The 288,358-nt window shown below is 39.6% G+C and overlaps 1 protein-coding gene across 1 annotated transcript; it reads left to right on the top strand.

The window, feature by feature from the left end:
- The first annotated feature begins 68,017 nt into the window (after positions 1-68,017).
- On the top strand, positions 68,018-228,211 carry LOC137255409 (corticotropin-releasing factor receptor 2-like). Its single transcript, XM_067792851.1, has 12 exons — positions 68,018-68,123; positions 159,952-160,071; positions 192,333-192,430; positions 200,428-200,531; positions 201,875-201,995; positions 205,943-206,096; positions 206,580-206,640; positions 212,125-212,191; positions 213,394-213,479; positions 216,161-216,296; positions 223,734-223,775; positions 227,984-228,211. The coding sequence occupies exons 1-12, from the start codon at positions 68,018-68,020 to the stop codon at positions 228,209-228,211; spliced, it is 1,323 nt and encodes a 440-aa protein (XP_067648952.1).
- The last annotated feature ends 60,147 nt before the right edge of the window (positions 228,212-288,358 follow it).

Here is a 288,358-nt window from a genome sequence, read left to right as displayed (position 1 = left end):
CGTATACCCAGCCATTCGACAATTACCATTGCTATCAACCGACGACAGGCCAACAGTTGATAATTTATAGTCCATGATATGACTTGAACATTAGACATTTCCATAGAGTCCTGTTACAATGTCTAAACCCACGTGGAGGAACGTCTAGTTTAGTAAAAAGTATCAGCTAACAGTTCTCTACCACCTGATGTAACCACTGTCTTTACTGTCAGTCCAATAGTCTGGTATCAGTTGGTCCTATCGATATTGTCAATTATTGGTTTGGTACAGCAACCTTATAGAGTACAAGCACTCTATACTTTGACTGTCTACATCTATACAGATTCTAATCAAACCATAAGCACGGTCTTTCCTGAAAGCTCATGCGTATGCAGAAGGGCTCTCAATGCGGCAACATGACTACTTAATATAATCCGGTCTTCAGCGTTTATTACGTCATGTTAGCTGAATATGCCTAAGGGTATTATCACATGTCAAGACGGTCCTTCGATTCTAAAATTATCTTCTTGTTCAATCACGCTTACTGAAAGCATATATGATCACAAGTTGACTCTGTTCTAAATTACCTGTTACTAGTCTGCTGAACATGGCGCCACCACACGTCTTTGATGTCGCGCCAAAGAGATGCAATTACGTTTAGAGGCGAACACACTTGACTTAAGCTCTTCAAGTATAATCCTGATTGAGGACCACACACTCCGGAAGAAAGTGTTATTTCTTCCGATTTTGACCACATTAATCCATTGTTAAGGAGATCGAAATGATTTTGCTTTTGACAAAAGTGGGAGTGTTTGTTTATAAGAGCTAAGATAGATCTTCAAGAGTACGTCTTATCGCGTGGAGCCGGGCGCAAACCTTGTCCTCAAGAAACCTACAAAAGTCAGAAACAAATCCTTTGGTATTTCCACTGGAATTAACCAATCACGCTTACACTATAACACCAAGAGAGTTCAGTCTTTAATGCTGAGGCCAAAGCGATTTTGAATTTACAGCTTTGACCTATATTCAACTTCAAAGCCCTTCTGAAACTTTCATCAGCTTTTTCAGAATCATTGTCTTACCTTCGGGAATTTGTAAAAGTGAGGCCTCAATTCACACTTTCATTTTCGCCATTTCACAATAATGAACCGTCTTCTTGCACTTGTGACATCGCCTTTGCTGTCATTATGTGCTCAGTAGGTAACACAAATGGGCGACTTGTAACAAACTATCAAAAGTTGTGTCATTTGAAACGTCTGCAAAACTAGTGAGTGTGAGTGAGTGAGTTTGGTTTTACGCCACTTTTAGCAATATTCCAGCCATATCACGGCGGGGGACACCAGAAAATGGGCCTCACACACTGTACCCTTGTGGGGAATCGAACCCGGGTCTTCGGCAAAACTAGTGGGGCACGTAGATATGAATTAATAACTTTCATGAATATTACACCAACTATCTCTCACACGTGGGTTGTCAGTCAGCTCACGAATATCTACTTAAAAAGATCTGAAAGAGCCTCCGCAAAGTGTCCCTTGTGTTGAAATGCCAATCATGAACCATATCTTTCTTGAGTTATTCCATTTTGTGTTTGCAAGGAATTCACTTTATCATGCAGCAAACATAAATGATCGGTCAACACGTGTGAGCTGCCATCTGATAATGCAAGGGAACTGGACTATAACATATAGTTTGGCATGAAGTGCACGTGGACCCGGTCTTTTGTAAATAACTCTTCATCCAATGGTCCAATCGATCTCAAACTTTGCAAGTGGATGTTTTGTCAGACAACCTAATCACATTGTAAATCACCGATTTTATGCATTTGTATGTAAGAATCTGTCTATGACGTAACTGTCAAAGTAAACAACAGATGAATCAAGAATGGATGACTTCATTTAACAGTTAGCTTACTCACTAATTTGAGAATAACTTTAAAAAACGACACACACACAAAAAGAAGATTACACCACAAGGCTCAGACAATGAACGGGTAGCTCATATTATTAAATGAAAGTCTAACACCCCTCTTACATTACTATGCCGAGCTAAACTGTACTATTGTTACGGAATTGGGTGCTCGTGCAATATAATTCCATTTATCATACATATTATTAACTTTATAGATGTTCTTGTTTGTTAAGATGTTGATTATGTAATTCCACGCCGTATACGTTACCTGTGAAAACTGGTAATGAGCGAATTAAAATTTAAGGGCTAATCTTATATGTGTAACCTGTATGGCGACGAGAACAAGTTAAGGTATATAAACAGATTAAAATATTTGAAGGCAAATTAGCCATGCACAGTGGAACATCACAGAACTATTTATAACTGTCGACAATGCGGACTACAAAAACAACAGCAACTTCAGCTAGCCCAAGTTCCTGGTGAACATGTCGACTGAAGGTGCCTTTGCTTTCTCAGTACTCCAGCAGGATTTACGTCAAGACTTAATTCAGATATTATTGGTTGTATGCAATACAAGTAAATTTCTAAAAAAAAACTGAAACGCTGGATGATGAAAACTTATCTTCGTTTTAAAAATCCCATGAGAGGACCGGCTGCTATTATGACACAACCTTCTGAAGTATTCAGTACTCTCTGTTGATAAAACCAAATATAAAGAAAGGTTTTACGTCATCTCTAAAGTGAGTGAGTTTAGTTTTACGCCGCACTCAGCAATATTCCAGCTATATGGCGGCGGTCTGTAAATAATGGAGTCTGAACCAGACAATCAACCAACAGCATGACCAACAACATGAGCATCGATCTGCGCAATTGGGAACCGATGGCATGTGTCAACCAAGTCAGCGAGCCTCACCACCCGATCCCGTTAGTCGCCTCTTACGACAAGCACAGTCACCTTTCATAGCAAGCATGGGTTGCTGAAGGCCTGTTCTATCCCGTGACCTTCACGGGTTCATCTCTAAAGTAACAGATGGTAGTGCCCAATACTAGCCAATATTGGGAACACATCACGAGTGAGTTGGCTTGAAACACTGGTATGTACTGATAGTGATTCACACAGAGGGTAATTTTTTTATACCAGACGTAACCTGCTGAACAGAGCCTTCAGTCGTCTCCGTTCAATACCTATGACATCAAATTAAATATACAAGTAATTTCCTCAACATATTCAAATGTATGATGATGGCCCTGTTAGGATGAAAATGGCTATTTGTCTTTCATATCACAATAACGGTGGGCAAGGAAGTCTGGGTGTGAAATCCTGTGCTCGTAACACCGATGATCTGTGATTGATTCCTAATGTATGTGCAGTGTGTGAAGCCTGTTACGTTGTCTTTAGCAGTGCTGCTTCTAAAATATTGTTGAAACTACGACGTAACCAAACTCGCTCACCTTTTTATTTTCTTGGTGAGTGCTTCCTGGAACACAGGCAGGTCTCAAACCAACTTACGTTGACCATTGAGTCCTGCCCAGACAGGCTAACCCTTAAATGTCTTGAGTGCAACATCAACATAAGCCATCGGCAGAAGAGTTGATATTTTTGGCCCCACATTGTCGATGTAACACGTGTTCTGATTGGATAGAAAGAAGGGAGAGAATTCGTGTTGCGAGTTTTTTTTTCCGAAAGGGGATTTTTCGATATCGGGGAAATATGACTGTATTAGAACAGATCTTACGTGGCAAGGTATGACTTGAATAACTCTGTGGGGAAGAGAATGAGATCCCACAGTTGGGTTTGACTGAACCATGCAAACAACTGGTCAAGGTGATTTTGTCAGCTGGCTTCGACATGCATTCTAACAAACCGACAATTCTAATTACTGACAATCAGAAGGAGAAGCGATGAGGTTTTCTAGCGGTGAAGGCCTTCCCGAAGACTTGAGATCAATGGGGACATTATGTGCAGCTTATTTCTTGTATCCAAACAATGATATTGCTGATACACTGCAAAAGGCGATGTTAAACGATGCTCACCATAAAAAGAAACGTTACACATGGACTGAATATACACGCAGTTCGAGTAGTTACTTGTAGTAACAATACAATTTTGAATATATAGTTCAGCTGTACTTCGTACAAAGTAACTCCACTTTAAATCGTCGGTCCTTTAACCTTTGTCCCTTCAACGAGATACCAATAACGCGACAATATTCGATGTTTGGAAATATTTGGTCTCACCAAGTGTACAGCTGGAAATTGAGCTCAGAGAAACCTTATGCCATTATGGAAATCGGGATTATAAATAATTAGTGCAGAACTTCCTTGGCGAGAGGTTATTTCGCTGATTTTACAAAAGAAATGAAGACAACCTAGAAGCTATTACTTTCGAGAAACGTAGTTTGATTAAAACATTGGTCCCAGTCCTGTTAGTAATTGTGTTCGTGAGTATGTTGAATAATGAGTGCATTGGCAGTGTTGAGCTTCCAAGGTTAAGATTTCCAAATAAGGCTTTCATCAATACAGTAAATGATACAGAACTGTTCAAGACACTGTAATAGGCCGTACCATCCAAGCAAATTTATAAAGAACCCAAGCCTCGCATGCATCTAATTTACTACTGCTGTCAGTTTTTGCTTCTTTTCTCTTTGAATTGACGTGGTCATGTGGTTATGTCTGTAAACCGTAATTTGGCGTTTATAAGAACATGGAACACTTGACAATGGCATGAACGAAACAATACCTAATGGCACAAATTCAGCTTCTGAAATTGTATTATGTTTAAGGAAGGTGAACACTGAAAGGGTGTGACGTTGCCTTTAAGTTTACGTGAGTGCATTTCATTTTGATAATATGAACCCGTGAAGATCAGGTTTAACATTGACCTTCAGTAACCCTAGCTTGTCGTAAGAGGCGACTGACGGGATCGGTGGTCAGGCTCGTTGACTGGGTTGATAAATGTCATCATATCCCAGTTGCACAGATCGAAGGTCATGTTGTTGATCCCTGGTGCGGTGTAAAACTAAACTCACAAATGATGGCACACGCTTCCTCGAAAAGTACCCAGGAAGGAACTTGGTGGCAAATGTTATTATGTTATCAACAGTTATACTCTTAAACCACTTACCTTCACAAATCACATACATATGTCTCTATCAAATAGAGTGTCAGTATATGTCAACTTCAAAGACAAGTATTTGCCTCTAATATCGCAATGTCCCCAGCCCACTGAAGAAGGATGGAATATTTATAATATATTTCATTACTACTTTTTGGCCACATAATAGAAGTTGTCAAAAGTGGTCAAAAAGTAAACGTTCTCTGGTGGTATTGAAGATGACGTCAAGGTCACCAAAGTTGACTGGCAACATCAAACGTGAAAGCAGTGGGTGGAATAGTTAATGAGATACCTTGAAGTTTAGGTCACCCAAATCAAGCGGCGCCTGCATAATACCCCAGTGTAGGCTGCCACCAGATTTGAATAAGAGTACAATTCAAGAGATATCTCATGAACAAGAATTGGACGTACATACGGACGGACCGACGTACAGACGCAGCGTTAATACGTCGTCCGCCGTTGACAGGGGACACTAACATAATACAAGATCAGTGAGTATAGAGCAAGAGTGACAATGATGGCAAGATTAATCCTACATTTATAGAACTGCTTTCGCCGAGCCAGTTTCTAGGATACAGAGTGATCACAGAAAACGAGAGACAAGAGTTAACTCCCCTTTTCTGTCTCTCTGAGGCAAATGCGTATGGAATACTGTACTTGTAGTCCTTTCCAGAACATACCATACAAGATCTAAATTCAATAAGACTGACAATAGCACTATGATGCGCCTGAATCCACAAGTGCGTAATGTATACGTTGTATAACACTGCCCCGTAACATGTTATTATTTTTTGTTATTATATAACTTTCATCTGTATCACTTTCAATGCATACTAGGTAAAATTGTTTTATTTGTGATACAATCATGGATCTTAAAACCATAACTCCTATTTGGCCGCTTTCGTCTCCTTGGCAATTCGTAGGCCACATGTGCAAATTACAATAACAAATCTCTGGGGAAACTTAAAAGCAAACAATTCTAAAAACAAGAATACCACCAATTAAGAAACACTTATAATGCTTACAAATCTATTTGGAATACAAAAGAAATCCTTCAAGATTACCAGACAACAGATTCTTTTCCTAGGACGAATCAAACCGCTCTTAAGTACATCATTAAACTATCAAATTAGAAACATTAGATAATATTTTCAGATTTTCTGCCTTGTCTTCAGGCCATTACAGATATATCAAATAAACATCCGCTTTGTATTGATATTCTCGAATAACATAATGATCGTGTTACTGACCAAAATGATATTATGTTTGTGGCTTGCCCACCCATGTTGAAATCACAACCCGATAGCCGATTCTACTGTCGCACATATCTCTCACCCCACTTCTCATACTTCTAATACAGTGATAATGAACATGTTATTATCCCCCGCAAAGCGTTTTGCGGTGGGTATTACATTTCACCGTTCTATGTCCCTCCGGAGAAGAACATAGGACCCGGTGAATATATCGACACCAGCCTTTGCACAAAGACAGGACTGGTGATGAACTGATGGTTTTGGTAGCTTTGGATTTCTGAATAAATATTTGTTGATGTTTCCATGGTCACAAGTTCTGCTTCGACTGAAAATGGCGGTAGTGCTCTAATCGCTCTGTTTTGTTATCGAAGAACCGAGTTAGGCATTGTACACCTGTGGTGATTTCGCGTCAGAAACGGTCCCAAACAACCCCATTCTCACCATGGGAAGCGATGTCTGAACAGGGTGGTCCGTCGCAGGTCGACGTTTGACTGTTTATTCCGGCCCACACTCGAACATTAATTTTCCTTGTTACAGCATGACCAATAAAGTTTCTCACCTTTCTATTATTCTGTCAAACGGAGATAAGGTAGTTTGCAATGATTTTATCGACTTTTGTCTGAATTAAATTCTTGTAAGAGATCCTATGCAATTAGACATGTATTGATTAACGCCCTGCATTCTAGCCACGTGACCGCAGTCTGGTCTGCAAATAATCGAATCTCGACCAGACAATCCAGTAATTGACAATTACACGATTGGGACATGAAATCCGAGTCTGAAAGGATGATCAATTTAGTCACCTGTTATAAGAATAAGGTGCATTAATCACTTTCCTAATCCGGAATTGCCACGATTCCCTGAATGAAGTTTAATAAGTTTGATGAGAAGCTTGGGGTGCATTTGCTTTAATGGAAGTATATTAACATGTTACCTGGAGTGAGTGAGTATGGATTAGCAATACCAGTGCAAGGGACACTAGAAATGAGCTTCACACATTTTGCCCTTGTGTGGAATCGAACCCGCGTCTTCAGCGTGACGAAGCTTTAATCACAATGTTCCCCTACCACCCTCTTACCTAAATGCCCTTTAACTATGTAAGTTTGATATGAAATTTAGTACATTGACAAGGATGACTTTCGAGAGCGTATCATTTAAATGGTCTTCAGGTTTTAGTGACGTGAACTTGTGGACAGAGTAAATCTCATTTTACACCATAATCCGATATTCAGACAATGATGTTGGGAAATTCCAATCTGAAATAAATCTAACGATACACCCCAGTGATGAAATTCACGAGGACACCTTGGGATGATATATAAATCAATATAAAGCTGCATTGTTTATTAATGACTTAAGGTTAATTCCATGTACGTTGGCGTGCACTTAGAAGGATGTGACTTAATTCATTGATGGTACCATTTATCGTATTCCAACACACCTTAGCTTCCACCGTGACACTAACTTAAGAAACAATACAGTGATCCTGTGGGAAAGGCATTGCATCTAGCGTCTCGACGTTGACGAAGCTGGCAATTACTTACCGAAGTCTCGTGTCTACAGTCTCGTCTCGCTTGTTATTATACAACCCCGTCATCATGGACTACAAAATGTTAGCTACAGACGATTACAGATGTTGTATAGGGCTAATATACAACCATAAAATATAGCCAGCCTCATGCTGCATCACATGCAACAGTAAAATAGTGGGTTGTAAATCCCCAACACCCAAAGGGAGATCACAATACTATTAAATGGGATATATTGTATCTCTTCTGACCCTGATTTTGGGTATCTCACGGTCAGGTGATGGAACCAGAAAGCCACAAGACAACGGAGCCATCCGATCTTACAGGGAACATCCTGGAATTCATTTATATAACGACTACGTCCACATGGTCAAGTAGTCATTTCATATATCAAGTGGTTTTACTGCCATATGTAAGCTACAGTACAAATCCTATGGATCCAATCAACTGTATCTGTGTCACTGGTAAATGATATATAGCTCTTGATCGGCAATCTCTTGTGTGTAAGACAATTCTGTTGAGGTCAACTTATCCAGAATGCTTAGCGGGATTTGTTTTCCGCCATTCCATTACGCCTGTTACGGGATGTTGTGGTTACTTGCTGTGTACCTTCTTATGAATGAAAACAAGGCCCTTTGTGACCGTTATGAGTGACCTCTAGCTAGCAATATTAATCAAAACAAATAGGAGGAGATCAGTCCGGCTTGACACATACGAATTAAGCACCTTCATCTCCTCTCTCTTCCTGAAGTGGGTAATAAATAAGAATAAGCTTTACCAGAGACCATATCAGTGAATGGTCTCTGACTTCGCCATTAATTGTATGACTTTATCAGTGATGGCCTGGTGAAAGGACCCCATCTCAAAGCAAGCCTGGGTTGCTGATAAGTGTGGGATATTGCGATATTGCTATGCGGTAGTACATATTACGATATGCATTGTAATGCATTGCCAGAAGTTATTTTAAACAAAAAACCATACTTACGATTCAGGTAATGCTTGATTTTGAAACAAAACACAACAAAATTACTATGCTTGATTGAACTTTCAAAAGCTTTTAATAATGTGTCACAAATGAAACAAAGAAAATAACAATGTAACCTCAGCAGGTTGACTTGTCCAGGACATATCAGAGATCACTGGTCACTGATGGTCATCATCATCACCATCATCATCATCATCATCATCATCATCATCATCATCATCATCATCGCCATCAGTGTATGCCAAAATACCAGATTTCGATCAGCGACAGTAATTCACTTAAAATGACTGATGACACAGATGGACGGGACATAATTTCACCCAAAGACTATCTATATTTTTAATATGTTTGTCACCTCCAAACACATCCAGCCTAAAAGCAGCGGGCGGACCAAAAGAAGATATAAAATTTCATTAACCGAGTAACGTTTTTCAGGAAATTATAAACATACACATCTTGGTAATTGTCTAAAACATTATCTGTGGTGCATTGCGAGTCACATTTCTTTGGGAAGACGTTTTAATGTAGATGACAGTGCATAAGTTATCACAGCGGGGCCTAAAATATCAACAGGAAAGGGAGATGTAGATAAGAATAGTTTGCATCATTTCGCATCCGAATGAAAATTTACTGCCGTCGTGAGACGCATATCACAGGCAAATACTGCTTAATTTTCTGTTCTCAGACATCACCACGAACAAGACTATGCATACGAGTGAGTACTGTATCTAGTGATAAAAATGTAGTATTCAACCTTGTCTCAGAACGGTACACCAAAGGTAACCGTTTACGAGACCGTCAGGAATAGTTAACGTTTTAACAGCTAGCTTACACCAGCACAATCGTTCCTTGGCATACACTTATGAATAATGCCCACAAGAAAATCACATTACGGTATTTCTTACGGCGCACACCATTCGTAACTACACGTGTCATGCCGCCAAGCCAGATGACCTCGTAGTGCCATCTTAGCCAGGTTCATGACTAGGCCTTGTCTACGCGCAAACGGGCTACTAGTAATTTTTAATGCAACGTGAAAATCATTTTCAGTAAAATATTATGTCGTTAAGAAATATAAGTAACAAGATAATTTTATAATCACGCAAACAATCATAAAAATTGGTAATCGCAAAGAATCTATTTGATTTTACTAATTTTATTTCAATTTTACTGAGCGCGATTTGACTGGTTTGATTCTTGGCGATAATGGCGTATTATTCAAATCGAGTCTTCTTGTCTGTCACGGAAAGAGGTGAGTAGTTACGAGTGCGCTACCCACCCCCAAACCTGTCTGTGCCGCCACTGTATCACATGGCAAGCTTTAATATTGTTGAGTCAATACATAGTGTCACATCAGCCCAAATTTCAGCTATTGCGGCGCGTTAACATGGAACCAGCTGCGGTCCAACAACCGTATGTTTGCTTTTCAACACGTGGTATGTCAGGTTATAAAATGTAAAACCGAGCTAATTGTTCGACTTTCTTCGTCAATTCCTAAAGCCATGACATGTTCGCAACCCAGAATTCCCACGGAGGGCCTATTAACAACAAAAGGGACGGATTCCCAAACAGATAATGTAAACACCTGTTTCTCACGGATGTAACAGGTGCACAAATGAATTGAATGACACTGATGGTTATTCGCAAAAAACATTACTGAAGAAATTAAAGCACACACTACATGCAGATGGAAAGATTGGTAGTAAACCGTCAGATGAACAGAGTAAGAGCCAAGGAAATAGGCCTTCATTGTATATATTTTCTTCTATTTCGATGATATGAATATTGTTACGGTTTAGAATTTGCCGTGACAAACGATGTAAGAAACCCCCTGTGAACCAGCAACACAGAACAAAGACACGTCTGAAACATTCAAATATTGTATTATTAATAAACAAAGAACAAATAAGCAAGGTATACAAAGTCACAAGTCAATTTCACAATACTGATCTCAAATACAATACAAGTGAGACAAAATCTAAGGCAATGGGTCACAAGATATAATAAAGCAAACTAACTAAAGTCTTAGTGCGAGAGAGAAACAGGCATGCGGAATGTAACACGGCGACCGGTCTGACAGCAGTTTCAGGCGTTGACAGATGTAGAAAGATATTACTCCAGTAATGTGTCCGTCTCAACACGGCAACTAGATGCATGCATCTATTTATTTATTCAGTCATGCGACCATCGCCAACACTGTAGAGATCTCTAGCAGTCTCACGGAAGTAACAAATAGAAAACCAAGGGCAGATAATTTCCGGACAGCCTGCTACCAAAATCTTAAAAATGCTGACCATTTATTATACGAAATGTGACTCATCATAATTATTATTCAAAACACTAGGCGTTGTCACCCAATAATAATTATTACTTAATTAATAACAAAATATACACTCAGAAAATACACACTCGCAACAATATACGATTTTGTTAAAAGATGTATTGTCATCAAAGTGCACTTCCAGATACAACAGGAGAATATGACTTCCAATTTACCAAAGTGCGGTATCATTCCCAAGTCCGAATCGGTTTTACAAGAGTCACTATCGTCTCTTATTCCTATTTCAGTCAGTAAGTTTGTTAGAGTTAATAGTGGAGTTAGGTTTACGCCGCACTCAGCTATACTGCAGCTCTAAGGCGACGGTCTTTGAATCCAGAGATCAACATCATGAGCATCGATGTACACAACTGAGATACGATGGCATGTGCTAGCCCAGTCAGCGCATTAGCCGATTCCGATAGTCGATCAGTACTAATATAGAATATAGTCCTTTAAAAAGAAAGATCCATGATTCTAAAGGACAATATGCCGTTACTATCTATCATACACAACGAACCTACGGAATAATCCAACACAGGGCGTGCTCCTACACAAATGTGTGATCAAAACATACAATATGAATAAAGTAAAAGGCTTCTCCACAACGTTAAGCAGATTGCCATCAGTAGCCTCTCGAGACGACGTTCAATGCCCTTCACAATTACGCGTGGTTCTATAATGGAAAGGAGCTAAAGCCGTCGAGGTAGGAATGTCTTTCATTCAACCGGTAATTCGCGTTTTATTGTTGTCGGAGATTCGTTCGTTTCCGCAGGCTTCTACGTTAGCCGTTAGTGAGTAATTACTCGTCCTTAATATGGATGTAATTAGCTGGCGATTTCCGGTCATCTGTGAGTGAAAGCATGCGGAAGAAAGCCTCACGGTAGTGGTGGTCGTGGACGGAGAAGGATGTTTCGATGTCCCCTGGGATGTCATGGACCTTTGAATCTGTCGACGATGTTCTCTATCAGGTTACAGCCATCCCGAGCTTTCTGTGATAGTCACATTCGTTTAAAGAATGAAGTGTCTCTGAATGAAAGCATCGACATAAATTTTGTTCATTAGCACGTGTACATATTGTACTAACTGTTATGTGATTCAGGAGGCTGCCAACCGCACTGGTACTCGAGCCTCGAGTGAGCGAGTTAAAAGCCGACCTCTCAGTTTTATTTAACGAGATCAATCTCACCCATGAACACAGGTCACTTGAAATATGGAGCGGTGAGGTTGCCTAGAGGCTAAAACGTTTGCTTGTCACGCCGAAGACCTCGGTTCGATTCCCAACATGGTGCAGTGTGGGGAACCCATTTCTGGTGTCAACCGTTATGATAATGCAAGAATATTGTTAAACGTGGTGTAAAACTGGACTCACCCACTTGCAATAAATTAAATAGAATATGTTCTATGCTGAAAAAGATAGTCAAGCCAGCCTCACTAAGATAAAAATACGATCCAATCTCTCGTAATACTGATACCAACTAAACTGTCCTAATGTGTACTCTGTTCCTACCACAGTTAAAAGACGGCAACATGCAATCCTCCAATGTCCTGTAGTTCTTTTACGTTATTCTTGCAGTAACGTAACTGTAAAACTTTCCTGACTGACACTGTTTGGAATTCGAAATTCAAACAGAGCTACTTCGAGTGATCTTAAAGGCGTATTAATGTGATATTACTTGTAATACATACATACATACATACATACATACATACATACATACATACATACATACATACATACATACATACATACATACATACATACATACATACATACATACATACATACATACATACATACATACATACATACATACATATACACACATATATATATAGATACTATATATATATATATATGTGTGTGTGTGTGTGTGTGTGTGTGTGTGTGTGTGTGTGTATAGCTGGAGGTGAGTTTAGTATAGTTCCAGCTATATGTCTGTTGTCTGTGAATATCAACTTCAGGAGGCTAGATCTACTCATTGATGACATGTGTCAACCAAGTCAGCGAGTCTGACCACTCCTGTTAGTCGCCTCTTACGACAAGGATGGGGATACTGAAGGTCAATTTTAAGCCGGATCTTCACGACTGACAAAGAGAGGTATTCGCAAAACACGAGCGCTTTCTAAGGTCAGTATAGTTTGTTGCATGTTTAATTACCGTGAATGAATTATCTCTTGTTCGTTATTTCCAGTTTCAGGAGTCTTCATGTTTATGCCCTTGTATGGTATGGGACCCGTAAAGGCCCGGGATAGAATAACCTTCAGCAACCCATGCTTGCCATAAACGAGTCGAATGACGGGATCGGATGGTCAGTCTCGCTGACTTGTTTGACACGTCATCGGTTCCTAATTGCGCAGATCGATGCTCATGCGGTTAGTCACTGGATTGTCTGGTCCAGATTGTTTACAGACCATATAGCTGGGATATTACTGAGTGCGGCGTAAAACAAAATTCACCCACTCACTCACTTGTATTGTATGGTAACATGTACACTCAAAAAATGCACATGGCGTGTAGCACCTGTCACGAACCCGAAGGAATATTGTGACCTTAGTAGACCTAAAATGAATATACGACGATCGATCGTAGGCTGTAAACCAATGCTCAGCGTGAGCGAGTTAGTAAAATTGAAAAGTCACGTCGGCAATAGTTCAGAGGCTAACACAGGTCACACGTTCATAATGGGTAACGCTGTAGCATAAATCTGTCGAAAATGGACAATAAAAACAACTAGAATATCGCAATTTGAGATGTAAAATAAGCATGTAACCGGAAAACATGATATGACTATTTAGAACAACACAATAGAAACAATGGGGAAACATGATATGACTATTTAGGACAACACAACCGAAACAATGGGCTATATAGCCAGCAACTGAGTGTATATCATTATGCTAGGGAATCAGCTTTAATCATATTGTTTGGAACCGGTACATAAAGGTGAGTTCTCTTTGAAGGATGTGATAAACGGGATTTGTTTCAAATGATATCAAAGCCGGTCCATGTCTGCATGATTCCTTCCAACTCATTCACATTCATTCAGCTCTCCCGTAACGTTTATTAATAAAAGCTGCAAAAGCTGTCATACCAATATGTGTATTTGACACATCCATCATATGTTTGTGGAGTCAATATCCATTTTTTTATCAAACATGAATATATGAATAAAGAATTTGCAGGACACTTGCATCTGTTGCCCGGTCACAGTCACTCAGACCTGGTCACAGTCACTCGATTCGCGATGTCACCCGCGTCCGACAGAGACTCTTTTATTATAGTTGGACTTGTTCCCTCAGACTGGGTTTTTGCAGATATTTCTCATGAATAGGGGAGGTTTTGTCACTTTCATTTTTAACAAAGTGAAGTCTAACAGATCAGGTCTTATACTTGCACACATAAAAGACACATTTATTTCGATTTTCTCATGCTTACACTGGTGCGTTTAAAAACTATTCTCCTTTGCACATTCGTGAAAAACCCAGGAATATTTGATCATCCTCATCTACACTGATTTTTAAAACTTATTTCCCAGGCAAGATTACTCGATCTAAAGCATACTTTAATTAAGAAACTATTACCAAGTGATCACAATTTTAAAGCTTTTATTTAATAAATCACACCAATTGCTAAAAAAATATTTAAAATCTAATATTAATTATTTCAATCTTCATTTGCTAGTGTGCCTTCTTGCTGGTTGAGGCCAGATATGATAAAGAGATCACGGTACGATTGCACGTAACTGTAATCCTCAGGCTGTTCTTAGTTTATGATATAACCTCATCTTCGTCCTGTTGTCTGACCGAGTCTAACCATGTAAAGTCAGTGTCTGATGTTAAACATGAAACAGAAAAAAATCCATTATTTATAGAATCGCCAACTTAAAGTGGCTGGTTTAATTTCCATATATGTTGTAGGTAGATAAAAGGTATTTTTATAAATGTTGGTATAAATTAGCAACTACGAATGTTAGTGTATTTATCCCCGTTAAGGTATCGTAAAAATAGTGCCTTCATGAGAGGGTACTTAAGTCCAAAAATAAAGGTACTGCCCATGTGGCCCCTAGTATGGTGATCTACCTGGTGGTGACCTATGGCCTATTGTTGTATTGTATTGTCTTCGTAAATGAAATAGTTTTAGATTTACATGCTAGTTTTAGACATTATCTGTGATACCCTAGTTATTTTACAGTCCGTCGATGACTGATTACTTCTCGTCACTACATTGCTGACATGTTGCCGAGGTAACGTTAAGGTTTCACTCACTCACCCACTCACTCACTCACTCATCGATGTCATCTTCATTTCATAATGACGTCGTAACCGCTGTCGTCGTAACCGTGCATGATAAATGACGCCACGTGACATTATGCCACTTTGGCTAATCATCTGACAAAATTCAAGCAGCTCGATGTCACAGTCACTTCACACACCAGCTGTATATGACTATAATGAATATATGACGGAAACATCTTGAAATCGACCCAGTGATTTGGAATGTGATCAGAAGGTCCTCTAAACAAACACCTGAATGACCCAGAACGTCAATACTCACGAACAGCAGGGTTGTCCGGTAGTGTCATTACTGATATTAACCGATTGTGCACACCAAGAGTTTCAAAATCTAAATGTGTACATGTTAATGCCCAATGCAAATGTTTTGACAACTGCCTCCAGCCACGTCCGTGAACATGTAACTCGGTATGTTTGTCTTAAAAAAACAAACATAAAACATTTCAAAGCGTCTTTGTCTGATTTGTCAAGGGCTTGTGAAGGCCAATTACAGACCTGGGAGATTAATCCAGGATGACAACCACATGAATCATTTAAATATTAAGAGCCACGGGAGTTTCAAGGTTTGTTTCTGTTTAAAGTGCCAATAGCTGAATTCGAATTTGAACCGAAATGTGACCTATCGGCACATCTTATAAGGTTGAACACCAGCGTTGCAGGTAAGTGAAGAGCAATGTGCATTTACAAGTGTTTATGCACCGATGGGGCAGGTTTTGCACACATGTTATCACTGTTTGACAGACATACATAAACCCATGCATACTAAGTAGCTGGACTCGTGCAATAGCCTCTGCTTTGAGCGGATATCTTTTCTTTTGTGATCAATTCACATCAATAACAAATGCCTGAAGAAAGTCTTCCTCCTCAGCTGATTTAAACAACAGAGTGTCGACAGTGTTAAACAGTTTCCGTCTTTCATATGTAGTTATTATTGACCCATGTTAACGTGTTTAATGTACATATATCGCTCATGTACTTTCCAAAATATTTGTCGTTTGAATGAAAAATCCCTACAACGTTTTCTTTAAAAACTGCAATAACGCTGATTAATGCGTCGTTCGAACAACAGATTCCAAGGTATTATGTCTAGGGATTTGGATCTCAGAACACATACGATTAAACAAACAACAACCATTCATCCCATAAAAAGGTACATGTACCAGCAAATGGCAGTGGCATAGATAACCATGCATGAGCTGTTCATCTGAAGGATACGATTGTGTTGTTATATGTGCAGTTTGCATTCCGTTTGTATCAAAAGCCTAAATGTTGTAAATGGCGACCGATTTCTTCATTGTTTTTTCGTTCCGGAATATGAATATAACCACCGTTCTTAAAGCAACCGAAGACGCTTCCAGAATCAGTATGAAGTCGTTCCGGATATTGTGCTAATGAGATCTCAGCTTGAGACTTAACTTGTCCTTGCTTAGCTCAATTAACACTCACAGCTTCGTGACTCGGATGTCAGAAATCCTGAAGAACAAGCGCGCCAAGAGTCGACACTTATGACATCGCAGAGGAGGGTCGCGGTAATTACTCACTTTCAAGACCAAGCAGGGCAGCACCGGAAACAGCTCAAAGCCTCCTGAGATAAAGGGAATGATAATATGTCAAACATGATTAGGAATGCGACAGTGAGTTTACTAATAAAACCTTTGTTATGCGCTGCACGGTGTGTATTTACTATTGCACACACGTTATTGTGGAGGAAGGTCTAATATTAGATAAGGAATCAATAAACCTCGTGAATCTTAAATATACCAACAATCGCTCATACCTGTTGGTCAATACAAGATAAGGTCATTTTTGACAAAGATTTTGGCTACCACCGACTCACGAATATATGAGTACGAGCTGCTGCACCATCAAGCATATCTGTGTTGACTTCATATTATCAACACGTAAAGCTAAGAAATCTGTTTACCCGTGTGTTGAGTAATGTCACACAGGCGACTGGAAAGAAATGTATCTGTATCATAATTGTATGTTGTAAATAAGCGAACTTGTATAACCAGTTGTTCGTCTTTTATATTCGATGTCACTGATGATTAAAGGTACTGAACACATGGTCTTTAAAAGGAATGTACATATTGTTTGGGTGGGAATTGTTTAAACGAAGCAGTACTCCGTATGCACTTACATATGTCTACTAATTGCGTCTCGTTCGATTGTATTTGAAATAAAAGAAAATTCCCTAAGCTAGCAACTCATATATACTTTTTTGTACATAACCGGAGGAACGTACCTATATATGACAAAAACCCGTTGAGATGATATTGTTTTCTTGCCTTTTTTCAGGATGGTATCAAAGAATTTGACGACACCCCCAACGTCATAAATGTTCATAACACGTTTGTTTCCCACGCATCCTACAGAACTGACTCTTCCATTCACAACTAAATACACAACGCCTTTTGTCTTCCTGTTAACATCTCAAGAAGACCAGCCTGCTTTTCTAGGGGCTGCTACACTCTCCGGGTGCGGGGTTGGCGGCTGTGTGTGTTTCGGTGCTTGGCTGCCGAGCGTGATGCAGGGTGGGGATGACATAGCATATTTTTGGAAACATACAAACTATAGTAATAATTTCTTTGAAGTCAGATATTTATTTATTTATTTATTTATTTATTTATTTATTTATTTATTTATTTATTTATTTATTTATTTATTTATTTATTTATTTATTTATTTATTAGCTGTTGAAAACCTTCAAACAACATTCAATAATGTATTAGTTGTGTGTGTGTGTGTATGTGTGTGTGTATGTGTGTGTGTGTGTGTGTTTGTAATACCTAAAAGAGGTTAATGATCACATATCCTAGAAAGAGGTATGTTGTGGAACAGGTCTTTATCTGGAAGAACATTACAAGAAGCTCCTCTGTATTTCAAATTCAAGTAATTGACTAAATTTCATTTTCTGCTATTTTACCCAAGCTAAACACCAAAGAACGAACACGCGTCCTCTTTCCTTTTGTACTTTATTCTAAAGCTGCATAAACTCCACACAAAGATAAATATATTAATGGATCCAACAAGTGCGCCATCAAATCTCAGAGCTAATGGTTAACCGTCATCCTTAATTTTAGTACAACCAAGGAAACACATTCTTTATATTCGCAGAAAGTATTTGAGGCAAGAGGAATAAATACCAGAAAGATTCACAAAGGCACCAAGGATTTGATTGTGTTAGCAAAGTCAGAATAGAACCAAGTTCAATTATGTATTATACCTTTGAACACTGTCTTCAAAAACGATACATTTGAGGAATGACTTTACTCGGTGATCCACTAGGCATTTGTTACTAAAGTTGGGGACATATGTGTCTTCACATCTCTATGACAAAGATTGAGAGCAGTTTGTCTATAATGAAAACAAATGCCCTTCAGAAAAGGGATTTTGTCAATTTCATTTATCTAAATACTTTGGAATAAACTAAAATACTTTAACATATTAATATTGTACAGTAGAGAAGTGACTTACGAATATTAGCACCTTCAGACCATTTATCTTCTCGAGATCTAAACTTCTCTCTCTTAAAATATAATCCCACTACCTTAAAAGCGAGTGCAGGATATGCCAAGTCTCAATATTGTTCTAAAGTATAAACTAATCAGCTCAATCCCTGAAGAGTAAGTTACATAATGAAGAGGAGGTTTAACCAAGTGGTTAAATGTGGAGGAACACTTTTTTTCTGGCGAGACAGCTTCTTTATTGCAATAGGCGCTCCTCAATAAAAAAGCTGTCTATCCATGAAAGGTGTTCCTCTTCATTGCATCAGCTTCTGACTACCGCTTGAGGAAGTTAATGGTTAAAAGGTTCGCTCCTGACACTGAAGACCATGGTTCGATTCCCAGAAACGGTGCGATTTGTGAAGCCGATCTCTGTTGGATTTGTCATGACGTCGCTGGAGCATTGCTACAAATAGCTTCCAACCATACTCAGTGACTGGTTTGCCTGGTTCCGCTGTTGTCCACACGCCTTAGCCATGTATGGTTGTTTTTTTTATCGATTGTGGAACATAACATCAAACATATACTTTATTTGGGCTTGAAATGCTTTTCAAAAAACATCTGATGTCTAGTCGGTGGTGAACTATTTCTTGCGACCACTTCGGTACTCTCAACAAAGCAAAATACAGCCCATTTAAGGATTATTAATTCTAAATCCCTTTACTCAGATGGACCGATCATGTAAACGGACACAGAAGAGATTCATATTACCACAATTAGTATGCTTTTAATGTTCAATTACAATTATGTAGCCTCTTGCGCTCTTGGGCCTTGGGTCTTAAAAGGACCAGAGTGTTAATGACATAGTTGCACTTACGTTACGTTTAAGGTTGTTTGTTGGTCGTTGTTTAAAGGCGCACTCGGTTATATTCCAACTATATCCTGATCTGTAAGTAATCGAGTCCAGACACCCTGGTGATCAACATCATGAACATCGATCTACGCAAAAGGGATATTATGACATGTGCCTACCAAGTCATTTCTTTGCAGCATCTAAGTAGGCTTTGTATGTTTGATGATCTGTGGGCTTTGTGCTTGACCTATAGGATTTACTAGCAGACATCACCATCACTGATGAAATCGATGCCAGTGCCGTCCGCTTGAAGAAAGACCAAGTTCAATGTAAACTTGAGGTAGAGATTTTAACCTTGTCTACTGAACCTACCCCATCCATTTATGGATATGCGACCGTTTATAATACAGTATTAGCAACAGTTTAGTATTTCGCATGTACTCTCATTTGCAAACTTTACTAGTATGAATGTGGCGAGCATGACGTTTATCTTTATGCTGAATATATCGGCAAACAACGGGAAGGGAGTGTCACTGTGTTTACATGTACCGATATTTGTTAGGTGTTAACATCAATACTCCATCTTGCTCTGATATATACACACACATGTCCTAATCCTCGGTGTTTTGACAGTATAGACAGACATTAACATTACGAAATAGTGAACATCGAACAAAATTTCCTGTACGTTGTATTTTATGGTGAAGATGAAGTTCATACATTTTGTTCTCATCTATTTCAATTTCCAATTCCTTGTCTTAATCGTTTCTTACATTTGTGAAACCTTTTTATGTTGTGTTGAATATGTCGGCATCCTACAGTGTCAGTATGTTTACAAATATTGACATATTGGCATTTATTAACATCAATACCGTTTGCTGCCTTTCGGTATACATATATACGCTGTAATACGCCGTGTTGTTCTGGAGTCCTACGTAAATATATTAAAATGTTGATCCCAACGTCAATCAATTCTTAAAACATCTATCTGAATGCATCTAAGAGATTGTGGGCCCAACATCGGATTCTTAAAAAGTGTGTTAGCTCCTAGTCCATGTATTTGAAATATGTGTACACCAGAGTGACAATACTTTCATTTTAAAGACGTGGAACATCCGCTCTCACTCAAGATATTGATTAACAGTATTAACTGATTTTTTCTGTATAAGGAAAACAACATTTCTGCATCATTACGGATATGTGTGATGGACTGGGCCATTCACCAATCTTTTTGTAGACCTCCATACGTGCCGTTCATTGTCTGTTGATGTGCATATATTGATTACATCGTGTAGCCAGACTGCTAATTACAAGGCTTTCCAAGCAAGTCATATTTAACTTTTTTCAAAGATTTAATTAAAACTGTTTTAGATCATGTCATACATGCACCTTTAAAACAATTGTGAAGGAATTTATATTCTCCAAATAAGTACCAAATACCAGAGTATATGTATAGATCCATTTATAGTTCATCGAATATGTACACTAAAATATTGTACCTGGAAAGTAAACATGATATTACAAGAGGCATCCTTTAGTGATAACAGATAATAATAAAGGCGCCTTAAGTCCCTTTATATAGATTATCACGTGAGTGTGTTTGGGGATGGTTAATATCCTGCACTGGGATTAAACATTGTATTAGCGAACCTCGGCGAGTTAAATACATAGTGTTTATTCCCAATGCAAAAACCATCCCAAAGCACTCGAGTGTGATAACCTATTTATCAAACGACAAAAAAATATACAAATGTTCTCTCATCAAGGCACTCACGGTACCTTATCCACGTCCGTCATTCTGGACAAGATCACCGATAGATGGGCGTGATGCCATGTTTGTTTACAGTGTGAAACTGTCCCTAAAATTTGCATATGACCTCTCTCTAATTTGCATCTGTATCCGTAAATGACCCCAACGGATACCGAAAATATCTGTTGGCTTTATCCTGCCGAGAACACTACCCACTGTATGATAAAATGAAATGGCGATGAGGCCACATATTGAGACTTTCCCAAAGATTAAGACTTTCCACGAACTGTGAATCCTTTTACGTCAGTACATTCGAAATTGACGTATGTGCCAATACAGTCTATTCAAATTTATATAGCATTCCAACATTACAGGAGTATGTGAAAATCTACTGCCATCAGACGTAATTGATGTTCCACAGATTTATCCGTTGGCCTCGACTCACTTGGACACAATCAGGTTGTTTTCAGGCTTATGTTGCGGACTGAATTTGACTTTTCTATATATGTAAGCCAGGCAGTCAGCGATTGAGTACTAGTTGGTCTCATTTTTGCCTGTCTCGAACAATATTACAACAGTTGCTATAGGTAATCTCGGAGGAAAGTCATTGATAAGTTAACGTCATTGCATCTGACACTTTGGTAAACCAGTGAGTTAAGGAGAAATCGATGGATAAAAAAACGATTTTGGCTTATTGTGAAGATGATATTGTGAGTGTTATGAAACGATTCGCAAGATGAGATGTATTTAAAAACACTTAGCTGAGCTGTTAGATAATAAAGAAATATGAAAGTATTTGCAGCTGATAACAGCTGAAATATATCATAAAATGCATAGGCTAACTAAGGTATGACCCGGATAGCACCAGAGTGTGCAGTATCCGCATATTTGTTCACAAAGTTCTTCGCAAACATACTATAGTGTCTCACAATGACACTAATGCTCCAATAAACCATTACGTTTCACTGTCCATTGTTCATTTGACGTCCCAGGCCAATCCTGGCAATTCGCAAATATTCCGCAACATGCCAGAATGTTAAGCACGTTTTGACACCTTAAACAACAGAACTGCCTATTTCCTTTGAAAAAATAACCGTCTTTGAGATAAGTGAGCCGTTTGCTTTCATAACGTAGATCGAAAACGAACAGCAAATATCTTTGTAAAACTCCAAAGGCCATGGACGTTGGATACATAATACATGAGATTCAAAATGTCCCGTAAAATCTTTGAGGAGGTGAAAATAGCTTGTGGGACCTACATCTAACAACACAAGAAAAGTACAAGCATCATGTACCAAACTGGGCTATCTGTAAATCTAATCGACTTCAGAAAAATGAAAACGTTTCACGGACACCCACTTGAGTCAGTGATTCACGGGTTTCAAAAGAAGGTTCTACTCTTTGCGAGCCAAGAAAGATTAACACTGTGCATGTCTTAACCAAAGCGTCTTCAACAGTGTCCGATGTGTGTGTTAATGTCTACTTTGTCTGCAGAGAAATGCTTGTCTTCCAACCTCATGGGATATCTAACTATACGGTGGACTTCTACGTTGTAACAAATAATACATTAAGGCGCCAAAACACCACCTTGTCTTTCTCCTTGTCTTTTTGAACGTCACTGGCAAGCAGATCATGTTGACCTGGTTGTCGATCCCAGAAGGAAAACCACATAAATCATTCAAATATAAACGGGATGAAAGAGACATGCAATTTCGAGGGCATGTTTAGGCTAAAATTTTGTAAGTTTCATTTTGAAAATAATAATTTATCAATGTGAGACATACATGTAGATATCGTTTTTATAGCCATTTGAATTACATGGATTACATGATTATTACAGGTCAGCAAGGTGTTTGTGGTGGTGTTCCTGTTGCATTTTGATCAGTCAAAAGTGTTCTCATGTGTTCTCATTGAGGCCCTTTTTTATGCGTGCATCGAAATTAGAGAAAATGACAACCATATACTATCAACAAAGGTGCACATCATTTGCACACTGAACAATGACGCCCAAGAAGAGGGACGTTCAGAACAACTATACTTTGTCGACGCCGTTCATCAATTTCGTGCTCGACTAGTGAATGTGCATCAGCCTTATGATACTGAAAGTAATTCATGAATTTGATTAAGTAAATCTTACACATAAGCACTTCTACCCCTACTGGGGAGGACAGCAGTATCATTTCTCATGAAAAGAGTAATTATGCTTCTGAGTGTTGAAAGCGAAAGCTATTGCCAAACAAAAATTACAAAAGCACAAATAGATGCAGGTCATGGTTTTATGAACTGCAAACATGCTGAGGCAGCGCTAAGAGGTATTCACTCAAATATGTTCACGTTAATGTAGTATGTTTGGGGTTTAGCAGTAGAAAATGAATGTCCCGTCATCTGATCAACAATATTCAAGGTCTTAGAGTTGTTAAGTTCTCTTAGTGCTAAGATAGCCGTAAGTGTCATACATTTACATTATCCTGCGACTGTCTTAGCTCTTAGAGAACTTCGAAAATACAGACCAAGGGTCCCAAAAATGTCAAACATGTCCCTTACCACACCCTGTTAAAGCATTACCAGTTGTGCACTTGTTGGAACTATCTATTCCCACCGATACTTGTATATGTGAGTAATGGTCACCTGTATTTATAGATCAGTTATGCAGTTATTCAAGGTGGTACATCCTGCATGGTAAATGTGATTTGCCATTAAATGACATTTGATATGGTAATAAGATTTGTCATGAGCATCAAGAAGTTGGCGAGTGATCAGTTGTATCGATTAATACCTCAATTCTTCCGTTCACTGTAAATCAATTAATCTATATTTATAGACGGATAATAAAGCGCTGACATTTATTTGACTGTAATTGTGAAATCAGACAAAGGCACCAATGCAAAATGAACATTGGACGGACCACGAACTAAATGCCATCTACTTGAATGGTTAACTGTACAGTATAGTTACGCTGATTTAAATACTACAAATGAATGCATAGAGGCAATCTTGCAATTTTAGCATATTATGAGTCGTCATCTTGTTGAGCATAACAAACCACGCATACACTTCGGACCGTTACTAGACATACCACAATTCCGACCTCGTGCACACACGCACATACGCACGCACGCATTCATATCTATATGGGATGTTTATTTAACATAACTTTCGCTTTCGTTAAAAATATAAATGAGTAATGGAATTGATACATGGAAGTAATACAGAAAACACAACCTCCTGAACAGCAACATTCCTGATCTCCATTCTATACAGTTCAAAAACCACTTTTAGTATATGTTATTAAGTTCCGTAAGCATTGAGACCCTTATGTGAAACTGAGACTGACGTGGAGGTTTCAAAAAGATTGCTTTAAAACAGATTTGGCGAATGACTGATCAAGAATGGTTTGGTTCAACGTTATGAGACAGCCCAGCATTGTCACGGAAAAGGGTTCGCATACTGTACCCATGAGGGGAATTGAACGTGTGAATGCTTTAACCAGCAAGGCACTTTACTGCCTTGGATATTATGAAAACTGGGGAGACCATTCTTTTGGGTTTGATATGCAACCATTTACTTCGATACAATGTTGTTGATATCTAGTATTATCTACTAGTCTATCACTAGTCCACTATCATATAATGATGATATCACGTGTTCGCCAGAACGTGAACGTTTCCTGTCCGAACGGTGGCACCCATCACAAACACACGCAGAGTCAACGCAAGTGGTCTCCTGAAACATGCATTGTAGCAAAGGAACACGTGCTACAACTCAGAACAACAGGTTGCAAGGGGCAATTTGGAAGCGTTCCTCAAACCTTGAATGTTAAAGAGTGACATGGAGCTCTTTAAAATGCTGATTTTCAGGAAATTTCTTGATTGCACCTCAAAAGTTGTGGAATGGAAATGGAGAAGCACTGTTATTGATCAATAAAAAACTTTATGAAAGAAAATTATTTCAAAGAAAATTATTTTTCAGACACACATTTAGTAAACCATACATTCTCATAAATGCAAACTGCTTCACCATCAAGCGTATATCTGTATTGACTTGTGGTCTTTTGCACATGTGGTCTTTTTAAGGACTTTACATAATCTTTGGATGTGAAAATTTCATTTTTTTAAACGAGACCGTACGCGTATTCCTTATGCACTTGCAAATATGTACAAAATATGTCTACATCCAATGGTTCAAAAAAGAAAATACAACTCTGTAAGGTAGCAGATAATGGCAACGTTCATACAGTTTGTATATAGCTGAAAGAACTTACTACACATCACAAAAAGCGCTGGACTCTTAGATGTTATTGTATTCTTTCCATTTTTCAGGACGGTTTCAAAGAATATGACAGTCCTCTCAATCATAAACGATTACAACACGTTTGTTTCCCATGCATCCTATTAAGTTGACTCTTTCCTTCACAACTGAATACACATGTAAAATCTCAAAAGTCCCAATTTATCTCAAGTTCCACTGATTCACCTAATTTCATTTTCTGCCCGAAGACTATTTTATCAAAGCTAAACTTCAAAAGCCGAACACGTGTCTATTGCCCTTTTGTACTTAATTCTAAAGCTGCATAAACTTCACACAAAGATAAATATATTGCTAGATCCAACAAATGCGCCATCAAGTCTCAGTGCTAATGGTTAACCGTCATCCTTAATTTTTAGTACAACTAAGGAAAGACAGTCCTTATATTCGCAGAAAGTATTTGAGGCAAGAGGAATAAATACCAGAAAGATTCACAAAAGCCTTTAGGATTTGTTTGAATGTTTGCAAAGTGAGAACTGAACCAAGTTCAGTTATGTATTATACCTTTGAACACTATCTTCCAAAACGATAAATTTGAGGAAAGACCTTATTCTGTGATCCACTCGCCATTTTGTTACTAAAGTTGGGGACGTATTTGTAGTTACGTCTCTATGACGAAGATTGAGAGTAGTTTATCATTACTGAAAGCAAATGTCCTTTATAGAAGGGGCTTGTCACTTTGAATTATCTTAATAATACTTCCGAATAAACTAAAATACTTTAACATATTGTGCAGTAGAGAATTTTATTTGTCAATCAACTTATTTACGGGAGAAGTGACGCTTAAGAATATTTCCACCATTTACTTTGACGAGATCTAAACTTCTCTCTGTTAATATGCAATCTCATTACCTTAAAATCGAGTGCAGGATATGCCAAGTCTCAATCAGTTCAACCCACGAAGAGTAAACCACATAATGAAGAGGTGACGTAACCAAGTGGGTAACGAGGAGGAACACTTTTTGTATGGCGAGACAGCTTCTTTATTGCAATGGGTGCTCTACAATAAAGAAGTTGTCTGTTCATCATATCAGCTTCTAAATGCCGCTTAAGGAAGTTAGTGTTTGAAAGAATCGCTCCTGACACTGAAGACCATGGATCGATTCTCAGAAACGGTGCGATTTGTGAAGCCGATTTCTGTTGGATTTGTCGTAGCATTGCTGGAGGATTGCTACAAATAACTTTCAACCATACTCAGTGACTTTTTTGTCTGGTCCCGCTGTTGTCCACACGCATTAGCCATGTATGGATGTTTATTAATTGCTATTTTTTTTTTAAAAAAAAAAATCTGATGTCTGGTCGGTTATAAACTATTTGTTGCGACCACTTCGGTACACCCAGCAAACAAAATACATCCCCATTTTAGGGTTATTACTTCTGAATCCCTTTACTCAGATGAATCGATGATGTAAATGGACACAGAAGAGATTCTAAGTACCACAATTTGTATGCTTTTAATGTTCAATTACAGTTATGTAACATTTTGCGATGGTGGGGATTAAAAGGACCAGAATGGTATTAACATGGTTGTGCTTATCTTAAAGTTTAAGGTGGTTTGTTTGTCGTTGTTTAAAGGCGCACGCGATGATGTTCCAACTATGTGACGGTCTTTAAGTTATCAAGTCTAAACCAGACAATCCGGTGATAAACATCATTAGCATCGATCTACGCAATAGGGATACGATGACATGTGCCTACCAAGATATTTCTTTCCAGCATCTAACCAGACTTTGTATGCTTGATGATCTGTGGGCTCTGTGCTTGACCTATAGGATTCACTAGCAGACATCTCCATCACTGATGGAATTGATGCCAATACCATTCCCTTCCAGAAAGAATATACTTTAATAAAAACTTGAGGTAGAGATCTTAACCTTGTCTACTGAACCTTCCCCATATATTTATGGATATGCGACCATTTACAATACAGTATTAGTAACAGTTTAGTGTTTCCCCTGTACTCTCACGTGCAAACCCTACTAGTGTGAATGTGGCGAGCATAACCTTTATCTTCATATTGTGTTGAATGAATGAATAATGAATGAATGAATGAATATATATATATACTTATACATATATCTATACTGGCAAAACACCGAGGATTACGATATGTATATGTATATAACAAAGTAAGATGGAATATTGATGTCAACACCAAACAAATATCGGTATTTGTAAAGATACTGACACTCCCTTCCCGTTGGCTCATATATATATGGGAGTGTCAGTGTCTTTACAAATGCCGATATTTGTTTGGTGTTGACATCAATATTCCTTCTTACTTTACTGAATACATATACATACTGTAATCCTCGGTGTTTTGTGTTGAATTTGTCGGCATCCTACAGTGTCAGTATGTGTACAAATATTGACATTTGTTTGATATTAACATCAATACTTAGTGCTGCCTTTCGATATACACATACATGCCGTAGTCCTCGGTGTCATTCTGGAGTCCCACGCAAATATTTTTAAATGTAGGTACCAAATTCAATCAATTCTTAAAACATCTGAAGGCATCTAAGAGATTGCGGGCCCAACATCGGATTCTTAAAAAGTGTGTTAGCTCCATGTGTTTGAAATATGTGTACATAAGAGTGACAATACGTTCATTTCAAGGACGTGGAACATCCGCTCTCACTCAAGATATTGATTTACAGTATTAACTGATTTTTTCTGTTTAAGGAAAACAACATTTTTGCATCATTACGGATATGTGTGATGGACTGGGCCATTCACAAGTCTCTTTGTAGACATCCATAAGTTGTCTGTTGATGTGCATATATTGATTACATCATGAAGCCGGACAGCTAATTACAAGGCTTTCCAAGCAAGTCATATTTAACTTTCGCTGTTTCGTTAAACCTGCTATACATGCACCTGGAAAACAAGGAATAGCAGAGAATAAGTATCGAGCCATTTATAGTCCATCGAATATGTATTATTGTACCTGAAAAGTAAACATGATATTTCAAGAGCCATTCTTTAGTGATGAGATAGATAATAACAGTACCTTAAGCCCCTTTAATATGTAATGCGATGTGGCCACATATTGAGACTTTCCCGAAGATTAAGACGCGAACTTTCCAAGAATTGTGAATCCTTCTACGCCAGTACATTCAAAATTGCAAATACAGTGTATTAAGTTTATATAGTCAACGTTAACATTGCAGAACTATATAAAAATCTGCTGCCATTAGACGTAATTATAATCGATGTTCCACAGATTTATCCATTGGATCTGGAGTAAATCACTCTGCTTACGTAACGGTCTGAACTTTGAGCCAAGAAGTCAGCGATTGAGTTGGTCTCATTTACGCCTGTCTCGAACGATATTAAAACAGTGGCCATAGGTAATCTTGGAAGAAAGTCAAAGTAAAAGTCATTACGTCTAACACATTGGTAATACAAATGAGGCAACAGTCAAGGACAAACCCACGAAAAAGAAACAATTTTTGATTTGTGAAATTAAAGCGCATTAGTCACCAGCACAGCCTTCCCATAAGGAAACGAGTCTGATTTGAGTTTGTAGATTGCTGTTTGAGATGATGGTATACAATCCAAAAGATACATAGCATGAACATGACTCTATTTACAATGTGACCATGATAAGTACATTATTGTTTCAACTTCATGCATGGAAACAACAGATAGCACACCATTGTCACAATGACTACTGTAAGCGCGAAAAGATGTTTTAAAGTGGGAGCGATCGGTTTCAATTATTCAAATCAGTGTCCTTGTTTGTTAAGAAAAAACAGCGCATGATCACTCTTACGGGTCAGGATTACTTAATTATGCATCGATTTTCATTTGATCATCAACCCCGAGCCTCTTTTGTTGAGAATAACGATTCTCAACATACTCACCAGAGGCCCATTTCAAGTAATATATAGCGTTCCAGCCACTCTTCGCTTCAACCACTGGCATGTGATACGTTCATCGTGCATCATTGTCCTTAACTTCAGGAAAGTAACCTTTTCATACAAAGTATATTCTTGGGTCAGCGAGACACAACGTTATTTAATGTGAATGACAAAGTATTAAATAGTATGTCTATGAGGCTAAATAAACACAGTAAAAAGTTTCTCGGGCATCGACGCGTCACTGTTATTTGTGCGCGTAACAATTTATTATTGTCATTGCCAAAAACTGATTTTGACTTTGCTGCGTACAGATCATCCATTTGTTCATTAGAACAATGAGTGTCTGTAAGAACGGGTGTGACTGAATCTACAACTCATTAACACTTGCTAAACCTGCCTAGCTGTATATAAAAAAATTAAAGAATGAAAGTAATGCGCAACATTAAGTGAGAAGCATTGAGATGCCTTTATGCAGCCTTATATATATGGAATTTCAGTGTAGGCTTTTCATATAACTGGTATTGCCAACAAAAAGACAGTGACTGTTTCAAAGTGTGGGACGAAGGTTCATTACATTTCAGGGCGTACAGATCTAAGAGATGACTGCTTTGGGGATATACTACCAGCCCTTTCAAGAGTCATTTTCATCACTATGTGGCTGAAATATTGCCAAGGTGACATTAAAGTTTAACTCACTCACTTAACTCACGATTCATGCTGAACAATATTCCAACAGCTCACCATTCATGCTGGGCAATATTCCAACAGCTCACCATTCATGCTGGGCAACATCCCAACAGCTCACCATTCATGCTGGGCAATATCCCAGCAGATCTCGCGTATTTCGAGATACAGTTGAGCATGCGATGTTGACATCGCATTAAGATCATTTGAATTATATTGATCACATGATTATTTTAGGTCAGAAAGGGATAGTGTTTGTGATGGTGTTCCCGTTGCATTTTGATCAGTCAAAATGTGTTCTCATGCGTTTTCATTGAGCCCGCTTTTATGCGTGTGTCGAATTTTGAGAAAAGGATAATCACATACTATCAACAAAAGTGCACATCATGCACACACTGCACAGAATCATGCCCAAGAGGAGGAACGTTCAGAACAACTACACTTTATTGACGCCTTTCAACGATGTTGTGCTCGACTAGTGATTATGCATCAGTTTTAAGATTTTGAAAGTAATGCATGAATTTGATTAAGTAAATCTTACACATAAATACTTCTACCCCTACTGGGCTAGACAGACGAATCATTTCTCATGAAAAAAACTGTTAAAAAAGAAAGATATTGAATATGATATTATTGTCAACAACAAACCAGACAAAAGCTCAAATAAATACAGGTCATAGTTTGCAAACATGTTGATGCAGCGCATTCACCCTATGGCATTCACGCCAATGTAATGTGTTTGGAGTTTTGCAGAAGTAGCTGAAATAATATCTGATCATCAATATTCCAGGTCTTAGATTTTCGAAATTCTCATAGTGCTGAGTGAGTGAGTGAGTTTAGTTTTACGCCGCACTCAGCAATATTCCAGCTATATGGCGGTGGTCTGTAAATAACAGCATGAGCATCGATCTGCGCAATTATGAACCGATGACATGTGTCAACCAAGTCAGCGAGACTGACCACCCGATCCCGTTAGTCGCGTCTTACGACAAGCTGAGTCGCCTTTTATGGCAAGCATGGTTGCTGAAGGCCTGCTCTACTGTGGACCTTCACGGCCCTAGAAACGATCTTGATTAAATAGGGTTCACGGGTATCGTAGTGCTGAGATAAACGAAAAGTGTCACACATTTACATTATCTTACGATAATCTTAGCGCTTAGACAACTTCGAAAATCTAGATCAAGGATCCCAAGAATATCAAACATGCCCCTTACCACACCCTTATAATGCATTACTAGTGGTGTACCCATTGGGGCTATCTATTCACTAATAAACACAAATGTGAAAACGCTCCCCTGTATGTATAGATCGTTGTGCAGTTATTAAAGGTGGCACATCCTGCATAGTGATGTGATTTGCCATTATATAACATATGATATGGTAATAAGATTTGTCATGAGCATCAAGAAGTTGGCGAGGAATCGGGTGTCCCGATTAATGCCTCAATTCTTCCTTTCACTGTAAACCAATAATCTATTGGGGATATTTATAGGAGTCATTTAAGGATGATAAAACGCTGACATTTACTTGACTGTAATTGTGAAATCAGATAAAGACATCAAAGCAAATTGAACATTGGACGGGATATTAAATTGAATGTCATCTACTTGAATGGTCAACTGTACAGTATTGTAAGACTTATTTACAGACTATAACCGACTGCGCAGAGGCAATCTTGCAATCACACATTTTCACCATTCTCCAATAGCTGCTCATTGTCACTCGCCATCCTGTTGCGTATAACAAACCACGCATTCACTAATGTCTCTTACTCGACATACGACATAACCGACCTCATGCACACACACATACGCACATACGCACATACGCACTAACGCATTCACATCTATAAGGGATGATTATTTAGCTTTTCGTTGTTGCTGAGACAATGTAAATAAGTAGCAACCCTTGTAACTGATACATGCAAATGACATACGAATATCAGTATGCCATTTCTGATTAATATCAGGTCTCCATTTCTTACGATTCAAGAACCACTTTTATAATACTTTCTCATTCGGCAACAATGTAGCTGAAGACACTTACGTAAAACTAAGTCTGACGTGGAGATTTTAAAAGATTCGTCAAAAACATATTTGGGGATTGACTAATCAAGAATGGTTTGGTTCAGATTCATGGAGCGCCTAGCAGTGTCATGAAAAGGGGATTCCCGTGGTGGGAGAACTGAACTTGTGAATGCTTTTATCAACAAGGTAGCCCATTGCCTAGGATATTATGAAAACGAGGGAGATCATTCTTTAGATTTTGTAATGTCAACCATTTACATCGATGCAATGTTGTTGTTACCCAGAATTATCGCCTGGTATTGTTGATAAAAATACTCAATGCTGCATGTTTATTACGGAGATGTTGCATAGGTACCGGGTGCTTCGTCACAAGAGTTCGTGAACATATATACTTGATCGCTCTTGATCTCTTATCCTTGTTGACTGCTCCTTTCTAGCAAACATTTATGACGACAACCGGACAAGCGTATGATATTTACCTTTCTTTAGGTGACAAAAGACTATGTTCTCTGCATACATAAATACAGTATCTACAGAATTCTTTATGTACAAAATGTAATAGAAAATGTGTTAAATGATTCATCAGATGTATACACTTGCAAAACAATATGCTTGTTTCGAACCTATTTACTCTCATCTGCGATATTGAACAAAATGTCATGTGGGAGATTGCTTCACGAAATAAACATGTATTGGACGATTCTGTATCATCAGCACTATTTACCAATTACTATCATACAGTGCTGATATCAGATGTTCGCCAGATCGAGAACGTGTCCAGGCCCACAGGTGGAACGTATCAGACACACAGAGAGTGGTCTTCTGAAATACAGCATGGGAACATATAGTACAAATATTACCAAACTAGTGTCCGCCAGATACCTTTCATCTTACAACTCGTTGTTTTGAAACGAGTTGTAAGGTAAATGGTATCTAGCAGACAAGAGTACAGTAATCTGTTTCTTACACACCATCAAATCGCACCATTTTATGATCGAATTGATTCAAATTTCGCTTTTCTCATCGTAGTTGCGCAATGTTTGGAATGAGTGACGTCACTTGGCTTCTTTATCACTACTCATCCGCCAAGGTGAGCCTCCACCACATCTTGGAGTCATCAAAGCAATTGTGAAAATGCAAACTAGATAAGATCACTGAACATTAATTAAACACGCTAAAACGATGAAGTTGTCATGTAAATACGGGTGGTTTTAATTCGTGCTGCACAAAATATCTGGGCGTGTGACGTCGTCATTATCGTTTGGTGGTTGTCGTTATCGGAAGGTTATTTAGGATATCTCTTCACACGAGGGATATGTACTTGTGCACCAGTTTACGTCTACGTCTTACGTGTTTTTCCATCGACCGGAGCGCAAGTTATTGAGTGTGTGTAGTAAGACGTAACCCGTACTCGTGAATGTGATATTGCTAGGGTTACGTTCACTGTCATCGGGGGACTACTCGTCTTCGCAACAGCTAGAAACTGCCACTCGGAATGTTACAGAATATAGGGAGCTGCCAGACTGAAATGTGAGCTCATTACATCCCGCATGATAGGAAGACTTGAACTCTGCATTATCATTCGTCGGAGGAATATCTTAAGCTGACTTTTGTGTAGATCAACCGTTCCTGTACTTGTTCGATTTGAAAAGGCGTGTGTCTTCATTTACTACACACATGAACACTCGCAAACGTTCCAGTTTGTTTCAAAGATTGTGTCTTGGTTCTGACTGTCATGAGTGATTGTGATAATATTGGAATCACACAGTAGCTGGGAGCTGCGACTGGACCTTTATCGCAAGCAGCACCATGTTTATCAATGAAAATGTCAATTTATCAAAGAAATCACGAGGCAAATCGACCTCACAATGGACGGTCACTGACGTTATCGTGTCAGGTATGTTTTGTATTCCAATGCATGACTCTTGTCACATCTCTGTAATAAGAGTATAGATGTTCTAACGACGATTTTCACATAATTGTCTATACAGGTATCACTGATTGTTCGAGTCATTTTAAATTCATGACCAGCAATAATAATAAAAGGAATTTAGAAACTTTCTAGATTCGTGTTATATCTATTCTACCTGGTTTTCATAGTATGAATATCTGTTAATGTTGTAATCGCGAAAATAACAAGTAGGTGTAGAGGAACGAGTAACGTATCAATGAATTTTAATCAGGAAAGTAGTCCGTCACAACCTGACCTTAGGTCATCACCATGGAGTAGCCAATCACGGGATTAGAAACAGATATCACACATATGTGTGATACCAGTTTTCTGACATGGGTTTCTCACCTACGGGTGTGTAAGAACTCAAAATATGTAATTGCCAAGGACGCTTCCTTCAAGCCTTGAATGTTGAAGCATCGCATGACGGTCTATGATTGATTTTTGCGCATTCCTGATTGCATCTCCAAAGTTGTGGGATGGAAGTGGATTTGCATTGATATTGATCAACATAAAACTTTATGAACAAACATTATTTCAAAGGGTTTCAGACGAACTGCGGGCATTTAGTAAACGGTTATTCTCATAAAATGTAACTTCTCTTTGAGTGACACCGAAATACGTCGGTAAACAAATGTCAGAGATAAGCGTGATGAGCTAAACAGTTTGATAACCCGCCACGAAGCTATTGCAGAATCATTTCCTGAACAGCGTGTCTCCAAACAGTGACGTAAATTAAATGATTATAATTAGGCGTGTTATCCAGTGATTCTTCTAATAAATATCCTCGCATTGGGAGGTAAGATCGCTGCCTTGACCCGTAAATATAACTCATGATGGGCATAATACTAAATACGAGTTATGCTGACCCGGCCGGGGCTGTGTTTATCAGCATTATCTTACTTAAGTCTCAGGTGCTGTTCACACTCACAAAGCAGGTTTCAGTTAAGTTCGAATTCTGGACGTACTTAAAACCTTTTTGCGAGAATTGTCAATGTATTATAGGTACTTCCCTTAAATTAGACTCAGCTACTATTTACACTCACAGAGCAGATTTCAGTTAAGTTCTTGGCGTACTTAAAAACTTTTTGCGGGAATTGTCAATGTATTATAGGTGTTCCACTTACATTAGTCTCAGCTACTATTCACACTCACACAGCACGTTTCAGTTAAGTTCTGGGCGTACTTAAAACCTTTTTGCGGGAATTGTCAATGTATCATAGGTGTTCCACTTACATTAGTCTCAGCTACTATTCACACTCACACAGCAGATTTCAGTTAAGTTCTGGGCGTACTTAAAACCTTTTTGCGGGAATTGTCAATGCATTATAGGTACTACCCTTAAATTAGACTCAGCTACTATTTACACTCACAAAGCAGATTTCAGTTAAGTTCTGGGCGTACTTAAAAACTTTTTGCGGGAATTATCAATGTATCATAGGTACTACCCTTAAATTAGACTCAGCTACTATGTACACTCACAGAGCAGATTTCAGTTAAGTTCTGGGCGTACTTAAAGACTTTTTGCGGGAGTTGTCAATGCATTATAGGTACTACCCTTAAATTAGACTCAGCTACTATTTACACTCACAAGGCAGATTTCAGTTAAGTTCTGGGCGTACTTAAAAACTTTTTGCGGGAATTATCAATGTATTATAGGTACTTCCCTTAAATTAGACTCAGCTACTATTTACACTCACAGAGCAGATTTCAGTTAAGTTCTGGGCGTACTTAACAACGTTTTGCGGGAATTGTCAATGCATTATAGGTGTTCCACTTATATTAGTCTCAGCTACTATTCACACTCACACAGCAGATTTCAGTTAAGTTCTGGGCGTACTTAAAAACTTTTTGCGGGAAATATCAATGTATTATAGGTACTACCCTTAAATTAGACTCAGCTATTATGTACACTCACAAAGCAGATTTCAGTTAAGTTCTGGGCGTACTTAAAAACTTTTTGCGGGAATTGTCAATGTATTATAGGTACTACCCTTAAATTAGACTCAGCTACTATGTACACTCACAGAGTAGATTTCAGTTAAGTTCTGGGCGTACTTAAAGACTTTTTGCGGGAATTGTCAATGCATTATAGGTACTTCCCTTAAATTAGACTCAGCTACTATTTACACTCACAGAGCAGATTTCAGTTAAGTTCTGGGCGTACTTAACAACGTTTTGCGGGAATTGTCAATGTATCATAGGTGTTCCACTTACATTAGTCTCAGCTACTATTCACACTCACACAGCAGGTTTCAGTTACGTGCACGGCTTAACGTTAGAAGTTTTTATTTTGGGGAGAGGGAGGTTGGGGGGGGACTCACCACCGTACTAGAGGCAAATAGTTTGTTATTTATAGAAATAGCTACACTCTTTGACACGTCGAAAAAATCACACATCACATGTAGTGTCATGTAACTCAATAACAAGCATCAGTTAAGAAAATGAGTTCTTTTTAAAGAACACGGGTTGAAGTTCGCCAGGCGAATATTAGACACGTGCAGATCCCAGTGGATTAGAGGCTGTCTTCAGCAACTCATGTTTTTTTTCCTTACGTGGCGGATAGCTGATCACGCTGACATCGTATCCCAGTTGTACTCCCAATCCCAAACGGTCATTGCTCGGTAATGAAGTACTAAGTTACAGTCCACGTCTGAAATGTATTTACTGACAAATAGAATTAATATTGATCAGTAATAATTATGGCACACTCTACACATTTAGCTTCCTTTTATATGGCGCTGTCCTCCAGAGTTAAGTTGATTTAGATTTAATTAGTAGTTTTGCATATCGATCTGTGATATTTTTGTTATTTCATTCTCCTTGGTTGACAGGGACATTTTTTTTCAATAAATTACCTTAGAATCATAATTCATCTATAACTTGATTTAATCACGATATGGCTGAAATATTGCCAAAGTGAAATTAATTTCAGCACACTCACACATTTCTGTAGCAATCTAAGGCTAAATAAAAAAAGTGAAATGTTTCTCGGGTATCGGCGAGTCATTTTTACTTGTGCACGTCAATCTTTTTTATTGCCATTTGAAACATTTTTTATACGTGGCCGCGTCTCAATCATCCAACTGCCCACTATAACAACGAGTCTATGTAAGAACAAGTGTGACTGAATCTACAATTCATGAAAACGTGCTAGATGTATTCCTGAGAGAAAAAAATGTATTCCTCCCTCGTCACTTTCTTTTCTATCCAATATGTAGAAATGAAAAAACAAACAAAAACAAAACATGTGCCCGAGAAACATTTCACTTTTATGCAGCCTAAGTCAGTTGGAAGAAACAATCAAAGCTGAAAGAGGAGAGCAGATAACAGCACACAATATACTGTGCCATACTGTGAAAAATTTACCAATGGATAAATGCGAGGGTGAAGTTTCTTTTTATACCTCGCTGTAATTCATCGCTACCTTCTTTATCAGTGTTCAAACTTGACGAAATTTAGTAATTTAATTTCTGTATTCCACGTGCCAGTTCTGTCAGGTGCATAGTCGGATTTTGTGGGGAAAGAGACATGTAGATACAATATACATGTATAGTATTCACAAATATGCTAATCGTTGAACCTGTTCCCTTAGATATTATCCGGGACATGTAGCGGAGATATGAAGTGTTTGCAAATGGCGATCTTATAATGCTGCCCCATGGCACTCGTCAAACATTTAAACACTCAAGGCAGATTTTCACCCCATAAAACAAAATGATGTGTGGTAAAGGACAAAGCAGACAACACGTAAACCACTGTTTTAAGTAAGTCTAACATCAAACATTTCAAAAGCCTCGCTCGGGTCTCTAATTGTGTAACCTTGAGCAGATCACTTCAAACTGACAGTGTGTGAAATCTTCCAAATATGATATTGTGTTTCTTAACATTAGTTATTATGATTGGGTGAAAAACGATAATGACACATGGCACAGTGTTTTAGTGTCCCGGCCTAAACTAGAAAGCCGTAATGAAGAGATGTCGAGTGATATTGTTTCTTAATCCAGTCGACAAGAAACGTGATGAACTGATTTTGAAGACCTACAGAAGATGGTGTTTTCAGCACGCCTTAAAGAAAGCATTATCTCACTCTGCAATGTCTAATAGAGGTCACCAATAGACCAGGGCATGTTGACTGCTTCTCGAATCAAGGTTCAAAGAACACAAGTCATGTAAACACAAACATGAGGAAAGAACGATGAATGACTGAATAAACACTACAAAACCTGTTCGTTATTCTTGAGACATCACGGTCAAACGCAGAGCCGATTCTACGACACCGAATCTGCTACGAGCATGTGCTTATGAATAGCTATCAAATGGTGTTGACACTAGAAGATCGATAAATGGTGACCGTATTCTGACCCTCAGATTTCTGCTACAATGTACATTTCCACATGCTCAAACATACTAATCTAGTAAACGCTACCCAAGTGTTATTACTCAAAGTGCATTTCTTCTGCCAATAGGGTCCAAAGTATAGCGTTTGTTATATTTCCATTTTGACGCGGTGTATTCCACTCAACCCAACTAAGCGGGTACTTATATCGACGAGAGGTGATAAAATACAGTCGAATCACGCTGCTAATATGATTACTGAATAAATAAAAGCCAACTCAATGCATGCTTTTTAATCAATTCGTTTCACTCAACAGTTCCAGTCTTGATGGAGGAATGGTTATATGTTACACGTGTTAGGTTGCTGAGAAGAAAGACATAAACAACCTTTTTGTGAAGTGTATACATCTTTGACCGGTGGAATACAACAGACCGGTGGAATAGAATAGGTCCTCAGCAACCCATACCTGTCATAAAAGGCGACTCTGCTTCTTGTAAGCGGTGACTAAGAACCAAAAGAGACGTGTATACAAAACGTCAATACTAATGCAAAAATAATCAGTCTTGCCTTGGTCATTTCAAGAAGTGAGCATTAAATTTACGGACAAAACTTACTGACTTATGACAGCAGGTACTCCCAAAATTGGTACGCTTGTCCTGCACCCGCCATTCACACAATTTGCCTAAAGCAGCAGATTCTACGTCTGCATGGTGAGCAGTACTCTTCCTACAAGACTGGTACTGTATGTATATATAAACCAGGTGTCAAGCCATTGCTCGTCACATGCTTCAATTATTGTACGATTCACGTGAACGAGTGAGACAATATTTAACGTCACATCGGCAATATTTCAGCCATATCGTGACGAGAATATGTTTGATTTTGAAATGGAGTAAGTGTATAAAAACATGTCGTCAAAGGACAGAAAAAACAACAACTAGAATATCACAAATCAGCAGCACTATTTGGACAAAACAATGTAAAACACGGACTATACATCACCAGCAACTGAAAATAGATAACCATACCAGAGACCATGGGGACGTATATTACTTTTGCTACCTGCATGGACCTTAGCTGAATTTACACCATCCCTTCAGCCACTGTCCATAGTAGGAAGGTTTAGCCAGAATTTAAAATAGCAAAAATACTACGATAAAAAGTATGCTTCAGCAAAATTGACTTTGAAAGTTTGGGGACTTACGTACCCTCTCAGCAAGACAATAATTTTACGTTACTTCCAACCCCCTTTGAAGGTCCACCCACTAACAATCGCAGTTGCAAATTTATACTACCATGTTTAAAAAATACAAATTTACAAATTATTTAAACTAGCGCCCAGAAAAAAAACTTAAGCAAAATATGGTAATATTACATGTTTTTATTGTAAATCATTCAGTAACAATATTTAATCGATAACAAGAAGAAAAACGACGTAGCTTGTGATCTATCACCTCATGAAAGACACTGGGGTCCATTATCCAGTATTTGATCACCAAAGCAGAATCGACTGGGAGCTTTTGCAACTTTCTCGGAAGCACATGATGCTTCCCCTAGCAGTGATGCTGGCCCGAACCCGACGTCGAACTGAGAGAGTCTTTTCGCTTAGTGATTGAGGATCCGACACGATTTCTTTTGCGTGACAGCTCCCAAAACGTTCCTCGTCAATAGCTGGTGTTGGCGGTTCCGAGCACGACGTCCCAGTTATTCCCAAAGGTGCTCATATGGAGACAGATCTTGAAGAGCGGGAATTTGTTTTCGTCACCAAAGTTCACTATTTGCCAGTTTCACTGCACAGTCCTGTTTCATCTCGATGTGGCATGTCGGTGTATACACGTCAACGTTATGCCCTTGAAAGGTCGAATGGCACGGAGATCATGAATGCGGAGTCATCAGGCCACAGTCCATCTGCTGACTGGATGCCTAATGCTGTTGACGGTTGATGACGTCACAATGACGTATCGTCTTCTTGTTCGGTAGTGACCTTCGGTCTACAACTCTTTGGCCTGTCTGCAGTACAATCTGTCGTAGAACTGGCACACATCTTCCGATGGTTGATATGCACCATCATGCTCTTGTGTCTGTTCCATTTGTAACATACCGATTGCTCTCTCCCTCTGCTCTGGTGTTAAACCATGCATGTTCCTGGTTGCCAATCTATTAAGATGATGTAAGGGAATAAACCTGGTTAGCGTTTTTACCCTAATTTCATAGGGTGCTTTGTGCACAATTTCCCTTTCAATCCCGTAAATTCGGATTTTTTTCGCAAAACAAGAAATGCAAGTGCATAATTGTTCATGTGTTCGAGATATGTGTTTTTAGCTATTTTCAAACACTGACAATTATTTATAGTCGTTTTCATTTTGTTGGCTTTTGTTTTGTCCACTAGTTTATGTACAAAACATATTCAAAATGTATCTAACAATTCTATTTCCTTTAAAATCCAGTTATTAAACGATGATTAACATTGTAAGAAAACATCCGTTAAAGTTTTCGCGTTGAAATATTAATTTATGCCTTGTGGTGGAAAAATGATTAGTCAAGCAGGACATGCCTGACCGTGATTGTTTCATCACCAGAGATCCAAAACGATTCCTGGGTTCAGGAATGAATTTAATGCTGTCCGTTTGACTACGGCTTGATATGCGAGTGAAAGGAAACGCTTTTGTTAACTGAGATATTCATTAACAAATATACTGCTTTTGAAGTTTCTATGCATAAGAGATTTCATTAAAATTTGGCATAATACGTGACCATTGTTTTGAAATATCAATATCATGCTCATGTAATGATAATAATCACGAAATCATTCTTCACATATTGCTAATGAGGTGAAACAGCACGTGGACGCGTCCCTGGCTACCCCAATTATCACTCACACTTTTAGAAAACTCAGAACAGGAACACCTGGAGCTGACACTTACGACATTGCAGGGGTTGGCCACGGTAATTGCTGAATCGCTAGCTAAACCACGCAGGGTGAATCCGGAACTCACTCAAAGCTTATAGAACAGCACTACGTCAAACATGTTTAGGAATCAGGCAGTGGGTTTACCATTAAAATCTGAATATGCGCTGTGTGGCGAATATCTATTGCGACATTTACATCGATGTTTTATTATGTTGTGAACAGTGGTATATATACAATGTCAGTGCAAAACGATACCCAGGTTTCACTATCCTCAGAAAAATATAAAAATATAAACTGATCTATCTCATGTTTTGCGTGTGACGAACGATGGTCACAAATACTCAGAATGGGTCGCGTTTGTTCCTTAATTGCACCCCTCAATGCTCAAGGACCGAATCTCATCACTGGCCATTGAATTTACACTCTGAAAAGTTTTAATCGTTTTTATCTTATTTTCGTAACTATTTAATTTATCAATCTGCCTTAATGCGTTCAATTTAAACTAAATCTGCTTTCAGATTCATGCGATTCCGTGACACATACAAAGATACAGAGGTACAAACCAGAGCACACTGATTTTTTATTAAGCCAAAAAAACAAAAAGAGTAGAAAACAACAATAACGACCGTTATTTACATACATGAACAATACACCGTGTTGGGAAACATGCATTTCTAAACTCGTGCCCAAACGTGCTATTGATTTCCTCGTGAAAGGCTTACCTAAAATAGAGAAAACTGTGCACCTTTCCAGCACATTATATCTTGTATCAAACAGTGCGTGTGGTAAGGAGCTTATTTCGTGGAACCGGTTCATGTCAGGCATATTACAGGAAATCAACCAGTTTTGTCAGGGTCAATGGGCATTTGATCAGGTCGCATTTAGCTGTCACGAGGTTGGGCATATTCTTCATACAGTATCAGATCGTGACGTCATGGTGGCCTTTGCTTCTCAAGTCCATAATGATTTGCCATAACACTTGACAACATTACACGAATTCAGTAAAGGATTGTAAAAGACGTGCTGTATGGTGATGAAAGAGTATATACTCATAAACGCCTTGCTGTTCATAAAACAGAAACTGACATCCACAAATTCTCACGTCTACGTGTACCGTTATGCCTTCAACAAACTTTCCATGAAAGCTGAAATCTTCATAATACACGGCTTTGAAGTGAGTAATGTTCCCTAATACTTGTTTAGATGATAGGCCGAACAACGACTGTGAAGCCTGACACTGTGTTTGTCTCTGAGAAGAAAGGCAGAATAATTACATTACTTATCTAGTGGTATTCGATTTCATTCAAAACAGAATTACTGTCACAGTGTTAAAACGCCTGCAGATGATGGCGAATTCCTTAAGAATCTTCGACTTTTTGAGAGATGGGAGTGAGAGAGTGAGTTTAGTTTTACGCCACACTCAGCAATTTTACAGGTATATGGCGGCGGTCTGTAAATAATCGAGTCTGGACCAGACAATCCAGTGATCAACAACATGAGCATCGATCAGCGCAGTTGGGAACCGATGACATGTGTCAACCAAGTCAGCGAGCCTGACCACCCGATCCCGTTAGTCGCCTCTTACGACAAGCACAATCGCCATTTATGGCAAGCGTGGGTTGCTGAAGGCCTGCTCTACCCCGTGACCTTCACGGTTCATGGGAGAGATGAATACTAGTTATGCATAATCTTTTCCGCAAAAAAGAGAAACACATAAGCCATTATTAGACGAATTTATTGCGTTAGTTTAAGAGGAATTCTTCAATGTAATTTCAAGTGTAAAGCTGTGTCCATATACCATGGTTCTCCACCACAACAGCAGCCTTCACTGTTGTGTTTCTCTTTATGGCGCAAGATAACGTCAAATTCAGTACTTTGTATGGCCACCATTAGCTTCAATTACAACTCGGCACCGTTTCGGCACAGACGGAATACGTCAAGCAGTCGCTCTTGAGGAATTTCCTTACACACTTCCTGTACGTTTTCTTGGTGACGTCTTCGCGAATATTTCTTCAAATGTTTCTACAACAAGGGGACGAGTTACAATTGTTGCGTTTTGGCGCCGAAGCTGTTTAAACAATATGACGTTTTGAAAAGAAATAGTATATTGGTAATAATTCTGCCGCAGCTGCACGAGTCTAGTAGCCTCAAAATTACCCATGCGATTTATCTCGGAACTTGAGTAAAAGAATTCCACAACGTCTCAATTTTAGGGACTGTCTCACTCATCAGGGATTTTGGAAGGTCACAGACATGCGGTATATGGTACCGACCTGGTTGGCGATCGAGAATCAAAGGCACATACTTAAATCTAAACGGCATGAAAAAAGATAACATACCGATCGCCTTGAGTTTTTAATTCTGGAGGATATAATTGAAATCATGCACCTGGTCTAGAATGGGTTTGAAAAATGTGGATATTTCAAAATTTCATGGCCAAAGGTTTCCTAAAATGCCTGAAAATAGGATAGATTCTCTCGTCAAAAAATACACATTTAACAAGAAATACTTTATAGGACAACATATCAAGTTCATAAATTAACACAAAAAGTATCACCATTGCAATACAAACATTGGTGGTGGCACTCATTCAGATGAAGAGAAACAAGATCCGGGTTCGATTCTCTACGTGGTTACAATGTCTGAAACTCATTTCTGGTGTTCACCGCTGTAAAAGTGCAGGGATGTTGTTAAAATAAAACTAAAATTTGTCCCTCACTAACTCCAGGGTCTGAGATGTACTATAGGATGAGAGGGGAGAATTAACTACCCCCTAACACCTGAAAAAGAAATGCCAGAAAATACTACAATCTCAGTCCGGAAGAAGCTCCTTGTATCATATGCCACCTTTTGTGATAAGGTATTTGTCAAAGTTTTCTTCCGTACTGTGAAACGCAAACATTAAAGTATGAGCCAGCATGGCTTTTATCTTGTGTTGAATATATCGGCAGCCTACAGGAATGGAGCCTCACTGTGTTTACAAATTACTGACATTTGTGTTAATATCAATATTCTTTGTTGCTTTGTTATATACATATACATGCCGTAATCCCCCGTGTTTTGATAAGTGGTATCCTGGAGTCCTATGTAAATATATCAAAATGGATATAACTGCGTGATGCAATTCTTAAAAGATGTATCTGAAGGTCTCTGAGAGGTTGCATGCTTCTGGAAGTATCTAAGTAATCGGTATCGATGGTTTAAAACGTGTGTAAGTTCCTACACCGTGCGTTTGAAATATATGTACACAAGAGAAACAATGCTTTAATTTCCGTGACGTTAATTATCCAGTCTCACCCAAGATCTGGGATATTGATTTCAAGTAGTAAATGATTTTGTTGTTTATAGAGGACAAGGTTTCTTGTATTACGAATTATGTGAGGTACCGGGTGGTACGTAAGATTCTTTGTGGATATCCATACCTGTCATTGTCTATTGATGAAGTGTATTGATCAAAACATGGAGCCAGACAGTTGAATACAGGGCTTAACAAGCAAACCATATTTAACGTTCTTCAAAGATGAAGAGGGCTGTTTTGTTCGTTGAATATTTTAGAAGATGCCATGCTATACAATGTTCACAGTTGCTTAGTGTTTAAAATATCGAATACTAGCTATTTACAGTTCTTCAAATTTGTACACTAAAAGAAACTTACTTTTACTTGTAAAGTAAACAGGAAATTTCGAAACCCAACCGTTAGTTATGAACGCGATATTGACAGTACCTTAGACGCTTTTAAACGAACTGTGACGTTGCCACAAGTTAAGCATTGCAAATCATGGTTGGTGAATATGTCCCTTTCTGTGTTTCTAATGGCCTTAGTAGTTCCAGTCTAACGGGAATACACTGCAGATGTTGTTGTAATTAGTGACGGACGTCATGTCAGACATGTTTGATTCAAACGATTTTACAATAGCTGGGTGACATTCGTACTAATCGAGTGGAATTAAACGGAAAATCTATATCTAACACTAAAGAAGCAAGCACACATTTACATGAAATATATACTGACAGGTCTGTCTGCCGTCTAATGTGAACGATTCAGAATTAACGATGCCCTTACAGCCCCGCTTTGCTTCAAACTCACAGCTAACAAGTGCATAATGCATCATCCTTCTCAACTTCAGGGAAGTATCTTCTTGGGTCAGCGATGGTGTCATACCGAAATACCTACTGGCAGGTCTGTCATCCTTGAAGAAGTGCATAAATCAGAAGCTGATGTAAATACGTCAGAATTAAATAGCATGTCTATAATCTGTCTGGATTTCCAAAGGAGACGTTCCCTCTAACTAAGTATTGCCAACAAAGAAACTGCGCTGTTTCAAAGCGTGGCACAAAGGTTGTAATATATTTCAGGATATAGGATCTCTGGACTTGCCCCATCAGGCTTGCGTGCTTACCATGTTGGGATAAACCTACGGTCCTGGAACAGTCGACATTCCCTTTTATGTGAAGCAATATTCCAGCCACAGCCGCTACGTGTCGCGACGCTTGTGTTAAATTTGGACATCCGCTTTCTTTGAAGAATCAAAGGTCGTCATACGCCTCATTCAAAACAGTTTTGTAATTAGGGAAACGACTTCTGAAAGTTTTAATGAAGGCAAGATGAGATCTTGTCCAGTTTGACGCATAAATGACCAAAACGATGTTTGCCCTTATGTGGTAGGAAAACCAGAAACCAGACAGAGTGAGATCGAGAAAAAGAGAGAGTGAGGAAGAGAGAGAGTGTGTGAGAGAGAATGAGAGGGAGAGGGTGAGGAAGAGAGTGTGCGAGAGCATGAGGGTGTGTGACGAAGCGAGATATGGAAAGAGAAAGAGAAAGTGAGGAAGAGAGAGTGTGTGAGAGAATGAGTGTGTGTGACGAAGAGGGATATGGAAAAAGAGAGAGTGAGGAAGACAGAGAGAGCGTGAGAGAATGAGTGTTTGTGTGACAAAGCATATGGAAGGAGAAAGAAAATGAATGAGTGTGGGTAGAGAGAAAGAAAAGTGGAGTGTGAGTGTGTGTGAGAGAGAGATCTAGAGAGAGAGAGAGAGAGAGATGGTAGCATAAATATTCTCCAAATTGAAGAACTATATCGGAAACAATTTTCACGGCATACAGTAGCATGTAGTCTTTAAACTGAGAATAGTTCTCCTTTTTAAGTAATGAACCGAACACTAAATCTCAGTTTTAACACTGAAGAAACTTAGGCAAATGTTAAGAGGTAGTATCATTCACAATCGATTTCAAAAGGAGAGACGTTTAAACGTTATTTTGTTACAAGTCGATGATGTTATTGATATTTTTGTCACATTATTATTATCAAAGGAAATATCAGAGCCTATATGTTAAATGTCCAACTGATGATTTCGCTTTGAATATCGCTGATTTCAATGTAGCCTCTCTCCAAACAGCAGTTTCCGAAGATATGCATAAGCATGACAAAACATAAACTTCTTTCACAGTATACTTCACTTGTACTTATGTCACTTGTACTGATGTCAATACATGCTGTTCAGTCATGTAATAGCACAAGATAAGATGATGTGGTATATGTTTTTCAATCGAAAACTCAGTTTAGAATGATCAATATTGTTAGGTATGTTTTTAATGTACAGTTTGGATATTTACATTTGTTAAGTATTTATTTGCACAAAGGTATCAGACATGATGACTATTTTCTCCATGTTATCCCTCTAGAATATCAATATCATGATATTACTGAACGTAGCCGTAACGTCATTGTGCTAATGATGTCGACCCGTGAAGATTCGGGGTAGAATGGGCCTTCAGCTACCCATGCTTGCCATAAAAGACGACTATGCTTGTCGTAAGAGGCTACTAACGAGATCGGGTGGTCAGACTCGCTGACTTGGTTGACACATGTCATCGGTTCCAACTTGCGTAGATCGATGCTCATGTCGTTGATCACAGGATTGCCTGGTCCAGTCTCGATTATTTACAGACCGTCGCCATATCGCTGTAATATTGCCAAGTGTGGCGTAAAACTAAACTCACTCACTCACTCGCTAATGATGTCACACTCGAGACTGAACGTGTTCTTGGTTAGTTCAATCTTCACCCACTTGGTGACTTGCATTTTGGAAAAACTCAGACCGTTTTGGCGTAGTTGGTCGAAGCATTTATTAACTGACTGACAAAACCATACAGGGCGTAGGAAGCCCCAGAAAGCCTACTGAGAGATAAAGAGGGAATGACAACGTATCAGTATGCAATAACAAGTGTCTGATGCAGGTTAATTGGTATATTGGTCATACGAGAACGGTTCAAAGCTATACATTATCAGTTCATGCAATGTCACCTGCAAATGTGTCTCTATCCACCACCTTTCGAAGAGGACACACCATGTACGTATCTGCTGAGAATGCTGTGATGAGAAGTAGTACCCTCGTCTTGCATTTCAATACGGTTTGTGAAAATCGATGTCGAAAAATCACACAGTGTCCAGCTGGATATTCTCAATAATGCATTTTGAATTTAGTCCAGTGGTTAAAATCTTCGCTCTTCATGCGTAAGACCCGTGTTCGATTCCACAAATGGGTACAATGTGTGAAGCCCATTTTATGTAACGGCATTGATATTACTGTTATAAGGCTTAAAGGCGACATAAAACCAAACTCACTTACACCGCTCTGCATTAACACAGCTTAACGACTTACAGTGAAAGTGATTTCTTAATAAGTTCTTACTCTCTCTCCTATCAGGATTCAATGTGACGTTGTGACTTGATTCACTTTCAAAATATCACATTTTGTCAACTGAAATAACAGAATTGCCTATTTCCTCTGAACAAAAGTGGGTCTTTGAGATACATGAGAGTTTGCTTTGATAACGTAGATGAAAACGAACAACTAATATTCTCTTAAGAACGCTAAAGACATTGGACTTTGCAAACATAGTACATGAGATAATAATACCTCGTAAAATCTTTGATAATGGTGGGGAGAAATTCGCTTGTTATGTATGGCGAACTGGATATCTCTGAAAACACAAGACAGGTAAAAGAATTTTACCAAGTACAGCTATTTCTCAAAATCCAATCGCCTTACCTAAACTGAAACACCCATGTGAATTAGTGAGGTAGATTTCAAAAGAAGGCTCTTCGATTTTGCAAGCCAAGAAAGATTAACACTATTCATGGTCACAGGCCAAACGTCTTCCGCACAAGAAAGGAGGGCCATTAGTTCAACAGTTGCCGATGCGTGTGTTAATGTCTGTTTTGATAACGAGAGACATGAGACGCTACCTTCTTATTTCAATGAATATCTAACCATGGTGTAGGCTTCTCCTTTGAAACAAATAATATCTCAAGACGTCCCAAACAAAACGTTGTCTCTCTCTTGTGTTCAAAGGTTACAGACACGCGGATCATGCTGACCTGGTTTCCAGTTCCGGGATGAAAACTACATATATATTATTTAAACGGGATGAAAGAGCCATTCAACATTGAAGGTCCGTTTGGGCTAAACATATCTTTTTTAAGTTATTGCATTCAGAAAATATGGGAGACTTATGCGCAGGCATCAGTTTAGAGATTATTCCAGTGGTTTTAACTACCTAATGTTTACAGGTTATTACGAGATAGTGTTTTGGGTGGCGTTGTTGCAGTCAACAACTCAAATAGTAAATTGTTTTATGTGTTGCAGATAATACAAATAATGTATTACTATTATGTATTATTATGTATTTATTATTTATTTATGTATTATTTATGTATTATGTATTATGTATTACTATTGTCTGGGTTGCGCAACATGCACCCATCGGTGACACTCAGAAGGACAAAAAATCCTTGAAGACTGTCCTATATCAGCGATTTTGTTCTCGCCCAGTTATATTGTATCGGCCTGAAGGTTTTGAGAATTTGCTTTTGAATTTGCTTCAATAATTCTTGTACAAAAACCGATTTTGCCAAAATAGACTATCAAGATTATTTTTTTTAACATTGCTTGACAAAGTAACTGTTACAGTTCTTCGGAACTCGTTGAAAAAGAAAGGTTTAGCCAGCCACGAACATAAAAACATTTATTCTGAGGTCATAACCATAATCAGGGGCCAAACATAGAAACTCTAAAACACAGCGTTGTTAAATCTGAGGCATGTATTTTGAAGATTGTTATGTGCCTGGTTTTGCATATGTGACTGAAAAACATGTCTGGTCAACAAAATTTCAGGATCACAAGACTGTCATATCCGTTTATATGAAAAGTCACGGTTTGGACACACGCATCAGCTCTTCTTGCATGAGCATCAAACAGAGAGGTGATAAGTCACATGTACCGATTATCTGCGTTAATAACAATTAGACCTCTCATCATTCATAACCTTAAATACTGCAATGTTCGTAGAAGGCAATTATGGATAATAAAACGGTTTCGCATGCTGAAATTTAATTGACTGTAATGGTGAAATTCTAACAAATCTACAAAGGCCGCCTAATTTCTAGTCGTCATCTTGCTTGGTAAACCGATCCACGCACAAACCATATCATTTCACAGACCTAGAGCATGCACACACGCAGTCCACGTCGTTTAAGGATGATTATTCACAGTGATCGAAATAACGGCCTACCGAAATGCCCGTGGCCGGTAAATTTTGAGTCGGGCTGCCTAGAAATTCTCTCCACCAGCCCGATTGTCTGGCTGAAATTTTTAAGGTTGACCTACTTTCGCTCTCTGTAGTCACATGGTTTAATAAGAACCAATCAAAGAGAGGGTTACTTAAAGGTGGGCAGGCAACTTTCAAGATGGGCAGGCAACATTTATGGGCCACCAGCCCGGCTGTCAGGTTGAGTTGAAAAATTATTTCAATCACTGATTATTCAACATATTTTTACCGTCGTTATCGATATACAAGCTGTAACATCACGCGGAATTGATACACAGCAAATTATACAAACACACAACTGTCTCTAAAACATGATGTCAATATGCCGATTCTGTTTAATGTTTCTGATCTTATTCCAGGAGAATGCAGGGAAAATATATTTCCTAGAAATGTTTATTTTATTTAGAACCTTTACTGAACATTTTGCGTGTCGCTAAACACGAAGCAAATTAAAGTGTTGTTTGAATGAGTCGTTCAAAAGATATCCTCACATTGGAAGCAAAAAACGCAGACCTAACTGCAACTATAATAACAAACATGACATGCATGTATTTGGAACATACAAGTCCCAAAAAGGTACATGCATGTATATTATTCACGAATACGTTACACTGGTTTTAATGGTACAAAACAACTGTCAGGGAACAGCATTTGGCGACACTTTGGTCACGATCATGATATTACCATTGCGTACTGCCCAGTGCACTCCATGCACTGCATGACCTAATCGGAAACGGGTATCAGGGAAAAGGTGGGGAGAGAGTTTCAAAGATGCCCTGATCCAAAGTGAAATGATCTGTAGCCAAACGTTATCAGTTTACATGATCACGTGACGTTGAGGCTAGGTGCTGGACCGCTTCGACTTTGCATGGGTATACAAACAGACACAGCAGGTACTGTGAAGCTATACCGTACACACACGGGCGGTTGAATGCTAACACTGTAAACTCAACCCAGTGTTTTGACAAGTAGAGCTGTTTCGGTATCAGTGATGTGTTTGATTGAACTACAATTCAGGCAGCATTTTCTGCAAGTGTTTGATGTTCTCAGCTGATATTACAAATGAATGCTGATGTCATCAATATTTCTTAATCAACACATTTTTTCTTGAGGCCTCTAATTATGAAACCCGCAGCGGATCTCTTTAAAATTACGCTGTCTGATATGTTCCTAATATGAACTAGTGATTCCTAACATTAGTTATAATGATTGAGCAAAAAATAATAACGACACATGGCACAGTGTTTGTCTCTGGCAACACTAGAAAGTCAATATCATTAGATGTTGAGTGATATTGCTTCTTAATCCAATCACCATGGAACATGATGAACTGTTCCTGAAGACCTACAGAAGATGGTGTTATCAAAAGAAGTCTCTTCTTTTTCGCGAACACTTTATGTCGGTGAGCCCAACCATCTTTTGTACAGAAGTGCAAGAACATTAGCTTCACAGTTCATGGTGAAAGATGATGGATTAAATGCATGTAGGAATATTACCTTTCACCTTTTGCAGAAAAGATAAATGTGTGTGTTGTAATGTCTACTTTGATCACGACAAGACACGAGAAGCCACACTTCTGTTTCCATGAATATCAAACCAAGCGGTACTCTTTTATCTTGTAATTAAGCAAATAAAATATCAGCACGCCTTAACGAAAGCATTACACCATTCTGCAAGGTCTAATAGAGGTCACTAACAGACCTGGGCATGTTGACTTGCTTCTCGAATCAAGGTTAAAAAACCACAAGTCATATAGACATAAACATGAAGAAAGAACAATGAATGACCGAATAAACACTACAAACCCTGTTCCATATTCGTGAGCCATCACGGCCAAACGCAGTGCCGATTGTACGACTCCGAATGTGTGTTGAGCATGTGCTTATGAATAGCTATCAAATGGGGCTGACTCTAGGAGATCGACGAAAGGTGACGATATGATGTCACTGTTACAGTATACATTTCCACATGCTTATTTAACACAATTGTAATATATAATCTTCTGTTAACGCTACAGCAATATCATCACCTGAAGGTTGAGTAAAGTGCGTTTCCTTTTCCAGTAGTCTCCAAAGTAATGTACAGGTTTTGTTTCCATTTTGACGCCTTGGCCTCAACTCGCTCCAGCTTGCAGGTATATCGATGAGAGGACCGGGGTTTATTGTTATTTCAGTATGGACGCGTTGCAGATGCATTTTGATCACATCGCTAATGCATTTACGTAAGGCCCCAAAGCCTACTCACCGGCACTTTTACGATGCTTTTTAATCAATTCTTTTCACTTGACTGTTTCCAGTCCCGTGGGAGGAAGCATTACATGTTCTATGTGTAAAGTTGTTCAGAAGGGAGAGATAAACCACTTCTTTGTGAAGTATTTACATCTGTCTTAACATCTCTACGGAAACGACGCCAGGAAACATCATTGTCAGCAAAACAGGAGGAGTCTATAGACAAGCTTACTGCACAACTCGACGTGTTTTCTCTGTGATATGCTGCTATGCAAATGTATGCACACAAGAACAAAATGAATATCCTGTTGTGATTTTTATGGCTATTATGAGGGCGTTTGACGTAGTAAATCACAAGGTGTGGAGTGAAAATGTTTATTTACATCTTCATTTACCCCATTGGTTTCCAATGCATATTGAACTTACATCCGGTATTCGAACATCAACGAATCTTCTATCAGATTTTAAGTCCTGTACTGCGTATAAATATTTTCATATTGTTCTCACCAACATTTCTCCAAACTCCTACCCGTGAAGGTCTCGGGGTAGAATAAGCCTTCGGCTACCCATACTTGCCATAAAAGGCGACTATGCTTGTAGTAAGAGGCAACTAACGGGATCGGGTGGTCAAGCTCGCCGACTTGGTTGACACACGGCATCGGTTCCCAATTGTGCAGATCGATGCTCATGACGTTGATCACTGGATCGCCTGTTACCAGACTCGATTATGTACAGAGAGTCGCCATATAGCTGGAATATTGCTGAGTGCAGCGTAAAAGTAAACTCACTCACTCACTCTACAAACTCCATTCGAAAAGGTTACGTGTTTGAGTCGACGTTGATATTTCACGTGTGTTCATGGGTGGATCCAGGAATTTGAGGTTGGGAGAGGGTAGTGGGGTGTGCAGAGGATCCGAACCTCCAAACACAAAATCTTCAATGTGGTGTTAAGTCATTTGTAAAATGGGGGGTGGGGAGGCATCCCCTGAACCCCCACTCCCCCACCCATTGGATCCGTCCATGTCTCTTTATCGTTTGGGATAGGTGTACATTTGTTGTGCTTCTTTCATTGGCAGTTAACTTAAGTCTGCAAATGTAGTTACATGTATTGCCCAGCTCAGATACTTGCAATAAGGATCAGTACGGTAGCACTCGTCAATCACACAATCCATCTAAAAAGCAATTTACCTACTGACCGAAGCTTCAGAGTACGCCTACGTGACGACGGAGGACTGAAAATATACCAGACAAACCCATAATTGATAAACCAGAAAATCAAATACTGAATCACATGGAAGCGTATTAGGGTCACACAGAAAAATATTATCTCTTTAGGATTAAGTATCTCATGAATACGTTTGGATTTGTAGATACTAAATACTAAGTAGGAGATATCAAATCCTAATGAGGAGATACTAAGTCCAAATTAAGAGATACTAAGACCTACTCAGGAGATATTAAGGAGATACTAAGACCTTCTTATGAGATATTCAGGAGATACTAATTAGGAGATACTAAGACCTTCTTAGGAGATATTAAGTCCTAATTAGAAGATACTAAGACCTACTTAGGAGATAAATACTAAATAGAGATAATATGTAAACGTTTAAACGGTCTGCTTAGAAAAAGACGTTTTGACCTCACGCTTGATTTACAAGACAGTCAACATAGTCAGTTTGAATGACGCGGAAGAAACATTTCCTTCGTAGTTTACTCAGTATATATAAACGCTGCTCAGCTTATGCATGTTTTTGACACAATAAACGAAAGTTGCTCCACTTTGTGCACTATTCAATGAATATGAAACTATTCAAACAACTCTGCTGTTCTATTACATCAAATACCTGGAGGTATTTTTCTTAAAACATTCTGTGAAATGAATTGTCTGTATATTAATTAAAATTGTATGTCGTGTTAATAGCAAATAATTGAAGCAGTTGACCAATGTTTTTTGAAAGGGAATGTCCCCTTCGTCGATTGCCTTGTTATTGCCCATTGCACTCTCTCCTGTCACGGAAACATGAATTCGAATGAATATCAGGGATACAATTGTTTTCCAGGGTCGACGAACATGACCATGCTCCAATGGTCATGCTCGTTCAAGCTGGCTGACACATTCCATCGTATCCCAACATATGCACATAATGTTGATTACTGGATTAAATTACCCAAACTCGATTATTTACAGACCGCCGCCATACAGCTGGATTATTGTTGAGTGCGCCGTAAATCCCAACTGGAAAGGCCGATGTTCATGCTGTTGATCACTGAATTGTCTGGTCCAGACTCGGATATTTACAGACCACCCTCACACGTTAAATAAGGAAGTAAAGAACTCCTATCACAGATAATTTTATACATATTTATATTTGCATATACAGCATATCTAATTGCTTGACGCCGTCGGTTCCAAATGTATTCCCGGGCTTCAAAAACTCAAAAACACCCAGAAATTTGCCAACACATGATGTTTATCTTCTAAATAACAATTCTCCACATACACCGATCTCCAAATACAACCGAGTCTATGATGGTCTATCCGCAGCGTATGGCTATTCATAGCATGCTGGTTGAGGAACACAGCCATCATGTCACAGTACACAACGTTTGCATATATATGACTAGCACTAATCTATATACATGCACCAGCTGTCAAGCCATTGCCTATCACATCAAGTACTATATGATACATGTGCTTAAAAATGAATTTGTTTGTACCGAACAGTCTTTTGGACAACAGCTTGATATGTGAGTGAAATGAAACGGGTTGTTGTAAATTCATTTATGCGGTAATCAACAAAGAGAAGCGTGATTATTTTTAGGCTTACATGTTGTAGCATTTCATTAATATTTCTTAACAGAGATGTTGTTTTTTAAAAAAAAAAAAAAAAAATATGCTCGTATGGATGCAATGAAAACTTTCTTGTTTTGATTAATATAGACATGAAATAATTCAATCATCGTGCTAATAAGATGACAGCAACACACTGAACATGTCCTTGGCTACCTCAGGTAACACTCACACTTTTCATAAACGCAAAGGAACGAAATTATCTCCAACTGACACTTATAATATCGCAGAGGTTGGTTGGGGTAATTGTTGACAAGCTAGAAATTGAGCGAAGCTTGAACTAGCTCACACTTTTTAACATGGGGTAGTAATATGTCAAATGTCTATAAACGAGGCAATGGGTTTACTAACAGAACGTGAATTTACGCTGTTGGGTTGGATTTTTTTAACACATTTTACATCTATATGGTGCATTAGCAAGTGAGTTCAGTTTTACGCCGCACTCAGCAATATTCCAGCTATAGAGCTGTGGCCTGTAAATAATCGAGTCTGGACCAGACAAACCAGTGATCATCAGCATGAGCATCGATCTGCGCAGTTGGGAACTGATGACATGGGTCAACCAAGCCAGCGAGCCTGACCACCCGATCCCGTTAGTCGCCTCTTACGACAAGGCGTAGTCACCTTTTAAGGCAAGCATGGGTTGCTGAAGGCATATAATATCCCGGACCTTCACGGGTCCTAGATATTTAAACCTGGCAAACAAGTGATACGTGTAAATTGTCTGTCCAAATCAATACCGAGACTTGACCATCATGAGAGAACATAATCGTAGGTGTGATGGGCAAAACGACTGTGAGTGTACCACAGAAAGTGCTTAAAGTACCACATATTATGGTGACGTAAACCACATGCTACCGTGTTCAGGACACTTGACTCGCTGGTGTATGTGTCTCTAATGAGTTACACTGTTCACTTTTGTGGTACACAGCTGGTATGACATTTAAGGCGGTTATAAATAGTCTGCTCTTAAGAATTCACATCAACGAATACAATGACCAGCAGTCTCACTGTGCCATGTTTACAGTTTTTATCGTTTTTCACTTAATATACGGAAATCCCACAAACAGCTTAGATGTCTTAACTTGAAGCAATGTTATGTTCATTAATGAATACATGTTATGTTCATATCATTCAGTGACAAATGCGACGTTACGTGAATCTATTTGTTCTAGAGATATGTGGAGGTATGAAATTTCAAATCCTAATTGAGAATATTTTGCTTGCGTGCTTGCATGTGCATGGGTGGCTGTTTGTACTTTCCGAAACGTAAGGTGCCTTTAAAGTGCTAGCTCACTGAGATACCGCATTTAAGTATGAACACCTCACTCAGACACATTATACTGACCCCGACCCGACTTGTCCTTGTTGTACCCACTATTGCTGCGAACTAGGCAGGGACCAACAAGTAGCATATTTTCACGTCTTTTGATACGACGCGGCCGGAGATTGACTTTCCTCTCTCCTGGAGCACGCTGTAATCACTGCACCACGAAGCCTCCTCGTCGTTCACACGTGCTCGTCGTGAAATTAATCATTTATGAAAGAATGCTAGCTTAACATCTGTGTACACGCCAAACAAAAACAGACAAAGCAAACTGTCTATAACAAAAAGAACTAATTCATTAATCTGATTGAGTGAGGTGGTGAGACAATGAATGCCTGGAAATACGTATAACGTATTGACAGCTCAGCCAGCAGACTTGTCAATTTCCTATGAAAAGAGATGTATATATTCTAACAATAACATTAATAGTGTATGTTACATAAATAGTATTTATGAAATAATGCTATTTCCTAGAAAACAGGCGATTGCATCAAACACTATTTTGTTTGGAAAAGTTCCAAACAGATCTAACATTATAAAGCTTTGCTGACGTCTCTCAATGTGGTCGGATAGAATTTAATGACACCTTAAATCCTCAAAATATGAGGTAATGTTTCTTAATGTTTGTTGTTTGTTATTGCGATAGATCGGAAGAGAAAATAAGAAGCATGACAGTGAATGGCAGTGTCATTACTTCCCGTATACAGAGCGATTTTGATTTCTATCAAAACGTCATGCATTAGAATTAATATGTCCACAAAACTGTATATGTTTTGGAGAGTTCCGTAAGATATTCTCAGCTTTCTGCATGCAAGGAACGATAATATATATATGTATGTATGTGTGGCGCGTGCGTGCGTGTGTGTGTGTGTGTGTGTGTGTGTGTATGTGTGTGTGTGTGTGTGTGTGTGTGTATCATATATACATATACGAGCCCACATACATGATGCATGAGCCTATATGCATTTTGTACCGCGGCAGGGGTACAAGACACATTGGTTACAATTGATAACTTCACACCATAGATTGAATAAACATCACAGGTATTTCACTCTCTCAGTAGACATCAGTGCGTCTTAAAGAGTGCTTGTTAACACGTAAACCCACCTTCTTACTTCCGTTATTATGAAACCGTTCGATAGACCTTTATCTTCGAATGGGAAAATATAATATCGGATTGTGTTACTCACCGGGGATTCTTGAAGGTCAGAGACAGATGGGAGCACTCTGACCTGGCTGCTGATCAAATGCATCATTTAGACAAGAACGAGATGAAAAATACATGATAGACTAAAGGTGATGCTTGGTGCTTCAGACATTTCGTGAAAACCGCCTTGCTCTTGACAGTCGGAGCAAAGTTTAGTTTATGAAGTTATCTCTGGATCCATATTTTTTCATTTCATTTTTTTCACTTGATTGATTGTTGCGATCTATAGCCTGTTTTTTATTTTGTTTAGTCATGTATGATTAAAATGTTTAAATTCCTTCAGTAGTTTTGAAATATATCTGTCAGAGTTACATTTTGCTGTCTTTCGTTGACAGGTATTTATACATTACCTATAATCAGTATTAATGTATAAATTGAGGTAGTCTCGATATGGCTGAAATATTGCAGATGTAGCTTAAAATCGTAGTTCACTCACTTTACAAACTTGGAACAAACAGTTTTTAGCTTGGGATATTTAAGAGTGGATTTTTCGAGTTCCCATGACAACTACTTTGACAGACTGAAAATGGGTTAGAAATAAGTCAAAACTGTATTCCATTTCCTTTTCATTAATCAGTGCAAAGGTACAAAAAGTGGGTGCCTGTACAAATTTACAGGTGCGATGATACAACAATAAACACAATGATTGTACGCTACTGTGACAGATGCAATGCGAAAAGCGTGGCGCGATTTATCTCTCCAGTTATACAATGGAGGAGATTCTGAAATAGACTCCTTGTAGCACTTTCCAGATTTCTTTGAATGAAGATTTATGTGGATATCAACTTCTTTATTATGAGAACACAACGTTTCGGATTTAATGCTTAGTCCTTCATAAGGTTTAACTCATCACCTGAGGAGCATTAACTCCGAAACGTTGTGTTCTCATAATAAAGAAGTTGATATCCATAAAAATCTTCATTCTTATGTATTTCACTTCTAAATACCCTTCAAAGACCAGATTTCTTTGGTCTGAATCTAGCACACACCTGCCCCTAACGGAATATTCACATACCATGTACAACAGATGATAACATTGTTGCACAGCTTGTAACACTGGCTCACAACAAAATGCAATTAACATGACCAACTGATATCTCACTACAAGTATTTACCATTACATTTTGCCCTATTTGTGAAACAAATTTCATTGTTGCATTTACAATAACTTCAGATTTAAAAACGTTTATCAGTAATAGTATTGACAGTACAGACATGCTTTACATCACGATGTAACTAATAATTTCCTTTACAGGTGTATTTCATTGAGTGTTGTTCATAGATTTAGAACTCATATGATTTCCACTTTTATATTTCGGTCCATTTTCTTTCTTGCATTTGAGTGAGTTAGTGAGAGTTTAGTTTTTACTAAAAGTACATGTACAAACTTATACGGTTTTCACTATCTCACTATTGCCTTTGTTTTAGCATAAAATTTATACATCGAGCACTTGCTGAGCACAATCATCTACTGACAGTGCAAATGTGTTTGCATGCATGACTAGTACGTATTCGTACGTCACTTATATTCATCAGATATTCAGTCATGGAGTTCTCTTGTGCAGCAATCTTTGCATGGAACATTAATATGATACCTTCCAGTATCATAGTTCATGAATAAAGGATCAAACTTCGAGATAACAACCTCATCTAAACATAAATGGCTTGTTGTAAATTGATGAGATTAAACTCGATCACAGGGATAAATTAATGCCTTACTTAGATTTCCTGACTACTGACGTTTCTGTTTAAACCTAAGACAAGTGATTCCGTTTGCAAAGGATAATTCTCGATAATATGATGAATTCTTGTGCTGAAAAGTGTTGATTAAAATGCTTACTCTTGAACCTTTGCAATTTCATGTTTCGTGCATTTCTTCCTTACGGTCATATGAGGACTAAACTGGTATGTGTGATCTTCTATGGCCTTTCTCGATCGATGTGATGGCTGAAGAGCTCGGACTGACATCTTGGCAAAAAACATACTGGATTCAATATCAGTACACCACGGAAACTCCTAGTACTTCGTTGTGTTTTGATAAGAGGCATCATCGAGTTCGATGTAAATGTCTTAAAATGTCATCAACAATCCGAATCGATTTCTGTTAAATGTTTTGAACGATCTCTGAAAGAAGCTGACAAATATGAATGGGTTCGACATCCACTTAAGAGAACATTACTTAAAAAAAGCTCCTGCTTTATTTTTTGTGATCTCTGCGATTTACTGATTTAATGCATTAAATGCTACCTCGTGTATAAATTCCAGATTAGTTGTTTTAGGTTATTGGAACTAGACTGTCTAGACGTCTTCAAACACAGTCGTATGTAGACATTATAAAAAGAATAAAATTTATCGAACATATGTTTCATGACTCGTCAGATAAGGACTCTCAAGCGTTTGATTTGGATATATCATCTCTACGAACAGGGTTTTTGATATACCCATTGTACGTGTCTGTGTGTACGTTCGTCACTGAAAAAAAAGCCCAGGGGAAAAGTGTTTTGCTGACAAACCCAGGCTAATCCCAAACTGGAGAAAACTTAGCTACCGGAATGGGAAAATTCATTCTTAGAGAATATATCTCGTCCGACTGGTAAGCTAGATGGAGAAAAGGAGCATAGAATGTTCAGCCTCTGTAACAATCTATGGACATTTCATGAGTTTGACAAAACAGTACCTTAAGGCAAACAATGTTGTGGCATGGAAGGTCTTGAGAATGATTTTTTTTAAATGCTAACCAGAGAACGCAGTCAAGCATTTCCTGTTTGCAGTGCACGAAATTTGCAAGAAGCGTGAACTATTTGAAAAAAACAACATAGTCAGCAATATTAACTTGAAAGACGCCTATGTATGATGTCGTGTTTCCAAGACCTCTATCGTTCGTCCAGGATAAATAACAGATGGATATGATTGTGACGTTGTTCGTCGATTCAACGTCCTAAGAAACATCATTTGGCACTCCTCAAAACATTCAAGTGATGACCTAACCAGGTACCCTCGACTCCACTTCACCGCCGATGGATACGAACCACGTATCTTTCTTGCAGGATGCAGACAGCAAGCCATACCTGGACAGTTACTCGACTACAGCATCTGTGGTAGACCGACCGCCGTCACTTTCTATCGGCAGCGTTACTTCGCCTCGAGAGAACATGTTTTGGTGAAATGAACCCTGTCTCATATTCTTAAATCAGCTTTTAACGAAAAAAACCCAACAAAATTATGGATCCACTTTCTCACATAGATTCACGTGTAAAAGAAAGAACTATGGCTCTTTGTATGATTTACATTTCTAAATACAGAGGAAGCTGTTTAATCCGGCACTCACAGGGACTGAAGAAAAACCTGTTTTAGACAATGAACCGGATTGTAAAGCTGTTGATAAATGTGCACGCCACAAAGGGACTTAGATTTTATGTGTTGACAGCCCCTGGATTAGACAGATGCCGGTTTTGACAGCTTCCACTGTATCTACAGAGCAGCTGCGTGTTAAGTAATTTGATGTTTCTTACTGGTTCTCTCTGCTCTAATCATGCAACAGGACACCCATGCATTCTGTCCTGCAGACAAGTTGCGCCTGGCTTAAAGCTACGGGGTGCTTCTCTAGAACATATCGCCGTTTAAAAATAGAACTGGTATGTCTGTCTATGTTGAAATGGGTCTGCATCAGAGGTTGATGTGAACGATTCAGAAGAAAATAGCATGTGCACCACCAGTCTCGAATTTTGCAGACATTCCCTGTAATTGGCAATCGCTTGTTAAAAGTGTGGTTCAGGATATCGGATGTCATGACTACTTCCGAGTGAGTGAGCGAGTCAGTGAGGTCAGTCGTTCTTTGCTAGAAATCCAAGTTTAGGCAACCAATAATTACCTCCATAAAATGTAACCAACATGACGATAGTACAGATATTAAATAACAGCATCGTGAAAAGTTCGTTTTGTGTCATGTTAGCATTTCTACATACATGTGCAACAGTTCCCAATGAAATGAACACATAAGAACTTTCACCTGTTTGTGATGCAATGATTAAATCTAATTTGTTAGTTCAGATTGCATGTTTAAGGGGTTATTTTTCTCCTGCGATGCAAAGATCCATCTTATTATCTTAGATGTCCATCTCGACCTCCAGTAACTGGTGTTATCCTGAAAGTTAAGACTAACAATTAATGTATGATTGTGCCTTCATTAATCTCTCTTAGGGACCCGTTCTAGTTGACCTAGGTCATCGAATTCAAGAATTCAAGAAGAACTTTTAAACTCGATAAACTAATGCTATTCTTAAATATAAATCATCCTGTAACGTAAGTTCTCTAAGTTAATTTTTATCACAAAGTTCATGCAATTTTGCTGTCATATAGACATTATGTCGTTGTATGTGCTATCAACGTGAACTTCATCTGTAGGTCTGTAGGTTTGTAATGGCTGAAACTCAGTCAGCATGGAAAGCAAATGACGTTTCAGTGGCTTCAATATCAATATTCCTCGAGAGATTTTCCGTTGTAATTTGATAAGAGGTATCCTAGCGTTCGATGTAAATGTCTTTCAAATGATTAAAAATGCGATTTGGTTCCTTTAAAACGTAGCGAAAGACCTCTAAGTGAAACTAAGATCGGCATGGTGGGTTTCGAATTAATCCTTTTAGAAGGACACTGCATTAACAAGATAGGTCATACTTTAGTTCTTATGATATTAACAATCTGGTTCATATCCCTGAAACCATGTCAATTCCGCGTATTTTTCATACTGCACTACTTTGTTTGGGTTGAGATTAGCAGCTATTAATGCGCTACCGGTTCATGATACTCAACCGTGTTTTAAACCGCATTATTCTGTTTTAAATCAGAATTAACCCTGCATTATCTCTTTGCAGAATCATCACGATATCTAAACCCATTTTCTACATATAGACTGGACCCTGTTAATTCGGTTTGCATTGATCCGTTAGCAGTCATGATTCTGTAAAGAAAGACTCATCTAGTCATCTGTCAGGGTTAATGTTCCGAATTGGAATCACATGCACCATGTCTTACGCTACCTACAGTTTCAGTTTAATCTTCAGAATTAGTCTTCACAACCATCGACGTGTTTGAAACGGATATAATTTGCTTTGCCCAGAACCGACAGGTAAACACATATTTTCAGTTCATGTTGAATTGGATTTGAAATTCCAATAATTCTGTTAGTTCTGCTGTCTGTGTGTTTGCGATCACTGCAGCTGGTCAGTCAAAGAATTAATAATTGAATTTACCTTTATCATAGCTGTGGGTAAGATGCAACTTTTCACATTCGCGAACGAGACCAATGACTATTGAGAGAATAAATGAATGTTCCATTCCTTCAAACAGCTTTGCTGTTATATAGGAAGGGAACATGCCAGTCAAAGTTTATTAGACGGCTAAACCAAAGGGAATGTGTATATTGCTAATAAAGCAACGTGAACCTTTGTATTTGGCGATCACACTATGCTCTGCACAAGAACAAATATAATCTGGTCCCAATGATGATTGACAAAAACAGGCGTCCTTCTTCTTAAAAGAAAGAAACATCAGCTCGTGCAAAGGAAAGCCAGATGGCCTGCAAATAATGTATTATGTGCTCCTAAAAACGATTTCCCTCAACGTCTGAGACAAAATAGGCACGTCTTGAATCTCTAAATAAAATATTCGATGTCAAGTGAATGTAATTCGACGATGGTCTTGAAAAAAATATTTTATCATTGTTTCGAACTCATTGACTCTCATCTGGAACAGTGAACTTTTGTTTCCATTTGTCACATAAACATGCTTGGAAAAAGCTGCGTTCAGTTCCAATTAATCAAGCATTTTTTTCAGAAACGCACCAAAAAATCAATCTGAGTTCCGTGGTAGGATTTACTTATTTGTACATCGATAGACATCTGGTGATCAGCCCCGAGACTCTTCTTTGTACGATTTACAATTCTAAATATAGTTATCGAAGCCACGTGTCAAGTAGTATGATCGTTCTCCCATGTCCTCTCTGTTCTGGCCAATCATCCAGTAGGTCACCCATGCATTCTGTCCTTAAGAAAAGTTGCGTCTTACTTTGAGCTACGGCTTATTTAAGGGAACAATATAGCCATCCAGAAATAGCAGTTGCGTATCTATCTACCTTAAAGACGGGTCTGCATCTGAAGGGGACGTGAATGATTCAGAAGTAAATAGCATGTCTAGTACCAGTCTCGAATTTCTAAGTAGCCGCTTTCCCTGTAGCTGTGCAATGCCAGCTGAAAGGCAGTCGTTTGTTCAAAACGTGATAGAGTGATTGCACCTTATTTCAGGATATAAGATCTCTAACTATTTCCTGAGACGACATGCATGAAGAGATCTGACAAACCCGGATTCAGTGATCATCACACACTGAAACGTTCACATAAGTTGGACCAATATAGGCAAGGGTCAAGCTCCAAACATACTTCATGAAGCAAATTTCTATCACGGCAGTTTCAATTCAAAGGTGGTTTGGGTTCAGAATGGGATAAATCATATTGATTGTTTCTTGTATCATATTCCCTATCAACAAACCTGTTGATGCATAGAATCCAATTTGAAAGGAAACTAGAAATTATTACCTTTCAGCTCAAAGCTACGTTCTCAGTGACGGAGAATCATACTTATATTACGTACGTCTTGTCTTTGATGAAAGGATACTAAGTTCCAGGGGTGTTAAAACTAGTCAGTCATTGATTTCACAAATGATCTACCCAACACTCGTCACGTAAGTCTTTCCCCGTTTGTCGTTATTGAGGAGTTTGACATAAGATATCGACGACATTAGTCACGTATGTTTTCCCCCGTCAGAATATCACTTATCATGGGACTCACACAAGTTGTACACGGAAATTGTTACGTAAGCAACGCCTTTAAATCATGGGTTTCACAAAAGATGTCGACGACATTCGTGACGTAAATTTTCCCCTGCCAGATAGTCATTTATCATAGGTTCCACACAAGCTGAACACGACATTCGTAACGTAAGCCTTTCCTCGTCAGGGTGTCATTAAGTCATGGCTTTCACAAAAGATGTCGACGACAGTCGTCAGGTACGTCAGAATGTACACGCATGGTGTAGATGAAATAGTGTCATCAATGCGACACCCACATTGCTCCGAGCCTTTAACGTTCTTTTAATGAACGCCATGTAATTTATTCTTGTTTTGGGTACACGTTAAAAACATTCTTTCGAAAATTTCGCGTTACGTCTGCAGTAACATTACCGAAATACACGAACTATTTGTGTGTTAAGCATTAAGAAGTATTAAGTGTTTCAAGCATTTAGAAACACCACACCTAAAACTGCACCCATATAATCTTCAAAGCCCTGTACATGACTGTCGCAAGACAATGACAATGCCGATGACATGATCCAGATGTTACAATGCAGAAGCATTACAAGCGACGACAAATCAGAGTCTGACAAATACTTTCTAATTAGTAATTATATTCCTGGACACATTTTTTGTTTTGCGACTTACTCAAATCATGCAGAAAATGTGTGTACTTGGTGGAAATCTAAGGTTTATACTGCGCTGTAATGAGTTTGCAATTCCGACGTCTCTGATAATCCCATCTTTTTTTTCTTTTGATTTCGCTGAAGTGAAGTTTGATGACCATGATCATATTGTGTCCACATATATCTGGCGTAGTTGTTACTTAATTACTTTTGTACCGTCGCTTGTGACGTTTGTGCTGAGCATCGGCCTCCAACTCGATTATTAACGGGCAGTTGTTACAAAGCTGGAATATTGCTGATTGTGGCGTTTAGCAATGTTCTTTGACGCACTAGTCCTTAGTCACCTAACGTGGAATCTCTGCTGGGAAATAATCAGCTCCCAACAAAAAATTTCTGTATTAAAAGGGTACTTTATATGACACCCTAGCCACTGCCCCACGGAGACGGTTCTAGACAAGCTTAAAGGAGCTGTTTGTGGCTGCTAGAGTGAGTGAGTGAGTGTGTGAGTGAGTGAGTGAGTGAGTCACGTGGTGGTCTGTAGAAGTAGTAAATTGTTATTCATTATATTAACCACTGGACTGTCCTGCCTAGACGCGAATGTGTTAGATATAAAAGCAACTGTTACAATAAAACATTGAGCGAATGTGCGTGCGTACGTGCGTGCGTGCGTGCGTGCGTGTGTGAGTGTGTGGCTGCGTGTACTTAAGAGGCCGTTATTGTGCAAATTCACTGAGATGCCATGCTGCAGTTCAACATGAATACCCCAGACACATTATACAGACCCCGAGCAGAACAGTCCTTGCTGAACCATTGATGCTGAGCGCCAGTCAGGGACCAACAAGTACCATATTTTCACTTCTTTTATTTTACGCGGTTGGGGATCGAACCCACGACCTTACGCTCTCCTGACGGACGCTCTAGCACTGCCCCATGGAGACGGTTCTAGACACACTTTCAAGGGGCTGTTTGATGATTTTAGTTTAGAGGATTGTTTGGTACGTACAGTCACAACCTTGAGATAAGGTTGTGACATTCTGCCGCTGGTCGAGAAAAAGATACATGTTACAAATTTGCTTGGCTAATATGTGTCATTTGTCTGTGCGCATAACGTTGTACTCACCAATGCTCCCGCAATGATACCTCCAGCTGTATATAACCGATCATATAGGAGCAGAAATTCCAGTGATCGTCAACATGACCACCGATGTATACACCTGGGCCACGATGAACCAAATCATACAGGATAAATATACATGTAGTTACGGATACATGCAACTTTTGAAATTATGAATAATTGTAAATCTTTTAATGACATACTGATGAAATATCAGTCATAAAAATACCAATATTCCTAACGTATTTTGTCCAGTATAGTTCCATAATATGAATGGGCAAAAACTAGAATACCACTGTGAAGCAGTTATATTCGAATACCATTGTATTGAGGCTCTTGTTCAGAAAAGAATGCGCACGTTAGACTGAACATTCACATACATTTACAATGTTACTTACATTTACTGTCATAAACTATCAATACCATTGTTATTCCGCTGGTTTGAGATAAAGCATCACTTCAGTAAAGAAGAGACTACTCAACTAACTAACTAAACCATCCAACGCATTGAAATGTCATTCTTGGCGAAAGCGTTTTGACGTTCATCTAATAATCATCACGTGCCCATTCATTCCAAGCCAAAACCACATAGAATACCTACCACACATATACCCTTGAAATGATCCTAAAAATAATAACATTAAATCCAGATATTGAATTACTGGTAAAGCTCAAGTGAATGACTGAATTAACGATCTCTCGTCACAGGGACATCTTGGAACTCGCGTTCATTACATCTTCTCTGAAAGGTTGGACAGGGGCTTTAGTTCCATGGTAAGGTCTTTGTCCGGCCATGTTGTGTTCCAGTCTGGTTTATTGGACGCGTACATGTCACATCGATAGCTGAGTGCACACAATAACAGCACACTGCTGTGAATCCTTTTGAGGCGAATTCATTTTCAAGTTGCGCTATCTGTTTTACCGACATATTTCCTCACAAACTGGTCTTTTAACAAAATAGCAGATCAGGTGTATGTGAAAAGGCAGTACACCACAAATACTTTCGATTTAACATTAAATTCTATGTTCCAATAGAATCAAACCATACTGTTATATATAAAAACCCCAAGCACAGTGAGTATAAACTATGTACGTACAGACACGAATTAAATATCACAATGAGTATCGAATTTGAAAATAAGTTAAAAAATATTTGAACATTTACACGAAAGGAATAATCTTGAAACAATATCCAAGATCTCTGATGTCTGTTTTTGTACTTCCGAAACCTCCTAGGTGTGTATAATTAGTAAAAGAACAAGTATCGAGCTGATTTCAATATGCAAGTAACGATCGTAAAAGACACACGGCGTTCTATCACATAAAAGTCCCGGATACACCGTACGTGCCTCAGCTACTGATGGCAGAACACAAGCCGTGATCACAAGGGAAGTACCTCTAACGAGAGTCACTGATTATGGAATGGGATTAAGGGCAAATGCTTGACGCGACCTTACATTCTCCTCCAACATATGGATCGAGGACAATGAAGTAGCATTTCATTTAATATGCTGAACTCCAATCGACCAATAACCGCCACTCCCCTGATTGTGTCTTTAAAACGGGACACGATACCTTCAAGATAAATGCATCGACTTATATTTATAACGGGCACGACGGCGAGAAGACTGAGTGACTGAAGAGAGGTATCCAGCCCTGCTTACACGCGAATATATTTCTCTGGATCATTTTTTACTATGGCTATTACAACAAACGTGGGGAATTCTACTACAGTGTACCACAACATGAGCATGGAATACTGTAGAGACTATTTGCTAGCTTTGATGGGACCCATAAAGAAAGGTAAGTCATTTTCACTCAAATCTGTTCAACCTTTACTCGTTCCAAAATCGGATTCTTAACTATATCCTCCTAGAACCTGTTCCTATACAGCTGCCTTGTTTTACCTGCCATTTTAAAATATGTTCTGAAATATTATATCCCATGTATTGTTTGTAAACACGAAGAATACCAGCTACATTCAGTATTTCCCTGTTGTTGCTCTGTAAGTGTTAAACGTGCGTGTGTGCATTATATTTGTCGATTACAATGAAAAAAAATATTGCTTGTAGAAACAAAATTTAATAGAATTATTCTTTTATGAATAAACTGCCAATTAACAATTCACAGATGGCAAGTGTGTCGTATTTCATACACGTGATCGCATTTGTTGATAGGTAATCGATCACGACAATTGCCATTGTACATATTCGAGTGTAGCAGAGCATAATGCCATATATTTTTTACGAATATTATTTTAATATTATGTGATAAAAGCAACATCGTAATGTTGTGTTTGGCTACATGTAAAAATATAGCATATAGGTGATTTTTCTCCTAATTCTACCTACACCTTTCGATTATGAATCGAGAATTGAATACGTCAGTTCTTGAATGGCTGCATGGAACTACCGAAACCACCGGAACGTAATTCCCAGGATTTCGTTTCTCTCTGCCACTGGGTCATATGGATAGCAATACCTTTGACCTATAGCGGTTTTAACTAGATGTCAATTCTATAAGCAGTAATGTTTAAGGAATAAACGGAGTCGCCTCAGGTTCTGTGACCCCAGGCGCCATGTTTTGTCGCTCCGTCGTGCCAGGATGTGCTGACACAGGAGCTTGAAACACTTGTGTTTACTGAATAAGAACCACCCAGGTTTGTCAGGCCTACACTTGGTCGTTGGCTTCAACGATATGTTTACGAGCTGTCTCAAGGTCATTGAGTGAGTGAGTGAGTAGGTGTTTACGCTGTTTTAGCACTATTCCAGCAATATTAATATCACAAATAAAATGGAAATGGAAAAAATATTTCAATAATATAATATTAATGTAGAACGGATGATAAATGTAGATTGTACAAGCCACAGACGGGACTGAGATATATGCCGAGGTTGACAACGTGCCGGATTGGACAGATGCCGGTTTTTTTACAGCTTCCACTGTACGTTCTCTCTCACAATATTCATTTGGCCAGGTGAAACCGTTTACCTGCCGATGTAGGTGAACAAGAGCAGGTGTTACTCTCAACTGTTTATGACAAGCAACATTTCAAGTTAGAAAAAAACGGAAAATTGACTGTCACATTATCCATTTAACACTCTGTGCATTCCGTATTCACGTTCCAATGTTGATGATATTCGAGGCTTTTCCTGGGACAGATACTGGTATTGTTTGTTTCACATAAAGAATTGCTCCTGAATAATGGTGTTTCGTTCCACACTTCTCATCCAGTACACTGCAACACTTGTAATGGCTATTGTATATGTGTGTATGTGTTATCGGTAATGTATTCGGCGTGAAGGTTATGAACAGATATGACGTCAAGCTTGACGTCAGCGTTTGACGCCATAAGGTTTCTTGCGAAGCCCGTGAGCATGAAGAAACCAACTACTGCAAAGTGTCGCATTCAGTGTCGCATTCATGTCGATGAATGAGACACGTATATCCACATGATCATACCATGTTTGAGAAAAAATGGCATTTACGGAGACAATTATTCATATACGTGAAAGGTACAAGAGAATCCTGAGCCTCAAATCTCGAGCACTCAATCAGCAGCTTGCATAGCTCATTTGTGGGTAATGCTAACCGTCTGTATCGGGGCAATACGACTTCGATGGAATATTCTTCCAATATCCTCGTTATGTCGAGAAAGTGATCGGGCAGTGTTGGTTTGCATTTCGTTATCAACACATAGTTAATTAAATATGAATGTTGTGGAGAGTGGATGGGAGTTTTGTTGATTGTATAGACTAGATCTTACTTCCGATGTTCCGTGCTCACAGTAGGACATTATAAATGATATTCGCTACATTTTTCATGGGTCGGAGGGAGCCAGCTGTTACAATCGTGAAATAGCAAGTATCCATAAAGCTATTATATTCAATTAATAACCAGCCTTCGGTTACGTTGTTTGGACTGGAGGGTAACTGTCTGCACAACTTAGTTACTTGGAATAATATCTTAACTGATCCTTGACGACATTGTGATGGTAAATGATAATTCGTACCTGTGGATAAGGTAGTCAAGTTAATGTTAACGTTTTCAGTTCCAAGGCAAGGTGATCGATAGGGTCAATTGAAATGCGAATCAATAGAATCAAACCAGGATCAATAGAAATACGAACTTGTAGACATGGTAGAGAGTGAGTGAATTGGGTTTTATGCCGCTTTTAGCAATAGTCCAGTACTATCACGGTTGGGCGGAACAGAAATGGGCTTCACATATTGTACCAATGTGGGTAATCGAACCCCGGCGTTTGGACATAACAGACAATGGCACAACTTGAGTATGATAAAAAATTTCCTTCTTTGACTTGAACCTTTTGTGTTAGGGTGGTCAGTAACCATGAAGATCTGGGTTAGAACTGATCTTCAGCAACACTTGTTTGTCAGGCTCGTGAGTTAGCTGACACATATCATTCGTTCTCAGCTGCGGAGATCGATGCTCATGCTCACGCTGGATTGCCTGGGCTAGACTCGATTATTTACAGACCGCCGCCATATAGCTGGAATATTGCTAGCTAGAGCTAAAACTAAAAACACTCACTCATTCACTCACGTAATCAATTTGCTCGCCTTTGCATGTGTTTGGAGAGAAAGGAGACAGAAACCTCTCACCTCACCACTGACATGTAGTATCAGTACTTGTTTATGGTGATCCAAAAACAGCGCGTCAGTTTTTTCGGAACTGTATTCGTACCATCTGCCTAACAGCTGTGTTCTTATTAAAGTGGAGTGTGTTGTATACCTCACAACACAAGGTACCAGTGCCTCCAAAGAGCTTCAACAATGAAACGAAGGTTTCGATTGTCTAATATTTGAAAACAATGTGGAACTCACGTTGCCATTCAGATTAATGATTTTATATGATAACGTAATAATGCAAAAGTGGGTTTGAGTTCAATATTTACTCTGCCGTTCAAGTGGCATGTGGGAACGTAGGAAATAAAGAATTGTGACGCCACACCGAAAACACTGATTTCATTTCCAAAGACAATTTGGACAACATGGACAAGTCTGATAAGGTTGTATTTAACCTCTTGCGGGAAAAGCGGTCGTTTATTTAATTGGGAAATTGCAAACAACTGCACAATAAATCTCATTTATGTGTTATCTAAATGATATTTCCCTTAATCAACTCGTTCAATACACGATATTGTGATACACTGCAAATGGGGCATCAAACGTACATTAAATACTCCATTTTGCAAATTAGTTGTCAGCGTTATCATGCGTCCCTTCGTCGGTACCTGGCAAGTTTGTATCTATACTGTAACAGTAAAAGAAACGCAACTCTGGCTTTTTGTAATGTTTTTAAATAGAAGACATAAACACGAACGCTTTTTTTAGGATATCTTATGTTATTTTTTTTGCGTTTCTTTTGATGTTCAGTGTATGTTTCTCTGTTGCCAGAGAATATGTCATACGTTACTGAAAGTGACAATACGATTTCCATATTCATAGGAAATTTTGGTTAATCAATTAATCCATGTGAGCAGCACTGTGATGGGTTTTTTATACAAGGTGGCCTGCACCAACGATGCACCTGCCACAAAAATATACAAGGACAAATCAGAGAGCCAGTTGAGGAATAAAACGTGAACATTTGGGAAAAGCACAGGTTATACTTTTGTCACTGGTGCGAATTTGGAATTGTCTTCCACATAATACACACTGTCAAGTAATATATTGTCTGACGAGGCAACGGCAATTTGGTTCCGAGATGAGAGGAACCGGGGTGTATTCAGACCAATCAGGGATCACTTTACACCATGGACAGCTTTAGACAGAGGAGCTTCTATTCACAGGAACCATCGCATTCGTAGCTACCCGTGTCATTCCTGCAAGCTGGATGGCGTTCCCTTGCCCTCGCGTGGTCATGTTTACGACTGGGCCCTGTCTAAGCGTAAACGGGCATGGAGGTAAAAAAATATCCTAGTACTGTAACAAAGGAAAGATGACTCTTTCCACACATCACAAAAATGTCAGTGTAAAGCGTAAACACAATTTGCTCTCACGACAAAGATACGAATCAGTAAAATATACTCTTAAAAAAAGTAGGTGATCTACATTTTTTATATGTACGATTAAAAATATTTAGGAGATTTATCGGAGTCAATCAATATTGATATCACATTATTGAATGTTTTGAGAGTGCATCACCATTTGCACTTCCTTACAACAAAAGTTATTTGTATGTAGTTGCTTTTGAAAGACGTTGGGTGTATGGCATGTAAGTTGCATGTAATGCGATTTTCAGTTTAAAACGAACGACTAGAAACTAACACTAACACATGTGTGATGCAAGATGAGTGTCAAAATTAATGCTGTAAGTGATTTTTCCATCTTCTTGAAAAAAAGTCAAAATCAAGAATGGGACCCCATGCACGTGCATATCATGCCTTGTGTTTAGGGGTGGTAATAGAGGGAAATGGTGGTGCGTTCATAAGACGTCGGTCCTTGAAACGTTTGTTAACGTTTACACTTTCTGTCCAACTTGAAAGTTCATTATCCCCTACTTTTTTTAAGAGTATATAAATGCCTGGGTGCAGGAGTAATTATGAGCAGTCTGGGACCAGGGCAATTCCCAGGACAATGAACAATGACGAGTACTGCGGCGAAGAAGGTGGTGTTGTACATTGTTAGATCTGATCGAGTGTCTGGGATCAATTGTCTAAGCTTATCCATACACATATTTCTTCGGATTTGTGTTGGGAATGATTTGTGTGTTTTTGAATGGCACGGAGTGCCAAGATTTCTAGTTTAGTGTGAGACATGAAACGTGTGGCAAAGAAAGAAGAAAAAAAGCTTATTCTTGGAACCGTGCAAGTCATTTTGCCACTACTTCCTTGCCAAACGAACGGTAGATCCACAGCTAATGAATAGCATTGCTTATAAAACTATGGAAGACAAACCGGGGATATCAACCATTATTTTCAAAATATATTCCAGTAGTTCAGTGAAGTTTTTTCTTGAGACGTTGGTCGCCACATTCAAAACACGGTAAATAGATATCTTTCTTGCCACTATCGAGAGCGTGTTTACTCTTGCAATATGATTGCTGCTGCAATATTTGCAATGCTCACAGAAGGACCCCTTCAGACATTAAATGGTCTTCATATTGTACGAATAAAGAAAGTTCCTGCAGACTTCCATTCCAAACTAGCACATTGAAAGCATGTCAAACTTCAACCAAAAGTCATTTCAACTGATTCCCAAGTCTACATATAACACCCAAAGTAAGTATAATTGGAAGGTATTGAAAAATTGTATTGAAGCTTTGGGTGTAAAGCCATTGCGATTCGAGTCAAGAAGTTTACAGCCCCGGGTAACAGACAACTGTCAATACTGTGTATATGATAGTGTACAGATGCCACAGTTGTGATGCATATATACCAGACGATTTTACGTATTAAGTAGGGCTAGATTGGAAGTGTAAGGAGGCTTCCGTGTCTATCAAGATCTTCATGTAATAGTATAGTCTTGCAGTGGACGGAATGATGTGGTTTGAAGTTCTATGTTCAAGGATCTAAAGAAACACGAAGGGTATGTTTGTGTGTTGTAGCATCAGACGTGTTCAAACGTTGGTCTAGCATTGGAAAATAACTTTTTCGAACTTTCTCAGATCTGGTTGACTTCCAAGCCACTAAGTCTATCAGTTGAGATTGTAAATAGATATTAGTGGCTTTAATGTTATCAGCTGGAGACCCTGAAGTAAAACTTGGGGCTTGTATATCTGCAATCTTCAGCGGGTCCTTCTGCGGTGTAAGTGAAGGAAAAGGTGTTATTTACAGATGGGAGGGTAGGTAGCAAGTGCCATGAGAGATGTTATATTGAGTATAGAAGGGCTAAAATTGGAGAAAACAACATTAATGCTCTCCGGAAGGTCAAAATCAAGATCACGGAAGCAATCTGGAAACCTCCAGAGAGCACTCCACAACCTCCCTCTATCAAATAATGGCCAACCTTGGAATTACAGCAAATTCATCCTGTCACTCCTACATGGAACATCTAGTTGGTCTGTGTGTAATAAAACCTCATTTATAGCGCCTGGCAGCAACTGACTAACCCTCATGCTACCGAGTTAACTTCTATTGACCTTCGTGGGCGACCGGTAGATTGGCCTTCCAGTGCCCATATAACAGCCATGGAGACAGAAGTCCTCGCCCCTCTACTTAAATCCTCCCTAATGCTGTAGTTATACAAGACCCCTCCCGGCTCAGTAATTCATGGTAGTGACAAATAGATCTGCAGCCGTGTAACACAAATCTATAACCACAGATATGTTCTCAGTCAGGATATTTGGTGTCTGGTGAGCAAAAGCTTGTAGGATATTACCATGCACCGGTAACTTTCTATGCATAATAACACCATTCTCCAAATCATGGTGTATGATTAGCCTGACTGAAATCGTTACATGGTGGAGACTGTTATGATGAAGTAACTATCTCGTGGCAATAAAGCGAGAGTTAGCAGAGAAATTGAACGAGCAGTCGCCGAGGCCAGTTCATGGCTGGTCATCCGCTCAGTCTATTGCTTGGAGCAAAACTTGCTTGGATCGAGGACTGGACTATATCAGGAAAGAAGCATTGGTCAATTCTTTGGACGTCATCCGCTGGTTCGTTGTCCTCTTCCTTTATGAAATGATGTCCGTATTGATGAAGGACATGTTTTGAGTTTTTCTTTTCTTTTTCCTTTTGAAATGAAAATGCAATCAGGGTACTCTTTTTGAATCTTGACGTGACATCTCGCAAACATGCTTTGTTTGCTTCCTGTTTTGTTTTGAAACATTTGAGAAAAAAGACCATTCCATTCAGACTGGAACTTTTTAGACGCCTTTTGAGACCAAAACATTTGCAGATGGGCGGTCTGTCTCTGGCACGAATATCGAAAGCGAAGTCCGTTCTTGCTACGAAATTGAGATTCTACTAATCTCGTTTCACCAGAGGGATGGTGCTTGTGTTGGTTGGGTTTAGTCCTTGTTTATAGCTTCTTGCATTTCATAACATGGTCGGGAACATTTCCAGTCTAAACTATCGCAAGCGGTTACAGTCAGGCGTGTCCACGATCAACATATTAATCTTTAAGTGTAAGCAATTGTCATCACTGTGTCTGATTTTCTGTGATCCCTTCAGAAAGGTTTCACTTGTGCCTTTTTTGCCTGGTATAGTTTGCTCCGTTGGGCGATTGATACTGGCTGATCTTTGGCGCCCCATCCATATTTGTTATACTGTGAGTAAGCAACGTCTTAAAGCGCCGTTTCGATTACAATAAATTAATACAGAAAGTCAAGAATATGTACATTGTGCTTGAACAGACTGCTTTGGCTCTATACTTCACCGTAGTAGTGAAACTTCTATGAAAAGGTCACATAAACTATGTGATTACACCAGGTCGTAAAAGGCGTCCGCAAGTTCTTAGAAAATACGAAGTTATGAAGTTTGAATACCAGTTTCTCTGGAGAAGACAAGGCTTGGTCAATAACGCTAAATACTGCATGTGCATTCACTAAGACATTAGAGGCACATTCGTGTAATTGAACAGGTAGGTTAATCCTGATATAGTGCATATCTGAGTATGAAGAATATGGCTGAGAGTGACTGAAGCTGGAATAGAAAAGCGGATCAATGAAACGGCACAGCTGCTGGCAAATGGTTACATGAACGTGTACCTCCGTATGAGCCCAACACAGTGTACACATAGCATCGTGTGCACGGTCCAGCTGCTGGCAAATGATTACATGAACGTGTACCTCCGTATGAGCCCAACACAGTGTACACATAGCATCGTGTGCACGGTCCAGCTGCTGGCAAATGATTACATGAACGTGTACCTCCGTATGAGCCCAATACAGTGTACACATAGCATCGTGTGCATGGTCCAGCTGCTGGCAAATGATTACATGAACGTGTACCTCCGTATGAACCCAATACAGTGTACACATAGCACCGTGTGCATGGTCCAGCTGCTGGCAAATGGTTACATGAACGTGTACCTCCGTACGAGCCCAATACAGTGAACACATAGCATCGTGTGCATGGTCCAGCTGCTGGCAAATGGTTACATGAACTTGTACCTGCGTACGAGCCCAATACAGTGTACACATCGTGTTCATGGTTCTGTGTCAGTAATAAATGAGTGGGTTTATCTTAATGCCGGTAATAGAACCTGGGTTTTTAGTGTGAGGGTCGATCGACTTAACCTCTACCGAACCGCTACTGGTCATGTGCGAGCTAAAACATGCATTTCACACGCGCCTTTTCACAAACTCTTTCTATCACCCAGTTATCATGACAATAAATATCGTTCACTGAGATTCTGTATACTTTCCTCGCATTACGTTATGCATGGTGGGTTTGTTTGTTATTTACGAGGAGAAACATTTGATGAGAATTGGATCCAGTGGACACCAAAGGATCTGATGGTCGTCCTGTGTGACTAAGGGACAACCGTATCCCAAGAGTTTGCCTGACAGGGTTCTCGGCTTGCTGCCATATTGCTGTTGATGTCATGGACACCATCTCTCCCCTTACCTGCATAATTAACTATTTGACATCAATGTGTCCAGTGTTATTTTCTGTATATATCAACGCACGGTTCAACATAATAATTATTCATAATACGGAATATTATACAAATAAACGTGCTCATCTCATCAACTGTTTCGGGCAAACTATTTTCATTTGGAATGTATATTGCAACCATTTGTCTTCACGTCGTTAATATTCTTGACAAAGACGCATGTGCCAGTTGAATTCAATATTGTTTATCCTGAAGACCAAAGTATGGTCAGATACATCTTGTTGCACCTCTTAGACAAATGTATGTGAGCACAAACTGGCTCTAATGGGCCTGGGTGGTTTTCTCAGTGAGGCATTTTTTTCTATTTATGGGATATCATAGGGGTAAAGCGTTCGGTGCTCACGCCGAAGACCTGGGTTTGATTCCCAACATGGGTACAATGTGTGAAGCCAATTCGTGTAACATTGATTAAAGCGGCGCAAAACTAAACTCACTCTATCACTCATGTTGCAGATTGATTTTAGCAATGATTACCACCCTTCAAGATGTCAGTGTGTTCAAACATGCAATGAAACGTTGATTTCAAGTACTCGCCATTATTCGCAATCATACGTACTTTAATCATTTGGACTCATTTCGTAACGACGATGTCTTTTCACAATTCTGTATTTTCGGGTCGATCGTTTTGTTTTGTTTTGTTTTTCTCTTTGTTTTTGGTGTTTGTGCAGCTTTGTCATTTCTAGCACAGATCTAATAAACCTTAAGATGTCACAAAACATATAATTGGGGTAAATATGCTGCAATTTATAATACAAACACATCACCTTCTAAAACTGTAGTATTGCGATAATTGGGCAATAATTATCTTCCTACCTGGCTCAACAAATTTCAAGTCATCTAATTTCAGAAATATCCTAGTCAGTTTATTTATACGCTTCTTAGAGTATTTCAGCTTTCAGCATTTTATAACAATGTTTCAGATGAAAGGCCATAGCGACGCTGATCTTAAATGTTTGCAATTTGAGTGGAAGTAGCGCACAATACGGTGCAGACAAAAACCGTAAATTATTCAGGGTAATTTTGAAATATGAACAATTAGCAATGCGGGACTATGGTCTAACACCGTTTTTAGCAATATTCCAGCAATATCATGGCAGCGGGACACCAAAATTGGGCATCACACACTGTACCAATGTAGCTACTCAGATCAACACGACAAGCAAACGATTTACCCGCTAGGCTGCCAAACCGCCCCCCAACATAATGATGAAAATTATATTAGACTTGGTTTACAAATACTCATTCAATACTCATTAAATCTGAAAACATTTTCACCACCATATCATTCTTGGAGCTGTTCCCTCCTGAACTCACGACACTTTATTTTTTTCTGGGAGCGGTTGGGTAGCCTAGTGGTTAAAGCGTGCGTTTATAACGCCGAAGACCCGGTTTCGGTTCCCCACACAGTCACAATGGGTGAGGCCCATTTCTGGTGTTCCCTGCCATGATATTGCTGGAGTATTGCTAACTGAGGCGTATGAACACACTAACTCCTTTATTCACTCTACCACACTAAATATGGCTGGAAAATGATTGTGGTTGATAAATATAGAGTGTATATGTAGAGATGTTAGATATATCACCTCTCGTCGGGAGATTTTAAGAACACCTGGCACGCCCCGGAGCTATACTTCTGCTGTCAAAAGACACTCTATAAGTCTCTCGCCAACTGTGGTCAATCACCGTGTTTGAGATGGTAAAGGCCGAACCACATCCTTCAAGACATGACCTTCAAGACGTAATCGTCTTTAGCCCCGAGCTATTCGTGATCAGTTTGTGTGTGATGAATCAACATTCGTGGATGGATTAAACCTGCATGACATACATGTCTACCTGACCAGCGATGTAAAGATACACGACACTCAAGTTGGTCTCTTGATTAAACAAACTGTTGAAGGAAACAAATTAATTCCGCTTTACACATTCACTTGCCTGAGCAATAAATCCTCTTTCACGAAAAATTGAGAAAAGATAGCCAACAGATCTCCGACCGTTATTGGACAGAACACACGAATAGAATTTAATTTTCTTCCTGAACATTGCTGTTACTTTCGATCTGTGGAAGATGGGAATTTGATAACGGCAATTTCACGCATGTCATTTTCTCTTACTCAAACTGCTAAATCCAGTTCGCAAGGGCACATATGTAGCTCTTTCAGAGCAAATGCATGTGCGGATGATGAGCGAATAACAACAAACACCATTGACGTAAAGTTTCAATTAGTATTGAATTAACAACTTGTTTTGGAGTATTTCGTTACCATGACAGAGCGACTTAGTTTCTTTAAAATCACACACAGTTTGTTTCGAAGCACGAATACTGACTGTTTGTTCAGCTCCCCTAACAAGCCTGGAATTGATCAAGAAACAATACTGGTGACGAAGTCCGTAGATTTTCATTAGTCTTGATATGGAAATTGTGTATCGCGTTCCATGCGATATTCACGACGTTTGAATTCAATGATTAAATCTGGTAAATGATATTGACTTTATGCATATTATTTTTTACTGAATTATCTAAAAACACCGAAGCAAAAGAATCGGAATTTTGTGATGATTTAACTGATCGATACTGCCCTAGTTTCCGTAATGAAAGTGCAATATAAACGCACTTAACCACGTCCTGAAAACATGCATCACTTCAACTGATCTAAGTTATTGGTCAATATTAATCACGTGCCCAATAATGTCAACACCCAATTTATCAGATTAATAACGTCCATTAAAAAGAACGCTTTTAAAATGAAAAACTCGTTCATAAAACATATTGTTGAGCCACCTGCACTAATTCATTTGGCTATGAAGGCAACAGAAAATCTTGTGGTGGGTGATGTTTAATTGACGATGTTCCAGCCCTGTGTTCTTCTCCAGGGAATGCTTGTCCCTTATTGACTGTTAGATAACGAGACACCGTGATCCATTAACCAGATATCGATACTGGATGTTACGACAACTCGAACTATCGATGCAGCATTATTTCCCGTGATCTGATGGCAGTGTATGACCCAGTTCACATATGAAAGCTTAAAATAGTTGCGGAGCTATGTTATCGTATGCATTTTCCAGTTTTCGATTGATTAAGAAACCACTGTTTTCAGTTTGGACTAAGGCAGGATTTGCAAGTTGACGTTGTTTTAAATGACCAACAATGATAGGACAAACTGAGCTGGCCTCAGTTGATGATTCCGATTCTGTCGTAGACATCGTCCATCTCATCACATCCATGTCTCGCTGCGGATAGATCTAGATAAATGTCTCGGTATGACAACACTGAGCTGCCCCACATAGTCTTTTACAAAACAATGTGTAGGCAGACATCGACCTACTTCAACATGGCGTTAATATAACAGATGGAAATGTCATCTCGAATGGTGTCATCATGGTAGCGACATTCACATTGTCAGTAACGAGGATTCTGTCCTCCCGTGCGTAGTGATGCCATTGGTACCGTTTCTCTTCTACACCGCTGAGTTTTGCAAGCGTTGCTAAATCGCCGTCGACATGATTGCCCAAATGTATGCATAATTCAGTTCAAGGTTGGTCTTTTCAACTTCAGGTGCTATTACATCAACGTGCTCGTGTCTTAAGATATTGAGGAAACAGAAAAAGAGGTGTCAGTGCTAGTCGCGTCATTGTTTGCCACAAATGTCTTTAAAGCAGGTTAAAACTGTTAATGCGTCAGTTTGATATCGACTCTGTAGGTACACCTGCTGAATATGGTTGTCATTATGACGTGCCGTCACACCTTGGTAACCAGTCAAATAACACAATCAACCTCATACGCTGCGACATGTTGTGGTTTGTTGAACGCGAAAATGTCTGCAAACTTAGTAGGCAACTTTTCCTCTTTTACGGAATACACAAAGAGGCTTCGTCGTGTAGGTATTGTATCAGCGTCTGATGACAATCAAACAAACACCCAAACATCAAAACTGTAATATGCATTTTTCATCAACAGACACCTGCTATTTGCACTCGTGTGGAAAAGTGCATTTATAATTTAAGAATAGAATTACTTCATTGAAATGAAGTGGAGACCTGTATGTATACCTGAAGCCATTATAAGAACTGCTAATGCAGCCTCTCTGAATTCTACTTCTACATACTGACGGATAATTAGAGGAATCTTCTTGCCTAACTTTCCAGTTGTAATAACACTATTGTAACAAGAAAGCCTTCATAATGATATTAAACATGCTCCCGAGAGTCAACTCTGATACTGATTGCATTAGGTAGCAGTGAAGATTAGTCCCTGCTGATCACTTTCGGATTGTAGGGTCGTTGTTGTTTGAACCTCAGCTCTTAACGTGGAAGTTGCGCTATTCATTCCCCTCATGGTTAATATGTGTGAAGACTATTTCAAGTGTTCCCGCTGTGACTTTCCGGGAAACTTGCTAAAAACGACGTAAAACCAGACTCGTTATCTCACCCTCGTCCTGTTGATGTTCGACGACAGCGTTCAAATCCCATTGACAGTGACATGTTATGCAGATTAGCGTCACCTCAGGGAAAGGGTAATAGATATAAATACCAATTCCATGATGTTGTAAAGACCAGTGATGAGATATATTGTTATTACACCCAGCGCAGACGCTGCAGGTGATTCGATGAATAATAACAATTGTTAATCTGAGTACTTCAATATTCTGATGTATCGTTCGCTATCATTTGGCAATATATACACTTCAGAAAAGGTAGGGGATAGTCTGATAGAAAGAAAACCCACCGAGGAACGTTACAATGACATTCATCTTGTATATGCAACATCATTATCACCACATGCAAACACGTGCACAACGTGGGATCCTCCTACACGTGCATCGGGTGCCATTATGAATCTTGACGTTTTTCAGGCAGGTCGATAAATCACTGTAGACCATTTTTCCGACAATTTTCTTGCAATATTGTATCAACATTGATTCAATCCCATATATCTTCCGATTTCGACAATCGTACATTGAAAGGACTGTTCCCCTACTTTTTAAGAGTATATATTTAACTACATAACGTTAACGCAAAAGAATACGCAGTTCTGACTATCGTAAGGAAGAAAGGGTGTAAAATTGCTGTGAAAATTCTCTGAACGGAACTATGAAATAAATCAGTACTGTCACCAGGTATTTATGACAATCGTAGTTAGGGCTGTATATTGACAAATAAATCTATTGCGATTCACGTACCCGTATTGCGATACGTATTGCAATATATTGCAATATATGACTCTAATTGTGCATGTCAATCCTATTTTCTGCATTACAAGTTCCTAAACATATATGTCAATATTTAGGTGAACGTCATGTATAAATTATGTCTTTATACAATATATGATATCACATCATGCTGTTTTGTCGTCAAAATAACACATGAAAACATCTATTGTGAGTGAAAGTATGTGTAGATTTTAACTTGTACCATAAAATAATCACAATCACTTAATACATGCTCTTTACCCAGTATGCAGGTTCTCAGACACAAGTATTGAAATACGTATCGTTTGAAAAGTGCATGGCGATATTCCTTGCAACATTATTTTTGATGATGCCATAAAAATGTGTGTATTGTCGAAATATACGCAACCGGTGGACAGGATACGCTTTCTTGGACCGCATTATCCCCTCTATTTACCAAAACATCATCCATACATGATAATTATGTAATTGGAATCATATCATGGTTTCTGTCCGTAGCTGTTATCCGTGTGACTATGGACATATTTGTTGAACTCTTTTACATAATCTGTTTTACAGTCTTCGTCCTAAAGTGGCTTTTGTACCTTGCAAATACGTTGAACTCTTTTACATCATCTCTTTTACAGTCTTCGTCTTAAAGTGACTTTTGCACCTTGCGAATGCGTTTAACATCACATTATATTTGGGTTTTTTTTACGTTCCCTACATTATTCAAACGTACGGTAAACTAGGGGCATCACAATATGCCTAATGGCCCTCTTGAGAAGGCACTGCACATACAAGCATTGCCCTCAGACATATCACATTAAAATGTCTCCTGGCTGTCTATCAAATACACATCAGCAAAATATAATGCAAAAACTACAATAGCCTTGCGGGATGCAAATCATCTTTTAAACATGTCTTGGCTTTCCAAGTGATTTAACTTGCTACACAAGGGATAACGTTCACTGCGTAACATTGTTATCTTCCCGTCCCAAGACGTCCAGCGCACAATAAGCAGTCACTCTCAGAGCAATAAACCAAATCGTGTTTTTAGAACACGTGTATGTAGCTCACGTCTTTATACCAATACTCTGAAAATAGAAGACGGTTGTCTTGCAAAGGCTACCAGATTTCATTGCGTCAAGTTCAGCAATGTGGTTAAGCACGGCACTGTAGTGACAGGTCGAGAATGGGATTGACTCCGAAAGGTGACTCTGTCTTCCATTGCACAGACCCCCTAAAGGTCGGGAAATACAAAGCCCGCAAATCCAATTTGCAATGGACAGTTTGTTGCCAAAGCTGCTGATGATTGTTATGTAGTTATTCCCGTCACGACTCGTCACAAAAAGAGTAGTCCTGAAATACACGGCATAGTTACGCAGCTCGATGCGTGCATTAGTTACGCAGAACACTCCCAACAACTGGCATCGACCTGCAGACAACAATATGTTACATCGTCACGCCTTGGCGCTATGGTCTATACAATTTAGGCGATGTGAACCAGACCGTTGTGTTCAACAAGTGATGTTTATGAAGTACAAAACATCCCTCTCTGCTTAATAATTGATTGATTACTGTGATCTTTACATATTAATGTGTCCCACAATTCATATAACCTTCAGAATCCCATTTAATTATTTATTTTCGAATTGTTTGTGACCAACTCACTGTCAATAAATGGTCGGAAATGTTTTGACTGTTCCTTTATCAGTTCATTCCATCAGGTATCCGATATTACTTTGTTAACCTTCTAACAAAATTTTACCTGGATCATTGATTAGCAGTCTCGTCATCATGTTACGCTCCAGAGGACGAATTGTTCACGAAAAAACAACATGAATTTTGTATATTGGAGAACTACTTGAACTACCTTTTTACTGATTTTTTTTTTTTACTTTTTTACTGAGCAATTTTTACTGAAAAAAAGGTTTAACTTAATATAATTTCAGTGATGATGACAAGTCTTCATGACTACCGAGAGGCCACTTTCTTCATCTGAAATGTGGCAAGTTAAAAGAAGGAAGACCATTCCGTCTATTTGAAGGGAGAATTATTGACCATCTCGTGGACGGCTAGGTCTATACGAATTCGGGATGCAAGTCAGAAGCACACTCCAGAATTCTCATATAAAGGAAAAGCATCATTCAGAATACAAATGTAGACTTTTGGAAATATGCAGTTCAAAACTGAACGCGCGCAGTAAATTAAAAGGCATAAATACATAAATATTATATATATATGCTTAACTCGTCTTTTCTTTCACGGTTGAAGTTGTTGATAAGATGAGGTTTTGGCACCATGTACAAAGAATCATTTCGAACAATAGGAATCCGTCATCCTTGCTCATTTCTCAATAATATTTGATGCCAGTTTGCGTGGCCAAATAGCTCTTCATGTTTACTGCTTGAAAATGTGAATCATTAACAAAAGTCCACATATTCTGCTTTTAAGGCGTACATTTGCGAGGCAGTGGTTGCGAATTATTGCTACACTGCACTGTCATTCTCTTGGGTGAAACCGGTTGATCTGAAAAGTGAAACAGGCTTTCTGATTGCTCCCCAAGACCCAGTTTAAACGGCCAGTGACATTGCATCAACATGTCCACATGAAATGAAGATCATGCAATGAATGTAAAGAAAGTGTGCAACACCTTCTCACTGAAGCCCAACCTTGTCAGATTATGGAGTGGCTCCACGCTCCATCATTTACCGTGTTCGCTATGCGATTGCCCCGTTGCCTCAGGTGGCATTCCATTTGGGCTATAACGACGCATCGAAATACCGATGTATTGAAATTACCGAGTCCCCGGTGGCAATTAATCGACGGTAGAAGCGTAAAACTATTCGTTGGTAAATTGGTAAATCTGCAGCGAATATTTTTTAATTTTATTTTATTTTTGTATTTTTATTTTTTTTTATTTTTTTTTATTTATTTTTATTTTTTATTTATTTTTTTTTGGGGGGTGCGCAGACTTGTAGTTTCTTCAAGTTAAAATTAAAGAGATGCCATCTTTTGTAAAGAGATGTCAGTTTGCAATGTAAAACTATGTGTTGGTAAATTGAAGTGCAATTATTTTTTATTAAATATTTATGTTACTTTCTATTCTTTATTATTTGGGTGCACCACCTTTGACGACAGCTCGACAAGGCCGCTATGCCCGAGTCTTACACTTCTTGTCAAAACAGCTGCTGATTCTTCAAAGAGGACAACTGGGACAAGACAACGTCATGCCTGCGCCCAAACAGTGCGAAGATGCCATAACGCAGGTTCAACGTACCCTTTGCAGATGCACGTCAGCGGATTTATCGACGTCGAGAAAAACTGTGTTTTTTAACATGGTCGTTTTAGAAGGGGTGGTGCCATGACCAAGGATGTTGACATTTGTGTGAGTAGTGAAAGTATGAATGTCAATCAAATTGCGTTTTAATGGCTTTTTGTATACACACACACGTGTGTGTGTGAAAGAGAGAGAGAGATAATGTGTGTGTATGTGTAAGAGTGGTGTGTTGCGAAGTAGATAAAGGTTAAAGACCTCAAGTGATGCTGGCTTTTGTTGACACGGACTATAATATCACTTTCAAGGTTAGCAAAGGGTAATGCCCATTTGGAGTAAATGAGTTTAACGCTGCTTTGAACTGAATGCCACACATCACGTCGTTTCAAATGCATGTGGGAGGAAAGCCCTGATTGAATAACTCAACTGTCCATTCAAATCAACAGTAATCCAGTTGGAACCAACCGTGCGAGCCACATCGTCAAGTGACACATCGACATGTGAAAACAGGTATATCTGCAACAAAGATAACGTCGCTAAAATACACTAAAAGTCATGATACAATTTATAAAAAGGGATTGTTGACAAAAACCAACAATGACATATTCCCTCTCGCCAAACCGAGTGGAACTTTTTTGGAGAGACAGGAATGTACATGCGCCAAGTATTCAGGTCCGAGGAAACGTCTGGAACATTTCCGACATCCTAACCCTTTTTAGTGTATCAGCTTTCGAGGCATATATTTTTCAGAATATTGTTTATAACCCATAACGTACGGTGCCAGACTATCAATTACCGATTCCTCACAATGCTGTTGTAAAAGGGGCGCAATTCAAACATTTCAGTTATTCCCGGCTGACCGTGTAGAGGAAGCGTGTTCGCCCACGAAGACAGAACACTCATTCCTTAAGGTATGCGAGAGAGACAACCTGACCTTAACGCTACCACTGTTAAGAAAAAAAACATTCACCTACATCCTTCCTGGTACCACGACCGAAGATTTATGTCAAACGCAACCCGAAAACAAATTTGTCTTCCTCATATCCTAACTCTGTAACTTCAACACTATCATGTCAAGTATTAAAACCAAAAAACTATTTCTAAGGTTTATCTGCGACTCCCAATTTTGGAGTCTTAATCAGAATGTTTCCCCAACAGATCCGGGGAAGTCTCTATGGCAGGATCGGCGCTTCTTTACTGAAGAATTCGGCATCTTCATCAGCTATATAAACACAGATGACATTAAGGAGATCCGGTTGCCTCTGATCGATACTCGATCAATAGACCGTGTGTATAATGGATCAGAAAGTATTGGCTTTCGTTCCGGTATTGATGATGCGCCAACTTCTGCATCACATTCTGGAAACTGTATTCGCTGTGGCACATATTTGATATGGAGGATTGGTGCAACAGTGCCAGCCTGTGGCTTTAATCACTTCCGAGATGAAACGTTTTCAAAACTATTAGGACAAGACCAATACTCTCAGACTTATAATTAAATAGCCAATTTATTAGTGGTTTTGTTCACACAAAATGGAAGTAAAATATTCATTTTTCATTACAGTAACGAACCATTCTGTGATTACAACACTTACCAATCCAGTGATGGATGAATTGATATTTTTGACATTTAATTAGATACAAGCAGGTCCGTTCATTTTCTGTGATAAGTAATGCTGGTTACTGCGCTCTTAATACAATACTGCTTCTTTTTCAATTTGCAAGAGTGGACGCAAATAGGTTTGGTAACTAAGCAGTACTGGTGCTAAATGGGCAGTGATTTGGGATCAAGGTAGGTAGTAGTTCATTAATGTGGGATAACCTTCCGTATTATGGACAGTGTGGGCGTCCATGTAAGATAATAGCACCCAGCTTATAGACATACATTTTTTCGAAAATTGAAAATATGTCTGGAGCATTGCCCTTTCTGTAACAAGATGAATCATGGAATTTATGGATATCCGTCTACGTGCATCAGTGACAGACTCATACCGTTCGTCTGAAGAGGGGCACTGAAGGTAATTTGACAAAGAGTTGATTCAAAACCAAATCGTGTCTCTCAGTACGTCGCTTTTAACGATTATGTTTCGGCGTCAGTGTTTTATCAGGTGTGTAATTTTCGTGGCTGTCAATATATATGAGGACATCCAAGAACGTGTCTCCGTTGCAAAATATTAGTGAGAGAAAACATGTCCACGTTGACATTACGATCGCGTGAATTTGCTTCACTTAGCGCATGGTATGTATACTTTTCATGATCATATTTTTCTCCAACCAGATCTGAACCAGACCTGTAGATTTCGTTAGACTAGCTTATTGCTCAGCGATCGACTAATATTAATCAGATTAACCATTTTGGTAGAGCTGTTGAGCTGTGATGCGGTTCATTATGACGTAATCATTGGACTGATGGCGTCGCAGTGGTAGAAAGTGATAACGGTACAGGTTCCAGTTGCAAATTCCATTTCCTGACCTCTAATACTCGGGGAGACGGGTTTATCATGTATACCTTTGAGTTGTCCTCCGTTACTGTAATTAGTAGTTTAGAAGCCGTATCTTATTTCTCACTACCTCATCAAACATCTGAGGGCATTCATTTCCTGATGACGTCAGAACTTATTCGACCAATAAGACGGTCGCCTGCGAGATCAAACATGTGACAATCGGAGAGTGTTTTCTTATTAACTGAAGTCCGAGTTTTCCGAATGACAGTTACGGGTTGTACGGGTTGTACGGGTAAATACTTAATGTAAATGATCATTGTCTGACTCATGCAGCCTTGGTATGTGAGCATGTGTACGAAATTGAATTTGCGTAAACAACAGAAGTTAACCGGTCATCTGTTAGACATTGCGGGGAATTCTTTTCTTCCGTTTTCGTATTTTGAATTGAGAACTTTGCTGAAATGCTTTCTAAACTGTATTCTGGGACTGGAAGACGCTATTTACAAACAGGTATGGTGCCACTAGGTATATCTGCTTTCTCATTTGCTAATGCCGACCTGTTGTTAGTTATTTCATTGGTCAGCCTTTCTTCACAAAACCACCTTATAAAATGACGATGATTGAGACGTCACCAAGTGGCGCCATGTTTTTGAGTGAGTGAGTATGGTTTTAAACCGCTTTTAGCAATGTTTCAGCAACATCTAAGCAGGGAGACACCAGAAATGGATTCACATTGTACCCATGTAGGTAATGAAACCGGTGTTTTCGGCTTGACAAGCGAACGCCGTGACAACTAGGTTATCCCACCGCCCCATATATGTTTTGGATGAATCTGGATAAGAAACATGTTCATTACTTATACTAAATTACATACACGTTTATGATACTAATACGATCACTTCTGACGCGAATCATAACATGCACAATTACTTACTACGCTAAGATCGATGTCTTCTTATTTTATCAGATCTAAACCTGAATTTGTTAGCGCTATGTAACTGCATGTACATAGTTTAACTTTTACTTTTTCTACAAACACGATTTGTTCTTACTCCCAAAAAGGAATTCCTGAAACAACTAAGCTTGTAAATGAAACTCGAAAAGTGACAAGTACAGGTCAATCTCCTGTTTAATATTCAGAAAATGCAATAACGACTTCTTTGTTATTCCAATACATGCATAATGCACATTTAACGTTCCGCAAAAATGTAACTAATCTTTTTCATGGTAATGCTATGTCAAGTTACCACATTCGAACGGAAGAATCAGCAAGAGGGTTATTTTCTACAGAGTGATCAAACCTTTATTCATACGCCTTATTTAACAAAACATGTTTTTTTTCATAAATGAGGTCAATATGCAGGAATTACATCTCAACCAAGATTAATTCCAGTTACTGGATCTCTTTAGGAAGTTAACGAAATTCAATTGCCTGTGAAACTGCTACTCGCCTCCGATGATAAATTTCCTCCCTTACTTTGAAGTCAAGCTGACGACTACTTTGCAATATAATTCATGTAAAAAGGTAATAGGAGTATTAAATAGCAATCTATTACGATAACACATGCAGTCGAAATTAGCACATAATTGTTCTTCCTCTTGTTCATTCAGATAGGGGTAAATTGCGAGAGTTGAAAACATTGATTTCTTAACACTGAAAATATTAATTTTTTACATACCTCATTATCTGACACAATGTGAAGCCTATGATGAACATTTTTTCCTAACAAATCAGTGCAAAATAATTGTATGTAATGGGTACATGTAATTGTGCTTCTTGAAGTTTGATGTAAATGGCCTTGAAGTATGTTGTCAATGGTAACTGATCATGAAAGCAAGGACTCAGAGATTGGTGATGAATGAATTCAGTTAGCTCTGTCAATGTTGCGTGAGACTGCCCTTTGGCTTTATACAGGCGAGGCCACGGAGCGTATTGAAGACAACAGATGATTGAAAACGCATAGGTTGTTTCTCAGATGCCAGCCGAGCATTGGCACATATGAGCTTGCGTTACGGACTGCAGCTGGTTCTGATGTTGTCGTCGGCGTCGACCCATCGCAGTCCACATATGTTGAGTAACTTTTAAGCTGCTTTTAATATTCCACTAATACCGTTTAGGGAGAATGGACTTCACACACTGCACCCGTGAAAATCGAAACAGAGCTTCTTGCGTGATCAGGGATGGCACTAACCATCAGGGTGCAAAACCTTCCCTGGAAAAACGGGATAAACGGTCGGCCATGATTGTACAGCAATATCACTCTGCCCCATAAAGTCTGTTTCATCATATGCAACGATATGGTAATGTCACCCCGTAACAGAAACTGACAACGTTGAGTAGCAGAAGCTTCACTTCAAATACGTCGATTTTCGAAACCAACTGCAGTACAGACTGTTATTTATAGTGAGGGGTGAGTGTAGTTTTACACCGCACTCAGCAATATGGCGGCGGTCTGTAAATAATCGAGTCTGGACCAGATAATCCAGTGCCCGACAACATGAGCATCGATCTGCACAATTGGGAACCGATGACATATGTCAACCAAGTCAGCGAGTCTGACCCCCCGATCCCGATAGTCGCCTCTTACGACACGCATAGTCGCTTTTTATGGCAAGCATGGGTTGGGCTGTGATGTGATCACAGTGGGCGAGATGTCTTAAGTCAATGCGATGCAAACTAAAGAAATATTGTCTAAAAGGATGCCTTGTGAGATTTAGGCTATGTGATAACTCGCTGCGCCTAACCGGCTGCTTGAGTTGAATATTCCCCAGGGAGTTGAGTTGCCAAAAAAAAATACATCGGTTGATCAAGGGAACACGAAAATGCGTGGATATGTGCTCTATTAATATCCTATCATCGTACTATTAAACAAATCTATATTTCTTCGTGTTTGATCATCATTATGTGTTATTCACCTCCACCAACAAAGCAAATTGAAATCACAAACTTAAAGTCTATGTAATGTCTTCACGGGCATGTCTTGAACGATGCATTAATTAATTGCAAATGTTTTTGGACTTGTTTATTTTATCTAAGGCACATTTCGTATTACCCGTCAGCACGTTGAAAGACGAGTGTTTTACCTGTCTCTGTCCCTGATTCTGCTGATGACGTCCCCATACGTCTAGACGAGGCACGTCCATTACTGGAATAAAGAATGGCTCCATGGCTCCATGGCTCCATGGCTCCATGGTTCCATTACAAGAACCATGACCGAGATTCAGACTCGCACACTAAAATACATTAAAAGTCACTTATGTGGTTTTGTTTTACACATCCTTGTCTGGGGAAGGATTCACTCGTCAATTAGCTTTAAAAAACGAGAGCCTTTTTTCCCCAGATCGAGCATCTGAGAAACAATACTTTTGAATAATTGTGGGAAGGAACTCAGGGAACTATTTCTCCTTTCCGGTTTAAATTGTGAAAATTATGAATTAGATTACTCGTTTTTAGAAAGAGTAATAACTAATTGGGATAAATATACCGAACAGCAGAAGAAAGTAACGCTTTTAATAGAATAGAATAGAAGAACTGAAGATTTTTTAAATAGAAGCCATATTCTTGAAGGCTTACTTTTATGAGATTTCATTTGTATTTAAATGTTGGTTTCCTTTTCAGTATATGTTTAGCACAGAGGAAGCTGTCTAAACCGGCACTCATTGAGAAAGATGAAATAATCCGGTTTAGACAATGAGCCGGATAGTAGAGCTGATGATAAATATACAAGTCGTAGATGGGACATAGATCATGTGCCGGTGTTGACAATATGCCAGATTGGGCAGTTCCACTGTACAACAGTATTATGCACAGACATTCCTCTCTGCTCTTATCAGATGTTGAATCTGATGTTTGCTCATATGCCTTTCGTCGATATTTTACCTTTTATGCAAAAAAGTGGATTCCATGGCTATTTAGAATCGGAACTGGTTGTACTCAAGGTTTGACGTTATTTTTTTACATTACATAAAACCTACACAGTCAGTCTGTCTGCTTACGAATACTTTTGATTTTATATGAAAAAGAATATGATCGTCATTGAATAACCAACGTGTGTATAACCAACGTGTGTATAACCAACGTGTGTATAACCAACGTGTGTATAACCAACTTGTGTATAACCAACGTGTGTATAACCAACGTGTGTATAACCAACGTGTGTATAACCAACTTGTGTATAACCAACGTGTGTATAACCAACGTGTGTATAACCAACTTGTGTATAACCAACTTGTGTATAACCAACGTGTGTATAACCAACTTGTGTATAACCAACGTGTGTATAACCAACGTGTGTATAACCAACTTGTGTATAACCAACGTGTGTATAACCAACTTGTGTATAACCAACGTGTGTATAACCAACGTGTGTATAACCAACTTGTGTATAACCAACTTGTGTATAACCAACGTGTGTATAACCAACTTGTGTATAACCAACGTGTGTATAACCAACGTGTGTATAACCAACTTGTGTATAACCAACGTGTGTATAACCAACGTGTGTATAACCAACGTGTGTATAACCAACTTGTGTATAACCAACTTGTGTATAACCAACGTGTGTATAACCAACTTGTGTATAACCAACTTGTGTATAACCAACTTGTGTATAACCAACGTGTGTATAACCAACGTGTGTATAACTAACTTGTGTATAACCAACTTGTGTATAACCAACGTGTGTATAACCAACGTGTGTATAACCAACTTGTGTATAACCAACGTGTGTATAACCAACGTGTGTATAACCAACGTGTGTATAACCAACGTGTGTATAACCAACTTGTGTATAACCAACGTGTGTATAACCAACGTGTGTATAACCAACGTGTGTATAACCAACTTGTGTATAACCAACGTGTGTATAACCAACTTGTGTATAACCAACGTGTGTATAACCAACTTGTGTATAACCAACGTGTGTATAACCAACGTGTGTATAACCAACGTGTGTATAACCAACTTGTGTATAACCAACGTGTGTATAACCAACGTGTGTATAACCAACTTGTGTATAACCAACTTGTTCATAATTCATTACGGTGGCAAGGACAATTAGAGAAGAAATTCTGTGCAGCAAGTTACAAAAAAAACGTATCAATATAAGTGTTACACGTCGTTGAAAGGTCATTGTCTAGCTCCTATAAAACATTGATTTGGAGACAAGAATCCGACTTTCTGGCGTTTTACTTCCAAAGGATACAGCCCTCAGCCTGTACGATCACTACATCTGCGGCAGAACTAGCTTGTCGAGCTCGGGGCTATTCAGACGTCAGATAATTTCAAACAAACCTCTCCTCGGTTCCTGAAGAACTTCTGAGTTATATTTATTGGCAGTGTTATTGTGTTTCTGTCACGTGAAGGCTCAATAAAGGTGATAAAAGACTGGGGGTTCCTTTATCTTGGTCGTAAAGGAAATATCACTTGGAAATCCCTTGACTGATAGTAAGGGTAAGGGAACGAACTTGATTCGTTGGTTTGTCTTAGATCAGAGGGCAATGCCATAAGGTTAGAACTGCAGGAAGTGTGGGTAACATGCGTCTGGTGTTCATGATAGACGACAGTACGACACGTTCTTGGACTCTTTGTTGTAAAGAACTGTGTATCATTTGGCTTTGTTGTAGATTTAATCCAAAATGATTGATGACGTTTGAAGCGTAGTGCGTACAATATCAAACAAAGAGTACTCTGACATCAGACAAGGTTGGCTGCCAAGTGAGGCAAAATGGTTACAATACTTTTACTGACCTTTTCATAGTGCACAGTTAAATAACAACCATGGGGTATGTCGAGAAAGAGATTTTGCTACTTTCATATCTTTTACAGTAATGTTATAGCTTACTATTTTCTAAAGTCATATTATACTGATCAACAAAAGAGGCGCGACTGTGGCATTTTGTCAATTGTTTAAATAGAAGACAAAAGCATGAACTCTTACTTTTACGATTTTTAGAAAATTACGTTTGCTGTTCAGAAAATACTATTATTATTATTATTATTAAATAGTGTACATAATTTACACAGAATTATAATAATCCGTATTTGGTATCGACATAACGATATCTGGCTTAAACATCATATTCAGTAGCTTACATATTTACTTTTCCTTTAACAAAGGATTGTGCACTCCCCATTTATACGAATACGGCGTGACCGTTCTAAAGTTTGTGTTGTTTGGGATTTTTTTGTACAGTTGTACGCCAATTCTAGCAAGTATTTTATTCTAAAATAATTGTGCCTAGAGAGGATATGTAAGTTCCACATATTTAAATGTATTGCTGTGAGCACCGCACGTTTAAACTCAGTACGTCTGTCATTTCAATTTGTGGCTAAGCTCACTATCGCTTGTGACTGAAGGGATGGTATAAATCCAGCTAGGACCCATGCAGGTGGCAAAGACATTGTGATTCCCCATAGTCTCTAGTGTGGTGATCTACCTTCAGTTGCTGGTGACCTATAGCCCGGTTTTTACATTGTATTGTCCTATAAAGTAATAAATGTTTCAATGCTTACAGGCTAGTCTTTTTATCCCCCGGAACACGTTTTGCACCCAGTCCGTCCGTGCACATTTATCACTTCCAGAGCAGAGCTCTAAAACCGTTCAATATTTCTTCACCCAACTTGACATATAGATTGGTCCACTCACAATTTTGTGAAACTGTAACATACACACATATGTGGACCTAAAGCCTTTCTGCAGGATTGGTTTATAAATATATCTATTGATAGATTGATTGTATTGATAATCCCTTCAGTATTATTAAGTTTTATTATATTCATCCAAAATACCATTCTCATAATCTCTTTTGTTAACAAAATGACACTCAAATAGTGCAAGTTTTCGGATTTTAGCCAAGGGCTTCACATTGGTTGTCACACATGCCATGACGTGACTTCATGCATCATTGACAGACAAGGTTGTGCCATGCTGGTTTGAAAAACCCGGAAAGTCGTGTCGACTTGACACTTCTCATCAGCATTTCTATCCGTAACTGACCCCAGCGGGCAGCGTATTTTTCTTCAGGATTTTTCTGCCAGGCATGAATACGAACGTGTAGCTGTATTGAATGGGTCAGACACACATGACGTTAACGTCGATACATATTGACTGTCTGAATATTCAACATGATTCCACTGAGGGATGAACACAACCTAAAACATATTCATCATTGCAGAGGCTTTAACACTTATTGCTTTGTTGAATGCTGAAAAGTTCCGTCTGGCTGTTGCGAATCTCGTTTATCTTGGCCCCGTAGTATTGTCTCCGTTTATCTTTGAATTGCTTGAATTCAAAGCGGTAATGAACCCAGCCTGTATTGTTCAGTTGGCTTTATCCACCAGCGGGTAGCCATTACACACTACTGTGCAGTAAGAACAGTATCATAGTTAATGCTGAGGTTGTGTGTAAATCCCGGGTGTAAATCCGCCCTCTGTGTAACATCGGGATTCCGCCATTATAGCTACCTTTATGAAAAAACGGGCTTACACATGATTGTTGCTGAAACGGTTGGGCAAGCCCTCAATACTATCTGAAGATATACCTCTGCAACCAATCGGGCTTACATGAATAGATTGGTGGGCGACTCGCAACTATGACTTTTCCAGGACCTAGATTTTCGAAGCTCTCTTATATTTAGCCCTAAGATATTCGTAACTGCCACCCGTTACTATTAACTTACTAGTGTCTTAGCGCTAAGAAAATTTCGAAAATCTAGGCGCTGTGGGATAGCCTAGTGGTTAAAGCGTTCGCTCGTCACGCCGATGACCCGGGTTCGATTCTCCACATTGCTGCAGTATGTGGTGTTTAGTTTCGTGTGTCTTGCTAGGATGTTGCTAAAAGCGCCGTAAAAATCATACTCTGTCACTCCTGGATGTCAGCTTTCCTTGTAGTTTTTTCAGTTATGATGATTTATTTATTACCTGGAGACTGCTGTGTCAAGTGACTGGACATGTAGTGTAAGAAACTGTCTAATATACTTTCCTATGTTTCAGTGTTTCTCATTGCTTTTCATGATTCTATACTATACAGCAAGGGTTGCTACAACACCGAAAGAGTCTGCACACAAAGCTGACTCCAACGTTTTCGCATGTGGGCTCACTGCTGCAGCTCAAACTCGCTTGTTAACTATCCTGGTGCCTTAGACGGCTCGCCCACCACGCGAGCTTTACAACCTTATTAACTATATTCAAACGTGCGACCGCATTGCAGCCGTTTATATTCCCTCCCCCGTTCGTTTGGAAGACAACAAGCAGGATACTTTACCTTTACGCTGAGCAGATATATGATCAGTTTTCCATCAACTCTGCAGGAAATGGCAATCACTTCGCATTGGGTGTTTGCTCACATTTCGCCTTCAAATAGACGTTCGTTCCCCACGTTTGCCCTTTATTGATCTCAATGATGTTTACTGGTATTCAGTGTAACTCAATGTCAGCAATTATCGCTAACAAAATCGTATATAACACAAAATGATTGGTATTATGTTATCGACGATGTGCTAATGGTCCCTGTTTTCAGGATAAACGATATATCAATGACATTCATAAGTATAGATCTACTCCAGTGCGATATGATGACACGGAAAAACAATTTCTCCAGGATGGAATGTAGAGACTGTAGAGACATGAAACCTTGACCCATGAAATATTGACAACGCATACCACAAAGGCTTTCAATTGCAAGACATTATTCACTTGCGTATTTTTGTATAAAACGACAAAGAAATTCCTGTTCATGAGCAATATTCTAATTACTCCATTTTACGATTCCGACTATATTACAACACTATCATAATGAATCGCTGTGGAATTGTGATGATACCATGTTATCGTGAAAAGTGAGTCAGTGAGTTGAGTTTTACTTCGCTTATAGCAATAACATCAGAATTAAGCTTCACTCATTGCTGTACCCGCGTGAATCAAACGCAGATCCTCGGCGCGACGAGCGAACGGTTTCACAACTATGCTACCTATTGCCCCCAGTCGCAATACGATAATAGTGTCTAACTGCTACACACACATGCAAAGGCACATTACCTTCTGACAAGGAAGAATACGCGTCAAAATAGGAAACTGCATCGGCATTTTATGCACTGGTGCACGAAGCTTGTAAAAGCCTCCCATAAAATAAAATAAATAAAAATAAAATAACAGATAGCCTTTGAATGTTATGACCAAACAAAATTTGAGAAAAAATTAGTGTGACGTTCTTTAATAGATTCACTGTGCGGTTTTAATATTTTAACGCATGAAATAGGTTGTATAGTTCTACCAACAATCAAAGGCAGTTCAGGACCTGCAAACCTTGACCAAAGTTCGGTTGAAGCCACGAATGTTGGGAAGAACGTACAAATGAATTACAGTTTAAGAAATAATAACAGGGTAGCACAAACAACGTTTGCTCAACTGTGTCAAGTCATTCGTGCGATATAACGCAGTATTAACAATAGAAACAGATCTAACTTGGTTGTGTACATATTTACATGGAGGAGACAGAAAAACATGATGCCAGCTTCACGATTCCTGGATATAACTAAACCGGTTAACAATTGACCTTTCTTTGTGTCTACTTGATCTTAAAATAACGGGCGTATTTCACGGTCAACGTGGGAGAATAGTTTTACGTCACGTCACGTCACGTCACGTCACGTCACGTCACGTCACGTCCATTTATTCCTCTAATTTTGTGTCTCTTCTCGTGGTTATAGTCGTTTTCATGAAGCAAAATGACTCATCATGATCGAGAATCAAGATCTGAAATCGGATCACAGCTCACGACTACTATCTGAAACAAATGACATCAGAGTGAGTGAGTGAGTTTACTGAGTGAGCACTCAGCAAGATTCCAGCTTTATAGCGGAATCTGTACATAATATAGTCTAGACAAGACAGTCCAGTGATCAATGTGATGATCATCAATCTACACAATTGAAATACAACGACATGTGTCAACCAGGTCAGCGAGCCTCACCACATTGTCTCTTTAGTCGCCTCTTACGACAAGCATGGTTTACTGAACATCAATTCTAACCCGGAACGCCACGTGTACATGCCATCAAAGGAATTCTTCAAATTACAAGTTGTTACGTTTTCACTCTGAAATTGACATTTTAACCCCCCAAATGGCCTCTTTTTGCAGTTAGTCCTTTTGGATAACACCTGTTACGGTATGCCCACAAATTCAAGAATCACTTCCGAGGCACGTTATGGAAATACATTTTTAGTGGAACAACTCGGGAACTCTACTTGAAGTTATGGTACTTGAATGTTTAAAATTCACTATTGTTGATTGCTTAAGGCTAGAACATTATTTCTTCTAAAAAAGAATGATAGAGCCCCTGTGCAGATCACAGGTTACCAAATGTATCGTGCTTTCAGAATAAAAGTCATGGTTAGTTGTGGCTGCTCATACTATTGACCACTGGTTTGACTGGCAAATACATAGCTGTTTACAAGTGGTGACCGTTATATAAACGGGAATTTTGATGTTGTTAAACGGGACACTGACGGCATCAGCTACCTTCTTCCATTGCTTGACAATATTCCAGCTGCCTGAAGTAGCTATACCAAGTGATGTTTGTCTTCCTGTTGACGCCAAGTCTCCACCACGAGAGACCCGACATCACGCCCGCCCGTACGTCAACGTTGACATTCCCTCAATGTATCCAGCCTACGATAAGACAGGAATGCATTGTTAGATACTCTATGACAGTATATCTGCTGACATCGTGGTTGTAGCGGGTGCTGGGTGTATTCTCCGAATGCTATTGGCGTCGCATATATGCAAACAGATGCACCAGCGCAGTTCACGTATTCGTGTCCTCGTCTGACTTCTAAGAACCCGACTGCCGACGTTGCAATATTCAGGGGACAGCACTGATATGGCAGGTATCTGTTTTGCTGAATCTATAATCTATGCATCTACGTCGTCGCTGTCGATGTTGCTCAGTTTACCCTTACATCAAATACTGCTCACGTCTTTCATGACCCTGTTGCTGTTTTCTGATGTGCATAGGTCATAGATGTTGTCGGGTCTCAGTGTCATTCTGGTCTTGAGATCTGGCTTACGTTGGCAGCTCACACTTCCTTCCAGACACTGACTCACTAACCCCTGACACAGGTGGTGTGGTATTGTGGCATGCTGTGGTGCTGTGTTCATTATCTGATAAAATGATGGCGTTAATGTACAGCATCTTGCAGTCCTTGACACAGATGAACAGGGACAGTGCAAATCGGTTAATCCGGATGGTAACGAGATTTTGTCTCTGTCTACCGTGTGCCGTCGCACACTGAAAAGATGAATCCCTATTACTAAAAAATCAGTCCCTTAACATGTACTGGTACTATCTGTATGTGGATGTCCTAATGCTCTACCTGTGACATAAACATATTTTCTTTCCCCATGTAATATACTTCCCATCTAAAGTTTAGACTCATTTAAAACACTCACTGTGTATGTATGTTATGTATATATATATGGTTACATCAAAGACTGATTTCTCCACTAATTTGGGGGAACCAACTCCAAACATTATGCAGATGAATTGCACGAGGATAATGCAACAAATCGCTGAAAAGCTTGTGCAAATACCGTGCATGTGAACAGCTGGGGGTTTTGGGATAACGTTTAGTTACGAATTCTCCAATTTCACTGATTTTTATCATTTATTGAACTCATGACAATAATGTATTGAACGTTGCGAATTTGGTTTTGATACAGCAGTTCATGTGTAAAGAGTACCTTTAAATCGTATGGCCTATTTTTACAAAATTTAGTTTAGAACACGTGCCTGATGTAAACGGCGACATTTACACGTTTGAGTCTAAATTTACTTGAGGAGTATAGACCTGCCTTTAACCTCAAGGGTTGCCGCATTTCGTCAAAACATCAGTCCAAACTAATTCATTTACATTTCAGTTTTCTGAAAAATGTCAGCAGTTGATCGTTACCCCATTCACAGATCAATCTGGATAATCACGTGGTGATAATTCCTTGTTCACGTCGAGACTCGCATCTTTGAGGCCAACCTTCTTTAACACTGATCTAAGGACCTTTAACACTTTAACGTGGCGTACAAGAATAAGTGAGTAGGTTCGGGGCCTGAGGTGGACACATTTGCGGAGTACCCTTGGACAAGAAACGTAGCTCCACCCTGTCTCAGTTGACCCAACTGTAAAATGAGTACCCCGTGAGGAGGTGCTGGCAAAGTTAGTTCATAGCGCCGAACAGGTGGATTAGTCTTATGGTCCCCAGGGCGATGAAAAAGGACGATACTGTCCTATGGCCGGGGTGGGGGGTGGGGGGGGGGGGGGGGGGGGGTGGGGTGGTAATAGAGTACGTGGCGCCGTACTCTATGGTTTAACGACGTTTCTACCAATATAATAACTGTGGACAATAGGAATGGGCATGTAGAAATCAAACCCGGTCTTCGGCTTTAACCAATAGGCAACCCACTGTCTGAGATTTGAATGTAAGATGGTGAGGCAGGCAATTAGCTGGTAGTATTCAACCGTAAAAGTAGTGGCTAGCCGTATTTATCCTTTGTGCGTGGTTAAAATATGACACCAGTGATATTGTGTAAAACAGGTGCTGATGATATTTAGTAACGCAGCGCATGTGCAGACCTAAGCAGCGCAGACGCTGTAGGCGTATAGAATCGCCTTTCTCCATCACTATCAGGGGACGATGAGTCAGAGTCAACAGATATGGCTTACACCCTCAAATATTATTGTATGTACGTGGTGAAGTAGCATTTGTAGAACGTCCATAAGTTGTCAGCATGTTAGGTCCTCAGTCTGCACATTTTTCCTGAATCTAATGTAGTGTAAATTTCAAGATGCACGTCATCTTGATATGTCAGATTTGATAATAATGAACGCGTCAGACAGCAATGAAGAATATCGAGCACTATCTTCTTACGGCGAGTTTCATCGCCGCCCTTTAGGAATGAATGATAACCACGACGTATATCGTTTGTCATGTTAAATAGGATTATAGTGATAACGATGACATCTACAAATCGGATTGTAGACACAAGATGAATTGCCTCTTACGACAAAGGTCCGTGCATGTTACCTACACATGGAAAATCAATCCTCACATATCACTATCGTATACCAGTTTAAGATTAGTTTTGAGGAAAATGGTTTATTCTAGGGACGCAGCGGCACCGACGCTGTCCAAAAGTGGCCATCTCGAATCATTAGGGACTTTTAATACACGTTCTTCAAGCATAAGTGCAGACAGGCATGAAGCATTATGCTCCGCGTTGACAAAGTTTGGTGATAAGCAATGGAGAAATTGTTGACACTTGACTACGACACTTGACAACATAGTCTGTCGGAAGAAACCTTACTCTATTTTAGTGCAGTCATGTGACAATCATACCTACCTCACACACTCATGTGAAAAACATTAAACTCTGGGCTCCACAGCATATGCATTCAAGGAACAGGTACGGTTTCAGCTTTCCGATATTTAAGAGAAGAGACTCCGTGGCAGCGCTCTGCAAATCGATCTCAGCGCTAACACAGAGCTCTCACGCTGTAAAATAGACGTAAGGCAGTAGTATCACTATGATCGCTGTGTGGAAAAGAAACACATATATTTTCAGTTATCACAGGACAGTATAGTCGGTTGAAGTAGCTTCTCGGCCCTTTGTAACTACCTCTTTAACAAAAAATATAATGGCAATATCATTCATAGCTTGCATGAACGTATTGGAAAATGAGTACCTTAAAGCATGGTACTTTTTTCTTACATATATGTATTTAAATCAAGCCGTTCTTCCTACCAAATACGGAAACTGTACAATACAAACATAATCGTTCATTAGTAGTAAATAAGCTACCACGTTTCTTCGAAAGTAAGGGATTGAGGTAGATTAATAAGTTATGCATTACGAAACGTATTGGTACTTGTAAATGGGTGAATGGTGTTAAGTTCAGGACGGTGGGGTAGCCAAGTGATTAAGGTGTTCGCTCGTCTCGCCCATGACCGGGTTCGATTCCCCACATGGTCACAATGTGCGAAGCCCATTTCTGGTGTCCTCCGCCATAATATTTCTGGAATATGCCTAAACACTACTATACTATACAAAACCTTTGAGCTCTGGACTACACTGCAACAGAACGTGTTGTGTGATATGTGCCTTTAAGTCATTCAATTTAAGGCCTAAATGGTAGATTTGTCGCGAGTGAGCAACACGTCTGAATTAAGATCGGTTTTCACTCATTCCCATTGTTTCTCGCAAATTCTCGCGACCACAAGGCGCCAATCGCTGTTCACGATGGTCTGAATGGTCCAGATTCGAATATGTTACTAGGTGTCATCATATGGCTTCGATATTGCGCGAGTCAACATCCACCTCAATCATTAACCAATCATGACACCAGAATGAACACGTTACCTTTCAATATGACGTTACTGGATCCGTGTCTTACAGTTCTGGGCCAGGTTTCACAAAGCTCTCACAAGACCAAGATCTCGTAACTGTCCTCGTAGCATTTGCACCTCCTGTGTTACAGCATGCCAGGTACAAATGCTACGAGAAAAGTTACGAGATCTTAGACATACGAGGGCTTTGTGAAAGGGGCCCTTGATCAGACAGAACTAATCCAAAGTTGCATTAAATATGCAACGGACGTATGTTTCAATTGCACGTCTTCATGATTCACTCACCAAAATACTCATTAGTTGTGTCTAAGTGCCTTGAGATCATCTGCTTTTACGAAATGACCTGTCTACTTTCTAATTGGCTGCGATGGTACCTTATATGTCACACAGGATATTAGGAAGTGGTATTACTTTTTTATGTATCCCTGTTATCAAATTAATGTCGTTATCTGAAACTGTCTGTGTCTGGGCTGGATGAAACACCCCCAGGCCTTTGAAAATTAACGTCACAGCTTGCATAAATTGATGGCAACATTGCTTTTGATCCGTCCGTTGAGACAATACGTGAAGTCTCCACAACATCTGTGACGCTCATTACAGCACTATCTTAGAACCGGAACTATATACCCACACGAAAAAATAACGCAATTATAAGGCAGATATGTATGTAGTTTGCAAAATTAAAGAAATGCAAAAAGGGTTAGTCAGACAAAAAGATTGACGACATTTCATTGGCTACCAAGAACGATGACATCATTACGTTTTCGAAAGGTAAAGGGTTTGACAATAACAGAACTCGCTGCTGTCGATGGGTATCTTGTTAAGGGGTTGTGAGCCTTGGACGACCGCTCCGAGGAAGGTATTGACGCTGGAGACAATATGTCGTGGTTCTGTTTACGTCGAAATGACGGGCACCATTTTGGGCAGACACGCCAGCTTCCAGATGTCTGATAGCCTGGCCTCTTTCAATTTGAGTTAAGCGTGGTGTTGTTGAACAAGGAGTAACAGACCAAATGTTTGCGCACTCTGATACCCACTAATCATGTTGACATTTCGTACAAGTTCACGAGAAGTGAATGATACCCATAGGGTCATTGGTATGGTGCCTTTTGGTGACTCATTCTATTGATGTGTTTTTGCTCAGGCCTTCCAAAACGCAACAAAATATTGATAACACCATCGGGCTTCACTACATGCCCAAAACCCATATCCATTTAGGTGCTAGCTTGTTTCTTATTCGGGAAAAAAAACAATCCCAAACTTGCGTTTCTTATGCGTGTCAGTATATATATTGTGGCAACAAGAGACCGGGACAGTATGCTGTATATTGTGCAGGTATGGATACACGTCACGTGTTATATATTTTCGTTGTAAAATGGTTCGTGTGTGTAGTCGGCAGTGGGGTAGCTTAGTAGTTAAGGCGTTTGCACATTACAAATAAGATCCGGGTTCGATTCCGCAAATTGTGAAACAGTCTTTATTTCTTCCACTTGGTTACAAGTGGCGATCAAGAAACCATTTCATACAACTTCACTGTTTGTCTTTATAAAAGATGACATGTCAGCTGAGGAGTCAATAATACAAACCTATATGTACATGTACCTTTACCATTTTCAAGTCGCAAATGTCACTATAAAACTCTGTTCTCTAATAATACGCACAACATTTTTATACCAAGCTTTGGGATGTGGCTTGACAAGGAGAGAAAAAATACTGAATGTCATTGGATCGCAGACGAAAAAAAACCAGCCCTGTACAATTTCAAAGACTGCATACAGCCATTTCTCTCGACTTGACATTTACTGAGGGGTATGAAACTATAGGTTCAATCATATATTTATCAAACATTTTTTGGAAGGTTTATTGAGGCCATGAATGTTGTACCCATATCGGGACAGAAATTGAGCTGGATTCCCTTGACGCCCTTTAAAATATCCGCAGAACAAGCACGCACAGCTGTGCCCAGTAGAAGCGATATATAACTTAGAGCAGGTGGGATACTGCACAGAATACAGGTCCTCACATTTTGGTGTATGCATTAATTTCAGTTGACTTTCAGGTTTTAATCGCAAATTGTCCGTCCCCGTTGAAGATGACGATGCAACAACACAAATTGCCTTTGCGTAGGTAACGGACAGTTGATCGGGAGATGCATTTGTTTGATCCAGCGAAATGTCTTTGAGCTTTGGAAGCCCGTACAAAAGAGAAATGGACTTATCTAAAGGTCATAGAGGTCGGTCCAATATTGGGAGTACTGATCGGTGTGTTTGTCATATTTATGCCTCAGTTAATATATTGGTCTGATTTATGGTATAATTTGATACGTCACTTACTCCAAGCTCTTGGGTTAATTGATATAGTGATACTTAGGTATAATAATCAGCCCCACAGACTACAGAGGAAACTATAATTGGCATTTCACCTAAGCAGCCACTCTATGTATGGCAACTGACTGGAATAATTCGATTTCCACTTTTTTGGTTCATCGTTATCACAGTGACCCCACCATGTAATAGAATGGGATTTTGTAAGGTGTAACAAAAGCCCAATGGTTTTACTTAATGTTATCAGGTTAATGCTTTAACAGTTATGAAGACGCTGTTGTCACGACTGGCAATTCAATTTCTTTCTTTCCAACAGCTGAAAAACAGCTGAAGATGCGGGGTAGAATAGGTCTTCAGCATCCCACGCTTGCCATAAAAGACGACTATGCTTGTTGTAAGAGGCGACTAACAGGATCAGGTGTCAGGCTCGGTTGACACATGTCATCGGTTCCCGATTGCGCAGATCGATGCTCTTGCTGATAATCACTGGGTTGTCTGATCCAGACTCGATTATTTACAGACCGTCGCCATGTAGCTGGAACATTGCTGAGTGCGGCCTGAAACTAAACTCACTCGTTCACTCACTAGCTCACTCACTCGCCAACAGCTAAATACAGTGTGTTTTCGTCCACTACCATAGTCTCTACAATCAATTTCTCTAGACACAGAAGTATATTAATGTGACCATGTTGTTTTGAAGGTTTCCTTATTCTCTTGTTCAAAATGCATACATATCTCAAGACAAAGTCCCTTGCGCCATCACTACGGTAATGATCATAAATAAAGTACAGTTGATCTGACTGGTGGTGTGTTGAATCTGCATCATCGTTACTGCGAGGAGTTATGCTCGTAATATCAATCACTAGACTGGTAGGGCAGAATCAATGATTTCCAGGCCACCAACCCCTATATCGAGTGAGTTTGGTTTTATGCCGCTTTCAATATTCCAGCAATATGACTGCGGGGGACACCAGACATGGCCTTTACACATTTACCACTGTGAGGAATCGAACCCGGGTCTTAAAGTGACAAGTGAACGCTTTTAACACTAGGCTATCCCACCGCTTTCTACAAGTATCATTTGCCTACACTGCTAGTGGAATGGCCTAGGCGTTTCTATTCGAATGTGTATCACATACTTAATATGGTTTGTTGATGGTGACAATACATGGTGTTATGATCTGCAAGACATTAAGCATGTTACCCGATATGTTCTATAGATTTACTGGATAGAATGTATAGTTGATTAAAACACACAAGATTCGAATTACTAAAGCTGTCTCTTTGATCAAAGTTGGCTAAAATCACTTTGTTTGGATATTTAGCTACATGAGATTGATGTGTGCATGTGGATAGTTTAATGGATGGATGGATGGACTTGCACTCGTAACAATAACGGCGTATGTGTGTAGCTATGTTTGCCGATCAGAGGGTTCTTGAAAACAAAGTTCTCTAACATGCTGGGTCTGGATTGAGTGTCAGCACAGGTGACATATGGACATGTTATAGCCTGATAGTGAACCCAGGAAGACACAGCCTCTGCAAGTCCTCTGCAAGTGGCTATTGTTTCGTGAAACATTTTTGGCAAGGATTCGTCAAGATCATTCTGTGATTTAGCTAAAGCGAGTCATGAAGAAGGGTAATTGTGAGGAAGCAGCTAATTTCACGTTCATTTCCTACACCTTAGTGACAGGTGACAGATATATTGATCGAGCGTGGTATTGATAAGCAAACCTCTCTGGAAATCCAAAGACATTATTTAAAATCATGTGATTGCACGAAGTGGTTTTATGAAAGAAATAAAACCTAATCGTTCAGGCCATGTTGGTAAATACTGTCAAGACTCTAAAGATGTTATGTTGACTGGTGCGCACTTTACATCTTCATGTGTAAATAATGTTTGAAAGACTTTGCTTAGACGTCAGTGCGTCATAATGTGTGTGTAAACAGGTTTGATGAGTCATGTATTATTGCCGCTGAATGTATTTGGCGAACTACGTGGGTTGGATTCCCCAGAGAATTATGTGTGGTTGTCTGCTAAAGATGCATTTCCAAAACATACCTCTTATGCAAAACACAACTGGATGCATTCACTTCACAACCATGCTGTGCTTAGCACTACTCTTTAACAAACTACGAAACGCAAAAACAAACATGCTGTGCAAAGCATTAGTCAGTGCATTCTCATTACAAGAATATTGTTCAGAGCACTACCCGGTGCATTCTCTACAATACACTTCAACACACCACGGCACCTTCCCTACCAATTTATGTTGTCCAAAGTATACCTGGTGCATTCCCCACACAGTCATGTTGCGCAAATCACCACAGACACATTCCCAACACAACAACGTTGTGCAAACGGGGCCTGATGCAGTCGCTACACAATCGTGTTTTGCAAAACACAACCCAATGCATTCCCTTCAGACGTATGTTGTACAACATGCAATCTAAACAAATGATGCTGCGCCAAGCATACTCAAAGCATTTAATTCACGCGATTATTTAAATGTTACGCGAAAAAACTCCACGGTACCTTCCCTACAGAACCACGCACAACTATACTGTGCATCGCACTACCCGATGGTGCATAGCACTTCCCTAAACAGGCATGTTGTAGAAAACACTATCCAACGCATTCCCAACACAACTATACTGTGCATCGCACTACCCGATGGTGCATAGCACTTCCCTAAACAGGCATGTTGTAGAAAACACTATCCAACGCATTCCCAACACAACTATACTGTGCATCGCACTACCCGATGGTGCATAGCACTTCCCTAAACAGGCATGTTGTAGAAAACACTATCCAACGCATTCCCAACACAACTATACTGTGCATCGCACTACCCGATGGTGCATAGCACTTCCCCAAACAGGCATGTTGTAGAAAACACTATCCAACGCATTCCCAACACAACTATACTGTGCATCGCACTACCCGATGGTGCATAGCACTTCCCCAAACAGGCATGTTGTAGAAAACACTATCCAACGCATTCCCAACACAACTATACTGTGCATCGCACTACCCTAAACAGGCATGTTGTAGAAAACACTATCCAACGCATTCCCAACACAACCATGATGTGCACTACTCAATACATTTCTAGGAACCTCTCACCATTTCTTGAACACCTGGTGTCATCACGAATGGTTGGTGATTGAACACGGGCACATACACACGTGTTCATATTCATATTAGATTATAAATGTAGCATCAATCCATGTTGCCTGTAGTTGCTTATAAGGATATCAAACAGCTCAAACATGGGTTTATGGTGTGACAAATGGGAACATGGGTTTATGGTGTGACCACTGAAACGGACAGGGAAATATGAGTGAAAGTCATTGTCCGTCCATCTGAGCGAATATGGAAAATATAGATAAATGGTTTAATGCCTGATACTCAAGACGAAATATTTATAGACCTTCTTTTGAAGAATATTTTCTTCTCTAATCAATAGCAATAGAGAATATCATTCTAATTGGCATGAACGTTTTTGCCGATTGCAGAATGGTCGCTGAGGTATTTAAACAGAATCAGTCGCCAGTTGACCTTCAAACTGAGACGCACAATTTTCCAACACTGATACTCTATATTTTAGGACATGGTGCAGTATTTCTTCATCATATTATGATTTCAGTTTCTGAGCTTCTCGCTACAGATTACTTGATGTAAGCCATGCTGTTTTTGTCCATCTTTAGTATTTTCAACAATACAAACAGGAGCTTGGTACTTGGATATTACCTGGTGCTTATCGTTTGTAAATACATTACTGCATCACAAACAATTACAGTCATATTGTCATGTACAGTTACATTTTCAGAGCCAAAGTTCGATATCAACCATCAACAGAAACATACACAGTAACACATAGTGAGGAAAACATTTAGGAAGGGTCGGGGTGGTGGTGTAGCCTTGTGGTTAAAGTGTTCGCTCGTCACTCTGTATTCCCGGGTTCGATTCCCCATATGGGTATAATATGTGAAGTATGATGTGTGATGTATAATTGCGAAGTGTGAAGGTTGGCACATTTTGATAGTGGTTCATAAACACTTGTCAGTTCGATGTAAGAGTCGATACGAGTCTGACCACGAGGTACCCGTAAAGGACCGAATTAGAATATTGATCTTCAGTAAATCATGCTTCTCGTAAGAGACGACTAACGGGATCGGGTGGTCAGGCTCGCTGACATGTGTCATCGGTTCCCAGTTCCGCAGATCCATGCTCAAGCTGTATATCAGTGGATTGTCTGGATCAGACTATTTTATTTACAGACAGCCACCATATAGCTGGAATAAACCCACACTGAGTCACTCACTCACTCACTCACCAGAAGATCCCGTTAGTTGCCTCTCACGACAAGCATGTGTTGCTGAAGACCAGTTCTAACCGGGATCTCCATGGGTCCATTTTTAATGGATATAAGCAACTTATTCAGACATAGCGAAACGTTTAATCAAAAATTCGGCCCTGACTGATATTTGAGTATATGGTTTCTTCAACCGACTGAACAGTTTTTCACTTGACTCCATCTCGTCCTTTAGATAGATAAATAAAGCATTGCTTTTATTCGGTTTTGGATGCCAACTGTCCATTCATTGTAAACAGGTTCTCCCAAACTGCTAACGTGTCACATCTAAGTAATCACCAGTTTTGACAAACCCGTTTTCTTCCTTTAACTATAACGTAATGTGTGCAAAGTATCTACCCAACCCTGAACAGCAAATGAAAAGTTCTTTACTCGTCATTCTTCATATTATGTCTTTCGCAAAGAAAACATGAAACTGTGCTTTCCGAGACCATATTAACATATATTACCGTCACAATGTCAGGGAAACCGTTTGTCAAGATATATGACATGGATAACGTACATTTTATGGTAATGGCTAGGGGTCCTCTCAAAATCTAAAACATGAACTTAGCAGCTTCGAGTACGTCTCTTTGTACACAAATGACACATTTGTTGAGTTTTTTCTGTTAAATGGCCAAAAACAAAGCATCGGCAGCTGGCAGCTCATTAACATGTATATATTTTAACGATGAACAAAACATTCATAGTCTCACCTAATACTGACAAGTAATACGAACACAGAATTCTGAATATCCCGATATTCCTCAACCGTCAAAATTGTAATCCCATGTTGGGTTGAATCAGCTCATCTATCGCTATTGCTAAATCGTTGCGCAGTTTATTCAACAGGAAAAAATACGTAAGGTGAGAAATATCAGCAGATATTAAATTACTCCGGAATTACCGTTCGTGATAAGTGCGCTTTGGAACAATAATTGACAGTCAGCACCGTTTGTTCATCACAGAGTCCTCTTCAGTCTTCAACCGACTGACCGGCTACACATTAAACTAAGATGAAGCGAAGATCCTTCCAGTGCAGCTCACTGCAAATAAGTATTGATAGCGGCTTATGGTCCACGGATTGTTCACAGGCAGTGATAAAAGCTGGTTGGGTGAGCTCGTGGTACTTGCCTCATCAATACAAGTTTAACAGAAAAAGTACCACAAGTGTTGTTTTGGTTGTCGGCTCTCTGATGAGTCTTGCCCGATATCGCCCCATATGGTTGAGGTGCACATACAAGTAAGGTCACAAATCTGTTGAAGTTTAGCATCGTAGGGCGCGGACAGTGCTCGGATGGGTGACCGAGTGTGGCAGCTTGACCTCTGTGTGTTTCTAGGTGTTCAGTCCGGCCCAACAAAGACGCACATGTCATACATGTGGTCTCATCGCTGGCAAGTGAGTTTGTGAAAGTAGCGGGACTACTAACCTTTCAATACCTAACATGCAGCCTGGTTTATTTGGAGAAATAATGACAAGATTGGAAAAGTCGCATTATAAAATTCTCATTATACAATAGTGTTCATGTTTAGGACTTCTACGGTTCCGTGAAACCAGAATGTGAGGAAACAGTAGTCCAGTTTAATGCTGCTGACCGTTTTATAGACAGGTATCAAATATACTCGTTACACATTTCCTACTGCAAGAGTGGTACACGCTGAATGAATATTAGCTCGAGACCTAACTTTGGTCCCACGCAGTGACGAATTTCCACTACTTGTTCAACGTTTGCACTGCTGCCACATTTTCATGATAATTGAAAAGCAGAGAATTGTTTTCTTGTTTATATTTTATCCATCCAACCTTATAACACACATACACGGTGTCTTTGTAATTACATTTTATTACCGACCGTAGGTTCTGCCAAAGCAATCATAAACTAACCGTAGGAAAGGTCACAGGACGCCACTGATTAATTGCATTTCTTTACAATGGATTGGTATTTGGAACGAACTCGGATAACTAGAACCTTTTCTGTTGTTTCGTTAGCTGAGAAAATAATTTGGCATCCCAGCGTAAACTTGGGTAATTATCTCTGTTTGAACTGTAAATTGGACTAATTGGGTTTTTTCATCTCAGGGATTATGCCTTTCGAGCTAGCCATTTGTTGAAAATGTTATTGTATTCATTTCAAATTTTATTTTTTGATGATGTATAGAAAAAAAACATCCCTAATTACACTGGCCTCTATTGGTGTCGATGGAAAATTTGTATTGTTGGGTATGTCGCACTATAAATTGTACACAAATGTCCTAAATCAATACAATTTTGTGGGACGCTGTGTATATGTCTGTGAGTGGAATACATGTTGTGGGTAATAATGCTGGGGGATATCTCTCTGGGGTGGGGTGGGGGTGAGGGGGGCAGTAGTGCCAATGAAATCATACGATTCGACAACTTATGCACTGATGTCGGTGCAAGGATTACCTACGAAACCTTTCTTGACACAGACGTTTAGCGAATATCACGTAATGTCTTAGCATGACATCAAAGCCAGTGTTGTTCGTAATTAGAATCAGACTGAAGGTATCACCAAGGAAATGGTCAAAACCATCACGTTAATTGTCGTTTGATCTAAGAAGGTTCCAAGCACGTCAGTGCACAATACTAGCTAACTGGCACCCTTCCCTCACAACTGAACGTTTGCTCAACGGATTGTACGGATTGTTCAACTCAACAAAATGTCCGATAGCGCTCAATAGAATAAATACATACACTGTATCGTATTTGCTAGAGTCTGAGTTTCACGAGGTGCTCATTATCTGAAAGGGCCGGTGGAATAGCCCAGTGGGTAAAGGGTTCTCTTGTTACGAAAAAGATCAGGGTTCGATTTCCCCATGGATACAATGTGTGAAGCCCATCTCTAGATCTGGTGTGGCCCGCCGTGACATTTCTTGAATTATATCTTTGTAGGCATTTAGAAGTAGAAAGCTAAGAGAAACCAGATTTATGGATGTCAACTTCTTATTGTGAATAACACGACGTTTCGTTTCCATCTTGATGGAGGTGATGAAGGGGTGTATGCATAGGCTCCGAAAAGTCGTGTTATTCACAATAAATAAGTTGACATCAATAAATTTGGCTTTTCTTATTTCTTGAATTTTGCTAAAGGCGTCGTAAATTAAATTTTCTCACTCACTCATGTGAGTTTTAATAACAGATTCAACTGAAGAGCAGCAGAGCTGCAGAGCAAGACGTAGTTTTCATGATATATATTTCGACTCAACATTGATTTTTACCCCTCCAAAGATGATAATTGTAATTACAGTTTCTCGATAAGTTTCTGTGATAAGCGTTAATTGACACGGCTACGTATAACCTTATAAGAGTCTTTACGCTGAGTGGAGAGTGTCTCCATATTACACATAACAGCATGTGAATGCAGAAATGTACTTGTAATGAATGTCTCATGCAAAAATATTACATGTTACATTTATCCAGTTTCTAAATGGCATTGTGAAATCATGGCTTTCTTCCCATGGGAGCCGTGTCAATTAACGCTTATCACAGAAGCACGCAAAGTCCGCAGTCTAGACAACCAGCTGTCCGAATTCCACTTTTGGCTGAGACAGGCAGCTGTCTTTAGGTGCCGGCGATTAGTTGACTGACTTTAAGGGAGTGGGTTCAAATCTCAGTTGCGACTCAGAAAGTACAAAACAAAAAGCACAAGAACCTGTAATTTACTAAGAATGTGTAATCCTAAATATGGCATATGTTGTAAACGAGTGAGTGAGAATGGTTTTACGCCGTTTTCAACAGTATCACGGGGAGAGACAACTGAAATGGACATACACATTGAACCCATGAGAGGAACTGAACACGGACTTCGGTGTGACGATCAAACGCTGTTATCAGTGGCCTACACACTGCTCCTTTTTAAAATAAATTCACTTTAAATTAAAATAATTCTTAAATTTAATTCACTTGTAAATGAAAATGGAATAGAATGAATTGAAAGTTATAATTTAACATCTTTCGATTTAATAGAAGTTTTGGCAATATTTAATTTAATTTAGTATTCCTGTTTTATCCTTCGAGACCGTCAGTAGAATTTGCACTGGAGGGGTAAACAGTGGTAACACGTTTGCCAACGGCTATGTTAGAACAAACATCACATCTAGCGAAATCACTGAAATATAAAATATACTATCAAAAAAAAAGAAAAGAAACGAAATCTGTTGCGAAAATGTTGTGTTTTAAAAAATGTATAGTTCGCCACAAATAGACTTCTGTGCATGAAAGTTTACACCAATTTAGAAGAAGGCAATGTCCATACAATCAAGTGGATGTTTTTATAACGAAGACGCCGAGCACGATGGTGACGATGTAGCACGCCCCCGACGTCGGGTTTCCTGGCTCTCAAACCGGTCTCTTCCAACCCGTTCTCTTCCAACAGTTTGACCGGATATCCTCTGACGTCCACGCACCTAGTCTGCTGTGTTTTCACCAGTCCAGTAGCAGAACGATCACGCCACTGTAGTACCCGGATGTACCGATCTTGGGCTGCAGTGGTAACTCGAGGTCTGCCTATACGGGAACTGTCATTGGTTATATCTGTTTGGTTGCATCGAGCTGTAAGGCATGATATCTTGCTCAGACTTACATTCAGATTCCTGACAGACGATTGGTACTCTCCAGCATGCATTCTTTCAATGGTGAATGTTCAGTGTCGCAGAGTCAAGACGTGACGTAGTGATTTCACCTTGAAATTCCTTCAAAACGAATGCCAATGTCTGAAAATAATCTGGCTTTTTATTACTAAACAGTGAATGCTTCTTGCGACACAATATTAACTGGAAGATGATTTCTGTTGCGCTGTACCGATGCCTTTCTAATCCTTGTAAGACATCTCAACAAAATCAACGTTTTCACATAAAATCGATATTTTTACTTGTGCAATTGAGTAACATCATGTTAGCAACACATTTGGTACATATTTTGCCAATCGTTTGAACACAATAGGTAATTATTATCATTTTTTTTAAATACAAACCGACCATGCGTTTCTTTTTTGGGGACAGTATACATGTCTACAGGTGTTTATGTTGCTAACAGGGATTTCATTTCACTAAGAAGAAAGTTACACTCAAATCCAACCTTGGTCGTCATCGAATACTAGGATATCAATTTGTACAGGACGATTATATTCTGTTCCTGTAACGGTATAGTAAATGGTGGCTCTCCTGAAGCAGCTTTAACCTAGATAATATTTCTGCAACCTGAAACGGTTTATGTTGACACTGATGCTATTTGCGTCATGAGTAATTCACTGGTTGAACTTTGAAGTCGATTCCACACTTGAAGGTCCATGTACTATATCAAGTGTTGCATGACGATCGCATACAGAGTTCACATGATGGCATCCGCTTTGTAAAGGCCGGTGTTCATTGAATGTGATCTTAGTGATACAATGCCTGTAGATGTGACAACAATGAGGGTCTAACTATGAACACTCACTGAGCAGAGCATACTGGTGTTGTGGGGAATGACGAAGCATACGCTGGTCATGATGTTTGGGCAGGATCAGGTCAAGATGCTGAGAGAATTGAAGCAGCGTGGAACCCATATTACAAGACGTATCATTCATCCATTTCCAAAGCTTTGACAGTAATCGTTGCACACTGTTTACATGCATGTATGTACAGTGTTGTAAAGAAAGAAACACTTTCAAAATAATTTATGATTCCTCATAAGATTGCTCAGTTGTAATGATCAAAACAAGAATTTCATTGTATTCAAGGCCTCTAATTCCCTGTAGTTCATTTCTCAACTTACTGGGGTGTATTATAAACACTGTCAGATCTCTAATATTTTGTTTATGAAATAACAACGATTTAAAAACTCGCTTTTTGACAAATAATAATCTGATTCTTTCCAATGTCAGCATATGATTTACAAATGAAAGTGAAGTGAATTTTGTTTTCTACTGGTTCGTGTATAATGGACAGATTCTTCCAATTTAGCAACCCTAGTCTGTATGTTATTAACTTACACCTTAAGTCGTATCTGGGTATAGATAAATATTATCCTGGTTGTAGTAAAGTTAGTTGTCCTATAACAATCACGGCGTGTGCTATTATTCAAACTCGATGACCATTCCGTGTAAAACACGTTTTGGAGATACACATCATGTGTTGGCCAATTCTTGGGTGTTATTGAAGCACGGGAATGCATTTGGAACCGACGGCGTCAGCCGGAGGTGTCAGATGAAATATTCCCATGCGACGTTTCTACGTGTCAATACGCAGTGAATAGTCTTGCAGTTTCCGTGAATCTAATGCCATTTGACCATGTTTTTCAACCAATCAGATTACAGAACACAGCGACTTTTGGTTTACAGTAATATCTCGATTGCGAGAGTATTAAGTTTGATGGGCATCGAGGAACAGGATGATGATGTATTATTTAGCCAAAATTATGATTCAGACTGCTGAACGTCAACACATGTATTGTCATGTGATATTCCCGGAATACTGGTAATCACTGAATGGCGTTCTTTCAGTATCACCCGATATACATATACTCGAGTTTAAGAAATTAGATGTGTCAGCGAAATGAGAATTTACATATCAGGATTTTGTCCCAATGAGACTTGACAAAACGTACGTAGATTAACCCTCCGTGAGAGCTGAATCAGTGATTTCCAACTTGAAATGAAATATGATTATTAAGGATTAAATTGATATGTCATTAAATAGTTCAAAGAAGCAATCCAAGTCTTTTGATACTAGTCTTTAGTTGTGTTTAGTTGTTAATGGGCAAACTTCAAGTCAGTTCAACTGGTGAGGTTCTATATTGTCAAGCACAAAGGACCAGCAAAACAAGAACGCCTGTGACATACTTCTGTACTGATAAGTTGAAAGAAGGTCCGTTTTAGTGGGCACTATGATGTATGTTAAGGCGAGTTATATTTGATTTGTCGTCATAACAAATATAGACATAAAACGTATCTGAACACAATTATCAGATCTACAACCGTTACGTATCCTAATGCTTCAATGTCGTCAGTCCCTCGCTGCCTATAGCTCTCTGTGGGTACCATGCAGGCCGACCAAAAATATGTATAAACAAATCACACAGTTAAATTTCCTTTATATCCTTAAGTGCCGTTGACGTGGATCTTATTTCATACAGCCATCTCATCGTAGGACTGCGCCACATATTCGTGGAATGTGTTATTGATAAAGAAACATGTACATCCCACTCAATATGATCGATAAATATCTCGTTAAAAATATGAGTTGCACGTTTCCTTACACACGGGGTCAGGTTCCACTGAATCCTTATACCATAGATGTTTCATTATTTTTACCGTGTCAGACTTTAGCGTGTTGTTCTGATATGTAGAGCTTTGATTAATGCTTGACGCGTTCGGCTGGTACTGTATTAATGCATAAAATTCTGTCACCGTGTGCGAGGAAGCTCCTTTCAACGTCTTGTAAAGTATGTTTCATGTCAGCACCCATCATTGTTTTTCTCCTAAAGTTTTTTTTATTTTTTTCATTTTTATCGATTACTTATCAGATGTAACCGAGGGTTGAAAATGCTTAAATACAATGCTCTTTTTCAGCATTACTTCAATGCTATTGTTTTGGGTTTTTTTAAAAAAAGAAGTACATATAAATATGGCTTGGTACGAAGCATGCTTTTTTCAAAAGTGAACTAAAACAATATCGTCAATACGATTATCTTTTGACTTCACTCTATAACCCGTATACAGGTTCATACCTCTTACTGAACGAAAGCGAGGGGCGGGTACTCCAGTGTTCTACAAATATGCCAAGCAGTTCACGCGTCAAATAGACACCATAGTCATGGAAGACCTGTCTGTATCTTTATACGAGGGCTTTTCAAAAGGTTCCTAGCCTTCATAACTTCCAGACGGATGACACCAACTAATCTTACGGGTGTTGTTCTTCATCGCCATTTCTAGTGATTTTACTCAAACAGATCAACTAGTTCGAAAGTAACAGGTCCTTGAGGTTGCATTTGAATACTACCTATTATTGTTCAAGACAAGGTTCATAATGAAAAGGTCATCGTCAATATAGTTGGCTTTCTTATGAGATTTGGCGTCTTCAGAATGTCTTGCATCTACGTTGGTCAAGGGAGAACAGCGAGAGAGAGAGTGCAACGAAATGATCCAGCCATATGACGGTGCGGACACACGACAAAGGCACATATACTGAACAGCAAAAGAAACGCAAGTTTCGAAAAAAAATGAAATCTCATTAAAGTAAGCGTTCATGTTTATGTCTTTTATGTAAGAATTTAACAAAAACATATTTGCGTTTCTTTTGCTGTTCAGTATAGTTTATACGTGGTGTGGCATTCACACGATTCAGCTTCCAAAGTAAGCTGCCGTCCCATCTCAAGAAGCGGAACACAACAGACTCAACATGGAGATGTGTAATATGTTTAGGAAAATGAGATTTCCTTCACGGTGATTGCAGTGATTGGGCGACTTATATTTAACACTGCAGCCGGTACACTTTGAAGCTATCTTACGGCGGTCTGGAGGTCATCAACTCTGAAACAGGCAAACCAGCGACCTGGCAGCTGGGTGGCGATGGGACGCACTATGCAACAAGACAAAACATTGCAAGCACTTAATCCAATATCCATTTCACGCGAGGGATGAAAAGGACAATGGGGTTGCAGGCGTTCAAATTGGGCACGTTTTAACCGCCCGATCCAGTTTCTGATAATCTTGGGGAGTTGGTGAAAGGTTATGAAATGAGATTTCACCCCGTGTTGATTAAACGTTACCATTGGTCTTTCCGCATGTGGCTGTATGTACTTATCCAGAATTATGCAAGTGTCTTGAGAGTGTTGGTCAAATTAGACATCGTGTCGCAGTTTATTATTGATGCGAACTCAAACACCTTAAACTGATTTCGACCTCTCTGATGCAAAATGTTCAGAAAGTCCACGTCTTCTTTTTGAAATTTACGTCATCAGTAGAAAACGTAGCATTGCAAGAGAATAACCAGTCTTCAGACAGATGAGATTCTTCTGGCAGATACACACAGACGTCAGTGCATGAGAATAACCACTGTCTTCTGACAAATAAACTCATATCAGTGCATGAGGATAACCAGTCTTCTGACAGATACAGACAAATGTGTGAGTGCATGAGAATAGCCAGTGTCTACTAATAGATACAGGAAGTGACACAGAGAAATATCATGATCAGTGCATGGGAATATCCAGTCCACTGACAGATACAGGCACATATCAGTGCATGGGAATAGCCAAGTTTAGGCAGATACAGAAAAAACGTAACTGAACGAGAATATCCACTCTCTTCTGACGTGTTCCATTTAGTGTAAACACCCAATAACTATGAAATGGTTGGAAATCAGTGATGACAAACGGTGTTCGCTGAGGAAAACCGAGCACGTTTAGACTTTGCTAAACCATGACGTTACAACCTAAAATAATTGTATCCTCGTAGAATAGAGGATGGCTGATTTCCTTAAATCATTGTACAGCGAGGTTTCTTGAAACTAGGCACTATTCATTACGTGGAAAGTTATTGCTGAAGTAAGTTGACGTTAATACTGGGGAAACATCTCCCTGTCTCCACTATCAGTCCAATCTAATTATGAGCTGTCTTTGTCTGTATTTCATCTCAGTAGCTGGTGGTTTTATTGTATTTATGTCGATTAGCAATAATGTTTTAATGATGATGTAAATAATCGGGAAATTTGATAAAACGTCTTTTACTTTTGCCTCACGCCACATCAAAGAATCGCTGCCTTTAACTGCTGTGTCGTGATGAACTTTTCTGAACATTAAACAAACATCACTCGAAAAACAAATTAAATGTGTAATCTACTGAAGCAGCAATTAGGTTGATTCCATTGTTCCTTTAAGTTGCTGATGAATACTGCATGACATAAATTTTTCATAATGCTCATTAAATAGCACTTTAGCTCTTTATCACTTCTCTCTTCTTGTAAATGGGATTGTAAACATGCAAAGACCAAGTTATACCACGTACACTTCAGTTTGGTTGTTTTCAAGCACCTTGTGGAAGTGGGTATTCACGCTGACTAGTCGACACAAATACACTGACAGTTACAGGAGAAGGAATAAACTGAGGATTCCTGATATTGTTAGTGGGCGGTGTACTAGTTCTTTGGACACTAGGGAACCGGATTAATTTTAATGTTTGCATATTCCTCGGGGACCTGAGAATGCAAGTTTAACTATCACAGTCAGGAGTGATACTAATGCTGAACCATGGAATTACAATACGGCGTGTACATTAGTATTAGTACTAGCACTAGTGGTATCAGAAAGGTATGAGATAGTGGCCGGTGTAGTCGGTGGTTGTAGAAGTAGTAATAGAAGAGGTAGAATAGGGAGTATAAGTAGTAGTAGTAGTAGTAGTGGCAGCAGCAACGGCGGTAGTAGTAGTAGTAGTAGTAGTAGTAGTAGTAGTAGTAGTAGTAGAAGTAGTAGCAGCAGCAGCAGCAGTAGAAGTATTCGAATAGGAAATAGAAAGAGTAGAAATAGTGGTAGTAGCAGTAGTGATAGTAGACGCAGTACAAAATGATGTAGTAGTAGTAGTGAGTGAGTGAGTGAGTGAGTTTAGTTTTACTCCGCACCCAGCAATATTCCAGCTATATGGCGGCGGTCTGTAAATAATCGAGTCTGGACCACACAGTGCAGTGATCAACTGCATGAGCATCGATCTGCGCAACTGGGAACAGATGACATGTGTCAACCACGTCAGCAAGCCTGACCACCCGATCGCCTCTTACGACAAGCATAGTCACCTTTTATGGCAAGCATGGGTTGCTGAAGGCCTTCACGGGTCAGTAGTAGTAGTAGTAGTAGTAGTAGTAGTAGTAGTAGTAGTAGTAGTAGTAGTAGTAGTAGTAGTAGTAGTAGTAGTAGTAGTAGTAGTAGTAGTAGTAGTAGTAGTAGTGATGGTGGCGGTGTCACTACTTGCAGGAGACATCGAACAAGCGATGCATTTTCGAACTCGATAGCCAAAATGCTGGGACGGCTGTGAGTACAGTATCGCACAGTTTGAAAGCTGTTGTCCGTTACGTTCTGAAAGATCAACAATACCTGATAATCACTCCTGTAATAAGCTCGATCTACCCAGCGAGGGCCCAGCATCATACAACACAGGCTTTTTCTGTCTGCAAAATCCTATGTGCCCATCTCCAGCCACTATCACACACATAGTTACATGAGTGTTAACTACGTTAACACCCCATTGCGTTGTTTTAGTCGTTGTTACATCGTCGTGAACACAACGTGGACTTCGTCACGAGGACCATATTACGGTTTTGGCAATGACGTAACATTGTGCACCAAAGTGAAGTGATAAGGAGTAACGGGAAAAAATCATCAAACCGTCTTACTGCCAAATATGCCTGATTTGTTCCTAAGAGTGATTAATGCGGCGCCATGGTACATTGTTAGTCTTAACTTTCAAGATAACACCCGTTTTTCAATTTCACAAATACTGACGGTTGATATCTGACACATAAGAGGATATGGCGTATCTTTTTTACGCAGGAGTCAAAATGGAACCACCAAAGATGCAATCGGAAATTGACTTTGATCCTTGCATCACAATGCGGAATATGTAATTCCGTTCATGAATGTGCTCAGTATGCATGTGAAAATGATCAAATGACACAAAACGAATTTCACACGATACTATTATCATAACGGTTACACTTTGTGGAGCTAATTATGGGAGGCCAAAACTTGCATTGCTAGCGAATTTAATCCATACTCACCCACTCACTCAGCCACTCACCTACTCGCACTCATCTTCAGTAACCCATGCTTGTCGTAAGAGGCGACTAACGGAATCGGATGGTCAGGCTCGCTGACTTTGTCGTCGTATCTCAGTTACGTAGATCGATGCTCATGATGTTGACCACCGGATTGTCTCGATTATTTATAGACCGCCGGAATATATAGCTAAAATATTGTTGAATGAGGAGTAAAGATTATCTACTAATTCATTCACTCCCATCATCATTAGATTTCATCATCCGTGATTTGAATCGCTGATTCAGCCCCCGGCCTACTTTAACTCTATCAACTACTTCATATATGCATGCACAAAGCGATTCTCATTACGTTGTAAATTTCATTCGAAAGGTCTGAATGACGCGTGATATTGTCCTGTTGTCTACCGATCTGGTATCATTCGGTTGTGTTTGACGATATAAGATGGACTGGCATCCTCTAATCAAGGGAGAAGAACCCCAACAACGCAAGTCTCTCATTACTAATACCCCGGGGACGTTCACGCGGCGATCCTCTTCGCTTTGTCTCAGCGACTTGAAAACAAAAAGCAAATTTTAATCAGGCATCATCTGTCCTGCTTCCTTAACAATAACAGTCTTTATAGTTGAAGTTGTCAGGAAAGAACGGCATCGGGTTAATGTGGTTTAGGCACCTACAACGTGTGAGTTATATTACGATTAGTCATCATCGTACTTTCCTGGTTTATTTAGATTCCCACCAAGAAAGCAATACACGTCAAACCAGTGAAGATGCTGCAGACAATTGATGACAGTTGGTGACAAATGGTGACCACTGGTCTTCAGCAACCTGCCCTAGTGCATTAAGGGGCGTCCAACAGGATCGGATTGACGGTCTTAGAGAAGTTTCACTATTATGGCCGATGCATGTCATTGTAAGATGCATGTCTTGGAAGTTAACTCTGTGTTTGGTCCAGACTCGATTACACCGCAGTCATATTAGACGGAATATAGCTTGGTACGGAGTTAAATAACAAGCAAGCAGGCAAGAGAATGGCATGCCGTGCATTTCATGCCAACAGCGGTGGACAATAGAGTGCCCAGTCCAGTCAGTGTTGCGCTGCATTAACCGTTGATTTGAGCAGTCAATATACCGTTTCTTGTTTTATGGAACATTCTCTGCCAAGGTTAAAGGGCCTCGCATCTTGTGGACGTTGGTATCAAACGATGTCCCTTGTAGAACACCTCTCACAAGCAATGATCTTGACCTGCCCCGGACTCCGCAGAAACACAGGTGCCATACCAACAGCATCTAGTTCGTTCCCCATCAGATTGTCAACACCTGCACACCTTATTGTCGGATCCTTAGTGATACCACACCAGTGATCTCAATATATCCCCAGAAACACCTTCGGGAGGTCCAGCATGTTAAATGGCATTCGTCTCAAAAGCGAATCGTCTTGCAAGACTAGGTGTCATTCGATGCCTGGAATCGATGATCTCATGTTACATATTACCGATGACTTCGAAATCTTTCAAACTCGACGAGGTGTCTTCCATATGTAGATTCATATATAATTCTTGAAACATACGTTCTTACTTTGGCCGCGAGACCCGTGAAGGTCAGGGGTAGAATAGGCCTTCAGCAACCCATGCTTGCCATAAAATGCGACTATGCTTGTCGTAGGAGGCAACTAAAGGGATCGGTTGGTCGGGCTCGCTGACTTGGTTGACACATGTCATCGGCTCCCAGTTGCGTAGATCGATGCTCATGCTGTTGATTACTGGATTGTCTTGTCCAGGATCGATTATTTACAGATATTGCTGAGCGTAAATCTAAACTCACCCACTCACTTTGGCCGCGAACATCAGATTCACAACGGGTATGCCTGTTATGACACCTATGACGGGAGCACGTTTTGCAGAAGCTACACACAGACAAGTTTTAAAGCCTTCCGCCCAACACTAGGTTGACAGGACGTGATATATTGGCCACTGCAACAAAGAGCCATATAAATCTCATTCAATACCGACATGCAGTCGAAGATTTTGTATCACACAAATGAAGCAATGGCGGAATTTATCAGACTGGCTGTCGATCATCATGTGACATTTTGCTGCTATTTGTAAACCCTCCTGTCTGTCATTCTGTTGGTACTCTAGAACACGAGGAAATCCTTCTTCCGTTTGTATATGCCTCTTGCATTGTATATGTGCTGCATGATATTTAGTGAAACCAGGATTCCTATACATCCGTACAATTTACTTATATAGTTTACTTGAGGTCAGAAAGTGTTTGTCAATTTTATTTTGTTAGCATGTTGTGTGAGAGTGATAATGTCCCCACAGTCATATCAAACTTTCGCAAAACATGTTCAAACATTACGAAAGAATTCAACTGTTCTTCTGTAATTTCAAGATCACGGCTAAGATACTGGTGAACCAATAATGATATATACTGAAGGGAAAAATAAGGGATCACATGAAAGGTCAAGACAAGTGTTCCTTTATATTATTCCAGGTTTCTTCACAAGCTTTGTAATGCTTAGCTGCAAAAACATTTAGGAACACTTGAGCTTTCATGTGATCCCTTTTTTCCTTCAGTATATATTTCCTTACGATTCTCGTGTACCTGCTGGGTACCTGCTGCTGCGCAACGACCTGGTTGCTTGTTAACTGGACCATAGCAACATATGAAGAATTGATGAAAATCATTACATTCTACACCGACATTTGAACAAGTTAAAGTGAGTGCTATGACAAAAAACAGAAACAACAAAACCATTTCCACGTCCATAAGAAGTCTCTGCTTTTCGGTTGTCCAATTCTGACTATATCACATGTAGGTGTATATTTCACGCTGCATTCACTAGTATCACAGCCGTACAAGGTGTCTGTGAACAATCGAGCCGGGATCAGACAAGCAGGTGATTAGGCAAGTGGTCTGTAGTTCCTTCATAACTGTGAACCGTTGCCTATACTTATGCCTATGTTCCAGTGAACTAGCCCTTGCTCAGTATCAACAACACGAAACTGCGGGATCTATAATATCAAATCAGACAGACAGTCGATATACCAGCTATTTCATGACATTGGTTACCACTGTGATTTTTTAGAAACAGATGATACGCTTTGAAATGCTTTTTAAGCCTCACAACATACAATTATCACATACGCTTTGTGAATTCCCGCAGCTTCGTTTCATGAATATGGCATCCAATATAGCATAATAATTTTAAATTTGTGTTGTTATATTTATTATAATTCCAATATTGAACGTGTCGGAACGTAATCTAACACAGTCTAACGTCGATACACGTACTGACGTTATGTGACATACAGTCACAGAGAGCATACATGGATGTAAACTTCATTTAAAATCCATGGATTTCGTTTGAAGTGCCGGATACCTTAAAATCATCATTTCAGCATGTATGGTCTGTAAGAAAACGTCCGTCTATGGTCATCTTGTAAAGACATGCGACAACTAGATAAATCTATGTCGGCAGCAGCTAATCTGTTGATGTACCGCCCAGTGAAGTCTGTCTCCCCCAAATATAGATTGATTAGTGCATTAGAGAAAGGTGGTGATTACGCCCTGGCCGGTAGGGCTAGTTTCTCAAAGGAATTGTCCACTTAATATGTGTCAGTCTGGCGTGTTCTTCACCAAAGGTAATGAGCTAAACAGCCCTAAACCATGGATACGTGTAAGATTCACCCCGTCGTAGATCATTACGTGTTTTAGAGGAGTAGGTTATCGTTCTCTTGCGTCTAGTACAAAGCTTGAAGATGGCCTCTTAATAGTAATCCTTGGAAAAGAGCAATTCTTCATTACGTCAAATAGATCAAATCTGTTTGAAGCTTATCTTAGCTTAGATTATATGTATTTTGGCAGACAGAGATGACATTCATTATTGGATTGAACAGCAGAGCGGTTTTGAATATAGGATCCACTTGCACTTTGGTATTAGCACTATGACGGTCGGTCGTACACAAAATAACACCATTAATTTCACGGAACGCTTGGTTTACAAGAAGTGTGTGAAACAGTTTCCAAACGTGGGACTAGTTATGCCTGAAAGTTACTAAGCCACGAAATAATTTACCAGCCTGGTATTTGAATGTAGAAACTAAGAAAACGATTACAAAAAAGTACATGTCTTTGAGAATGAGATATTGTCGGCATCATATAGCTGTCAACATGATGAACACGTTTTATCAGGCCATAATGTTGCATAATTTTAAAACTGTATCATAGCTTCACAAGTCGGATAGCGTAATATATTCAATGACCCCATGAATATTCACAAGCCAGTCGGGCCAATCGGAAAATTTACTGGGCCAACTTATTCATTGTTAGAAGCCACAGGCTAGCAGACCACTGCCCATTTCGCACAATGGTTACAGAGACATCTGCACACGTCTACAATTGAGGGACTTATGTAAACTGACGATCAAAAGAAAGTTGTCACCGAATAACTTTGAAAAACATGATAATGGCTTCTGGAAACACTACATGCGAACACAACCTGCTTGTTTCCAAAGAAGCCAGGACGTGCTGCGACGTTAGAACCAAAACTACGTTTTCCCATTTTTCATGGAATCTCTATGCGGGTATCACTTTGATGTCATTTGATTTGGTCAAACACTGTAACATCAATCATAAAAACATCAAAGAGATGCCACGTATGACTGATGACGCCTGTCGAGCCCCAGTCACAGACATATTGGACAATGTTGATTCAACAGGTTTTGTGAAAGTGACGTTAGTACCCCCAGTATTTAACAGTAACTGTAAATAATGATTTTTTTAAATGCATCACCTCCAGATTGTGCAAGGGTAATAGCACATTGATGAAATATAAATATTTGTTAACATCAACATGATGCGAGTGTTTGTTTTAAATTTAGAGTTTACCAAAGCTACTTACAACTTTCTTTTGATCGTCAGTTTAAATACTTCGAGTTATCTAAGGTTCGACTCACCCCTAAAATGATGACTAAAGTACGAAAAGAAGAAATATGCTGACAAACAAACATTTACTTCGAGATATCGATGTTCGACTTTTTACTGTATCCATAGTAACAGACAGAAACATGAATTGAAATAATAGCACAATAGCTAGGCAATAAATGGTTCCTGGTTTACTTCATTTCAAGTCATGCTGGGCAAGAGGTTAAGTGAAAGTAAACACCGAGAACAAGCGATATGTCGGATGAGTTAGTCACCCATACTTTAAAATCGCTTATGCAGGGAGGTACATGCAGACACTTTTGTATGTTGATTTGCAGCAATTGGTTGTTGCCTACAAGCATAAGAAGATTCACGTTTCTGCATGGGACGCGTTCAGGCTTTCCGTACCAGTATTATGATAGTGTATTTAAATAGCGCACAGATACACGGAACTATTACATGCTCAAGGAGCTGTTTTACCCCTCGATCATGATATATGAATTTCCAAGGCAACGTCGTATTATGAATCATATCTCCCTGAGGATCATACAACACAAGCAAGCCACTAGACGAGGTATTGTGGTTTTCCCACCTTTACGAGTATACACGTGACGCAAGAGATTATGTCTTAGTCGATATGTCTCTGTTATTTACTTCAGTTGCTGTTGACATCGATTTCCTGCCAGCAATGTACAATTATCTCAATTCAAGAATCGAGACAATCCTGTTTCAACACATTTGAGAGTAACAAAATCTTCCACAGTCTTTAGTTTTATGTATTAGTGCTGTCATGTGTTCGGTCCACTGCGCTGTTTTTGTTTTAGGCACTGTAAACCTAAGAAAAATATATGCTGATCTTCTGGTCCCACATAGACATTGACAACTGAGTACGATGAGAACCAATTTCTAGACCAATTTGGGAATTGCTTTGGGAACACCACTAATGATCTCTCACTGAAAGTTTACATTGCTCATACACTATGATTTGATCTATCATAAGAATCCATTGTACCACACTGCCGCGGAAAGTGAAAATGTTATCACACTAATGCAGTTTCACTGGTGCACCCAATTACAACGTACATCTAACACGTCGTGATCCTGACAAGTCAACGACTGACAGTGCAGTCCGGGCGGTGATTGTAGCAACATCCAAGACGCCATCTCAAGGGACACCGTCGTTAATTACCGGTCATATTGCAAATGACAGCACCATCCACTGTTGTCTTTGAGAGAATACTTTCAGGGACAGACGGGGTCTGGCTCCGTGTGGACGTTTGAAAACAGAACTACTGGTCAGCTGCATTAAGACAACACTCTTCGGCCATTATCAATCTTCTTCAGAAAAGGCACAAATCGCTGTCCCGGATAAATGAAATGAGAATAGGACGACAGTCCGCTGCCTGTGATAACATGATGCGTTAAAGAGGACAGAACAGTTATAAGACGGAAATCATTAATCCCACGAACAAGGATGAAGGTGTTTTCCAACGCATGACAACACTTACTTTCAGTGAACATTCATAACTGACTTGCTTTTGACTCTCATTCAAATATATAAACTTGTTTTGGCTCATAATCTAAGATCATATAATGTGTACTATTAATGCTGCAATACAATCGGTAGAGGTAATATTTCTGGACATGACCGTCCTTTTAGCGAACAAATGTGTCTAAAGTTACGTATTTTTAGTCCATTCATACCTTCAGAATCAGGTTGTTCCTGTGGTCAGGACCTTGCACGCGCTTTGTGGAAACTCTCAATACATACGATAGAGGTAAAAATCTGAAGTGTTTAAGTGTCAAAATACCACGTACCATGGCATCCATGTTCCCCCATGTTTTCCCCACCAGTTGCTCTCGGATTAGACTTGTTCTTCATCAACCCATACTTGTCTTACGTGATGAATAACGGGATCTAGTGGTCTGGTTCCCTGACATATCATTGTATCCCGGTTCCTTACATCGATGCTTATGATATCAATCACTGGACTGAATGGTCCAGACTCGATTGATGACAGACCGCCGCCATATAGCTTGAATATTGCTGAATGCGGCGTAAAACTAAACTCACTTACTCCCCCTGGCGAATAGTACTTCACATCACTGAGAATAATACCGAGAGAGTTCTTTTAATACAAAAATGTTTAATTGATATGAATGGACTCCAAATATCGTGGGCGTATGGGCATCTGCTTAAATGTATTATGACACTGGCGTTTTGATATTTGAATAGGCTACTCTCAATATGTATTGGGTAGTTAAAAGTATATATGATGTGTGAAAGCATGTTTTAAGTGCTTAGCGTGGTAATTTGCGATGTGTTTATGTGCTTACTGGTGTCATAAATGGCCATATCAATTTCACCTGTGAGGATCCGGGTTACAATATTGAACTTCAGTAATCTATGCTTGTCGTAAGGGGCGACTTACTGGATCGGATGGTCAGTGATTGATCCTTGTCATCCTATACCAGCTGCGCAAATAGACGCTAATCACTGGAAACTGGTCTGTTTCAGACCTGATACAGCAGATAAATATACGGTTATTATCGTGCCGTGAACTTTTAAAAGTGTAAACTTTTTACATACATTGTTCAAAGAAGCATGGCGTGTTTCAGGTGAAATTTCTTTCATGTGGATATATACGTCATTGAGACGCACGCATTTAACGATTAAACAGAAGACAGAGTCTAGAGATTAAAGCAGTCGCTTGTCATGTCGAAGATCCCGGTTCGATTCCCCACAGAGGTTCAGTGTGTGAAGCCCATTTCAGGTGTCCCTCGCTGTGATATTGCTGCGATAATGCTAAAGCGGCATAAAAGCATACTCTCTCACTCAACCTTTAAAGGAATAAAGTTAATGTCCGACAACGTGGATGCATGGCGAGGTTCCATGATGTTAAAGAGAGTGTAGTAAAGAAACAACACATTCAGACACAAGGTGTGGAGACGCTTAACGTTTCAGTGATTAATGTGAATACGTACATTTGTATGGCGTTGAGGTGAGTTCCCACCAAATTATAGGACTCATTATGTGTATGTGCATGAAGTTCAGATGAAAAAGAAACTGGAAAGAGACAATCACCAATGATGACGATGATCAACCATAAGAGAACTAAAACAACAGCAATCATTCCCACACATACAATACGGACCTTGATGTCGTTATCCTGTCAACCGACCTTGAGATAATAGCAGTTATGGAAACCCTGTACATGGCCTTCCCATTATCAGGGCGTAAGAAATAATGAGAAAACACGAGAACTGTTGAAGATGTATTGATCCTAGCGACGCGATGTATGTAACACCTTACTCTAACATGATCATCAACTTACTGGAACCTATGTCGCCATCGACAGCAGCAACCTTCTGCCCTTTTCACCAGAAACTGCACAATCAGCGCGTTAAGACGAGTCTGAGCACAGGGACAGCCTGCTTGTATTCTCGCTAACTATCGACTCTAATTTGTTTCAACATACCCACAGAGTGGATAACTGAGTCGGGGTAATAGACAGAAATATTACGCTTGTGTGTCATTAGAAACGGCTCTTCTACATCTTTCTTGATAAAGTAGCACTTGGTAGCGATAGTTCAGTTGTATACCTAATTAGAAAAGTTGTGGCGACGGGTTGGTGAATAGGCGAAACACAATGACGTGAGAAACGAGACGGGCTGTGTCTGATGACATGATGGAAGGGACCTCTGAGGCAAGTTTACGTAATTTCTAAGGAACTTTAAAATCACTGCGAAAGAAGTTGATTAAAATTTCGTTTTAGTTACATTTATGGGACTCATATGTAGTGAAATGAGATTTTATTTTCTGATGTAGTTGTATTTCTTCACCCATTTCGTCATACTCGCAATCTACTTTGACGGTGACACAAATTACACTGAAAAAATCCAATGCAAGCCTGTCTGCAGAAATCAGGTGTGTTGTGTCACTGCCAATCATATTGTCTGTGAACTTCCTCTTAAAATACAACCTTAGGACCTGTGTTCAGAGTTCTAAACGTTGTACAGTTTTAGTGTGGCTGTAAAGGTACAAAGAATCCCATTTCCATTGGTACAATTCGTTTAGACTTCTAAATCACAAAACCAAAGAACTAAAGTGGGAAAGACTGGTTCTATTGGAGTCGAATCCAGGTCTTCAGAGTCACGGACGGGGTGTGTGTTAAATGGAAAGCTACGACAAGGATTTCGTTGGGCATAAAGGACATGGTAACAGCATGACTGTATCACTGTAAATCAGAGGTGACATCAGGTCGATATTAAATATTGATGAGTATTAGGATGTTTTCACCTTAATTACACCACGCATACAGTACATTCGGTGCTTGCAAGTTCAAAGTAAACGCAAGGACGTGAGTGCTACTTTCCGCCGCTGTCAGAAACAGAAGTCGAGTCTTATCAGAGCGAACCAGTGATTAAAGTGATGAGCAACACAGTGGTGGTGAGATTGCTCACAATGATACAAGCCATCCGATGTATAACAGGAATGAAGATTCCAAATTCCCGATCGCCAATCGTCCTTTGCAAAGCGTGTTATTCTAGCATTTCAGTCCTCGGCGTTTGTATGCAGCAGATACTCACATACAATCACCATAGACTCAGGCATCTGACTTGCGATCGTTCCTGATCTGGAAAAAAAACATTTTATTTTTTTTTTAATTTTATCTTTCATATCCCTATAGTGTGTGTGTGTGTGTGTGTGTGTGTGTGTGTGTGTGTGTGTTGTGTTTGTTTGTTTGTTTTACGGTGGATTCAGCTTCTAAACATACAAAAACACAACAACTTCCTTACATCGTACAGCTGTAACACCGCCGAAACACGTGTACTCACGATAGAAGTCACCATTGTACAACTGACTCTGCTTTTAGCAGAGCTTTCTTATGCATGTGGAAAGGGTTTTGTCGCTTCTATTGCAATGACAGCAAACCTCCGTGACAGCTTCCGGGCTGTGATTGACTTTTAATAAGTAATGAATCTGGCAGGATATATTAATCACATATTGTATCGATCTGGAAAGGAATCAATAACGAATATTTACTTGTGAGTGGTTTCTGTTGTCGCTTGTATTTTTCCGATCATAACACAAACATGAAGTTAATAAGGTGTTCACTAAATCGAATCCCTAAACACTGTTAACTTCATGGTACAATTATGACCCTAAAAACAGTTAAACATGGGTTAGGTGGAGATGGGACCCTAAACACAGCCATCACGTGTTGGAAATTGGACCTTAAACACGGCTGTTACATGACGGAGATGGGACCCTAAACACAGACATCACGTGTTGGAAACTGGACCTTAAACACGGCTGTTACATGACGGAGATGGGACCCTAGCGACATGAAGGGGATGGAGATTTAAAGATAACAAGACTGTTCACATCGTTACCTAAAGGGTCAGCATTCTTGAAGTTAGTGAGTCAGTATGTTTCATTATCAGATTGCTCGATCGATTCATTGATTGATGAGTTTAGTTTAGTATGTACTTACTCGAATTTGAAGCAGGCAGTCCAGTGAATTTGAACCAGGCAGTCCCGTGGTCAATATCATGATCATCAATCTACACAACTGGGATACAACGACATGTGTCAACCAAGTCAGCAAGCCTCACTACCTGATCCCCTTAGTCGCCCCTTATTACAATCATGGATTACTGATGATCAACCTTAAGCCTGATCTTCAAGGTAGATTGGTCGAGGTCTAATCTTACAGTCTAATCCCGCACCGATTTTGTTTACATTAGAGGATGATGATACGTCCTCTGTGACCATACAGCCAACTTACACTTTCAAGGACTTGTTTGCTTACTAGTGTTTCATGTGAAAGTAGGGACACATGCAAACCTTTGCACCTACAAATCTTGTAACCTGTAACTTTACAATGTATACACTTATAACTTTATTACTATTCCAATAAATCGTACCGTATCCCAAATACGTATTTCGATGCTCATGTTGTTGGTCACTGGATGGCTGGTGCAGATTCGATGATTTTCAGACCGCCGTCATATAGATGGAATCATGCTGAGTGGGTGTAAACCTGAACTCGCACTCACTGAGTTGCCAAAATGCCTATGTTCACATTGCCTGCCTCCAACAAGAAGCCATGTTTTCATTACTCCATAAATTATTTAATTACATCAGTCAAGTAGTAGAAATGACTCAATAAAATATACGTTTGTGCACTAATAATATTTAACACATATATGCCATTTATTGTAGTCTTTGCCTGACACTCATCGAAATGACTGTGTTAAGACTAAACATTAACCCTTAAGGTTATTAATTCAGTTCAGTCAAGAGGTAAAACTGACTCAGTGAAATTATGTGTTTGCACATTAATAATATTAAAAACATATATGTCACTCATTGTAATAGTACTCTGACAGTTACCAGAGTGCATGTGTTCAGACCAAACATTCACGGCAAACCATGTTTTGATTAGCTCTTAAATTATTCAGTTCAGCTCAGTCAAGCATCTGAATTGACTCAATGACATGATCCTAACGTGGAGAAAGCTGAAAACAATTTGGACAAGTTGCAGCACGTAGAGCAAACCTGGGGCGTATACTAGCGTCTCTTAACTCTCCTTGAATCGGCGCTATAAGATACAGATACGGTCTAATCAATGTTCCACCATAGTTAAACATTTGACCATGACATTTGGCTCAATATGTCAATTGGGAACACATGTCTGCCCACTGCGTGCTCGGCACTCAAACCAACTATCGTGGTCAACCAGCGGTTCTCTGGAATTGACAATAATTTAATTATTTTCCTGAATTCGCGTCCGGTGGTCCGGATATGAAGGTAATCACCAGAGTAGTTGGCAAGTCCTGTCAGTGGTAACTATACGGCAGCAGTTGTTGACCACTAGTCAGTGTCATGCGTCAGTATAGCTTAAAATACAGCATGGCGATAGGAGTCCCTCGCATTTGCCTCAGGTGACTTTTCATCAAAGCACTATACACGTTCATAATTTAAATATTTTGAAAGAAAAGTTAATTAAGGACCAGACAATCTGGTTATAAACAGAAGTAATAATGTCTGATGCTCATTCAACTCTAAACAGAATCTGCATTACGATTACAAATTTACAGACTCGATTACTGTGATATTGCTACGGTTGTCTACGGAATTGGTCGATTTTTACTGTGTCGGTATTTACGCTATAGTATTGAAAAATTAGCTTTCATATTTACGACCTTCCCCTGAGGATGGTTTTGTAAAGTTTGGACAGGAGACCTTGGTGAAACTTTGCATATGATGAGATACACGGAATACAATGCGTTTGCGTCTTCTTTGCGAGAGACGGGTTTGACGTTGCCTTTAGCAAAATTCTTGCAGTATTATGTTGGTGAGAATTAGTGAGTGTGTGGGTTGGGTTTTACGCCGGTTTTAATAATACGTCCTAAGGAATGGCTTCCACATACTGTACCGGTGTTGGGAATCGAAACTAGACCTTGGGTGTGCCGAGAGAACGCTTTTAACCACGTTTCTAACCCACCGCCCAAGAATAACATCAGGCATACACTACAGTACCAGCTCCTTCACCTTGTTGATTGCACAGGTCGTCTTACTCTCCTGCCTTGTAATGCCACGAAGAATATAATACCGTATTTCCTCCTGAAACCTCGGAGGCATTGTATCAGGGTATAATGTAGCTCTCATAAACATGTGGCTATTTGGAATCTAGTATGTATTTTGGCTGACCAGGACCTCCTTTCACAAAGCACTAAGGTGATCGTAAGTCACTAAGGTAACCTTAGTGTAGTGGTAAAGAGTGGGAGTTAATGTTAACCTTAGTAAAGGTTGCTTCTTGAAAGGAGCCCTTGTTCACGATCGAAACAGTTTTCGAGACAATGCAATGCAATGCCACATACTCTTCAAACGTATGATTTGGGATAATAAATAGTCCGCTCCCTGGTGTCCGTTGATCTTTTAGTTGACGTAGCAGCTTGCACCTGGTTTTATTATGATAATCTGGTCAGGTTTATGCTTCGTACATTGAGTCAGAACGTGACCTGGTCGAGATTTGAAGTTGGGGGTTGAGGCGATCCAAACATATGAGTCATATAAAGCAGTGTTAAAAGTTCCAGAGTTTCACAAAAGTGGGAACATCTGTTGCATGAGTTACATAAGGGTCACTCACTCACTCCAACCCACCAACCAACCAAGGTTACTCCAGAACTCCAGAGCATGCTTCCAGATACTACATTCATTGGGACCCCCGTAGTACAAATTAGTACCCTTAGAACTTGCTTGCAACGGTACATTAAGTATTGCTGAGAAACAACCAAATTGGACACAAATAGACGGAATCATTCCATATTTACATAATTACTGTCAGAGTCAGGTGCAAATATGGAGCAAGTAATTACGGTTGTCGTGTTAGCGTTCCTGACTATACATTGATTAACTCCTGTCTTTCGTACCTTAATCTGTCTCCCGAAGATCATTATCATGCTTATCAGAGGGGTAATTGGCCTCGGGAAGATGTTTGCCCGATGTACGTGTCAGGTGGTGTCTTCGTATGCCTATCTCATCACGGACAGGGCACGTCAAGGGTATTAAAACTGAGAACCCGAAATTAAGTTAAATGCAATCATAGTTGCCTTCCGTCTACCGATACAGACATCTACGAAGGTGTTGAGAAAGATGTACTTTGTCTTCTTGCAATAAAGGCACCTGTGAAGGTGATGACAAAGGTGACACCCTGTCCTATCCAAAGCAGACAGAGAAGAGGCCTTCTGCCAGAACAGCCTCCTTTGCAGGTGTTGACAAAGAAGGTACATCGTCATCTACAAATGCAGACATCCGTGAAGGACGAACATTGTACCTACAAATACAAACACGTGTGACAGTCTTGCTAAAGAAGATGCATTGTCCTCTCCTAATACAAACATATGTGAAGGTGTTGATAAAGATGTCACTTTGTCCTCAACAAATACTCATGTGAAAGTGTTGACAAGGATGGTACTTTGTCCTTTTAAAATTAATGAAGCTGTAAACGTCTTGTAAAATATTGCCTTTTACAAAACAGATCTCTGTGAACCCGGTAGAATAGGCCTCCAGCAACCAATGCTTGCCGTAAAAGGCGATTATGCTTGTCGTAAGAGGCGACTAACGGGATCGGGTAGTCAGGCTTGCTGACTTGGTTGACACATGTCATCAGTTCCCAAATGCACAGATCGATGATCATGTTTTGGTCACTGGAGTGTCTGGTCCAGACTCAATTATTTACAGACCGCCACCATAGAGCTGGAATATTGCTGAGTGCTGCGTAAAACTAAACTCACTCACTCAGATATCTGTGACAGTGAGGACAAAGCTGGTAACTGTAAACGTATTGATGATAATGACACTTTGTCCAATCCTACAGACATTTGTGAAGGTGTTGATAAAAATCAAACTCTGTCCTCTATAAATAGAAACACATGAAGATATACCCTAAGAGCTGTGTTTGTTTCCCAGCAATGCTGACATCCGTGTGAGTCTTATAAAAAACAGATCTTGTCTACTGCCAGAACAGCCATCTTTGCAGGTGGTGACAGAGATGGTAATGTGAAGGACTCCTGTCTACAGAAGACCACATAAAGCCACCCAAATAATCAGCATTATAAAGCTATGGCCTGTATCAATCACTTCTGTGCCAACCTCTATGAAAGAGTCCCAAGGGTATCTACATCTTTCACTTTTCTAGTTTTGGAAGTAATAACAAGCGAATGCACAATCATGTTATCTTTGGTCCAGACAGTATTTCTGTTTGAAAATATGTCTACAGAGCTCTAGATATGGTTGTCTTCATCATTTGTCTAGAACAAAAAGTACAAATGCGTGACTCTTATTAATGTCCTTGATTGGCATCAGGAAGATGTTGGAACACGTGCTTTTCTAATGGATAATATAAAACTAGCTGTTTGTGCATCTTGGCAGATACATGAGAAACCAAAAAGTAAGTCTCCAAAAGTTGTTACCACATACATTCTGTTTCATGTCGTCAAAGAGATAGAAATGACTATGACTTGTACAATTTTGTAACAGATTTACATAATCAGAAATTGAAATGTTGACAGATATTCCAAAGGAAATGGCTATCTTTCATTCTTTCATAGTCAGTGTTGTAGCTGTCACGTTTACTATCAACCCTGAAGATGCTGCTGCTGTTGTGTGAAGATCTGTTTATACTGTGACCTCCATATGATTTTGAAAGGTTTCCATAAGGAGGATAAAATGTGTAGTTGTTTAAATAACACATCTTTTCCTATGGTTTCAATTACTTCGGGTCTTTCACCCAGAGGATGGACATAACTGCAAAAGTGCTAAAAAGCGTTCATCCGGCTCTCTGAATATTTAAAGGGCTGATACTTCCGTTACATTTTGTCAAACACGAATTTCAAGCAAAGCTAACTGATGAATACATATGCATCAAACTATTTCAAAGCTGAGTGAAACAATATACACGGTAGATGTTTCCAACGATTGGCTATTGTATGTTTAAGTCAAATCACGGATTCAATCGGCAGTATGGCCACAACCTTGAACCTGCATGCGACCTGGTGCCAGGTGCACGGTCCCCCAAGTCGTCAATCATATATAAAATTGGACACAGCTATTGCCTATTATTGCCGATATTTCTAATGGTGTTTAATCAAGGGCGACATGTTTGCAACCTCTTCCGGTAAAGGCGTAGCTGTGGTTACTGGCTCCTGTGTAAATACGTGATGTATGGCGAGCAATAATGTCACAAACAGGATTTCATTAACTAGAAACGACCAACATAAACAACAAAGACTTTCAAACGTCGAACCAGAGATAATGAAATCAAAATGCTGGGTCGGCTCGCCCGAGAACGAGGCCTTATTAAAGACTCTCTCTTTCTGTATTGTCTGAAACTGGATTTATTTATGTCAGGCTATGACTGTAAATGGCAAGTACGCAGATTCTGTGAAAGGTAAACAATGCTTAAGTAACTGGCGCTGTCCCAAATGGGCCATCCAGGTCAAGATTAGAAAGGATTCAACGTAATATATGGATAACACATGCGATTGTTCATGTCACGCTTTTATATTTTTTGTATGTAGGTAGCCACGACTACATTCTTTCGCATAAACATGACTAAATGAAGTCTTCGACAAATGTATGAAAATAAATTAGTTGATAGTAAAAGATATTAAAACAATGGCTGTGACAATTCACAGACCGTGCTAAAATTAAATTAAATTGTATACTTTTAAATAAAAATTTTAGACAAATTGATTCTACAAATATGATAAACGTGCAGGCGTTTTCCACCAGGGCTGTCCTTCCATGCCCAGACGCTGTGGTACATTTTGTTCAAAGTGCCGTTTTCACCCAGCTCACTAACGTTTTTCACGTGACCTCAGATGCCTTACGTTGTGACCAACAATGCACAGGGACATGTGAAACATAGAGTTTTTTACCTCATCGCTGCGGAAGAATCAGTCTCGAATATCCAGGAGAGAATAAGGAGAACATTAGAGGTGAATATTTCATGAATGATCACTAGATGTTTTGTGAAAGGGTAAACACGACGTCCTTTATCACTTGCCCCAAAGTGCACCGTTCATAACATACTAAATGAAACAGTATCTCAACAACCGAGTTCTTTGGTATTAATATGTAACCATTCACCATGCATGATCTAGGTGCATACATCTACAGGATGAACACTAGTCAGTGATTATGAAACTTTGGATTTCTTAGACCAGCTTTAAAATCAGTCAAGGAAGGAGCGCGTCTGAGCCCCATAGTAGAGCAGCTGAGTATATGTAACATCTGGCTCCAGATGTCTTCAGTTTGTAGGAAGGTAATTTGGCATCTGGACAAAAGTGTATGGAAGATAGAAAAGCTGAATCAGTTTGAAGGTATGGAAGGGGGACCTTGAGGCTGATTGTGGGCAAGCATTTGACTTCAAAATGTATTCTTTCATGACCTGGTCGCCAATGAAGTGATTGAGTACAAGTTTGTTGAGTTCTCTGGGCCTAGTCTTGGTGGAAATTCTCACGGCTATGTCCTGCATCCTGTTGTAACCTCCGCCTACTACTCTGGCTGAGTGTTCCATTCTCCATGGACGTCTCGTAGGCCGTCATGCGCCGATGTTAAGCAATTTCGAAACCGTTCTTTTGGAGAAACGACGATGTTGAATCCTCCGCTTTGTTTTATACAAGCTACCAGACCAGGCATGAACGGTTGAAGTCTTTAGATTTGTGAGAAGGGTGGTAGCAGCCTACGAAGTTGTCGCTTATTGGCGTTTCCTGGACAAGCGGCCAATAGTCAGTTGGCAACGCTTGGAATAGCCTCCAGCGACATGCCAGCATTCAGCATACCATTAACCTGGCATCTGGATCTTTGAGCATTTGAGGAGACCGCGTAGTTGCTAACCAACAACAAAATTAATTGCTTTTTCCAAGTAAGCGAGCTGTAAAAAAATACTGAAACTTGATATTTGTTTATGGCGGATACTTTTCACAGAAGGTTCGCTGTTGATTATCACACGTGCATACCTAAAATCAATGTATGTTGAGCCCGGGGGGGGGGGGGGGGGAGGGGGGCAGGGGGAGGGGGTTGTGGGTGGTCGAACAATCATACAAGCAAACATTGTTGCTATACATCTTTCCATATGCATAATGTATACATCATCAATCAAATCGGCAATGATTCGCATTCAGTAGTAAGGAACATGTCATCCTGTAAATCTGCTATATTAGTCTTGACATACATGTAGTAATGAAAGAAGATGATGAACAACATGATGAACAGGATGATGGACAAGATGATTCACTGTAGAACGGGAAAGTATGAGAATGTTGCTATGTATATACGTCGGTGTCATGTTTAACTGTCTTTTAAGAATCTTCCCTGAAATGTCAAACGTACATGTAAGATGGATCATCTTTCCTATCAATAAAGATAAATAGAGAGGTTATATGGAGTCTGTTCTTGCATACTCCTCTTTAAAATGTCTCCCTTAACAGTCGACAAAATTAAACTTAATCCCTTAGTTTTCAGGGCGTACTTTTGTATTCATAGACCTGAACACTTTCTGTCAAATTACAGGATTAGTGTTAAACAATGAGGCAAAACGATCAACTGTAATGTTTGTACGAAGGCAAATTACCATATCTCAAAACTCTGTGAGAGGGCAATGAGGTGAAGTAAGATGACGTTTAAAACAAGTTTTTATGTTTCGATTTACTTTTTGGTCTTATACATTTTGTTAACATATGTATAAAATATATGAACGTTTGGTTACTATAAGTGATATTATTTTGGGTTTGAATGTATTGGGACCTTTTCCATCTGATCGCATACGACTCTTGAATCGTGTTGAGAAGATGGCGGATGAAGGCTACCCTTCATTTCGGTCTTCAAATATCACCATTAAGATACTGACACTCGCTCCAGACAGAAAGTATCTACTGCTTCAGGACATTTTAGATCTTGGCATGAATAACTGAATAGATCATTACAACTTATCTGCAATGCCATTCAAATCACGATAAGTTAGCAAACCGTTTCCAAGATGATAATTCTCAAAATTTCATGGATAATAATCCATATGAATTCACACAGGAGCTTGTCTGCTCTGGTTCATTTTAACCGGAAAGGTTTCTAACACCATCGTGAATATACATTATGTATTATTATATACCATCATTCCAACACACGCATAGCCAATTCAAAATATCGTGAAACTTTCGAAGAATTCAATACTCATGAAGTAGATTGATCTTTCAGATAATAGTGGCCTCATAGATGATTATCGTCTTGCAAGCAAATGTCTCACAGCTATGCCGCCGTGTCGGAATGTCCTGTCGATGTAGATGATGCCGTTGAATGAGATTTGAAATGAAACGTGCCCACAAATCTTTCATACAGCACAACTGACACATTCTGAACTTGTGTTCGTTTCAATCAAAGCGTACAGAATCGAGACGACTACAGCAATTAGTGCCCCAAGGAGTTCTGCTCTGGCGTCATGAACATTCTGATCCGGATATTGGTTCAGTGATTTTTTAAAGTGTTGCGACGTTGACATCAGGATTAATTATTGACGTGTTCTCTGCACACTGGTGTCATGACATTTATATAATTGGTCCTTCAGAAATTATTCACCATTTGTGCCTGAAATCATATAACATGGAACGATTATTCTGTCTCCTATAGTTCGTGAAGACGGGGATGTGTTCTAATGCCGTATGTGCCGCATTAATAACGTATACATTATTCTGTATGTTTATTACTTGGTTGACTAAGTCGTATATGGCGCTGTAAATTGTTATACAGAGTTGCATCCGTTAGAGACGACAGCATCCTTTGATTTTGGGTTTGAATACCTTTTCAACACACAATTAGTACTACGGTTCTCAGCACTATTGCCATTCTCTTTTGTCTGAGGTTACACAACACCAAATGTTCTATATTAAACTTTCTATATTTCTTTAAAAAATGTCCAGGCTATCAACAGGAATTCCGTGCACATGGGTACCGCCTGGCCTTTAAACTACAATAAAACACAATATCTGGTTAACCTTCGGAGCACAGGAAACTGACCCGAAATTTCGCACTAAATGTCACCTACTTCAAAATGCTTCTACCCATATACGCATAAGTCATGGTGATGAAAATGACACCACCAAATACTTAAAATTGTGTCCAGTTTCAGTTACTGGAAGTATCTTTTTTGTACAACATAAACATCTCACACTATTTTACCCAATCACACATGTCACATATCTCCAGACGTTTGCATATGGTACTCGCTCAGGAAGCCTGTGATTCTGATTTGGAGTAGTGGATTCTCTGACAAGCATTATTCTGTAATTTCCTACCACCATTAGCTGACCCGTCATGACATGACTGGAATATTGATAAAAGCCATTTGATTGAACCAATTATTCCTGTGCACATAAATTACAGTCAATCGACAAATCCCTTTAGATATCTGTACGAAATCTCTGCTAAATTCAGACTCCATTGTACAAGTTTTATTTATAAATAACCGTTCACTTCTATTAGAGAGGACGACGGAAGGAATTTGAATATTTGAACAGTATCACGTACTCAGTTCTGTTGCAACATACATGCAGGTGAATACGCGCGTCAATATTTGTTTATAGTAAGGACAATTCTAAGGTAATCGGACTTTAAATTGTGCGCTTTAGAACATGCAACGCGGAAAGCATATCACCAAATATTGATGACGAAATTGTGATCTTATCCTGAGCCACCGTCACGAACACATGCATGGGGTGCCTGTTGTTTATCCGCAGAATAAACAATGTACGAATATCTTAGAAATGCAAAGTAAAATACGATTTAATTCGGATTTAATTCGGATATCTTGTCACGGAAGCTTTAAGTAATGAACATATCGTCCCACTCAAAACATTTACATAACTTCACAGAGACCTTTGCAATTCTGTAGTGATCAGCAAACAGGCGTCAGTTTCCAACATCAGTTCAGCTTTAATGTTTTTGTTCGTTCGTTTGTTTGAATGGTGTTTAGGACGACAGTTATCAATATTCCAGCTATATGACGATTGCCTTTAAATTATCGAGCCTTGACCAGACAATCCAGTCACTGACATCATGAGCATTGATGTACGAGGGTGGGATACAATAACATCAGCGACACTGACCAACCGGTCGGGTCATTCGCTTCTTACGACAAGCGTCGGTTTCCAAAGACCAATTTTAACCATTATGCGTATGCAGCCACTGAGCGATCCAAGAGACATACTACTATACTGGACAAAAATAGTTAGGGATATATGGAAATTTTAAAATTATGAATAATGATCTATTCATTCATTTACACAGTTAATGATGAAAATAGTTGATGAAATATCAATCATGAAAATACCAATATCCCTAACTTATTTTGTCCAGTATAGTTTAAGATTAGACAGATTACCTTGGAGGTCGTTGTTTATTGAGGCTATTCAATCGATTGTGTTCGTAGATCCGTTTGAGGACATTGTTTATCATACCTACCATGTCTCTGCGGTATTTCGTATCAAGAGAATAGAATAGCAGCTTTCATGAGATGAGTCGATACGGTATATGTTTTGTTAGATTTCATCTATTGATTCGTAATCAAGCGCCGGATGTAGAGACATTTTCTTCAAAATAAAATTTTATTCCAGCAAGTTCAACGAATAATATATTACGAAACTTCATTGCTCGAAACTGAATAAGAAAAAGGGGAATGTGCCTATTAGACTTTATGTATATATTCATTGTGTATTCAGTGGTGAAACTTATTTCTACTTAATTGTAAATGTATACAAAGATTCTTTACCACACTAACAGCCAGTCTCGTGAATATACATAATGTGAACTCCACTAATTCAGTTCTGAGCATTTATGTGGCATCCATTTAACTAAAGCGGGAGCTTTCTACTTTTGCAGGAAATGGAATAACAAATGAACGTTTCCTTGGATTCTATGTTTTGCTACAGTAGCCCTGTCTACAAAATGCACTGTCAATTCCCCTGTCACGCTGTGGCTGTCTGACTTCGGTTTGATTACCTTCTCACAGTCTCCTTTCCTTTCAATATCCAGGTCAAAGTCAATAGCACTAAGATTGTATGATCATAAGAGCTATTCCGAACATCCATGGCTGTACACCAAATAAATATACCAAGTACTGCAACGCTGTCAACAGTAAAGCAACAAGAAATCTAGTGCTTGACATCACCAGGGTAAATCTACTTCGTTGGGGCACGATACCATGCATCAACCAAGTCAGCGAGCTTGACCTGACCTGTCATTCGCCTGTCCAAGGCATGGGTTGCTGAAGATCACTTCCAGTGCGATCTTCAGGCTTTCCAAAGACGGTTATGGGAAAGGGAGCGTGTGATTTCTGTTTCCTTCCAGGGAACACCAGCTGCAGTAACTGGCTCTTATACGGATATATCTATGTAGAGATACACACCTTAGACGTAGCAGGATCTGATGTTCGTAATTTTGATATCCAGACTGGAGCTGATCATAAATCTTTGATACTATAGTAACGTAATTAATTCATTTCATTTGGGAAATCAACGTCACCTTTTGATTCAAAAACATTGCACGAAAAGTAAAAGTGTAAGTGAAGCTTTTCCTTTCCGAAGAGCGATAAATGAGTTGCACAATACTTTCTGCTCTTACTAACCTGCTGAGCCGGAAGTTATACTACTGTTCACAGCGGCAATAAACTCAGCACATTCCTCCTTTCCTAAGGTTACATTAATGATTTGAGAAAAGCAGGAAATATGCCTCGACGTTATACACCGAGAAGTAGAGGTAAAACAATCCCTCCGAAGTCAACACGGGAATCTTAGAGAATGTCTAATTTCATTGTGTTACCGCTGCAATGTTCCCCTTGCGAACTTCCGTGACGTCCACCAGCGTTCCCGATTCTCCCATGAGTATATCGCTAGACATGGGTTTCGGTATGTTCCGATTGATCATAGATGAAGTTTTGTGAGATCTGCTCGGGTGTATTACACTGAACATTTAGCACGCGCCGCCTCAAAGCAGTTGACATCTATGTTGGCTAATTCAGCACAACTGTAACCAGAGAGTAGGATACTTGGAAAATCGATCTATGCCTCCGATAACAGCATGACCATTGATACGTGCAGCGATCTTTGTCTACGGACTCCACATACTGGGAACATTTCCGTCGACAAAGGGGTTTGATAGGATTCTCCTGTTGGTGAAGTTGAGCAGAAGTGTTTAGTCTGCGCTGAAAGCAAATTTTTGCTTTTCATTAGTTTTGTGTCTGTAACGTTCGTTATCCGAAGATCTTATAATTATGCGGCAAATACATTTGTAATGTGTGCTCAAAAGATCAATATCATGACTCTTAGCCGATTTGTCAGTACAAAAGACTCTGGCCTTGTGAACCTTGTATTTGTCTTGCAAAGTTGCCAATGTTTCTCCGATCTATTTGAACTTGAATCCCACTGGAGCCAACGTAAAATAGAATCCATTAGAAAAATGTTTGAATCATGTATGAGAACCTTTGGGCACTTTCTAGTAAAGATGACATTACTCGTTCACAGTTTCAATAGATATTACTCCAAACGAAATGGATAGATGTGACTTCCAGAGAAGGCAACCGCTCGCAGTCGTCCTTAGGTAGACATAAGTTACGTTGGAGACTGTCCTCGTATGCATTTATCATACTGTTTTTATCTCAGAGTTCCAACTCTTTAACGCGATCACGCTACACGTTTATTGAACGCTCAAAAGTGTAACCTAATTTATGTAATATACATTTGTCATCTGATTTTAATCTGGTCTGCTCATTCTTTCTCTGAATGATTTCTCTATTTTCTAGATCTTCCCCTCTTTTCTGTTTTATATTCCTCCTCTTCATTGTTTTTTTCTCTTTTTAACTTTTGAAACATGTGGCTTCCTTACTTTCTCTCTGTCTTTCCCAACTCGTTCTGTATTTTTACTGAGCTCGTCACACACGTTTCATGACTGGATCGATTCCCTGTTTTCACTACTTTTACGGTGGTTCAGAGGTCACTATAAGTAACCAATACAGTGATTGTAAATGAGCTAGTGTAATCAATGCCACGTTCGACATGGCCTCAGTGCTATAGGACAAACTCATAGTTACGCACCTGTTGGAATTTACCATGTGATGAGTGTTTCGTGTTTGACTCTCAGCAATGTTGATGTGGTAAGCAGATGATCCAATCTGGACAAGACAATCCAGTGATCAACCGCATGTGCATACGATGACTGTCAACCCAGTCAGCGAGCCTGACCAACCGATCCCGTTTGTCGGAAATTCACGGAGGTTGCAGAGAGGAATATAATATGATGCTGAATAACTAAAGAACAGACCTAAGGGGTGTAACTACTTGAGATATTGAGGTGCCTGACATCAGGAACTGCACCATAATTTAAAGACATGTTAGTAAAAAGTAACGGGTTTTTCTTTCAAAACAACAGTGAGCAATGCATATTTATGGTAGAAAGAAAGAATATGCTTGCTAAAAAGGAACAAACATAAACTACTTACCACACCTAATTATAAGACAGTGGGATGTCTAGAAAATCTTGGAGTGAGTTTGACTGAATTAGTTTTTTAGATATCAGGGGATGGATGGTGAGATGCTACCAATTTTAGTACCGATAAAACAAATGATATTCAACCGAAACGACTGACCATAACGTAAATGTTTAATAAAAATGATATTAACCTCACTTAACTGCGGTTGCAGCTGATGTGTGACCGATCACGAGTCGGGATACTAAGATCTTTAACCTCCACGCATTCAGCGTTGGGGACAGCTATCAATTAATTATCGCCTCGGCACGCAGGGAGAAAGTTAACGGATTTCTGATCAAATTGAAGCTGAACCTGATAACAATTGATCACTCCATCTTTCCATGTCATCCACACTGGAGCCATAGCATGTACAGCTGGACAGCACCTCAAGACCTCTTTTGATGAGATCATGTTTGTTGTGTGCGTTAGATTTGTAGAGGAGGCAGTTCAATGTCAACCGTTCCTTCAGGAATCGGGGAATAATCTTTCCTTGCTCTGTGTACTATTTACAGTCTGTCAACTATTCATGATTTTATCAATTGTTTGAATGACCATTTTGATCTAGAGGTGTTATTTTGATCTAAACATGGCCCGTGAAATGATGGGGTGTTATTTGCTGGCTGAAGTGGCAACTTTTATGAATTTTCAATACAAATCTGTGGCAGGCGCTTGTGTAAATTCGGCAATAACTTCAGCCTTGGGACTAGAATACAATAAAGATATGCTGTAGTATTATGATAAAACGGAACGTTTCATAAATCCCACATTATCTGTCTAATCGACTCTATAAAATACTTGCCATCTCGCATCCTGCTCAACCTTTGTATGTTTGTGCAGTCAGACTTCAAACAAAGCCACACGATTTGTACGATCTCATGTTCCAGCTGGGTGCAATAAACATCAATAATACATCGTATGTTCTATCACGGATCATTAACTCTGACATATTACACCTTACAGCCAAACTCGATGATGGAATGTCTGATGCAAATCTTATATAAAAAGGCATTTCATTTTCTATCTCAAGACGACAAAAACATGTCATCCTGTTCACGATTAAATGTTTTCTAAGAAGCTATTTTCTATACAGGTTGTCCGTTGCTTTTGAGTGCCACTATCAGTGTCGATGAGAGCCACAGGCATCTGAGTTATTAACGCCGATATTGCTTGATTTGGCTCATGCACTGGAGACGAATTGCCATACTCTTGGAGCTTTTTCCTATCTGGTAAATGGGTTACACTAGATAGTAACCTGATTAATAGAGACAGGTTGAGAGTTCAGAATCCACAAAGTGACCCATGAAGAACTTATTTATCCTCTTTTTTACCCGGGAGGATATCCAACCAATTCTTCAACGTCGAAACAGGATTTGAACTATTCATTAACGTGACAATATCACATACGTGAATATTGGCGAATATACTAAAATAAGATACATGTAATTAAAGATTGCATCTTAAATGTGAAAGCCAATTGACATTGCCTGTTATCGAAATGGTCATATGAATGTTTCTATTTCATAACTTTATGTTTTCGATGTGAAGACAAATAGATAAAAAAACCTACCTTTTAATGCAGTCATGATCAGTCATGACTGGCCTGAGTAAACTGCCGTGATGCTTGAAGCTTAAGTGACGGAATGTGTTGAATTACAGTAAACTATTGTCATTTACTGTAATCAGTGTTGGTAGTGTCTGTAGAGGTATGTCTACACGTTATCCCTATGGAATGAGAACTCCATAAATGCCTTGAAGAGTGACTATTGTAATACAGCATCTTGAGGTTCAGGCGTCCAGTTTAAGTGTCTGTCGCTGGTGGGTGTGTCATCTACTAAGGTACAAATAATCATACATATTTACACTCAAAGGGGCATTGTGTTCGAATACAATATTGTACACTATTGTATTTTACTGTAAACAATTGGCGGGGTCTGTGGAGGACTGCCTGTAGCTTCTCTCCACGGAATGGGAACGCCATAGATGCCTTGATCAGGAAACATTTCCCAACAGCATCTTTAGAGTCATGCACCCTGTTTAAGATTCTGACGCTGGTAGATGTTTCATCTGCTGAGCTACAAAGGATCATATGCAGCATGTCTCAAGTATACTGATAGGATGTTTCAGAGTCATCAAGAAAACTATTATACAAGAAGATGTGCAATCAGACATGAACCACTTCGTGAGGAATCAACACAGAGAGTTCAGGTAACTAAACAATATTGTAATCAGACTGACTGATTTTACTGTCAAAATTGTGATATGTTGGATCCGGTTTGCAGTCGGCCAGAATTAGATTCACTCGACATCACAGCTGGATTTCGTGCGGAATATTTACACTTGTTGCCTTTAGACTGAAATGAGTGGGAACTGTAGTTTACGTCGGAAATAAGTTCACATCAGTCGCTGACAACAGGAAGGCAATACACATAACAGGCTGGAGTTTCTTTCATTCAGACTTGTAAATATATTGGCAGCTTGTGGCAATGACAGCCATCCGCCTTGTACAGGCCTGACTAACACAAGCGTAATTGGATCTGGTAGACTGGATGATATCTTTACAGGATGTACATACAAAATCCGTTGTGCCGAACCCTGATCTGTCGAGGACACGATTGTCAAGAAGTAGAAGCTTCGTCCCTCGAAATCCCTTTAAGAGATGAGTTCGAGAGTGCATTGATGAATGGATAACTCGAAAATATCTAGTAAGGTGGATGCATCCGGATAAAACAAATCGACATCATCGAATCGGCTTTTGTGTCGTATATGAATGTGCATAATAGGAGAGAAATGAAGAATTGTGATGAACTAGTGCAGAACCAATCACAAACAAGGGCAACTGCGAATCTGTCGTGCTTGAATAAATATACATAATATAATCGAGTAATCATGGATTGAACAATGACTAAAGATAATAGAATGGTATTGCATCAATCTATGTATGAATTAATACACTATTATTTGAGATTCAATTTAAATTCGAATTTCTTTTACATAATGATCACATAGAATACAAAGAATGCATACATGAAATCGCAGACTAATCTCAGACATTCATAAACGACTCCAACAAATCCATCAGCTTTCCACTTCCTATTGTTGTGAAGGCAATGTGTAACAGTCCTTAACAAAAACGCTAAATCATTTTCATATCCTCACAAAATCTCCGCTGAGAATCTACTACCAACTGCATCATGCACGTTTGTTCATTATTCACTAGTTATCGTCCAGAAATATAATAATCTGAAGTACGTCATGGTGTGTGCAACTCTGCTTTAGTACTTTCGATTATTCAGCTATGCATTTTCGCTGGAGTACACTGTGGAGGAAATTTTAATACTCCAACAGCATCACCAGTTCAATTCAGTCGCAGTATACATGTGCAAGTAAGTTAATATGCGTGACCAAGTCCTATTCATAATGGAAACAGTTCTCTGCTGAAAGTTCATTAAAATGCACAATTTTGACCATATCACCATCTGTTCGTGAATCATCATCAGATATTGATAACAAACCAGTGATCATAAAATGCGCCAAAGTGAGGCAGGAGATTTAATCTGTTACTACATGATCCCGTTACAGAAACATTTTCTTCAGAACAGCTTATTTTTCTATGAATAACGAAAAATCTATTACGAAACTACTTTGCTGGTATCTGAATCTGAACGGCGAACGGCACTCTGTAAATCTCCCTTGTGTATTCATTGCTGACAAATATCTGTATTTAAGGAGTCAATGTACACTTATATCCTTTACCCCATTAACAGCCAGTTCTAAGAATATACATAATGAGAACATTTCTAGATCAGATTTGAGCATGTTCTGTTGAAGCTATTCACCTTGAGTGTGATTTACTACTTCAACAGGAAATGAAATAACAAAATCGATGTTTCCTTGAATTCTATATGTACCCATACTGTCATTGTCTACTAAATACACTGTCCATTCGTCTCCCACGCTGTGTCTGGCTGTCTGACTTCGGTTTAATTGCATTCACTCATTCTCCTTTATTTCAGAAAAGAAAATAACCAGGTCAAAGCCAACTGCTCTAAGTGTAAGACTGCATGACCATAAGAGTTATTCCGACCATGTACAGGAAAAAAGAGATATTACAAAGCCGAACACAGCAATGCAAGAAAAAACCGCTTCTAGACATCACCAGCAAAACCTCCTCACTTGGGACACGATGCCACGTCACAACCAAGTCAGCCAGCGTGGTCTGACCTGCTGGCATTCACCTTTTACAAGCATGGGTTGCTGAAGATAGATCAATTCCAATTTCATCCTCAGGCTTTCCAAAGACGATTATGTGAAGGGGAGTGTGAGCATATCTATTTCCTCACAAGGAACATCAGTTGCAATAAGTGGCTCTTATGCGGACCTCTCTCTGTAGAGATACACACCTTAGACGCATCAGGATCTGCTGTTCGTCGGTTTGATATCCAGACTGGAGCTGATCATAAATCTTTGACACTACAGTTACTTTGGGCGAGCTGGCTAAAGTGCCAGGCGAGTGATCCAGCGATGTTGAGGTGTTGGGTTTGAGTCTACACGTGACCGGATGTAAAACTCCTGGAGTCAACTTTGTGTGCAGACCCCTTCCATGTTGTCAAAACCCCTAGTGTACAGTACACAACCCTGTGCATTTAAAACAACCTACAAACGGCAAGATGGTGACCACATCAATACGTGCAAACACCGAGTTGCGTTTACAGCAACGTTCAGTAAACTTGGACACAGTACTGTGATTATGTGTCCCAGTCCACCAAGCTGTGAATTGGGTACCTCCTGAGGATGAGCGAGCCACAAAAAACTCCTAGTGGCAGGAAGAGTTGTATACTCCCCAGGAAGTTGAGAATCATAATACGATGTGACGTTGAGATTGATATCCAGTGATCGAGGAAAACAAACAAGCACTAGTTGCATGGATATGTGAGCTATATAAATAACCAATAATAATAATTCAAGGGCAGATGCAGACTTCGGAATCTATTCCAGTCAGAAGGGGAATATTTCAGTTGGGATTCCTTTAGTCCTTTGACTTTTTGCCTTGCTTTAAATCCTTTGAGTTTGCTTCTCAATAGGGACGAGGGTTACCATCCCGGACCTCCTCAGCACAAATCCCCAACACCTCTTACTCATCTCCTGTACATGGATGACATCGAGCTCCTTGCCAGGTTTCCTTGTCGGCTGGTCGGCTGGTCGGCTGGGCTCAGATGTGAAACTGAGGGCTTAAGCCTTTCTTTTTGCTGCTCAGGACCAGTCACTTCCCACTCGCAATCGCAAGAATGTGATTCTTAATCAAAATAATATTATGAAATTTCCATTATGCACTTAATTTGCAGAGACTGTCCAACACCTTGTCACTGCATGCTGTTTCTGTTTCTACAAACAGCATATCTTAAAAGACATAATGGCATGGCTCGCTGTTTTCGCCTGTGGCTTTGACCCCACATTTTCAGGGCGTCATGGAAATGATGAGAGGAGATCAGGAGAGTGCACGGGTCCACCGGGAGCACAGCCCTTATGACAATCTAGGTAATGCTGAAGGTTGCAGTGTTGGGGAGTCTACATGTACTCCGGAAAGTTGTTGATGGGTTCGATAAGGTACTGTTTCCTGGGAGAAGCCCCACTCGCTGTCTGGGCTGCGTGTGGTGGGAGCAAGGGCCCAGAGCTGAAGATGAGCCTTACCGGCCTGACTGTGCCAAATCACCCGAACCCTCTCTGATGCATTTCTATCTGAATCTGTAAAACATTAATTTTGCGAAATCAACATCACCTTTTGTTTCAAAAACACTGCAAGAAAATTAAACGTGTATGTGAGCCTTTTGTTTTCAGAAGAGAGATAAATGACTCAGGGTTCAGAAATACTTCCTGTTCTAGCTAAACTGCTGCGCCTGAAGTCATACTACTGTTTACAGCTCCGATAAACCCGGCACATTCCCCCTTCCCTAAAGTTACATTCATGATCTGAGAAAAGCAGGAAATATGCTTCGACGTTGTGCGCCGAAGGGTAGAGGTAAAAAAGATCCTTCCGAAGTCAACACGGGAAAATGGAATCTAAAATCTTAGTGAATGTCTAATTTCATCGTGTTTCCTCTGCCATATTGCCCTTGCGAACTTCCGTGACGTCTATCAGCGTTCCCGATTCTCCCAAGAGTATATCGCTACATGGGCATTGGTTTGTTCCAACTCATCATAGATGAAGTTCTGTGAGATCTGCTCGGTCACATTCCACTGAACATTTAACACGCACCGACTCAAAGCAGTTGACATGTATGTTGGCTAATTCAGCACAACTGTAACCAGTGATGAACGTACTTAGAAAATCGATCTATGCCTCTGATATCAGCCAGATCAGTGATACGTGCAACAAGCTTTGTCTACGGACTCCTCATACTGGAAACATTTCCATTGATAGGATTATCCGGTTGGTGAAGATGAGCAGAAGTATTAAATCTGCGCTGAAAGCAAATTTGTTTAGTTTTGTGTCTGTAACATTCGTTATCCGAAGATCTTATAATTACGCGGCAAATACATTTGTAATGTGTGCTACAAAGATCCATTTCATGACTCTTAGCCGATTTCTCAGTACAAAAGAATCTGGCCTTGTAAGCCTTCTATATGTCTTGCAAAGTTGCCAATGTTTCTCCAATCTATTTGAACTTGAATCCCACAGGAGCCGACGTAAAGTGGAATCCATTTCGAAAAACGTTTGAAACATGTATGGGGAGTTTTGGGCAATTTCTAATAAAGATGATGTTGCTGCTTCACCATTTCAACAGGTAGCAGCCCACATGAAATGGATGCATGGGACGTCAAGAGAAGGCAAACGCTCGCTGTCGTCTCTAGTTCAATACAAGATACGTGGGAGAGTATTCCTGTATGCATTCATTGTACATTTTGTATCTCCGGATTCCAGCTTTTTACCTCGACCACACTGCCACTTCTTTTTAATGTTCCATTTACAGTTAAAGCTGTCAAAACCGGCTTCTGTCCAATCTGGCAAGTTGTTAACACCGGCATAAAATATCAGTCCTTCCCGTGGCGTGTACATTTATCATCAACCCTACAAAACGGTACCTTGTCTAAACCAGATTATTTCTTCAGTCCCAGTGAGTGCCGGTTGGGACAGCCTCCACTGTAACATATTCTGTTTGTAAGTTGTTTTGCTCATGCTTTTTCTGTCCTACTTCTCCCTCTTTTCTGTTTCATATTCCCTTTCATGCCTCTTTCGTTTTTTTCTCATGTTAACTTTTGATATCGTCTGAATCGGATCCTTTACTTTCTCTCTGTCTTTCCCAATTCTTTCTGTATTTTTACTGTGCTGTTCACACTCGTTTCATAATTGGAATTCATTCACTGTTTTCACTACTTTCACTGTAAACTCGTTCTGTATTTTTACTGAGCTCGTCACACACGTTTCATGACTGGATCGATTCCCTGTTTTCACTACTTTTACTTTTTCACTATAAGTAACCAATCCAGTAATGGTAAAGTAGCTAGTGTAATCAATGCCGCGTTCTATATTGCCTCAGTGCTATGAGACAAACTCACAGTAGCACACCCATTAGCATTTGCCATGTGATGATTCTTCCTCGCTTGGCGCAGCTCTTAGCAATATTCCAGTTATGTTATGGGGATGAGAAGATAATCCAATCTGGACTAGACAACCCAGTGATCAACCGCATGTGCATAAAATAACTGCCAACCAAGTCAGCGAACCTGACCAACCGATCCCGTATGTCGGATGTTCATGGCTAGAGGATTGTGATATGATGCTGACAAACCAAGAACAGAGCAAAGGGACGCAACTACTTGAGATACTGAGGTGCCTGGAACTGTGCCATAATTCGAAGATATGTTACCAAGAAATAACGAGTTACTTGTTTCAAAACAACAGTGATCACCATATTAATATACAATATATATTTATGGTACAAAGAAAGAATATGCTTGCTACAAAGGAACAGACAGAAACTAACTCGTTGTTACCACATCTAATTACAAGACAGTGGGATATCCAAAAAATCGTGGAGTGAGTTGACTGAATTCGTTTTTAGATAACAGGGGATCAATGGATCGGTAAAAACGAGATGATTTTCATCGGAAACGAAGGACGATAAAGCAAACGCATAATATAAATGATATTAAGTTCACCTAGCTGCAAATGTAGCTGATGTTTTAAGGATCACATGTCAGGATACTTAAGACGTTTAACATCCACACATTCAGCGTTGGGGACAGCTATCAATCAACTCTCCTCGTCACGCAGGGAGAAAGTTAACAAATTTCTGATCAAACTGACGATGAACTTGATAACAAGATATCACTCCATCTTTCCTCGTCATTCACACTGGAGCCATAACGTGTTCAACTGGACAGCACCTCAAGACCTCTTTTGATGAGATCATGTTTGTAGTGTGCGTTAGATTTGTAGAGAAGGCAGTTCGATTTCAACCGTTTATTCCGAAATCAGGGAACAATCATTCTGTGCTCTACGTGCTATTTACATCTTGTCAACTATTCATGATTTTATCATTTGTATGAATGACCATTTTGATCTAGATGTGTTATTGATGGCACAGGATTCGGTTTGTAAACATAGCCCGTGAATTGATGGGATGTTATTTTGCTGGCTGAAATGTCAAATTTTATGAATTTCCGATACAACTTTGTGGCAGGCGTTTCTATTCAGCCATTACTTCAGTCTTGCACCTTGAAGAGAACACAGATATGATGTAGTACTCTGATAAGACGGAAAGTTGGATAAGTCCCACATTAAGTGTCTTATTGCCATAGCGAACCTACCATAACTGGTTGGCACTATAAAATACGTAACACCTCGCATTCTGGTATCTCTGTGCAGTCAGACATGATTTGTACGATCTCATGTTCCAGCTGAGTGTGATAAACATCAATAATACATCCTATGTTCTATTACGGATCATTAACTCTGACATATTACACCTTACAGCCAAAACCCGATTGTGTAATGTCTGATGCAAATATTATATAAAAAGTCATTTCATTCGCTATCTCAAGACGACAAAAACATGTCATCCTGTTCACGATGAAGGGTATTTTAAGAAGCTGCTTTCTATACAGGTTGTCCTTTGCTGTGGAGCACCACTATCAGTGTCGATGAGAGCCTCAGGCATCTGAGTTATTAACGCTGATATTGCTTGATTTGACTCAAGCACTGGAGACGAATTGCCATACTCTTGGAGCTTTTTTCTATCTGGTAAATGGGTTACACTAGATTGTAACCTGATTAATAGAGACTGGTTGGGAGTTCAGAATCCACAAAGTGACCCACGAAGAACTCCTTTACGCTGAGGGAGATCCAAGCAATTATTCATCGCCGAAATAGGATTTGAATTATTTCACATAAACATCGTCCGGAAGGCGGGGTTTCCGAATATGTGGGGTCTGAGTAAACGGGGTTCGGCTGTATACACAAATGTGATAAAGTCGTAATTTCGCGTTTTCAATGTGAAGAAAAATAGATAAAAATAACTGCGTTTATGCAGCCTTGGACCATCGAGATTGCAATAACCCATCATGAATTGCAATAACCCATCATGAATTGCAATAATCCATCATGAATGCCACTTTCAGGACGGAATACTCTGACGAGATGCTGAAGACTCAGGTGGACAAATGTGTTCAATACAGTAACCTGTTGTGATTTATTGTAATCAGTTGGTAGTGTCTGTAGAGGTATGTCTACACACTATCCCTATGGAATGAGAACTCCATAAATGCCTTGAACAGTGAATATTTCAGTACAGCATCTTCAGGTTCAAACGCACAGTATAAGTTTCAGTCACTGGTGGGTGTTTCATCTACTCAGGTACAAATAATCATACATATTCACACTCAAAAGGGGCAATGTATTCGACCACAATATTGTACACTACTGTAATTTACTGTAATCAATTAGCGGTGTTTGTGGAGGTCTGCATACGGCTTCCCTTTATGGAATGGGAATTCCATTAATGCCTTGACTAGGGAACATTTCCCAAAAGCATCTGCAGTTCATGCGTCCAGTTTAAGATTCTGACGCTGGTAGGTGTTTCATCTGCTGAGCAACAAAGGATGGTATATATTTATGCAACATGACTCACACTGAAGGCATTTTCAGAGCCACCATGTGCAATCAGACATGAACCACTTTGTGAGGAATCAACACAGAGAGTTCAGATAACTAAACAATATTGTAATCAAACTACTTGATTCTGACTGTCAAGAAAGTGAAATGTTGGATCCGGTTTGCAGTCGGCCAGAATTAGATTCACTCGACATCACAGCTGGATTTCGTGGGGAACCTTTACACTTGTTGCCTTTAGACTGAAATGAGTGGGAACTGTAGTTTACGTCGGAAATAAGTTCACATCAGTGGCCGACAACAGGAAGGCAATATACATAACAGGCTGGAGTTTCTATCATCCAGGGTTGTAAATATATTGGCAGCTTATGGCAATGACAGCCATCTGCCTTGTACAGGAACTGACGAATACAAGCGTAATTGAATCTGATATGTTGGGTGATGTCTTTACAGGATGTACGTACAAACACTACTGTGTCGAAATCTGATGGTTCGAACCTGTAAAAGCTTTCTCTCTATATACTCTGCTTTTAGTGATCAGTTTGCGATTACATTTGACGACGTATGTATTATATTCCGTAAAATAAGAACGTGTATATCTTGATTTTACTTAAAGCAAATTTCCTGGTTTACCTGATGCTTCTTTTAACAACATTTCAGTTATAAAATGAGAGAAATTTAACCCAGTCGTCAACTAGTCCTGAAAACCCAATATATTGGGTGTGGTGTGGAAACAAACCCGACCAAAGATCCGTTGATCTTTCAAACTCAAGCGACGCAACTCTTTACCCTGAATGGCAGCGGTTCAAGCCGCTTCTCTGTTGGCGCCGTCTGTGATTTTATTAGTATTATTTTTCCTTTTTTGCTTTTTGATATTTGTTCAATCATCGTAGTAGTTTACGGTCCTTCGGGGTTTTTTTGTTTGCTTGTTTGTTTGTTTGTTTTTTGTTTGTTGGTTTTTTGTTGCTTTGGGGTTGTTTTTTGTTTTTTTCTTTTAGTGCATAACTTTTAAGTCACATTTTGGCTGAATTATTACGATGTGACTATAGAGCTATACTCACTAATTGTATTTTAGAACAGGTAATCCGATTAGTCGATGACCACATCAAATTACTATAAGCGACTTTTTATCTAAGAACACTTCAAACGTATTCATATCGCATCTGTGTACATCTTCTTCGTAATCATATGTGTCCCCGAACATCATGAGCCCACCATCTTGTTTCACGTTTGTTTCACATTTGTTTCGAGACATGATCACTAACTATGGACTTGTAGATACCGTCAGTAGATACCGTGCAAATCGCCATGTTGACGAAGTGATAAAGTCTTAAACTAACGTGTTGTTTGGGATCTAACGTGATCGATCGTTTAATCGGGACATCCACAGGTTTATGGTGTATTTTGGCGTCGACCGTTGCAAACAGACAAAACCGTAGACATTCGTGCCTATCAGCAACCATCAGTTCTCCTTATGTAACGGCAATGGATAAACCATACATGGAAAGAGGGAGGAGTATAGTTCAACTCTGAATGAAGGACATCCTCATCATTAATGCATACGTGTTCCCTCATCGATCAGCGATCAGAGAACTCAAGTCTTCCTGAGTGACTGCAGCGGGGAATGAATGCTAGGTTCTTCAGTGGTAGATTACAGCGGGATACAAGAAAATACCAACACGTTGTGTCAGGAATATGTTCAGGCATCACCAGCAAAGTGGCACGGCTGTTTGTGTTGACGTTTTGCAGGAATGCTAATCTGATGAACATTTGGAATGTACAAACTAACCAGACCATATTCTCTTCCTCTGAACGCAAAAGCCGGAGTTGAATAGAGGGAATAGAGCGGGAATGGTCACAGTGAACGGTTACTGAATTATTCAACCAGTTCAAAATACAGCTCGCTATTCTGAAATGCCCTGATAATCACTGTCCTACGGAACGAGTTAGAAACTCAAAATTACCCAACCAAGATACGCATCGAGACAAGGATACCCTTTCAAGGAATATCAACTCCGCTCTGAATGTAATAGCCCTCACTGGATATCCAGACTCATTATGGGATCTTTTTCCTTTCAGTAGAGGTGTACTATGTCCATTGTATATGGATCAATACCAGTTGCAGGCGTATCTCCTGAGGATGGTTTCTTCAACCAGCTCCTATTAGTCCTGGAACTAACTCAGTGTGAGAGCCCATAAGTGGCTTATTTACTGCTAACAATATGGAATGGCACTGTCGTATTTATCACGTTAGGAAGATAAGCATTCCCATTGACTCCTTGTGTGGTTAATTTGTACCTGGCAAATACACCTAAAGAATTATTTCAGGATGAATTAAAAATATTATGATTGGTATTTGATTAATAGTGTGGGACAAGGTTACCTATATCCTGTATCAAACTTGAAAATTATTCTGAATTGTTAAGATATTTATTCAAATGAGAATAAGTCATGATTGTTACGATGAAAATAATTCATAAGTTTAAGATGTGCCTAATTCAGATATGTTACATGAGAATTATTCAAAGTTGTTACGATGAGGTGAGCATTATTCCGAATTGTTAATAATCTTGTCGTAAAACACTGCTGATGCACGTGACTGTGAACGTGTCTCTTAGTTGGCCAAATCATAATTTCAATCAATGGATAATATTTTATCTAGTGTCCTGAGAAAAACACAATGCATCAGTTACAGGCAATGAATGTCATATTTCCGATGACTGAAGCAGCTGGTGGATGTGCTTCATCCCAGCCAAATGGGAAGCGCTGAACATACTTTACACAGAACGTAACACTGCCCTTCAGGATTGATAGTTGCATTACGAAGCACCCAATTGGAGGGAGTGTATACAAAACTTACATAATCCAGTCACTTTTCGTAGGGAATCAGCGGACATCTCTTCACAACGTGTAGACTGATGTCTTGGGGAAGCCTGTTGCCTCTATTTTCATCATATTGATATTCCCAGGCTTTATATCATGGCTCATTTGGATCATATGTACGTTAGGCAATCCTACTGATGTCACATGTGGCTTTATCTATTGATAGCAGCTCCAATCTGTTTCTCAAATATAGTAGTATGTAGTCACCTTTGCTTAACGCATTTGAACACGGACTAGTTTTCCTACTAACATTGCTCCCAATGTCAGCTCTTGCAATCAGTTTCGGAAGCATGTTTTCAATCCTGAGCCGCTTGTGACAAACTGACTTAACATTGATGACAGCGAAGTTGAGGTGATTTCATGTTCGGTGTTAATTGGCTCAGAAAAACAAGATTTGGATCTCACCCGTGTTAAGCCGCTTAGACACTGAAGGCCAAGATGTGCTCATGTAACCGCAATGTATATGGGTAAGCTAGGGGAAACTCACTCTTAGCCCTGGTTCTCTTCAACGCTGGATGCCTAATGAAGTATCCCTAATTTGCCAATCTGATGGAGCTTGTTTTGCCTGATAGTGATTGAAGTTTTTTATTCTTTAGGAAGAAGTGGGACAGCCGAGTCGGTGTTTTAAAACCCAACGTGCTGGTAACACGTTGTTGGAGATGCACATGTCACTGTGAAGCCCATCACAATATTGATCCCTTGTGAATTGCCATTAACTTACTGACAAAACCGCTACAGACAACTTTGTATTTCTTCCACGGAGGAGGGAAGTCACCGATGGTTTGGATAGTTAAGATCTCTTTATTGTGTAAAGCAAAAGAGGTATTCTAGATCACTTTCTCTGATGTCAGGGAATGACGCTTTTCTTCAGGAACTGAAGCTGAGCTGGATTTATATTTGTGTGAGGATTTGCTGTCTGGAAAGTTATTCGTCTCCCTTTCATAACAATTTGCAAAATACTTGGTAAGCAGATGTATGTAACGTAATCATCTAATGCGTGTTTAAGCACGAGGCCTTCAGGAGTGTACGCATTATGATGGGAAAAACACCTTTAATCTTCACCTCATCGTCGTCGTATGGTATTTATGCATAATGGAATACGGTGTCACAATATGTTTGATTAAATAGTGAACCTACACCCCCCGCCGGTTACATGGATATATGATATAGTATTTCGTTACATTCGTCTTCAAACCCCACATGGGTAAATTGGCGTAGATTCTTACAGTATTGTACGGTTGTACCTGTGTTAGAGGAACATACGCCTGTGTCAGTCTGTGACAGAAGAATCGGATTCTTCAACGAAGGTCTTTCATGTTAATATTTTATGTGTGATATCACTGGGTGGCTACTTTTAACATAACGACAAGCGATCAATAGACTCAGCTACTGTCGGGAACATCTGTATACATATACCAGCGTAGGTACATATTACCTGTGACTCACTGCGACGCACGCCAGTTACTGAAAGCATCTGAGAAAAACATTGGGCATCTCCTTGAGAAAGGATTCATTCATTTGCCTGAAATACCCTTGAGCGCCTTGTCCATACTCGGGATACACTGGCGACATTGTCCGTAGTTCTTGTACTTCTGTCGGAGATATGCTGTGTGTGACAATGCTGGACATGTGTCGTTTTATTTGCTGACACTGAAAATATTCATGAGTTCTGAGCTATTATCATCAGGTTTTAATCTTTGGTATATTTTGAAAAAGGATATCGGCGGTTGGGTTTCTGAAAGAGATTGTCAGGTGCTTATTATAGTGGCTGTGTTAATACCTTAATGTATTTGTGCACACAGTCATACTGTGCCTTAAGAGTTCTTTCTGTAAGCTCTTACCTAACACGTGTTCCGCAACAATGCCAGCTTCTTGTTAGATTAATATGAGAAGAACCTGACGAACTGACTTCTTGGAAGTCTTAATCCTCTACTTAATGTGAACGTACTAGCTATTCAAGCAAAGAGACTATCACATAATAGAATAGCGAGGAACAACCCACATCCGTCTCCTGATTTGAAGGAGTTATTGCAGGAAAGATTCTGAACGGAACCGGCAAGGTTGCTGAAGACACTACAAACTGACATATGACTTAACATCAGTCATTGATCAATGGCTGTCCGCCAGCATAGGCGAGAGACTTCGAATAAAGGAGATAAACATATAAATACTTTGGAGTAACGCTGTGTGGATTAACGGATTAACAATGGTGACCGACGACGCGATTAGTCTGCTGTTGGCGATGGAAGAGGACGCATGCTTGAGACGTATGCTAAATGAACGTTTCACTCTTTCAGATCCAGGAGTGGTGTATTGTAACTCTACTTTCGACACAGTCTCGTGTTGGCCTCCCACCCCCGAGGGAATCCTTGCTGTCATTCCTTGCCCCCAGGGTCTGAGTGTGGTTGATCCAACAAGTAAGTAGATGCTTAAATATTTACTGTCTTTCATACTCTCACTGTGGACCTATTTCGTTCCCTCTTGCGTCTTGAATGCAACATTGTTGAGTCTTGTTTCCTTGCTTAAGATCGATGGATTCCCTTGATGCCACACAACACTTATTAATGGAGATTGTTGCAGATTACAGAATACACAACAGGCACATTTGCGGCCTTCTATTAGTATTGAAATTGCTTCATCCTGAGTTTTTCCATAATATTGACTCTACTCAAAACATGGCTGATTTGCTACCTGATGCTGTTCCCGGGGAGTGAAGGGTGGAATTGTAATTAATGGGGGTGCGAACGAACGGGCATGATAATGGTTTCCATCAACTAGATGCCTGGTTTAGTATCATTACTTCACACTTGTGCATACTGACAATGCCCCGACGAATATTCGGAAATAAGCCTGGGCGTTGTTGAGTATGTCATCGAATAATGCAATGTGAATTAGTACTGCTTTTCTCACTAACAAAGCCACATCTGTCAGTTAGATCTGATCGAATTCACGATCAAATTACCCACCCCTACAAAGGCGCAAATTACCATGACTTCATTCCACACCTGTGCAACATCAAGATACCCTACTATGACTACAATCATGCTTTCATTCACGTCCCTACTCACCCACGTCTTCCCTAATACACGATCGTCAACTCACCTGAACTACTGTGTGAACTACCACAGAATATCCCAATTCATCCACACACGCATCACTCACTGCATGCAGTCTCACCTCAGGTGCTATGCGAACCTCCACAGGATATTCAAATCTATCCACACACGCATCACTCACTGTATGCAGTCTCACCTCAGGTGCTATGCGAACCTCTACAGGATATTCAAATCTATCCACACCCGCATCAATACTGTATTCAGTCTCACCCCAGGTGCTATGCGAACCTCCACAGGATATTCAAATCTATCCACACACGCATCACTCACTGTATGCAGTCTCACCCCAGATGCTATGCGAACTACCACAGAATATCCAAATTCATCCACACACGCATCACTCACTGTATGCAGTCTCACCTCAGGTGCTATGCGAACCTCTACAGGATATTCAAATCTATCCACACCCGCATCAATACTGTATTCAGTCTCACCCCAGGTGCTATGCGAATTACCACTGTATATCCCAATTCATCCACATCCACATCCATACTATTCAGACTCACCATGAGGTGCTATGTGAACAGCTGCAGACTATCCAAATCTATCCACACCCGCATCCCATACAGTATTCACTCTAACCATCAGATGCTATGCGAACTACCACAGAATATCCAAATTTATCCACACCCGCATCCCATACAGTATTCACTCTAACCATCAGATGCTATGCGAACTACCACAGAATATCCAAATTTATCCACACCCGCATCCCATACAGTATTCACTCTAACCATCAGATGCTATGCGAACTACCACAGAATATCCAAATCTATCCACACCCGCATCCCATACAGTATTCACTCTAACCATCAGATGCTATGCGAACTACCACAGAATATCCAAATCTATCCACACCCGCATCCCATACAGTATTCACTCTAACCATCAGATGCTATGCGAACTACCACAGAATATCCAAATCTATCCACACCCGCATCCCATACAGTATTCACTCTAACCATCAGATGCTATGCGAACTACCACAGAATATCCAAATTTATCCACACCCGCATCCATACCATTCAGACTCACCTCAGGGTCTGTGCAAACTACACAGAATATTCAAATGCATCGACACCCGTATCCCATACTATATTCAGTCTCACCTTCCGGGCCTGCTGCAGCCTGCAGGCTTTAAAATCTACAGGCCCTAATTGAAATCTGCAGGCCCATGTTGTTAAAGTCAAACCAATAAAAACAAAACAGACTACACAGTTTCACTCTGTTCCTACAAAGTCAATTAGCGAATCCAATGGCGCAGAGAGACGTTTTTATTTGTTAAAGATTAGTTAAAAACATGCCTATGCGCAGAGCGCTGAAATACCAGGAAGTGAAACTAAAGATCATAAAGGAAAAAACACAAGGGACGGATTCCACTTGTTAAAAAAACATGTAATTTACTGAAGGCCACAAGGGCCTGCAGATATTTGAAACTGTCAGCCCGATACAATAACAGCCGGTGCTGGGCCTCCAGGCGGTGATAATTTCGAACGCTGTCATCCACACAAGTTTCCGAAGACACACCCACACTCCACAACGTCCATATGTACATACATGCCAATATCAACGCCCATATCACAACCAAATCCGTACACGTATCTGTATCCATAACCACGCCTACATCTACCCACACATCTACCTCCAACTACCTCCAATATATAAAAATTTGCTAATAGCTGAAGGAATGGTGTAAATCCAGCTAGGGCCCATGCAGTGAGCAAATATAGTGAAAGTTCCCATGGCCCCTAGTATTGTGTTCAGCCTGTAATTGTAGGTAATCTGTAGCCTGATTTCTATATTGTATTGTCTTTCATAGTTAAATGAGATTTTTTGTACTAGTTTTGCTTTTATAGTTGTAATATTCTAGCTATTTTACTATCTTTTCCAGACTGGTACGTATATCATCTAACGTTGGTTTTATTTAGTTTATATACTTGCAAACTTTCTCAGTCACGATATGACTGAAATATTGCCGGTGTGGATTTCAGTTTAACTCACTCACTTACACATCTAAACCAAAGCACGATCACTAGTCAAATAATGGACTACTACCCCAACACCCAACTACCTCCGCAACAGCATCCGAGTAAACGAACCCACATCCTCACGAACACGAACAAGAACCCAAATCCGCATCCACATCTACAGCCACATATACCCACAGACGTACCCAGTACACCCCATCATCCGTAACACCTACATCGTAACCGCTATAAAACAGCCTTTTTTCGTATACCTGTAGCGACTCTTCAGATACGCGACGGTAGATCTTTTACAGAATACGTACACAATATCGGTCAGTTATTCCAACGAAGTGAAAAACACGTCAATAGATAAGATATTGTTTCATCAGATTATACGATACCTCGTGATATGTGGCTGAAGGCACCGCACAACCAGGCAGTATATTGTCAACCAACCTTTTAAACGCCATCCTCGGTGTCAATGTCAATGTACCTGATGAAATATACATAATGGAATGTCAGGTACTCATGTATGTAGGTAGGTGCATTATCACACTTGAAATTCTGTGGTAATTAAAGATTGACATGTGTTTGTGCTCAAAGATCAATACAACACTGACTTTCATTTGCTTTGCTGTATCATATTCTGTCGACCCGTGAAGGTCCGGGATAGAATAGACCTTCAGGAACCTATGGTTGCCACAGAAGTTGGCTATGCCTATCGTAATAGGCGACGGACGGGATCGGGTGGTCAGGCTTGCTGACTTGGTTGACATATGCCATCGGTTCCCGTTTGCGCAGATCGATACTCGTGGTGCTGCGCACCGGATTGTCTGATCCAAACTCGATTATTTACAACTCGACGCCATGTAGCTGAGTGCGGCGTGAAACTAAATTCACTAATATTCTGTCCAATATAAAATGTAAGTCTCTCTCTCTCTATCTATCTCTCTCTTTCTCTCTTTCTCTCTTTCTCTACCTCTCTCTCTACCTCTCTCTCTTTCTCTCTCTCTAGTGTACATGTTCTTCTAAATATGGTCATCACAAAATAATTACATAAAATGTAGGCTTGCGTATTTTTCTATAACCAGCTAAAACCCGTACTGTCACGTGAAAACCCGCTCAATAGGTGATCATTTTACTGGAAGGAACATCTGGAATACTAGGGCAATAGCCACATATAAATGATGCATAGATCGTTGACACATATAATCAGCCGGCCAGTAAAGTAATAGCTTGTTTAACACATTTGTTTCCATGATATTCCCGCACAGACATCAGGGCCAATCAATTCAAATACATCACCGTTGTAGCTTTTAATACACTTAAAGTATCGTGCAATATGCTTTCAAACAGAGGAATGCTTGAGGTGGTTGCTCAAGGCCATTGTACGTTGAGGGACGGTGAGCATTTCACCTTTTCCTTGTTCTCGAACGTCCCTTGTGGCCATGTTCGTGCCTATAGGCATAAATATACTGTGTTTAGAAATGTGATATTGTCTAACGGTAGATTAGATACCACTTATAATAATTGGATTTGGGAGTTTCAGTGCGGTATTCTCTGTGTATGCACAGCAGGTATCTGAACATAGGTTTATCTCCAGGTACATCTTGTCTGCCATCACAAAAGGAGTGGTCTATAAACGGAGCTCGTATGGAACAGACTGTTGGTAGGCAGGTTGGCTTTGAAAGAACTCGCCAAAGAGGGAGAAAAGTACCTTGCCTTGACACATACCGTACCGTACTACCTACCTACCAAAACGCCGTATGAAAATGCATACAGGCATGCATACATCAATACAAACCTACTCGCGCGTACATATCATTATATGTATGGTAATTGCACCGCAGCCTGTTGCCGTCTATTACATTGCTTCGTTGGTGACATAATGAGTACAATATCTCCCACTGTAGTTCGGACAGTTCGCCGATTTCAATGTTTCAGTTACTTTCAGTTATTTTGAGGCCATTTGAAAAGCCTCCCCGGGTTAGTATTTTAGCTGGTAGTGTTTTGAGTTTACTCATCATCAGTTCCTTTTTAGAATGACTGTCTTTCCATCTGACAAAATAGTTTACATGCGACCGTGACCGCGACCTATCTGGGATGTAGTTACCAACTGCGTAGATCTACAGTCATTCACTCATCAATAGTTTCGTAGCGCAATGAAAGACATCAGACAATTTTACGCTCCTTACAAAGCAAACCTGTTGAAAGACTCTCACGCCAAGGGATACTTGGGGCCGATCTTCTCCTGGATTCGAATAGAATTACTTTTGATGACAGTCTTTATCTGATGATGGCGTGTTAGACGTGTAGGTCAAATAGAGACTGGTGTTTGCGCTGGTTTCGATGTCCCACATGTGCACGATACATGACGGAACATGAAGTTCATCGATGTCTGTCTTCTGCAACAGATGGAATAGTGTCAGGCATGGTGCAAACCTATACTGGTTGTCTAGATGCATTATTAAAAAATAATAAGCTCTTTACCTATGACAACTGATAACATTCCGATACTATAAGGGATGTTGCGAAACTTTTTCCCATGTGTATGCAGTCATTATTTAATGTAACTCTTAGCTCCCATGGCCATTCCCCTGCAGGCCTAATACCGATCATGGCCGTAAAGTTAGTAAGGTCTTTATTCCGAATCTACCGACAACGTCCTGTTCACACACTGAGTGAAGTTCCGACTTAGAATTGATCTTCAGTAACCCACGATTGCCATAATAGGTGACTTGCGCAGATCGATGTTCATGCTGTTAACCACTGGATTGTCTGATGCAGACTCGATTATTTACAGACCGCCGCTATATAGCTGAATTTTTGCGGCGTACAGCTAGAGTCACTCACTAACGCAGTTAGCGAACAAACTGACTACGTGAATAAACATGTATTGTGATTTCAACCTACCAGAATAGTCCTTCAGCAAAACAATTGTACACTATGAGATACTGACCAAGTGGTTTGACATTTCCCATTAGGTAGATTGCTCACATTAAGCCCAACACACTTTGTTCTTTTGGAAGGTTCCTTCCCATGTGTCATAATGAGCGCTAATTGTGACCAGTTCGTGCCCCAGCTCTCGAACCTATTGCGTAAAATACACCTGCCTCGTTGACTTACTTACAGTTGTGGATACAGAAAGCCATATAATTATAATCAAATTGCCTAATTTAGAAAAAAAGAGAAACGCATCTTGCTGAAATGTATTTCTTGACAAACATATATCCTTTTCATTACATTCTGTCTGGCGCTATTTTCTTCAAAAATGCTCTGAAATGTGTTTTTCTGATGAAATTCCACCTCCCTCAGTAGATACGATACGCACTACAGTAAGTCGGAATATAACTATATCTTGTCATTACAAGAGAACACAAACTGATTATCTTCAGAAATATATCTCCCTATGAATGAAGGGGGAAATAAACATGAAGATCATAAGACTGGACCATTGATGACTGATGGCACTGGGTGATGACGAAAAGTATATACATGTCCTGTCTTACCGGCTGCAGACGATGTAATTTGCCTAACAAATGAGCATTTGCAATCTGACGCCATAGAGAACCACCCATGTCGTACAACAGTTGTCTGTACACGCACCAGACAATCAAATGATCGATGAACCAGCAAATGCAACTGTTAATTGTGAATGATGCTGACGGTGCAGAAAGAAGGATAACAATACATGGATGATCTTCTTTGTTTCAGCGAGAGCCACGCTACGTGTAGGTTCTAAGTGGTACCGGTGACTTGTTGATAATGGTTTTTGAAACTGACTTACTTGATAGCGGTGTTAGAACCTGACCTGCTTGATAACGGTTTTAGAATCTGACTTGCTTGGTAACGGTGTTGGTACCCGACTTGGTTAATAACGGTGTTAGAACCCGACTTGGCTGATAAGGGTTTTAGAACCTGACTTGCTTGATAAAGGTATTAGAACCTGACTTGCCTGATAACGGTGTTAGAATCTGACTTACGTGACAACTGTGTTAGAACCTGACTTGCTTGATAAGGTCGTTAGAACCTGATCTGCTTCATAACAGTTTTGGAACCTGACTTGCTTGATGACGGTGTTGGAACCTTACTTGCTCGATAACGGCGTTGGAACCTGATTTGCTTGATAACAGTATTGGAACCTGACTTGCTTGATAACAGTATTGGAACCTGACTTGCTTGATGACGGTGTTGGAACCTTACTTGCTCGATAACGGCGTTGGAACCTGATTTGCTTGATAACAGTATTGGAACCTGACTTGCTTGATAACAGTATTGGAACCTGACTTGCTTGATGACGGTGTTGGAACCTTACTTGCTCGATAACGGTGTTTGAACCTGCTTTGCTTGATAACGGTATAAGAACCTGACTTGCTTGGTAACGGTGTTAGAATCTGACTTGCTTGATAACGATGTTGGAACCTGACTTGCTTGATATCGGTGTTAGAATCTGATTTACTTGACAACGGTGTTGGCACATTACTTGATTGATGACGGTGTTGGAACCTGACTTGCTTGATAACGGTGTTGGAACATGACGTGTTTGATAACGACGTTAGAATCTGATTTGCTTGATATCGATGTTAGTACTTGTCTTGCTTGATAACGTTGTTGGAACCTGACTTGCTTGATAACGGCGTTGGAACCTACCTTGCGCGATAACGGTCTTAGAACCCGACTTGCTTGACAACGATCTTAAAATCTGATTTGCTTGATAATGGTGTTAGTGATAATAGAACCTAAGGAAGCTGGGCTGTCCACTACACATTTTGCGCATATTCTTCTAAAATCAGCCTTCATGAAGGAATCAGTATGAAGTCAAAGTTGTCACCTATGAAAATGGTCTTTACCGATCCGTCTCAGACCAGGCTTGCTATTGTGACCAATTCAGATATTTTGTCACTGACAGTGCTTGAGACATCATTTGAAAAATTCTGAAGTTTCTGACGCCGTGATATACGAAAGGTTCATCAGCATAATGTACCTTGTACTATAAATGACATTGTAAATTTGATACGAAAAGAACATAAACTTACAAGAGACTCTTCTGTAAAAAAAGTGCAGCTACGAATAAGAGAATCTGATGTAAACATGAAGTGGTCATGGATATGGTATTAAAGTATACCTACCGTGATACTGAAGCCACGAATGGTGCTTAACATTGTTATCACTGGCAGTATGGGACGGTGGGATAGCATAGTGGGTAAACGTTCACTTGTCACGCCGAAGAGCCGGGTTCGATTCCTCGACATGGATAGAAAGTGTGAAGCCCATTTCTGACGTCCCCGGTCGTAATATTGTATAATATTGAATTTAATATTGAATATTGCAAAAAGTGATGTAAAACTAAATTCATTCACTCATGAACATAATAGTATGTTACGGAAGGAGAACTCTGAGTGGTATCGGTAGTGAGTCTAGGTTTATTGTGCTTACGCAATATTCCAGATATTTCAAAACGGGGAACACCAGAAATAGGCTTCACACTTTGTACACATATGAGGAATCGAACCCGGGTCTGATGAGCAAACACTTTAACCACTAGGCTATGCCGCCGCTCCCAGAAATGAGTACGTGTCATAAGAAACTTAAAGCTGTTATTAAAACGTTTGGGATAACAAAAGTACTAAACACCTGTTACCATCCTATTATTCATGAACAAAGATATGTTTTAATTTATATGATAAATTGTGTCAGCGTGTGTATGATTCTGTCAGTTTTACTTGTGGCTGAAGTAAATGTGTGTCTGTAAATATTCGAATGCGGACAGACAATCCAGGAATCAACAGCATGAGCACTGAACCTGGAATCGATGACGTGTGTCAACCAAGTCAGCGAGCCTAACCACACGTTACCGTTAGTCACCTCTTACAAAAAGCATGGGTTACTGAAGATCAATATTCTAACGCGGAGCGTCACTGGTTGAGTGAACTTGAAGCGGTCGGTGTGCTGTTTTAAACAATATTCCGCAATTTTACGTGACCAGTTGGAAATTAAAGTTGACTTTTAACTGATTCTCTCCAGAGAAACATCTCATATCGTCAGGGTTTCAGGAGTGAGTGAGTATGAATTACCCCGCTTTTAGCAACATTCCAGACACCAGAAATTGGCTTCACACATTGTTCTCATTGTGGGGAATCGAACCCGGGTCTTCGGCGTGACGAGCGTACGCTGTCACCACTAGGCCCGCGGGAAAACGGAAACGATATATACTGTATGTAAACTATCGAGTCTGGACCAGAATATCCAGTGATTAACAAGATGAGTATCGATCCATCCGACAGGGATACGTAGTTGACACGTCATCGAGCTTGACCACCCGATCCCGTTGGTCTCTCCTTATGACAACCTGGATATTTACGGGGCCCATTATAAATCATTGATGTAAACGCTATATCAGATTAATTGCATTTCGGTTAACGAGGTTTCCTTTTAAACATGGGCAAGAGTTACATCTGTTATGTCACGAAATACGTCTCAATCAGCTTTCTATATGGATTACCACAACACAGAGTTAACACTCCCTTGACTTTAACAACCCCCTCTTATTGAAGATACACACCAATAACTCTCTCAACGTTACGTGATTTATTGGTCTAAAGGGGCGAAGCGTATTATTCAATGAGAAAGTGCAGTTGGCTTCCGTTAGGCACACTGCACTCGGTTCTCAAGTATAACAGGACACGGGGGATACACTATCAACCATCACACGCTTACAAGAATAATCAATTGATCAACGAACAATTCCGTACTCTATATGTAAGACATGCCGACGTATTGATTTTTGTACGGAGGTATGATGTGTGCCTCCTTATTTTATGAGTGAGTGAGTTAATATTTTACGTCACATCGGCAATATTTCAGCCTTATCATGACGGCCTTATTTTATGCGTTAATAAAACTGGAGTCTTCAACTGCTGCAAAAGGTATCGACTATCAAGGATTTGCTGTCGGTATCTGCACTGTATGGTACCTGAATGTACTAGTCTGCCCCCACCCAAAACCCGTTGTGAAAGCCTAGTGGTTACAGCGTTCGTTCGTCACGCCGACGATACGAGTTCGATTCCCTACATGGGTAGAGCGTGTAAAGCCTATTTCTGGTGTTCCCCATCATGATGGTGCTAAAAGGGCGTAAAAAATATTCACACATTCATCCAACATTTCTAATTAAGCAAACGTCTTGGACTGTTGAGCAAGTCTAGCTATATAGATTGTCCAATATGAGTTATTATTCGCTACGTTTGGAATTATTTTGTAAAGTTTTTGCATGTTTGGTGGACACGGATGTCACGTCTTTAATTACCTCCCTACAAAATATGTTCCGTTTGATTACTCATTTCTTTGTTCGTGAAGAGGATCGCTTCTCGTGGCACGTAGTCAATATTATTCACCAAACTTTATTTCTGGGATTACATGTCAGTCTATGAATGTACGGTGGTGTACGGTAACAATATGCATTGTAACGTAGTACTATAATACGTATACTTACCATCCACAACAGGCAGCTTGGATTATCCGGGGTAATAATACCTGTGCCATTATATAAGCATATCTAAAGTAGATCTAAGCGCAATATAAATGGACACATAATTATTATTATTACTATGGACTGTTACTGACAACTTAACATAAGGCGCCAATGTCATTGCTGAGTAGCGGACAACAATGGTGGCCAGACTGTTGCAACAAATCTCTAGTTAAGCGGGGTGTATTCTATGTAATGGAGAGTATAGCGTTATGTGTATTCCGGATAGAAGTCCATTGAATAGTTTGTGTGTTTATCCATGGTATTACTATAGACACTGGATGAGTTTTATTACGGGTGTCAGCGGGTGGAATATCAAATTGATGCAGATTCTAAAGATTCCCGACTTTGCCGAAATGCTCCAGCACAAGGTTGGTGCTGACAAACCTGAACCCATAATTATGTCAACCGGGATTCGAATCCACGATACGTTTCACAGGGGACGCAACTCTGTACCACTCAGCGCCTGAGATCACTCGCTCATCCGTGTCCACGTTCGTCACCAGTGCACATGCCATATGTAATACTATAAGAGCCCCAGGGCTCTTTTCACGTAGCAAACTTTACTGAGGTGAAACTTAACATTTGAACATTGCACTAAGGCTACCTTAGGTAATTACGATCACCTTAGTGCTTTGTGAAAGGATGCTCAGCAATACCCACTGATCACAAGTTTTCGTTAAAGCCGCCACGATGATACATAGTAGTGTTTATAATATAATGACCGGATTATATAACAGCTGCCTAAACCATGTTAGAACTGGTTCATAATTTTAACAAAGGATAATGCAAAATCTTACAAGGTCTTTATTGTAATAAAGCAAATGCTTGATTAAGACATGGTGTTTAGTGTGGACGACAAAACCTCTACACGTTCAATAGATATATCTCCTAAAATAAGTGTCCGGTGTTTAAATCCGATATCGTGGGGATCCGTTTATGAGTAACTGCGAAAAAGTGTTCTTGCAAAAAAGTAGGTGGGACTTTTGATGCGAAAACATCCATTGCAATAAAGTTAGTTTACTGCATCATACCATTGCGATGAAATATTGCAATACTATTGAAATAGTTGGGGGTTTTCCTTTCCTTGAATTGTCTTATGTAAAGCTGTTTCCAAAATAAATGTATAGTTTATATGAAATAAAACAAGCTGAAGTTTCAGTCTATTAATAACTGACAAGAAACTTGAAGAACAGATTGAGTAAACATTGAAATATTGCAATACTATTGAAATAGTTGGGTTTTTTCCTTTCCTTGAATTGTCTTATGTAAAGCTGTTTCCAAAATAAATGTATAGTATATATGAAATAAAACAAGCTGAAGTTTCAGTCTATTAATAACTGACAAGAAACTTGAAGAACAGATTGAGTAAACATTGAAATATTGCAATACTATTGAAATAGTTGGGTTTTTTCCTTTCCTTGAATTGTCTTATGTAAAGCTGTTTCCAAAATAAATGTTTAGTATATATGAAATAAAACAAGCTGAAGTTTCAGTCTATTAATAACTGACAAGAAACTTGAAGAACAGATTGAGTAAACAGTTACAACATAAACCTATGGTTGTTCACAGTTACAAACTCCGAGTTACATGCCATGTTTTTAAGAGCCAACAATGGCAGAAGTCTAAATTAAAGTGAAAGAATTAGGTACTTCCTGTATTTTGTACTGCGTGTTTATGAAAGGAAGTCAATAACTAAACTGTCGATAGTCACAGATACTATAGATGCATCGGCAGTTTTTCGTTTCTACCATCGAATAATTGCTATCGGAGACTCAACTGTTGCAATACATCGATAGTTTGATGCATCGTGAAAGCACTACAAACACGTGTTCGCGAAACCGTCTCCCGTCACAAATACACGCAGAGGAAAGCCAGTTCTGTTTCCTTAAAAGGATGGGAACAACGTCTGTGATACAGGACAAAATTGGAAATCGATTCTATGGCACTGACGTCAAATGTCCCCCACCTGTTTACTGTGCGGCATGAGCTGCTGGTTTTTGTTTGTTTTTGGGTTTTTTGTTTGTTTTTTTTTTGGGGGGGGGGGGTTTGTTGTTGTTGTTTTTTTTTGTGTTTTTTTTTTTTTTTTGGGGGGGGGGGGTGTTTTTGTTGTTTGTTGTTTTTTGTGGACAGCACCGATTATTTTAATACGTACTTATATTTTACGAAAAAATATTTGTTATACACATCTTTGTGCTCAGTCATAAATTAGAGTTATTCAGTGAGAATAGTTTTACGCCGCTTTAGCATTTTTCCAACAATATCATGGCTCCTGAATTTAGCAGTATGTCATATACACATTGTACTCATGTGGGCCACTGAACCATTTTAATCCCCAAATGTCGATCGGTGCGTTACGGTTGCTGAACCATTCCGTTGTTGTTTCAACTATGGATGTCGTATCAAATATCAATGTACAATTTACAAGGGGTGATACATGTATCACTGACGAAAACGATGCAAGAAATGTGTAGATTCTGAAGAAAACGTGTATTGTGACCACCAATATTACGACACCCATGGTATCATCCACTGACTGAACATGCAAACATTTGGAAATCGACTATGGACAGACAAATGGCATTTTATTCCTGCAGAGCTACTGACATAATTCAATAATCGTTACATTATATTATGACAATGTAAAGGAGATGTAACGACAATTGCATATGACAATAACATTAACAAGAATACATCATAATTATTCGCTCCAAACAAGATTACAATTGTCCGATTTGAACCTCTCGCTTACCTCAGGAATTTCTGACGTGCTGTCCCCCATAATTCCCTATTGTTTATGGATTACCACGCTTCATTGCTTTGCCTACCTTAGACAGTACATGCCGGCATTCAGGAAAGTACCAACAGGACCGGCAAATGAAATTAAATACGGTATTGTTGAATGTGCTTCTAGCAATTGTGTACAGAGTTCGATATCAACATGCTGCCAACTGTGTATCAACTTGTTTGTTGGCATAATTCATATGTGTATCATGTGTATATTTTGATACTAATCGTTGTGAATTTGTGTTTCATAGGCATAGTGCTGAGGTTACAGATATGTTTTGACAATATGTTTATGGCATGTCGCTAACTCTCCTATGAATCTATTATCAATATAGGTCAATTCCCGTGAAGATCTTGGTTAGAATTTATGTCTCAGGTTAAGATAAGTTACCCATGCCTGTCGTCGTAGGACTAACGGGATCCTCTCGCTGGCATGGTTGACACATGCCACTGTAGGTCATTTGCATAGATGCTCATGCTGTTGATCACTAGAATGTGTGGTCCAGACTCGATATACAGACCGTCGCCTTATAGCTGGAATATTGCTGACTGCGGCGTTAAACAAGAAAAAAGCTATTTTCAGCTGGAAATCCAATATATAATAAATCGACTAGGTATATTTTGTTCTTCTCCAATCTATTTCCCTCGATGTGTGTGTATAGTTATATGAATGAGTGACATTACTAAATTGTAAACCAATAATGTTGATATGTGATTGTGTTTTCTCAATTCTTATAAGAGAATAATAACTGCATTGGTATCCATATCCTTTCATATCCTTACAAGTCTTCAAACAACATTTATCCCCGTAGCGAAATATTGTGTAGTTAAGTTTACTGCACGAAAAAATAGCAAAAGGAAATTGAGTTGAAGATTCAGGCAATCCTACCACACAATAATCGATTAGATTTTCGCCAACACGACACTTTCTGGTGACCTTGTTATGTTAATAGGGTGTGAATAACATTCTAAGGCCACTCTGAACATGTGTTAAATGAAGCGAGTGTTAAAATCGGATTCTTTTTCCTTATCTTTTATTCGATGTAGTTTGCTTCCAAAACAATCTCACACTTGAATTTGCCCTAAATGCTTTAAAAGCCGTCGACTTCAAGCACAGAAATGTAGAGACTCTGATTCTACTGTTTCATTCTGACATTCTGACAATGCCTTTCAGTTCGGATTGTGTCAGTCAGGTTTAGATCAGGTAAACTGTAAATACGACTTCATCAGGTAATCTAAGTGAAGCATTTTGTTCAGTGAAGCCTATCTAAACTAAAATTAGTTTTAGTTTAGATAGGCTGTCAATCAGTTTTAGTTCAGACAACATGTCAATCAGTTTGAGTTCAGATAGTGTGTCACTCAGTTTTACTTCAGATAAGCTGTCAATCATTTTTTGTTCAAACAAGGTGTCATTCAATTTAGTTCAGAGAGCCTGTCAATCAGATTTAGTTCAGAAAAGCCGTCAGTCAGATTAATGTAAATAAACTGTCAGTCGGTTTTAGTTCAGACAGGCTGTCACGCGGTTTTAGTTCAGATAAGCTGTCAATTAGTTTTAGTTCAGATAAGCTGTCAAACAGTTCAGGTCAGTCACTATAGATCACTGACTATGAAACAGATACACTGACTATGAAACAGATACACCGACTATGAAACCGATACACAGTGGATTCGAACCCACGACGATGCCTTCAGGCAGTTCATAGAAGTCAGTTAGCTTTATTTCATTCTGCCTGTGTTCAAACACAATATATTGAATTAGGTCCAAACATTCACGCCGATAGCTGACAAATGAAAACTTCTATTGCTTTAAGTCAGGTCAACTACAGTGCTGGTTGACAACTGAAAATTTCTATTGCTTCAAGCCCAGACATTTACACCGACAGCTGACAGATGAAGACTGTTCTACTACATTAAGCCCAATCATGTACATTGATTACTGACTTGGTAACGAGTTTACTGTGACCCCATGTGTAAATGCAAAGACGACTGTTCCAATAAGGGAGTGAGTGTGAGTGTGTATATACACACATGTAACGCAAGTTTCGAAAAATTTAAATCTCACCAAATTAATCGTTCATATTTATTTATGTTTTCTATTTAAAAACTTGACAAAAAAAACCAGCTTTTTTTCTGTTTAGTATGCTTTGGAATCTTATGCAACGACAAAGATGTATCATTTTACATATTGTTACGGCTAAAGATTTACAGAGCTTAAACTTTTGCATTGAATAAATTGCTTTATCAGTGAGGCTGGAAATATACAGTATACTGTTTTAACGGAACGGATATTTGTCATCTGACAAGTGTTTCCTCATGTCCACTGTTTTCAAGATAACGTACATGTCATCGACGTTATAATGAATGATGGCAATCTGAATGTTCAGCAATGCTATGCAATATGCTAAACCACATTTCATTTCCGGATCTATTCTTTATGCAAGTATCACAAATGTCCTGTGGAAATAGAAATGGCATTCAGGATGAATGGACAAAGGTTTGCATTTCATGGACAGTTCCATAACTATGCTCTTTGTTTACTCTTGGATGACGCTTGTCACAGTTTAATAATGGACGCGATCTAAAAATATCCTAGCAACGTTATCATTGAGTTAATAGGGCGTAGATAGGACGTGCTCTTTTAGCTTGTCTTTCTATTCTGGCTAATCGTTGGTTTGAAATAGCCGAAGGTCAAGGTGAGCATATGCTTGACGTGTCCCCTTTGAAATGAACAACAATGTCTGACAGTGTCTTTATCCGTCTAGGTATCCGGTGCATGCATATTATATTTTGGTGACCTTCAATATCGCATAATTTTTGAAACTGGTAATTCTAATATTTTCAGCCTGCATATTGTTCTATCATCAAGTGCAACTATGTCTTGCGTAGGAGAAAGCGCGTACATGCCAGGAGAGAGAGACGGTAGACCTCATATTTGAATTTTACATCCTGTATCACTGTGCTAGTAGTATTTATACAGTACTACAAGTAGGTAAATGACATTGCATACTGAATGCTCCTAATATTCAGGACTGTGAGAGCGAAACAGTTTACTATGCATTTATGCTGTGGTCAGGAATTGCTAGACATGTGCTGTGGATGTTTTTGTTGTTTATCATTACTGTGCATTATAGTGGGATTATGTACATGGTTGTGGTTGGCGCAGTCACATAGAAGAGTGTGTGTGTGAGGGGGGGGGGGGTGTTGAGGGGGGGTTGAGGGGAGTGACGGAGTGAAGATGGGGTAAGCAGTCCTGTTCTTCGCCGTGGTAGTGCGACTGAGTGAGTTTGATTTAACGCCGCCATTAGCAATATTCCAGCAACAACATAGCGAAATCGAACCTGGGTCTTCGGCGTGACGAGCAAAAGCTTTAGCCATAAGGCTACCTCGCCATCCCTCGCCGTAGTAGTACTAGCAGTAATTGCTATTGTGGTCAGTTAAAAGAGTGTAACATTCGTGGTTGTGATACAGAGAGTGTTGATATTTCTAAACCCACTTTAGCATTTTTCTATTAATACCATGGTGAGCGAACTCCAGAAATGGATTTCACACATTACCTACGAGTGTTACCTTGCGTAGAGCACTGACGAAATTCAGATTTTAACGTACATAAAATAGACTGTCTGTCTGTCTGTCTCATTTCACACATTGTACCCATCTGGGGAATCGAACTAAGACCGCCTGCGTGACGAGCGAACAATATACCCCACCCCACCCCACCCCATCCGCAATACTCGTTTACAGTTTTGAATGTTATATACTTCATCATTTTCACGGTTATGTGATAAATACTAAGTCTTGGCTAACAAGGCTATCACATTATTACCTCTTTAGGTCATACAGGCGTGTCCTAATACAACGATACAGTCAACGTGACCATGGATAAGCTAATTCCTGAGAGAGATTAAATTTAGTTTTACGCCGCTTTTGGCAATATTTCCCCAATATCACGACGAGGGACACCACAAATGGGTTTCGACGAACGCTTCAGCCATCAGACTGCCATACCGCTCTAGCGCTTCCTGAAAACGACAACCCAATGTCATCCTCTTCCGAATACACTCCTTCGGTTTTTAAATTTTGTTTAGAAACAGGAATCGATGTAAACCATTGTTAACCGATGTTAATTGTTGAACATAGAACACACCGAAATGTACGAACTTAAGTCAAAATAATCATTTGTAGCGCCCACTCCTTCTATCAGCCATCTGTTAAAACATAAAAATGTTGATTATTTCCAGTGACAAAGCATGTAGGATATTTTTAATACGTGTTTATCAATCGTCGGGGAATATAGTTTTTAATAACGCTTGAAAAGAAATGCTGACGTGTGTTATTATTTTATAAAAACATTGACATGTGCCAGTGGTTTTGTTTAGACGTTATGCAGAATTATATTCCATGGTGTATACCCACTGGAAAACATGTTCATAATTCATTAATTTTCAAAATGTAAATTAAAATTGGTTATGTCTTACTCACATATTTGCAATAATAACCGGCAAACCGATTACGCATCACGTGTCCAATTTCAACGCGTGACGACGATTTGACGTCATTTTCGGGGAATATATTTGTAAATGTGACGTTAAGTTTTATAACATGTCACTCCATTTTATACCGTCATAATTAGGTTAGATGTAGGATATCCTAGAAGTTAAAACCATCGATCGTCACACCTGAGTTCGATTCCCCAAATGGGTCCCATGTGTGAAGCACATTCTGGTGTCCCCTGGAGTGATATTGCTGGAATCTAGTCGAGCGACAAGTCTAAACCATCATCTCTCAACCACGGAGGGATTGCCGCTCATTGTTAAATTGATTTACCGTGATTTACTGCTCAAATCGAAATTAAACCCAGTTCGCTGGCAGCTATTGTTAAAGTCTCACAGGTTTGTGTGATTGTGATTCACAGATTGGTATATATTCCACGACATGATTACAAAACACTTCATCCTTAAATACAAATGGATTTAAATATAACTGTAATAAACTCTTTCACTCATTTCACACCAGCTGTAACGATTTGACATACAATTCTTTGAACCCTGGCTCACCTCTGACAGATGCCTAACGTACTACACTCAATCAGAATGTCAGCTTTCTAAATCGATTCTGGTCCTCATACCACCAACTTTAGATCTTAATAACTTAAACCCCCTTTCGGTGTAGTTCCGATTCTCTCGGTTTATAGACAAGATATACGATAACGCAGGCATCTCCATTCGGAACATCCCGTTTAGATTCGTTAACCAGATATAAGAACATTTGCATGCTGCTCTGAGCGTTTTGCTCTCTTATCGAGAATGTAGCATCCATGATTTTTTTAGCTGATACGAAAGTTCCAGAATTTATCGGCCTAAATAAAAACGACTCTTATCCGTACTCCGAAGAAACTCGTATTGAGAGCAATGTCTATTTCACGAATCCGAGTTTATGGTTGGCTTGCAAGATTGCTTGACTTATGTCATCAGTCGATACCTCATACATGTCAACAGAATAGAAAAAGCCTGAGATAAGGTTGTGCAGTCGCCCAAGAGATTACACAGATTCTTAAGTTGTGTGTTACAGCATGCTTAATTACAATTACTGAACTATATGGATGTTTTACGGTAAATTAGAATTACACATACGCCATTGTCAGTCTGTCAAGCCATGTTATAATGTGCAAATCTTACATGATTTAAGGAGGTTTTTTTTTTAAACAAAGTATATTTATTCATTACATTATTACTTACAAACAGAAATTGTCATAGCACTCAATTTGAAAACACGAAAAAAGATGTCATTTGTTTTACAGGTTCAATTTATGGTAAAAAGTCAACTTCCCTTAAGTAGTTACAACATGGTGTCCGCTCAAGCGGGAAAAGAAATCTTTGAGATTAGTGTGAATCCCTTGCAGTCGTAAACCGCACACACACCGTCAAACAGAATATGATTGATGTGAACAGTTCCTCGCAAGAGACGCTGATGAGAGGTATATCACCATCTGTTTTGAGCAGATAGTCCTGAGTAAACTGATGAGGATGATGATTAGGAGGAGGAGGAGAAGGAGGACGATGACGCCGCCGCCGCCGACGACGACGATGACGATGGTGATGATGATGATGATGGTGGTGGTGGTGATGATGGTGGTGGTGATGATGGGGACGACGACGACGACGACGACGACGACGATGATGATGATGTGGTGGTGGTGGTGATGATGATGATGTGGTGGTGGTGGTGATGATGATGATGATGGTGGTGGTGGTGATGATGGTGGTGGTGATGATGGGGACGACGACGACGACGACGACGACGATGACGATGATGATGATGATGATGATGATGTGGTGGTGGTGGTGGTGATAGTTGTGGTGGTGGTGATGATGGTGGTGGTGATGATGGGGACGACGACGACGACGATGATGATGTGGTGGTGGTGGTGGTGATAGTTGTGGTGGTGGTGATGATGGGGATGACGACGACGACGATGATGATGATGATGATGATGATGATGATGATGTGGTGGTGGTGGTGGTGATAGTTGTGGTGGTGGTGATGATGGGGACGACGACGACGACGACGATGATGATGTGGTGGTGGTGGTGGTGGTGATAGTTGTGGTGGTGGTGATGATGGGGACGACGACGATGATGATGATGATGATGATGATGATGATGATGTGGTGGTGGTGGTGGTGGTGATAGTTGTGGTGGTGGTGATGATGGTGGTGGTGATGATGGGGACGACGACGACGATGATGATGATGTGGTGGTGGTGGTGGTGGTGATAGTTGTGGTGGTGGTGATGATGATGGGGACGACGACGATGATGATGATGATGAAGATGATGATGATGTGGTGGTGGTGGTGGTGGTGATAGTTGTGGTGGTGGTGATGATGGGGACGACGACGACGATGATGATGATGATGATGATGATGATGATGATGTGGTGGTGGTGGTGGTGATGGTTGTGGTGATGATGGGGACGACGACGACGACGATGATGATGATGATGAAGATGATGATGATGATGATGATGATGATGATGATGATGATGATGATGATGATGATGATGATGATGGTAAAGCCATAATGCCACATGCTTAGTATGATGTCATGTATGGTTGTACAAATGCCTACAGCATAGAAAATGTTTGGGAAAATAAAGAAAAACAACGAATATTGTATCTAGTCCGAGCACGAATATAACAGAAACAATGCCCTGATTCTTTATCTTTACGTTACAATGACTATCGTTTCGGGACACTTTGATCAGAATAATTCCTCAGCTTTTATCACTTCCAATCAAGTATGTGGAATGTCAGATCACACATGCATGCTCTTTTTGTTACTTAATCATCATTAGATCTAACCAAAGTGATGATAATCCTCTGTCCTCAATAAGGGCTACACTGTCTGCATGTTCTGCCCTGGTGGAGACTGTTCAGCCCGTTTTCTAGATGGGCAACTGTCTTTTTCCTTTTGATGTAGCTAGATAAGAAGGTAGGTGCAATTGCCCAGTGCCCAGGGCACGACACCGTGAACAGAGCTGTCCATTTACATACAGAATACCCTGACTTTGGCAACCTTCTTCAAACATGAAGGGTCAAGTGTATTGACACTTCGCTATGTCCGGAGCAGGATGATGAATTTTCTAACCCGTGATGTGTACAATCAATTCTTGAGTCTAACAAGTCCCGGTCTTACAGTATGTTATTATGTTGTGTCAACATAGATATACGTTTAGCTGCCAGACATGTTTTTTTGTGGACCAGACACTTTTTAACAAGTTTGCTCTCATTGATGTCTTGACACATGGACAAAAAGGTCGCTTGGAGATCGATATTAATTATTAGTGAGTGAGTTGGGTTTAGGGTCGCTTTTAATAGCGTTGTCACGGCACATTGACTAACGTTATCTGGATAAAACGCCTTCAGTGGTTACAGATCTGCGACATTCGTGGATAAGAATACAGGTTCCCACATTCTCTGATGACTTTCTGTTGATGGTAATAATTTGATATCATTTGCTCATGTGGAGGATTCAGATCCAGTTTGGGGAGACAAAAACACAGATCGGAACTTTGTCTCAGTGTCAAGACTAAGATCTGAAATGTGTCTCAGCGTTCAAGACAGATCTCAAGCTTGCTTCTAAGTTTAAGACACAGATTCAACCTTGCTGCTGCGTCAAAGACTTAGATATTGACTTTGTCACTGTGCCAGTGACTCAGGACTCAGCCTTGTCTCTATGTCAAAGACGCAGATCTAAACCTCCCACTGTGTCAAAGACGCAGACCCAAACATTGTCCCTGTGTCAAGGACTCAGATCTAAACTTTGTCCCTGTGTCAAAGACGCAGATCTAAACCTCCTCTCTGTCTCAAACACAAATGTAAACCTCCCCTCTCAACCTTGTCTTTGTGTCAAAGGCTCAGATATAAGCCTTGTCCCTATATTAAAGACAAAGACCACAACCTTGTCTCTATGTCCAATACTAAGACTCTGATCTAGATTGTGTAACTGTTTCTAAGACCCCGACCTAGACTGTGTCAATTTGTTTAAGACTGTGTCACTGTGTGAAGTCAGATCTATACTGTGTGTAAGACTCAGATCTAGACCTTATCTCTGTTTGTAATACTCGATCTACTCGACACTGTGTGCATGACTCAGATCTAAACTATGGTATATGTGTAAGATCCAGTTTAAACTGTCACTGCCTAATATTCAGTGCCTCCTTTCACAAAGCACAAATTTAGTGCAGTGTTAAAGAATAATTGTTAGTGTTAATCTTAGTAAAGACTGCTTTGTGGAAGGAGCCCCAGATCTGTAGGGTGTCTCTATCTGTAACACTGTGACCTGTGACACACATCTGTTTAGCTACAGTACGCCGACAATGAACTCTAAAATGTAGTCAAACGGGTAATTGACTTAATATGCTTCTAATTATTTCTAAATATTATCCTAAACCAAACCAACGTTACAAAATACACTTTGTATGCACAGCAAATATTCCTTGAAGAGATTTTTGATTTTCATGTTTTCCAAACAACCTGCCTATTGCATCTACTATCCATAATTTGTCATCTAAATTGATTTTCTGTCGGAAACAGTACCAAAACCATGTTAGAATACATATTTTGCTCTGCACAAAAAACAGAAGTTGATTGGTATCACAAAGAGTGACAAAACCGAAATAGCTAACACTGTTAAATGTCTGAGTTGGCAGTAATTGTACGGAAGATGATTGGTCTTCAAAGGACTTGTAACGCGCAGCTCGACAAGGAAGCAAATGGATTGTATCTTAAAAGACGCGACTGTCACAAATGGTAGTCAAGTGTGTTGACTTGTTGCAGTCAAGCTGGCGTCTTTGCATTTGTCTTTAATATAACGGGATTCCGTGATTCTTCAATGCTGAAAATACACACAGCCGAGGCATTGGTTGAGAGATGGGATATATAGATTGTGAAGCGTAAGGTTGTCAGGTCTCGCTTCAAGTGTTTTGGCATGTCTGGTCGTATGTCAGCAAAACGTGGAATCCGTGCTAGACATTTGTCGTTTTATAATAACTGAGGTAAGGGGTTTATGACTGATATGCCATAGTGAAGTATGAGGTCTATGGCTGATATGTCATAGTTAAGTATGAGGTCTAAGGCTGATATGTCACAGTGAAGTATGAGGTACTAGTGTATGGCTGATATGTCATAGTGAAGTATGAGGTCAATGACTGATATGTCAAAGAGGAGTATGACTTCTATAAATGGCATGCCATAGTGAAGTATAAGGACAGTGACTGATATGTCATTGTAAAGCATAATGTCTATGACGGACATGTCAGTGAAGTATGAGTTCTATGAATGGTATCTCATAGTGACGTATGAGGTCAATGACAGATATGTCATATGCTACATATTAAGTGAAGTAAAGGGGTTGCAGACCTCGACATGTATTCAGTGACGTGTGCCTGACTATACATTTAATGACGTACAAGTGTCTGTGACTGACGGGTCTGGATATGTATACAGAGAAGTATATATTATCTGACTATATATTAAATGAAGTAGAGGGTCTAAGATTGACTGACCTGGATATGTATTCTGCGAAGTCTGTCTGACTATGTATTAAAGGAAGTATAGTGGTCTAAGACTGACGGGTCTGGATATATATTCTATTTATACAATATATTAAGGGAGGTAGAGGGGTCTTAGGTTGCAGGCCTCCATATGTATTTTGCGAAGTATGTCTGGCTGTACTAAATGACGTACAAGTGACTATGATTGACGGGTCTGGATATGTATACAGAAACGTATATGTGACTATATATTAAATGCGATAGAGGGGTCTAAGACTGACGGACCAGGATATGTATACTGCAACGAGGGTTCCCTGGCTCTCTCGGACTGTATGTCAAGCAAAATAATAAGCAAGCGGGTCTGAATTTTATAGGAAGACGCGTCTGACTATCTACTGGAGTGGTAGATTGCATGCCAAACTTTATATTCAGTAAATAAGAGGTCTTATGTGTCTCACTTTATATCAAGTTAAATATGAAGTAACATATTGACTTGCTGGACTATGTACGTAGTGGACTAGGAGATTTACAGACCTAAATTCATATTCAGTAATGTGGAGGTTTACATGTCTCCCTTTATGTAAAATGAAATGTGAAGTAACATACTGACTTGTCTGACTACGACTATTTACTAAGTGAAGTGGGAAATGTACATACCTAAATTCGATAAGATTCAGGGTTTCCATTCACCTCTCACAAATGATAGACAGATCAGGGGTGGAAGTGTCGCAGTGTACGTAAAGGGTAAAACGAGTTTTGTATTCATGAAGAACTAGTGTATAGCCGAGCTTGAGGCAATATGGATAAAAACAAAATGTGGAAAAGGAATTCTATTATGCGGACGTTCTATCGGGCGGACAAACCGGAAGTCTACTGGGCTTTAATAGACGATTCTATCAATAACGCTGCTGATATCAATATGGACACAATTGTAGTTGGTGACTTTAATTTCGATCTTTTCTCAGACCCATGCTATTAGATAAATTGGATTGACACGACATATAACTGAACCTACAAGGATTACACCTAGTTCTAGCGAATTAATTGACCTTAACTTTGCGTCAACTGTTAGTGCTGTACTAGAATCGGATGTTTTAGATCCTGTGTGTATCGACCATTGTCTTATGTATGTCAGTATCAAAGAGTTACGTGAAATCCAAACACAACAGATTCTATACATTACATCCAAAACGAAATTTGATAATGAAGAATAGTAATGTTAACGCCTATAATAGTAATAAATACATTACAGCTTGATTGTTCCTGGACTGATCATGTTAATTGCATCACTAAATAGGTCACACCAATAACGAACTGGCTTAGAAGTTCTTAATACTCTTGAAAATATGTACAAACAATATATTTTGCCTAGTTTGGATTATTGTTGTAACATCTGAGACCGTTGTACCACACAGTAAGCACCAACACTGGACAAACCTAATCTTGTTGCACTTTGAATTGGAGTCATACGAGAACTGATGATGACACAATTTTCCAACTACTATACACGGGAATATATATCCCAAAACTACTATTTTGCAAAGAATGGCAATTTAAAACCATTAATGTCGTCCATCGTATGGTATGTGATACTACAAACTATTTCCGAGATAGTTCGAAACTTCAATCATCGATCGTAAAAGCGCATATTATGCCAAATCATTTCACCAAGATACAATAAAATTGTGGAATTCTATCTACTACTTAAATTTAATTTCAGGATCAAGATTTTCTCAGTGTCCATTTACGCCCCAGGCTCTGTTGCAGCGATCCAAACATACATAGTTATGTACGATGTGTATCTTCAGGTCCTTCTTGTTCTGCCGTTATTGTTATGAAGATCATAATCATCATCTATATTTCCTGCATATGTGGAGAAGACAAGTAAGAGAGAACATGAAATTGTGTACATATCCATGTATGTATTTATAGATCAGTTCATGTGTTTCTAGGGGAAGTAATATGTTATGGTAGAAACAGTCTTTGACGAGGAAGGCATACGTCATACGTCACATGAAGTACGGTGTACCTGAAGACAGTGTGTTGGACACTGAGGAGGCCATCAGGAAGCTGGGTGTAAGGTTCAGGAACTCACTAGTTGCCTGTTCTTTCTCCCCATGAAAACTTTCTCCTCATGAGAACTAGTAATGTTGGTACGGTTTCTCATATTGCTTCCGTTTTTCATAACCAGACCAATGCTTTCGAAAGTGGTAAAACCTACACTTACGTCACACTGGACTAATGTAATGTTGAAAGGGTGGCTAGAACAAACTCACTCACTAAGTGAAATTCTTGGCAACTTTACCCCGGAAACTGTTTCGACAATTAAGCATGTTATGGTGGAATATCTTTAGTGGGGCAAAGGGTACAAATTAGATATGCTCATGGAAAGTCTTGGTCATAAAAAACACCATCATATTATTTTAGAGATTTAATAGAAAAGAGGTATTGATCTTATTGGTTACTTTTGACCGGGAGACTATTTATGAATGGAACTCGTCAGAGTATGGGAAAACGAGATTAATTCACTATCGTTTTTGCAACGATAAAAGATGTAGCTAGTCGATATCTGGAATGAATCCGAGCAATAAAAGTGTGAAGAAATCTCATCTGTGCTGATTGTTGTCGAAACAACCCAAATCCCAATATCCGTAAAGCTGCAAAAACTAAATCGAATTAAAACCTTCAGCAATATAACAACAAGGTAATCCATTACTCAAGCCCGGCGGAAGATATCGCCTCATGATTTGATGAAAGTATCTTAACTTAATAAGGAAACAGGTCTGAAAGATTACTGTACATCTATGCTATTGAATTTCATTCCGCCACAGAGCAAAACCAGGTAATCTCGGCCCAAACGAGAGAACGGTGATTGAAGGGATTTCTTTAACGCCAGTCAAACGTGGAACACATGAAATTGCACAAATGCGAATTAATTCATTAATGCAATTCAATGGCACTTATAGCTGCAGTATTTGTGGTGTGGTTAGACTCCACGAAGCAGACAGTCCCGTGTATGGCGATCGTTGGCATTGAGATCACTGCTCTACGACTGTTCCATCGCTCCATCCTCGACGCGTACACTACCGGACAAAAGGAAGTGTTCCTCTGTGTCTGATGGTGAAATGGGTACCCGGTGAGATTGTGCCTAATGAGTTGACAGTGCCACTCCCTGGTTGGAAGAGTAAAGGAAGTGTATATCTGTGTTCGAAGGTGTCTGAAATGAGACAAACTCGCAGTATATGTCACAAATCAGTTGAATTAAGCAGCGGATGGGTGCGGAGAGTCATTAGATGGGTGATCGTGTTTGGTAGCCTGACTCCTGAGAGTTTCTAGGACTTCAGTTCATGCTCCACAACGAAGCACGTGTGGTCTCACCTTAGGCAGGTGAGTTTTTTTCAAACTTGTCTCTGTTTGCAATTGGGTATCCGATGGGATAAGTCATGTGACTATTAACCTCCTAGCCCCTCAGGGACAGCTTATGTTATCCGGAATAATGATAATCATATTGGACATAGCGCTTTGGATTTCAGCTCATTACAAAATGGTATATTTGACAGTGGCGTCACAGTTGGGTCTGGACGGATTCTGGATCTGCTGCGTTTCAGCGACCGGTTCCAACCACTATGTTACAACATTTATCATTTTTTGGTCAAATCCAATTTCAAGACTATACTTTCTTTGCCAGATAGTTTAGTTCATGATGGCAGTGCTGGATCACCTTGTGACACGAGACTTACTACATAAACTTAGGCGCTAATTGGTTTTGTGTGGACTCCATTAACGGAATCAGTGAGTCGGTACATATGAAGTTTTCTCTGAGACAAATATTGACAAATGGGGAGATTTTCCTATTTATCTTTTTAAACCTCGCGCAATAAATAATTGGTGCAAAATAACTATAAATTACGAGAAGTTTTGTGTAATAGAAATGAAGACACGCTCCACCGCTGACAATTCATAACGGAATTTGGACTCAAAACAAATACATTTTTTGCAGAATTTGGTGAATCGATAAAGTGTTTTCCTTCACCTTTGACTTGAATTGAAACTCAATTTTCATTTTACGAGTGGTCAGAAAAGGAATTTTGTCAACGTTTTCCATGATCACTCACTCACTCACTCAGTGCTTGCCTGCCTGATCTGAGGAAAGCCTGAAAGAATGGAGGTATAAAACTTTCACCACAGAACAATTCCAGTGATAGCATTTTTCTTACCTGGGCCAATCATGGGTTCGAGCCATCGATCCTCGACCCCACGACCTGGTTCAGGGTGATATATGTTGCCCTATTTGAATGTATATAATTTACCAACGTGTGCTTGTCAGCCTACAGGTTAACCATGTCTGACCCTTCCAGACCAAACCAATCAACCTTTCACATATCGTATTGTAAATGTGAAAGGTCAGGGGAGAAGATAGTTTCAAGACGTCTGCAGCCTTGAAGAATTAAAAAAACGGATGATTAGATTTTTCATCTCACAGCTGCGTCCAAGAAAAGATCAATAAAGCTACCCCTCTCTCCTCCCGGCTCCCCCTTCCTCAATGTCTCTCAGGATGCCAACATCACAAAAATTCAGATGATTCTTGGCAACCATCTGACAATCAGGTCCCGCTTTGTCGAATATGACCGTCTTCAGTGTTTAAAAGGCCAGAAGGGCATGGTACTCTCTAATCATCGATATGTGGTTGTACTGATTACTGAATGATGCTTAAGATCTCTTGAGATTAGAGAAAATCAAGGTTCTACGAGACCCTGTGTATTTCAGGTAATTGCTTTGGTGTCAGTTGCCGACGTCTGTTGTGTGTTTGTATTTCTGTATTCCTACGGGAGGAATATTAGCATGGAAAAGACTGTCAGTACATCTTGTACTCATAAATAGACCGTATAACTTGCTCCGATTGTCGTGCGCAGGGAACGTCTGTGGTGTCAACTCTTGCTTCAAACGTTTATGTTTTGCTCAACAGCAACGCGGTGTATTGTGACTTGTGCTTATTATGTGACTGATACAAGGGACAAAACATCATGTTGTATTACAGACTACACTTGTATCACAGTATGCTATCTAACCCTGGGGACAGAGTGGACGAGCTGTCTACGGCGCCGGGCCACTTGTGACAGGGTGTAAGAACATTGGATCTAACGTTACTTGCAGGCTCTGTCAGTGTTGTCACAACCCCTTGCGTGCTGTACACAAACCTTACGGGAACCCACTCATCCGATGGTAGGTGACCAGATAGTGGACACATGAACACATGCAGACACCTAGTTGCGGGTATTGTACCCTTGTGAGGATGAGACAGAGTAATAACCCTCTGCGCCTAACAGGCAGCATGAGTTGAATACTCCCCGGGGAGTTGAGTAGGTTGAAAGAATGCTAGAAAAAAAGATCAAGGGAACACTCCAGCGGCTTGAGCATGTACTAGAAGTATGCATATGTATTATGTATAAATATCCTACAAATAAAAATAACGTATGTGACGAACTATATGTTCACTGTCAGAGCAACCATTGTGCTGAGTGAAACGGATGAAACGAACACGTCAATAAGTCTGTCTTAACACAGATGAGCACCGACAACCACAATGAAGTGTTTCTTTTGGTTGGTGTATCATGAACAAAATCGAAAAATATATGCCGTTTCTTTAATTAAGAAAAAACTTATCTGTTAAGATAAAGTAGACTGTAACGATATTCCATATAGCTGTGGCTGCCCCGAGTTCTCATTTATTACAGGTATCACTCGGTCCTAATCAAACATCAGTGAGCCTGAAGGAAAATTTAATCATCAGCCATGAGCCACATGTAGAACCAGATCTCTGAGTTATATTGCTGCTGTAAAAATGTCATGATAGATATCGATTGTTAATCAGTGTCAATTTTCTTTCTAATTTGCACACAGTTAATAGTTGTCTACAATATCTATCAAAGACATGATGCTTCCCCACGGCTTTATCCTAAAACTTTGTTTTGAATATGTTAAATCAAGGTCAGTTCTTTACACACTCAGTACATGTATGTTATCCTACCATGTCATAATTGTAAAGAGCAAAAGCTTACCTTCTTAGAATTTCTGGAATATACCTTAAAGTCATCTGGTCAGGATAAGATCGGAGTTTGAATCCATGCCTGCCTGTAATCCCCCAATCAGTAATATTGCTGTACTGATGTTTTCACACACTACGTTACAACTGGAATTTGGCTGGTGCATCTGCGTTCTTGTCACAGGTCGCACCTGGTGCAAGTAGGATAGTATATCTTGAATTCATTAAGTAAGATCAGCTTTGACACGCCATTGACCAGTAAAGAAAGCATGGGATCAGGGAAATCACTGATTTCGGAGTAAAACAATCAAGGCCGATTGGATGCAATAGCATACGATCACTCGTACACGTCTCACTGTTTCATCAAACAATACGATCACTCCTACAGATCTCACTACTTCCCCAAAATATATGATCCCCGCTACACGTCACACTGTTTCCTCAAAACATACGATCACTTCTACCAGTCTCACGGTTTCCTTAAAAGAAACGATCACTTCAACAAGACTAATTGTTTCCTCAAAACACGTGACCATTTCTACAAGTCTCACTGTTTCATCAAAACATACGATCACTCCTACACATCTCACTGTTTCCTCAAACAATACGATCGCTTCTACGCGTCTCACTGTTTCCTCAGAACATGCGATCACTCCTACACATCTCACTGTTTCCTCAAAACATATGATCAACTCAAAAGTCTCACTGTTTCTTCACAGCACCGGAACACTACAACATGTGTATTGAAAAGAAATCTCTGAAAACCTATGACGATGGATGCTGTTGATTAGATGTGCCATATTTTTTATGTAACAAACTTTCATGATGCTAAATGCAAATACAGAGTTCCCTATCGCTGTATCGGAAAACAGGATAGCTGTAGTTATTCATACTGGCACCGTTCCCAGTTTCCGGCACTTGGGAGTAGTTATGATAAATGCCGATGCATCAGATATTAATATTAGACGCAGATGTATGAATATGACTTTATTACCAGACCTGACTAAGCTACAGTTGCACAGATATTATGAAAACATTGTTTGAAGACCACTCGAGACCTTCTGTACATTTACGTTTTTAGTCATAACATCCCTCAAACCACATCTTGGCTTTTAAAGGGAATTTAATTCAAAGACATGAATGGGTGTTATTCTTCAGATGTGCTGACAACTGAAAAATAAATAACAATTATTCAGATATCGACCTTCTGAAGCCCAAAATGGCGAGAAGCGACGAGCTGGAATAATGGGTGATTATATGAACAATAACACAAGGATAATTCACACAATTATTAAGAGATTTTCCAGATATAAACTATTATTTATTATCAACACGCCATTATTTCAATAATCATTCTAATCATTTAATGTTGTTATGTTTCTTCTTTTAAGTTTTTGTTATTTAATTTTAATTTATTTTATTCGCTATTTTTTCTGGCTGGCGTTGGGGATGGGAGGTTTGCAAGGGGGGGGGGGCGGGGGTTAGAGGGGGTGTTGGGAGGGGGGGAGGTGTCTTGCTAAGTAGTCACATCGTTTTTGAGTGTGTTTTTTTTTTCAGTTTTATAAAAAATCGTGTTAAGGTCATCAGAAGTTGTAACCTTGAGGGAAAGTCACAATTCAAAGTTTCTTTCTATTTTCAATTGTTGTTCTATTGTTGTCACCCAATATTTTCACCTGTGAAAAGGGGACACGAATATTGAGACGACAGCAACAACAACATAAAGAGGTCAAAGCACTTTCCATGGACCAGGTTCCATTGCATCTATGTCAAAGGTGCTTTCATTACTCGCCCGTTCAAGATACTGCAGTGTAATATTTTTACGGTAATATTCCACTAGTGTAATACCGCTTGAGATATGACGTCAAAAATGGTTCAAAGTTGTGACGTCACAATGCTAATGTCGCTGTTGCAATTTTACTAGACCTTGCTTGACTCGCGGAAAGCTGAGAGTCCTCACACTGTAGGCACTTTCGACGCAGTTTCTGTCAGTTAATGTAGGCGAGTAAAAAATAGCGTACTAAACTAGCTTCCGTGAAATACCATTTTATTAAACCTGTTAAAGATTTATTATCAAACTCGTTTTCGCTCGTTCCTGGACCTATGCTTTCGCTCTTTTGATACCAAATCATTAACTCGTTTACTTAAAATGATATTACACGGAACGTCGTTTAGTATGCTCTATATCAGTCACAGTAGTGATGACACCTGGTGTTCCCGAAAGATGCAGCATACCCTGCCCACGGTTGGGATCTGGCACAACGACACTTCAGACACCCCACTGCACACGACACACGATACACAACGCAAATCGAACGAACCATGCACAGCTCGTAAGTAACAGAGCTGCCGTTTGTAACCGATTGAGTGAGCACGGGTCCCCGTAGCATTTAGTGATATTCCAGCAATATTAGGGCGTATGACTTTAGAAATACGTTCCACGCTTTGAACCAATGCTAACGAGCCCGTGCTTGAGCTGAAGAGAAGACGCACTAACCGTTGGGCAACCCTACACCCTATGCAACAGGGAATCCGTATGCCAGTCTGAGCCTACCTCTATCTATAAACTGAAACTATGTTCCAAGGACCCCTTCTCACCCTATTCCCACTCCAATTTGGAATCCATCAATATCCGTGTTTTCCATGTCAGTAAGAACCAGAGAACATCAGGGTTAATGCTGGTTTTCATCAGCCCATTCTTGTCGACAGGGGCGACTCATAGGATCAGATGGTCAGGCTCGTTGACTTGGTTGACACATGTCATCGTATCCCAGTCGATTAGATGGGTGCTCATGATGTTGATCACTGGATTATCTGGTTCAGACACGATTATTTGCAGATAGCCGACATATAGCTGTGTGGTGTTAGGAGGCAAACAAACAAACAAATCTAAAACGTAAGACGCAGCGGTGACTTTGATGGACACGCCAAGTGACTTTCATGGTGGTACGTCATCCTACCCTCACACCACACAACAACCACATGGAGTCAGCAATACTCCTACTTCTCAGTCTGTAGAATCATACGGTACAGTCAGCTGTGTCTCGTCAGAAAATAAAATCAGGTGTCCGGAAAGAAATCGCCTCAAAGATATTTTTTTCCGAATCGAGCCAAAAACAATTACACTTTTTATTGCCTGCGTTGAGCTTTACAAGTGTAGTTCATTAATCTTTTACAAACCTTCTATTTCAGAAAACGCCTCACGGCTCTGTGACGTCGGTGGTGTTTGGGCGAACAAATCAAATTACAACGACTGTTTGACTGTGTACGAAGATCACCATCATGTTGATGTAAGTATACCCGGCTCTAGGCTCCCCTTCAAGCTGGAGTTTAGTAGAAAATCATTATTTTCAAAGGACCTAATCAGACAGAAGTATATATCAAGCCTAGGATTATTGGGTACGCATGAAGAGATCGACAGATGCAAGTTAGGGTTAGTGAAGGTTTAAAGTACTTTCAGGAAAATTCCATGAATACAGAGCTGTACAGCGGGGCTGTGACGGATTTCGCATATTGTGTCGGGAATCGAACACAGGCCTTTCATTTACATGAAAACAAGCGAACGTTTCAACACTACAACCATTATGCGGAATCATTTGCAATAGAAATGTGTATTATGTCCCGCGTATGTTGGAATCCCTCATTTCCCATTTATAGTAAGGCAGGCTTAAAGGTGATGCCTTGTGAATATGGACAAAACCCGATTGGAGGACTATGTTACTATTAAACCCTAGTAGATAAGCCTTTGCTCAGATGAATGCTCACAACGTCGACCCTATGCCGTTTGTTTACCATTAAATGAGTCACTTACGCTGAAGCTACCTATACTACTCGTAAACCAGTGACTGGCTGCACGAAGCACGAACCCATGTCTTCGGCCTGACTGGTTTAAGTCTATTTCCCAACCTTAAAACAGTAAACAGTAGAACACATAGAACACATTTTGAAGAACACTCCAGTTGAATCAGTGTCAATCGTGTACAAATACAGTGTAACAGCGCCCAAGGTGGTGCAATCTATGAATCATATTTGCCTTTGAATTGTAAATACAGCTTGTTCAACTTGACCTGAGCTCTGCATATGCATGAACCGGGAGGTCAAATGGCACAAAGCAGCAGGTTAAGTTTAGTTCATTAAATAGGGAAGCAGAGAATGCTATCAATGCTGTTTTCGTGTGATGCTTTCGTGGATACATGGAGAACACTTCTGAAAAAAACAATCACTTCATATTTTGATTGAATTATTTCTAGGGTCATATGCTATCTAGTTTCACTCTCGGTATTACTCTCTACAGTTGGTTCAATTATTCCTGGAAACTCCAACTGTTTCTTGCTGCCTAAACGTCCGAATCGGAAACATGAAAAGATCTGTAGCTTCCTGTTTACAGAGAGTTAAGAATGTGCTGACGATTTCTGGAGTGCGAGATGTCAAACGGTGTCCTTGTCCCGGCTGTTCGGACATGTTGACAGTCAGACATGGTGACAATCAGACATGTTCTGACATGCTAACAAACATGCACCCCTTAACAATAATAGACCCAACCAGTCGTGACAGAGTCACGCAATGTATTGGTATTCACTTGATCAGGTCAAGCTGAAGAACCCGCGCCGTAGTTCACACTTAGATCTGCACTTCAGAAACAGAAGAAACGCTTGCCGTGAGAATGGGAAAAGAGAATGGGATTGTCTGGTTCGATGTCTTCATTTTATGCATGTCATCCATAGATGGTCTTGATGGCCAATCGCTGGATTGTCGGTTCCAGAAGGTACTCTACAAACCACCATCATATAAAACAAAACTACAAAAAAACCATAATGTTGGTGTACAGATACATGTTTCAAAACCATAAAGCCATGGTATGAAACATACAACTGCTCGGAAGGCTGGAAAAATGATGTACATAGATATGAAACAATGGTGTAGTTTTTGTAAGATTCCTTTCAGGTTAAACTTTAAGACACTCTTTGGTGGTCCTTATGCTACCATGTCATGTATGTTTGAGGCTTCGTAAACATATTTTTAAGAAAGATCAATTAGCCCGGGTTAATAATGAGAGCGCAACGGTAGGGACGCGGTGGAGGGGACCACACATGACTTTCACTCATGTTCCTGTTGATTTTGGTCTTCGGCGTGACAAGCCAACGTCTTAACCACTAGACTGCCCCACCTACGGATATAAGAAGGCTAAATATTAAAGGTCGGAACAAAATTCAGGGTGGGAGATGAGAAACTCAGAAATAAATACGAAAACCTTACTTGTTCTCGAAAAAATGTTTCAAAATATAAGAACATACCTTGTGCGTGTAGATACAACCTTTTAATATTAAAACTTATTTTTGTCACCACGTGGCTCGAACTACAACCCCTTGCATCGCACAAAAGAATAAAAATACTTTAATGTGTAGGAAAAAAGATTTTTTTCCCAACTTACTCTCATCAGTGTCCCAGTCCACCCAGCTGTGAATTGGGTACCTCGTTAGTATGAGAGTGCCACAACAAAAAACTCGGTGCGCCAAGTGGCAGCAAGAGTTGTATACTCCCCAGGGAGTTGAGATTGATAATACGATGTGACGTTGAGACTGACATCCAATGATCGAGGGAACCATATACCAGTGCCTTGAGCAAGCACTAGGTGCATGGATATGTGCGCTATATAAATATCCTGTAATAATAATCACCATATTTCTCAAAGTACATATAAAACAACTTGCATATGAACGTTTCTTGAGATCGAAAAAATGAATAAAAATACTTCAGTGTGTTGCTAACAGATTTTTCTTTCCAAACTTATTCTCATCGCCATACTTCTTAAAGTACATAGCCCACGCTCTGGTACATAAACGATCCATTTACACAGCACCAAAGTATAAAGTTCGTGTGTTGATAACGGTTTTTATCCAAAAGTTATTCTATACAATATTGCTCTGAATGCAAATGTCATCCCTTCACATATGTGATGACACTCAGTAAAACTTTAAGAATGAAATGGATACGCCAGTTTCAAATCAGGTTCGACGAGTGTCGAATGTAACGCTAACATTAAGGTTTTCATATGGCTTCTTCATAAAAGATGTAAACCAATGTCTGTTAAGAGAAGAGATTTGAAAATCGACGGATGAATTAACTCTCATTAACTTTGCAAATAGCTTCACTAATGTTTGCCTTTGAAACATTTTAAATTATTGAACACTTTATTATCAAATTAAACGGCAATCCCAATGTCTTAAAAAGTGTATAATGTTTCTCATATACGCCCTCGCAAGATGGTTTTACAACGATTCTGTTAAATGTCACACATTCAAATTCATATGGTAGATGAGTTTCATTTGGAAACCGTGGGCAGGACAAGGTCGTCTATAGCACAGTAGACAGTCACTGTGGATGGTTAGCCCCGTAATGGCTTCGAATCCTGTATTTACGCAGATTACCTAATTATTATCCTTGGTTTATCACCACTATGCGACCACTCTTGTACTTCGTGGGTAACGTCCATATCAAAATTAACAGTACATTTTCTTTCAATTGATACGCTGTGGTATACCTTAAATACTGTTTCAGTAGAGTTGGTGATACGCCTCGAACATTATTGGTATCACACATTATTGGATACTTTATTGGTATCACTCAAATACTGTTGAAGTAGTTTGAGTGCTAAACCTCTAATATTGTTTAGGTGGGTTTAGTATTAAGCCTAAAATACTGTTTAAGTGGCGTTACTGGTATACATCAAATACTGTTTAAGTAGCTTTACTGGTATACCTCAAATACTGTTTAAGTAGGGTTACTGGTATACCTCAAAATAATGTTTAAGTAGCGTTACTGGTATACCTCAAATACTGTTTAAGTAGCGTTACTGGTATACCTCAAAATACTGTTTAAGTAGCGTTACTGGTATACCTCAAAATAATGTTTAAGTAGCTTTACTGGTATACCTCAAAATAATGTTTAAGTAGCATTACTGGTATACCTCAAAATAATGTTTAAGTAGCTTTACTGGTATATCTCAAATACTGTTTAAGTAGCTTTACTGGTATACCTCAAAATAATGTTTAAGTAGCTTTACTGGTATACCTCAAATACTGTTTAAGTAGCGTTACTGGTATACCTCAAAATAATGTTTAAGTAGCGTTACTGGTATACCTCAAATACTGTTTAAGTAGCGTTACTGGTATACCTCAAAATACTGTTTAAGTAGCGTTACTGGTATACCTCAAAATAATGTTTAAGTAGCGTTACTGGTATACCTCAAATACTGTTTAAGTAGCGTTACTGGTATACCTCAAAATACTGTTTAAGTAGCGTTACTGGTATACCTCAAAATAATGTTTAAGTAGCTTTACTGGTATACCTTAAAATAATGTTTAAGTAGCGTTACTGGTATACCTCAAAATAATGTTTAAGTAGCTTTACTGGTATATCTCAAATACTGTTTAAGTAGCTTTACTGGTATACCTCAAAATAATGTTTAAGTAGCTTTACTGGTATACCTCAAATACTGTTTAAGTAGCGTTACTGGTATACCTCAAAATACTGTTTAAGTAGCTTTACTGTTATACCTCAAAATAATGTTTAAGTGGCGTTACTGGTATACATCAAATACTGTTTAAGTAGCTTTACTGGTATACCTCAAATACTGTTTAAGTAGCTTTACTGGTATACCTCAAAATAATGTTTAAGTAGCGTTACTGGTATACCTCAAATACTGTTTAAGTAGCGTTACTGGTATACCTCAAAATACTGTTTAAGTAGCGTTACTGGTATACCTCAAAATAATGTTTAAGTGGCGTTACTGGTATACATCAAATACTGCTTAAATAGCGTTACTGGTATACCTCAAATACTGTTTAGGTAGCGTTACTGGTATACATCAAATACTGTTTAAATAGCGTTACTGGTATACCTCAAATACTGTTTAAGTAGGGTTACTGGTATACCTCAAATACTGTTTAAGTAGCGTCACTGGTATACCTCAAATACTGTTTACGTAGGGTTACTGGTATACCTCAAATACTGTTTAAGTAGCGTTACTGGTATACCTCAAATACTGTTTAAGTAGCGTTACTGGTATACCTCAAATACTGTTTAAGTAGCGTTACTGGTATACCTCAAATACTGTTTAAGTAGGGTTAATTCCTTACTTACTCATCCACTCAAGACATTTGTATCTATAATCAGTACCATCAATCGCCTTTGTCTCGCCCAGTCGGAACTAGAGTATGAATTATATATATTATATTGCTGGGCTGTTGATGGAGCAATTAATTCATAATGCGTGTTGGTTACTGGTTCAATCTGCCCCATAGAACCAACACTAGTCGCTCTGGGTCCATATTCAATTGATCAGGTGGTCAGGCTCGATCAGCTGAGGAAGCAAGGTTTTATGGATGTCAACTAGGGGTGAAACGGTATCTCGCGATATTAATAGAAAAGTAGCACTTCTGAGACTGACATCCAGCATTTCTATCTAGTCATAACAAGGCAGTTCTGTTCATTCAAGATACCAAAATGTGGTTGCTTTGTTTCATGTCATTAAACAATTGATAAGGTTTGACACTTGTCAGTTTTCTGCATTCTTATAATGTCGCATATAGCGAACCGTAATGAGTACCGTCCTGTGGAAAGTGAGTGAGTGTGTGAGTTTAGTTTTACGCCGCACTCAGCAATATTCCAACAATATGGTGGCGGTCTGTAAATAATCGAGTCTGGACCAGACAGTCCAGTGATCAACTACATGAGCATCGATCTGCGCAATTGGGAACCGATGACATGTGTCAACCAAGTCAGCGAGTCTGACCACCCGATCCCGTTCGTCGCCTTTTACGACAAGTATGGTCGCCTTTTGTGGCAAGCATGGGTTGCCTATTCTACCCCGGACCTTCACGGGTCGTACTGTGAAAAGAGGTCCGTCTCACCTCTAATGTCATCTTCAGAGTTCATGTCAGAGTATATCCGTACGCCTTCATTATGTGAATGAATGGTATGAGTTATATCGCACGTACAAGTAACATAACATATAATTAACCTATAATAAACATCTAATATATCTGTGTGCGCGCGTGCGTGCGTGTGTGCGTGCGTGCGTGTGTGTGTGCGTGTGTTAGTTAGTGTGTGCGTGTGGTCAACTTAAAGATTTTACAGGTAGTTTATCTCTGGAATCTGTTTCATTGGATAATGAAAACTGGTTAACATCTGATGATGAAGTTCTTTATGATTACACTTTTTTTTCTCTCTCTCTCTCTCTCTCTCCCTCTCTCTCTCTCCCTCTCTCTCTTTCTCTCTCTCTCCCTCTCTCTCTCCCTCTCTCTCTCTCCCTCCCTCTCTCTCTTTCTCTCTCTCTCTCCCTCTCCCTCTCTCTCTCTCTTTCTCTCTCTGTGTATGTGTGTGGATACGTAAGCAAAAGCAATAAGCAACACAGATGCAAGATGAAAAGTCAACAGTTAACTAAGGTTGATGTGTGATTGGCAAAGGGCAAATGGAGGACAGCAGTGTACTTAACAGTTAAATTGATTCACCCGATGAAGGACTGAGGATATACACCTAGACACTGTGTTCTTCATAATAAAGAGTTTGACATCTATAAAAACTTTCTTCCTCACGTGTATCACATCTGAATGCCATTCAAAGACCCCGGTCAGCTGATTGAATGCACATTGCAGTGCCACTTGCTGCTCACAATATATATCGATCCTTTACAGTCGGCCTCCATGTAGCTTAAATATTTATAAGGCGGCGTTAATCTAAAAACATTTAGACAAAAACAAACATTGTTATAAGGTGGACACTCATTGTGTTGCAATATGGCACATATACTTATTTAGAGGGGCGTTTAGTCTGTAACCACTACCATTAATACCAGAGACTGAACTCCACCTAGCTTCGAGCTATCAGTCACTGGTTTGTGTGGCCCGATAGCGCTACATTACTGTATATGTTTTGTGGTTGCCCTTGAAGGTCTTAGTCCCATATAAGGGTGTTGGCCAATATACTAGCCATCATATGGGGGATTTCAGCATGTAGTGATCATTTGGTTTACATATCATTTAATCGGAGACGAAAGGATTGGCAAGCAAGCTACAGGCTTTTATTAGATTGCATTGATGCCTCTCCGATTCAGTTTAGAGAGGTAAATAACCTCAAATTATAATAGAAGATAATGACATGACAAATCACAATCGGATGATAATTAATTAATATACTGGACAAAATAAGTGAGGTATAATGGCATTTGTATGATTGATATTACATCAATGTGTCAATGAATAAATAGATCACTATTCATAATTTCAAAATTTGCATATATCCCTAACTATATTTGTCTAGTATATTTTGAAAACAAATTCAGTATAACAACCAACATAGTTCTTGACGCTAACAATTCTTGAACCATATTTGATACCAAATCTGCAAGAGGCGGTGATGAGGTAAATGTATGTATGTATGTATGTATGTATGTATGTATGTATGTATGTATGTATGTATGTATGTGTGTGTGTGTGTGTGTGTGTGTGTGTGTGTGTGTGTGTATGTATGTATGTATGTATGTATGTATGTATGTATGTATGTATGTATGAATGTATGTATGTATGTATGTATGTATGTATGTATGAATGTATGTATGTATGTATGTATGTATGTATGTATGTATGTATGTATGTATGTATGTATGTATGTATGAACGTGTGTGTGTGTATGTACGCATGCACGTAGGTTTATAATATATATATATATATATATATATATATATATATATATATATATATATATATATATATATATACTTATTTAAAGACATATAGAATTATCATTTAGCTGTTCTCAAATGTGCTGTACAGCATCATTTCTTCACACCGCATTTCCAATTTAATTATCCAACCACGTTAAGATATATTTTACAGGCATGAGATTCGAGGTTTTTGAATTCCAGGGACACAAATTCAGCTGAACTTGAGTTCAGAGAGTCTTTGGATGGGTGACCGTATTTGGCAGGCTGGCCCCTGCGAGTCTGTAGGACTTCAGTCCTGCTCAACTATGAAATACATGTGATCTCCCCCTGGGCAAGTGATTTGTTCGAAATTGCCTGTGTTCATCCAGCAGAAAATGGGTACCCGGAGGGATAAGTCATATGACTGTTAACCTTCTAGCGCCAAACAGGCAGCTGGGGTTATCCGGGGTAATAATTTGGTGCTGCTTGTGCGCACTTAGACCATGATCCTTTGTGTTGTCGGGTAGTGCGCTCTATATCTACCCTTATTTATAAAACAACACTGAATTACCGTTATCATTCCAGGGTTTGAGACCGGACAAACTCGGAGTAAGGGTCATCTACAACGTCGGATTTACCGTAACTACAGTGGCCTTGGTGGTAGCTCTTGTAATATTTCTGTACTTCAGGTAAGCTATCCTAGTCTAAACATTGCATTATTATGTTCATTTCTTATGGATGAACAACATAAATTGACGCTGGTAATCTTGAGGCCTGAATTCATACCTTCTGGTTGATATGAGGTATCGTTGAATACGGTATTATGTAAAAAGATGAACATGGATCAGCAACAGCTTCTCAGTGAGTGCATGCCGTTTTAAATATAATAAAATCAACTGGATACGCATACAATTTGTGTCCTATGTTAATATTCCTTTCGACTTGGAAATAAAGGTCAAGCCCACTAACAAACGATTCTTGGTGGAAAATAGGGTGCATTTTTTCTCAACGCGATGTCACTGGCCACATTTATGTGTCATTCGTTACACAAACAGTCCCAGAGAGTTTCATAGTTACCATATTTTACTAAATTATTAACCACCACTTCACCAAACGTTTTTCTAAGTTTATTTCAGCAATAACACAGTGACGTCACCATGGAATCCTTTGCGTGTTACCGTACATATCCTATTGCAATGGTCTGTTACCATGTTGTTGACGAACGTGGACGTTGGTTACCCTGGATCTAATGCAAATTAGAGGGGTCAAATCTTAGTGACTACTTTCAGAGTGTAAAAAACACGGCGTCAAGGGTTGGTGATCGTGTCCGGTCTGACGGCCGTGGTTACGGCACTGTCAGTGATTTGATCCCACAATATTCATGCCTGGATATAATAGATGGAGTAGAGTAGAAAGCGAAGATCAAAATCCATAGATAACGACAGTTTATCGACCGACTGTCAGTGTTAGCGAGATGAATCCAGGTGCACACAATGTCACGCGAACATCAAGGTGTATTTGTTGTTCGAAAGGTTAATCAAAATTTTCTGAAATTCAACTTGAGTTTCTTGTTACCTTTCAAACGTAAGCAAAGATATGTCGACAACAATACGTGCTTTAACATAAAAGCTTACTGGGAACCAGATATCGTAACGCAGTCAAAATGAGCTGTCAATCGAAATAGCGTCACTGAGCCTGTGACGTTACGTATTACTACGCACATATTTTTGACGAGATAGATATACGGGCACATCCAACGAAGTTTAGTTTCATGACTTGTGGCAAATGAAATAACATTTTATTTTAAATCATATAGTAAGAATGGCATTGCTTGATAAATACGTTATGACGCTCGTGTGTAATATCTAGCAATAAGAATAAACACTATGTATTTATCGAACCTTGGAGAGCTAAATGCAAAGTTTATTCCTAATGCAAGCTATTAACCATCCCAAAACACACTCGCGTGAGAACCTATATGTACATCTACTTAAATGCATTTACATCCTGTTGCATTTACATCCTGTTGCAGGAGTTTACGATGTCTACGAAACAAGATTCACTGTCACCTCATCGTCACATTCATCTTGCAAAACGTCATGTGGGTTTTGATGCACAACACCTTGCTGCAGTTATGGAGGACAAAATACGAGGTAATTCCACATACGCGTGATAGTGTTAACTTGAACAACGAGTGTGGCCCTGAAGATGTGTAAACACGATCTCAGTAGATGTGGATCTGGAAGCGATTATATGATTAATAGCATTAATAATTCAACACCAGTTTCCACTGGAGATATCACTTTATGTGAAAATGATAAACATTGTCTTGGTTAGTCTTAGTTACCAAGACGACACAATTACATCTCACTATCACTGTGCAAATGAATCTTTCTGTTTTTACTATCAAGAGAGTGAAAGGTGACATAAAGAGTCATGGATGAAAATAGAATGCTATTTTTGTGCTTTTTGTATGAAGATATCGATGGAGGCTAGACACGTCAAACCTCGGATTTATTGTGTTGCTATATCAAAAGGCACTGTGACGTGATTCTGTGTGTACACCTCTCCCCTATCTCTAAGGAATTTCAATGCACACTTGTACTGCGCATATCAATGGCGAATCCAAACGGGATATGGGTGTTAGGATTTGAGTGACAATGGTTAGTAACGTATATAAAATCACTTCATCTTGATTATTATCATCAAACGATTATTTGATCTATGATAAATCCATGACAAATTGAAATGGAGCTATGTTACACGAACAGAATTTAAATTGCTAAATCACAAGTTCGCAGGTATCTTGAAAAGGACGAAGGTCTGAATTTCCCTCCCGTAGAAAATACAACAGAGTTACTGTCATGATCTATAGTATCATTACTGTTACAAACAAATAAATCATTTATGGAATACTTAAACATGCTGTGTATAATATTTCCCTCGAGTAAGACTTTCAGTCGTATGAAAGTGTAAGGTGGAAGAACAATACAGCACGGTCGCTGCAGTCATTAGCACCTACTCCAAACCGTGAGTCTTTGCTTGTGGACAAAATCGCAAAACTTATGCAGGGTGGTCGGAATAACCATTGGCATTCCTGGCCCCTCACACTTATGGAGGTTTATTTCTTTTGAACTTCTTTTGAAAACCGATGCCCGGGGTTGTAGTCGAGAAAAAAACTTCACAGCTGTATTTAGTGGGCGTTTGACTCAATAACTCAGCAGGTGTTGTATTCGGCGGTGATAAAGGACTACGACGTTTACAAGATATTTGAGACCACCAACACGGTTACAGGCCGACAAAACAAAAATGTAATCTTGACCACCAGAGATCTTTATGATGAAGATGGGCTTCTATGCTTTGAAGATTTGAAGCTTGAATTTGATGCATGAGCTACACACTTAAATCTTGGATATGTTATATATATATAATTTACCCGAACCTTGGAAATGACAATAAATTAATATAGGTGCATAAGAATAAATGACCTACATTCTCTCCAACTGGATTCATAACCCCAGGAAAAGTTTCACGATTATTCTATGACAAATTGTTTGTTGAAAATGTTAAACCTCACATATGCCAAAAATCTGAAATATTATTTGATTATACTGATTTTGATTGTCTCATGAATTTTGATATATGCAGAAAGAAGTTAATAGATGTGAAATCTTTGATTTCAATATAAATTTCTGCACGGAATTATTTGGTACCGAAAAGGAACTTTCTATAATGAATCTTGTTGACATTACAATGTTCTTTTTGTAAATTAAATATTCCACCTAAGACCTTATGCCATATACACCCAGATTGTAAAGAAAACTTGATCAGTGGATCACGGAAAGTATGAAAGAACACAATTTGACAAAAAATCTTTGATGCGGTTTGGCATATTAGGTAAGACACCCATTACTGAATCACATACTCTCCTATTATGAGAGATATATTCACACTTGCTCTTTGAAAAACAAATTCAAAAGTTGATAATTACTTGGGGATATTGAAAAACATATTCAACTCTGAAAAAATCATTTATATAATATAATAATATTTTAAAAGCTTTTTAGCCAAATGGTTTCCCATCATGCAACTATTTAATCCTGAATAACTATCTAACCAAACCATATTAATTTTGATACTGATATTTATGTGCTATATCTCTACTGAGCAGATAAGCTATTATGTTCACATGCTCTTCTCTATTCTTGTATTCAACAATACTAAAAAAAACCCATAAAAATCAAAATCAAATATTATCTGGGTAAACTCGACCTTATGGTAATTCTAAAGACTCTCTCACTTCTGCGGTAGGAAACAAAAGGAGGACAGTGTATAGATTCCAACGTTCATGTTTGCAAGGTGGTTGAAATGAGGCCCAAGTATAAATGGTGTTCCATTCCAGTTAGAGAACAAAAGACGGGGGGCATTGGCTTCTTGTCAAACATTGCAAGAATGATAAGTGTACTGTCTGGTTAAGTACATGGCCATCAAACTCCCATTAGGTGTGCGTTGTAGGACCTGATTCACGCACACAGCGTTCAGCCTGGATGATCAATCTGAGATTGAGGAGGTAGGAGAAGCTACTGGCCACTTGTGTAGCAGGGTTACAAATTCTGCAGGGTTAGTTTAGTTTTCGAACACGTCTTCCATGAGGACGAGAGTAGACCATTGGTATAAGCGTATGTTCAAATCTTTGTAGGGCATTTAGAAGTGGAATGCATAAGAAAAATCAAGATTTATGGATGTCAACGTCTTTATATTGAATAACACGATGTTTCGGATCCATAAATCTTGCTTTTCGTTCGTTCCTACCAATAAGGGGTTAAGGTTTGGCGTTCATGGTCCATAAGGGTATTTTTGTGTGTTCGTGAAGCCATTGGTAGTCAAGCTGTGGTGTAAACTTCATTCATGAAGGTGTCACAGGATCCTATGATAGTGACTTTAAATCACAAATTAACTGTTGTCAGATGCATGTGTATTTAGCGTGAGTTTAATCAAGTTTCCGAAGGACCTATACATGTATGTCATGTCATTTCTCACTCTCTCCCAACATCAAGAATTAATTGGTTTGACGTTTTAGGAACATCAATAAGCGTTCAGAGCTGAATAAGTGTCTGAAACTGGAACACACGGAAAGAAATGTGTCAAAAACAATATGTTTCGTTCCTATATGTATGCGGAATACGAGTTGCACTTATTTTACGTGGGGACATAAAGTATGAAGTGCTTGGTTTTTATTCCACGTTGTATATGTTCAAGGTCGGACATCAGTTCTGGTCAAATAATCGTACAAATGTTTGTTAAAAGTGTCACAAATACAGTTCTGACTGTCAACACACGTCAAGGTCCGGGTTAGAATATTCATCTTTTGTAACCCATGTTCGTCGTCTAAGGCGACTAACGGGATTGGGTGGTAAGACTCAGTGACTTGGTTGACACATGTCATCTTTTCCCAGTTGCGCAGATCGATGTTCAGTTCATGATACTGTTTAAAGGTACTGTGTACCCATTCACTGTTTTTATTGTAAAACGAATTCATAACCTTGAAAATATTATTGTCATGAAGCTCAATAAATGATGAAACTCAGTGAAATTGGAAAAATCATACCAAAACAGATATACTTTCACTTGTTTTTCAACAATCTGATGCATGATCCTCGTGCATTTCATCAGCCTAAGGTTTGCAATTAGTTCCCCCAAGTTCGTGGAGTATTTTATTTTCAATGTAATCATATATATATATATATATATATATATATATATATATATATATATATATATATATATATATATATATATATATATATATATATATATATATATATATATATATATATATATATATATATATATATATATGCATATCATATATCGTGAATGCTTTAAGTGAGTCAAAACTTGTGATGGGTAGCATATATCATTTTAACTATTCTGAAAAACCCGCACGTTTATAGAGAGAGGGGAACATTATTCCGTACTCATCTCAAACCAGGAGCTTACTTTATCTGGTCGCCATAACGCTTCTGTCCGCAGTAAGAAGACTTAATTGTCGCCATACCTACATATGTATTCATGAAGATATCATGTTGTGTCTTTCCAGTGGATATGCAAGATCATCGTGACCCTGTACAACTACTTCCACGGAACCAATTTCTTCTGGATGTTTGTGGAAGGTTTATACCTGTTTACCATCATCGTGTGGGCTTACTCGGCAGACAAGATCAAGCTCTGGCACTACATGATTGTCGGATGGGGTACGTCACAGATATAACTGTTGATTACGGGATTAAGTGGTTTTGTGGGGCCGACTTGGGAATGTATGAGAAAATATAGATGTAGTATGGGATACTGTCAGAGACATTTTCGCCTGTCTGATGTTCGCATCATTCAGCGAAAAATGACAAATTGTGAACGACCGTCGATCTCTGGTTTGTCGACCATACGAATGCTTCGGAGTAAAAGTATTTCGGATTTAGTCATTTCTTTGCGGCTGTGTCGAAAATCGGATAACTCGAACCTCGGATAACTCCATTACATCCATTACAAAATGGATACAGCAGTGTTTGATTGTTACATACTAGTATATATATTGCGAGGAGCTAATAATGATTCTTACAAGATGAGAGAGATTAGGGAGGAACGGATTATTTGAAGTGGATATGCTTTGGGGCAAAGTAAATGCAAATAATTCATAATCGCTTACAATTAATATTTACAACTGTTTTCCTGTTTTACAGGGTTACCTTTCATATACACGATTGTGTGGGCAGTGGTCAGATCGACGCTAGATGACTTCCAGTGAGTGCATATAACGTATAAAGTGCATAAGTCTACATATAACGTTGGCCACCATAAACGTTATCAGATGGTCACTTTGAAAGTTGCCTTGATGCTTGACTATTGAAAAATCTTGGAGGGATCCCGCACCCAGTCAAATCCTCAAGCTATGAATCTTGAACAACCGTTCATCTCTCACCCTAAAACCGTCTTTACCTATGCCATCTCCCGGCTCAGTCCCTGCCCTGCCCTAAACAAATGCAAGAAAACCAGATTAATTAATTAAATAACAGCAACATTGAGAGTCTACACACCTTAGGCAAAGAGAGTAGAGCTCATATGATTCTTGGTCCATCGTGTCTAGCCTATTCTGATTGAATTTGCTTTAAACTATCTGTGGAGCTATACAGAGAATTTGGCATTCAATTATGAGTCATTGCATGCGTACCTTGTGTCTCATTTAACAAGGTCTAGGGAATGAATTTCCTAATTATAAACGTGATACCTACTAAAGAGATTAAATTTAATTGTCATAATCTTTACTGTTAGTTACCAACCAACTAACTGAAAGGCCTTTCATATACTAAACATGAGATTTAGAGGTTTATATATCCCATTATATCTGGTCTGTGTGTGATTCAACTCTGGATTAGCTATAAGATACTTTACAGAGAATAAATTATCTGCTTCCTGTGCCTGTATGTGTGGAAGGGAGGCGGGTTGGCCTAGTAGCTACAGCGTTTGCTTGTCACACCAAAGTCCGGGTTTGATTCTGGGTACAATGCTTGAAGCCCGTAGCTAATACCAACGCCTGAATAGCTTAGCCAAAATACTGTCAAAGGGTTATACAACACTCACATATGTGCTGTCTGTTCCTAGCTTGGTAATTGCGTGGTTTTCCTGTCGCTGGACGAGAAAGCGAGCCGTCTCAGTTTGAAATTCGTTGCATTCCTCCAAACAATATATTGCTATAGCTACCATGATAAATTGTCATCGTGGACATGTAATAGGACTTGGGACTACTCTTGTTTATAATCCAATACTTGCTCCGACAGGTGATTTCGCCTTTGTGAGATCAAAGAATATATGAGAAAAGATATTGCTTTCCTGATCACCTCCTTGCTGATTGATCTTAGCGTTGGTGTGAGGTTCACATATCCAAATGTATACAGAAATGGGTGTATTTTGGACTAAAATTTGCTTCAAAACACATTTAGTTCCCTCCATCTTCCGTGGTGGAGACCAATCTTGGAAAACGGTTAATTTGTGAGAAAATAACTGAGTCCAAGATTAAATCGTTCAAAGCATTGACATAGTATATAACGGACTTCACGGAATGATTATGATTTATTTAAAAGTTTAGATTGATGGCATTCTTCTCGGATTAAACGTCTGGCCGATTTACCTTTACGAATATTAATATCGCCCAACTTACGTAGTTGTTAAAGGCATGCAATGTTACTGGCAAACAAGGATAAGTTGGGCACCGACCTGACAGTTGACCAGCATTAGCATGTATGAGTGCCTTCCACTGTCCGCCATCAAGTGCAGTTGCAACACGGAGCCCGGGAGTGTCTTATGAGCAGTGCGTGTATACGCGCGGAATCATTTTCATCGTCATGCACTGCACATGTACTAGCCTAAGTCTGCGCTCCCTTACACAAACCAAATGGGTTTGCTCATTGCCGCGCAGCTTATTCTTTTTGTAAACGCGTTCCCTGGTCCAGTTTACCCTGGTTTCGCAAGTAAATATATTTTTTGTTACAAAATGGCTACACTAATTATGTTTAAGTCTAGAATGTGTGTTTCTATCGGAATGATGTACAACAATCATTATTTCAAACCAGGGTAGGCCCGTGAAGGTCCGGGGTAGAATAGCCCCTCAGCAACCCATGCTTGCCATGAAAGGCGACTATGCTTGTTGTAAGAGGCGACTAACGGGATCAGGTGGTCAGGCTCGCTGACTTGGTTGACACATGTCATCGGTTCCCAATTGCGCAGATCGATATTCATGTGGTTGATCACTGGATTGTCTGGTCCAGACTCGATTATTTACAGACCGCAGGTCATATAGCTAGAATATAATATTATTGCTGAGTGCGGCGTAAAACTAAACTCAGTGACTCACTCACTCACTCACACTGACCCTTTTACAATATAAAACAAACAAGAATTTGTTTTACGATAGAAATAGTGTATATTCGGGTAACATGTCATTGTTTTATACCTTCAATATGGAGGGTCCCTGCGATTGGTTTCAGCTAAATATAATTGGGGTTTTCTCAAACTTTTTATGGGTAATCAGGTATATGGTCAGATATATTTTGACAGTTCTAACTGATGAGATAGTTATGTGATTTCAACAAATACATGATCCAAATATGATTCAAATAGTTCGTGACACCACTGGTTTCGCTTCGCTATTTACGTTCTGAAACAGCGACAATCCAATCTGTCTTCTCGCATGCACTTCCGACAGAGAATCACGTGAGTTTCCTGTACATTGTCCATTCACCGTTTCGTGACATGTGAAAGATTGAATCGTACGGTGTATTACCGGTCTGTCATACAGATTGTTAAAAAAATGCATGAAAAATGCGTGGGCCTGTCGTAAATGGACCATACTTACTTTGCTTTGACCGCTGGCGCCGAGACGGAGCCCAGCCATTACAAACGAAATGGGTGCTATTCGCCAATCGTCTGGTTCGGAATGACACAAATAAATCACAAATGATCACAATTTCATCTAAACTGTGTAGTAATCTTGTCGTCCCACATCTCGTGTCTCTTCGGTTTGATTTCATCTTCCCCCACTTCATTTTTTATTCATTATTTTATGTTCCAGGAAAAACGCTACTAAAATACATGTCGGTCTTGCAGCCGTAACACAGAACATCGATTGTTACAATTCCCGTAGAATCCCAGCCCTCGCTTAGAAAATAGGCCTGGGTCTATATATATGTCAGTTGCGAAACAAAACATAGTTATGGCCTTTGGGAACTTACCATTATTAGTACGAATCCTGGTTCGTCCCGATTATGTTTGCTGGTTCGTAAGCATCTTTCCAGTCGTCGTGTGTGAACGTGAGTGGTAAACGTTTGGGACAATCACATCGAGCCTTAATATAAACTGTATTATAATCTGATGCGCCTTGGTGTTACTTAAATAATGATCAACGTTTAGCACTCTATATTTAAGATTACACTTTCACAGTAATGTCAAGGATGGGACGCATCCCAACACAAGTACTAGATTTAAATATAACAAGTGTAGATTTAAATATAACATAATTACATCTCACCACTTTCTAAGCGGCGTTGTGTATTCATAGCTTTCGGCCGTTGAAGCCGTGCCAATTTACACTTGTTAAAGGGTACATAAAGTCCGTGATCTAGACTACCGGTGAGTCCGACTTCCATTTCAATGTAAGCTCGGTGCCTGAGTGGGTTTAATGGCTGACGTTGTCTGCTGGCGATTAGGTGCCTAAACTGGAAATGTGCAATGATCCCAAAACTAACATGTGTCACATGTGACCACGTTGTACATTGCATTATGCATTCATAATTAAAGTGTCCTTCAACAAAACTCACTCAACACATGGGGTCTTTGAACTGGAGTTTGCGGTAATAATAATTCTGCCCACAATCAGATAACATGCTGAGTCGCTCGAAATTTTGAAGAAGTTTAATCCCAAACATATTATGTGTTACATGTGACCAAGCTCTAAATGGCATCCTGTATTCATGATCAAAGTGGCCTTCAACAAAACTCACTGGTTGTCTCACTCAAAACATGGGGTCTTTGAACTGGAAATTGCGGCAAGCATGATTCTTTCCACAACCAGATGATGCTAGTCGCTCAAAATTTTGAACACAGTTTCCCGTTGTGATCGTTATCCTGTTAGTCAACAGGCTTCAGAGAAGAACAGATTTTGGTTAATGACGTTGTCAGTCATGCGACGACGAAATAATTTCATCACAAACAAAACGTTACATTTAACAGCAATTTGTACATGTTAAAATATCACAGCATTTTTTAAAACTTGGGTTGTAAACAATTTTAGATTCAAGGACAATCTTGTAACTTTTCAAACTCGTGAAGAAAACAAAGCTTCATTTCAGAGAGGAAATGTATAAATCTTTATCGAATTTCAGAATCCGCTGGAAGCAATTTTATCACTCGACGCAACTGCACGCATATCATCGCTTCACGTATAATGATGTGTAAATTAGAGAAAATATCTCAAAGTAGCAGAATGAATGCTGCCAAGATTCATTATCTTTAATATGACCCCAGTGTCCTCAGTCACGAACCCAATTATTGGTTTTTGTTGAAAAGACTATTCACGTTTATGTCCTTAAAATCGCCATGCAGTTGCTGTTTTCATTTTGAAATAAACTAAATATGCCTCCAGACTGATCAATGCCCTTATCAGAATATGATATATGCTGACATGTGCATTCATGTTATTCATGGGAGTTGAGGAAGTGGCTTGCACGGAGGTCCCATACTGCCGCCTGTTTCGACCTAAAATCTCCATTTCGCGAAGAGGAAAATTTGAAACAAGCCAAGTCGAAATTCAGCACGAGTATTTATTAGAAATGTGAAACGCATTGCATTGTCATTCAGGCAGGATGTTTAAAAAATGAAGATCGCATAAGATGCATGGTCAAAAGACCAGTTTGAATTTAAACACATTCAATGGCGTACGACGGTTTTAGGATAAATTAGAGTCTGTTGAATTCTTGTTACTTGAAGTACCCATACATCTATTACCTGTCGTGCGGTCGGGTACCCTAATGTTAAGGCGTTCGCTCGTCACGCCGAAGACCCTGGTTCAGTTCCCGACATGGTACAATGTGTGAAACCCATTCCCATTGTTCCGTGCCGTGATATTGCTGGAATATTGCTAAATGCGGCGTAAAACTAAACTCACTCACTCATTCTATTACCAGAAATCGCAGATGTGGTGCACCATCATTAGGTGAAGTAGATTAGGGTAACTTTAGAGAATGAGTTTTGTTTTAGTGTCCCCTTAAGCTGCATTTCTGTTACATCATCGCGTGTCACCTTCATATAGAAACAATACAAATGACATAGGACGTACGGGCAGACGGAACATTGTCATTTGTCCAAGACTCGTGAAGGTCCGAGGTAGAATAGGCCTTCGGCAACCCATCCTTGCCATATAAGGCGACTATGCTTGTCGTAAAAGGCGACTAACGGGATGGATGATCAGGCTCGTTGACTCGTCATCGGTTCCCAACTGCGCAGATTGATGCTCATGCTGTTGATCACTGGATTGTCTGTCCAGACCCGATTATTTTCAAACCGCCGCCATATAATTTAACTGAGATACTGCTGAGTGTGGCGTAAAACTAAAGTCACTCATTTGTCCCGACATCAAATCACAAGTGGCAACAAGAGGACATAACTCTGTTTTCAAGACCACCAAATTTTCATGGTCAACAATGGTTCCTCTAACGATGTTGTGTTGTTATCCAGATGCTGGCTACCATCGGAGACACATTATGACTACATACTTCATGTCCCTATATTCTGGGTCCTGGTGGTAAGTTTACGTGCCTGTACTGTCAGTTTTGTGGATATGACTTTATGCTTCTCTTGTTCATAAATAGAACTGATGAAAGGGTAGATACAACAATGGTATTGATATTTTAATGGTCAACTTAGCGATTTTACAGATAGTTAATCTGTGGAATCTGTTTCATTGAATAATGAAGACTGGTTAATCTCTGATAATGAAGTTCTCTATGAATACACAAAGAACTTAAGCATTTCCTTTTCTCTCTGTGTGAGAGAGTGTGTGTAGGCGATTATCATCACAATAAAATCAGCATGGATGGTCAACTTAGCGATTTTAGAGGTAGTTAATCTGTGGAATCTGTTTCATTGAATAATGAAGACTGGTTAATCTCTAATAATGAAGTTCTCTATGAATACGCAAAGAACTTAAGCATTTCCTTCTCTCTGTGTGTGAGAGAGTGTGTGTAGACGACTATCATCAGAATAAAATCAGCATGGATGCCAATCACATTGTCAAAGAGTACATGTTGAAAATCTATCATTGCGAAAATACAGGGGGATGCTTATTCATTGCGTATATTTAGACACTATTGAAGGGTTTAGGTTATGAACCTGCAGTCAGTTGGGTTAGTTGTTAAATATGTTATTACATGCTCCTGATGTCAGTCACTGGATATTCCGGTCTAGACTAGAAAGTTTACATACTGTGTCATGCAGCTGTAGTCCTGCTGGCTAGGACGTAAACAAACACATAATCATAATAATCAGTATTGTAACTCCGCTCAGCCATTTAGAGAGACGACTTGTGAAAGTGGAAAGGGTTTTGCATATCTTTCCCAATTAGATACATGTAAAGGCAGAAAGTTGAAGTGACGTAAGTTGAAAGTGATACTTATCTGCGGAAATCCTGTTGTTGACGGAAAGATCATTTGCATGATTGGGATTCGAAACTACGTCCATAGGATTCTGTCTCTGGAGAGGAAGGCAACTGTATATTAAATAATTTCAACATCTTCGATTTCTTACATCTTGCAGCTGGTATATTGATATGGTCATTAGCTTCTTCTGAAGGACCTAGAAAATCAATCAATCCCAGTGTCGTCATCTGTCTCCATTCTACACTGACATTCGAAAATATTGCCAATTAAAAGGCACAAATGCTCTGATTAATTCTATAAATAGAACTCACTTCTGATACGGTGTTTTATCTGTTTGTGTCTTTTACAGAGCAACATACTTTTCCTGTCTGCCATTATCTGGGTCCTAATCACCAAACTCAAGGCCTCCCACAATCTGGAAACACGCCAGTACAGGTACATAAATATAATGCTACACGAGGTCTCATTATATACGAATGATACGAAACGTGTGTCCTTACTATGGTATCTGACCGAGCGACATTTCAGCCACATACCATAGGAAGGTCACGAATTTCGTACAATTCGAATGTAATGATACCGAGTGTGGTATTTTATTATCTTGTGTGCATCATATTGACAAAATAGCGCATTTTTGTTATTTTAATGGTTTCAAACCGAAACCGTTTTTATAAAGAGGTTACGGAATAGGTTTTATACAGTAGTACACAATTTGCATGATGTCACACTGCATTGACGTCATACTGCATTGACGTCACGATGCATGTCAGGTGTCATCACCTCGTACAGCCTCCTGCACATTCGTAACTACTCGCCTCTTTCCGTAACCTGTAACGCCATCCGGCTTTACGGAATGACCCGAGTAGTTACGAATGCCTCCCGCAGTGACCTACTCATTGGCACTCCATTTGCAGTTGATTCAGTCGACTAACATCACTGGTGGAATCATTGCGTCTATGTTTTTCAGCTGATATAATGTCTCAATTCGGTTCACAAACAAACAGCAATGTTCGCAGTGTATTGCGTTCCCACAATGAGTAGACGTTGCAGAATGAATGGATTCAAAACGTGACATAATGTAGAGGTCATCTTTTACCTAATCAGAGACCCGTGAAGGTGCCGGGGTAGAATAGGCCTTCAGCAACCCATGTTTGCCATTAAAGGCGACTATGCTTGTCGTAAGAGGCGACTAACGGGATTGGGTAGTCAGGCTAGCTGACTTGGTTGACACATGTCATCGGTTCCCAATTAAGCAGATCGATGCTCATGTTGTTGATCACTGGATTGCCTGGTCCAGACTCGATTATTTACAGACCGCCACCATATAGCTGGAATATTGCTGAGTGCGGCGTAAAACTAAAACTCACTCACTCACTCTAATCAGATTATTAGTCGTCACGACACAACGCGATACGACACTTGTGTGACGTACGAGATTAATATGCAACCACCCATACGTTGACCACGTGGGTAATAAACTGCAGTGTAAAATAGCCAGTTCGTGAGTATGTTCACACTGTGTTTGTGTGAGTGCGTTTGTTTTTTGTGCATCTGGTACACATGGAAATATATATCGAAACACGTCATACCTTTCATTGTATCAATACCTGTACGGATAGCACAGGAACTTATCGAAAACTCACTTTAACTTTCTGTTTGGATAGACTGGCTCACAATTAATAATTGAGCTGCAGTTGAAAACAGCAAACATGTCAGCTGCAGTCAAAGATAGCAAATATGTCAGAAAATTGTCAAGTGCTAATAGCTACCATCGTCTGACGTTAAAAGTGTTGCGATTTTCGAGATTCTGGCCTACAATCCTCAAGAAATGACACATACATCAATAACGAGCGCAGTGTCAATATCTGATGTAACCTCTGCCAACTGCGGTGGCATCAATGATCCTCTCGTTCGTGACTGCACCAGACGCTGCATTTAACGCTGGCCAAATGTACTCTATACTTGATGGAGGGCTTGCCCCAACATATCACGATGTTATACTGGAGGATGGCTCTGACGTATTATTCGACCCATAATGTCCCACACATGCCCTCTGGCGTTGAGATGAAGTCCGCCTCTTGACGTAAGAAATTCCCCAACGGTACATGGACGGAGTGTGCTCGCATTGTAGTGCTTGAAAACTGACCTTGAGCTCAGAGGATGGTTATTGAATTGTGGTACAACAACCTTGTAAAGGATGTCAGTTATGTATCGCTGTCTGTTACCATTTTCTGTAATCGTCACATGGTCAGGTTTTCGGTGAGAGTAACCCATCAATGAACCCCTCACATTCGGTACTTTGTGTACACACAGTGGTTCTGGACAGGAGCTCAATTATGATCAAAAACATATTTTCCGGCCAGAAGATTCTTCCCTATGAGGTCCAATTCCAGTGACATCGAGCTGACAACAAGCCAGTCGTGCCTCTTTGTGAATAAAGGAAACCTGATAGATCGACAGCTTTTAGTCGATGTCGTCATGTTGTTCTGTAACATGTACGTGCCGAAAATAAATGAAACGGATCGAACTAATCACATTGAAACATAATTATGATATCAGTATTACGGTCTGTATCGTAATCGAAATCGTATGTGTTGAGATACTTTTCTATGTGTCCATATTTATGCTTTTTCAAATATGCTCGTTTGTTTCTATATGTGTATGTGTGCATGTGTGCCTTTGCGAGCGTACGTTTGATAGTTGACGATTGTGCTAAAAAGCCACTGTTCTTTTCTGCATCGGCTTGTATATGCGAAGCCCTTTCCTGCTGTTAACCACAGTATATTAATGTGTTAAATCGGTGTAAAAGTCCACTCAGTCATTTACTGAGGACGACAATGCTTCGTAAATTGTCCGAGGGATAATAAATAATTATCTTATCATACACTACTCAAAAGATGTTTAGAAACACCGGATTCTTACATATCACCAATTACTGGTAGTAATGTGAGTGAATCTATTGATCTTTACCTTCTTTTGAATAGTGTGTTTGGTTCTCTTACAGTTTGCGACTTTGGTCTCATATCGCATTTCTTTTCCTAGGTTTAATATCCAAAACTGAAAAGTACTGTACTGTGAAATCCATAAAGTTTTATGTCTGTCGGGTTTTTTTTCAGGAAGGCTGTGAAGGCCACCATCATCCTCTTTCCCTTGCTGGGGGTCACCTACGTGCTTTTCTTGATTCCTCCTAGCAACGACCCCGTGGTACAGAACGTGTTTCAGTACGCCAACGCATTTCTTCAGTCATTCCAGGTAAATAACTTTCTGAAAATAACTTTTGAAAGCTCGACTGGAAAATGCAAATTTCTTTTTAATGTTCCAAATCTTTGCTCCAGGAAAAAAACGTTTTTGCCAATTTGTTCTGCATTATAATCAGATACTTTTTTGCAAAATGTCTACAATGGCCACGTGATCGCTAATGTAGAATATCTCCGCATTAAGTCGAACGTGTGTGGAATAGAAATGTATCATCGACCAATCAAGAACTGTGTTCGGGAAACGCAGCACAAATATGAACGCATATGCACAAGGCACGATCTCTCGAAATTAATGACCTACACATTGTTTCCTCACAACTAATGATCTATTATACATTGTTGCCTCGGAACTAAGGGTCTAAAGAAAATTGTGTCTCTCAAATAATGATCTACAGACAAAGCTAATGACGTTCAAATGTTGGTTCCACGCAGCTAATGAATCTTTGCAACTACTGAGCGATAGTGAACGGTATTCGTTCCATGACAACGGTTCCAGATAACGTACGACCGCTGGACGAGGTTTCATGCAACTGATGTTCTGACGACAATTCCTGATCGTAACTGTTACATACACTTGCATACACTTGTTCCTTGCAACTACGTGTAGTATATTCGCAACGAACGACCTACTGACAATGCATCCTCGCAACTAGTGACCTACAGACAAAGGTTCTTCGCAACTAGCGACTAGCAGACAGTCAAATGTTCCTCGCAACTAGCGACTAACAGACAGTCAAATGTTCCTCGCAACTAGCGACCTGCAGGCAAAGGTCCCCCTCAACTAGCGGACTGCAGACCAAAGTTTCCTGCAACAGACAAAAGCTCATTGCGACGAATGCTTGCAGCTAACGAGCTACAGACAGAGCTAACGAACCACAGACAAAGCTTCCTCGCAACTAGTAACCTGAAGACAAAGGTTTCTTACAACTTTGGACCTATCAGACAAAGGTTTCTTGCAACTACTGACCAACAGACAAAGGTTTCTTACAATTACGACCTACAAACAAAGGGTTTTTACAACAGGGAAAGGTTTATTACAACTAATCCCCCACTAATTCCCTACAGACAAAGGTTCCTTATAAGTACCGACCTACACGCAAAGCTCCCTCGCAACTAGCGACCTGCAAACAAAGTGTTATTACATCTAGTTCGGCACTGACAACGCTATCTTAGAAGATACGATCTACAGACAAAGCTCCCTCGCAACTAGCGACCTACAAACAAAGTGTTATTACATCTAGTTCGGTACTGACAACGCTATCTTAGAAGATACGATCTACAGACAAAGGTTACTCGCAGCTAGTGACCTACAACGTTTTATCACAACTAATTCGGTACAGACAACGGTTTCTTACAAATTACGATCTACAGACAAACGTTCCTCGTAACAAACGACCTAACGACACATCTTCCTGGCAACTAGCGACTTGTAGACAACTTACGACGTACAGACATTGGTTCCTCGCGACGAAGATACATGGCTCACAACTAATAACCTGCAGACGAAAGTCTCTTACAACTAATGACGTAACGAAAAGTGTTTCTAGCAAATTAAAAACTTCCTGAGTTCATTTTTACAATATGTAGGTCGCGCTACTGACATTCCTTGAACTAATGGGAATGCAGCAGTTTGCACTCAAGTTCGGTAACTCCTCACCAGGCAGTAATGGTAATAATATTGCGAATGAGACCTTATTATACTTCTTTGATAATCTGTAACATATGAGTGAGTGAGTTTAGTTTTACGCCGCACTGAGCAATATGCCAGCTATATGGCGGCTGTCTGTAAATAATCGAGTCTGGACTAGACAATCCAATGTCACTACCAAGTCAGCAAGCCTAACCACCCGATCCCGTTAGTCGCCTCTTACGACAAGCATGGTCGCCTTTTATGGCAAGCATGGGTTGCTGAAGGCCTGTTCTACCCCGGGACCTTCACCGGTCCTGTAACATATGAACACATAGTGAGAAATAAACCAATTTTCCAGTGCTACTGACACACGAATACATAATTGAGTTCCCTTACATTCACTCGCCTTCTGGAACAAAAACCCAAACCTTCCCATTTTCAAACTTGCTGGCATTACCAAAACTCTCATGTAGATATATAACATCAACTCCCGAGAACAAGCCTCGATTGTCTCCCGAGACATATTACATTGAGCGTAAAAGGCAAACATTGAGGCAATCTTTCCTTCAATGGATCACAGACAGCCATCGATGACGCCTTGTGTTCGCGAAAAGGGTAGGTACATAATGTTCACATTCATCGACGTTAAGCTGATTCAGTATACCGTATTTGGAAACACGTCTATGTACTGAACACAATGGGTACTCATTACACTTTAATGTTTGCCAGTAGGTTTCGTCTGTCCCCAGGATGACAGTTACCACTATGTCATTAAACTACTAAATGGCTGACCAGTGAGACACAGTGTCATCATGGCATTCTTCTTGAGGGGTATTAATCTACTTCTTCACTGGCGTTATAATGATTAATCATGACTGACTGACAGCTTCATCCCTAGTCCATCGTCATCCACGCGCACGTATTCACCTCTCTGGGGCGGTGGGGTAGCCTAATGGTTGAAGCGTTGGCTCGTCACGCTGAGGTCCTGGGTTCGAGTCCTCATATGGGAACAATATGTGAAGCCCATTTCTGGTGTCCCCCGCCGTGATGTCGCTGGAATACTGCTCAAAGCGGCGTTGAACCATACTCACTCACTCACTCACTCACTCACTCACTCACTCACTCACTCACTCACTCACTCATTTTATACACCTCTTGCTGTCAGGTTCTAAATTCAGAACTGTTATCTCTGTCTCTGATAAATGCTGTCAAAACATGACGAGTCATCAGGTACCTAAACCGTCGTGGTATATCCTACTCATCTAAAGTTCACTTTAAACACTCACTGCATGTTGTGAATATATATTTTACTGTCAGATTGTGAAATGAGTAAGAGGGTCAGCCATTTCAAGTCATTTTCTGCAACAACAATAAATATACTTCAGTCATTTCATAAAATGTCATTTTATCTATATGTTGTGGACAGTGGTTTGTGAGGTGTGGTTGCTCTGGATATAGCAAGTGTCGAACAAACAAATGTACATGCTTCAACACTACGCTGACGTGCAGCAGTCGCTGCCACAATAGTTCAAACTATTGGTGACAATCAGTGAAGTTGTAAATGTGATCCACTTTAGTAGATTCAGTTATTAAGTGAAAAATGAAAGAACTATATTGATTGTTGTTACACAAAATGACGCGAAATGACTCACCCGTTTATTCATAACACGAAAAGACTGATTTCACAATCAGACTGCAGCATATATAGTTACATCAAAGTTGAATTCCTCCACTGACTTGGGGGAACCAAGAGCATGGTGCAGATGAATTTCACGTGTACCATACATCAAATTGCCGAAAAGTACGTGCATATGTCAAGCATGTGAACAGCTGCGTTTTGGTGTAACGTTTTGTTAATAATTCGTCAGTTTTCACGGAGTTTCATCATTTATTGAACTCACGACAATAATCTTTTCAGCGTTACGAATTGGTTTTACGATACAGCAGTTCATACGTTAACGGCACATTTAAACTGTATGGAGTATTTTGCAAAACTGGTTCAGATCAAGTGACTGAAGTAAGTTACTACTTTAACACTAGTTAGTCTCGGGTTATGATGGGTGGTATGTCTCTGTCTGGCAGTGAGTGAGTGAGTGAGTGAGTGAGTGAGGTTTTACCTCCAGCAATATCACGGCGGGGGACACCAGAAAATGGGCTTCGCACATTGTACCCATGTGGGGAATCGAACCCGGGTCTTCGGCGTGACGAGAGAACGCCTTAACCACTACGCTACCCCACCGCCCGGCAATAAGACTACAATGGCATCGCCCGGGACCAATGAAAAACGTCGTTATTTTAGAAGCTCAATCCAAATTTAAACCACGCACAGAAAAGAATAAACAAACACGGCGAAATGTATGTTTATATCAATGCATCTTTATTAACAAACATCCTCTTTTTTCAGTATAGAGAGAGGTAAATTTGCACTAAAACATGTTTCGGGTCCGGATTTTAGTGTCGGAATTCGGAAGAGGGGGATGTCGGACTAGAAGGAGTTTTTTTATGATATCATATAGGGAATAATTCGGGACCAAATAAATATGTCGATTTACAGGAAATGTCGGATTAGAGGGATGTCTGTTTAGAGAGAGTCCACAGTACGTTCGCTTTGAAAGCATAATGCCATGAATACACACTGCCATTTAAAAGTGGTTCAGTGGAACACATGCTATATTTGAGATGACATTTTGTCACTAAAGTACCGATCGTAGTACTTTGGTTAAGTTGAGTCAACCGGGATCCGAACCCACCCTGTCAGACCCAGGCACCTAATCGCGATCACACAAGTCCATTCAGCTACTAGGGCTTCCGTTGCGTGCTTAAAGTAATCAACTGTACTATGAACGTAAAGAATGCCATCTGTTTTAAACACAGTGAAGGATTGTTGGGGTAGCCTAATGTTCGGTTGTCACTCTGAAAACTCAGAATGGATTTCTATGAAGCCCAACTTTCTGTCCCACCCTGATGTTGCTTGAATATTTCTAAAAGCGGCCCAACACCTTAATTCATTCATCTGAACTCAAGAGTTTCGAATGGAAGTTTTAACGTAGCTTCAAAACAATATCCATAACATGACACACTGTCACTTTTTGTACATATCCGATCATCAAACTCTCTTTATCGGTTACTCTATATATTCCATGTCAGTGCCAATGCAGATCCTATTAAATGCAGTTATGGTATGTTCTAAAGCTTTGAAATGACCTTAGAAAATTTAACTTCAGAATCGAACCCGAATCGTGAACGAACTCATTAGACTACCACAACACCAAAGAAATAAATCCATCGAATCAATCACTTAGCAGACTGTCATGTAATATAGAGAAGCACATCTTCTAATATGTCCATGAGTATCACGCATCCGACATCCACAAACCGAGAGCCCTGTGATCATTCTCCACAACCAATAATGCCCACTAACCGACTGATTTATATATCAATTCTGCCACCAACACAATCCATAATTGTTAATTGTTAGCCTAAATACCCAATTGCTTCTAATTCTGAATTCTCCTGCCTTCTTATCCCAATCTTTATAGTGTGGCTAGCCTGATGAATGGCTTCGGTGTCCACTGAACTGCAGCTAATACCTCTCCGAGACGTGATTATCAGAGGCAATGTGTGCTCAGATGCCTGATCCGCCCTATCCTCATCCCCATCTTCAGAGTGGCCAGTGTTATAGAGGAACTGAATGTATTTATCTGTCTGACTGTGCTTTTCAGAGTATTACAGCTATTAATTGTAATGGCAATAGCTGGATATTTAGGTTATAACATATCTTGATGAGGGTTTGCCAATTTTTCATATGGTTGTCCTTTAAGCAATGCCTCATAAGTGAATTGAGAGACACTCAAGGTGTTGCACATGCTGATGTGATTCATTCTGTGTGTCAAGAACAAATGTAGTTCAAATTGTAGTGTGATGATGATAAGCATTGTCAGAGGAACACCAAACATAAAAAAAACGCTGTTAATAATGATGATGATGATGATGATAATAATAATAGGCATTATCAGGAACAGAATAGGCACCAATTTGTCGTTGATTATGATAATGATTGTCAGAGGAACACCAAAATGCACAAATAACGTAGTTGATGATGATGATGATGATGATGATGATGATGGTGGTGGTGGTGGTGGTGGTGGTGGTGATGGTGATGATGGTGGTGGTGATGATGATGATGATGATGATGATGGGCATGGTCAGAGGAACACCAAATGCACAAATAGTAATACTTATCATCACCGTCATCTGCATTACAGCAATAATAGAATGTATTGAACGAAAAACAATTGTTCTATTATTTGATGCAAGCTCATTGCGTAATCTAGCTACACCATTTTATCATGTCTTTTCTCGCCCCTAAAATAAATACCCACCCTGATGTTCCACAGAGATGATTGCAGAATTTGGGTTAACATCTTTTCCTTAGTTGGTCTGCCCTTAATGGTGTGTATATTTACACGTATACGTTTTCAAAGATTAGGGAAGACCACATATAAACGAAATCGATATCAAGAGAAGTCTTTTGTCGGTATTAACAAAGCTTCGTTACCAAGGTAACATATCGAAAACACTGGAACTGTTACCTCGTAACTTAAATCGATGGTGAACGTGTATGCATATCAGAAATTCTTTACTTTTTAGTGTTTGAAAACAACGATACTATGAACATGTTCAAATAAAAATAATACACACAAGGACCACTTTCAGATTCTTAAAAACGGACTTTGTGAATGAAACGAACGCTGGGGTGGGTATGTAGGCTCATACGTCAAACAGAGTTATGTCCCTTCGATGTGATAGGTTCACATAGATTCGCATTTGAATTACGAAATTGACGATATTCGTACTTTGTTTGTTTTATTAGCATCGCGACTCTACTCTGAGATTTCATCTGAGGATTTCACTTAGATTATTTCTGGGTTTACATCACATCTAAACGAATTTATTATAATATGTTCATGAGTATCACACATCCGACATCCACAAACCGAGAGCCCTGTGATCATTCTCCACAACCAATAACGCCCACTAACCGACTGATTTATATGTCGATTCTGCCACCAACACAATCCATAATCCATAAACGAATTTATTATACAGAGGATATGGATGTGCAGCATCGATTACTGACAATGACTGAATCGGATCAATAATAAACAAAAACAAAAACAAACAAACCATGAAACAACCCAACCCAACACACACACACACACACACACACACACACACCACCACCACCACCACCACCACATACACACACACACCACACACACACACACACCACCACCACCACATACACACACACACACACACACGCACACATGCAAACAAACAAAAAACAAACAAACAAACAAAACCACACACACAAATACCATGGGACTTAATCTCGACATACTAATTAAGTGAATAAGCGAATAACATCACTACATTATTCAACCTCTAATGTCACTATGTGACTATAACATTTAGTTTCAGATACGGCAAACAGTAACATTCAAAACTGAGAACTCTGCGTCATTTCAAGAAAGGTCCATAGCTTTTCTAGATTTTTCTTTTTTCCTTCTTGCTCGTTTATTTCTTCTTACCGCAATGCAGTGGGCATAAATAACCTCACTTGAAATCCTATGTTGTGTCATTAAGTGTGTAGGTTGGGGATCGTTTCACATTTAAGTATTTTTAAATATAGACTGTTGTGATGTTTCTTTATAACAATGGCAATTTGGAATGCGATATGTTCTGTGCATGATTCATCGGCTAAAGCTGGAATGATTGTTAATATCTTGTTGATTTCAGGGTCTCTTTGTGGCTGTGTTCTATTGCTTTTTAAATGGTGAGGTATGTATAACATTTAAACAGATTGTTATATGGGTGAGTGCGACCAGTGCTTAAGAAACATGTATGTCTGATGTACAGACGAGTAAGTGAGTAGGTTTTAGAAACATTTATATATAATGTAGAGACGACTACGGTTGAGTGGATTGGTAGGTGAGTCAATTCGTCAGTCAAGCAGTCAGTCAGTCAATAATTATGTGAGTGAGTGAGTGAGTGAGTGAATTTAAGAAACATTTATGTAGGATGCACAGACGACTGTGAACGAATGAGTAGGTGAGTGAGTTAAAATATATAGTCACACTGGCAGTATTTCAGCTGACCTGGGGCTCATTTGACTACCATTAAAGAGCAGTGTAATGATTTGCAACATCACAAGCTGACTTAAATCTACTTTTAAAATGGTAAAACTATTTGAATATTTGGTAATCATACAATATAATAGTCGGCTACAAATCGTCAGCAGCAAAGATAAGGTTGCCACACTAAAGGCCATTAGGATCCACCTGTACACCTACTATTAACGTCCTGGCATTTGTCTTGTCGCATGTCTAGTCGTTGGGAGGTTGAAGTGAAGCAAATGTTGTATACATTAAAATTGACGTAGATGTAATATACCTTGAAATGTGTGCCCTACACGTCCTACCTGGGATGAATATTTCATGTTATTTTAATCAAACCTTTCACAATCTCAGCTATGAATGTATTCCACCAATACTAATACAAGTCTGCTTATACAAAACATCACAACTTTTCAAACAACTTAATTACGCTCAAGAAAGAAATAATTGAGTGAGAGGATACGTCCAGAAAAAAAGTTTGACGAGGCTTTAATTTGAAATACTTTATCATTGTGATGAGAGACCTATAAGCCTCTTCAAAGACATTAATCGTGTGAAAAACAGTTTTGGTCATAATGACTTCATGTGTGCTCTAGATAAGGCGCGTACATTTTTATTTAATAAAAATCACATTCGCTCAATCAATTACAAATACGGGAGTACAAAAAAAAACTCATAAGAATCACCTAAAACCCAATAGCTCCATAATACCTTGCGTACTTTACTCGGTGAAATAAATTGGCTTGCGTATGAAAATTTGTCGTGGCGCCCAACCTCCATAACAATGTTAGCAAATGTTAAGTGACGACTATATATACATATATACTATATATACATATACTGTTATGGCCGTAGTCACTCTCCGGAGTTTACTGTAGTAGTCACCTGACTTCCATGTTGAGTGTTTGGTTTCCAATTATTTGGCAATACAAGAATTTCTAAAAACTTAATCCTATTGGGAAGCATTTGTATTCATGTATTTAATAGTGTTAATTAGCCAATAAGGGTAAGAAACTCGGTGTAAAAGTACTCAGTTCTTTAAAATATGGGGAGTACACAAACTGCTAGTTACTCCTCAAAACATGCAAACACTCATACATAAACAGGCATAGGAGTAAATACCCATTTGCTTGAAAGATTATCTGGAGCCCTGGAGTGGTGATGGAATTACATATCACGTCACAAGTGGCAACTGCGAGGTCATAGAACTATGAGATCATTGGAGAATATAATGGTTTGTTGTTGTTTAACGCAGTATCCCTGCTACATACCGGCGGTCTGTAAATAACCGAATCTGGACCAGACAATCCAGTGATCAACAGAACGTGGTTTGGTCTACGCAGTTGGAATACAATGACATGGGTCAACCTGGTCAGCGAACCTGACCACCCTATCCTTCAATCGCCTCTTGCGACAAGCATGGATTAATGAAGATCAGTTCTAACAAGGATCTTCACGGGTCTGAGATCACTGGAGTGTTTAACATTAGACATGTGCACCCATACACACCTGACCGATACACAGGTTTATGTTATGTTCATGTCCCTTTCACTGTCTTTCATACCCAGCAGATGCAACTTCTGAAAACATGATATAACATTTGATGTAAAGGACAGACACATGAGCACAGCATTTATCCTTGCTGACGTTAACCCCGAACTTGATCAGATATCAATCGTTTTTCCAAATATATGTGTTATTTTCAACTTCATTCAAATCCGAACAATGTCTTTTCAAAACCTGGCGTCTTTCACGAGAGATTTATATGCGTGCTATTTCCACATGACGAGTCTTTTCACCGTACTATTTACATGGAATCTACCCTCAAATTGCATAGAAATGAGACTACAATTATAGTTTACTTCGCGAGTTTCAACGCAGTTCTCAATATCATGGTTACTGATAGTGTCTTTAATCTGCCACCTCCACCAAAGATCCTTTGGCTGTAAAAACGACGGAGTGCTTGGAACGATATCTGTTTAGATCTTTCGATTGGGTCTTTTGAAACACGCAAACGTATCTTTTTATAGCGTCATCGCCTACAAATAAATTGCTCAGCAGAAAGACAGACAGACTGTTGAGCAGAGATTAGGAGAGAGTGACTAGAGTATAAATTAGTCCGGCTCTTTAATCTACGATGGTTCCCATTGCACGGTAGATATCTTCAATCATTTTGCTTGCTTTAAAGATGTCAACACTAACGCATCGAAGCATGTACAGTAGGAGTTGATTTGCTTTCTATTAGGCATTTCAGTCTAACTGTCTGGCTATCGTCTCTTTGAAAGACAGGCTTGCCCAGTTTGATAGGAAACGCTTTCAAAGTCATTTGCACTTCTGTGCTAGATGAGCAAGCAAATCACATGTCTAAGGACGAGAAGCGGCAAGGCGTTAACAATGATATGAGGAACCGAGTGTTGGCTTGTTTTTCATATTGTTCTATCTTAGATATTTTTTGGGGGATATATGAGAGATTAACGTGTTCCGGTAGAGGGCGATTAATAGTGTTTTAACGAAACTTTATCATGTGATTAAGAAATAATGACACAGTAAATTAAGTTTCTTCTTTTATCATTAAGTCATGGACAAACACAACGGAATGATATAGTGCGGGTGTGAATAAGAAAGCTTGTACGACTCTTTTAGCAAGACTGAAGTAATATCCCAGTGTGGGGATAGAGGGAAAGGGTTTCAAACAGTGTGGATATGTGAAGAAGGGAACACGGGTTCTCTGATGAGCGATCGCTTTAACCACCATGAGGGATCATGAATGGGATAGTGCTTGGAACATTAGAATTCATCTTGGTAAAATTATATCAGTGTCTGGCATCGGTCTTACCATTCTGGACTTGTGTAGCATCGAAGTTCTTGACTGAAGCGTTATTGACATCATATGTGTATGGCAGTGTATTTTAATGCACTCTTGGTTCTCAGTTGGTTGGATGAGCTCGCAAGTGTAAACAATAAAACCTGCAAGGCAAACGCAAATCATCAACCACGTTTGAAGGTGTCTAACACGACACAGAGAATAATGGCTTATTGATGGTGACATGAGAGTATCAGAATTCTGTTCGACTTTTTGCTTAATAATTGTTAGCTCTTGTAACAAAATAGGTTACCTTTGGGAATATTCACGAGATGGCAAGATATATATTATCGTTCAGGTTGTATGACAATAAACCACTTCGACGTACGGTGATATATGGTGTACTGTCCAGTGAGAAAGTGGGTTTGATTTTATGTCGCATTTTGTGTGTCTATTAATGGTGGACGGAAACCCCAAGAGATATTTACTGCTTTGGTAAAACCCACGACTTCTTGAGGAATCTCTTTGAAATTTAATGGAAAATTCAGTCGTATTAGAAAGTACCATCATCACGATTCCTGGTCAAAGTAGGCATCCTGTAGGTCAAAGTAGGCATATGTAGGTCAAAGTAGGCATTCTGGCATCCTTGCTTCTCAGAAACCACTGACATGTGATTACTAAAACACAGTATGACGTGTATCTATGTTTGATTTATATGATCTGGCCCGGACTTCGCAAACAAACACGTTTTTACTCAAATTTCAGACTGGGTTTTATGATTTAAAAGAGGAAAATCTTTATAACCCAACTGCATGAAAATACAAAAATCCCCAATAACTTACTTGATTTATCCACCAAACTCGTACATTATGGGAAATGCATTTTCCAGAGTTTTCTCAAAATTGAGTAAAACATGACTTATGTTAAAACTCAGACATACGTTTGTTTCGAGAAATCAGGGCCTGGACTCGTAGCTGGAATATTGCTGAATGTTTCTTGAAAAAAAGTCAACTGATTCGTTCAGAGAAGCAAAGATAAACTGGTCTGTAAATTGTCTGTTTTCCATCCAGGTGCAAGCAGCCATTCGTAAAAAGTTGAGCAACTACCAGGAGAGTCGAAGTATTGTTACCAGATACACGAAAACGTCATTTGTTGGTTCTCCGGCTCGCTCAACCAGTAACTACAACCAGAGCCTTCAGATGAGCACGTGTAATGGCGGTAAACAAAATGGCTGTCGCGGGAAGAGATACAGCGAGAGTTCGCGTGGCATGGAGGAGGAAGCAGAAAACATGTTGTGACTGCTCACGGGGAAATTAAAGTCCAACAAAAGATCACATGTCAAATTTAACATTAACGAGGTAATGTTATAATCGAAAAATATATTGGATATTTTATGGAAGAGCAAAGGAATGGGGCCATACATTACCTTCAGTTCCCTTGCCAGTCTCTGTAAGAACATGTTGTTATTAGGATACAATTTTAAGAAGTAGGGGATTACCAGCATACCACTAGCCATTGGCAATATACACACACACACACACACACACACACACACACACACACACACACACACACACACACACACACACACACACACACACACACACATATATATATATATATATATATATATACATATATTCCAAAGCATAGTCCCAGTTTCCACCTTTGCTTCATCATTTGAATGTTATCAGTCCTGTAAATCCGATATCCCCTACATTTTTAATGGTATATTATACATGGGATTCAGTACGATGTTGAATTTCAAGAGATTTACTGTTGTATATTTTTAAATGTTGTCAAAGTTGTTTACACATGTCATTGACCTGTGTAAATCCGACAAGTTGTTGAGATTTAGATCCTCGGTAGTCCAATACATTATGAGCAATTCGTCACCACATGTTCAGTTTGGAGTGAGTGCGTATGCCTTTAAGCTGCTTTCAGCAATATTTCAGCAATATCACGACGAGGACACCAGAACTAAATTTCACACACTGTTCCCATACGAGGAATTGCTTTTATCATTAGGCTACCCCAACACCCGCTACGGTTCAAAAGGGACGCTTCTGTCGATCTAGCTTAGTTTGTATGTCGCTTATTCCAGTACATTGGCGTACATATATTTTAGTTTCATTCGCATCCAGCTCAGAACGACGTTTGGGTGGTGAAGAACCCAGGGTATGTAATAGAAAGGTATATATATATAATGCACTGGATTACCGAGGATGAAAAATTTATTGAAATAAAAAAAATTATGAGAGTTCAACTAAGAGAGGAGCCGTATTTTACATGATATATGACCTGGCGATTCTTTTAACGGTAGATACGTTCATGTTTTGTTAATTAATTGTTCGAAATTTTAAAGATGTGCTTTTAAATGTGCCATATATGCGTATCAACAAATGTATATATCTGTATGTAAATAGAACATGTAAATAGAAATTATTATTAGAATAAGTATGACTTGACAAGCTTTCATTCCAAACTGTGGATTTTAAAATTGACAATAATAGTAACAGTGTTTCGTTTTACGTGTACGCTCATCCTAAAGTATATTCAAAGATACATTTTGGGTATAATTTCTTATGATAATTAATAATGGGTGACTACTCACTTTATGATCCCTCAAACAGAATCCATTATTTTTTGTTAAATATATAAGACTATATATTTTCAATTCTGTCGTATGCAAGCGACATGTGGACAAAATAAATGACGTCATTCTGTATGTTGGAAATTGGGCGGTCAGTCACATATCGAATGTTTTGGTATTGAGCGGGTTTTTACGTATTCTTTCCAACTGTGATGAAATTACCGGACCAATTGCTAGTTACAGATCTCTCAGAACTAATATGTCAGCCGATTTAGTCTGAATGAAATTAGGCTGCGGTACCTTTTTATATTTCTAATACATTTTATGAGCAAATGTAGCTACTCGAAGAGATCATGGTATTTGCCATGAGTTGTGTAGTCTTTGACACGAATATCAGTGAAATTGCTGCCTTCGTATTATGAGGAGGTTCACTTTGAATATTTTCAGTAAAGTGAAACGTTTTGTAATGTTTCTCAATCGAAACTGATACTATCAGAAAAATGAGTAAATCAAAACCTGTATTATATTTAAAAATAATTGAAAGAGAATGTGCTATTATGTTGTCCATCAGAAGGGCCCTCAATCTAAGTAGTATGTTAACAGGGCAGTTTCCTTTGATGATTCTCAATTCCCGATGTAAATTTTACTGTCTGATCGAATGAGTAATGTTACACTGAAACCGTTCGCATTTTCACGTCTTTGTGATTAAACCATATTACTTGTGTTCTCAAGGTCATCGGAACAGTCAATATATTCTCAGCTCCCAGAGGAGTATAAGTACATGTCTGGCAGATACGTAGTGAGGGCAATTTTTCAAAAGTATGACGGAACGGGTACACTGCAGGAGATTACTGCAGGAATGAGATCAAATTTTCTGACGTGGTACCTGACAGAAATGTGTACAGGAATCACTTTATTTATAACACATTCTAAAACTGCGCAATCTTAATATCAACACCAAGTGTACTTTCACATTCGCATGATCGTAGTGGCGGAATAAAACATGTCAAAACGGGCATGTGTGACGTCTTTTTACTACCCTTTCCAAGTTGAACCTCCATACACCAGAAACAACTCAGCTCAGTTGATGATTAACCGCAACTAAAGAACAAACAAACAACCAAACAAACAGTGTATGTTATGCAATTAGTCATTCGCCCAAGAAACCACCGGTTATGGAGCGCGACTTCAAGAGAATCAGGTCTCTGCTTGCAACCATGTCTTGGTTAATATGAACTACATATTGCAAATTGTACATTGGCCACATCATATGCCAGATTATGGGTGGATGGTGGTGGTAGGGTGGTGGTAGGGTGAGGGTGGGGGTGATGGGGATGGGGTGAGTGGGTGTATAGGGAATCGGATATATCGTGGTATAGTTTACTGAGTTACAGCGATATATCTGATTAGCCAAACATTCTAATTCTTATTCGTTTTTTCTATATTATCTATTCATGCAGCAGAATTTCGGGTTTGATAGTGACTAAATATCTCGCCACAATGAAGAGTTGCCAGAATGAAATATATATTATTGCATAAAAAGATTGTTTATAGTATATTTGTATTTGTAATATTACATGGTGGTACAAGAACAAAACTAAGAATAAAACCCAAAGATATCTGATTGAAAAGATCTACATTCTGCCTCTTACATTATATTGATTGTATAATGTTCATTACGATTTCCCATTACTGCAAACACATGTGCTACTCATAGCTTGTAAATATGCCACTTGTTCCAAGAATAAATCTACGCTTTTAAATGTCCAATATCGTAAATCTTACAAAGTTACTTCCGAAATGATATATATTCTTATAACTAAATTCCTCTTAGTTGCCAGCTTCATCATATTCATTGCATTCATTCCCTGCAAAGCAGTCTGGCGTCTTTAAAGGCGAGCCATGCATAATTCATAACACATGGTATGTTGAAAATATTTCTAACGACGCCCCACTATTACATAAGCGTTCCTATATTGTCCACGGATGGACATTCGGTTAAAAGTTATGAAGCCATCGCGGTCGATGTTTCTTTAGATTAGTTTGTATTGCAGTCATTCACCTACCTTGATCGTCATCGGTACAATGCACTAACTACTTTAGAAATAAGAACATATTATACTCACAGAAACGAATAAGGGAACACCTAACAGTGCAGGTGTTCAATTTGTCTCTTCCAGAATTTCATCCAAAGTGCAGTAGAAAGCTTGGGAAGAAACCTTAAAAAGAATAAATTAAACTTGTACTTTCAGGTGTTCCCTTATTCGTTTCTATGAGTATAATATGTTCTTATTTCTAAAGTAGTTTTTTTTTCTGAAATGTCAGTTGTTAGGTTAAGCAGGTGGACGAAGCAAATGAAAGTATTTAGACCGTGTACGTGCATGGACGGAATTATAGTGCTTGGAAGAACAATGTCAACATATGTACTGCATTCATTGAATATGTTCTGACCAATTTGTCATTACATTTATGCGTGATCACCATACAAACAAAATGTGTGACACAAACTTTCGTTGAAATCTTACCCAAGTTTGAAATTCTGCCCTCCTCATGCTGCCTATTTCATGTATTTTATATCATTGTTATATTATTTGTATAACCCGCTTCAACTGTCACCAACAAATGAAGTACGCATGTTAATGTACCAGACATAACTTGAGGTACACGACGTATTTTGAGTAATATTTAATATGGCAACTACAGAGTAGCATGCAAATCTACTAGTTCTCCAAAATATCTGGAATTCAATCCGTATATGAATCACAAAAAGCAGGTAGATGTACATGCCATATCAATCAATGCTAATTATTGTATACTATCAGTACATACTTATTTCGCCACCAGACTGGGGCAAAAGGTCTCAGCATACGAATATTGGTAGTTAGCGTAACAGTATTTTTTTCTCCCAGTTTATTGATAAAAATGTACTTTGCGTTCTGTCCATCTTTAGGATTTATCCCAGTAATCATTATCGCTCACTTAAAGTGGAGTTTTATATTTTGAAGACCTCACAATGTCTCTTTCATATTTTATTTAACATCACTTTGATATCCATCACATATTTCATCTGAACACCTAATTAGTCCGACTGAATAACATGTACCGTAAATATCTGATATGTTTGCCAAGGGTTTCAAATGATCTCCCAGGTTTCAAACATACCTCTTATTTGAAACTATTGTTAAATTCTAAACATTCTTTTGTCTGATATGTTCATCATGTTCTGGGCCTCCCTTCACAAAGCACTAAGATGATCGTTAGTCACTGATTTAACCTTAGAGCAGTGTTAAAGAATGGGAGTTAAGATTAGCCTTAGTAACGGTTGCTTTGTGAAAGGAGCACATGTTCCATAATTCCATTCATCTGTATCAAATGTTATATTTGGGATCACACTTTCTTAGTAAAGTACAACTCTATGTTTGTTGGGTTGAGTCCCGTCCGGGTCTCGAACCCACACCCTCGGTTTCATCCCTAACCTCCATCACACATTGACTAAAAATGTGTATTCGCAAATATAACATGTTATGTTTAATTGCTTTCTAAGTGGCACTTTACATTCATTTCATTAATCACCTGAAAGACAGGGTTGCATATTACAGATAAAACATTCATAATTATGCCATAACAAAGTGAGTGAGTGAGTTTAATTTTACGCCGCACTCAGCAATATTCCAGTTATATGGCGGCGGTCTGTAAATAATCGAGTCTGGACAAGACAATCCAGTGATCAACAATATGAGCATCGATCTGCGCAATTGGGACCCGATGACATGTATCAACCAAGGCAGCGTGTCTGACCACCCGATCCTGTTAGTCGCCTCTTACGACAAGCAGAGTTGCCTTTTATGGCAAGCATGGGATGGCTGAAGGTCTATTCTACCCCGAGATCTTCACAGGTCATGTCATAACAAAGTGTCAACTCAAGATCCGGTTTGGCATTGGTCTTCATCAGCAATGGCTGTCTGACTTTACTCATGCACGTCATGCTTAGATCGCCGCTCATATTATCCACCACTCCATTGCCCAATGAGACACGATCACCTTCAGTCCGTCGTCTTATCCTCGGCATATTTTGATACTATCAATGTTTATGTCAATTATGGACAAGTACTGTTTATGTTACCTATATATATTCTTTTGCAGCTTTTAGTTCATGGATACGTAATTTTTGCCATAGTTTATCATTCCATTTCGGATTTGTTAATTGACAATTCGCTGGCTTCTGGCAACTGCCAATAAAATGAATGAAGACCAAATTGGTTTATTTTTATTTCAAATTGCATGCCACTATACATGAATGTCTGCATCATCACATGCATGAGTATGTACCTGGGTATGAAAAATGCTCAAGGCTCAAAACGTATTGACATCCACTCGTAAGACTCGCTGACTTGGTTGACACGTCATCGTATCCCAGTTGCGTAAACAGATGCGCATGCTGTTAATCACTGGATTGTCTGGTCCATACTCAGTTATTTACAGATAATATTCTGTCATATAACTGACTAAGAATACTAAGAACAGGCTTCAGACAGAATTGAACATTAAACAATTGCTTAACCATTGGCGAATTAGACACTTTCGGATAACCTGAGCTCTTGTCATGTAGAACTGAAGGACATCTGACATTTTACGCCGCTTTTAGCAATGTTTTAGTGACGGCGGGGGATAGCAGAAATGGGCCTCAAATATTCTACCCGTGTGCGTTAGTGTAGCTGTAACTCGCCTTTACTAATATTTCCACGTCACGATGGGATGGCATCAGAAATGGACTGCATGTGGGGAATCGAACTCGGGTTTTGTGCCCGAGTGAGGAATGAAACCCTGATCATCGGCGTGATGAGCGAACGCTTACTGGTCGCCCTGGTCCCATTTTCAATTGCTCACGTGTTGTTGACGTCTTCATTTATTGGCATTAAACCATACTAGCGCACGAACGCACACGCGGACTCACTAAGTCATTCGTCATATGCGGCGTATGCAAGACAAGAGTATTGACAAATAGACCTTCACACGTGGACGGCTATGAAATAATCTATAAAAAGACTAGATGTCTTTTTCAGAAGTTGTTATTCACAATCTTATCTTTTCATTTTTCATTTTTAACAAGCTCAAAGACCTTTCTCCTATTTTGGAAATTATTTTTCATTCAGGAAAAACAACCAGTTAGGTAGACATTGCTTCCATTGGGAATTCCCAAGATGGAAATGGTTGCGTTATAATTGTGCCGTCTTTCATGTTGATAAGCTACGTGTAACACATGTACGATGTCCCTTGGTTCTGTTTCTGATTGACAGGCAAAACGTTTCCCAAAAATCATGTGCATGTTCTTTGAATGTTCTTGTCATTCATCCCGGTTGGCCAAAGAGAAAGCCAGATCACCGTTTCACTTTACTAACTAACTCCCATGTCGATCTCCTTTGAAGTTCTTTGATCATGGTCACTTAGATTATGTATGAGAGTTCTTCAGTGTTCAGCATTGCTTGCAGACAGTGTGCAGATGGTTGTGATTTTGTAAATTCAAATACTTGACTGTTCTTAACTGACATCAAACTATGTAAGAGGGCCCTTTCAATGGAATCGATCTGCATAGTCCCAGTTCAACACATAAAACACATTAATGCCGTTGTATTTCAGTTGTATTTCAAAGCCGTGCACGTGTGCATGTCATTACATTCCAACTGACTTAGATCAATATGTCAAAAGATGTTGTTGCATTCTGAGAATTGTCAACAATGTCAACAGTCCGCTCATTTCTGTCATTGAAGCATTCCAGTATTCTGTAATGAGAATTATGTGGCAGAGTATTTTGTTATAAAACAATATTGTAGCGGTATCACATTGTTTATGTGGACATTCGGAATAGGACAGCGGTGTGCAAATTGCTATTATATAAAATTAGCTTTAGGTGAGTCTTGAGTACATAGTACAGCATTGATGAATCTAGCATTGTACAACAATTCCATAAAGCTCTATAAAAACATTTAAGGGAAGATGTTCATCCTCAATATCCAGCCTAGGCTTGTTTTGAAACCTTGATAACTGTTCATTCAATTGCCATTGTCGCTGCCAACGTAATTGTCCTCATATTGAATTTTGCACTGGAACTCTTATTTTGTACTGCTAACGTTTTTTAAACCAAGAGAAACAGAGAGAAAGAAAGATTCTCAAGATAGCAAGGTATTGAGTCATGTATTATTAATACTACGTGGATCTATTCTAATCTAATCTAATCATTTTTTCATAGCGCTGAAATGTTCTAGGTTGACTGTTCACTGGCGCTTTGACATTTCACAGCATGTACACAATATATGCACAGTGCCTCCTGTGTTAACAGTCTTAGGCAATTCTAAAACAGTTATAAGATTTAGACAAACAATCTCAGATCGTAGCATAGAAGCATAGTTTTTATTCATTTGTGTCCAAACATTACCTTGGTCAACTCTGAACGACACTATCACACAACAAATTTTAGGAAGTCGTCATTCATAAGGCTTTTGTTATCATACATGCTTACTGCACAGGTTCAGGGGAGTTTATCCAAATTGAAAGCAAATGCCATGTGAACTTCTTTGGGAAGGCAAAGTTTGAAATTTGGACTTACTCCTTGTTGACATCTCTGTGGCATTAGGGGGTGAGGCATGTAGTCATGAAGTGGGAAGTCTTATGGACATAAACTATACTCCTCTTTCCGTTTCTGAACCTGAATTTTCCTCAGTTTACCCACAGGTTTTGGTATATCGATGATACACTGCAGGTCGAAAATGGTCAAACAGGTAAGTCCGTGTTTGGTAATTTATACTCCAGCATTTGTTGTCAACTTTAGAGGCACAATCGTACATCACTTTGCTACGACGATTTCGACCAGCACCAGTTTGATCAAGCTCATATGTTGTTTGACAAGCGTTAGAATATTCAACATTTTCAATTTTGACGGGTCATTTTCAGATCAGATTTCAAATTCATTTCGTTATTTGAATTGCACATGTTTTGGATGTTTTATTGGTGTCGTTACAATGACTTGTGTCATGAGACCCTGGCAACTCGTGTAACAGTAGAACATTACTTTTACCAGAGAGATACCAGATGACAGAGATTGATCATTACACAATGCTCTGTGATTCAAAGAGATTTCTTATGAGAAAGATCATGTTTAAATGTTGTAAGGTATACGCGAGTAAGTGAGAGATGTTTGCCAAAGTGCTATGAATGGAAAGTGTTTTAAATGAATGGAAGAGAAAAGCATCATTCTACAAAAACTCCAATAAATGCGACGTCTCGGTAGATGCTAACCATTGCCAAGCAAGTGACGATAATGGTGTTACCATCAACACAGAGACGTCGCATCTATTGCAATAAATAAGTTGTCTAGCCATAAACATGCCATACCAGCTTCCGAATTCCACTTAAATAAGCAATACAAACATCATAAATGGACTGATGAGTTTTGATTCGCCTCTGGGGCGATTTAAAAATATACAGTCATACATAACCAAGATAGCCTAACGGAAAAAAGTAACCTAAATAAAACATAATTTGAAAAGTTAAGGAGAACTCTAAATATGAACATGTAGTAATGCACATTGCATGAAATTTGATGTCACGTATCACTTGGTAGTGAAAACTGAAGAACGATTGATTATTCTCTAGCCTCTTTATGTTATGGAAAGCACGTTATTCATTGCCAATAAGCACTGCTGCACTTGAGTTATCACTAGCGGTAGAACATAGATTTAGACTTCACTGCATCAAGTTTGCTGGACAGATGATTAAAGAGACTGCACTTTGTGGTATATTCACTAGACAATAGCCACTTCTCCACCGCCACACAAACAGAAATACAGATAGTTGTACTTCCTGCATTACACATTGCCATATATATATATTGGCTTTTACAAAGCCTTACATGAAGGGTTGCATGCCACAACAACGTAAGTCAGACTTAGGTTGTTTTGGAATAACAACAGGGGTAGATGGAGCGTGAAAAGTTCTTTCTTATGATTATAAAGTTGTTGGGGTATGCTTTGCAGTTTTCGATAAAATAGCTTTCAAGACTTGATAGCAATATGTATATGTGACAGTCAATCCGAAATTTTCAGTAATTTGGCCAAACTACTAAAACGACCTGTCCTCTGGTCAAATGACTAAAATATTAGAGTTTTAATTAGCCTGATGCCCTGAACAGTTTCAGTCAATCCATCAAATACGAGGTATTTGTTTGAGTGTTAACTCAACAAAGGGGCTTTCAGAGTAAACGCATAGTGCACATTCAAAGAAAACGCATGGCGCACATTCAAAGAAAACGCAAGGAACACATTAAAAGAAAACGCAAGGAGCACATTCAAAGAAAACGCATGGTGTGCGTGGTTTCTCTTTTTAAAATAACGCCGTAATAATTCAAGAAAGTATAGTCAAAGTAGACGGTAGGTCTTGGTGATGCGAGGAACACTCTGGGTGTGATCACCAATATGTCTTCCCACAATATGCCAGCAAGATGTCGTTTATGCACCTCTCTCAACTTGGTGGAGATACCATTTATTGATGTACATGCCATATTATCATTACGTTTAGTTAATCGAGTGCTTTGAATTTATGGCAAAGGGTGCTACAACCAACGTGTGTATCAGTCAGAATTAATTACAACAAAGACACATATTATGGGAACAAACCTTTGTAAATTATTTCAGAAAAGCTAAAGTTGACATTTCTTTGCATGTGATTGCCGCAGGTTACAGACGTTTATGTTTACTTCCAGTTCATCAAATGCATAGCACTTATGGCAAAGGTTGTTGCAAATAACATATGTAACAATCAGAGTATTTTAAATCTCAGCATTGTTTCATCCAACAGTAGGCTTTCATTTGCATGTGATCGTCACTGGTGCCACAGCTTATCGCAAACAAACCCTTTTTTCATCTTTTAGAGTAGACTTCATATCATTCTAGCATTATGAAAGGATCATTCTCGCTTCTTACCTTGATTTTTTGTCACTCCGTGTTAAAGATTGAGAGTGAAAGCATTTTCCCCACGTTTCGCCATATCTCAACCGTGCTAGACAGGAAGACACCTTCTGTAGGCCTTTGACACGAGGGGGAGGGGTGGGGGTCGAACTGGTTGCCGCTACCCCCCTCACTTGGAAGCGCAAGCAGTGACTGACGCAGATGTTCGACGATGTGTTGCAGTTTCCTGAAACCCAAGAACTCTTGGCATAAAAGTGAAAATTGATTTATATCAATGGAAAGTAGTAGTATGTAGTAATGGAAAGGAGTGACGAAGTAATTAAAGTAAGTTGCAATGTTTAAAAACTTGACTAACACCTCTGCCACGATAACAGTACCTACACGACGTGTTCAGTTGAGTCAAAATATGACCTGGAGTGTCAATAAATGTGTGGAGCTGGTTTAATTTCACCATGGACTTATGGTGTAAAAGTGAAAATATAAGAATTTCAAAAATGAAATGGTATGATATGATTGAAATAAGTCACACTGGATCACAATATGACCCAGAATGTCACTGAATGTGTGGAGTGTAATTTCATTATATTCTGAAGTTCTGCACCAGGTATTTTAACGCATCTAAGCGCCTAAACATTTTACTCACTTTTACCCATTGTTCTTTCCATTTTTTTTCATTTCTTCTTTTTGAATAGTTTAGTATTTTTAAGCGTACAAAAGACCATCTGTTAATTCTAGAATATTTGTTTTCTAAATACTTCCCTTAATTTGCCAACTCTCGCCAAAAAAGTAGGGCTATGCTGTAAATCCGTGACAGCAACCTGTCGCTTATGAATCATATATAATACCATCCTGTATAAAATCAAATATTTCAATGTCCTATTACTAGACATAAAAACATAACCGTGAAATATTAGATGCTATATTGCAAATCGTTGACAGATGTTGGTGTTATAAATGTATACCATATTCTAGTTATGTTTTGGCTGTCACTTTTGTACATAAAGCTTCACATAAAGCATGAAATAAATCGCTTATTATCCTTTATCGCCGGTTTTACTGCTCGACTAAACTCATCCACCTTTTCGATATTAGCATCAAATTGACTTGATAGTCTTAATGGATGTACGAAATGAGTTGCCTGAGTGTTAATGAGTGCCAATCGTATCCTATATGTCGAACGGGATATTACATAGAGCCATTGCTTTTTATTATCTCTTTATTGCCCGAAAATGGATATACCTGTGCTGGAAGAGATGCTTAAAACCCTTTGAAAGTTAATGTCACAATGGTGTTTACAGGGACCGGAATTATCAATCTTGCAATGCTAGAACACATGAGGGTTATGTTATGCTTGATTCGTACTTGAAAGTCTCATTAACGTACTAAAACTCCCATTGTTAGACCCCTGAGAAGAATGTGACGTCACTAAGGCGAGATAATTTGCTGCCAACTATGAACATCAACAGAAAAACCCATGAGATAGATACATTCCTTTCGTTGTGCGACGAGTCGAGTGAGAAGAATCTATTAAAGTTATCATGTCTGTGTCTGTGTGTGTGTGCGTGTGTGTGTATGTGTCTGTGTGTGTGTGTGTTTGCTCAGATCACATCGTATATACTCCGTAGAGTCAGTCAATTCTGTATATGTCGATTCTCTGAAACCTGAATCGACCATGAAGATCTGGTCGTCAAACAATTTCAACGGGGTCGTTCTGTCTCTGAAAATCCTGTTTCTGTTGAAGTTCCGTCTGTGGTGTCGATACTGGTCAGCTTACACCACCCAGGTAAGTGACGTAATTCCAGGACGTAACGTAAGACGTACCTTTTCTAACGTCATGGATGTGCATCGTGGCGTAGTTTTCCGTTTGGGTGCAGTTCACATGTACGCCCGCAGTAGGACTTACGCCTAACGTATGTTTCCGGTCGATGGTGTTCCCGAAAAGGTAAATGCATCCTGCTTATATAGCAGCCGCCATATATTTGTAAACTGTTCGCCTGAAAAAAAATCACAAAGGTAAGATACAAGTATCAAATGATAGATTTGCACGAGACATCTGTTTTGTCACTGATGTCCTCCACAAGTTCACGACAAAACATTAGGGAGCTTTTCTGAGACAATGAATGGCGTAACGTTGATCGTATGTCGTTCCTGGAAGTCTTGGTGAAAAGAGCATGCTTAACTGTTCCTCAAAAGGTGGGTAATGCAAACATCAAAGGCTAGAACTGTTGGACCATTGCTCGACATGGAAGGGAAGTTGACTATTGGAAAGTTAGAACCATCTTTTTGATCATGCAGATCAATACAACTGAGGCAGTGTTGTCTCCTTAATTTCAAGGTCAGGTGAGTAAATCAGTGGAAAGCAATTGGCTATTTGACCGATGTTAGATCATCGATATACCTGAAGCTCAAGTTAAACTTTTTAGCCAAATTACCTCGTTTTGACTCGGTCGAAATTCTGATTCATATGCACAAAAAAACGAATAAGCAAAGAGGGGAGCAAAAATGCCGCATAAGATGTTATGTGTGAGGACGTCCGGCATTTTGTTTCCTCGGGATACGTTGCTTTCATTCTGGACAAATTGTCCTGAACCTCCAGTGATTGAAATGGAGGTATATCTCTGTTCACTATGTGTATTGACCAATGTTCCATGGATCAAGATATAACGTTTGCCATGTTGGTGTGCATGTTGAAACCTCAAACGAACTAAACATGTTCCGCTTCTCAGACTGAAAAACATCAAGACTATTTGCTTACTGGAATCCAGTACAAAAGATAAATGAGCATGGTTAGAAGTTTTAGGGACAAACCAGACATTAATATCATCAATGAACGGTGTTAGAATTTTTACATGCATATATCACGCATATCATGCGCTTTGATGAAACAATTTATGTAATGACGTTTACATATAATTGTTATGTCATCTGAGCATTTGTCAGGTATAACGATTACAAACCTTTCTTTCACGCAGACAGATTTTGGATGAGAGTTCTCTAGGAAAGAATGGATTTATTCCAATTCTGTTTCCTCCTTTTCAGTTTGTGAATTCTACCAGTGACATCACACACTCACTATGAAAGACAATCTATATGTTCCGCTTGTATAGCTTGCGTCATGAAGCACTATGTTCCACAGGTTTAATACATGTATGTGGGGTTCATCATAGCTTGCGTCATGAAGCACTATGTTCCACAGATTTAATACATGTATGTGGGGTTCATCATAGCTTGCATCATGAAGCACTATGTTCCACATGTTTAATACATGTATGTGGGGTTCATCATAGCTTGCGTCATGAAGCACTATGTTCCACGGGTTTAATACATGTATGTGAGGTTCATCATAGCTTGCGTCATGAAGCACTATGTTCCACGGGTTTAATAAATGTATGTGGGGTTCATCATAGCTTGCGTCATGAAGCACTATGTTCCACGGGTTTAATACATGTATGTGGGGTTCATCATAGCTTGCGTCATGAAGCACTATGTTCCACGGGTTTAATACATGTATGTGAGGTTCATCATAGCTTGCATCATGAAGCACTATGTTCCACGGGTTTAATACATGTATGTGGGGTTCATCATAGCTTGCGTCATGAAGCACTATGTTCCACAGGTTTAATACATGTATGTGGGGTTCATCATAGCTTGCGTCATGAAGCACTATGTTCCACGGGTTTAATACATGTATGTGGGGTTAATCATAGCTTGCGTCACGAAGCACTATGTTCCACACATTTAATGCATGTATGTGGGGTTCATCATAGCTTGCGTCATGAAGCACTATGTTCCACGGGTTTAATACATGTATGTGGGGTTCATCATAGCTTGCGTCATGAAGCACTATGTTCCACGGGTTTAATACATGTATGTGAGGTTCATCATAGCTTGCGTCATGAAGCACTATGTTCCACAGGTTTAATACATGTATGTGGGGTTCATCATAGCTTGCGTCATGAAGCACTATGTTCCACGGGTTCAATACATGTATGTGGGGTTCATCATAGCTTGCGTCATGAAGCACTATGTTCCACAGGTTTAATACATGTATGTGGGGTTCATCATAGCTTGCATCATGAAGCACTATGTTCCACATGTTTAATACATGTATGTGGGGTTCATCATAGCTTGCGTCATGAAGCACTATGTTCCACGGGTTTAATACATGTATGTGGGGTTCATCATAGCTTGCGTCATGAAGCACTATGTTCCACGGGTTTAATACATGTATGTGGGGTTAATCATAGCTTGTGTCACGAAGCACTATGTTCCACACATTTAATACATGTATGTGGGGTTCATCATAGCTTGCGTCATGAAGCACTATGTTCCACAGATTTAATACATGTACGTGGAGTTCATCATAGCTTGCGTCATGAAGCACTATGTTCCACAGGTTTAATACATGTATGTGGGGTTCATCATAGCTTGCGTCATGAAGCACTATGTTCCACACATTTAATGCATGTATGTGGGGTTCATCATAGCTTGCGTCATGAAGCACTATGTTCCACGGGTTTAATACATGTATGTGGGGTTCATCATAGCTTGCGTCATGAAGCACTATGTTCCACAGGTTTAATACATGTATGTGGGGTTCATCATAGCTTGGACTGGTCGAACAGGTTCACATTGCATTCATAGATCTGTCAGTGCCTATAACACGATCAATTCCAATTTTGAGATGCTGAAATTTAAGGTTTCTAATGAGGACTCAGGAGCCAAGCAAGGTACTACCTAAATTCATGTTGAAAACTGAAACACAGACGAAAACGTATTATGTTTCCATGCATCACAAAAGATGTTTTATGCTGACGTCCATATGGAAAAAGATCACAAGGGAATCAAACACTTTGATCAGGTTGGATATTTAATTGTTTTCTACCTAAAACACGTAACATGTACGCATGATTGCTGTTGTTACCTGTTCACATCGGATGTGCTTTTCCAAAGCGTTTCCCAACATTAGTTAGGTGTCAATACGACTGAACAAGAAGGTGCGCGATCAATACCGACTGACAGGTGCTGGACTGACTACTACATGAGAATCATGCCTTTTGGAATATGATATTAAGGAAATCCAGTCTGTTACTTAATCTGCACACACGGGTGTAAACCTGGTTTACCTGGACCCAAGGACATGTATATGAGGTCTTCATGCCTTAATTGTATCTCGTTCATCGGTTACCAAAAGAAGTGTGGCCCACGATCAACAATGATCACGTTATGATAGATATCAAGTTTGCATTGAGAACGATATAGGAGGGACATCTTCAAAGCAAGTCTGGTACTTACATCTCCTGTCTCAGGTCTCCCATCTTCCACTTCGGAAAAACTTAAATAAGACAACTCATAAAAAGCATGTACTTGTTAATGATTGAAGTGAAATTGTTTCCTTATCATTTTGCACAGAGTAAGATTTTCTTTTAAACAAGGCGTCGGACGTGACCACTCAGGATCTATGTAAGGGACCTATATTTGGCAATATCGCCTTGGGCCTTGGTTACCGATAAAAGGGGCAGAAGATCACTTTCCTTCATTGGTGTTCAAAATTTGATTTCATGTCGAAATTGAATACGATGTTGCATCAATGATGGGAATGCTTTTAAATGGAAACAAAGTCGAAGACATGAATAATATATCAACAAACAATACACCTTGCACGTTTGAATACCATGCGATTACATTGCAATTTTGTAGTTGTGATAATAACGCTGAATGACAAGAACGTTGTTGCTATAGTGTCACGTGACTGTTCCATAGGAGGCTTTGTTTGTCATTTCACAGTTCTGATAATCAAGTCCAATGTCAGTGAATGGCTCCTATTAGCAAAGTGGGACCATGGTGATATGAAGAGTTTGCAGTCTGAAGCTGTGACAATCAGGTTCCATGTCACTGAAGGGCTGTAATTACAAACCCGCTCATGAAGGGGATGTAACTGCCACATAACATCTCACAGCGCTGGTGTGGTGAAGTTACTGGCTCTCAGTGTGACTCTTTTTCCTATGCTATCTCAGTGCATCAGATCAGACCTCATGTCTTTCCAGGATTAGGTCTCGAGGTCATCCTCATGTCAGCCTTGTAAATGACATGCACGGAATATGCAGCAGTATTTGTTTACTGACTACCCTCGGCACATCCAGCACGATGCTGTTGATACTTACAGAGATCGTTTGTCAACACACACTTCCTTGGTCTAAGTGCATGTTTATAGATCCAGACAGTGGGCTATGACTGAGCATAAAGAGACTACTATCAACTGGTTAGAAACGTGGCACATAACATGTTATATATGTAATCAACACACCACACGTCATGGGTGGGCAGAACAATGAGGACTATTTTCATGGATATACAACTTCTTTACTCAGTATCGACCACGTTTCTACATAGATTCTAATGTCGTTGTCAAGCAAGTGTATAATCTATGTCGAAACGTCACCGATATAGAATGAAGAAGTTGTATATCGATAAAAATAGTTTTCATTCTTCATCTATCCAACTTATAGAATGTCAGTCTACACTGTGTGGGCAGGTTATCAGTAGGAGAAAGGTGGGAGGTGTGATCGTTCAATACATACAGTGACTGGGTTCGATTTCCATCTAATCTTCTTTCTCTTACGGAGTTGTGATTCATTGTTTCTGAATACAGTGTACAATCACTCAAAGATATTTATCTGCTCATGCATGTACTTCTGGATTGGGCGAGTTAATATGTAGTGTCAACGCCAGAGACGCCGATGTCAGTCTTGATTATCTGTAAATAGCGTAAATAGTATCTCATGGGCGTTTATTTACGCTTAATTTTGTTTAATGCCAAAAGAATACCAAGACGACTTATAAATAAGTAGATCTTGCTTAGATATTATGACGAGTCACTATTTCTTATATGTTTTCTAACTGTTTCCTTGTGTGCCATACAGACATCGAAACACCCTGTTTAAGGCTGTTAAAGATGTTTGTGATTATATAGTATTACTGAGTCAAAAAAGAAACTTCACAAATGTAATTTTGAAAAGTAATGAATGATTTTTCTCTGATGATACATACATGTATCCGAAATGGGATCCCTATCTTTCGACTCTAGAAAAACGTAAGCAAACCTATTCAAATCATCCATTCGTCGTGCGGTCGATCACGTGATCTTCGCATCGAAGCTTTTATCATTTGCACGTGTTTGCATTGGCCTCAAGAATTTAAAAAACAGTTTTTAACCATAGTTCCATCGGTACTTTAAATGCTACGATTGTCAAATGTGCCACGTGAACGTGCCGTTGGCATGTTGCAAGCGGGAAAATCAGTTATTGACGTCGCAAGAGCAATAGGATGCAGCCGTCGTACTGTATATGACTTGCGAGATCGTCTACAAGCAACTTGCATCACTCCTGATCGCCCAAGGTCGGGTCGTCCACGTTTGACGTCACGGGTAGAAGACCGTCAAATCGTCCTACGTCACCTACGTAACAGATTTCGGCCGGCTACACGAACCTGAGCCGGCTGAGATGTTTAGAGGTCGACTGTCCTCACAGACCATTCGAAATCGGTTGCTGGCTGCTAATCTCCATTCTCGACCTCCATATCGTGGGCCAATATTGACGCCGTTTCATCAACGTCAACGTCTGCTGTGTGACCAACGTCACCTCCGATGGACCCAGAGAGATTGTAATCGAGTCGTGTTTAGCGATGAATCCAGGTTAACCCCAGATTCGCGGACGGCAGGCATTGAGTCTGGAGACGACGTCGTCAACGGTATGCTCAGTATTGTGTACAGGAAGTCGACAGATTCAGGGGCGGAGGTTGCATGGTGTGGGGTGCTTTCTGTTGGAACAACCGTTCCCGACTTCTGGACATCCGTGGAAACCTTACAGCTCCTTATAGCGACCAGGTGCTCACCCTGAACTCGTTCCTTTCATGGTGGCTCAGGGGCCAGGTCTACAGTTCCAGCATGATAATGCTCGGCCACATGCTGCGATGTTGACACGAAAATTCTTGGAATCAACGTCATGGACTGCCCGCCGAGGTCCCCTGACCTTAATCCAATAGAGTATGTTTGGGATGCACTTGGGAGAAGGCTTCGTGGTCTTAGGAACCAACCTCAGAATTTGCAAGAACACATTGCAAGAGCAATGGCGCGTGTTCACAAGCATCAGGCAGTCGCTGAGGAGACGGGGTTTGGCAGTGGTGAATGCGCGGGACGGCCATACACAATATTGAACTGAGAAATTTCGAATTTTTATTCTTGTGACTTGATATTCTGTATACCCATGTTTTGGAACGGCGGTGTAGCCTAGTGGAACTGATTCTGGCACTGTCAGTGTATCGAGTACATCACACAGATCTCAGCAATGAAATAATAACAATTTAATATTCTTACCATCTCTTGTTCTTTTATAGTGCCCTGAAGAAAGAATGTGAAGTTTCTTTTTTGACTCAGTATAATTTTGTGATTAGATTATCTGTAATTATAAGCGGTACTTCAAAGCCAATTTTAAACATTACATGTATAGACATGGAGGAAATGTATCACAGTTTCCCATATTTCTCATGTCTATACGGATAGACTGACCTACAAGGAATACTTACATCGACGTTGAAGAGTTTCGTGAAACCCACGAACACTTGGCGTAAAAGTGAAAATAGAAGAATTTAGAAAATCACATGGTATTATGAAGATATTGAAGTAAGTGGCAACTTTCAAAAGCTTAAATAACACCACTGCTTCGACAACAGTACTCACAGGATGTGCTAAGTTAGATCAAAATATGACCCGGAATGTCCCTGAATGAATGGAGCTGGCTTAATGTTATCATGAACTCTTGGCTTGAAAGTACTGCTAACAATGGTTGTATAATTTCAACAAATGCGAATAGTTTCAAGATTTAACAACAGCGCTCAATGTCACTATCTGGTGTGGACAAACGAGGATATGGAAGCCACTTTGCTTTTAACACTCCATTTGACATAAACGGATGGACTTTTGAGATCCTGACAAGAGCTGTACCTCCCCTGGGAGCTGTCACTTGTGGTACACCTCAACGCTGGCAGTCCTTCACGCCATTAGCTTGATGATGTTTTCTGATGACTAGTCGCCTGATAGTTGATAGATGACAACGTAAATGTCTTGTAACGGTCCTCGATGACTTTCTAGAATTCCTCAAACCAATAACCCGCCGTTGAACATTTTTCTATTGTAGGGACTATATGTTTACTTATCATGAAAGAAATCAACTGATTTTCCATGTTGTCGAACCTTAAGAATAGTTTACTGGTACAGTCCGTTTGAATTCATTTAAGACTGATGAAATCCTCACTGATACAAATCTAATGAGTGCATCAAAATCACTGGGGGGGGGGGAGCACATGAAATCGACAGACCACCTGTGATGACTTGTTTCTTTTCACTATTTTTACGAGGGAGTCACGTGTTCGTAGAACATGCACGTGTGCGCTTGGCACGTGTGAAATTGAACTTTCACTACACACGCTTATTGATTACCTGGTTGTTCTGGACTTCATGTGACTGAGTAAAATTTGGTTTTGTTGCATTTTGTTTCGATTTTGTGTCAGTGAGCTTTTCATCGGTCTCAAAATGAAATCAACCGGACTGTACTTGCGTACTTACTGACAGTTACATGCATCTCTCGATAGTGCGTGGAAGTAGTCAACATAATCACACAAACATTACTGTGATTACATACGGGAGCTAATAATCAAATGTCGTGAGATAATGTTTTTTTCTGTATATGCATCTTTATATTTTCGTATTTCGTACCAGGTGTGTTGCATTTTTTCCCTTCAGTGTCAACCTTCCTCTGCGTCTGTCTACAGCTGTTGCCTTTGGGCAATTAATTACGGTAAATATTCGTGGAAGAGCTTGATACTAAGTGAAAATTCTAATATCCGGTTCACGCAGCCTATGGGAATCACCACGGGAAAGGTTTTTTTTCATCTTACTTTACTGTTGAATTGTACTATACTCAGGGGCAATCTTGTTAATGATTTTTCGGATTTAAACCTGTTGAAGAATGGTCGTAGAAATACAACCAAGACGTTGTTCGAACTGCACGGCCAAGAATGGTATAGTCGAAAAGAAATAGCCAGCGATGTTGAATTGAAAAGGTGAAAAAAAAAAAAGGCTTGTCATTTTCACGAAACGACGTCTTCAGAATCGAAATTTGCGCACCCGTTTCGCTTATGTCCTTGTCTGTGATATTCTCGGGGTTTGGTTTAAAGTAGCATCACTCACACTCGCGCACTGGCGTTCAAGTTCTGACTTCTTCATAAAGTGAGTGAATGTTCTTTTACATCGCTTATAGCAACATGCTAGCAATATCTCGACATGAACACCAAAAATGGACTCTATACATTGCACCCATGTGGGGAATCGAACCCAAGTATGCGCTCGCTTAACCTTTTCGGCTGCCCCACCGTCCACGTCTTGTTAGTATTGAAAATGGACGTTGCTTGGTTGTGCGAGGATAGACCAGCATCGTCAAGAAACCATGACGCACAAACAGCCATGTCATCAAGTCCTAACGCCACTTCATTCAGTTCCATCTTCCAACAAAGGGTCTGGACGAGGAATAAAGAACATCACAACTGCAACAAAGTGAAACGTACTTACCTTTTTTCAATTATTTCAAGAAATATAAAATGGGCATCAAAACTTTTAGAAAGTCGGTAATCGACGAGACGCTGTATTCATTGTGAAGATGGGGGAACACTACAACGTCATCAACGCCAACAAACGTCTGTCTCTACATCTACTACAACGGATGTCACGCTGATAACTAGAAAGACACACCAGAGACATACACAGAGGCTGCGTTTACCCTGTCTCCAACTTCAGATGCGATAATCATCCATATTTATTCAGTTAATGGAGATACATAAAAATCACTCATTCACAAGGAAACGGACTTGGATTTTGCTACAGCTATGAATGCAAGTCACGGTTCTCATCGCCTATCGAAAGGAACAAATGGCCTATCTGGAGCTCAGCTTAAAGCGCCACCTAGGTTTATGACCAGTTCGCGCCTTTGGGAGTTTGAACAGACAAAAATCAAAGTCAGCTTAACCCAGAGGGGACCATAACACTAACTCTCGTACGATAAGGTGTTTAGAAATCCACTTACGGTCTCTTGTGATAGGAAAATTGTCCACTAGAATTAATCAATCATACCGCAAAGAGTGAAACAGACAAGGCATATTTACTTCATCTACGCATTTGTCCATGTTTGATGACTAATCTGTCCATTCATCTCACTGTACACACAAGCTTGTTTTGTCAACAAAAGTGACAAAAGCTATTTCATAATTAGAAGAAATTTCGGGCAAAAATAGAGATCCCGTTCGATACCGGTTTTATCACATTAAAGGCACACCATCAATTCTCTATAAATCAATGTTGTATTTCTCTCATTAATACTATCAGTCCCCAGCAACGCTACCATATAAAGTATTTCGAAAGAAATTGCGCGTTAAGATTACCGCATGCAATTACAAAGTTCGAACGTTGCATTAAATCGACTCTCACGCTGTCTACCTTCCGAACTTTATATGAAGCGAACTTCTTAGAGTTGTGTCAGTCGGACGCTTCTTAGAGTTGTGTCAGTCGGATGAGTCACGAACTCATCTAAAATACACAATGTCAAAAGCTCGAAGCTACGGACATCGTTATTTTTCACTGAGACGTGAAACGTGGGAATGGCCACGTTTCCACCATAAGACTCGAAGCTCTTGAAAACAGGTATAGAAACAGCGTACATTTACTCCTATGCTAGTATACGTGTAGTATAGTTCAGCCCTGTTTACTGTAGAACGCCGTGAAGATCCGAGTTAGAATTGATCTTCAGTAACCCATGTTTGTCGTAAGAGGCGACTAACGGGATCGAATGGTCAGGCTCGTTGACTTTGTTGACACGACATAGTATCCCATTAGCGTATATCGAGTGAGTGAGTGAGTGAGTTAAGTTTTACGCCGCTTTTAGCAATATTCCAGCAATATCCAATATTCCAGCAATATCACGGCGGGGGACACCAGAAAATGGGCTTCACATATTGTACCCATGTGGGGAATCGAACCCGGGTTTTCGGCGTGACGAGCGAACGCCTTAACCACTACACTACCTCACCGCCCCTGCGTATATCGATGCCGGTGTTGTTAATCACTGGGTTGGCTTATCCAGACTGGATTTTTCACAGACCGTCGCAATATAGTTGTACATTTAACTGCTGCGTTAGACTAAACTTACTCGCTATTTGTCTGAGAAGGCTCATTGCGTCTTCAATATACCAGAGATCTTTAAGGACGTGTCATGTTACATCGAGAAAAACATACAGATATCGATTTCATCCTGTCAACAGTGACTGAGGAACACAACACAAATCGTGTTTTTGCATGCAATACATAACTCAAACCTACTTCATTCCAGTAATATACGATGCTGGTATTGACATACAATCTGCGATCAGAAACATCATGGTACTACGATACAGTTACGACGAGATATTGCTAAAGTGTTGTACACTTAAGCTGCCATGCAAACGAACAGGCAATATAATACGTTTCACGATACAGAATTGTTATAATTCTAGCACCAACTATAAAACACTTTAAGATCAAACAAAACTAATTTAAAGTACTTCGTCACATTTTGCCAGTGTTGTTCAATGTTCATTTGAAAATGAGAAAATTCATTTTATACACGGATGTGTGAAGGTTGATAACATGCGAGCGCTTAGTCTGACACAGGTCTTCACACACGAATTTCCAAGGAAACGTTTACTTACGAAGGGAAAATATGTAAGCATATATATCGATCCTCAAACAAAAGTTACCCTTTTTTCATGGCAGATATCGCGATTTGGCAGTATTCAAAGTTTAACATCGATGTATCGTGGCTCATTTGACATATCGTATCGGATATACAAAAATGTTAAACTTTGTATCGATTCACTGTATCGGTTGCCCATGGATCGATGCACCGATGCGTACCGATGAATCGTAACAGCACCAGTAGTATACGCCAACAGGCGTAACATTGTGTACTGTTGGCGTTCGTTCGCAAATGCTGGAGAGAACTCGGAAACGGTATCACGGGAACAGAGAAGTGGTTAATCTTTTTCGTCGGCAGCATGTCTACCTCACTAACAATCTTGATTTATTTTAACAGGTACCATCATTGATACTGTTACCATTATTTGTAAATTGCATTTATGCAGTTAACATTTAACCTGACTGACATTTTTGTTTTAACAATAATAGGTTGTTTTCCACAATGATAGCAATGACCATTGCTCATTATCTGGAATCAGGGCGGTAGGGTAGCCTAGTGTTTAAAAGCGTTGGCTGACCGAAGAGTCATGTACGATTCCCCACATGGGTACAATATGTGAAGCTTATTTCTGATGTCTCCCCATTTCTGATATTTGCCAAAATATTGGCCTGAATATTGCCAAAACGCGGCGTAAAACCATACTCACTCACTCACTCATCATCTGTAATCCACAATGAAGGGAGTTTGAAGTATGATTGTGGGGGCATCTTGAGGATGACCAATTGGATACAATGTGTGAAGCCCATTGCTGGGTGTCCCCGCCATGATGTTGCTGGAATATTGCTAAAAGCGGTGTAAAAGTCACTCACTCGCTCTTGAGGATGAGAGAATGCACAGTCACGCGATCAGTATTTGAGGGTCTTTTTACAGGATAGGACTTCCCTAATGTTTTGTTCGGAATTACACTTCTTCAGTACAGATTTTAGTATTTTCGTTGCGTTGAGTTACATCTGGGATTCGAACCCACGCTCAGAGAGTGAGGCAGCACACAAAGTCGGCCGTCTAACCCACTAAGCCACTCAGGCGTCCAGAAATATAACATTACTTACAGTTGACCACTTTCTATATGGCATTGGCAATATTTCACCTGACAAAGCAGCGAGCGTATACTCAAGAACTGCGTGTTCCTCGTGACAAAGAAGTTGACATACATGCACTTTTGTATCTCATGGGCATGTAGCCTTGAACACCTCTGACACATTCGGAACACAAAGAGACACATATGTCCATCATCCGTTGAAAGACTTACAAAACATATGTATACTTTATATGAATAATACATATGAAAATATGACAAAATATGGTGGAATTGTTAACCCCTGGTGCATCAATAAACACCTTAAGGCATCTGTTGTTTACATAACAGACGTCGCGATACACACGCGGTATTTTCTGTATAAACTTGCGTCAATACTGTTCTTAAGGTCAAGTCATCTTCCATAACCAGTTCTCATTGCACGCTAAGGAAAACAAATTAAGTGACTACACATCGAAACTGGGATACCATACCAACTGCACAAATGCTATCTAAATAATTCACTTGATAACTGTAAATTTGTCACGTTGTTAATGAGGATGTATTGTTCTCTTTGTCGGTCCTATTAAAAGGAATATCGGTTCATGAGGAAGAACACTTAATGGTTATAACCAGCAATGCAGTGAGTTTAGGTTTACGCCAAACTCAGAAATATTCCAGCTATATGGACGAGACAATCCAGTGATCGACAACATGAGCACCAATCCGCGCAGTTGGGAACCAATGACATGTGTCAACCAAGTAAGCGAGTCTGACCACCCGATCCAGTTAGTCGCCTCTTACGACAAGCATAGTCTCCATTTATGGCAAGCATGGGTTGCTGGAGACCTATTCTACCCCGGGACCTTCACGGGTCCTCATAACACTAATGAGAAAGTTGATATGTTGGTAAGTGGAGATGAAAGAAGATAACAGGTTGTCTCTGAAAGGTTACCTCTCATGGGTTGAAAGAAAGATACAATTGTTCTATGGTGCATAGAACGGAAAATGATTGTTTTCAGCGTTTCAGTGTGGTTGGTGTTAGTTTTTAAACATTTGCACGACGAAACACAGGGATTATATTTTCCTTGTGATATATTGTTTGAACTCAAGGTTTATACTTTCAACTGTATTATTGCTGTTGGTGTTATCGACAGTTCATATTTGAATCAATGTTACGCTGGGCTTTTACAAATAAATGGGGCGGTGTGATAGCCTTGAGGTTATTGCATCCGCTCTTGACAGTGAAGACCGGGTTCGATTTCCCTCATGGATGCAACTTGTGAAGCCCATTTCTGGTGTCCACCGCCGTGATATTGCTGGAATATTACTGAAAGAAAAACACATACTCACTCACTCTTTAGAATAAAGGCAACGTGACTTTTTTCCATATTGTAGAAATCTTTGCCTTTTATGGTAAGCATGGGTTACTGTAGGCCTATTCTACCCCGGACCTTCACAGGTTGGTAATGTTTCAGAATCACGGGAGGGCGTCTGCTCTCGTTATTCAAGCAGAGGCAATATAGTTACTGAGTGTGAATTCTGTTGTCAAAAGAAGTTTATGAAACAACAAAAAAAACGAACATTTTTTATTTATCCTTCGTTGATTAAAAAAAGGATCGATTATGTGAAAAAATAAACCTTCAACAGAATGGTATAGGGGGAAATGCTGTCAGCACTCACAGCAATTTACATGCCTGTACAAGCTAGTGTAAAATGTTCTTCTTCATATCACTCATTTATTTAATTGCTCAAATGGAGTGCGCCAGGGATGTACGCAAAGCCAGTTGTTATTATCATTATTCAACAGCAAACTCTCAAATTCTATAAATGAATGTGGTAAACGTGGCATACAATTATTGTCTTATTTGTATGAACTGTTCCTACTCTTATTTGCAGATGACGTCATTCTAGTATGACCCGATTGTCCGTCTTCAAAACCAGTTAACTATTTATCAATCTTTTTCCAGACAATTTGGGACTAACTCTTAACCTTGATAAAACATACATTTTTGTGTTCAGAATCTTCAAGCCTGTAAACATTTTAAGGGTAGGAAAACTCCTAGGAGAACTCCTAGTGCTATTTCATATGGCGAATGTGGTTGCTATTCAACACATGAATGCTTACTTGTCTGTCTAACGGTTGAAATTACTCAAAATGGACCAGTCAAGGTTACCAAAGAAACACGTTGGTATGTTTTATATTCCACGCCTTTTGATACGTCTGAATTAAACAATATGTTGGTGATGAATTTTCTTTCGTTTAATTATTTAAACATTCATTCATAAATGAATTGTCAAAGTTGGATGTCCAGCTTTAGTAATACCTCTAGATAGTTGATGTAGAGAGAACAGAAATTCATATTTGAACCAGAAAGAAAGCTGTGTATAGTAATAGAGAATATGGCGCGCTCTACTTACACCAAACGCAGTATCTCGTCAGTACATAGATGATGATCAACGAAATCCCTGCTATTCTTAAACATAAAAGTCTACTCTGCGCATCTTAGTAGCATCTAAACAAACCTGTGCAGTATTACATTAACCATGGTAAATATGTACTTAAAAACACTTGAAACTTCATTCGTATATTTTTGCTAAATATGTCTTTGTATATATTGTGTATGGCTTGCCTTAGGTACAAATAACATCCTTTTGATTTAACTTCAAACAGCTATCCTCATAACAATACGTTCCAGTTCTAATGCAGGATTTATTACATCTGTAGTGAAAAATGGGACAAAACCCTTTCAACATCCAGAATTTAGTATCAACATGAAGAATTTTCCGATAAATCCAGTGTCAATTGTACAATTTGGATTTTATCATGATCATGTGTTTATGGATCGCTACCAAAAAGCGTAAGGTGAGATTAAAATTGTAAACTTAGTGTCGGGAATGTTAAGGCCATAAAGCGATATAAACAAGTCAGTTTGATTTCTATTCGTGTCAACAATGGACAGTAAAGTATGTATCGATCAGAGTCTACTTATAATAGAAACCACACACTATTAGAACAATTATTATATTTTATTACCAGTACCGTATATATCTTCTTCACACTTCGAGTAAGAAAGATTAACATTTTAAAGTACTTTATTTCCCCAAATGGCAGTGTCGTTAAAGATGTAACTTGATGATAACGTCATACCAATTTGGAAAGCAATTCAACTATTCAGAGTATATAAATAATTCAATTCATTTTCAAGGCAAAAAAATGAAAAGGCGTTGACATTAAAGTTACATATTTTTTTTTTAAATGATGAATGATAATGCATATTCATTGTGAACGAAACATCCACACAATCAAGCAAAACTGTGATTTTCTCAAAAGTCACCAAATGGATTAGTATTAGTTTTTAACGTGAGTGAGTTTAGTTTTACGCCGCTCTTAGAAATGTTCCAGCTATATGGCGGTGGTCTGTAGATAATCGAGTCTGGACCAGACATTCCAGTGATCAACAACATGAGCGTCGATCTGCGCAATTTGGAAATGATGACGTGCCAACCAAGTCAGCGAGCCTGACCACCCGATCCCGTTAGTCGCCTCTTACGACAAGCATAGTCTCCATTTATGGCAAGCATGGGTTGCTGAAGGCCTACTGTACCCCGGACCTTCACGGGTCCATTAGTTTTTCTAAAACATCCATGAGTAAAACGTGTATGCCATAGCATTTCTTCCTAATGTCTTGATTCACAACAGAAGCATGTGTAACCTCTGTTTAATTTCATGGCGTTTGTTCATATCCACTTGGGTCTCCACATTGCTGTCAAACATTCAGATAAATTTGCTGATGTTGGGAATATGATGCTGAGTGCGCATTAGTAACACTTTTCAAGAGAATCGTATCAAGAGCTGATCCAGCTGCAGGATCAGCTCGTACGTCACCTGTAAGGCAAACGAGGCTTGGCAAACCAACTGGAGACGATATCAAACCTGCCTTTAGAGAAATCAATACATTGTTCCACACTGTCAAGTGTAACGTTTGGGGTTGAATATTTACATGCTTACAGGCAGGAAAAGTAATCATGAATAGATTATGAACTGCTTACATCAATGTTGAATGTATTTCAAGGCTACTGGTACCGTCTTGGCTTCAGATGGAACTGTTGTCTGGCATCTCTAATGAAACAATGTTAGATCCGAAAACAGTTGCACTGGAAAACATTTACGGATCGTTAGATTCACCTGCGAAAATGAACGATGTGTGTCATATGTTTGTAATTTTGTGTATTCCTGTTGATATTTTATTGGATTTGCGTCAGATGTTTTTCTTAAATTTAGAGGGAGAAAGATCTTCAACAGACCAGACTAATTGCCAAGGTCAGGAAGACACTAGCCAGTGTTAGTAAATGTAATATGGGGCATGGTCCAAATTCCAAGGAACGGTTTAAGTTTTGGTTTTACAATTATTTGTAAAAAGGATTAAGGAGGGAGGATACTGACAACCGTGGCACTGTCATATAAAGTATTATCATTCCATGGCCTCAAATCAGTCTGATTATTTAACCACACATAATGACTGAGCGAGTTTAGTTTTGCACTCAGCAATATTCCAGCTGTGTGGCGGCTTTCTGGAAATAATCGAGTCTGGACCAGAGAATCTAGTGATTAACAGCATGAGCATCTGTCTGCGGAACTGGGCACCAATGGTATGAGGCAACCAAGTCAGAGAGCCTAATCACCCGATTCCGTTAGTCGCCTCTTACGACAAGCATAGTCGCCTTTTATGGCAAGTATGGGTTGCTGAAAGCCTTTTCTACCCCGGGACCTTCACGGGTATGGCCAAACATGAATAACCAGTGTTAACATCAGTGGATGCTGATTGATTCTATTCTCTACACTAAATGCCTTTATGAGTCTGCTTCTTGGGCTTTTTTCGCAGTGACTGTGAGGTAGCGGTTAAAGCGTTTGTTCGTCACGCCGAAGACCCGAGTTCGATTTTGGTACCCCAACTGTGATATTGCTGGAATATCGCCCAAGGTGGCGCAAAACTAGACTCACTTACTCACAATTCAACTAGTCTTTGGTAAACGCGGGGATTATTCTAAAACAATTTCTAACCGTTTTCCTCTGGCATTGCAGTTTTTAAAGCTTTAGTTCTGAAAGCCAGTTTTAGCCTGTATTATATCTGGAAAGTAATATATATCAGAATTCTGATCATACGAACGCGAACTGATCAGAATAATGTGTAATTATACGCCTGAAGAAAACGTGTCAGTTGTTCCGCTTTACCATAGAGTTATAAAATGGGCAATTCCAGGAAAAAAATAAATAGAAATCGTTTCACACCACAATTATGGAAGCGGATCAATCATAAGAGGGGGGTGGGGGGTTCTTTTGGTATTTTCTAAAAGAATATCAGAAACAAACATCACATTACTGTTGCAGGCACTAACACATACAAGAACGCATCATTTGCGTAATAAAGGTCTTAGTACGTACACCGAAACGTCTCACCCACTTCAATAAAGAAGCAGACCGTCCGTAGAACTTATATTTCCTTCACCTATACAATTTTTCAAATGTCTGTCAAAGAAATCACAATACATTATATTCCATAATGATTCAGACAGCCTACAATCAGTCATTAAGGAGGTCTCCCTTAAAGGACATCAAGAGTAATATTAATACCTATCAATCAGAAGTACGTTACAGAAACATTAGGTACACTCCTTCTTCCATCACTGTGGCATTATCATTCATATCTACTAAAGCTGGATTTGGTCATTTTCAGATGTTGATGACGGCAATCTTACAATGTGGAAACATGCAAAGTAATATCACTCTCTGATGATATTACTAATGATACGATAGATGCTGATTACAGAACCCATAGGTCAACTTGACGGTGCATTAACACTACCATGTCTGTCTCATAACACTAATGAGAAAGTTGATATGTTGGTAAGTGGCGATGAAAGAAGATAACAGGTTGTCTCTGAAAGGTTACCTCTCATGGGTTGGAAGAAAGATACAATTGTTCTATGGTGCATAGAATGGAAAATGATTGTTTTCAGCGTTTCAGTGTGGTTGGTGTTAGTTTTTAAACATTTGCACGACGAAACACGGGGATTACATTTTCCTTGTGAACCTTCCTTGTGATATATTGTGTGAATTCAATGTTTATACTCTCAACTGTATTATTGTTGGTGGTGTTATCAACAGTTCATATTTGAATCAATGTTACGCTGGGCTTTTTCAAATAAATGGGGCGGTGTGGTAGCCTTGAGGTTATTGCATCTGCTCTTGACAGTGAAGACCGGGTTCGATTCCCCTCATGGATGCAACTTGTGAAGCCCATTTCTGGGGTCCACCGCCGCGATATTGCTGGAATATTATCTCAGTCACTCTTTAGAATAAAGCATTTTTTCCATTTTGTTGAAATCACTACTAAACGCAGAATAGTCCTTTGTTGGAATCTCACTATCACTTGTGGTTACACACACGCATGCACGCACGCACATGCACACACGAACACAAGAACACAAGAGAGCGTGCAAACGCATGTTGGTTCACCTCACTAAAACATAGAAACGTATGGTACAATGAAGACAAGGAATTGCATCGGATATCATTTCCGTCAAAGATGATATTCTAAAGCTACTCCGAAAGGCCTTCATTAGTTGTGGTCAGCTTGATGAAATGATAAAAAATATTATAAGGAAGTGTCTTGAAATCGAAGAACGAACATCCTTGATTGTATCAAAAAATAGTTGGACACTGTAAAAGACAAAGGCTCGAACTGCTAGTTGTTTTTCTCTCTGAATGTATGCTAGATATGGACGTGAACTTAAAGCATGCATTGTGCTGTCACAGCTTCCCTTTACTTCAAGTTCAGGGCACCGATACAAAAAGCTCCAGTAATCCCAAGCTCTCGTAACGTTACTCGTAGAAATGTACACCCTATAATATAACATTGACTTACAACAGCTGCAGCGTGACGAGAGTTTTGTGAAAGGCTGTCCAGGAGGGTAAACCGACAGAGAGAAAATGGCTGCTTTACCGTTACTGATCCATATCTGACCATTGCTATACCAAGCGCTTTGGTTATACGTATTGGGCAAATGACTATGCTGTAACTTTGACAATCCAAACAGATATTCAAGTAAATTCAGTTTATTGTATTTGAGGCCTCAGGTCCATATACCAATAAACAGAGACATGCATTTATACATTGGTAAATCTAACATATTTGGCATTTATGGTTTGTCTTTCATTTTAACATAGCCAATAGAAATAGCAGTTTCTGTATTAGTGTCACGCGTAAGTATAAACAGACCCATGAGTGAGTGAGTGAGTGAGTTTAGTTTTACGTCGCACTTAGCAATATTCCAGCTATATGGCGACGGTCTGTAAATAATCGAGTCTGGACCAGACAATCCAGTGATCAGCAACATGAGCATCGATCTGCGCAATTTGGAACCGATGACATGTGTCAACCATGTCAGCTAGTCTGACCACCCGATCCTGTTAGTCGCCTCTTACGACAAGCTGGGTCGCCTTTTATGGCAAGCATGGGTTGCTGAAGGCCTATTCTACCCCGGGACCTTCACGGGTCCAAACCCATGAAGTTCCCGGGGTAGAATAGCCCTTCAGCAAAAAATAAAGATAAAAATGTGTTAAGCATTTGTAAGCATGTTTTCCCGCTCCCAACTTTATATTCAACGTAAATCGTTCATGAGTCGGTACAGAACGAGAATGCTCTTCGCCTATTATTACACACTAGAACCTTTTTGGAAATCGGGGTTATGGTCTCATCAGTTTTGCCATGTACTGGTCTCCACTACTACAAATCCATTTAACACGAAACAGAAGTAATGGCCAGCCTGGAACTGGAGACGGCATTAAGGGTGCTGGAAGAGGTAATCGAAACTCGCATTAAGGAGATGCATGCCGATTTTTCCACACTAAAACGTTTTCTGCCGCTTTCATACACTCTACAACACCAAGAGAGAAATACTTGATGCTCTTTCATGATCCTCTGGTGATAACAGTGTCGTAGTGATGTTTTATGATTGTCAGGAATCGATGTTTTTAGTTCCGGTGAGGAGTCACTGACTGTACCATTTCCTGCCCATCCGTCTGTTCGAAGGGTATACGTGTCATCTCAAAATGCCAGATCACATATCCACTCTGAATTAGAAATTCAAGAGCAGAAAGATGATGCCCAATTTACAGACGCGCGTGTGTGAGAGAGAGAGAGAGAGAAAGAGAGAGAGAGAGAGAGATATACATTACGCTCACAGCAGTCAAGAAGGTCTGCAGGGTGGCCACTCCTTTAAAGGGTATTTTCGTCGCGACTATCTGATGTTGTTTGTCATCCAATCCCAATTGTTCAGATCAATGCTGCTGATCGCTGGAGTGCCTGGTCCACAAACCTTTATTTGCAGACTGCCGCCATGTAGCTGTAATATTACTGCGTAAAACTAACTCACTCACTCTTCCTATTACCCATTTCGCACAACACTTGTGAGATTGTGGAGGCCTGTTTGTTTCCATTACCGCCGGAAAACGCCTTTTTTCAAGCTACCTTCATGAAAGGTTATATGTTCGAAAGGTCTGGGTATTTTGTAGTAAAATTATGCTAAGCCGATGATTCCAACAGTGCTATGAAAATGAAAATAAAAATTAAAATAAATCACATTTCTTCGAAAATCAAGAGAAGGAAACTCCAGTTATGTACAACATCATGATTCATTTTAAAACTTCCTAAAACTAGTTCATTTGATGTTGATGTAGTGGGCTTTAATCATTTTCAAAATGAATCTGTGAAGCATCTATGCTATGCTATGTGAAATGTGCATGGCTTCTTTGCTACATGTTAGAGGTACAACTTTGCTCAGCAACATATACTGAGCTTGCGTGAATGATGCCGCAATCACCTGTGCTATTATGTTAAACTTTGTAACAAGCTGGACCAAGCTAGCCGCGGAACCACAGTCAGAGGACTGAATATGCGAACTGATTTCAGTCGACCAACTTCGATTCAAATCGGATCAGAAAAAGGTTTCACTTATGATTTCACAGATGACACTTCTTACTAACTATGTCTTGATAGATTGGACAGAAGCACCCTCGGGAAGTGAGTATGGTTTCTTTAAACAACATTCCAGCAATATCACGACGAGAGATAATGAGCTTCACACACGGTTTAACCACTAGGTTACCCCACCGCCCTGTTGGACGAGATGGAGAACTCAACAATCTCCAATCTGAGTCCAGCTTATCATACACAACCTCTGTATCTGCCGTTTTCAAAACAACGACAACTATGAAAACAACACTGGGGAAACAAACAAAGGTTGAGTATGTCGAGTCTCCAAGTACAGACGCAACAATTAGCCATATTGATCCAGTCCATTGAGAAATATAAAAATCACTCGTTCACCAGGAAACGGACTGGGGTTTTGTAACACCGATGAATCCAAATCACAGCGCTCATCGCCTATCGGAAAAGAATAAATGGTCTATCTGGGAGCTCAGCTAAAAAGGTCACCTTGGTTTATGACCAGTCGGATTTTTAGGGAGTTTGACCAGACAAAAATCAAAGTCAGAAACCCAGAGGGGACTATGAAACCTAATCTTGTAGGGTAAGGTGTTAAGAAATCCACTTACGGTCTCTTGTGATGAGTAACTTGTCCATTAAAAATAATCAATCCTACTACAACGGGAGGCAGCGAGGCATCTTTGCTTCATCATGGCACTGGTTGGTGTTTGTTTGATGGCCAATCTGTTCCGCCATCTTGCTGTACACACAAGCTTGATCAGTGTCGTCATGGTCCTCTCGAAGATATGTTCGTCAAAGTTCATTCCTTGGGCATGAACATGTTACACTACTGCCTTTAAGTTCGTTCCCCTTACAAATGCTGAGAAAATGCGTGACACGCATATACCATGAGTAATGAACCACTATGTATCGTGGTAAGCACGTGTACCGCACGTGCAACCCGTTTTACCCGCGGGGAAGGTATGTAGCACGTGTGCACCTCATGTCACAAGTGTGTACAGTGCACCCCGTATCATACACGTGCTCAATGAATATATGTCTCACGCTTGTAGTGAGTCAGTAAATGTGTTTAGTTTTACGCCGCTTTTAGTACTTTCTAGCAATATCAAGGCGGGGGACACCACAAATGGACTTCACACAATGTACCCACGTTAGGAATCGAACTCGGGTCTACGGGTTGACGAGCGGATGCTTTAACCATTTAACCATTAGGCTACTCCGCCGCACCCTCACGCTGTGTCAAGCATGTAACATAGCACCGGTTTTCAGAAAACAACTTGTGCATTGTAAATCTTGAGATAACGAGAGTCCACTGTCCCGTTTATGGGATTAGGTTTCCATAGAGGTACATGTGTACTCAGACGTGTATATAGTCTGATTTGTCATTGTCCTTCAATGCATGACTTTCGCCGCTGTTCATCATGCCTTTGACACCCATTGCAGTCTGTTTTCGTGGACTATCGAGACGGGTTATTGTCTGGCACTGATTTCTTACATTCAGCCCGGCCCCTTGTCATATTACACATCGCTCAACACGTTGACTGTTATCTCGAATTATCTCGTAGCAATTACCAACGGTATTTATTTTTTACAAAATAGGCACATGAAAAAATCCTCTCCTGATATCCTTCCGTTTTTGTTGTCCCCATTGCTTCTTGTTGCTATTTTGCCAACATGATAGATTTGTTTAACAATACCACTGATGTAGCTACGAGATAACTCGTAGTAGCAAATTCTGTTACAAACTATTACAAGCGTCTACTCGTGATAAGCAGTCAACGTGTTAAGGATACGTCCACATGTGAATCGAGTCCAATATCGATGTTCCAAACACTATATATAACCCGGCGTTTTTCTGGTTTAAGCGTTCGCTCGTCCAAACCGAAAACTCGGGCTCAATTCCATACATGGGTACAATGTGTGAAGTCCATACCTGGTGTCATCAGCCTTGCTTGAATAGAGCTAAATGTGGCGTAAAACCATACTCACTCGCTATAGTCCCGGATATTGACGGCAAGGTGTTCAGCAACTCTTCGATCTGTATCTTCATACAGCAAAACACGTGACGTCACTTGTCAGCGTGAGTATTTATGCTACCACACGTATCGCTCGGATACTCTGAATGAGGGTTTGGATACGGGGAAGAAAAACAAAGGAACTACATAATTAGGCTCTTCTGTGTCTTTTGACAGCGTTCTGATCTAGCAGCGAATTGGTCGTCAGAAAGCCATGTTTGTCATCACAGGTTACTAACGAGACCGGGTGGTCAGGTTCGCTGACTTGTTTGACATATCCCAGCTGTGTAGATCGATGCGCATTATCTCAATCGCAGGATTGTGGACCCAATTATTTAAAAATTGTTACGTTATAGCTGGTATATCGCTGACATAAATACAAGTAACCGACAGAATCCTCAAAAACGTCTCTTTAAAACTAGATGCATGGCTGCACATCCACAGCCAGCTTTGGACTTGCTGGTAGCAGTCTGCGAAATAGACACTGGCCCACTAGCCCGCGGCTAGTAAAAGTCCAGTGCTGCCAGTAAATCTCCACAGTCACTGGTCCGGCAGGCTAGTGAAATCTTATGGAGTCATTTTATCATAGGTAAAATTTCTCCGACTTGATAAAATAATCTTCATGCAAGCTTATGATCTGATAAAAAAACCCCTCATGTTAGCAGCTTAATGATTACTTTTTGTGGGGGCTGGTAAATTTCATAAGTAGCTAGCCCGACTGGCAAGGAAAATTTGGAAACTATTTCGCACATGGCTGGTAGTGAGTATGAACCAGTATGGCCACTGGCTAATCCGCTGCTCGCTCGTGCTGTAAGGTTTTAAATGAGTCGTAATGTCCAATCACTGAGGTTTTCTTCACATTAAGTACACTTATATAACATCTCGGAATAACTAAAACATAGTTCACTTCCACGCACTCATGGCGTTTTAGTTTTATTCAATACATTTTCTTTCTATGATGAGTTCTCGTCAACTTAAAACTAATCGATCACTACTTGATACCTGATATTGAGCATTTTTTACATATGTCTTCTTGAAATCCAATAAATCTACAAAAACAGCGTTAGATATCTGGAATCAAAGAGAGGGTGATTTTTTGAGGATGTGGAGCATATTTGCGGAGATGGTTTGAAGATGTGGAATGAAGATGTGGAAATGCACGATGACGCTATCAGTCCTTGAAGGGTTGGACTTGAGGATGTCGGTGCTAGCAGATTACTTGGTTAGCCGTCTTGTCCCATTCAGTTGATTCTGGTTGGCTGGTTTGAAAATACATTTTCAGGTCTAATAAATGATATTTCAGTTGTTTGGGGTAAGCCTACAAGGAAAGATTTCATATCTTCCAGAATTGCAGACAGTATCGACACCTTGATCTGTATGCACAATATGTATACTTTGGAGAACAACATTTCGAACACCTTCACCCACAACACACACCATGTACACCTTGAAGAGGACGCACCTTGTGTACGCTGAACCACACCATACACCTGCTATACTTCGAACCGCAAGATGCACCTTGCAATGTCCTAACTTTATTTAAACAATTAGCTACAGATAGTTTAATGTGTCCTGTTCGGGTCTTTAGGCAACCAGCTCCCCAATTCAATGAAGTTATTACGACCAGTCGCTTGTGCCATTTGACCTCCCGGGTCATGCAGAGTAGCTCAGGAAGAAGAGCTCAGGTTAAGCTTTACGACCTGAAGGAGAGAATCCATTGACATTTTACCAACGCTTCTTTCGGGGGTGCTATCGATCTAGTCTGGACACGTCAGTCTGAGGTAGTTTCCGTGTTTTTTATATGCTCAAGTAACGTGTTCATGGACGTATTGGTCACTGGCCGAGTCTCTGTAAGGGGCGTACATTTACTGTCAGACAAACACCAAAGAGTAGTCGATCACACTGAACAGCAATGATATTTTTTGTTGTTTTGTGTTAGTTTTGTTTGTTGTGTGACGCACTCAGTAATATTCCTGCAGTGATCAGCCGCCTGAACATCGATGTACGCAATTCGAATATGATGACAATAATCCTGACCACACGATCCCGCTAGTTGATTAACACGATCTAATCAATACTTACCCGGATCCTAGATATTGTTTTATTTTTTATTATTTATAGGTATTTTTTATAGGTATTTGTTTTTTCGGTTTGGGTTTTTTTTCGTTTGTTTTTCGTTGTGTTTTCGGGGTTTGGTTTGTTGGGGTTTTTTTGTCATGTTTGGGTGTGTCCGATTCACCCACGTATTATTCTCATACGACCTGCAACTATTTCAACATGTTTTGCTCACTACATTGCCTGTTATTGGGGAATACCTCACACACAAACATATAGGGTACAACTTATACTAATAGCACATTTTCAAGCAGGTGTTAATACATGTACGTCCATGAAATTGATAAAAATAAATACATACAATACTTCAGGGAATAGACATTGCATTTGTTTTCATTTTATATTTTATTTTTTGGTGTTTTATAGTGGTGTTCGAATTAAAGGTTTTCGTGACGTGATAATTATCATATCGCCACGCTTATGTCGAGATTCGTATCGTATCGCAGCTTAAGTGGGCAATACTTTGACAAGATATAGTCGTAAATAGCTTTCAGTATCGCGATGTATCGTGTGGTAAGTTGTATTTCAATGTCAGCACTACTACACACTCAGGAACCTACTCGGAAAGGTCACAAAACATATAATACCTGGTGTCAATACATGCACATCCATCAAACTAAAAAGATACCAATTAACAGCACTTAAGGTGAAAGACAAAGAAATACCAACCCAAGTTCAAGGCTTTATTCAAACATGACAATACTATTCACACCGAAGCAATATTAACACGCAAGCTATTAACACATTTTATGTGTGCGTCTAACAGGCAAATCTACACACATTCGCAGCACAGATAGTATCGCAAGCATTTTGCTGCAAGATTTACCAGGGATCTTTATATACTCGTTTGTTATGTAGTTTTAATATATCAAATAAATAGTAACCTTGCTGTCAGTAGAAATGGAATCAACGCATCATTACCATTTTAATCATGGCAACTAACGAAGAGCCAGTTGCGGGTTGGCTTCCTATTATCACAGTTAATGGCCGGCTAGATGGGGTGCGGGATACTGCATCCTGACCACACGTGACAGTCGGGACTACGAGGGTAGCTGGAGATAAATTCTAACACGGAATTGACGGATATCATCAGATGAGAAACTACAGATAGAGACACAATATCTCAGTCATTTACAACACGCCATATCTCCGTCACAACACTATCGACATGTGGTCAGGCATTATCTTGCAGAAGCGAAAGGTTAGTCTCTATCCTCGAATGAACGGCTGCCCATACCATAGCGTTTTCTCCACAAACTGTTCGCCATTGAACAACGCATGCGTCCGAATGCCATTCACCTCACCACCTGTACACTCTGAGCTGCCCAGATGAAATATCGACTCGTCAGTGAAGAAAAAAAACCACCCCAATCTTGTCTCCTGTACGGCAGAATCTGTCTGCACCAGGCGAGAAGTGCCTTTTGGTAACGTTGCAGCACAGTTGGACATATTGTAAGCCGTCGGGCCCGGATTTTGTTCTTCCTCAGTCATGGAACAGATTAGGAAACTGGAATCACTTCCTCAAATGGGTCAACCGAATGTGGTTGTCTTGCTGACATGGCGTCAAGCGTGGTCCGCCGGTCTGAGACAAATCACGAGACAAATCTCGCGTGTTCCCATTATGTAGAAAACGTCTCCATGGAGATGCGATCGTGTTTCGATGGACACCAGAATGTGTGGCCACCTGAACTTAGTGAACCCTTCGCGCGTGGTAATTTTCGATAAGTCGTGGCATGATGAAAAATGGTTTGAGATCATCCTCAGCAACCCATGCTTGTCGAAAGAGGCGACAAACGAGACCAGGTGTTGATTAACACACATAATACCATTCCTAATGCGTTCATGATATCAGTCACTGATTTCTGGTGACCGGCGTCACACACCGCGACCTTAAACAGCAAACAACACTCGTAGTGATACATAAGCCATAAACAATCGTGATATGTAAAGGGTATTGTGTCTGAATTTAAACAAATGTAATGGGAGATTCGAACACGACGACACTTAGAAGATCTGATATCAGTCCCACGTTTGTGGAGCTAGTGAGTGAGTGAGTTGAAATTTAAAGTCACATTGGCAATATTTCAGCCAAATCGTGACTGAAACAATTATACAGATTAACAATAATGATTATACAATAGTGTCAACGAAGAACAGTAAAATAACTAGAATATCACAGATATACGCGTAAAACTAGTACTTAAATCTAAAACATTTTAGATACAGGGGACAACACAATATAACAATTGGCTATAGATCGCCAACAACTGAAGGTAGACCACCATACTAGAGACCATGGGGACTGAAGCTAGAACATGCAGGATATTTAAGGGGATTGGTCCGTTTTTGAAAGGTAAAAGCTCTTGGGCGTTATCCCAATAATAGCGTCTGTAAGTCTACTTCTGGTATACATACTAGGCTGGCTCCCTGGTTCATTTGCGCGTGCTAACTAGTTATATGCGAGACGGGGCTCTGTTTACTCCCTTTGCCAGATTTCCGGTGACAAGCGTTTATTCAAGAATCATTTCTGTTTCCAAATTGCGCGACCACCAAATATGACTTTACTACCAAGTGTACAATCATGCTCGGCTGTCATAGCTGTTGACAATGGTAACAGTTGCCTAATCATCTCGAGTTGATTTTATAACATTTCACAAATGAAAAAATTTGGTGTACTACACGTTTGATACTCCCACAATATTTTACCCTTCATCTCAACCGATACGCATTCGTTTGGACCTCCATTTTCTTTCTTCTTCGACGCGAATTTAGTGTACGTTTTTCCAGATCCATCGACCCATCGGTTTCCACGCAATCCGATCCAAACTCTCTTCTTAATCATGCTTTGAATAGCACCGACGACACCTGCAAGAAATAGTGAGTTTGCTTGTACTCTGCTTCAAACCGTGTAGTTTTCAGATAAAGAGTTGATTTGCCTTTGCATGCATTTGTGATAAGGCCATAACAGGAATCCTGGTTATTTGATAGTGATTAGTAAATACATGCCCACGATAAAGGTATGAACGGACAATGGACTGTGCTTCAGGGAGTTCACATGAAGATGGACAAGTTTTATTCAACGTTTACGTGAAAACGGATTGAGATGTTTTGTCGATTTTATGCATATCGTAATATGACAGATATTGTCGAAATACTGGTGGATTCCTCACAACAGATCAGTATACAAATTCATGGCACAGATAAATCATGTACTGGTACGGTAACGTTATTAGGAAAAATATGGTAATCTAACATATGACCAGCAGATCCGGATAGGAAAAAAGGGACGTAACTCCACACAAGGAATTTCGGTACCTTACTTAAGAATAGTGATTCTATCCATTACGCCTTAATTCCAATATATTAACTCGCAATACAAGGAGGCCTCTGGCTTTACTTGTCAGTTTTTACGAGGGGCGTTCATTAAAGATGTCCCCTGACCCACATCTGGTTTTCACATGTGCCCGAAACTTCATGTGATTAACAACACATGTCTATCTGTGTGACCTGTGGTAATTTTCAGCATTGAACTGTGAAAGCTGTTTCTTTCATATGCGTTATATTGAGGTATGACAGTGGAGCCAGCTGAGTACCTAGCAGTGTCCAGTTTTTATATTTGAATTTCCGTACACCAAAGAAGGCCTTTGATGAAATGAAAGCATCTGATAGGAGGATGCCCCATCGGATAACGTAGTTAAAACTGGCATCGACAGTTTAAATGTGTTCGGAAATCTGTGAAAACTGCTCCCATTCCTGGTCGACCTCAAACAGATGAAGACACTGTCCGTCAAGCGGAGACTGCCATTTTGGGAGATCGCCTTTCTACTGTGTCACTTAGCTAATGACGATAGTTGCATAAGCGATTGGAGAAGTGTGCAACTCTTGGTGGTTGGTATGTAGAGAAGGGCCAATAACTATGCTACGTTTCGTTCCACTGTGTTCACTTCAAGTGGGTCAGGGGAAATCTTTAATGAACGTCCCTCGTATGATCGTAGTTAGTTTTATGCATTTTGTTTGAAATCTAGAAGTACATTCGGGACAATAAACCTCCGTTACATCTGTTGATTGAGAATCAGAACATGCCCTTGGAAAAAGGGAGAGGGGTTGCAGGATATTATTGATAGCACAGTTTTCATATCGATATTCAGCAATACGTATTTCTATCACTGGTTAAGAAAACCTTTTGGACCCGTTTCATTATTTTTATTCATTAAAGAAACGTTTTTTCCTGTCAAATATGTTCATTTCAGAGACTAAATGTTAGTTTAAATGACGCACTATTTCGTCACCACATGATGCATGTCATTGTATCCAAGCTGTGGAAATGCAGGTTATGATATCAATCACTGGCTTGTCTGACTCATTTTCGATATCAAAGCCTTCAAGCAGGAATGAGTCACTTTGGTTTAACCCCGCTTTTAGTAATAGTATCGCTATATCAAGGTGAGGGACACCAGCAATGGGCTTCACACATTGTACCCAGCTGAGGAATCGAACCCGGGCCTGTGGGGAGAGGGCGAACGCTTTAACTACTGGGCTATCACATCAGAGATGCCAACAAGGATACGAAGCGACTGAATTAATGTAAACTACCAACGAAATCCAAAATCCCTAAAAGTTCGGGTGTTTTATTTTTGTTTTGTTTTTTTTCACTGGAAAAAATACGTTCAGAGTCGATTTGAGAAATCAAACAGAAAGTTAATGTATCTGTTCATTCTATTCACATGACAGGTAATGGATGAACGACAATCGACAACATTCACTTGTCTCACAATCATATCATACTTACTTTTCTTTTTCAAGCGCTGTTGAATAATCTTCATTCGAACGTGTGTATTTCCAACAGCTAATCTACCTCCTTTACGTTGACATGTACTCTGAGCCGAGTTCCAGTTTACAAATACCCCAACACTATTATGCAGCCAAAGGCACATAAATGGTTTGGGCTTCCCTTTGTACGTGTTCTTTTTGTCAATAAATCTGCATAGACTGTAACCACTGCCACACGACGCTGTAATGAACGAAACGCAAATAGAGCGTGTTTATTGCATGACCAAATGCAAGAGAGGTTGTTTGTTTGTTTGTTTGTTTAGCGCCACACTCAGCAGTATCCAAGTGGTATGGCGGTGAACTAAAAATAATCGCGTGAGTAAGAGAGTTTATTTTGACGCCGTATTTAACTCCTGCAGTATCACGGCAGGGGACACCAGAAAGGACAGAGGCTAAGAGAGAGAGGCATGTGTACCAGTGGGAGGAGATGTGTGAACAGTACAATGGGGACTACGACTGAAATAACATAGGGAAGTCGTTTAAGAAATGAACAACATATAGCCTTTGGTACATAAAAGCGTTAGCACGAGCGAGTGAGTGTAGGTTTTCGCTGCAGCTAGCAATATTTCAGCTATACGGCGGTGGTCCGTAATGAAGGTTAGGTTAGATCATACAATCCAGTGATCAACAGCATGAACATCGATCTACGCAATTGAAATACGATGACATGTGTCAACCAAGTCAGCGAGTCCGACCTTCCGATCCCGTCGGTCGCCTTTTACGACAAGCATCGGTTACTCAAGATCAAATCTGGTCGGGAGCTTCACGGGTTGGAAATTCGTGCATGGTACAGAACTATCAGCAAAATATACATAGAACATATGACTTGGAATTCATCCTGCATACGTTTGTTATTTTGGTCCATAGGGACAACGTTCTGATTTAGATATTTCTGTGCAAATCATCGCTTTGTCGTTGGCCTCGACATTCTTCGCAAAAAATTCTCGGGACATGTAAACGTGGAGTAATAAGTGTAAGGAGATGAATGGATGTCCACAAATAACAGTACATCCCGGGAGACTCATATACATTTTGTCAAAAAACGCAGGCGTTGTCCTTTCACTTTTCAAGTATTACGTACAGTGGGGGGCTCTCTAATCCGGCACTCATTGGGACTGAGGAAATAATCCGTTTTGGACAACGTGCCGGCTTGCAGAGGTGATGATACATGTACAAGCCACAGAATGGACTTGGATTTTATGCCTGTGTTGACAACTTGCTGATTAGACAGATGCCGGTTTTGACAGCTTCCACTGTATATGTAGATGACTTACACAAGCGTATTACGGTAACAACTCATTTTCGATCGAATATTTACGCTGTACTCAGCAATATTCCAGCTATGTGGCGGCCGTCTGTAAATAATGGAGCCTGGATCAGAAATCCTGCGATCAACAGCATGAGCATCGATGTGCCCGATTGGGAACCGATGACATGATGACATGAGTCAACCAAGTCAGAAAGTCTGACCACCGGATCCCATTAGTCGCCTCTTACGACAAGCACACTCGCCTTTTGGGGCAGGAATGGGTTGCTGAAGATCATTTCTAATCCAGATCTTCAAGGATTTCCCTTATCAAGCAGAATTCCTGTTCACACTCGTACTTTCCACCTTCTGGAATGAAACTCAAAGAAATATCGATCGAGCTTTTCAAAATATGTTCCACGGAACGACATTAATAGTGTCATACTATACTCTGATCATTAAGAACATATACATCCTTAAACACTGGTGTATGTCTCAAATAGCAAGTATATCTCATCTTGGGATCCGGCAGTTTAAAATGATCACTTTCCTTTGTGCCACCAATGGCAATAATGTTGACTAATAAGTGAGTGAGGTCAGTTTTACGCCGCTTTTAGCAAAATTTCAGCAATATCCAGCAATCCGCTTCAAATATTGTAGCGATGAAGGGAGCTGAACCCGGATCTTTGGCGTAACGAGCGAGCGCTTTAAACATTAGGCCACCCAACGCCCAGTTGACTGAACACCTTGAGTACCTTTCGATCTCACCACCCAATTCCGTTAGTCGCCTTTTATGACAAGTATGGGTAACCGAAGATCAGTTCTAACCTGCTGGTTGTTTTCTTCTTGGATTTGGCCTTTTTCTTGGAAGTGTCTTCCTTGACGTCGGTCTCTGTTGAAGAAAATAATAGAACCGTCTTGCTACAAGGTGCACCGATGATTATTTGCAATGTCCTAACTCGGAAAAAAACTCACACAATCATGTGTGCGCATGTCTGGCGTTAATCAGCGTTCAGCATTTTCCCTGTCATACCAGTGATTGATATTGTGAGCGAACGATTCACGACGTACAATGACGATCAGCCATGCCACAGGGCCGGGTCACCCGGCGTTACGAGCACAAGCGATAAGGGGTTTGTTATGAAATGTAGAACTGTCGGGGCAAGATCTACTACACAAAACAATTAACTCAATCTTCAAAACCTTCAGTGTAATTATCAGTATTTTTCCAATAATAAACCCGTGCAGGGGTAGATCAGGGGTAGAATTGCCCTTCACCAAACCCATGCTTTCCACAAAAGGCGAGTTTGCTTGTCGTAAGAGGCGACTAACGGGATCGGGTGGTCAGGCTCGCTGACTTGGTTGACACATGTCATCGTCTTCCAGATCGATGCTCATGTTGTTGATCACTGGATTGTCAGGTCCAGAATCGATTATTTACAGACCGCCGCCACATAGCTGGAATATTGTTGAGTGCGGCGTAGAACAAACGCACTCGCTCAGTCCCAATGACAATATATGCTTTAGTTTCAGACCAGTATTACATTCCGTTTTACACTCTCGGATAATGACAAAAATATGCGCTCCAAAGTAACTGTTTGTGTCAATACTTCAAATTTGAGCCTTTATTACAATAGCAAACGACTTCATATCGTAGACACATACAATTACCTAGGTTTTACACTTCATAACTAGAAGAGAATAAATGACAGTGCCACTGTCTATTCAGCTCTATTCAGTCTATATTGAAAACGCGCCAAATACATGTACGAGGGGATGTCAATAAGTTTTGAGCCTTGCATAGAAAAACACAAAATATTGGTATGAACCACATTTATTTTTCGACATAGTCCCCTTGTGAGTCAAAACATTTGTTCCACCTTTTCTGCCAGGCGCTGACGCCATCTCTGTAGAAGGCGCCATTTTGGTCCTCAAACCAAGCCTCAGTAGCAGCAATAAGCTCATTATCATCCTGTTTCGTGAGATTTGGGAACACTTGGTGCCAGGTCTGGAGAGTAGGGGGGGTGCGGCAAGATTTCGTACCCGCATTCCTGGACAGCAGCGGCTGCAACGCGAGAGGTGTGTACTGGAGCATTGTCTTGGTGTAGAAGAATACCGCGTCTGATCTTGCCCCGGCGCTTCTCCTTGACTGACTGTCCCACTTCCTTCAACAAGTTAGCGTAATATTGCCCGTTCATTGTTCATTGTTCTTCCTTTCGGTAAGTAATCTATGTGGATGACGCCTTTGCTATCCCAGAAGACTGTCGCCATTACCTTCTGCACTGATCTGGAGGCTTTGAACTTTTTGGTCCTGGGAGAAGTGACATGTTTCTATTCTATGGATTCTTGTTTGCTCTCAGGATCATAGTGGTGGATCCAGGTTTCATCACATGTTACTAGCCTAAAGTGAAAATCTTCTGGATTTTTGTTGTATCTGGTTAGCATGGAGTTGCTTATGGTGACCCTTGTTTGCTTCATTTCATCAATAAGCATTCAAAGCACCCATCTTGCGCACACCTTAGACATGACGAGATGTTCATGAAGAATTGTCTCGATGTATCGGTGTGAAATGCCTGTGGTCTCCTCTAACTCGTGGAGTGTGATTCGACGATTTTCCAGCACAAGTCTATGCACTCTGTCAATGTTTTCCTGACTAGTGCTTGTTGTTGGGCGACCTGGACGGGGTCATCTCCAAGACTCTCTCTACCATGCTTAAATTCATTGCCCCATCATTTGATTGTAGTAGATGAAGGGGAAGACTTCCCATAAACTGCTGAAAGCCTTTCTTCAATGTTCTTCGCCGAGTTTCCTTCAAGAACTAAAAACTTTATTATTACTCTATACTCAGTTTTATTCATTTTCACTTCCGTGACGGGGATCTCTTTCTGTCAATGTGAACCGTTCAATAACTTCTGAGAGTAGGATACCAAAAGTTATATATCATGTCAGCTACACCCCAAGGTTCAATGTCATACCATAGGCTGTGACACCTGGGTATGAAAAATGCTCAAGGCTCAAAACTTATTGACATCAACTCGTACAGACATGACCGTGGACCGTTTCTTGTTTGTATTTGATGCAGTAAATTACCTATCCTAATTCATGGTTCCGAAATTTGGTGTTTCCAAAATGTCTTGGAAAAATCCATCACAATGTCTATGACTTGTTACAAGTCTAAGGATTTCTACCCTTCGCTTTCTGTCCTATGGAGAGCCCGGTGGCCTGCTACATATGAGAACAAACACCTTAAAACCAGTTTATTCAAACGCCGAGAAATGATGTTGATCACACGTCTTTTAATATATTTAGTACGTACGAATACAATTCATTATATACATGTAATTGTATTCGTTCTTGAACCACCAGCCGTGGTAATTTGAGAACATAAAATGGATAAAATGCATAACTACATACCTTTGGAGGTAACTTTCTAGGAACACGCACTCCCTTCCGCGGAAATATACGTGACTGGACAGTCGGCCGATTCTGCGTTCTCTGAAAACGCCAGTCTAAATAATATGGCTTGAAATAAATTCAGTTAGAACTTTGAGGCTATTAATTCAGGCAACAAAATTGCCTTTGGTCATAACTTGATAAACACTTTGGGCGTCTGAGATGTTAAAACATGTCTAATTGCGTAGTAGGATGTGATTTTCGTTTTTGCTTTGAAATAAATACTTCATGATATTTATATGTACGACTGTCTTAAGAGAGGATACAAATAAAACGGAAGCGACAAGATTGGAGTCAATGAACTGACTTTCAAATTTTAAAATAAATATATTCATTAAAATGATAATATAAAATGTTGGACATTCGCGTGGTGCGTGCGTGCGTCTGTCTATTTAGTTCTTCATAACTATATACATACCATCGGAGGTCGCACACGGGACTTTGCAGAAATATACACTCCTTTCCTCGGAGATTTAGGTGGTTGTCTTGCCAAAAGTTGCCCTTTCTTTGTTCTCTGAAAAAGCCAAAAGGAACAATCAATGACCCTCTATCGATGTTCCTCAAATATGATTTGATATAAATGAATTAAATATCCAAAGACCATTCATGTCAAAAACGATAACTTGATTGAAAAAAAGACCTGATTTGCTGTCCATAGCGTTAGGGGTTTTGATACATTTTGAACTGCATTACAAGATGTGGTTTTCGTTCAGGCTATTGCATAAATGCAGCTGGATATTTATATGGACGACTCTCCCATGAGAAAATACGAATAAAACAGAAGCGATACAACTGGAGTCAGTGCAACAGGAATCAGAGTTGACTTTTCTGTAATTGTACCTGCAATTAGAATCGATGTATACGTTTATTTGTGTTTTAACATAATACTTTCCTTGACAAAACCCATATCTTGTCACAGAACAAAGAGCGACAGGCCCAAACTGTTTCAACTGTTGTTGGACTTTGTTAGGAATGTGTGAAATGAGCAAGATAAATCGAGTGGCTATGGTCCTGCAGAGTACATTGTTTTGTTAGCTGCAACTGGTGTTAGAATCCGGCTGGAGTAACGTTTTAGCTTACTTCCTATCTTGAAACCTCTCTATGTGCCTACCAATGTGATCAACATGGACCCTCAAAGCCGCCATCTTGAATGGAGCACCATATAGAGCATCCACCTAATGGACAACATACAAGTTAAGGAAGAAGCGAGATACCACAGACCTAGCAAGCACATGTGCCGTTTCTACAGAGATCTGATCACAGCCATCAGCACGGAGATAACCTTAGGGACATCTTCAAGATGGACATAGTGTACAAGACAGATGATCAGGGCTTACTTATCAGCTTGTACTTAAATGGACTCAGTTCAGGATATACTACTATGTGTTATTGTTGATAAGTGCAACCAAGTATGTCTGATCACAGCCAGTACATTAATACCTTCTTATGTCTATACCGTAATGTATTTTTGCGTGGGAACAGTGTGCTCAATATTACCACTGTAGAATGAAGTCAGAATAGTGATATTCTTGGGTCCAGCCACCTAGAAACAATTTCCTATTACGTGTCAGTATTAAGACATTAACAGCAAAATAATATTCAGTAGTTTAGAATTTTGAAGTCAGAGTACGGTTGTTATTAATACTCTTTTATAGAGCATAGCACCCACTATATATGGGCAAGCTCTGGCAGCGACACAGGAATAGCCCCCATTGTAGGAGTATTATTTTTTTAATGGGCATAGCACCCGCACTATATGGGCAAGCTTCGTCACAGACACGGGAAGAGCACCCATCATACATAAAAGGGCAACAGTACCCACAAGTACTGAGTCACGCGGTAAGGTTAGACTCCTGGTTTCAAATTTCTAAATGTGAAATATTTGCTAAGATGTTTAATGCATACTTGTTATGACGCTAATTATTATCACTACTTGGTACTGAGCCTCACCACAAAGACAGACTTCAGATTTAAATGTCTTTCTCTGAAATATTTATTGAATCTGTTCGAAGTAGCCAATACCTAAATGCGAAATGTACATTACAATGATCATATGATTATTTTTCTGATGCCAGATTGAGATGATGATCATCCTCTTACTGTCCCTACATAAATATATTTGCTGCACGGGAGGTCAACGACATCAAGAATTGCATCACAGTGATTATTTACTGATTCGCACTTTTGATATTTAAATAGCTTAACTCCTTATTTAAGCTTGGGGTTCAAGTTTTACGGAACAGAGGGAAGTTGTTATAGTGTCTACTTCAGGACAGCCATGTCCAAATATTTCTAAAGACCCAAAACTATGTAACCAGGTCACATGATATCAAGTTATTATTATTTAATCTGCAATCTTAATCTTATCACTACCGCAGAGTATACTGTTTTGCCAGCTACCCTTTTCCTCTTTGTCACTTCTATTAATTACCGCATATGACATTCATGGCCTTTATTGGTCATCCCTATTGACTGTGTATGTCATCACATCAACTGTACAAGGAAGTGCTGGTGTTACGTCCTATTCCCTTCGCATTCCCTTAACAGACGTTGTCATGTTTGGACACTTCGACAAGAACAGCAGTCAAGACCTTGTGACATCTTTGGTGGTCGATCCGTTACAGTGTGGGTTGGCATCACTATCAGTGTGCGGGCTTCACTCAAAACAAGGAGGTGCTACTTTACAGAACCATCCGAGGAAATTTAGTGCAATCGTTTCTTATCCCGTTTTCGTGCCATGTGGACCTACAACTTTTCTTCAGTACGGCCACGGTGCGCGGACCGTCAGTACTATATTAGGACTTCAGAGAATTCAATGATCGAATATTAGGCCAGACCTTTCCCAAAAAGGAAAACGTCTGATGCAAGACAGGAGTTGCGTTCGCCGACGCCCATTTTGGCTGAATTTGGCGAAGCGCTGCAACAGGAGTGAGACGGAATTCCTCTCATTCCCATACGGGGGTCTTTGCTGAGTGGATGAATAATGAACAAATCGTGGAGGTATAAGAAAAGTCAGACGTTTGAAAAGTGTTCATATATTTAACCCTGTCTCTTATAGGACTGCCAAGAACTGTTATAACACATCGTTACTGGATTGTATCGAATTTACCATACGACAATTACTGAAACGAAATATCCATAATTATGGAAAAATAGAGTTAATTCTGAGAACGAGCAGGCACATACACGCACACACTTTCTATATAATGCGTACCTTTGGAGGGCTAGTTGATGATCCTTCAGATAACTTTCCACTAACAATTACTCCCCTCGGCTGAGGCTTAGTTGGCCGGCGTTTCACAAGAACAGGCTTCTTGGTGGTGGTTACATGCACTGGCCTTGGTGCTGTGTCTTTTGAGTGGGCAGCAACAAGATCTGGGGAGCTAGTGACGATGGAAACTGCTTGTCCGTCACTTTGTAGTCTCTGAAAAGTAAGTGAATGTGCGTTTTGTTTTACGCTCACTCAGCCATGTTCCAGCTATATGGCGGTGGCCTGTAATCTAGTTTTGAACAGGCAATAATGTGATCAACAGCATGAGCATCGATTTACGAATTGGGATACGATGACATATGTCAACCAGTTCAACCTGACCGCCAAATCCCGTTAGTCGCCTCTTACGACAAGTATGAGTTACTGAAGATCAATTCTAACCCGGATCTTCACCTGCAGTCTCTGAAAAGTCGAGGGAAATGATAATGTTCCTCCATCGATATTCCCACTGCATCATCGGGCATAAAAGCATTCAATATTTAATTCAAAATTCTAATGCCATTAATTCATGTAAACTATTGCCTTTGAGGCTAAATTAATGAAACAGTTTAATGAGCACTTGTAGTGGTATTCTATCAACATCTCGGCGGTGGACATCAGAAAAGTACCCATGTGGGGAATCGAACCCGCTTCTTAGACGTGAAGAGGAAACGTTAGGCCAAGCCACCGATCACACTCTTTAATTGATGACAGTTTATTAACATGGCGCAAGAGAGACGCGCCCAAATATTGAGCATTGAAGCAATTTAATGAACAGCGCCAGTTTGCAACGATTCATGTGAGGCACCCGATGATTTGTTCAGGTTCTTTTTAAAAATAAGATTACATGGACTGAGCTGTCTGGCAATAGCGACTCTATGGATTCGTGCACCTGTCGTATTCTTAATCCATCTGATCCAAGAAATTTTGTTTGAGGGGTAGATTTAAAGAAATAGCCTGTCACGGCAGATCAGCAATATTTTGCAACCTTGAAAGACTGCACAATAATACTCGGAAATGGAGTGAACATAACTGGGCGATGGGGTAACCTGGTGGTTAAAGCGTTCGCTCGTCACGCGGAAGTCCCGGGTTCGACTCCCAAGAAAGGAACAATGTATACGTATGAAGCTTTCTGGTGTCTCCCGTTGTGATTTTGCTGAAATATTGCCAAAAGACGTGTCAAACCATATTTATCATATAGCCCTTTTGCCAATTTGGTTCAAACTACTACCACAATATCTAACTTTTACGTGTGATGGGACGTAGTCCTGTACATGGGGTTAAGGTCACAAATCAGTTGAACTTTGGAGAGTTCCTGGATATGATTACACGATGCCATTTTAGAAAGTGGTCAAGTGCAACATATGTCATATTTGGGATTTCACTTTCTTAGTAAAGTACAAATTCTAGTACCTTTTTCGGTTGAGTCCCATCCGGGATTCCAACCCGCACCCTCAGAGTCAGGCACCTAATCGCCAGCACACAAAGTCAGCCGCCTAGCCCGCTCAGCCACCGCGACTTCCACAAAAATGAAAGTCGGACAACTTGTAGTCTAGACTGCGTACTTTGTGTATTTCGCGCAAGTCGACTTCAAATGTGCTGAGATAAATATCACATTCAAAGCTCATGTATTCATTATACGTATGCAAAAGGTCACGACGAGAAAATGAGTGCACACAGACTATAAACTATACTGACCTACTTTAGGAACGCATCACGCATTTCCATGATACATGGGAAAAGGAACTTGTCCCTGCTGACGTTGAAACTATCAATCAGGATGGACAGAAGAAAAAGTAAAGGAAGCCATTCACCGTTTACTACATCCAAACTTTAACGTCACATTAAAGTTTGAAATTTGAATTCATGTCCCTTCACACACAGTCAGTGTCAATAACGGGCATAGTCATCATTCGAGTCGAGCACAACCTCACAGGACAGGAATGCTGAAGAAAGTCCTTGCTGTGTCTAGCATCATGAGATCATGCATTATCCTGATGGAAAATATGAAGACGCAGATTGGTCACGTAGGGACCACGTGTTGTTCTCAGTACTACCGATGTATGTGAGCTATGACTCAACCACAACAGATAGGTAGATGAGTCCAGGCATGAATGCCAATCCCTGCCCACATCATAACTCTTCCATCAAAAGAGCGGTTCATCTGCTGAACTCGACAATTAGCTATAGGAGATAAACATCATGTGTTGGCCAATTTCCGGGTGTTATTGAGTATTTGAAGCACGGGAATGTATTTGGAACCGACGGCATCATGTGTTGGCCAATTTCCGGGTGTTATTGAGTATTTGAAGCACGGGAATGTATTTGGAACCGACGGCGTCAGCCGGAGGTTTCAAATGGAACATTCCCGTACTTCAAATACTCAATAACACCCGGAAATTGGCCAACACATGATGTTTATCGACATTGTAAACACAAAAGTAAACCAAAGGGTTTTACTGTCTGCACTCGTTTACATCGAATGCGGATACAGCAGTGAAGTGTCACCAGCTGGCCGTTTCAGCTGGTTCCCATGGTAGCATCTGGAGTTGCTCATTTGTGACGTCATTCTAACTTTACGTCACAATATGATTTGAATGACGTCACCACTGTTGATGACACAACAAAACAATTGTTTACGTGTCAATACGCGGTGAACAGTCTTTCAGTTTCCGGGAATCTAATACCATTTGATCATGTTTTTCAACCAATCAGATTACAGAACACAGTAACTTTTGGTTTACAATTAGCGATAGGTTCACGGACTCGAATCTTTCCCTCCACATAATATGACATCTGGACTTGTCAGTAAAGACAACGCTCCATGTAATCGCCTAAGAACTGAAGATATCCCTTCGTTCACAATCATTTCATTTTGCAGAAATATGAGGACGTTACACATATTAAGTTATCATAAAATGGACACTGAAATAACATTTATTTTCCGATCTTGAAATAATACATGCAGAATACTATCTTTCCAAAGCCGGCCTGCTTTCTACCTTCTCCAATTATTAACTCTAAATTAACATCTACATTTCAAAGTCAAAAGCTAAAAGATGTCTAGTTATGAAAGTCCACCGGCCCATATGCATGAGAGTTACAGTGATGAAGGAATTGTTGAATGTTTACAGGTATATTTAAGGGTATACAATTCGTTGTATAAGATCTCTTTTTGCTAATGCACACTTTATGTACAAATACAACTGAACAAGAATATTTTCGTTATATTTACATCTAAATTTACAGAAAGCTATTCATATGCTTTCACCTTTACGTGTGACATATACGATTCAGAAGAAGGATGCAATTGAGCATTACTATAAAGAAAATTAATTTTGAATATCGTAGTAAATCATCGAAGCGGCTAGCTGTAAAATTGACGATACGGCGTTAAGTAATACTCATTCACTTTTTGTAAATCTGGCATCCACATCTGGTTTAAGAATTGATTGAACACCTTGTACTATCCAAACATATCCACAGCCACACTGGTATAGCATAATTCCTATGTCGGCGTAATGGTGATGCATACACTTCATTTACTGGGCTGTCAACTTGCTGAGTAAGAGGCGAAAATTACAGATTTCAAGAAAATTGTCAATTTGTCATGTAGACCAGGAGCACTTTTTTGGTGGTTACGGACGGGTGGAAATGAGTGGACAAAACAATTTAATTTTAAAACACTCAAAACAAATATATTCACCACAAACCATATACCGATCTATTGTGAAACTGACGTAGTGTAATTAAACATTCCCCATTCGTTCTGAGCACCAACAATGGATACTAACTTCAACTGGATACATTATGGTCTCTGAAGACTGTTACAACTGTTGACATTTGAACATACACATGCAAGAAAGTAACGAAACACCTGTGAACTTTAAGCCTCATCTAGGTACTTATTCTCTTATCACAATCGTTATTCTTTGTATATTATGTTGACCCTTCGGGTGCACCATACATTGAGCTTAGATGATCACAACAGCCACCTAATGTTGACGTTACCCCTAGGGAAGATACAGCCCACCACAGATGAAAGAGACTTCATCCGTTCATGTTAGTTGGCGTGTTCAAAACATTGCTTCAGCTTAGTCCTGTATCCAACAGAACGGTTTCGAAATCGACTAAAACAGCCGGGTTTTGTACCAGATGACCTGTCAGACATCCGTTCATGTCCACTGAGCGCATATGACATCCGTTCATGTCCTCTGCGCATATATGACATCCGTTTGAAAGCAAAGCTGCTTAGCCTCAACATAGCCACAGGAATTTGACGTTATGGTGAAGGGTCAACAGGTCGGCTGAAATCTGGCTTCTTCTGGTCATCACTGAGGGCCGAGCTCGTGTTTGGCCCTGTAGAAACATTGCAGAAGAACAACCAAATAGCTTGGAGCAAGCAACGTTTAGTGTGGACACCTGTCACATTACACGAACAAGTGAGGATCATACAAAATGGCCCACAATCACTGTTTTCTTAGACAGGCCTCTGAACATAAGGCCAGTTTTCATGTGAGGCTATGCTTGGCCACATCGCGCATATGCCGTTGGTGATTTATTACGTCAAGAGATAATACCAACTCTACTCTGGCCTGCCCGAATCTGAGTCGTATTGGGCATCTCCTTTGAGTTGTATTTTGCAAGCTTGGAAGTGAGAAATTAACCAACTTTATAACAACTTCTTTACCATGAGTGCGACGTTTCGGTACAGATTCTTGTACCGTTATTCGGCACGAATGTCATTCCTGCGGGACCAGAAGCTGTATTGAACCATAAAGATTTTCAATTTTGCACACTAAGTATGTTTGGGGCATTGTCGGTCGGTGAATATCCCAGGGAGAACCACCAGTATAAAATCATCATGCATTGGATGTCCTCCATCCAGAATGGAACTCAGTACCTCAAAGTCAGATTCAATGTCAGATGTTTTTGAGGAGGTTGGGTGACAGAGGTGTTATTGTAGTTGGTAGTTTTTACGCCTCATGTTCATATTCTGCTCGAATATATTTTTTCAGGATTGTACACCAGGATCTGGAACATGACCACACCTTTTGACGTCATACAACCATATTTATCAACACTGTAAAATGGAACAAATTTGCCTGTGTTCATTTCTGAATAAACTGCAACGTTCGTTCTTTTTGCGTTTCTTTGAGATCAATTCATAATGTTAATATTTTGAAAAAAATATATACTTGAAATGGTTAATGGAAGTACACTGATACCATGACAATATTGAGAGTTGCGATACTGTTTTACACACACACATACACACACACACACACACACACACACACACACACACACACACACACACGCAAACAAACACACACACCACAAGGATTATTACCACCACCCACGGTAGATTGCCAACTACTGACAACTCGCAAATAAATTTCCTTGTTAGCTATAGTGTCTCAGATAACACGTTCCTTTATTCTTTATTCATTATATTTAAGATATAATCAGCAATGTAACATCTCGATAAAAATAAGTAACATATGAAAGAATTAATAATTCAAGTGTTTGTGATCGATATACACAACACAAGGGATTATTATTTCAACTTAAGACTTTCCACATTTATTGTGGTTTGCGAAAGAGGAAGATCAAATCAGGGCGAACTTTCACCCAAAATCAGTGGCCGTGGAAATTCCCAATCAAAATGTTTTGACCAATAGGGCGACCTCTCAGTTGTAAATTGTCACGTACTTTTTCACCATCGTCCGAATGTCATCGAAAGTTACCCAGGGAGACAACTCCTAAATATTTTTAACCTATGGTCAACTGTCCCATCCTTGAACACTATTTCAACGGTTTGGGAAGACTACATTTGACATCTTTTCATGCCCATTCATAATATAGTTCTAAAAATGACAGATAAATGTCTTAATATCTAAGGTCGACATTGGGAGGATATTATTAATTATAATTTTCATTTTTTATGTCCACTGAATTGTCTCCCCTGCTCATAACATTTGGAGGACATTCCCAAATTTGGTACATCACTGGTAAAGCCAACAGTTCCACAGACTATGAACACGACAACAAAAAGATCATGACGATTCGAGTCTGCATGGAAAACAACAATGAAACATTCTTCATGTTGTTGACATTGGAATGTCATCTTTGGTGACAACAAGACTGAACTTTCAGTCGGGTGAGATACACCTTCGTTACACTAATAGTCGACCAAGGACATGCCGCCATGAAATATAAACATTGTTGAAGCTGAATGGAAGATAACTACCGTGACATTTAACATGACACGTACAGTCAGTCAGTTACATGTAAATCTTCACCAACGCAAAGAAGTTAAAATATTACCTTCGGCCATGATGACAGTGAATATATTGGGTACTCCTTTTTACGTGGTTTTAGGATATTTGCACAATGGCAGGCACCATTGTCACTTAAATAGAAGAACTGCTTCAGAGAACATCCCACAGCACACTTCATGACGTCAGAGCCTGAAGATTTAAAAGCCTTTGCAGCCGACGTTTCATCATTTAGTGCAAATTTTTTAAATATGGATAAACACTCATCTGAGCAACAAACTGTGGGCAAAACGAGGGCCCCGATGTATAATGTCACAAGCATATTCTCTCACTCTAGTGTGCTATGCCTGAAGATAAATGTACTTGTATGAAGTAAAGAGGAGTAGGGACCATTTCAAAACGTTGTATGTTGGGTAAATGTTTCACATTAGGTTGGATGCATCCGCCTGTGAAGACAATAAATTGTAAAGTTGTTGAATTTAATTTTTTGTAGTATTCACACGGCCATGATGTCTCCGACGGCCAAAAACAATTTTGAAAAAAAGTAAGTTTAGTTTTACGCCGCACTCAGCAATATTCCAGATATATGGCGGTAATCTGTAAATAATCGAGTCTGGACCACACAACCCAGTGATCAACAACATGAGCATCGATCAGTGCAATTGGGAACCGATGACATGTCTCAACCAAGTAAGCGAGCCTGATCACCCGATTCCGTTAGTCAACTCTTACAACAAGCACAGTCGCCTTTCATGGCAAGCATAGGTTGCTGAAGACCTATTCTACCCAGGATCTTCACGTGTCAACATTTGAGTCATGGACCGTGTAATCCCGGCCAACCAATCTGCTCAGAAAGATATGTTTATTGCTTAATGCCATCTGAGCGATCGCTTGGTATCCCCCCAAAATTTGCAGATCTGAAAGCATGAAGTCCGTACGCACGTACCTCGGCTTTATCTAACAATGAACTTTTGAAAGGGTCCCCAATACGTTTCAGTCAGCCACTGACTGAATAAATAATAATATCTATACTCGACAATTTGCCGTCCTGAAACCGATACAGCCAATGTAATTCTTTATCAGTATATCTGCATGAGTACGTGTGCATTTTAGGCCTTGGCATTTCATGGATGTATGTACTTAAGCCTGATAGGTTGTAAAGCTTTATCTTTAGATAGTTTTGCTGGGTTGCCACCTTTTAGCAACAACCATCTTATAAGCGGCGGCCCTGTGGGTTGAGGGTGACTATTTGTTGTTGTTTGTCAGTTATATTCCGACTTTATGAAGTATTCTGAGCCTGGGCCAGACAATCCGGTGATCAATATCATGAGCATCTATCGACGGAACTGGAATACGATGACCTGTCAACCAGGTCAGCAAGCCTGACCACCCGTTAGTCGCCTCTTACGACAAGCATGAGTTGCTGAAGACCAGTTCGAGATCAGATCTTCACGGGTACCCAGTCTGTTCAAGGCTGGACCAGACAAACCAGTGATTGACACAGATACGTTCACAGGACGTGATATAACATTATTTACAAATAAATACATTGGATCTAATCATATTATTTACAAGTTTAGAAATTTCTAAATTTATCAACAATCAATTAGTTGAACATCTTCCTATGGGGGTAACGATCGTTGCACGTTTTACTTAAACGCCTGTAATTCGATACTAGTCGACTGCTCACACTAGTACACTGGCATCTTGGCTTCAAATCTCAGTGTTATTTAACATTCAATAACATACCGTTACAAAGTTATTACGCATCAAATGCAGTGGCTGCCATTGCTACAATTGACCCTAGTACAGGGCGATTGTAACATCTAGATGGGGCAGCTGTAAAAAAGAATGTTGATATGTAAGAATGTCTATTTTCGACATAAAACCAAAATAAAATGTGTAAAGATTTTATCTTCATCAAGTGAGGAGGAAATGGAGTAACATTAGATCTTATCAGCATCGACATTTAAAATGCTTGGGGTTTAAAATTTTTGTTCTGGTATGCCCAAAATATGATACAAAGACTAACGCTAAACACTTTCACCCTGGGGCCAGTACTATCTATATAACACTGAAAATGTTCTACTGTGTTGAAACTAGTAAAGGACTAACACAAAAACGTCATAATAATTTGCTATCATAGCACAAATGTAACACAGTGTTACAATTGCCCCCGATGACAGTAGCCAAGTTTCATGCCACGTCACATGTTAACAACTTTCGGCTACTTCAAAATATGTCCACAGGCGGACCCAGGAGGGGCTGCAGGGGTGCGCACACTCTCTTTTGTCCTGAAAATTTGCCAAATGACCATCCAAACTCGGGTGGAAATGAAGTGTGCACCCTGCCAACTCTACTCACATCCACTGTGCTTGAGAGAAAACGTTTAGAATAATCGCCCTTGTTGCAGTTGCCCCGTCTTACAATTGATCCCGGACTCCTCTACATATTTATAGTTTACGGTACAGCTTAATGTATTTCAAGTAATGTGTTATGAGATGCCAGCTCACAACGGATCTTTCAGGTTTACTGCTTGATCATGTGAATGGCTTGCAAATGAAATGTCCCTCGTGGGCACAATGTGTGAACATTTCTGGTGTCTCCTGTCGTGATATTGCTGGAATGTTGCTGACAGCTGGATAAAACAAAACTCACTCGCTCGCTCGCTCATTCGCTCACTCACCCAGTTGGAATGTCTACACACTCCAGCATTATAATGAGCATTTACTGTGAGCCTTTCATCACGTGATACACTAAAGTGAAGGGCTATAACGAGGCATCGAACAATCGATGAATTGCAATTGCTGTGTCTCCAATAGCAAGTAATCGAAGGTAGAAACGATAGTTTACTACTCGACTTCCATTAATAAATGAACAGCTCTAAATACAGGCAGTACCAAGTTTCGTTCACTTTGATTTAGAGTTATCCGCCCCTGTTAGCTCTTTAACAAACTTGATCTGTTTCAACTTCCTTGTCAGGTACTAAAAGATCTTCATCTTTTTTTTATTTCAGATAATGCATACATTCATTTGACTTTTTCAAACAATTCAAGGAGAACAAAAACTATTGCAGTAGTTTGTCGTAATAGACTATTGCAGTAGTTTGTCGTAATAGACTATTGCAGTAGTTTGTCGTAATAGACTATTGCAGTAGTTTGTCGTAATAGACTATTGCAGTAGTTTGCCGTAATAGACTATTGCAGTAGTTTGCCGTCCGTAATAGACTATTGCAGTAGTTTGTCTAATAAACTATTGCAGTAGTTTGTCGTAATAGACTATTGCAGTAGTTTGTCGTAATAGACTATTGCAGTCGTAATAGTGTGTTGCAACAGACTATCGTTATGTATGTGTGGTTGTTTATCCATCAACAGACACCCCAACGAAGGAGTATTGCCTTTTGTAGTATTCACACTGTCATGATGGCTAGGACGGCAAAGAAAACGATTTGGAAAAAGAGTAATGAATTTAGTGAAACAGGTCAAGTGATATTTGACAGCATTTTTCACACAACGCTAAATACAAAACAAATAACAGGTGAGGAGTGAGTGAGTGAGTGAGATCAGCAGTATTCCAGCTATATGGCGGCGGTCTGTAAATAATCCAGTTTGAACTGATCATGAGCATAGATTTGTGTATTCGGGATACGATGACATATGCCAACCAATTCAGCGAGCCTCTTAAGACAGCTCAATTGCTCAAAATTATCGTCAACCCGGATCACAATACTGATTTGAATTATTAATTTATCTATTTTGTCCTTTCTTGTATTGGAGGAGGAGGGTGTTTGAATTGTTTTAAACACATTCACGTTGAAGAGGCAGTTCCTTGTTTTGT

This window comes from Haliotis asinina, chromosome 11, assembly GCF_037392515.1.
Source record: "Haliotis asinina isolate JCU_RB_2024 chromosome 11, JCU_Hal_asi_v2, whole genome shotgun sequence".
NCBI classification, from domain to species: domain Eukaryota; kingdom Metazoa; phylum Mollusca; class Gastropoda; order Lepetellida; family Haliotidae; genus Haliotis; species Haliotis asinina.
The sequence above is the reverse complement of the archived record's forward strand: the minus strand, read 5'-3'. Positions and strand labels throughout refer to the sequence as shown.

Bases quoted from the DNA above. Each gene is read 5' to 3' on its own strand.
- LOC137255409 (XM_067792851.1), top strand. From the start codon at position 68,018: ATGGCTATTACAACAAACGTGGGGAATTCTACTACAGTGTACCACAAC. The intron at 206,641-212,124 runs GTGAGTGCATAT...GTTGTTATCCAG, and splicing joins TCGACGCTAGATGACTTCCA to ATGCTGGCTACCATCGGAGA. The intron at 213,480-216,160 runs GTACATAAATAT...GTTTTTTTTCAG, and splicing joins CTGGAAACACGCCAGTACAG to GAAGGCTGTGAAGGCCACCA.